The sequence below is a fragment of the Tursiops truncatus genome, chromosome 2 (genome assembly GCF_011762595.2).
Source record: "Tursiops truncatus isolate mTurTru1 chromosome 2, mTurTru1.mat.Y, whole genome shotgun sequence".
Taxonomy (NCBI): Eukaryota; Metazoa; Chordata; class Mammalia; order Artiodactyla; family Delphinidae; genus Tursiops; species Tursiops truncatus.
In genome coordinates, this window is record NC_047035.1 from 75,697,942 (window position 1) to 75,963,391 (window position 265,450).

Sequence of the window (265,450 nt, forward strand, 5' to 3'; positions counted from 1 at the left end):
GATTTTAGGACTAACTGGAAAGTGAGAGTCTATTCTGACCAGAGGCCAGGGGTGTGGTCAGGGTAAACCATGCCCAGAACAATGTAGTCGTTTGCACACTTTCTCCTCACCAACATCAGAATTTTCGGCCAGTTGGATAAATATACAGTAAAAGTAGAATGCTTTCTGTTTTTGACATTCAGTGAGTCTAAAGACAGTAACTCAGAATAAAACTGAAATAAAAAGGAAAGCATTGACAACTGGCGTCTTTAGATTTAGTCCTTAAGCATCCCCACAGACTGGGGGTGGGCATAACCCCTGTCTGCACCCCTTTGGCTTCACCTTTGCTAGTAACCATGGGCTCCTCCTCAGGTCAGCGGGGGGAATGTGAGGGTATCTGGCCGGTCGGCACACTCACACGTACCAGCCCACTCCAAATCTGGCAGCTGTTTCTTGTACCCTGTCACCCAGAGCCAGGGACCGTTTCCTCTGGTGAGGGAGACAAGACACTGGAAAGCTGTCGTTCAGGGGAGGGCGAAGTGGCATGAATTGTCTCCTAAGAATTAGTCTGGAGCTCTTTGGTTTTTGTTCCTGGGTGTATCTTGTTGACGTGTGTTCTCTAACTGGCCTCCTGCCTGGCTCTGGGGTATTCACAAAACTCTGGTTTCCCTTTGATGCTGTTCCCCGTCTCCCCTTCTTCACAAATTCTTATCTTACAACTGCAATATCCAAACCCAATCCTCAACTTGTAAGCAAAGGAAAGGTGGAAAGCTCCAGGCGGTTGCTTCAGAAAATCATTTATTGGTGCAGAAATGGAAAGCTGGCTCAAAGCGGGAGGGCAATTGGAGGTCTCATTCTTTTGTTTTTGTTTCTGTTTAAATATAAAAAAAATAGATGGGGTGGAGAACGAGGGGTGGGGAACGGACACAGGAGTTGAGAAGACTTGAAAACTGATTCACATAAACTCTCTTGTGACTATTCCAACTAGCTTCCCCTCTTATCTGCTTTCCTAACCTGTATATCTTCGCTCCTATTTTTATCTTTCAACTCTCATGATTCTAATTTCCTTCAGTTACAACCTATCTCTCAAGGATGAGACAATCAAGGTTCACTCCTGAATCTGGCTTCTAGTCACCATGCCCCAGCTGACTCAGCTGTCCCTCCTGTCCTATGGTTCTCATGCCTGTTCTTATTCCATTCTTCCTCATTTCCAGCTCATTCAGAAATCACGTTCATCTTCCGCTCCCTTAGAGCCCTCTCTGGCTCCTTGCTGGAGATTCAGAGCTTTTGAAAATGATCAAGATTGTTCCTTTTTCTGATCCTGATGTTCTCTCTCTGCAGCATTCCCTAGCTCTATTCTAGCTCTCGATACAATATAGTTCAAACTAAAGATGGTTCCAGTCCTGGTTGGTAAGGATCTTGGGAAAGGAAAAGGAAATGGTCATTGGAAGGATGGCTGAAAGCAGAGGCTACAGGGGAATCTACAGGGCCCTGGGATGGGAGGGGGCAAAAAAATGCATGACCCACCCATGCTTGAAATCTCCAGCCTCTGCTCACTGACCTCAAATGCTGATAGCATCAGTGACCCAGAAACATGTGAAAAGCCTCAGAATCTGGTTTTTTTTTTTTTGCGTTACGCGAGCCTCTCACTGTTGTGGCCTCTCCCGTTGCGGAGCACAGGCTCCGGACGCGCAGGCTCAGCGGCCATGGCTCACGGGCCCAGCCGCTCCGCGGCATGTGGGATCCTCCCGGACTGGGTCACGAACCCGTGTCCCCTGCATCGGCAGGCAGACTCTCAACCACTGCGCCACCAGGGAAGCCCGAGCCTCGGAATCTAATGTGCTTCTCCTCAAGCCTCCTCTCTATAGTCATACAAACCCTCTGTACCAGAAATAGCTCTCTAACTTCCATATAATCATGTCCTTCCCAATTTCTCCTTCCAAAGTCTGGGCAAGATCACTGGAGTTGAAAGCAGCAGAGAATCGATGGTGTGTGGGACGTCTTCTGTTTGCCTCCCCAGACTTCTTTAGGATCTGCACCTCACAAGGCTAACCTGTCTGCAGTGCACCAACAGACATTTTCGTCCTTAGCTTCTTTGGTTTGGCTTCTTTCATTCTTGGTTTGGGTATGGCCGACAGGAGACGTTGGCAGTAGGTCAGAGAGTAGAAGGAGAGTGAGGGTATTCCTCTGGCTTCCTCCTGGTCAAGTCCCTGCAGGTTGCTTGCATCCCTGCACCAAGGCCACACCTCTTACTGGATGGCCCTCTAGTTTCTGGTAACTGCTCCCTCTGTTCAGCCTAGGTAACAGCATTATTATGCAGCCCCAGGGAATTACACCATCCCTTGTTGCTCTAAGCCCTGCCCGCACCTTTCTATATACTCCCTTTATTAAACTTGCCTCACTTATCCAATGTGTTCTCTGCTTTCTTATGAGACCCTAACGAAGAAGATGGGGAGGGAAAGGTAAGGAAGAAGGGAATCTACATCTTGAGCTTTTCTTAGAATCACAGAAACACGGGTTTGAACCCCAGCTAGCTATCAAGTCATTTCACTTTTCTAAATGCACTTCCCTAGACTTAACAGGGATAAGATCTACCTGGCAGGGTTGGGAAGGGGAGATAATGTATGTGAAAGCAATAGCGCAGTGCCAGGTGCTCAATGTAGAAATTCTATTATTACTACCTGTGAGTGTATTCCATGTGAGAGCATTTAATACTGAAGGGAAAATGGAATAGGATGGTGCTTCCGGGAAATTATTTCCCATGTCAGACATTTCTATTTAGCTTTGCCTGAAGCTTGCCTTCTCACTGATCCCTGTGTGTGTACGCTGGGCTGGTGAGGAGGTTTGTGTATCTTAATTTATGGGGAGGGGAATGGGATGGACAGAGGACAGACTGAGACAAGAATGAAACTCAGGAGACCTTGTCCATGTTAAGGCCACTTGGGCTTCCACACCGAAAATATGAGAAGAGGCAAAGTGGTAAGCTGTTGAGCTCACAGGGCACACCTTCTCTTTCCCAATTTCTCCACTAAGTCTGATATATTCCTCCATCTCGTGGGTCAGGGGCTGGGCAACAGCCACCCTGCTCCTCCTCAGTTGCACATAATGTATATGTCCTTAGCAGCTTTTAAGAGAAGCAACACATTGTGGGAGTTACTCAACTGAAAGGCAAACTGTCCAGCAGGGAGGGGCTGGAGCCCTAGCGGCAGGTCAGGCATGCAGAAGGAAAAGCGCTAAGTCGTGGCAGAGCCAAGCGATCACCCCAGGCATTTCTCTGCTGCCTTTCTCCCTCTCCAAGCACACTGCTTCTTAATCCTTCAGCACAAGGCAGCTGGAGGGAGAGCAAGAGTGGCCCTGAAGCCACACAGGGCTCAGCGTGAAACGTAGGAACCAGATGGAAATAGGCTCCATTTAGCCTTATCTCAAGAGTCTGTTGGACACTTTGTGGGAGACTGGGAGTGGGGTGGGTGTGGTTAGCATAGGAAAAAAATCTAGATTCCTGTGGTTTCTGTTTTTTAACCTCTTCTCTCTAAATGCTGGGAACTCTGGCTCAGTTTCTCAACACCTGTACATAAGGTGGTAGTAGGTTGTTGGAATTTCAGCAACGCTCCCATGTCTTGAGAGGCATGACCTGCAACTGACAGAATGGCTGGGGGCCCAATTCCAGAAAAGAAGACTGCATCCCACACTCACCCTTCCTGCTCTCCACTCCACCACCTCCTGTACCAGGTACCTCCTAGGCAACCCGGAGAAATGAAGTATAGCATGGCTGAAGGGGAAGGATAAAATGGACATTTTATTACATACAGTAGGATAAACGGGACAAGAGTCAAATCTGGAGTGATGGTCTTTTTATCAGTCCTCCAATTTACAGGCACTCAACTGAGACATCCTTTTCTCAGTCCTGCATGAGAAATGGCATCTCGCGTAGCGAAAAGCTGGGGTCCAGGTTACGGAATGATGCCTCGTGAATGTCACTTTGTCTCAGTGAAGAAATGTCAGAGGGCTAAGGTCATTTGGGAGGCATCTCTTGGGGGTAGGGAGGCCATCTTAGATCCATCAGAAAAGTCAGGAATCTCTCAGGCCCACAAGGCAATAAAGGCCATGAAAGCAAAACCGGCAGCTACACAGCCCCACTTGGCCAGAGGGGCTTCAGGACCTGCGAGCTCCCGGGGCAGAATTTCCAGGAAGGTGACATATAGGAAGGTGCCAGCTGCCATGCCTTCTAACACAGCCTGGGCCAAGCCTTGCCCCCCTTCAGAGACTCCCTGAGGCACAGCCAGCCCTAGGGCTAGGCCCAGGGGGGACATGAGAGCTAACGACAGTATGGAGAGCACGGCCCAACGTGATCCAGTGCCTACCTGCACCAGCCGCAGTCCTACACCAAACACTACGAGCCCCTTGTGAGCCAGGATGGCAAGACAGAGCTGCACGGTAGCTGCGACTGTTGGCTGCAGTCCCACAGCTAGACCTTCAAACACGGAGTGAAAGGAGAGTGAGAGCAAGAGGACGAGGGCTCGCAGGGGACCTCGTGATGGTGAGGGTAGAGGTCCGTGGCTATGGGGTTCAAGGACATTAGCCATACCCCATTCTTGCTCCTGCACTTTTGATCTTCCAGCAGCCCCAGGACAGCACTGCAATGCCAGTGACTCCAAAAGGAAGACAAAGAAGAAGCCCAGGGAGATGATGAGCTCTCCATAGGGATACTCCATCTAGGAACAGAAAGAGGGGTTGTGAGATGGGAAAGAAAGGGAAGAAATTGCATTGGATGGACATGGGATTGGGAGACTGAAGAGAATGGGAAGTGTGGTAATAGAACGAAAAAAAGGGAAATGAAGCCAGGAGTAGACACGGACATTCGACAACAAGAATACCACAGGGACTAAGGGAAACAATATCAGTAGGTTTAAAAATATGGGAAAATGATATGAAGCATGTCAAAGGGTCCAGAGAAAGAATGGAAGGCTAAACAAGAGTTCTTTCTGGCGTTTCATAAGCCCAAAAGGATTGGGTGGCTCCTCTTCTCCCCCACAATGCCGCGCTGAGGAGCAGAAGGAATTCCTGGAATTCCACACATAAATCCTCTCAAAAAGGTCTGGGCATTAAAGGCATCTCTGGTTCTCCTTACTCTCCAGGTAGGGGCTGGTGGAAGATACTTACATAAGCTGAATCAGCATCATCAGAATTCCCCTCACTGTTTGTGCTGTTCTAGGGAGAAAAAAAAGCACAAATTAGACGAGGGAAAGAGCAGCTCAGCTTCCTGTCCTGTGCCTTCGGCTCCATCACTTTCCTTAAAGGCCAATCTGACCTGTTTCCATCATTCCGCGCAAGAGCTGTCATCTTCCCTGTTGTTCCTCCCGTGTCCTTGGCTTCATTACTTTCCCCCTTTCTTCATTACTCTCCCTGGTTCTGTTCATCATTCTGGCCTCACAGCCCTGCAGCTCAGCAACTCTGTTGCTCACCTGTATCACCAACTTCTGGATCTCTGATTCAATTCCCTCCAAGGCTTCAGCAGTCATGTGCATGAACCCCGCTCCCAGGAAAACGCCAGCAGAAGTGCAGCTCAGGAGGCTGAGGACCCGGCGGTGACGACCTAGTAAACAGCAGGAGTTACAATCCAGCTGGCAAAGAGGAGACAGACAACAATGACTAAAGAGCCACAGGCAGCACCCCATGTCCCAAGCTTGGGGATGATGAGAGAATCAGAGCAAGATATCAGGACAGGGTGACAAGGCTGAGTCAAGACTTAGGTTATGGGGACAAAGACATGGTCGGGCTGTACCTGTGGCAGTCTGGAACCATTTGAAGCAGATGGGGAAAAGGCCACAGACCAGAGTGAGAACCAGCAGGGAAAACAGGCAGCCAACTTTTACTCCTAGTAGTGGCTCCATCCTTATGGTACAGGGTAAGTAGAGGCCTCAGGATAACAAATGGAGTGACAATCTTCGCAGCAGGAGTGGGGTCTCAGGTGGTCAAAGCCAGAGCCTCCACTCTTCTCTGTTTCAGAAGGCTATTGGGTCTTCTGGTCTGTGTGGCCTCTTCTTGCGCAGACTTGCATAGAAAACTTGCTCAGCCCCAGCTTCCCGCCCTTCCCCTACATGGAGGCCCCTCCCCTGGCTGACGCCTTCCTGAATTTAGAAATCAGAAACTCCGGACTCCCTGCCAGGCACAGCCTGGTGCTGTGTCTTCTCCTCCTTTTGAATGCTCTAACCCAAGGGCTGTGGAGTCTTAGTTCTCATCTGGGGCTGTTCTAATCCAAAAAGGGAGTCTATGGTAGCTCTCCCCGGCTGTTTTGTGTTGGGAACAATCTGGTCCTGCCTCACTCAGGACATTTGATCTAAGTCTTCCATACCCTCTCTACCCCACCTCAAGTCTTATAGGTTGCTATGCTGATACCTGAACTGCACCCTTTCAGAGGGGATTTGGGGCCACTTGGGGTGAGGAGGAGGGCCTGGGAAGTGGAGCTGCCAGCACTCTGTGGGAACTAGCGGAGGAGGGGGACTCCCCTCTCCCGTAACCCCAGAAAAATAGCTCCAGGCATGGAAATGTCTAGAAGGAAGATTTCTAGTATTACAACATCAATACTGTTATAACTTTTGACTATGCCTGTTTCCTGATATAAATTATAGGAGAGGGACTGAGAGTTTTAGGACAAAGAAAGTTGCTCTAGCTCTGAAACAGCAAGGCCTAAGGGAAAACTGAAGGCTCCTGCCTGGATATATGAAGGTGGAGATAGATTCAGGCCTGAGGGGAATCAACTCTTGAGAGAAATTTATGAAGTGAACTCTGAGGGAGCTGAGAAAGTTGAAAGGAAAGGAGAAAAAAACAGAAGCCAAGCAGCTGCTGATTCCCCTATTCAGGTGGCCTCCCTAACAACCCTGAGACCTGTTGAGCCAGTTCTCAGGGAGCTGGGGATGGCTTCCCCCACTACTCCAGATTATCTCCAGGACTCCGTGGGAAGTCCTGGAATCTGGTGGCAGCAGCAGGATTCTTCCAGGACAGGGTGAGCTGGAGATGTGTGTGGGAAACACTGAAAATCTGAGGATTCTCTTCATTATAGGATAGGCCATGACAACAGACTTCTACACCTTTTAAGAATCACAAGATCCACTTCCATTCTTTGAAAACTTTTAATTATTATTACAACCTAAGCAAACACAGCTATATAGGGGTACTGTTGCTGAAACTCAGCCTCTGTTCACCAGTGCTGAACAGAGACACAGAGACAGAGTTTTCGGTGAAGTATAAAAGAGTAGCTTTTATTGCTTTGCCAGGCAAAGGAGGCCACAGCAGGCTAATGCCCTAAAGACCGTGCCCTCCCTTAAGAGAGAACAGCAAGGGGTCTTATAGTTTGGAAGTGGAAAATAGGGCCATAGATAAGGATCAGGGTAGATGCAAGCTTGCATTCTTCACTTCTGGAAAATTTCAAAGCTCGTGTTAGGTGCTCTCCTCTCCAGACTGGTTCTGGTGGTCCTTGAGATTATCGCACGGTGACCTTCTTTCTGGAATGAACAATGCTCACAAGGGAAGGGAGTGTTAGGGAGTGTTTCCTTGGAGGAGTAAACACCAGGTGCATAGTACAATTCTAGCTAGAAGGCAATCATTTGCAAAGTGCAATTAAACAAGAAAGAAAAGCATCTGTGAAAGGATGGCCGAGTGAGCTAAAAGAATAAGGCCTACTATAATGGAGGCTATTTTAACTAGTTTTTTGCTGTAAAAGTACCAGCACTCCCATCCTGGATACCAGGTAGCTTCAGCCTTGGCAGTCATGATAGAAGAAAACACACGTTACACATCCTTGTCAACTCTCAGGGGGATCTTGAGCAGGTGATGGAGGAAGCTCAGATGGCGTGATCACAGGTAAACGATCTCCCCAGGAGCTGACACGGGCACAGCGATACAAATCCCTATATAAAACAGAGGGTCAATGTGGGCTGCAGGTTCTTGCTACCTTCCACTAATTTTGGTCACACCCTCTATACCTGCCATGTCTGCGGGCTGTGATCACAGCATGCTGCATATGCCCATCTGGACAGCACAGGTGACAATGCACATGGCGTGGCCGTTTAAGAACAGGCTGAGTGATTCGGGGCCAGCGATTAGCCTCCTCCGGAGACCCTCGAGCAAGGATTACCATCGAGAACTTTTCCTCCTTTGGCTTCTTGTTCTAAGATAAGGATATAGAGATGGCTTAGAGGTAAAAGACAAGGGAAAAAAAATTTTTGAACCCCACTCATACAGCGCTTTTCATATTCTGTAAGTCATGCACATTCAGGGCCTAAAATCTCCAAGCTATTCTCTGAATTTTCCAAATCCTCCCACCTCTGAGTCTTTTTCATTGTGCCCTCCCAGGCTACTTTCTCCCTACCACAGTATTCCCAGAGTACATACCCAGCTGAAGGGGATGGGATGGTAGGCCTGGGAAAAGCTACAGGCCAGGGGCTTAGAGGCTGTCAACTGGGGACAGGGAAGTTCATGGGGACACTGTGAACACAAACAAAAGACATGACGTAAGACAAAAGAACAGATCATAAAACCGAAAAACTAAGAGTGAGAGCCAAGAAGGGCTAGGGATAAGGGAGCACAGGAGCAGAGGGTAGGAAAGCCAGAGGAATCACTAAGAAAGAAACTGGACAGGGACACAAAGTAGTGGAGGTGGCTTAGCTTTACTCTCTTACTTTTCCTGGCCACAGCTGAGTTCAGATCTTTGCATGCTGGGAAAGGGAGAAGTAATACTCACCGGGGCAAAGACAAAACCAGGTCGAGGGTCCAAAGGTGACTTCTCTTTTCCCTGAAATCAAAAAAATTAGGTTGGGCCTGAGGGGTCTATTCTCATAACTCAATCTCTGCACTCAGTAAATTGAGGACTCCTCTAACATTCAATTCTGGTAATTATTAACTATGTTCTTTGAATTAAGCTGGCTGCTTCTTTAATACTCCAGACAAAGAACTTTCTCTTTGCAGCAGGAGAAAGGCAGAAACTTGGCACATAGTATGGTGCTCTCCCTTGTCAGCAACCTCCACTCTCAAAAAGATCCCACTCTAAATAAAACAATTAAATTTATGATTATACACTGGCTCATACTGTCCCAAAGAGATAAGGTTCTCGGCTCAGAAATGCCCTGGATCAGGAGTCGGCAAACATGTTTTTTTTTTAAAAGGCCCGGAGAGTAGGCAAAATCTGTTTCTTTTCTAACTATTCAACTGCTGTTTGTACTGTGAAAACAGCCATAGACAACAGGCATACAGCCACAGACATACAAACAAACACGGCTCATATAAAAACAGGTGGCGGGCTGGATCTGACCCACAGGCCCAAGTTTGCCAACCACTACCCTATATCATAATGACTTCATATGCCTACTATCTTGAGAATTATCCTCACCATTGTATGACAGAGTCCCTTCAGTTTTCACAGGCGTGCCAGTAACTGGTGAGAATAGGTAGGGTATGGAGGGTAAGGTGAAAAAAGGAGAAAGAACCTTACGTTAAGGACCAGGTCCCTGGCGTCCATGAGAAGGGAGTGCCCAGCTTTTGTTCCATTCTCCACCAATATCTGATTACAAAAGCGGAAAATAAGAAGCCCCAAATTACATGAAAACATAAATGTCAGTAGCTCTGTAAGCACATTCCCAGATGGAATAGGGATCCTAAAGAAATGGGCATTATATACAAGATGTGGATGGGGACCCTACAAGAGGGACAAAGGGATCTATATAAGAGAAAAATGGTCAAGAACGAAGACAAGCTCCAATGGGGAGAAGGAAAGCCATGAAACCCATGAAGCTGTTTTAAAACTTGAAGGGAAAAAGGGGTTTCTACTCACCAGAAAATGACCTGTCTTGCGCCACAAGGTTTGGACTACGTCAGTGCGGTTGGCCTTGCTGGGCAGTTCACTGAGAGAAAAGGCTGATACCACCACATCAAATTGTACCTGGTGCACAGGACAAGGAACATGACAGACCTGACATCTCCCTCTTCTAAGAGTACAACAAAGGTCTATCCCACTAAATTTCTTCTGCTTTCTTTTATTTTCTAACACTTAATGCTAGGTTGCAAAGCCAAGGCCACAGTTTTCCATGTGCATACTCCACATTTAGCATACTTTAAACATCGCCACTTGCCTTGGGTGATACAGGTAGAAACTGTCTGAAAAAGACACCTGGCACATAAGGCATCCCAGATCCTGAACCACCTGTAGAAGTAGAGATGTGGCAACTATGAGTGTACAGGTGTAAACTGAAGTGACATTCCGATAAGAAACATGGCCCCGAGAACAAAGAAAAACGCTAGCTGAGGGTGAGTAAGCTAGAGTAAGCAACTATAAAAAAGGGCCGGGAGAATACTGGGTCACCTGTCCTGTTATTCTTGTCCTACCCATTCACAGTCCAACAAAGGCCTCCAGCACCTTCTGCTGGACTATCGCATTGGAAGATCAGACTCATTTTTAACTTTTAGCCCTCTCCACTACTCCCCAATAAAAGACCCTCTCTTGTACTCCTTTGCTTTTTAAATTCCTTCAACTCTGGAAAAGCCCTTCCTTATACTTTGTCCTCACCTTTCAGTAGCTTTTCTGCCAATTCCAACATGGCTGCTGAGCTGTCCACGCACATATATTCCCGTAGGCTCTGGCCCCAAGTACTATGAGCAGCCCTAAAATGGCAAAAAATAAATCGCCAGCCCTCATGACAGAATCACCCTTGCGAGAGACCCCTCTGTTCCCAACCCACCCCTGGAGAAACACAGTGCTATGTTAAAATAGTTGGAAAAACTAACAGTGTTATTTTCTTATTTCATTTACAACTCCTTAAAAAAAGGCAGACTCAAAAATTATTTGTGCACAAAAAAATCTTGATGATATGTAAAACCTCCACCCTAGACTAAATTCCTTTCCTTTTTTATCCTTCTAATCATGGATCTTGTTTTCACTTGACATTTCTTTATGTTCTGACCCTAATCCATATACCTTCTCATGCCTTGTCTCATCTGAGGGAAGAAACATTCCAGTCCCCAACTTCCCTATTCTCCCTCTGGTTCTCCAGTCTCTTGATATTGACGTGGTATAAGCATGGCTCTCTAGAACTAGAAGTGACAGAGAAAGAGAAAGAGACTCACCAGGTGACAGAGCCAGTACCTGAGCCAAAGTCCATCAAGGTTTGCGGCTGGAACTCTGGAAGTCGAGCTTGGATCTAAAGAAATATACAACACCCCACAGTAGATGCTTGGTAAACATGAATTAGGGGGCCACAACAGAGAAAATGAGATATGAATGCCTTTTAAGATTCAATGTAAATGCTTTATAGAATAGAAAGCTCTTAAAACAGTGCTTCTAAACCTTTCTTGGGTCAAAAATTCCTTTCAGAGGATAGAGAACCTCCTAAAAAAAAAAAAAATGCACATGCAACGTCCCAAGTATCCTACCCCAGAAGACTACTTTATGAATAAAAGAACTGACGGTAGGAAATTGAGCGAATTTCACCTCATGGAATGCCCTGGAGACTGCTGCAAAGCCACCATCCAGTCTTGCTGCCATATACACCAGGCTCAGTCCCTCACTGTAGCTGCCAGAAAAACCAGAGTCACACCACTGGGAAACAACCTCTATCCCGTAGCTACCCTCTGACTTTTAGGAAATGAAATCTTTGGAAAGGGCTCTTCCAGCTCAACACTTTCACTTCTCAACACAGAAGAGTCCTAGGGAGGCTTACAAGCCAGGTCACTTTTTTCAAACACAAAATTGTGTAACTGTACTTCCCCAAGTCTCCTTCTTCTGCAGCCCTTCTAGTCTCCCTTACCTCAACTCTTGCCAATGATAGGTAGTTCTACGCAGAGCATGCAGCACTTCTCCACAAAGTTTTTCCATCTGACATGAGTCTGGGGTGAGAACAAGGACTGGAAGTGAGGACCTAGGAAGAACAGGGCTCAGATCCAATATTTGAATAGACTGCCTGCCCATTCATCCCCAATTCCCACCTGGGAAAAGCCTCAAAGCTTAAGAGAGAAGTCAAACCTAGAGAAAAGTTTCAGGTAAGAATAACAATGACCACCACCACCACCAAAGTGTATCAGATAGTATATTTCCTCTAACAGCAGTTTACTCAACTCAACCAACTCTATCCCACAGGTTTGTTCTATATTAAAAGGAGGTGTAACAAAAATTTAAAGGATAGGATAAACACAGTATTTTGTGGATTTCTTCACCTCCCCAAAACTTAATATTGTGACGTCTCCAATCCTCCTATAGGGAGGAAAGGGGCTTGAAAAACTAAAATCTCATGATTGTGTTTTGTTCAGTACTATCTTATCTACCGAGCACCTACTATGAACCAGATCCTATGAGAAGTTCGGAGAATACAAGATGAATAAAAGGCAGGTCTCTTAATAAGAGACAACTCATAACCATAAAAATAACCTGATAAATTATTCTCCTTTCCCTGCAGTGTGTTTTAGTACTGGACATGAACTTTATTTTACTTGAACAAAAACTTAGATGGTCTTAATCCAGTGGACTGAGAGGACAAAGCCAAAGATCTAAGTTTCGACAGGATACTGAAGCACTCACTGACTTTTACTCAAGCCCCACGCACAATCTCTGAAATAACGTCTTCTCTTAGTAAGGCATCATTGTAATAACTGCTCTCGCCAGAAAGTCACATAAGAAATTGCAGTATCTATTTAAGGGGCTGCGAAATTATTTCTTGCTCTTCATTTCCCTCTGCTTTTTCAATTTGGCCTACTCTTTATTCTTAAGCCCTACCTGCGTTTTCCAGGAATTTTTTCTCAAGATGGACAGCCCGTCTTTGCAAATCCTCTGGCTCTACAGGTAAATGCCGACTCCAGAGATAATTGGTCAGTGCTTGCACCTGCTTCTCCATATTGGGCATCGAGCTCTCTAAGGACCAAAGATGAAAAGTGGAATCACTTGCACGCAGGCCCACTTTCCGCTTCTTCTCGAGCCTCCATTTCCCCCCGTTACTCACCCAGCAGCAGTAACTGCGCGGCGTCAACCAATACTTGAGGCAGCCGCACGTGCGACAGCTGCAGGATGCCGGGGTGTCGGCGATGGGACCTCTTCCCCAGGAAATCAGACTTGTTATCCACCTGGGATACGCCGGGCACGAGGGCAGCGAGCGCCTGCAGGCCGGGAAAGAAAAGCTGATTGGGGGGGCAGAAAGCATGGCTGCGGACGCTGGTTAAGGGAGGGGCGGCCGAGAGCGGTCCTCCTCGGAGCGGAGCTGTTTCTGAGACCCACAGCCTCTTCGACAGCAGGGAAAGTAAGCACTCACTCGGGACTGGGTAGCTATTCCGAGGCCGCGGCGCCATCTGCCTAATGTCAGCAGATACGCCGGTCCTCTAGCGCTCGCCATGGAGCCAGAGGTGAACCGGAACCGGAAATTTAGGTGCAGTGACCCTCTCTCTCGCCGCGGCGAACATCCTCCGCGGAACGTCGGCGAGGGACAGAATCAGCCAATGAGGAGAACGAGTGCTTGCTAGTAGCCAATAAGCAATCGATATGTAAAGCTCCTTGAAGAGCGTACGTGCGCCTCAGTTCGGACGTAGCGAGCCGGAAGCGAGGTGGCCTCGACTCTGTGTTGGGATTTGTCTCCTCCTCCAGGAATCTAGAGGGCGGGAGGGGGAAGGGGCGGGCCCTTTGCTGCGGTCTCTAGAAACGCGTCAGAGACCCGCGGAGTTTGTGTTTGTATTAACTACCTGTGGTGTTTTTTTTTCTCTTCTGGGGAACGCTGAAGTCTTGGGATTTTTACCTTCTGTGTGAAACGGAGAGAATGCAGTATCGGAAAGGTGAAATAAGGAAAGCCAGATTTAGGCGTCCGAATTTAACAGGATAATAGGTAATACTAGATATAATGTTTTTTGCATGTTAGATTCTCTTAATATTAAACCAGTACTCTTAGATAAATAGCCACCATGAGAACATTATGTTCCAGGTAGTGTGGCAAGCACTTTTATATGGTACTACCTCATTTAGTCCCCACAATTCTATAGGGTAGATTACTTTAACCCCATTTTGCACCCAGTGAAAGTGAGTGTTCAGGAGGCTCTTACGCCCAAGATCACAGAGCTTGTTAGGTGAAAACAAGATTTAAACCTCGGCAGTCTAAGTCTGATCGTTACCTTTAAATATATGCTCTACTGCATAATGTTGGTACTTAGAATGCAAGTTACCAAGTGCCAACTACAGATTGGCACTTGCCATCTACCTCTACAAGGATTAAATCATGAGCTGCTGCAGCTGCTGAACTTTAACACTCTGAAAGGAGTTCAGGGTGGAGATCAAGAATGAGGCACTCTGTGCTCTGGAAAGAACTGGCAGAGAAGACCTTCAGAGAGTTAGATACTTTCAGGAGATGATTTTTATGAGCCCAATTCTTGCATCTCCGCATATCTAGAAAAGCACTAAAATATTTCTTGGTGAAGTCTGCTTCTCATGACTAGCAGTGACCTTCACGAGAGTAGCAGCAACCTTCTGCAAAAATGTGTGCTTGGGACCTCCTGGCGGTCCAGTGGTTAAGACTCTGTGCTTCCACTGCAGGTGACACGGGTTCGATCCCTGGTTGGGGAACTAAGATCCCACATGCCGTGTGGCTTGGCCAAATAAATAATTTAAAACGTGTGCTTGATTGCAGGTATCCCCCGCACCTCTCACCAAAATCACATATATACTGACCTAACCCCCTGCCTCTTTGGAACAGAGCTATCTGAAATGCTGTCTCCCGGGCTATACTCCTCATTTTGCCCCCAAATAAAACTTAATTCACAACGCTCACATTGTGCTTTTTTTTCAGTCAACACAAGTTAACTAAGAACAATAAGCTAAATGTTCTGAAGTATTAAATTAACATGTAGCATTAAAAAGAACTTACCCAGTCTAACCTCTTGATTCCTATAGCAAACACATTAGTTAACTATGGTGTATTTTAACCTTTTGGGATAGAAATCTGGTGGCTGGATGGGTAGCAGTATTGTCTTTGGTGTAACTGCAAGCGTCCAAATATGAAAATTATGTGATAAAGTATGGGGAACTATATCAGTTGGAGAGTTAAATGTCTGGTTTGCATTTGGGTTATTAAACTTTGCTTCTAGTAAAGGAGGCCTTTCCATAATCTGAGTGCTCTGGAAGGAGACTTAAGGGGCACTTAAGACCGCTGTTGTAAATGCCCCACTCACTGCTCTCCTCCCTTTCAGGTTCACCTTCTCTCCCCACCACCCCACCGCTTTGATTCATGCTGCCACACTTAGTCTCATTTCTTGTGACACTTTGTTTTACTTTATATTGCTGGCTCAAGTGTTAGCAAGATAAACTATATCACTGTAGGTTAGCTATAGCATAAGATTGGCTATATTATTTTTTGACATAGGGAGGTAGCAGAACATAGGGATAAAGTGCTTGGCATCTGGAGTCTGGCAGTCTGAATTTGAATTCTAGAGCAGCAAGACAATAATAGTTGCTATCTCACAGGGTTATTGGAGTGAGGATTGAATAAGATAATGTCTGGCCCAAAGTAAATGCTCAATGTGTTTATGCTATTATTATTATCATATGTATTTGGGGAACTTAAAGGGACATGATCACATTTTAATTTTTATTATGAATTCATGTCTTATTTCCAAGACAAACTTGAAAATGGGGATATTTGGGACCAAGCAAGACAAGGCACTGGAGACTGAGAAGTAATGAGCAGGAGAGCTTGGTGGTGCCTCTGAATGTCCCTCCTGCTTTTCCTTTAGAACTACCAACATAGATGTGGTTTCATTTATTTTGACACTGGCCTAATTAGGATTGTTCCCTTCCTTCAATAATACAACATCTCAAAAGCTGACATAGTTCTGAATTTATGTGTCTTTGTTCTTAAGCCAAAGTGTTGTTCATAAAAACAAAATAAAACAAAAACCTCCACGTCAGCCTCCTCAGGGATCAAGGATGTCCTTGATCGAAAACAGTGCACATAATTTTTTGTGCATTGATGATGCTTAATCAATATTTGTTGATGATGTTAATAAAGTGATATATTTGTTTCCATGCTTGGAAAATCTCAGCAGGATAGACTAGGTTGAGGAGCTGAGTCTAGTCATTTAACCAGGTCACAATCCCATAAAGCATAGATGAGCCCATTTCATACCTAATCCATGAATTCTACCAACTTAACACTGATCATACTTTGACCTGGGTCATATTTCCAATTAGTGGCTCTACATTTAAAAAACAGATAAAAGTATGGAGAAACTAGACAATATTAAAGAGAAATACCCCCCCCCCAATTAAGTAAAGGAAAATAAGAAAGATTCTTTGAGGAAGGTTTGGATAAGTTGGTTAGAGATGGATAATGAGCAATGGAAAGAGCTAATAATTAGATCTAGAGAAAGTCTCGGTAATGAAGATGTGAAGCAACTGGAATAATATCTTGGGAATAAAGAAATTCTACCATCAAAGATCCCAAGTAGTGCCCTTTTTGTCGCTTTCTTCTTGTTGTTTTCCTTTTTAAAATCTTCTCTTAAGGCATTATTTGTTGTGTTTATTTGCATTTGTGTGTCTTCTAGATTAGTCTTTATCTTTTAAACAATTTTCACTTTTATTTTTAACTTTCCTGAATATGTCACCCTTTTTTCTGAATTTTTTATTAATTTTGATACATGTTCTTTCATGTCTTGTATTATTTTCTTAGCTTGTTTTGAAATCATGGATTACAGTTTTAATCTGTTTTGTGGACAGGTCTATGTTGGTTTATGTTCTTAAGGAAGCAGACATTAAGATGGAATTAGATTTATATGAGATTTATTGGGAGAATGCCTGTGAGGGGGAAAGAGAGAGGAAGCCAGAAGAGGCAGGATGAGCTGTCAGACTGTGATGCAGGTCTGACCTCTGTGAAATAGGGAGGGAAGGAAAACAGGTTGGCTAGGCACAGGTCTAAAAGTTTCAGCCGGGTTAATGGAGGTTAAGGTGGCCATCAGAGGAGTCTTGCATCCTGAGAAATGGATCTGACTTAGTATCCCTGCTACACTCAGTCATTGTCTGAGACAGCCCATGGGAAGCGTAGCAGATTCAGAGGGTGGCAGTTGGGGCCATCAGTTAATTATGATCCCCACAGCGGGAGATCTGAGTAGTTCATTTCCACAGCTGCCCTAGAGCCACACAGATCGACTTCTCCAGATAGGTTCAAGAGACAATTCCTTCAAGCTTTGTATGGGACTCTGTTTTTGAAGAGAAACTTAGAAGATGGAGGTTAGTGGGGAAAATTATAGTCACTGTTACTGCAGTTGATCTCGGGGCTGCAACTGGCACCCATCCTCTCCCTCCTTTACTATCCATTCTCATTTCCCCTCGCCCCCAACTATTATGTCTTAGTGGCTTGTCTGGTGTTATGACCCAAACCCTTGTTCCTGAGTGGTCCAAACTCTTGATAGTCATATCTTTCTCTGGCTGACGTTGCTGCACATACACACTCACAGCTACAATGGAGCATGGGAATGCTGGGAAGCACCCAAGTAGAACACTTGGGTTCCATCTGAATTCTTCTCTACTCCCGTTGTGTAAAAACAGCCCTACCTCTTCCTGCTAACTAGGGTTACTTAGCCCTGATAGTATGGTAACTCCTCTTCTCATCTGCTGCTCCCTAGACCCAAGAAATCCGAAGTGTCGTGGCAGCAGCTGTAGCTTGTAGTTCAGTGAGACCCTTGATATATCCCCTGGCAAGGGTGCATCCTCTGTGGGGACCTGGACCTTTGACACTGCAGAGCCCAGAGTTACAGAGATGAAAGCATGAAATTTCTGTGGGTCAGTGGGAGTGATGGTAAGTGAAGCCATTCCTGCTTCTACTTCTTGATTACCAGACCTGTGTATTCTTCCTTTTCGGGACACAGTGTCATTTAGAGGTTTCTGGTTCAATAAATACACTGCATCCTGAAGGACCATACCCCATCCTTTCAGAATGTTGCCTCCAAACTGTTGCTTCAGCTGTGCCTTTAGAAAGCCAGCCTGTTACCCTCCCGTCTCCTCCCCTTCCTTTCCCTTCCTTCCCCTTTTCTTCCTCTCCCTTCTTCCCTTCCTCCTTTCCTCCTTTTTTCTTATCTATCTATCTATCTATCTATCTATCTTTTTTGGACCTGGAGTGACCTTCACTTTCTCTTTTGTTTTGAAGTAAATACCAATGAACTCTTCCCATTAGTCCCTTACATTCCTCTAGAGGTAAGTGATATTGTTGAAGTAACTTCAGCAGAAGTTAGGGGAGCTCTTATGAACTGTGATTAAATAGAATGTGGTAGTTTAGCTAATTCTCCTTGGTTATAGCCCTCTGTATCTTTGATTTTACTTATCAAGCCAGCAGAGCCACCTGGTGATGACTGCACTACCTTTTCGTCTTATGATATTTGACTTCTGTCTTTTTCAGATTGGATAAATAATATATCCTCACCTGATTCACTGATGCAGGCCACATAGCAGGCCCCAAACAATAGTCTTGATGCCAAAGGCAAGGTCATTCTTCCCCTTGCAGTGTCCATGGTTATGATGATAATGAAAGTGGGCTCTCACTGCGGGTATTTAATTGCTGCAACAGAAGGATTTTCTCTTCTTAGTTCAAATATACCCCACTGAAATACTTTGAGAAATATCCAAGGTATGTGGGTGAAACCAAGCGATGCACTGTGGGGCTCCTGAGCACGGAGGCCGTTTTCGTGCCCTGTTTCTTGTAGGCAAGACTCCAGCCTCCAGGACCTTCCCTGAGTTCCAAAGGGCAGATTCAAACAGTTGCTAATCAAGGGAACGGCAGCCAAGAAACCACCTGAGGCCAGATTAAAAGACCAGAGAAGCTCATCCAGATTAGGGGACCGACCACCTGAGACAAGATGAAGGGAACGCAGGCCCTGCTCACCCCTGACCTTGTCAGAGACCCCACCCTTGAACCGTTGCTATAAAACTTCTCCTCCAATCCTCCCGGGTTGGGACACATAGTTTTCAAGGACAGGAGCCCACTGTGTCCCCCTTTGCCTGGCAAAGTGATAAAGCTATCCTTCTCTACTTCACCCAATACTCTGTCTCCAAGATTTGATTCGGCACTGGAGTACAGAGACGTTGAGTTTTGGCATCATGGGGACAAAATTTCTAAAATGCAGGCACCTGTCTGTTTGCTCACTATACGCACAGCACTTAGAATAGCGCTTGTCACATCAAAGACACTCAGAAATGTCAGGGGCTTCCCTGGTGGCGCAGTGGTTAAGAATCCACCTGCCAACGCAGGGGACACAGGCTCGAGCCCTGGTCCGGGAAGATCCCACATGCCGCAGAACAGCTAAGCCCGTGCACCACAACTAGTGAGCCTGCGCTTCAGAGCTGGTGAGCCACAACTACTGAGCCCACGTGCCGCAACTACCAAAGCCAGCGTGCCTAGAGCCCGTGCTCTGCAACAAGAGAAGCCACGGCAGTAGCCTCCGCTCACCACAACTAGAGAAAGCCCGAGTGCAGCAACAAAGACCCCACACAGCCTAAAATAAATTAAATAAATAAATAAATTTATATTAAAAAAAAAGAGCTAGCTTGTGCACAAGGGAGAAGATGGGGAAAAAAAGTGCTAGCTCCCTGAGTAGAAGGGGCAAGTTGCTTTTATAACAAAAAGGAGAGTTTGTCTCATGATTACCAGTAATTTCCAGAAATCATCAAACTTCTTTGATCAACAGCAGGTGACTCTATGATGGCCAGGAACGGGGAGGCTAACCACACACAGGGCAGGCAGCAAGCAGTGCTTAAATGCCACACTAAAGAAAAGAAACAGCATCATTGGACTCAGTGGACCAAACAGCTCCTAGATAAACATGAGGAAAAGGCAAAGAACTCACAGCCTTGACCGGCAATAGCTGCTGTTGCTCGTATGGAAGGGAAGGCAGGTCCTCTCGGTACATTTGCCTAAAAAGATAACACTGTTAGCAGGGTAATCTTCGGAAGAGGGAGTAAATTACAGTTGTGTGTACATAGGAGAGAGCGTGTGTGTTTGTGTGTGTGTTTGTCATGGAGGATGTGTGGGAAATGGGTGGTGACTGTGTGTGTCTCTCTCCTACAGATGCCTCTGCATCTATAAGAAACCCAAGAGTTAGGTAGAGGGAGAGATGCTGTCTGCTGGGAGCAAGGGAGAAGGGCTTTGCTGTCCTTGACTGACCTCTCTACTTTGCTGGTCCTGCACACTCCAGGTTAGCCCATGGGGATTCAGTGCCCCCCTGTGGTTGGCATGGTTCTTCCTAACTTTCCCCAGCTCCCAGGTCCCTTCCTGAGTCAATCCTGAATTTGGTTTCTAGTTACCACACCCCAACTAACTCAGCTGTCCCTCCTGTCCTATGGTTCTTATTCCATTCTTCCTCATTTCCAGCTCATTCAGAAATCACTTCTGTTCATCTTCTCTTTCCTTAGAGCCCTCTCTGGCTCCTTGCTGGGGATTCAGAGCTTTCGAAAATGATCAAGATTTTTCCTTTTTCTGATCCTGATGTTCTGTCTATGAAGCATTCTCTAGCTCTGTTCTAGCTCTCGGTACAATATGGTTCAAGCTAAAGATGGTTCCAGTCCTGTTTGGTAAGGATCTTGGGAAAAGAAAAGGAAATGGTCATTGAAAGTATGGCTGAAAGCAGAGGAGGCTATAGGGGAATCTACAGGCCCCTGGGATGGGAGGGGGCAAAAAATGCATGACCCACCCGTGCTTGAAATCTCCAGCCTCTGCGCACTGACCTCAAATGCTGATAGCATCAGTGACCCAGAAACATGTGAAGAGCCTCGGAATCTAATGTGCTTCTCCTCAAGCCTCCTCTCTATAGTCATACAAACCCTCTGTACCAGAAATAGCTCTCTAACTTCCATATAATCATGTCCCTTCCAATTTCTCCTTCCAAAGTCTGGGCAAGATCACTGGAGTTGAAAGCAGCAGAGAATCGATGGTGTGTGGGACGTCTTCTGTTTAAAGGAAGCAGGGCAGACAGATCGACCTTCTAAAGGCACAGCTGAAAAATTTTTTTTGCCCTCATTTCAGCAAAATCACTGTGTTGTTACAGTCCAGATTTCTACATAATTTATGTTCTTTGCACAGCAATTGATGTCAAATGAGCCAGTCGTTCTTGAATCATTGTAGTTATTAGTTTTTAAAAATTAATGTAATTTGAAAATATTTTGCTCTGTTAAGTCCGTAGCAACTGGTATTGTTAATACCGTCCTTAAAGCAATACTTAGATTTGGAAATGAATTGGTAGTTTTATATACCGTGTTCTCACACTGTAATGGGCTTGCATATGTTAAATTAACATGATCACATTAAATATTAAGGACTATTTTATTATATAAAGTACTATAACTTACATTGTGTTTTTACCATTTCTTAAAGCATTATCTAGATACATAGATAAAGAATTCATATCAAGTTCACACATATTGTCCAAACCTACATATACAAATTTAAGAGTAAAGACATTGTTGGCTATTGCAAACTGTGCCTCAGCTGCCATGTACAACTATTGGGGATATCGTGCTAATTTTTGAGTACCTTCAGAACTGTGCATTGGAACATGAAGGGAAAAAAGAAATAGGTGCTTTGTACCATGTTACATCATAGTATAAAAATGCACTGCAGTCATGCTCTCTGAGAGGAAGAATTTGACAAATTTGTCTTTTTTTTTTTTTCCTATATGCTTCTGCTGCCTAGTCCTTCCTGTATTTGGAAGCAGTGCCTGTCTCCTATCCTGGAAGAGGCACAATCTATAAGGAGTCTTGTCACTCGACATAGTCACCTTTAAGGATCTGGGTAAGAGATGTGGAAAAGTGTTTCGCCTGGATTAGAGCCATGTCAGTCCCGAAAGCAGAAGTTTAGGATGATAGGTTGCACTGGATCCCAAGTAACAGAGGCACATCTGTTGTTTAGTAAATTCATTATTTATATGTCTACATTAGTTACTTGTGGGGCTTCCTCAAATGTGAGGCCCAGGGAAGGGGCTCTCCTGTCTTGGGCCTAAGGGTAGTTCTGGCTATATCTTCAGCACTTAGGCAAAGCCAGGCATATAGTCATAGCAGATTCCTAATAAGCATCTGATCAAAAAATTTTTTGAGTGAATTGGATGAGTTCCTGAAAGAGATGTGTTGCTGGCTCTCTGGATGCTCTATGGTTGGTGAACTTTTAAAAAAGAAGAGAATGTTTTCAGGGCAGGAAAAGGTTAGAATTGTCAGCCAGGAAGAGACTAGTTTAGAAATGTTTTCTAAACAGAATACAGATGAGCTCTCAAGTTGACTTTGTATGCACCTAAGGAGGGTAGTTTCTACTTGAGCCATGAAGGCTGGACCCAGAGTTCTGATGGAAAGAACCCTGTTTCTTCAGAGATCAAGGGATAAAGAGCTCTGGCCTAAAATGGGGACTAGCCGTACATGTGAACCTTGAAATGAACTGCAGCAGGCTTCACAGCCTGAATGGTGGCTGAGAGTGTGCGAAGCACATCGTGTGGCTTGAGACAGTCCCCAGAAATTTGCCCTAATGCTCTCTAGTTAGCATGTACCGTGAAAAGTCATTGTCACCATGGTGACAACGTGCTTTACATAACTATGTATCAGAGGAAATGGGAGAGGCCTCCCTCATGCCAGAGAGGTATAGGGATAGAATAGGATGTCAGGCCACATTTTTTGGAGAAAAAGACTTTGCCTTTCAAATTTATATCGCAACAACTTAACCCGCTGACTGCAAAGCTGGCTAAGAAGTTTTCAGCGTGGGCATGTCCTTGACCCGTGCTCTGGCAAAACCACCTGCTGCCTACTCCTGCTTTCCCTCTCTATCTAGAGGTTTAAGGGAAGAAGTTCTAGAGAACAGACTCGGCAAATTTCAAGGGATAGATGGGATGGATCTTTTTTTTACAGACTTGCGCATTTCCATAAATTTTAGGCATCTGCTGAAAACTGTCAGACTGTAATTCTTATCTGTAGCTCCTACCAAGAAAATAAAATCTGTAACGTGGAGAATCTTACCTGTCTCGGGCCTTGTAGCAAACTTAGGTTGTAAGCTGCCCTTCTGGGCCATGTTGATATGGATCCTCAGAGCTTAGGAAACAAGTCCTTCATTCAACTGCAAGGTTGGGCCTGTGGCTCCTTGCTTAAGGGGAGAAAGAAATTTGGCTGTAGCCTTGGCAAGCTGTCAGAAAATGATTGCTAAGATATAAAGAGACAGTTCACAATAGAGGATTATGAGTAGTGAAATAAACATTGGGGAAACTATTTAATCTCACTAGTAAAGAAATGCATGTTAAAACATTAGGATGGGGACTTCCCTGATGGGCCAGTGGTTAAGACTCCGCACTTCCACTGCAGAGGGCACGGGTCTGATCCCTGGTCAGGGAACTAAGATCCCCGCATGCCGCATGGCATGGCCCAAAATACCCCCGCCCCCAAAGAAAGCATTAGGGCACAGTTTCTCCTATTAAAAAAGCAAGGTTGCAGTGGAACTTATATTCCACAGCAGATGGCATTATAAATAGGTGTTAACGTTTTGGAGGGCAGTTTGCAATATATCAAGAGCCAAAAGAATTGTTTGTGTTCTTTGATCCATTGATCCCAATTTTGTTATTCTGTAAACATTTATAGAGTCCCTTCCAAATGACAACATTCTAGGCAGAGACATCAGAGACTGGTGTTGCATACTGTGCCCTTCAGGAACTGACGGTCGGCTGGGGGAAAACATACCAATAATCAGATAATAATAATACAAAGATGAACGGGGAAGATGGGGGCCTAACTGCAGGTCTGGTGAGTGTGTGACAGGGGACAGGGAAGGTTTCCTGCAGCAGATGACACCACACTGGATCTGGGAGGATAAATAATTACCCTAGAAAACCACGTGGGGAAGGATGTTCCAGGCAGAGCCAGAATAAGACCTGGAGGTGGCTGTCCATGGTTCAGCTTGGCTAGAGGATAGGCCTGGAAGTGATTTCAGAAAGTTATTCAACCATTCTCAAGGCTGACATTAGAAAAACTTTTTACACGTTTAGTGTCTTTCCCTTGACTCTGGTTTTTATTTTCTGCCTAGAGGTACATATTCATCCCTTCACTTCCCTGGGATAGACATAGGCAAATCATGCCACCTTGGCTACAAACTCCCCTGTAGTAGCAGCTGGCAAGCATGAGCTGCATTCCCTGGGTCTCTTTAACACAATGCAGGACTTCAGTGTTCCCTGAGCCCCTAATAAGAAGCAGAGATGACTTCTTGGGTAGGAGAGACTGGCAGCTGGAGCCACAGGGCACAAGACAGGCCAGACCTACTGATCCTTTCCCTTTCCCATGGCAGCTCCATCTGGCATGGGGCCCCTGGTGCCTTGGCAGAGCAGAGAGTCAGGCCACAGTATAGGAGAAAGTGATGGGAACACACACTAACTGTCTCCAGAGAAGAATGGACTTAATCCTGCTCACCAGCATTGCCAAGAGTGAGATGGGAAGATTGAAAGCCTGAGAATTATAATCTAAAGGAAAAGTTAAAGGAGAGTGCCTGGGGAAGAAAAAGTTTTGCAACACTAAGAAGAGTCAACATGTAGTTTGTTTTTATATTCCATCTCCTCCAAAACAAGAACAAGCTGAATGGGGTCACAACTGCAGTACATTGGTCCCAAAGGCATTTAGACATATGAGAAAGCACTCTCTAGCAGTGGTCATGTAGATGCCAGCATAGGGAATCTGGGAGACCCTGGAGAGCTCTATGAATAGGAGAAGCCCTGTTATCACCCCACCGTGCTGTGAATGGCTAGATGGCTGAGGTGCCCGGGCTTAGGGACTCAGGCACTCTCCTTTCGCCTTTCATTCGGTAAAGATCTGCTTAGCAAGTGCTATGGACCATGCATCATAAGTGAAAGTGTATCTATCTTTTACTTCAATTTTCCAGATGAGGGATAATGATTCTTGTCTAAGGGCCTGTGGCAGATCAGAACAGGGTCTGAGTCACAGGGGGAGCCCTGAATCCGGGAGGAAGAAGGCCCATCAGGGCTGAGTGGTCAGGCTGAAAGAACCAACTAATGGAAAAGCAAAGACTTGGCTGAGCACGAGGGTGACCCAGCCTGCAGTGCACGAGGTTGATGAGGCATTTAGAGAGCTGTCCCCAAGTGCGGACTGTGACCAAAAACGTCTTGAGACCGAAGTTCTGGCTCTCGTGATGGAAGGAGCAGAGGACTAGGGGGTTAGGAGTTTTCTTCATGGAAGCTGGGAGGGCATTGGAGGGAGCAGCGTCACTTATGCAGTCAGCACCAATTCTTTTCCTCGGATCTCAGTTCCTGCTCTTGCTGCCTTCCATCCTCAGGCCCTCTTGCCTTCCTTCCAACTGACTCTGAGGGACTCTTCTTCACTGGGAATCTATGAATATTCTTTTCCCCAGGCCCTTGGATTTCCTGGCTTCAAATGACAGAGCCCCAGGGCTACTTAGGGGAGAGGACAGTCAGGGTGGAGGCTGGCGTGTTGCTCAGACTGGGCTGCATTTGCTGAAAGGATTTATGCTTTCTAGTTAGACTCTTCTTCCTTACCACTGCTCTTCCAGATGAAATGGAACAATTGGATGCCTTCCCCTTATAACCTGTGGCAAAAAAGAGGCTCAAGGAGAGGAGACAATTATCTGGGGAGTCCGGGAGTCGGGGCTGCCTTCTCTTTGCTTCTTTTCACCCTCCAGGCCATGCCTGGGTCTGATTTCCCCCAAGGACAACTGGGATCCTGCTATGCAGTCTCTGTCACGTATTGCTTGAGGTCCTATTTGAGTGTCAGGACTGAAAAGTCTCAACTTTCATCCCTGGAAGATAATGGGACAGTACTCCTTACTCAGCCCCACCACGTCCAGTCCCTCCCTCCCTGGGCGATATAACAATACACCTTGGGAGGAAAGACCCTCAACACTTCTCCAGCCACAGAATCCTCAACTCTAACTCTGCGAGATCCTCAGCCCCAGGGCCTAGTAAAGGGGGCTGCACACATGAGATCAAGATTGTGGAAGTGAGGCTTCTCACTGGAGGGCTAGCAATAGCTGTGGTGACCCTTCTGTGGTCCTGGGGAGAAGAGTGGGTAAGGGGCTGAGTGAGGTAGTTATAAATAAGGCAAAGTGAGCATGAGAGGAAGAGGAGGCTGGGGAGACTTTCTTAGTTTGCAGCATGAGGCAGGTGGAGAACTTTATTTTTATTGAATTTGAAGGGCTCTCCATTATTCTAGCCTGCCTCTCACTTTTTAGCTGTCTGACTTCGGGCAGGTCGCTGAAACTTTCTGAGAGTCAGTTATCCCTTTATAAAATTGTAGGGCTTCCCTGGTGGCACAGTGGTTGAGAGTCCGCCTGCCGATGCAGGGGGCGCGAGTTCGTGCCCCGGTCCGGGAAGATCCCACATGCCGCGGAGCGGCTGGGCCCGTGAGCCATGGCCGCTGAGCCTGCGCGTCCGGAGCCTGTGCTCCGCAACAGAAGAGGCCACAACAGTGAGAGGCAAGCGTACAGCAAAAATAACAATAATAATAAAAATAAAATGGGATTGTAAAATGCTTGCCTTAACTCATAAGGTTGTGGTGAGGATCAGATGGGAAAAAAAAGAAAAAAAAAAAAAAAAGCTCTGTAATCGCTAAACCACTTCACAAATGTAAGTTATGGCAATTACTGAGGAGCGATTAGGTGAGGATCATAGATGCTTTGGGATACGATGGGATCTCTGCGCCACGTTTAGAAGGAGGTGGGATGTGGCCCTCTTCTTGTGTGACAGCTCCCTCTACCTCAGTTCCTTGAAGAAATCTAGACCCCAACACTGTGATTAGGAATGTGCTGGGCCAGTGCAGAGGGATGGGAATAAAGGAAGGGGAAGCCCTAGAGAAGAAAAAGAAGGAGATGGGCCAAGTAGAAGAGGGTGTGGCCAAGTGAGTGTCTGAACTGGTACAGAAGAGGGAGTGTCAGAAAATTCCAGCAGAGAGTGGCGAGAACTTGCAGTACCACATTTCCTGAATAGGAGGATGGAAGATACTGTGTCTCGGGGAAGAGACATTCTCACTGCGTGCCTTTCACAGAAAACACAGTTATGACGTGGACCCTCCTCCAGTTTCTGCTGCTAGATCAGACTGTTTTTCTCCCAGGCCCAGGACTCCCACAGCGTCATCATGACCACCCCAGGTCCAGGACCCTGCGTGGGTCCAGTCAGTACTGCCACGTGATAGTGCAGCACAGGGAAGTGGTCTCTAGGGTCTGCAAGTCCCTCAACACCTTCCTTCACCAGAGCTTGCAAAGGATAAATGATGTGCAGCGCCATACCTACCAGGTGCCGGAATGAATGAGTTTTCCGCCTCTGAAAACTCACCACCAAGTGGTATCTCTGGGGTCCTAGCGCTCTGACTGTCCTTACAGGTCTTAGGATCTGGTCCTGGCACATCCGAGTGGCCTGTGTGCCGAACCAGCAGGTTCATCTGGAGGGCTGGACTCCCGGGTCCCCGGGTCCTCCGTGGGCCCTCTGAGGATCTCAGCGCCCCAGCGCCTTAATTGGACCGCCTTTTGTCGTGCTCCCCCTCGTTAGACTTCTTCCCCGAATCTGCACAGCTCACTGACCCCAGCCCACCATCTCTCTCAGGGCGCCTCAAGTGACAGGGAGTGGGGTGAGGAGACATGGGTGTACGACGGGAGAATGGCTATGCCGTCTCCTCCGCGCGTGATTGCCCTTCCTGCCAGATGAGTGCAGGGCCCCCGTGACATCCTAGGCTGAGACTTGCCACTTGTTCGGCTTTTCCCTGGTCCCCCTTTCGCCTGGGGAATCTTGGCAGGGTTCGCAGTGCGTGGGGTGGGAGCGGGGCAGCATCTACTTCGGGAAGCCTTGATCCCGCTCTAGGGTTACGCTCTCTGAGTCATGGAGGCAATTTGTTCACGAGCTGTTCTCATAAAACTGATCCTGGCTGGCAGCGTTTTCTCTGGCGGCTCTACCCTCTTCTCTGGCGGAGGCGCCGCGCACCGCACCGGCGGGCAGGGGGCGCTATGCTGCTTGCTCCCCACGAGCCGAGAGCAACAGGTCGAAATTTCCCTCTTGGCTCTGCTTAGCAAGGCTGAGACCGGCTTTATATTTTAAAAGCCTTTTTTTTAAAAAAACATCTTTATTGGGGTATAATTGCTTTACAATGGTGTGTTCGTTTCTGCTTTATAACAAAGTGAATCAGCTATACATATACATGTGTTCCCATATCTCTTGCGTCTCCCTCCCTCCCACCCTCCCTATCCCACCCCTCCAGGCGGTCACAAAGCACCGAGCTGATCTCCCTGTGCTGTGCGGCTGCTTCCCACTAGCTATCTACCTTACGTTTGGTAGTGTATATGTGTCCGTGCCACTCTCTCGCTTTGTCACAGCTCACCCTTCCCCCTCCCCATCTCCTCAAGTCCGTTCTCTAGTAGGTCCGTGTCTTTATTCCTGTCTTACCCCTAGGTTCTTATGACATTTTTTTCCTTATATTCCATATATATGTGTTAGCACACGGTATTTGTCTCTCCCTTTCTGACTTACTTCACTCTGTATGAAAGACTCTAGGTCTTGAGAGGAACAACAGAGAAATAGACACATAGGATTTAAATATCTGAAAACAGATCAGCTTCCAAAGTACAAGATTTTTACCCTTCCGCGGCGAACTGGCCCCCTGCCTTATTCTACCTGCTGCCATGGGATAGTCACACTTTTTCAAAGAGAGAAGAGCAGAAGCAGACATGTCTACTGAGCATCCCTTGTGTACCATGAGCCGCCAACAGTAGAGTGAAGATGGAGGAGGACCAGGGGAGGAGGGAGAGAGTATCAGCAGAGCGCTTCTCTTTTCTGCTCCAAAAGCAAGCGTTCTCTGTGAGCGTGTCTCTCTCTCTCTCCCTCTCTCTGTCCCGCTGCCTCTCTCTCTCACTACTATCATTTGTATCTCTATCTCTGATAGTACGGGCATATGGTAAAAATATAACCTCAAAAACATTAGCGATGTGTATCCAGTGAAAAGAATATCTTCCTTTAATATTTGTCTTTTAGGCCCCAGTTTCTTTTCTAAAAGCAACAAATATTTAGTTTCTTTGTATCTTTTCACAGTCTATACATAATATATATGCCTATACACCTATATACCTTTATTGGTATGTATAGAGGTTTGTGTGTGTTTGTATCTCTTCCATTTACCCCACACATAGTAGGATCATATACAGTGTTCCACACCTTATTTTTTAACTACTGTGTTTTGGCGAAGGATGTACCTCACTCTAGTTAATGGCTGCATGGTATTCTCGTCTATGGCTATTTAACCATGGATACAATCATACAGTTTGTTCCAGTCTTTTACTGCTAGAAACAAGATAGAATGTGTATCCTGGAACAAAATAGCAACATCAAACCCTTTGTATTCAGCTGTTGACAAGCTCACTCCCATACATGATTAACGTTTCCAAGACCCCAGCACTGCAGCTCCTGCAAGCTGTGGGGTGGGGGGGAGTTGTGAGTTGTCAGCACCAAGTCTTCCAGATGCACCCAGTATCGTTGACCCCAAGGAAGCCTGGGAGACCATTATTTTTCGGAACATAACAACATGACCAGGGGATGTTTCCTTGTTATGAGAGCCCAGTGACATATCTGCACATGGAAGTCAGCATTAGAGTTTCAAAGTTCTGGTCTTTTACTACTAGAGAAAGCAAATACCTATTTATATGTGTTAGATAAATTAGATACAAGTAAGAACCGCTAATTTAGTTTCATATAGAGAGAATTTGAGAGCAAATTGCAAGCTCTCATTTTCAAGCAACTTCTGTGGGGTAAGCACTTTACATAAATTGACTCATTTAACCCTCATGACGACCCATGAGGTAGCTATCATTAGTCTCATTTTCTTTTAATTGATTTATTTTTATTTCTGGCTGCCTTGGGTCTTTGTTGCTGTGTGCGGGCTTTCTCTAGTTGTGGCGAGTGGAGGCTACTCTTCATTTCGGTTCGCAGGCTTCTCATTGGGTGGCTTCTCTTGCTGCAGAGCACAGGCTCTCGGCTCACGGGCTTCAGTAGTTGTGGCACTTGGGCTTAGTAGTTGTGGCTCGCAGGCTCTAGAGCGCAGGATCAGTAGTCGTGGCGCACGGGCTTAGTTGCTCCGCGGCATGTGGGATCTTCCCGGACCAGGGCTCGAACCCGTGTCCCCTGCACTGGCAGGCGGATTCTTAACCACTGCGCCACCAGGGAAGTCCCCATCAGTCTCATTTTAAAGGTGATCAAACAGAGGCACACACAGTTAACAGACAATAGCGGCAGAACCAGGAGTGTCTCCCTCAAAAGCCAAGTGTTCCCATTTATTCTGGGCTGCCTCTGAAGAGGCAGCTGGGGTGCACCGTAACCCCAGGCAGCTGGGGTTATCTCCTTTGGCAAAAACCTATGTTGAAGAGAGCAAGCTGGTTCCAGAGGGCTCATACATTTTTAAAAACCTGGTTGGGTAGACCCTGCCAGGGCTCCCTACAGGTAGAGGACAAGGGAGAAGGAGAACTCCAGTCCACATAGTGTCACAGCAGTGCTCATCTCTGCATAGGATGGCATGAATGGATCCCTGACATCCTCAGAACATGACTCTTGCTCATATAGGAGCTTCTCTAGAGGTACAAAGGATTGGACACCCACTGGGAATCTCCCATATCTCTCCTAAGGACCTGGGACTTCGACATGGGCCCCAGAGTGGCCATGGCAGTGAGAGGCTGTAGAAGTCTTCCTGCTCTCGGTTCATGACTCTCTGAAGGAAATCTTAAAATGATTCCACACGTAGTCATCTGGGCCAGGGGCCTCCATTGTTCAACAACTTACTTATTTAGCAGTTTCTAGTCCAGCCTCCAGAGAGGAATCCCCAGGAAACTTGGGTTCATCATTAACTTCTCCATGCCTTCTAGAAATACCATTTCTAATATACTGCCCTGCAACAGGAACTAATTCAAGAGAGAATTCTGGAAGGATCTGTCAGTGTTTTTGAGAATCACTAGGAACCAACATGGGCAACCTAGCTACTCAGCCCAGGAGGTTGTCTAGAAAATGAAGAAGAAATGTGAGAAGAAAGGGATGGAAAAAGAGAGAGAAAAGAGAGAGGAGAGAAAGGTACATAATGAGAAAATATATTTATTTGTGATATGGAAATTATTTTTCATTTCTGAATTAGTGGAATCCTTTACTGACTGCATTAGATGTGCCAAGTCTTGTGTTAAGGGCTAAAACCAGGAGAGGAGTGGAATGTGTTATGGGAGGTGCTATCTTCTTTTTCTTGTACAAACCTTGTTCCAAATTTACATTTTTATTTTTTTAAAAAGGGACATTTATTTATTTACTTATTGGCCGCATTGGGTCTTCGTTGCTGTGTGCAGGCTGTCTCTAGTTGCAGTGAGCGGGGGCTACTCTTCGTTGTGGTGCGCAGGCTTCTCATTGCGGTGGCTTCTCTTGTTGTGGAGCACGGGCTCTAGGCACGCAGGCTTCAGTAGTTGTGGCTCACGGGCTCAGTAGTTGTGGCTCACGGGCTCTAGAGTGCAGGTTCAGTAGTTAGTTGCTCCGCGGCATGTGGGATCTGCCTAGACCAGGGCTCGAACCCCTGTGCCCTGCATTGGCAGGTGGATTCTTAACCATTGCTCCACCAGGGAAGCCCCCAAATGTCCATTTTGAACTCAGTAAGGTGCCTTTATTCAAGCTCTGAAAGTACTATGGCATCAGATATCAATAAAACCTCCTAAGATTCTACAGGCCAGTTCAGTCTTCCCCCAACCCCCTTCAGCTCTTTAATCCTACTCCAGCCCACTAAAGAGCCATGTTATGTAAAAAGAGGCCCAGAATCCCCTGTTGGTCCAGTGGTTAGGACTACGCATTTTCACAGCCGAGGCCCCGGATTCAATCCCTGGTTGGGGAACTAAGATCCTGCAAGCCCCACGGTGCAGCCAACAAAAAAAGAGTCCTGATGGAACAAATAGAGCCAGGGGAGGCTGTTGGCAAAGGAGAAACCCAGGTTCCTTTTTGTTTTTGGTAATGCCCCTTGTTTTCTCTTCACATAAACATTCTGTATCTCATCACCTCCTGATGCCGGAAACTTGAGTCTTTGATTTTTTTGCTGTTCGGTTTTGCAAAGTGTTAGAACAGTTTGTTAAGTACTTCTTGAGTTTTCTTCCTCTGTTTCACTTGCATTGGATTTACTTTCTCTAATTTTCAGTCTGGACCTGATCATTGCTTCTACTCTATGTCAACTAACAACCTGAAAATACACAAAAGTCTTTCTGTAAAATCTGTAAAAGAATGAATATCTGGTGTTGTATAAATCTAGGTTTCTAGAATCTTGCATGTATTCACATATGTGCTGTTTTCTACACAATTGTCATGTACATTCTTAGTGCTTGTATTTCACTATGTAAATGGGGAATTTTATCTTTTTTTGTAAACCACCCATTTATGGACAGTGTACTCTATTCCTGAAACTGTGTTACCGACAAGGTATACCACGATACGTGAAATGGTAGTCTAGATCCCCAAGTGGCCTGTGGAAAGTAGAGAAACCGATTTTGTGATAGAAGTAATATCACTTGTATAAACATGACTTAGGGAGAGTCAAGGGGTGGAGGAAGTTACTTTCCCTGATAGGTCCAGGAAGGCTTCCAGGAGGAGACTCCATCAGAGCAGGGCCATGAGAATAAGCAGGGGTTTGCTCGGCATTAGGGAAACGCTGGGCATTCTAGGTGAAGGAATTGGTGTGGAACAATGCACAAAGGTGGAGAAGGACTGAGTGCTAAGAGACAGAGGTTAAATCACTGGCCCAGCTTCTAGGTGAGAAAAATTGGAATTAGACTCTTGAACTGGCATACTATAATCTTTCAACAAAATTAATCCACATAATTTTTACTACCTTTCTATATTCTCGTCTGAAAATGTGATCCTGTTACCATTGTTGTCCTTCTATAAATATGGACACAAATGTTGACCTAGACAGGACTGAAGGCAAAGCTAGGAGAACTCTGTTTTGTCATCTTGTTTTGTGGAATTCCTTAATTCCTTTGACTATTAAGCACGTTTTTTCATATATATTGTGTGTTAAGCCTTTTTATAGGTGATGAGGGTATAAAAGTGAATTAGGTATATTGTACCCCTTCTGTGATGCTTTAGTGTCTGGGTGGGCAGCAAGGCTGTACTCAAGTGTTTCTAATATGAGGCAAAACCCATATACTCCAGTCATAGCAGTCTACCTGGCTCAACAGCTGATCTGATTGGCCTAGTCAGTGGGTTTCGTTGTTGTTATTAACAATTTTAAAAATAATTTTTGGAGTTGATGATAACCTTTCCAAACAGGGATTTTCACACAGAAAATGTGGATCCCTGGGTTGCCTTAAAATAGCCCGCCAAAATGTGGCCATGTAACCATCAGCTAGAGCAGAGTAGCAACTGCCAACTAAAAAGCTCAAGAACTCTTCCCTGATTCCACTCCTCCCTCCTGACTCCCATCCTCTCTGTTCACTCAGTGATGATACCTATCTGGCTCCTGTAGACATTTGTGTTTATGAGCCATCAGACTTGCTAAGTGTCCTGAGAGAAGTCTAGATGATACTCTACCCTATCCTTGACCATTCTCCTTTAGATTGTATTCAGAGAACATCCCCAAACACATTTTCTGATAGTTTTTTCTATAGATTCCCTCTGCACATTTTTAATTGCCCTCCATTGCCTTCAAATTAAATCCAAATGACCTAGTTGACAGGAAAGATCTTGGGCCGAGGATCTGTTTATTTGAAAAGAAATTCATACAAACCCATATTGAAAGTGTACTGGATTCTCAGCATGATTTTGTCTTTAGTATCAAAACACTGCTAAATGTGAGCTTGTTCTGTTATTTCATTAGTTTAATCACCACATCAACAGCCACTGAATTATCAGCCAATGTCATTATGCCATTATTTGTAATCCAGGGACGTTGTAAGATATAGTCTTGGGAAACAGTCTTCTGCACTGTGGTAAAAACAACTGTTGAGGATATCGGCCACAGGGTTTCACAGAGTCATCTGATGTCTAGCACTTGCAATATCTTCACCCCCAGGGTACTCTTGCGAGTACCTTAACCTGATGAAAGGGAGATGCCAACTGACAATACCTTTCTGCACACGGCTTTCCGAATGCAGTGGTAATAACATTTTATAATTATAAACACTGCTTGGTTTAGCCTCTCTTTTGAACAGAGTTGATTAAATATGACCAAATCTTTGATTTGGGGCTTCATTTTTTCTACTGTCCTTGGGTTTTTTATTCTTCTGTGAAAGCATTTTTCCAGGTAGAATTTTTCAACTTAAACCTCGAGATACAGCTGTTTATAAAAGTATGAAAAGTATACAGCTGTTTATAAAAGTATCTTAAACCTCGAGATATGAAAGCGGTTTATAGAAGTATAAAGTATGAAAAGTGTACAACTGCTGAGAAGTGAGCTGACTGATGTTACAGAGTACACAGAGAAATATTTAAGGTGTTAATTGTTATGGGTTTATTTCAATGTGATGAATAATCAGTGTGTCAACTCTGTGGCTTCATATGTATTACCGCTTAGAACAAAACTGTGTCAAAAACTGAGTTGATAAAAAGGAAATATTAATAATACAGATGGAATGGAGCTATGGTGCAGGATATCTGATGTCTCGGAAACCCTGAGATAAACAGTCAGGCTTGCCTGGGTCTATGCCCTAATTGTCTTGTTTCTCAGTTTGAGCTATTTCACTTGTTTCTCAACAATAGTCATTACTGCTGATAATTTTTAGTAGTTAAGGCTTTCCTTTTGATGCCATTCAGGCTAATTTTGGGCCTCTTAACTGTTAAGGTATGTTGTTTCTCCAAAGCCAGAATATTTTCCTGTGTGGAATGTTAGCTCCTACTTCACCTCAGTCTCACGTGAGAGGAACAAGCTTGTTTGTCTGTTAAAGCGCACGGGCTTTAAAAAAAAAGACAGATCAGAGTTTGACTCACAGCTCTGCTCTTCACCAACCATGTGACCTCACTCAAGGAGTTTGCCTTCCCTTTTCTACCAGGGAAACAGTAAAATTCTTTCTGGATACACAGACATGCTAAGTCTGATGGTGGGTCATGCTGGATGTTGAGCACAGGTGAAAACACTAGAAAGTGTAGGGAGTGTTACCAGCTGGACAGCATTATTGTGAGGCTTAATCCCAATTGCCTGGTATGAAATAGGTGCATCAAAGAGGTGGTGGCTTTCTTGTTATTTTCAACCCTTTTTGCATTTATTTTCAACACTCCATAAGGTATAAATATCATGAATGATGCTGAGATATTTTAGGCTGTATAGCACCCATCAAAGCTTTCTCTTAGGTTTAATAAGTTTTAGGCCTTCTGTTTTCCTATTAGACCAGAGGATGGTGAACCTCACTGGAGAGTGCCAAGAGCGGAACCACTCCATTAATGTTTGCTGACTGACAGGTATCTCCAAGTGCATTAGCCAGTCTTCACATCTAGACAGCTTCAGAGGCCTAAGATCAGCCTGTAGTCTTCTGTGATGATCTTTTATCTCTCTCAATTAAACAACAGTTCTGAGGGGTAGGGATTTGCATGCTGCCTGCAATATAATAGTTAAATGATTTTCTCGATAATAGTAAAGCAACAGTAACAGTAATAAATATACATGCTCCATTAGTCAGGTTTCTCCAGAGAAACAGAACCAATGTTATTAAATATATATAAAGAGATTTGTAGTAAGAATTGATTCATACAATTATGGAGGCTGGCAAGTTCTAAGACCTCCAGGGTGAGTCAGCAAGCTAGAGACCCAGGAGAGCTGTGGGTGTAGTTCTAACGCAAAGGCAGGCAGGCAGGCTGTAGACCCATGAAGAGTTGATGTTTCAGTTTGAGTCAAAAGGCAGGAAAAAGCCGATGTCCCAGTTTGAAGGCCGTCAGGCAGGAGAATTCTGTCTTATTTGGGGGAAGGGTCAGCCTTTTTGTTCTATTCAGGCCTTCAACTGACTGCATGAGGCCCACCCACATTAGGGAGACAATCTGTTTTACTCAGTCTACCAATTTAAATATGAATGTCATCTAAAACCACCCTCACAGAAATACCCAAGATAGTATTTGATTGAACATCTGGGCACCCCATGGCCCAGTCAAGATGACACAAAGTTAACCATCACATATACATACATATATTTTATTTCAGGTAATCAAGCTATTCCTTCTGGATTTAGGTATAATCTTTAAAAAAAATAAGATTTACATAGTAGAAAATTTTGGAAACGAGGATTGCATTTTCTGTAGACATTCCATCACACACACACACACACACACACACACACTCACACACACACACACACACACACACACACCCTACTCCTTTGTCAGGAATTCAGAGAATTACAAGAGTCTCAGTTGGAAGGAACTTGGACATTTGTTCCAAGTCCTTCATTTAACATCTGAGGACCAGAATGGTAGAGTGATTTATCTAGCTGACACAGAAAAGTAGAGATAGAACTGGGAAGGAAACACATGGCTCCTTGAAACAAGGATTCCATAAGTACTACACGGCTATTTAAAAAACAAGGTGGGTCTATGTACAACCTGTAGAGATCTCCAGGAGAACGTGCAGAGTCAAGGTAGTGGGACAGAGGGAAGGAAGGAGGGAGGAGCTGGAACTCGTTACACAAGAGGAAGGAAAGTATGACAAAGTGAGCTTCTCAGATGAGTACTTAGACGAGTGAGGAAGAGGAGAAAGGGAGAGTCCTGAGGGCCTGGAATCTGGAGGAGGAGGGACTGGTAACTAGGGGAAGTGAGACAGAGATGCCCTACTCTCTATCCGTCCATTCCCTCTTCTAGGACAGAGAACATGACTCAGATGCGTATCCTCTTCCTACGCACTCCTGGACAAGACAGTTTTCTTCTAGGCCAAGAACTTTGTAAATTTCCTCAATTGACTCCTCAGCATCATTAGTAAGGGTTAGGGGGCACTCCTTGCATTGGAATAAGACCTCCCCACCCCAGTAGGGTTGATTCTCCAGGCTCAGCAGCATCAGGCATGGTTGATCACTCCATTGTCCTTGATGAGGCTGACCTGGCAATGGGGCTTCTTGTGACACAAACAAGGGTGAAAAGCATTGTGAGATCAGTCCCAATGACTTCAAGACAGATAGTTGTGTCAATCTGCATGTTGGGTCTGGGACACCACTGTCTCCTGGCTCTTTCATGAGCCCTAATTTAAAATGCTACAGGTGGAGAATTCCCTGGTGGTCCAGTGGTTAGAACTCTGTGCTCTGGCTGCCGAGGACAGCTGGGTTCAATCCCTGGTAGGGGAACTAAAATCCCACAAGCTGCCCTTGCAAATAAATAAATAAAATGCTCCCCGTAGTTTCCCCACCCCTCCATTCTTCTTCCTGCTGTATTTCCCCCCTAGAGCTCATCACCCTGTCTATATAACTTACATATTTATTATGTTTATTGTCTCTTTTTTGTCTGCTGTATTCTCTAATGACTCCCACATACCTCTAACGGTGTCTCACACATAGGTACTCAAGAGATGTTTGCTGACTAAGCCTCCTCAGATCAATTGTCACGACACAATATTCCTGAGATGTCAAGGTCCCTGACTGATTTAGGCTCCATGCCAGCCCTTAGCAGCTAGCTGCTTGTGCAACTGAAGCTCCACGCTGATCACCCACGAGGTCTAATAGGGGTCAGGTGTAGACACCTCCTTTCCTAGTAGGACAAGTGCTGGTGATCCAATCCCCTTTTGTTTGGTGAACCTCAGTGTTTCCTTCTAACGCTTCCGCTCCGGAATCCGCACCCCTCGCTGACCCCAGCCGGCTGCCTCTCTCACAGCCTCTCCGATGGCTGAGGGCCTTTGACCGCAAAGCGGAGCCATGTGTAAATGCGCCTTCCCGCCAACAGAGGGCAGGTGCTGCTGCGAAATTCTGTGCTGGGCTCGCGCCTTGCTCCAGCCTTGCCGGTTTTCTTGGCGAGTTCTCCCCTCTTCCCCAAACTCCTCGCGCCCTCTTCCTGGGCGGGATTGAAGAAAACCGGGCCCGGAGAGTCAGCAAGCTCTTGCGTACGCGCGACTGTGGTGATGCATCTACTCGGAAAGCCATGCTCCCACCGTGGGATGATGCTCTTCGGGCTCACTGACCGATCTGCGCACGGCCGCTCTAATAAAACTCCGATGGTGCTGACCCTGAGCCCCGAGTGACCGGGCCCACAGCGTTTTCCTTCGAGTCTCTTCACCCCCAAAGCCCCTGCCACCGCGGGGGCAGATCACGGGCTCCCGAGAGGGGTCTGGAGGCTCTACCCAGATTGGATCAAAGCAGAGGGTCTCTGCTTCCTTCATAGAAAATAACCTCAGACTTGCAAGCACAGTCCGAGGACAAGGCGCTGGCAGGAGAGGAGAGGGCGCGGAGTAGGGGCGACCCCACCTCTCCCCTCGCCTTTGCTCTAGCAGGCGGGTTCCCACGGCCGCCACCTTGGCCGGCAGGGGCCGCTGCGCCGCCTGGACCCCGCGGGCCGAGCGGGACCAGAACTTTTACCTCCTGGTTCTTAGTGATGGCTTCGAACTTTCAAAAGCCTCCTTCAATCACTGAGGAAAACCGCAGAATAATAAGTAAGTAGGCTTCAGATAATGAGCGCCTACTGTGTACCACGAACTCTCCATCACGAAGGTGGCTGATCTGCGGAAGGAGGGCCGGGCGAGGAAGGAGGGGTATCTGTGGCGCTCTGCTTCTCCGCCTCGCGGGGAGACGTGGGAGTTTCGAGGTCAGCACTATGCTGCATCACCAAGGCAATTTACGTTTTATTTCATCACTTCATTGTTTGAACTTTCTATGACCACGGACCCTTCCTTACTCGACTGAGAAAGGGCTACAGTGAGGTAGCCTATTTGACTTTTTCCGTTCAAAATACAGATGCGTTGTACCTGCAAATGGCAGACGTAAATTCAAACGTTGAGAGCAAATCTAGTAAAAAGGGTGTCTTCCTCTGGTCCTTGTCTTAATAGGCCCAAAATTTATTTTCCAGACGCAATTATTTTTCAGGGTTTTTTTTTGGTATACTTTTACAGTCTTCATATAATCTACACATGTTAAACACATTTCTAAGTTTGTTGACATGAGTATAGATGCGAGTGTTTCCTCTTTTTTTCCCGCCACAAATAGTAACATTTTATATTCAGTGTTCTACACCATTACCTCTTTCCCAGCGACAATATATTTTGGACATATTCCATGCCCGTGCAAGAGTGTACCTTATTCTATTTAGTGGCTGTATAGTATTCTTTTGTAAGGATATACCATTGTATTTTATACAGTCCCATATTCAGGATATTCTCTTTGTTTCCAAACTTTTACTAGTATAAACAAGTTGGAATGATTATAGTGGAACAAAGCAGCAACATTAAGCACCATGTGTTTACTTATAGTGCATGTGCTATTGGCAAGTCACCCCATATACTTGTCACGGGCTTCCTAGGGCCTATGTGCTGAAGCTCCTGCATGGGTGGAGGGTGGGGAATGCTGTGGCCTGACAACAGAAAAGCCTTCCAGATGCACATGGTGTCACTGGATCTAATGAAGCCTAGGGAAAGTGAACATTTTCAGCACAACTCAGTTATTTTTTCTTGTAACAGGACTCTGAGGAGTCAGTATCAATTGGATCAAACTTTGGTCTTTTAATACTGGAGAGGGTTAAAATAATAACTATGTTTATATATGGAGGACAAACGAAGATGCCAAGATAGATAACTAACTTACTTTTATATTCACACTGAACATATTCTAGAGCAAATTGAAAGTTCTCATTTGTAAAACAATTTCTGTATTTAAACTGACCCTCACAATAGCCCAGAAGGCAGGTACAATTATCCCCATTTTAGAGGTTATACTGAGGCCCAAAGAGTGAACGTAATAGCAGGTAGAAGCAGAGCCACAAGTGACTCCTTCAAAGCGTGATGTTCTCCTACATTGTTGGCTGCTTCTTAGAAGGAGGCAGGATGCATAGTAGGTTTAAGGTAAGTTTCATCCATTCAGGTGGACTTTGAGTCTCTTGTCTAAGATGGGCATATCATCCAGGCTGAAATACCTGCTTCATCAGGTATGTCAGGGTTTTGTTTCCTAGGTAATAATGTTTCCTTAATAAAATGTATTTATAGAATGTGAATCTCCATTCGAATGGTTCTCTCACCTTTTATACCCCCAAGGACCCTTGTTATTTTCCCTTCATGCAGAAGCTATATTTATAAACACAAGTAATAAAATTATTTTTTGCCATTTTAATTGATCACATATAATATATATAATATAATATATACTATATATATTATATATATTATATGTATAATTATTATATATAATAATATATAAATATATATATTATATGTATAATTATTATGTGATACTTTTGAGTACCTGAGTTAAATGGTTTTACCATGGCATAGATACTTTCTGTTCAGTTGTTTCATTAGCCTCTGCTATTCCTCCTTAATATAGGTAAACGTGTGTTTCTTTTTGGATATTTGCAATAACATATAGTATAATACTTGCACTCTAGTAAAGCAGTTGTCAAAGTGTGGTCTAAGGACCCTGATGGCTTCCAACAATCGGAATGAATTTGGGAATAGATTCTCTGTTAATCAACCCTTTAGTTGAGAATGCGGCGTGGCCAACGCTTTGATGGCAGCCTGTGAGACCCTGAGTGGAGGATCCAGAAAAACTGTGCCTGGATTCCTGATCCACAAAAACCGTGAGCTAATAATTATATGTTGTTTTTAAGCTGCTAACTTTTCATTAATTTATTATGCAAAAATGAAAAGTTGATATGATCTATGTGTCTTCATTCATTCAAACACTTTACTTAACATCTGATCGGTACCAGGTACTATTCTAGGCACAAGGGATGTAGCAATGTACTGAGGCCTTTTATTCCATGTAATGGGTCTCAGCCAAAACCTTTGATCATTTCTCCCTTTATTCAACGGGAAAATGTCACAATGACAGGTAGGTCAGTTGTGTGCACTCAGGTGATGACTGGGTCAAGTTAACACAGGTTTATCCTAGGATATAGGTGCATGATTAGAAGTATTTGTAGCTGGAGTTGTCTTGGGCTCCCAAGGCAAATGGTACCTCCACTTCCTCTCACCTTGGAATAGCCCCAATATCGAGACACTATCAATTTCCATCATAGGCTTCTGAAGTCAGGATCAGTTCAAGTGAGTCCCAAATGCCAGGCTGGGGACAGGTTACAACAGAAACACCTGAAGAGAGATTTGGAAGTGCTGACTCCTGAGCTCCCAAACTCTGCAGTTTTCTAAATGAACAAGGGCATAGGCAAGATTCACTTTGTGACTGAGTGGAACACAAAGATTAGGTATTGGTGATCACCACAGTGCCTTAGTTTCTTCTCAGGAGTCTTAATAAAGACCATGGAAAGTGCCCACTGAATTCAACCTCATCTGACCTCTCAGTAAAACAATCCCCATTCTGAGACTCTGCGGAGGTCATGATGAGTGACCAAATACAGCGTTGTATATATTGGTTGGCTATGACCAATATCCACTGCCTAGAATAATAGCTTGATACCAGAAAAAGCATGATTGGATTTCTGGCCTCACAAAATGTCAAAGGAGAGCAGCAGGGTGGGTATGAACCCAGGTTTCAGTATGGGACAACCTCACCTCGACCACACACCCCGACCTCTGCCCAATATTCCGTAGCAGCAAGACTAAGAGTTTTTGCTCTCAGTATCACTTTACACTCTAAAAGTTGAGAACAGCAAAGAACTTTTGTTTATGTTGATTATACCTATTTATATTTACCGTGTTAGAAATTTGAACCAAGAAATTTTAGAATGCTTAGTAATTAATTCAAAAATCACCTAATAACAATATTGAATCATTAAATGTTGATATATAGTATATATTTTTAAAAAAACTTATTTTCTAAAACAAAAAACAGTAATAAGAAGAATGCCGTTGTTTCACATTTTCTTTACTGGCTGACTCTATATTGACAGCTGGATTCTCACATCTGCTTTTGCATTCATCCATTGTGCTATGTTGTTTTGCTAAACTGTGTAAAGAGAACCTGGCCTCACATAGATATGTGGTTTGAAAGGTAAGAACCTAATAGATACTGTGAAAGGGTTTGTGGGACCACCAGGTTCCTCGAACCATACTTGACCTGATCAGTGCATGCATCTCTCATTTCTTCGGTCACAGTTGTTGATTCTGAGATCAACCCTTAACACAATCAGATATGTTTGATGGGAATGTTGGCGTATGAAGACAGGGCCATCCTCTGCTGAACTTATTCCTGAGAGGGTATATGGTTTGGAGTTGTTGCAGTCACCTTACAAAAATGTGAGAGAAATTTGCCTGAAATGTGCACCAAGATCTAGGAGAGATGGAAATGGAGAAAGAGAGAGAAACTTTGGTTCTCTTTTCATCATCTGAGTTTTGATAAGCTGCACATTAAGCCATAACAGCCCGTTATTTCTCAGGACAGTTTAACTGTTCTTGCAGATTGTTAGGACATCATCAGCAAGGCCAAGTACTTGTGGAAGGAAGGGGATTCGGCACACCGTTGTGGCTGGAGGAGCTCCTGAAACTATCAGAGCTGTGGAGGACCCTGTGGGTCACAACCCGGTCAAAATCCACGGGAAAGTGTAGAGGATATTCAAATAGATGAATAAATGAATTAATTTAATCCTCCACTTGGTTTTGAATCTCTTTGTTTTTTAGATAACTGCTCATGATGAAAGGATTGTGGCAAATGGCTCTCGCACTTTGTAAGAGAGCAAATGAAGAATTTGTTGTTTCTCATTATTAGCTGTGTCCTAGGTTCTTGACTCCCCTCCAGACAAATTTCACCTCACAGGTGAGACTGAATTTCTGGTAAGTTCAGAAGTGCACTGGCCTGATATAGGTGGGTCCTGATGTCTTTTGCCAGATTTGGTAATGTCCAGATGGTGCGCCATGGGTCGTATTTTCTAACTCAGTGAGAATGTGTGAACGATTTGATCTACTCGGTGTTCCTGTTGTCCATTGAAATCACCCTGCTACACCCATTCACTAATGTCTCTCATGTCACCAATTCTGAATCCAATATACCTTTGAAATACTGAGAATTTTGAAGTAGGCATTGTTCTTTTTTTTTAATTTTTAAATTTTATTTTATTTATCTTTTTTATACAGCAGGTTCTTATTAGTCATCAATTTTATACACTTCAGTGTATACATGCCAATCCCAATCGCCCAATTCATCCCACCCCCACCCCCACCCCCCCGCCGCTTTCCCCGCTTGGTGTCCATACATTTGTTCTCTACATCTGTGTCTCTATTTCCTGCCCTGCAAGCTGGTTCATCTGTACCATTTTGCTAGATTCCACATATATGCGTTAATATACAATGTTTTTCTCTTTCTGACTTACTTCATTCTGTATGACAGTCTCTAGATCCATCCACGTCTCAACAAATGACCCAATTTCGTTCCTTTTTACGGCTGAGTAATATTCCATTGTATATATGCACATCTTCTTTATCCATTCGTCTGTCAATGGGCATTTAGGCTGCCTCCATGACCTGGCTATTGTAAATAGTGCTGCAATGAACATTGGGGTGCATGTGTCTTTTTGAAATATGGTTTCCTCTAGGTATATGCCCAGTAGCGGGATTGCTGGATCATATGGTAATTCTATGTTTAGTTTTTTAAGGAACCTCCATACTGTTCTCCATAGTTGCCGTATCAATTTACATTCCCACCAACAGTGCAAGAGGGTTCCCTTTTCACCACACCCTCTCCAGCAGTTGTTGTTTGTAGATTTTCTGATGCTGCCCATGCTTACTGGTGTGAGGTGATACCTCATTGTAGTTTTGATTTGCATTTCTCTAATAATTAGTGATGTGGAGGATCTTTTCATGTGCTTCTTGGCCATCTGTATGTCTTCTTTGGAGAAATGTCTATTTAGGTCTTCTGCCCATTTTAGGATTGGGTTGTTTGTTTTTTTAATATTGAGCTGCATGAGCTGTTTATATATTTTGGAGATTAATCCTTTGTCACTTGCTTCGTTTGCAAATATTTTCTCCCATTCTGAGGGTTGTCTTTTCATCTTGTTTATGGTTTCCTCTGCTGTGCAAAAGCTTTGACGTTTCATTAGGTCCCATTTGTTTATTTTTGTCCTTATTGCCATTACTCTAGGAGGTGGATCAAAAAAGATCTTGCTGTGATTTATGTCAAAGAGTGTTCTTCCTGTGTTTTCCTCTAAGGGTTTTATAGTGTCTGGTCTTACATTTAGGTCTCTAATCCATTTTGAGTTTATTTTTGGGTATGGTGTTAGGGAGTGTTCTAATTTCATTCTTTTACATGTAGCTGTCCAGTTTTCCCAGCACCACTTATTGAAGAGACTGTCTTTTCTCCATTGTATATCCTTGCCTCTTTTTTCATAGATTAGTTGACCATAGGTGCGTGTGTTTATCTCTGGGCTTTCTATCCTGTTCCATTGATCTATGTTTCTGTTTTTGTGCCAGTACCATATTCTCTTGATTACTGTAGCTTTATAGTATAGTCTGAAGTCAGGGAGTCTGCTTCCTCCAGCTCCGTTTTTCTCCCTCAAGACTGCTTTGGCTATTCGGGGTCTTTTGTGTCTCCATACAAATTTTAAGATTTTTTTGTTCTAGGTCCATAAAAAATGTCATCGGTAGTTTGATAGGGATTGCATTCAATGTGTAGATTGCTTTGGGTAGTAGAGTCATCTTCACAACGTTGATTCTTCCAATCCAAGAACACGGTATATCTCTCCATCTGTTGGTATCATCTTTAATTTCTTTCATCAGTGTCTTATAGTTTTCTGCATACAGGTCTTTTGTCTCCATAGGTAGGTTTATTCCTAGGTATTTTATTCTTTTTGTTGCAGTGGTAAATGGGAATGTTTCCTTAATTTCTCTTTCAGATTTTTCATCATTAGTGTATAGGAATTCAAGAGATTTCTGTGCATTAATTTTGTATCCTGCAACTTTACCAAATTCATTGATTCGCTCTAGTAGTTTTCTGGTGGCATATTTAGGATTCTCTATGTATAATATCATGTCATCTGCAAACAGTGACAGTTTTACTTCTTCTTTTCCAATTTGTATTCCTTTTATTTCTTTTTCTTCTCTGATTGCAGTGGCTAGGAATTCCAAAACTATGTTGAATAATAGTGGTGAGAGTGGACAACCTTGTCTTGTTCCTGATCTTAGAGGAAATGCTTTCAGTTTTTCAGTGTTGAGAATGATGTTTGCTGTGGGTTTGTCATATATGGCCTTTATTATGTTGAGGTAGGTTCCCTCTATGCTCACTTTCTGGAGAGTTTTTATCATAAAAGTGTGTTGAATTTTGTCAAAAGTTTTCTGCGCCTATTGAGATGATCATATGGTTTTTATTCTTCAATTTGTTAACATGGTGCATCACATTGACTGGTTTGCGTATATTGAAGAATTCTTGCATCCCTGGGATAAATCCCACTTGATCATGGTGTATGATCCTTTTAATGTGTTGTTGGATTCTGTTTGCTAGTATTTTCTTGAGAATTTTTGCATCTATATTCATCAGTGATATTGGTCTGTAATTTTCTTTTTTTGTAGTATCTTTGTCTGCTTTTGGTATCAGGGTGATGGTGGCCTCATAGAATGAGTTTGGGAGTGTTCCTTCCTCCGCAATTTTTTGGAAGAGCTTCAGAAGAATGGGTGTTAGCTCTTCTCTAAATGTTTGAGAAGAATTCACCTGTGAAGCCATCTGATAGAATTCACCTGTGAAGCCATCTGGTCCTGGCATTTGTTTGTTGGAAGATTTTTAATCACACTTTCAATTTCATTACTTGTGATTGGTCTGTTCATATTTTCTATTTCTTCCTGGTTCAGTCTTGGAAGGTTATACCTTTCTAAGAATTTGTCCATTTCTTTCAAGTTGTCCATTTTATTGGCCTAGAGTTGCTTGTAGTAGTCTCTTAGGATGGTTTGTATTTCTGTGGTGTCTGTTGTAACTTCTCCTTTTTCATTTCTAATTTTATTGATTTGAGTCTTCTCCCTCTTTTTCTTGATGAGTCTGGCTAATGGTTTATCATTTTTGTTTATCTTCTCAAGGAACCAGCTTTTAGTTTTATTGATCTTTGCTATTGTTTCCTTTATTTCTATTTCCTTTATTTCTTCTCTGATCTTTATGATTTCCTTCCTTCTGCTAACTTTGGGTTTTGTTTGTTCTTCTTTCTCTAGTTCCTTTACGTGTAAGGTTAGGTTGTTTATTTGAGATTTTTCTTGATACTTGAGGTAGGCTTGTATAGCTATAAACTTCCCTCTTAGAACTGCTTTTGCTGCATCCCACAGGTTTTGGATCGTCGTGTTTTCATTCATTTGTCTCTAGGTATTTTTTTATTTCCTCTTTGATTTCTTCAGTGATCTCTTGGTTATTTAGTAACATATTGTTTAGCTTCCATGCGTCTGTGGTTTTTTTTAACGTTTTTTCCCTGTAATTCATTTCTAATCTCATAGTGTTATGGTCAGAAAAGATGCTTGACATGATTTCAATTTTCTTAAATTTATTGAACCTTGATTTGTGACCCAAGATGTGATCTATCCTGGAGAATGTTCCATGTGTACTTGAGAAGAAAGTGTAATCTGCTGTTTTTGGATGGAATGTCCTATAAATATCAATGAAATCTATCTGGTCTATTGTGTCATTTAAAGCTTGTTTTTCCTTATTTATTTTCATTTTGGATGATCTGTCCATCGGTGTAAGTGAGGTGTTAAAGTCCCCCACTATTATTGTGTTACTGTCGATTTCCTCTTTTATAGCTGTTAGCAGTTGCCTTATGTATTGAGGTTCTCCTATGTTGGGTGCATATATATTTATAATTGTTATATATTCTTCTTGGGTTGATCCCTTGATCATTATGTAGTGTCCTTCCTTGTCTCTTGTAACATTCTTTATTTTAAAGTCTATTTTATCTGATATGAGTATTGCTACTCCAGCTTTCTTTTGATTTCCATTTGCATGGAATATCTCTTTCCATCCCCTCACTTTCAGTCTGTATGTGTCCCTAGGTCTGATGTGGGTCTCTTGTAGACAGCATATATATGGGTCTTGTTTTTGTATCCATTCAGCAAGCCTGTGTCTTTTGGTTGGAGCATTTAATCCATTCACGTTTAAGGTAATTATCAATATGTATGTTCCTATGACCATTTTCTTAATTGTTTTGGGCTTGTTTTCGTAGGTCCTTTTCTTCTCTTCTGTTTCCCACTTAGAGAAGTTCCTTTAGCATTTGTTATAGAGCTGGTTTGGTGGTGCTGAATTCTCTTAGCTTTGTTTGTTTGTAAATCTGAAAGAGATCCTTGCCACGTAGAGTAATCTTGGTTGTAGGTTCTTCCCTTTCATCACTTTAAGTATATCATGCCACTCCCTTCTGGCTTGTAGAGTTTCTGCTAAGAAATCCGCTGTTAACCTTATGGGTGTTCCCTTGTATGTAATTTGTCATTTTTCCCTTGCTGTTTTCAATAATTTTTCTTTGTCTTTAATTTTTGCCAGTTTGATTACTATGTGTCTCGGCGTGTTTTTCCTTGGGTTTATCCTGTATGGGACTCGTTGCTCTTCCTGGACTTGGGTGGCTATTTCCTTTGCCATGTTAGGGAAGTTTTCGACTATAATCTCTTCAAATATTTTCTCGGGTCCTTCTCTCTTCTCCTTCTGGGACCCCTAGAATGCGAATGTTTTTGCGTTTATTGTTGTCCCAGAGGTCTCTTAGGCTGTCTTCATTTCTTTTCATTCTTTTTTCTTTATTCTGTTCCACAGCAGTGAATTCCATCATTCTGTCTTCAGGTCACTTATCCATTCTTCTGCCTCAGTTATTCTGCTATTGATTCCTTCTAGTGTAGTTTTCATTTCAGTTATTGTATTGTTCATCTCTGTTTGTTTGTTCTTTAATTCTCCTAGGTCTTTGTTAAACATTTCTTGTATCGTCTCGATCTTTGCCTCCATTCTTTTTTTTTTAAATAAATTTATTTATTTAGTTATTTGTTTTTATTTTTGTCTGCGTTGGGTCTTCCTTGCTGTGTGCGGGCTTTCTCTAGTTGTGAGCAGGGGCTACTCTTGGTTGCGGTGCATGGGCTCCTCATTGTCGTGGCTTCTCTTGTTGGGAGCACAGGCTCTAGGCACGCAGGCTTCAGTAGTTGTGGTGCATGGGCTCAGTAGTTGTGGCTTGCAGGCTCTAGAGCGCAGGCTCAGTAGTTGTGGCACACGGGCTTAGTTGCTCCGCGGCGTGTGGGATCTTCCCGGACCAGGGCTTGAACCCGTGTCCCTTGCATTGGCAGGCAGATTCCTAACCACTGCGCCACCAGGGAAGCCCTGCCTCCATTCTTTTTCCGAGGTCCTGGGTCATCTTCACTATTGTTTTTCTGAATTGTTTTTCTGGAAGTTTGCCTATCTCCACTTCATTTAGTTGTTTTTCGGGGGTTTTATCTTGTTCCTTCATCTGGTACATAGCCCCCTGCCTCTTCATCTTGCCTACCTTTTTGTGAATGTGGTTTTTGTTCCATAGGCTGCAGGATTGTAGCTCTTCTTGCTTCTGCTGTCTGCCCTCTGGTGAATGAGGCTATCTAAGAGGCTTATGCAAGTTTCCTGATGGGAGCTACCTAGGCATTGTTCTTATGTTATTATTATAACTCAGACTTGAGACATGAATAACAGTTAACTGTGTCACATTTCTCTGTGCATTTTAGGAAGCAAATTTAATAACGTAAGTAAAGTTTTAGTTTCAAAAAAAGACTATTTTTCATAGATAATTTGACTTGGGGATGGGAACAGAATTTCTGTGCTCCCTTCCCTACTCATTGCCTCACTCTCTTTTTTTTTTCTTCCAGTTTTACTGAGATATAATTGACATACAGCACTGTATAAGTTTAAGGTGTACAGCATAACGATTTGACTTACAAACATAATGAAGTAATTAGCACCATAAATTTAGTGAACCTTCATCATCTCATATAGATACAAAACTAAAGAATTGGGAAATAATTTTTTCCTTGTGATGAGAACTCTTAGGATTTATTCTCTTAACAATTTTCATATATAACATACAGCAGTGTTGATTGCATTTAAAATGTTGTACATCACATCCCTAGTGCTTATTTATCTTATAACTGGAAGTTTGACTCTCTTTATCCAATTCCCCCTCCCTCTCATCCCCCACCTCTGGTAACCACAAATCTGATCTCTTTTTCTATGAGTTTGTTTTGTTTGTTTGTTTGTTTTTGAAGTATAATTGACCTACAACACTATGTTAGTTCCTGGTACATAGCAGAGTGATTCAGTATTTCTATACCTTTCAAAATGAACACCATGACATCTGGTTGTCATCTGTTACCAAAGATATTACATAATTATTGACTATATTCCCCCACACTGTACATGTATACCTGTGACTCATTTGTTTCATAACTGGAAGTTTTTACATCTTAATTTCCCTCACCTATTTCTTTCATTCCCTTATCCTGCTTCCCTCTGGCAAGCACCTGTTTGTTATCTGTACCAATGACTCTGTTTCTATTTTGTTATTCTTGTTCATTTGTTTTGTTTTGTAGGTTCCACATATAAGTGAAATCATACAGCATTTGTCTTTCTCTGTCTGACTTATCTCACCAAGGATGATACCCTCTAAGTCCATCCATGTGGTCACAGTCTCACTCCTTTATGTGATTCAAATGGAAACAGTGCCTAAAATCTCAATCTAGGCAAAAAGAAATCAGGAGCTTTAGATCAGATTGCTCTCCTCTCACACCTCCTGACCTGACCCTGGGGCCTTCTCTCCCTGATCTGAGGGTCACTTGAGGCAACGTGCTTCGTACCCACACAGAGGGATCTGCTCCTGATGTTAAAACATGAAGTAGAAACAATAACAATGTGAACGGCCCTTTCACTTCATGCTGTACCTTACAAAGTGTGTTACAACCACTAACTGCTTTCACTCCTCCAAGACTTCCTTGAGATTTGGTACTATTACGAGCATTTTACAAAGTTAGAAATGGAGGCTTAGGGAAGAGAAGTGGACTCCAAGGAACGTGTCCTTGGAACATGCTGACGTGAACAATTAACTTCTCTAATAGTGGCCACTGTAGTGCTGGCCTCAGGTTCAGTGCAGCCAGATCTTGAGTGTCTATCACAGAGGGCGGTGGGCGCCAAGCCACGGCTTTGTCGTCACAGAGCACAGAATCCTCCTTGCTCTGCTTTGAATCCTCCTGCCTCCCAGGAGGGAAAAGCTACATCTAAGCTTCAGGGCCACCAGCTCCCTCTGACCCCAGCCCAATCTTCAGCACAGGGACTGAGGAAGATGAGGAACAGAGGAAAAGCAGGAAGGGAGTGGGGAAGCATGGCCTCAGGGAGGGGGAACAGCATGGTGCTACTGAGTGAGAGGATGAAGGTGCATTTTACTGACATGAGGAAGTCTCTTCTGTTCCCCTCTCCCTCCGCTTCCAATCCTTCACTAAAGCCTGATGATTCGAACTTGGAAACATAATCCTAAACCTGCACTTTTTCTTCTGCCCTATTGCTATTACCTTATCCCATGCCTCTGGGATTTGGCCTGGATACCATGTGGCGCTTGGCAAATGAGCATGGCCCAAAGTTCCTGACTGTCCCCACAGTCCCTGCACAGCTGCCAGAGTGATCTTCAGGTCACATTATTATCTAACATGCTCCATTTGTACCCCATAGGAAATTTACTCTTTATTTTCATCTCCATAGGTATGAAGCCTCTGAGCCTCAATAACCTCTATCATTAATGCTCATGGTTAAAATGCTCTTGTCCTGCTAGACTAACTTTCATTTTTGTAACATGACTAATCTACATTCACGTCGGGCCCTTTGAATGTTCTCTCTCTGTCTCTCTGTCTCTGTCTCTCTCGGGAAGACTATCCCCTTAGTTTCTGCATGACCAGCTGCTTCTCATATTGTTCGGAATTCATTCCTTCATTGGGCCCCTACCAACCACACTTCAGATTCACTTCTATGGACTCATCGAGACCCACTACAGATGGCCCTCTGTGTGGATGTGAAACCCACGGATGTGGAGGGCCAACGGTATGAGCCCCTTTTATATAAGGGACTTGAGCATCTGTGGATTTTGATATCTGCGGAGTCTCCTGGAACCAATCCCCTGAAGCTACTGAGAGATGACTGTACATTGTTTCCCTCAGTGCAGTTTTCCCCCTGACACTTATCACCTGGAAAAATAATTTTGCATTTTCTTCCCAGTAGAATAGGCACCCTAGGGCAGAAATGTGTCTTTGTTTACACTGCACCCTCACGACCTCAGAAATCTGCCTAGAGCACATCTGCACATGGGTTAACTACTGCATTAATGAATGACGAATGAATGCATGAACGAATGGTGGGAGAGGGGATGACGACACAAGGCAGAGAGAGATGGGGCAGCTGAGTTGGCTAATCCCTCTACCATACGGTGTTAGAGATGCTGTGTCCATGGCTGGGAAGTGACATGTGATCTGCTGAGACAAGGAAGATTCACTGCCTCATGGCAAATGTGACTCCAGCCTTGCGGTATCCCACCTTCTCCTTCTGTTACTCCAAGCCTGTTGGAAGGGTAAGCTCATTTCATGCCACTCTGTATTAATCTCAAGTCAGTGGATTTGGGGCTTCCCTGGTGGTACAGTGGTTGAGAGTCTGCCTGCTAATGCAGGGAACACGGGTTCGAGCCCTGGTCTGGGAAGATCCCACATGCCGCGGAGCAACTAGGCCCGTGAGCCACAACTACTGAGCCTGCGCGTCTGGAGCCTGTGCTCCACAACAAGAGAGGCCGTGATAGTGAGAGGCCCACGCACCTCGATGAAGAGTGGCCCCCGCTTGCTGCAACTGGAGAAGGCCCTCGCGCAGAAACGAAGACCCAACACAGCAAAAATAAATAAATTAATTAATAAACTCCTACCCCCAACATCTTAAAAATAAATAAATAAATAAAAACCCTTGGCTTAAAAAAAATAATAATTGAAAAAATAAAGTCGGTGGATTCTGTTGAGCCCTGGAATTTTCCAAACCTAGTATCTCCATGCAATAGCTTGAGTCAACAGACCTGCCTGGAAGAACAAATCCTCCAGTGGCTTCTCCAGAGAAGATGCTCAAGTGCAGATGCCGTATATAGTACTACCAAGAGCAAGAATGACTGACCATATGGAGGGGGGGAGGAATGGAAATTGCCATGTATCTGGGCCTGGAAGAGGAGCTGAAAAATAGGAGGTCAGGAGTCCCAGACTCAAGGACAGAGGTACAGATTTAATGACATGCTACCTGCCTTCTGTTCTGAGTCAGGTGCTGCAAAAGACCCGACCTGTCCCCCGAACAATCACTTGAATGCTGCATCTGACCACAGTTTGCAAAGAGCTTTCCCTTCCTGTTCCTCACTGATTCCTGAGTGCAGCCTTGTGATGGAGGCAGAGTAGGGGCTTTCATTATCCGCCCCCTTTTCTGTCTGTCTACATTTCTGTAATCCTGGAACCTGTGCCCCTTCCTGACCTGAATGTGAACAAGCCACTGATTCATCCTCGGGAGAGATCCCAATTCCATGTCTCCTTCCTTACCTTCTGCTACCAGATGACCAGCTGCTCCCTTCTCCAGGACACAGAAATCGCCAGGAAAGAGTTTCACCTCTTCTCCAGGTAGTACTGGAATCTGTCCATATACTACCTGAACAATTTGTCTCATTCCACATTAGACTCAAACTCTGGATCCACCCCTAGGATAACCATTAATATCTGAAGATTTGATATGCTTATTTAAAAACAAATCTATGCGGCTAAAATTTGCTTCTTTCTTTTGGTCTTATCACAATTACGGCATTTTCCCCTTTCTTTTTGTTTTTACACCGTATCGTTCTCTTTATCATAAAATGCATGGTTCTTAAATCAGAATCAAATACATTTGTTTCTACTTACTGGGGGCTCTTTGCCTCCTGGTAATGAAATAGGCCGCTGTGAGTGGAAGCCGCAGCTTCCTGGCCTAAAGCAGAGAGAAGGAAAAGTCTGCACAACTTCATGACACAAGGAGCCTCTTATCCTCACGTCGATTTCCCACAAATCTCAGATTAGAAGAAGGGGAAAAGCCTCTAGACGAGAATGTAACTACATGACAGAAGAGCACAAACAGACACATGGAGCCTTGTAGGTAATTCTGCAAAGTTTACTGTGCGTGCACAAGGAGCTTCAGCTGAGCAAAGCTTAAAGGGACCTGGAGGCTGGTGAGATGAGGACTGATGCTGATCTCTGGGGTGGATGGTGGGACAGGACTGTGGCGCTTGGCAAATGAGCATGGCCCAAAGTTTTGGCCCAGAGTTTAGACGATGTCATCCAAGTGAACTGGAACCAGGGGGTACCTGGCATTGTCCTGTGGTAATCTGTTTCCACACGCAATGATGTAGATCTTCCGATTACTTCTCTGTCTATAACGGCAGTTCCTATAATCGTTTGCCTTTCTTCTGAGGTTGCAGTAGGTTACAAGCACTCGATGTGGGCTTCTATGACAATTCGTCCTGCGTGATCTAGGGCAGGTTACATTTCTGGTGTGACAAACACGAGCTACGGCAGCAAACGTTGTGTGGAGAAAAGTATTTTCACCTTTGCATGCCCTTCTGTAACGGTTAACCACCCGCATTGCATCATCGCATCGACGGTGGGCCATATTTAGGTGCTGAATCTGAAACCTCTGAGCCGGGGTTAATTGGGCGTGGAGTGAGATCACCACTCCCAAGAGCCCCAGCAGCAAAAAGAGAGGAAGCTGGGCATTCTGCTGTCTTGGAACCATGTTTCCTGTGAAAAGAAGGGTATCTTCTGTATCCCGGCCCACAAATAACCCACTCCCTCCTCACTCACCCTGCAGGCCCCCTGCTGTCACTGTGGTTCTAGCTCCTTTCCCCTCCGCTCCCCAAAGTCTGTCATGTGTCCTGGGCACTAACTTCAGCTCACCGCTCCCCCAGTTGCTGCTTCATTGCTGTCTCTCCTGTTCCAGCTCTGGGGCTCATTGTCTTACCCAGTATCTCTGCTGTGGCTCCTGTGAGAACAGATCCAGCTGGTGGGCCTGGCGCTCAGGGGCAGCTGGTATCCCCCCAGTTCTTGGGTCTGGAGATATAGAGCAGCCCCTGTGGGTGGGGCTAGCAGAACAAGGAGGGTTCTGAATCTAGGACATGAAGAAACGCACAGATTAGGACATGGTCCACTTATGCAATGAGCCCTTTGTTTTATCATTTGCTGATCAGTGCATACCCAGGGATGAACCACTGCTGCTTCTGTTGTAACAAATCTAATTCCAGGCATCCTGTGCAGGACAGAGCTCTGCCACTGGGTCTGATTTCCTAAATGAAAAATATCACTGGCTGCAGAATGGCCATAGATTTTTTATTTTTATTTATTTATTTGGCTGCGTTGGGTCATTGTTGCTGCGTGCGGGCTTTCTCTAGTTGCAGCGAGCAGGGGCTACTCTTCGTTGCGGTGCACGGGCTTCTCATTGCGGTGGCTTCTTTTGTTGCGGAGCATGTGCTCTAGGCACGTGGGCTTCAGTAGTTGTGGCACAAGAGCTCAAGAGTTGTGGCTCACGGGCTCTAGAGCTCAGGCTCAGTAGTTGTGGCACATGGGCTTAGTTGCTCTGCAGCAAGTGAGATCTTCCCGGACCTGGGCTCGAACCTGTGTCCCCTGCGTTGGCAGGCGGATTCTTAACCACTGTGCCATTAGGGAAGTCCCAGAATGGGCTATAGATTTTATAACTCAACTTGGGGGCAACACATTGAAAGACTGAAGTACATGAAGGCAGGCCCGGTACTCAGAACAAATAGAGCCAGGAGGCTTGTTTGCACCAGAGGAACCCAGGCCCCCCTTTCATTTTAGTAATCACCCTGGTTCCTTCTCACCCAAATGTTCTTTATCTCCTCACTTCCCTGTGCTGGAAACTTGAGCTCTGAATTTCTCACTGCTCAAAATCCTATCAGTAATTAGTTTGTGACGAATCTATGATTTTTTTTGTAATTGCTGTTGTCTTTTTTATTTTTTTTTCCTGCTTCCTATGCATTGAATTCACTTTCTCTTGTTTTTACCCTGGCCCGGTTTTTGCCTTCACTTCCTGTGAAATAGCATGACCTAAAAACACCCTGAAGAAAGTCTGTAAAATCTGCCAGAGAATGAACATTTGGTGTCATGTAAGGGATTCCAAGCTAGAGCTTGAACTCCTGTGTTCTTTTCAATCTGCGCTATTTTCTACAAAACAGTCTGTCCTAGAGTTGTCATTTATCTTACTAGTACATTTCATTTCTTTTTTTTTTACATTTCATTTCTTGATGTTAACAGGAAAAAACAATTTAATTTGTAAAATGAGCATCAGTGGATAGGACACTGTATTCCTGAAATTATGGAAGTCATAGTATGTAACTTGATGCATGAAACATACTCTTGGTTCTCAGAGAAGCAGAGGAAAATAACTGTAGGCCTATAATTTGATTACAATGTGATAGAGGTAATAACACTGTGTGAAGATGGTTTTATGGGGGCGCTGAGGATGAAGGGTCTTACTTGGCCTCATGGGATAAGAAAGGCTTCCAAAAGAAATGTCCATTTGAGCTGGCCCATAAAGGATAAGCAGAGTTTAGGGACTTTAGGGAATAAATGAGCATTCTAGGCTAAGAAGATGGTGTGGGACATTGTACAGACAGGGAAAGTGTATCAAGGTAGGAAAGGCCTCCAGATAAGAGATATTAAATCCCTGGTCTAACCTCTTAGTTAGAAAACTGGGGCTTCCCTGATGGCGCAGTGGCGCCCTCTCGCTGCAACTAGAGAAAGCCCGTGTACAGCAACGAAGACCTGATGCAGCCAATAAACAAACAAACAAACAAATAAATAAAATTAAGAAAAAGAAAACTGGATTAGGTCCTCAAATGGTACTGTACAACCCTCCAAGAAAATTAATCCACATTTTTTTAAACCACCTTTTTATATTTCTGTCATGTGGAAATGCAATTATTTTACCACTGATGTCGTTATGTAAACATGGACATAATGGTGACCTGGATAGGACTCAGTGCAGTGCTAATAGGATTCTGCCTGAAATCCTGTTCTACCTAAAAGGCATTAATATCTTTTACCATGAAGTAAGTTGTCTTTTTTTTTTCACGTATATTTTGTGGAAAGCATTTTCAAGAGAGATGAGGATGTAAAAATGAATTAGGTGTAGTTTAGCCCTTCTGTGATACCGACAGCCACACTGGGTAGAAGGATCTGTACTCAAGTGTCTATAATATGAACTAAAAATCATACACTGCAGTCACAGGGAGTGCATCTGGCTCAAAAACCTGTTCTTGATCAACATATAGTTTTACTTTTAACATTGGGTTTTGGAATATTAACACTTCAAATTGGGAGAGTTCACATAAAAATTTGCATTCCTGTCTTATCTTTAAAAATCGGGAGATGTTGTCGGTGCACTGTCTCCATTACCACAAGGGATCAACTAGAGCTGAGTAGTTCCCTCCTCTGTTGAAGGTGGCAATAGTTCAGGGGTTTTCACGCACTCTACTCCTACCTACCGATCACATCCTGTCTGTTCACTCAGATACTGCCCGTCACGCTTATCACAAGCGTCCTGAGAAGAGACTCACCCAATGTCACGCCCAATCTGCAACCATGCTCCACCTTTAAAATCGTATTCGGAGCACACCTTCTATGCTTTTCCTGATCGGTTCGTACATAGCTTTCCTCTATGCACATTTACCTTACACTAAATCTCTTCATAGAAATTTTTGTTGGCTAATCTACATATCATTCAGTAACTGCCACTAATCACAACTAATAATTTTAGGTAATGTGCTTTTTCCTCTTGGTTGTTTTCAGACGACTAGGTTAGTCTCTCACTATAAAGATAACTTTTCCCTCAATAGAAAGACAAGTTTTTTTCATGTTGAATACATTTCTAAATCTTTGCTTGTCCTGCGGCCTGCCACATACCCTCTTCAAAAAGTTAAGGTCAGATAAAGGACCTTGATTTGAATCCGAGCTCTTCTAATTCTGAGAAGTGAGACCCTATATGTACCACTTGGCCAAAGGGTCGGATACTTTAAGCCCAATGGCCAGTTATGCAGGGCCATGAACACACGAAATTGTGAAACCTATAAATAATGACACATACACTTGTTAGAACTACTGTGTGAATTAAACAAGAAGAGCTAAGCAGAGTGAAGTTCCAAAAAAGGCAGTTCCTCTTTTCTTGGCCAATTATAAAGGATATTGAGATCTAGTTATTAGATCTCAACTTAGTTTCCTGCCCGCTGTCAGTCAGCTTTTGCTCTGTTGCCTAATCAGACAAAAGGCTTTTGAGGCCTATCTGCCAGGGAGACCTATCAAGATAAGACCTATGAAATCTACTTCTATTACAACTTGTTGATTGACTGTATGTGCCCCTGCCGCCACCTTCATTAGCAGGGCCCCTAACATAACTGATTTTGGAGCTCTGGAAAGGCATATGTACTGATTTCTTCCCTTCCCTTGCTGAAATGCAGACCCAAGTCTCAGGCAGCTTCTCCCATAATAAGAACATTCACAGTTTAAATTGTGAAGACAGAAAGAATATAATCTTTACATAAAAGTGATTGATTTTTTTTTTTGCCTAGATTCATCAACAACTCTTTAAAAGAAAAATTAGATTTAATTGGATTAACAGTTCTCAGATGGAAACCCAACTTGCAAACAAAATATTTCTGCTTACCTGAACATGTCCAAAACAATATGTACACACAGAAAATCACACATGGACTCATACACACAAGTAATGCTTAGTTAGGGAGTGAAAGAGAATGATTGAGGTGAAAAAGCTCTTTAGTCTATAACCTTCACTTTAGAGTATAAGGATGAGGTGATTTGCCTCCAACAATAGCAAGCTACTGACAGTCACCAAACTGCAGGTTTTTTTCTTCATATGTGTGGTGATGTCATAGGTACTCTGTGTGATGCTGGTAAAGACTGTGGGTGTGAAATAGTAAACATGAAATTAGTCCTACTAGGCAATCTGTTTAAGATCATTGACAGACCTGAGAGTTTTCCATATGGCCTGCCCCTTAAGGTCTGGGAAGAAAATATCCACAATGTAATTCCTATAGGATTAGAGGAAGGAGGGAAGGCAACGGAGGTTCCATTTCTGCTAGGAGTATCCACCACTGAAAGGGACATATGTATCTCTGTGGATGTCATCTGCTCTGCAAAAACCCTGCCCTGGGACTCCCAGTTATTCAGTAAAAGAGTCAGAATATACACTCAGTCTTTACTCAGACTCCCTGGGCACTAGTTGGGAAGTTTCATGACGACAGGCCCTATACATAGAAGAGCCAAGAATTTTTTTCAGAGTACTTATTTATTTATAAGTAAGATGCTGGGTCTTACTGCAGCATGCAGGTTCCTTAATTGTGGCATATGGGATCTAGTTCCCTGACCAGGGATCAAACCTGGGCCCCCTGCATTGGGAGCACAGTGTCTCAACCACTGCGCCATCAGGGAAGCCCTGAGGAGCTAGGAATGTTTATTCTGAGGCAGAGGAATCTGTGGGAGAAACATGAAGTCTACTCCCTTAGAACTGAAATGCTTCCATTTTCTTTCTAACAGCATTTAAAACAGGCATAGGTATTTAAGGAAGTGGAAATATTTTCTAAGATGCAAGGCATATAGATTTGTAGTGAGCTCACCCACTGTAGAAAAGGTTTGGCAGGGACACCTGCTTCATTCATAGGCTGTGGAATCAGGTGGCTGATAGATGCAAACACTTTTTTCGTTTAACTACTCAAGTGAGGAGCAAAAATCACTTCGGAGTTTGAAAATACCTTTGTATGTCAGGCCTGTAAAGGGGTGAGTGGGTGGTAGGCACCTCCTTTCTTCCCAAGTCCTTCTCTTCTCTTCCCACTTCTTACCCGAAAAGAAGGGGTGTGAGGTGGAAGGAGAATGTGAGAACAGTAGTTGCTGTGAGTACAAGAAGTGTAGATAGGGGCCAGTGGGGACAAGAAGTGTTTGGGCCGAGAGTTCTTAGAAATACAATAGGTATCTTGCGGGCAAGGGACCACAGCCTGCTCCCTGACCCCATTCTTCCTCGACCTGCTTTCACAGGGAACATGAATCTGATGTGGACCCTTCTTCTCCTCCTCCTCCTGGGGCCAAGTGTCTTCACTCCAGGCCTGCCCTTCTCAAGACGGCGTACAGACAACCCCAGGTCATGAGTCCCTGGAGGACACCACCGATACTGTGACGTGATGATGAGGGGACGGTGGCTGATCCGGAGGGGCGGATGCAAGCAGATCAAGCCCTTCATTCACGAGGATTTGGCCACCAGAGCAGATTTCTGCAGAGCTCCATCTGTGCCCTGTACCAGCAGCCGCTCCTTGCAAAGCTGCCACAACGGTACTCACAATGTCAGCGTCACTGACTGCTTTGCCAAAGCAGGGACCCGGCCCCCGCACTGCCACTGCCATAAGAAGGACTCCACCAGGCCCATCCGCGTGGGCTGTGAGGAGGGGGACCCTGTTCACCTGGACGGCTAGTCTTCTCCCAGCCCCGACGTGGGAAGCCGAGTGACTTGCGCCCTACACCTCCAGATCTTTGAAGCCCTGCCGAAGTCTTCCCTGGAAACGCTTCTTCTCTTGCATCTGGATCCCTCATTGTTCCCAGTCACGAGCATCTCTCTCACAGCTTCTCCCCCGACCCTAACTCCACACTCCACCCCACACTCCTGCCATGGAGTCGGTTTTTGGGGTGTAGGACAAGATGGGGCTGGGGAGTTGGGGAGAAAGCCCTGCTACCTGGCAAAGGGAATCTACCTCTGGAAAAGCCTTGCTCCCCCGGAGCGGCTACACAAGCCGTGCTGGCTGGGCTGATTTGCCCACGAGCTGCTCTAATAAGAACTCCCGATGGCGCTGGCCCTGTTCAGCCCCGAGTGGCCCGCCTCGCAGGGTCCTCCTGCGGGACCTTCGGCTCCCTTCTCCCCAATGGGCTCCTGCGGAGGGGATTTGGGACGACTCCCGTGAGGGAAACCCGCTTCCTTTATAGAAACAGACCCCTGATGCGGGGGGACACAGCACGGGAAAGAGCCGCTACCTGGAGGAGAGGTGGCACGGAGCCGGGCGACTCCCACGCCACACGGTCCCTTCGGCGTCTCTCGCCGGCGCCGCCTCAACTGGCCCGCAGGGTGCGCTGCGCCACCTGAGCGCCCCCCCCTCCCCCGCCCCCCCCCCCCCCCCCGGACCAAACAGAGACCAGAGCTGCTTTCCGGGTTCCTCTCAAGACAGGGAGAGATGGGTGGGAAGTTTCTTGGTTACCGACACGGGAATGGAGGATAACAGGTGATTAAACAGAAAATTCAGCCAGCGTAAATACAGCCTAACTTTCAAAAAAACAGATTTCTGAGTTTACCATAACTTTCACGCTCTCGTACTCTTTAGTATTTAACTTGCCTACAGATTTACATTCTAGCACCGCAGGTATAGAGGAAATAAGATCTGTACAGAGCACCTACTTATGTTATAAGCTTTGCAGTTTGGCTGCACTGGAAAAAAAAGAGCCTATTTCTTTCTTGGAATCCATTATATATATACATATATATATATACATATATATGTGTGTGTGTGTGTTTAAAAAAAAATAATATATACATATACATATATATATACAATCCTCCTCTGAAGGAAGTTTTTCTACCCACAAGAAGGAGCAGCCATAAATGACCATGTTTTCTGAGACTCCATCAAAATGGTGACGGGGCTTTGAATCCAAGAGGGCACCTGACTCTAGGGTAGTCATCCGTGGACTGATTGGCTGGTGCTCATGGAGTAAACTGGGGATTTTACCCTCCTGGAATAATGGTGACAGAACTTGATACTCTTATTTTCATCTTCTCCTCTGAAGCCAGGAGCTGTAGTTGTGTTACAGTCGTTTGTGACCTTCCACACTTAATACTTGCTATAAAAATGTTTTCAGTAAAATGTTAAAGGGCCATTGTGGTAGATCCTGTTGGTGCTGTGGAGATCTGTAGACTTTCACTTTCAGGTTGGGAAAGTTTCCTTTCCTTCTACTCCTAGTTTCCACTCTTGAATGGACTGTGAATTTTATTGAAGATTTGCCTTCATCTAATGATAAAATCATATAGTATTTCTCTCTGAATCAGTGAATTGCATTAATTGATTTTAGAATATTAAACCAACTTTGGGATAAACTCATTTTGGTTATGCTAAATTTTCTGTTTTTAATCACTGAATTTAGCTTGCTAATATTTAAGGGGTTTTTTGTCTTTTTTTGTTTTTGTTTTTTGCATTTATGTTCATGAATGAAATTGGTCTGAAATTTGTTTTTGGAAATATCTTGTTTGATCTTGGTATCCAGATTCTATGTTAGCCTTCATAAATGAGTTGAGGAATATTCCCTCTTTATTTTCTGTAATTGGAATTATATGTTCTTTTATTATTTACAGAACTCATCTGTAAGGCTGTCTGGCCCTGATATTTTCTGAGACTATTTTTAACTTCTATTTCAATTTCTTTAATGGTTATAGAGATGCTGAGTTTTCTAGTTCTTTTTTTTTTAATTGAAGTATAGTCGATTTACAATATTATATTAGTTTCAGGTGTACAGCATAGTGATTCAGTAGTTTTGCAGATTATACTCCATTATAGGTTATTACAAGATAATGGCTATCATTCCCTGTGCTATTGCTTACCTATTTTATACATAGTAGTTGGTATCTGTTAATCCCATACCCCTAATTTGTCCTTACTCCCTTCCCTTTCACCTTTAGTAACCACAAATTTTTTTCTATATCTGTGAGTCTGTTTCTATTTTGCATATACATTCATTCATATTATTTTTTTGGATTCCACATATAAGTGATATCCCTAGTTCTTCTTGAGATCATTTTGGCAAGTTTTTTTTCCCCCTAGGAATTTATCCATTTCATCTAAAGTGCTTAAATATATTGGCACAAAGTTGTTCATATTCTTTTGTTAATATTTACAGCTTCTCTTTAGACATCTTATTTCTATCTGACATTCTATTTATACCTTTTAAAATTGATAAAACTTATGAGAGCTGTCGTTTTATTAGACGTATTAAACAAAGACTTTTTCAGACATACAGAGCTAAAAGAATTCATTGCCTGAAGGAAGTCCTTAAGACAGAGGAAAAATGACACCAAATGGAAATAGAAACCTACACAGAAATGAAGGACATTGGAAACTGTAATTACATGACAGTATGTGAAACTCCTGGGAATAGTGCATGGAAATAGCTTTGGAAGTTTTGAGTTATAACTCTAAAATACTGGGTTTTGTTCTCCATGAAGTAGTACGTTTATTTTCTGAAGCAGAATCTCTGATCATGTAATTTATTTACCCTTCTAATAAATGTCAAAGAGTCAAACTGCCTCCAAATTAAAAGTAAAATTCTTGGTTTAAAATTTCTTTCCTTGGGACTTCCCTGGTGGCACAGTGGTTAAGAATCTGCCTTCCAATGCAGGGGACGTGTGTTCGATCCCTGGTCTGGGAACTAAGATCCCACATGCCTCGGGTCAACTAAACCTGTGTGCTGGAACTACTAAGCCTGCTTTCTAGAGCCTGTGGGCCACAACTAAGAGAACCCACATGCCGCAACTAAGATCCAACACAGCCAAATAAATAAAGAATTTTTAAAAAAAAAGAGATAAAATCAAAGAGTAAGGAAGAAATGCAGAGCAGAACCTCTAGCAAAATGAGTTGAGATATAGCCTGCGGTTAGGGAGATGGGCATGAAATAAAAAGAAAAGAAACCACACTTGAATTTGCATCTTTGATGAGAATGTTTTGCACACTAGGCCTTGATCTCGTCTCGAAAAAGAAAATGCAATAACAGAGGGGAGAGCCCCCTCTGCCAGCACTCAGTGAGGTGGACATGCCAGACTCCTGCCTACCCCTCCTTCTCTAGCCCTGAGTATGAAAACTGGCCAGCACTGGGGTGGCCTGAGCCACGTTGCTGTTCTTCCAGCAGGACCCGTTTGTGGCTCCCCTTCCTCTGGCCAGAGGGCACCCAGAAACAGTACCTGAGCTGCTTCTGTTTGAGGACATGGGGATTTTCAAGGAGGTCAGGATCACCTGTGCCTGGTGTCAGCCTTCCTAGGTTCACCCAAGCTGCCTTCCCTATGTGATCATTCCTCTCCTCCAACTTTGATGTCAAAGCCTCTCTCCAATCTCAACGTCCCCATACTTTCTAAGAGACTGTTTCTTTTCACTGAAGTCAGGCTTCTCAAAAAACAGCAAGCTTAAAAAAAAAGCAAAAAAACCCCAATAAGCTTAAGTTTGGCTTTAAACACTTCCTGCCTTCCACTCTGCGGATATCCCTGAACCAAGGAAATACAAAGGGTGTGGCTCCTACTTGGAACTAGGGGAATGAGGAACGTACAGAAAAAGAAAGAAAAATTCGTGTCTCAGCAAAATATCCTGTTTGCGTATATTCTTTAATTTTCTAACTAGAAAATTTCTGTGCTCTTCCCACCCCAGGAACCAGAATAGGGAGAACAGGAAGTTATTATTATATCCTGAAGGTTGTAACATTAGATTCACCTTGAATCCCAATGTTAGAGTTTCTGCAAAGATAGAGGGGTCCATGCATTGGGACCATCAGCTTTTTCTCCTGGTCTAAATTAAAGGAGGTCTTTAGTGTGTGTGTGTGTGTGTGTGTGTGTGTGTGTGTGTGTTTGTGTGTGTTACGGGGAGCAGGTGAAGGTGAACTGAGAAAAAGGGCTGGTTTGTATGATGACTGAGCATGTTTTCCTCAGTCTCAAAGAAGTGGGAATGGGGAAGTTTCTACCGAGTGGCAATGCTCCTGAGAGCTACTCTGTTGACAAAAATTAGACGTTACTCTGCTACAGATCTTTGTTAACAGTTGGAAAGTAAGCTAATTATATAAAATTATGGAATATTTCTATGAAAATTGGGAATCATTTGGAAAGTGAGCACCCTTAGGATGCATCTCTTTGCTCTCACTAATTGTGCACGATCATGAAGTCAGATGCTCCTACATTTCTCTAAAAAAGAGGTCTAGAAACTCGAATAAAAATCAGGATCTCCTGGATTAACATTCTCTAATAGTCTGAAAGTCTATTAAGCAAAAGCACAAATATGTGTGAAGATCCGCTAACAATACCCAATTACAGGGACTTCCCTGATGGCACAGTGGTTAAGAATCCGCCTGCCAATGCAGGGGACACGGGTTCGAGCCCTGGTCCGGGAAGATTCCTACATGCCACGGAGCAACTAAGCCCGTGTGCCACAACTACTGAGCCTGCGCTCTAGAGCCCATGAGCCACAACTACTGAGCCTGCCTGCCACAACTACTGAAGCCCATGTGCCTAGAGCCCGTGCTCTGCAACAAGAGAAGCCACTGCAATGAGAAGCCTGCGCACCGCAACGAAGAGTAGCCCCTGCTCACCGCAACTAGAGAAAGCCTGCGTGCAGCAACAAAGACCCAACGCAGCCAAAATATTAATTAACTAATTAACTAATAATTAGAAATAAATAAATAAAAGAGCTTTCAGAGAGGTCCCTGGCCCTTTCTACTATGTAAGGACAAAGAGAGCCATCTATGAACCAGGAAGTGGCTCTCACCAGACACCAAATGTGCTGGAGCCTTGATCTCGGACTTCCCAACCTTCAGAACGGTGAGAAATGAATTTCTGTTGTTTGTAAGTTTGGAAGTCTTTGGAAGTTTGTTGTAGCAACCTGAAGGAACAAAGACAAGGACTCTAGACAGGGTGGTCAGGAAAGAATCACTGATGAAGGGAAATTTAAACTGAAACCTGATGTCATAGAAAAGAACATTTCAGGCAGAAAGAACAGAAAGTGCAGAAGTCCAGAGGCAGGCAAAGGCTTGGCATCTTTTAGGTGCCTACAGAGCCCGGTGTGGCTGAGGTGAAGTGAGTGTGTGTGAGATGCTGATGAAGAGATAGAAAGAGAAGACATACATAATAGAAGAGTCAGCCGCAGGGTCAACAGGGGATTCTCCAGGGAATAGAGTTCCTGCCCTAGAATTGGTATGGCCTCAGGAAAATGATAAAGAGAAACCCCCAATTTCTTAAAGAAAGAGACATCAGTGACTGCAGACCATCCCTGGAATGAAATGTGGATCAGCTCACCACAAGGAGTTATGCAAGATCCAACCCAAGCAGGGGCAGCAGCAGCAAAATCTCAGGTGACCAACTCTCTCTCCACAGTGAACCTTTAAGTGAGGAGGGTGTCTCTGAGGTTCTGAGGTCCTCCTGCAGAGGAAAGAGGGATGTAATGAGCCTCATCACTAGACAAAGAGAAGTTGAATGATGCTCTCCCTGGAGGAGACATGCTAACAGTTCTGACATCAGCAGCCACGCAACAAACTGTGTTAAGTAATGACAAATTCTGAACACATGTTCATTTATCATAAGTAGTAAGAATAGAGGGAACTCCCTGGCAGTCCAGTGGTTAGGATGCTGTGCTTTCATTGCCGAGGGTGTGCGGGGTCGATTCCTGGTTGGGGAGCTAAGGTCTCACAAGCCATGCGGCGCAGCCAATAAAAAAGAATAGAGAAGAACTAAATGCATTCAAAACGCAAACACAGAGATTCAGAGTCACTATTATAGAGCTGCAGGGAAGGGCTGTGAGCTGCTCTACTGGATTACTAAGGATAAATGTTGACTCTCCCTTCATTAGTTCTCTACGTATAGTTTCCTTTTGCCAAAAAAGAGGAAGAGATGGATGAATCTCTAAATTAACCGATTATCCCATGCGTTCATGGTGATGAAAGATCACTGACAGAATAAAGAACTTCTGTCTGATGTCCCCCTTCTTTCTCAGTGGCCTAATTTCCTCCTTTATTGGTATCATTTATCGTGGTCTAATCAACTTGTCCCTGCAGAAAGCACCCAGCCCCTCCTCTCTGAGTGCATGGCCGTTGTGTACAGGCTGCCCAAGTGCCTGACGGCTTGTTCTCAGGATGGGTTCGTTAAACCCCATCAATCTCGCAGACCTCTACATGTTCCTGATTAATAGCAAGGCTTCCTTCTCATTTCTCTGTCTGTGGCAATCCCCAAAACTGCCCCTGTCCCACTGTAGCTCCTCCCGTCTCCAGCAATGGCTTCAGCCTCCTGAGGTCACCCATCTGCTCCTTCCGTTCATGTGCATTTCAGCCGTAGGGATCGTATAGCCTGAGGCTCGTGGCACTCATGCAAAAGGCCAGGGGCACAGACCTGGAGGTTATGCCTTTCCCGGGTCATCTACCCTCTCTCAACCGTGTACCATATTGGGACCTGTCCACCTGTGAACAGCTACACCCATTTCAAGTCTCAATTTAAGTGTCAACTACTCTGTGGAGCCTTCCTTGGAACAATTCCTATTCCTTTCCTTTTGTTCCTTGCACATTTAAAACTTTTTTTTAAATAGTTTGGTAGCTCCTATAGAACTCTAAGTCCCTTGAGGGCAGGTACTGTGTCTCATCTATCTGCGTGTTAATAAGAACTAGTGGGGCTTCCTTGGTAGCACAGTGGTTGAGAGTCCGCCTGCCGATGCAGGGGACACGGGTTCATGCCCTGGTCCGGGAAGATCCCACATGCCGCGGAGCGGCTGGGCCCGTGAGCCATGGCCGCTGAGCCTGCGCGTCCGGAGCCTGTGCTCCGCAGCGGGAGAGGCCGCAGCGGGAGAGGCCGCAACAGTGAGAGGTCCACGTACCGCAAAAAAAAAAAAAAAAAAAAAAAAAAAAAAAAAAAAGGACTAGTGCATAGTAGATGCTTGATAAATAATTGTCAAATAAGTTAATTATAGTGAACATCTATCATAAGAGAGGTCAATGAGGTAAACAGAAGCATAATGGAACCAAGCGATGCCCTGTGGGGCTCCTGAGCACGGAGGCCGTTTTCGTCCCCTGTTTCTTGTAGGCAAGACTCCAGCCTCCAGGACCTTCCCTGAGTTCCAAAGGGCAGATTCGAACAGTTGCTAATCAAGAGAACGGCAGACAAGAAACCACCTGAGGCCAGATTAAAGGACCAGAGGAGCTCATCCAGATTAGGGGGCCGACCACCTGAGACAAGATGAAGGGAACGCAGGCCCTGCTCACCCCTGACCTTGTCAGAGACCCCACCCTTGAACAGTTGCTGTAAAACTTCTCCTCAAATCCTCCTGGGTTGGGACATAGTTTTTTGAGGCAGGAGCCTGCTGTACCCGCCTTTGCCTGGCAAAGTGATAAAGCTATCCTTTTCTACTTCATCCAAAACTCGGTTTCCAAGATTCGATTCGGCACCAGTGTAGAGAGAGGCCAAGCTTTCGGTAACAATAACTCAACATCCCTATATTTGTTTGCTTCCCATTTAGATGCAGCATGCTTGCATTAGAAATTTTGACCAGGTCCTCTTAGATTTAGAAGTCCTCTGTCTGGACTTTCCCACTGTGACATCTCTTTTATTATTATTTTTAAATTTTTGAAAACAATTTTCAAATTTACATAAAAGTTGCAAGTAGTTACAAGAGCTTTCTTTTTCTTGAACCAATTGAGATTTAATCAAATTGAAGACATGATGCCCATCACTTCTGCCACCCTCCCACCCTTGCCAAATACACCACTGTGTATTTCGTACAAGCAAGGACATTCTCCTACTTAATCATGATCATCAATGGCCACCCAAATCAGGAAATGAATATCGGTACATGATTACCACCTTCCGCTTTTAGTTGTCATGTCTCTTTTTCTTCAACTCGGAATAATTCCTCAGCATTTTCTTGACTTTCATGACTTTTGACAGTTACTTTGTAGCATACCTCTCTATTTGGGTTTGCCTGGTGTTTCCTCATGATTAAATTCAAGTTTCGTGCATCTTTGATAGGAATATCAGGGAAGTGGTGCTGTTTTCTTCTTGTTGTACCTTATTAGGTGGCACGTGACATTTAGACTATTGCCCTCTTAACTTATGTTGTTCACTTTGATCATTTATTAAGGTAGTGTCTGCCAGGCTTCTCTGGTATAGTTACTGTTTTCTCCTTTGTGATTAATAAGTATTGGGGGAGATTGTACTTTGAAACTGTGTCAATATCCTGTTCCTCATCAAACTTTCAGTTTATTCATTTATTTATTGTATCAGTATAGCCTCATGGTTTCTCATTTTTTAGTAGGTTATATAATCTGTTATTTTCATTGTTTACCTTCATGCTCACATTGTCACAGATTTGGCCATTGGGAGACCCTTAAAGTGGCTTCTGTGGCCTTTTGACATGCCCCTATCATTCTTTGGGTACTTCCTTGCTTTCTGGCACAAGATATTCTAGTATCATCTCCTATGCTCCCCGTCGTAGCCCTGGGATCAACCAGTTCTTCAAGGAGCCATTTCTCCAAGGTTCTGTTTAAGAGTAGTACATGATATTTAAAAGCCATGTTCAGGCTAAAATCTATCTGTGCTTGTCACTGTTGGAGTGTTGCTATTCTCAGGCTCTTTGAGTGAACAGATCGAGGAACTAGATGAATGTAAATTCACACACACAGATTTACATCTCCATTTTTTTTTTTTTTTTTGCGGTACGCAGGCCTCTCACTGTTGTGGCTTCTCTCGTTGCGGAGCACAGGCTCCGGACGCGCAGGCTCAGCGGCCATGGCTTACGGGCCCAGCTTCTCCACGGCATGTGGGATCTTCCCAGACCGGGGCATGAACCCGTGTCCCCTGCATCGGCAGGCAGACTCTCAACCACTGCGCCACCAGGGAAGCCCCACATCTCCATTTTATATCAATATTGAAAACCACGACTAGACACTGTTCCCTCAAGTTTCAATCCAACACCACAAGGTTCCTTCTAGTTTCTTGTCTTCCACGTTTGGAACTCTCATCTCCTAAATGACAAACCTGGATCTGATTTTCCTTAAAATAATTATGTATTTGATAAATCCCTAAAGAGTTCTAGAATGTGTTACAATGGCATGAGGATTATTTTGACCTGAAGACATTTGGGAATTGACAAACACAGGACAATACTTTCTCTGAACTCCCCTTATCTGTGAGTATACTGAAGACATTTAATTTTTTCATAGGAAGATAGGAATTTGTGTATTGTGTGAAAATATTCAAACCCCGTTTCTTGCTGGTCTTTGACAGGGACTCAGTTGGGGGAGGATGGCGGGTATAGGTGAGAACTTTCTTCTCCCTTTCTGTGTATCTGTGTTTCCGGACTAAGGTGTGTGAATGAGTTGCTCGTCAGTTAGACCAAAGGCAATTGGTGAATAGATCCAAAAAAGCAACTTCGGCTCTGTGAAAAACATAAAAGTCTTAAGAAAATAGATCTGCTATTGAGATCTTATATTGCCTTTCCTCCTGGAAAATATTGAGCGGAAGATCTTTAGAAGAAGAAAGTACTTTTAAAGAAACAAAACAATGTTTTAACTCAGGGTGATCTTAGAGATCATCTTTCTTCACTCTTTCATTTCTCAGAAAACAATATTAAGGCCCAGAGAGATCACATGACTTGGCCACAGTCTCTGCACAGTACAGTGACAGAAGTCCGCTGACCCAGCTGGTGGAGGTGGATGGACTGTCTGGCACCCACACTTTTCCTCACACACGTGTGTACTGAGTGTGGGATACCCTCTCCTGCTCATAGAAAATAACCATAGCCCTGCTGAGGTCTGCTTTGCTAGTTTCTTTATGAGAGATAAAATGACTTACAAAGAAAAAATAAAAAAGTTGAGTTTGGGGCAGAACCAGAAAAGCAGAGAGGGATTAAGGATTAGCCTTTCTGGAGAAATGAAACCCATATTCAGGGAGTGGGAACTCAGGCCGGATCAGATCGCAATGAGGGAAGGCATCAGGACTGTTTAATTCAAAGCTCAAAGCAGGTCAGCCAGCAGGTCAAGAGGCTGAACTTAGTGACCCCATAAAAGACTCCACTTAAGTAGATGTGAGACTTTTCCCCTAAACTCGGTAAAGCTGACTCTTTTCACTTGATATTCCGGAATCAACTTCCCGATCCACGTGGTCTGAATCTTTAACATCCCCCGCCCGTGGGTAAAGAAGCACCATTGTGCTGGTTGTAACCGTCCAGATGATTAATACCAGGAGGAAAGCAGGAGATGGAAGATGTGTGACCCAAGAAATTTCTAAGCAAATGACTTTTCTCAAGACCTTGCTTCCTTGGTGGAACCAGCTTGTGATGCCTCTTAAAGAAAGGGAGGGGGACTGTTTGGAGTAGCTGTTTTCCTGGGGGGGCCTCTTCCTCCTAAACAGGCTCCCCTGCCTCCTGTCCCCTTACTCCAGCTGCTCCAATGGAAGTGCCCCTGATTGTACCCCAGTATGAGTCCCCAGGCCCCTAACTCCATAGGTGGGGGGAGCAGCAAAGCTACCGCTGTCTTCTCCCACCACAGGGTGCAACAGGAAGAGCTAGAAGGGGGAAATCCAAGGCTAGAAGAAGGGGATTATTTCACAATGAGAAATTGCAGCCCTTTGGGTGTCCATCCCGAGGGGGGGTTCCCTGCCCCACGGCACACCAGCCAGCCCAGTTTAGTGAGAACGCTGCCCTGGAAGTTGGGAACCTGACACTGGTTTCTGCTTCTGCTGCCAAGACGCAGATCTCTGACCTTGGGTCCACTAGGGCCCTCAGTCTCCTTGGGTGTATAATGGGATGCCTGGAGGAAGGTCCCTTGCATTGCTTGTGTCTGGTCTCTCCTTGAGTTCAAGGGAACTGTATCTTTTACAAATTGAAGTGTTCTGCATGGCATTCAAGATACTTCTCCCCTGAAAACAAATATCGTATACTAACGCATATATGTGGAACCTAGAAAAATGGTACAGATGAACCGGTTTGCAGGGCAGAAATAGAGACACAGATGTAGAGAACAAACGTATGGACACCAAGGATGGAAAGCTGAGCGGGGTGGGGATGAATTGGGAGATTGGGATTGACATGTATACATTAATATGTATAAAATGGATAACTAATAAGAACCTGCCGTATAAAAAAATAAAATTAAATTAAAAAGAAAAGGATATTAAACTTTGATTTTATCATAAAAAAAGTATACTCCTCCCCTGGTCTAAATTTTATTTCTGTGCCATCCCCTGCCTCCTCCCGGCCACATGGAGAAACTTGCTAGTTTCTAAACACACAGTACTCCTCCATATGTGTCTAACGTCACTTTCTGGCCTTTTTTTCTGTCTGAATTACTTTTCCCCTCCCCCTAATGGGGAAAACAAAACAAAACAAAACTCTGTATCCTTAAAAGTCTTCCCTAAGGTAATCTCTGCTCTGAAATCTTCCCTGATTCCCCCTCACTCCACCCCGTTCCTCTTGTTGCTTCCAAATAACTCCATCCTCATCTCTACTGGAGCTCTTCTCAGGGTCTGGTTTATGTTACAACTCTAGAGGCTGCTTCTGTTGGAGAGAATTCTCAGCACTTGGATCTTAAACATAGTCCTTGATTTTGTTGCTTAGCTCTTCTCAGGAGAAGACAAGGTATGTAGCTCTGGTGGAGGCTGCGGTTTTGAGGTTCCCACATCCCTCGGGTGCCCTGCCCTCCTCTCTTTTCAGCTGTTTTCTTTCACACAAGAGCCCTGGTCAACAATTAACGCCACAGTGGTAAGCCACCAGAAGAGCTGGCACAGGTGGGCTGTCCCTTATGTGAGGGATGAGGGCACTGGGGCTTGCTCTAGAAGGGAGGCAGGGGGTGCGGGGACTCTCCTAAAATGGTTCAAACCAAGAGACCACTGACCAACCCAGGCTGAAGGGTCATTAGGTAATTAGGTCTTCTCCAATCAGGAACCCCAGACACCCAAGTCTCTGTCTTTCCTCAGACACCCTGGGCCATATCTGGCCTCCATTTAAGAAGACCCAGGGCTGGTAATCAGGGTGGGAAAGGACATATGGAGAAGGCGCTCTGTCCTTGGGGCTGAGGAACCCTGTGATAGTGTGGGAAGGCTGGGAGGTGGAGGTGGGAGACTGGGGCCTGTCTCTCTGTGTTCTGGAGTCCAGACGACTGCACATGGTGGGCTCACACGCAGGTCAGAGCCACCCTCTGGGAAAGGGCAGCCTGTGCTCAGATGTTGGAGCCCCTTTCTTTCCCAGTGTGTGCCGTTGGGTGTATGTGGGTGGGATGGACAGAAGGAGAAATGGAAAGTGTTATAAAATGGGGATAATCAACAGGAACCTGCACAGCCTTGAAAGCTTTTTGCCCTTTTGTAGTTGATTTGTCACGTGAGGTGAAGTGTTGTGGTGTGGGTGTTGCCGAAATCTCGGCTTCTCTGTGCACCGATGCCGAACAGAAATACGGAGACAGAGATTTTGGAGGAAGAGAGAGATGGTTTTATTCTTCTGCCAGGCAGAAGGGAAGACACAGCAGGCTAGCGCCTCAAGACCAGTGCCCCCCCCTCCTTCGGGAATCAGAGAGGATTTTATATGTGGGGCCCGCAGGGTATATGATAAGGATCAAAATAGTGAAGGTCTTACATTCTTCTTCTTCCTGCATATCTCAAAACAGTCACAGCTGGCATCAGGCAGCCTGGTAATTGGGTCCTTTTGTCTCTGGGTTATTGGCCTGCGACTTTTTCTTCTGAAATGCAAATGCTACAAAGGGTGATTTGCTACAAGGGAGTGCAGGATGTAATTCACATAGTGTTGAAGAGTAATAGGTTAGCTTTGTGAAGTACAAATCTAGTTACAGACACTACAGATTAGTAACAGTTAAAAAACAAAACAAAACAAAACCTAGGAGTGATTAACTCTTTCAGGCCAGTTTATGTTTCTTCTCTAGCCTGCTCCCTTTGTTTTCCTTGTTCTCAGGAGAGGGAAAACTTCATTTCTATTTTTGCTGCAAACTAATTCCCCACTGCTAGTCATTCCCTCCATATCAAGGGAGGAAGGGAAACAGGTGTCGTTCTTGTCTGGCTGAGGACAAAACTTCAGTTTTGCTCCACTTGACAAATACCAGCTGTCCGGCCCAGGGGCCCATCTATCTCCTATTTTAAATCCCACCCACCCCGGCCCACAAGAGACATGAACCCCAAGAAGTCTTTGTTGGGAGGATGAGAGATGACGGTGTGTCCTCTATAGCTTCTTCAGGCTGGCAAGGGGCTCGTAGACCCAACCTAGTTGGGGTCATGGAGCTCTCATCCTGTCTTATTAAGGGCCCCAGGGTGGGTGACTTCTGTTGTTTTGGCAGGATCCGTTCTGAGAAATGGCTGGAATCTTTGCATCATCATTGTCTTGATGTGAACCTATTGTAATCCGGTAGAGACAGAATTTAACAAGTAGTTTAAAAAAACAGAGGCCAAAGATTATTAAAAGAATTATTGTAGGGCTTCCCTGGTGGTGCAGTGGTTGAGAGTCCGCCTGCCGATGCAGGGGACACGGGTTCGTGCCCCGGTCCGGGAAGATCCCACATGCCGCGGAGCGGCTGGGCCCATGAGCCATGGCCGCTGAGCCTGCGCGTCCGGAGCCTGTGCTCTGCAACCGGAGAGGCCACAACAGTGAGAGGCCCGCATACCGGAAAAAAAAGAATTATTGTAGCCGGGAGCCCAAGCAGGATTAAGAGCCATGTTGCGTTTGGTAGTAGTTGATCCTGGTCCAGACAGAGTCAGTGCTTGGGTTACCCTGTCTAAAGGAATCGAGCCATTTGGTCATATATATAATTTTATGTCCTCTTCTATTAGCCCAGTGTGATTGATGTAGGTGTAACAGACTCTGTTAAAAGTATTTGGAGGAGTGACAACCTAAATGTTAATAGAAAAAACAGATCTCATTTCCTTTTAGGAGAATAAGCCTGAAACTCAGTCTAGGCCTGGCGCTTTGGGGAGACTTGTAGCCAGGTAGCTGGTTATCTAGTTTCATCAAAGTAGGTTTTAACCTTTGATGTGGTATTAACATATAGATAACAGGAGCTGTTGGTCACTACATATGTGTTTTCTCTTTTTGTTAACATATGATCTAAAGCAATGTTATCATCTAAAAGTGTAATAGTTACAAGAGGAGACCTTTAAGAAGTAAGGTTGCAGGTACCAGCTGCCGGCAGACATTGTTTTGAGAATGGCTGGTGGGACCCCAAATCTAACACAGCTCAGAAAACTCAAGTTCTTAGCAATAAAAAGACTTGCCTAAAATCACACCACAGTGTCACTGTTAATGATGTTAGTGTTTCTCTAGGTATGAGAAGATGCAAGAATTGGGGCTCATAAAATCTTCTCCTGAAAGTATTTAACTATTTGAAGGCCTGTCCTGTCAGTTTTTCCCAGAGCACAGAGTGCGGCATTTAAGATCTCCACCCTGGACTCCTTGTAGGGGGTGTTGAAAGTCAATAGCTACAGCAGCTCATGGTTTAATCCTTGTAGAAGTAGATGGCAAGTGTCAGTTTTCAGTCAGCAGGGCCCCTTTATGGTCATAATTTCAACCATGGTTTGGGGCATTTCATGACCATTTTGTCCCATGTTGCTAGGAATGCTCATTCCCAGGTCTGGCAAAGATTTTGCTGATAAGCTACTCCATGTGCTGTTGCTGGACTAGGCCTTTACTAGTATCCAGAAGTCTCTGGACCACCTGTCTTCCTAATCTTGTATGGTCCAGGACAATATTCTCTCGTGTTGCCGCTTCTCACACCTAGAGTTAGACTATTGCAATCATTGATCTCATATGGAACTATATATCATCATTTTATCAGAGGTTCAGTCACACATTTGGTAATGTAAGAAACAATCATTTTTTTTGAAATAGGCAAAATACAAATAGCATAGCTGTCAGTATTAATAAAATCGTAAGTAAGAAATAAGCCAAGATCTTCCATTAGGTGTAGCTCAGTATATCCCAGGTCATCTGACTTAGTCTGTTCTGTACCAGTCCCTATTCTTCAGGGAAACTATATATTGGCACTGTCCATAAGATGCTTAGCCCAGTTTCCTAGTGTTACTAGACTGATTAGTATGATTTAATTGTTCCCAGCATAGAGGAACCTTTCATGTTAAATTCCCATAGACTGGTGTTAATTACATAAATCCATCCCATAATTGTGGGAGGTTTTATTCCTTGGCTGAAATTTTGCTTGTTGCTCTGATTGAACTTTGAGTAATAGAGGAAAATTCATATTTATGGTCAGGGTCAGAGCAGGTATTATTAATCGGTCAGGTGAGGGGATCTCATTTAGTAATACCAATAGTGGCCTGAACATGACTATAATTTTCCTTTTAAGATAAATTTCCTAAGAGTCAACCAATTAGAGCCTTGGACTGGAGAAATCCACTCAGGTAACCCAGAAGTACTAGACATAGGTAATTGGCCACAAACCCAACGCCTGGACTGATTTTTAAAACTAGCATAGGATCGTGCCTATGATAGAAAAACATCTGATTCATATGCAAAGGTCCAAGAGGTCAAGAAAACATTCTAAATGAGAATATGAGTCAGGTCCAGGATCTTGGGTAAGCTATTTCTGATGTCTTTTTCTCATCTTGGTGTGAATGTAGTTTCTCTTCTGTTTGAGCATTGTTTTAAGGTGCTTTTGAGGTCAGCTGTCCTCTCTATAGGCCAGTCCAGTGCAGGGGCCCTTTGTGAGTGGAAATTAATCCAAGAGTTAATTCTCATTAATTTTACTGTGTATGAGCCAGTTAAGAATACCTGATAAGGGTCCTTCCATCCAGTTTGGAGATAGTCCTTTAAATTATGTCTTTTCCAGTATGTATAATCCCCTGGTTGTAGGTCGTGGGGCATCTGATCTCCATCCAAAGACAGATTACTGAGATAAGCTTTAGAAACAAACTTAGAGCGTCCTTTAATAATTCAATTAAACTTTTTAGCAATATAAGATAATAGCAAGGAACTATCTGGGAAGTGAGTCTTGGTAAACACAGACCTTAATTAACAAAACTAGAATTTAATATTCAGTAAAACATAATTTTTTTTCTTTATTGTGAGGGCATTAACCCTGCAGCCAGGGAAGGCTTTATCCCATCAAATAAAAAATGAGGTTTGTCAGGGAACCGGAAAAAGCCAAGCAGCTGTCTTGGATTTCCCATAACCCTGTCTGATTGACAGCGATTGTTCACCCATTTTCAATTCCCTGATTTAGGAGTAGACTGTTGTTATGTTTTAAGGACATCAAGATGGCAAAAGTCTGACAATGAGGGGTTAGTTTTTGTAGAAGCAGAATGAACTTGATCTATGTGTGCAATAATCTTTATAGATCTTTGTGAAATAATACTTTACCAAAGTAACAAAAGATTTTAAAAGCAAATGAAAATCACTTAAAGGCAAGGAAATACACATAGTCTGTTATTAAAGCAGCATTCCAAGAAAACTTTGTTCTCTTAACAGAGAGAGAGAACCAAATTTCAATCTGGTCTCAATAAACTTGCCCTGATAATTTATATAACTATAATTGATTATATAGGCTTTTTGCTTGCTGAAACTTTTTTAAGGAGTCTCAGACTGAACTTTTTTTGTTGTTGTTGTTGCTGTACGCGGGCCTTTCACTGTTGTGGCCTCTCCCGCTGCGGAGCACAGGCTCCGGACGCGCAGGCTCAGCGGCCAAGGCTCACGGGCCCAGCCGCTCCGCGGCATGTGGAATCTTCCCGGACCAGGGCACGAACCCGTGTCCCCTGCATCGGCAGGCGGACTCTCAACCACTGCGCCACCAGGGAAGCCCTCAGACTGAACTTTTAAAAGACCTCTCAGGAAAGTCACACCAAGGGCTTGTCACAGATTTCACATACCAGATCTAGGTGAATTCCTCCCTTTTCAAGTTCCCGAAAATACCTTGAGATTTCTGTACCTGTTACTGAGGTAGCCTTCCTAATTTATCTGTTAAAGCTTCTGGGGACCCAAGAGTTTCCAGTCTCTGGAGCAAGCAGATAGAGAGAAAAGATAAATGTTTTAATTTTACCCATAGGTGTAAATTACCAAATTGTTGTAAACCATAAGTAGCTTGAGGAGAAGAGCTTCTTTTTTCTTTTTTTAATAAATTTATTTATTTATTTATTGGCTGCGTTGGGGCTGTGTTGGGTCTTCATCGTTGCTTGCAGGCTTTCTCTAGTTGCAACAAGCAGGGGCTAGTCTTCATTGTGGTGCACAGGCTTCTCAATGTGGTTGCTTCTCTTGTTTCGGAGCACAGGCTCAAAGCACACGGGCTTCAGTAGCTGTAGTATGTGGGCTCAGTAGTGTGGCTCACAGGCTCTACAGCACAGGCTCAGTAGCCGTGGTGCACAGGTTTAGTTGTGGGATCTCCCCAGACCAGGGCTCGAACCCATGTCCCCTGCCTTGGCAGAGCAGATTCTTAACCACTGCGCCACCAGGGAAGTCCTGAGAAGAGCTTCTTTATATCCAGTTTAGCATTATGGTCTGAAAGTCAAAAACTTGTATTTATCTAAAAGTCCTTTTTATAAAACTTCTTGAAGAGGAAGCATTTTTGCAAAGGCATCAGAGTGAAACCATATCTATAACGACAAAAGATTTAAGGAAGTTTAAAATCTGATTACAATGTAATTAACAAGGTAACTTGGTTACTGTTGTAACATATGACACTTAAGATAATAACTAGAATTATGACTGATAACATTTTACCAGGACATAGAATTTTTTTGAAACTCTATACAATTTCTAGAATATCTATATTAGTAACAATCACCATATAATATAACCTAAGAAGATTTGTTACACGTTTGACAATACTTCCCACGTACTTTTAACATATGAAATGAACTTAATTAGTGTAATATCTCTCTTTGGGATATTTCAGGGGCCCTTTGAAGCACCCCAAAGTTAGCTAGAGGTCAGAGAAACTTCATTACAGTTTTGATTTGGGAAGTTTTATCAAAAAAATCAAAAGAGTTTAGAACACTCAGTCAGATAAGATCATATGTCTCTGTGAAATAATAGTTATTCCCTTAGCCAAAGTAACAATAAAAGATTTTAAAGGCAAATATCGAACTGATCACTTAAAAGGTAAAGAAGCTTAAAATCTGTCATCCAAGGCAGTTCAACATCTTAAGGAAACTTGTACCATGTATAAAACTCATTTCTCAGGGTCCACTTTCCACAAACCTTTTTTATCACTTTCTGTATCCATCACTTTATTTTCCCATTCAGAAACTGCCACCTGTTAAGTCAGACTTACTTCCTTTTCTCTTAATAAAATGCATTTCCATTCCTCATACCTTCTTTACTAAAAACACACGTCCTACTTTCCTTAAGCAACCATGAACTGTCCTTTATATCAGCACTCTGTAGATTGGTAAACATACATCCAAATAATAATTTTTGAAGAACATGCTTTCTTATAGAAAATATCTCAGTGTGTCACCAACACATTTTTTAATAGTTCTAAACCTTTTGTTTCTCTGTAAAAGGAAGCCAATGTTCAGTAATTAATGTTTCAGTACCTTATTTTATTTGGAAATGGCCTAGTTATTTAATAAACTTCCATCCTTTAACTAAATTTAGCACAGTCTAACTTTTCAAGTTGTCGAATATTTGGAGAGATCATTCTTAAGCAAATATTCCTAAAACATAATTATTCCTAAAGTTCACCCAAAACTCTTATCTCACTTGCAATTTTTTTTTCTTAAAAGTTTCTTCATATCGAGTTATTTTCATTGCTGACAAATTTGTAACAGGTATAATAAGATCTTATTTCGTTTATATTAAACCTAGGCACAATAAAAGCATTATACTTAATGTTGATGGCTCTAAAGACATGTCTATATTAATTAGATCAACAAACTTAAACATTAATACCAAGTATTAATTTAGTACTGAATATTTCCCAGTCCACATGAACCTGAAATTTATTTAATTTTTCTTGCATTTAGAATCGTTTGATTGTAAGTGCTTACTTTTCATTTAAGCCAATTAAATAGAGTTCATTTACAAATTAACCTCAACAATATTATCCAAAGACAAAAACACATACTGAGACATACACATATATCCAGACAGACAGACATCTCATAGTCTCTACTTGGGATTTAAATGTCTCTTTTCCTCTTTTTTCTTTTTTTCTCTCTTGGCTTGAAATTCTACTAATTAACCCAAGGCTGAAGTCTCAGGCAAAGTGGACTGTGTCTGTAGCTCAAGGACATGATAAGAGTTAACTTCAAGCTTTGTCCTAGGCATATTTTTCTCTCTCAGGGTCAGAATTTTGAAGAAAAGTATTTTAACAAGCAAGCTTTTTCTAACTGCACATGCAAAAAGAACTGGTTTTGCAATTTTAAGAAAAGTTTTATTTTAACCAAATTTCTCCAGAGTCTAAAGAATATTGTGGCCATACTGTTAAAAATCATCTTTCTCTTTTTGTGGTCATGGTTTCATAGCTAAAATTTAAACCAGGTAGTGCTCAAATTGGCTCTGATTAACAGGGGCAGACTGGCTGATAAAATGTTGTCCCAGCAGGGACTGTCTCTCTGGGGAGGTGGGGTCTTAGTTTGATCAGAAGAATCTGAAAGAGTAAGGGAACTTGCAGGGGTGGGGTTAGCTCGGTCCAGCACCACCACCCCCCAACTCTAAGAGCTGGGAGAAGATAGAAGAGGATCATTTAGAATGTCAGGAGAGGCCCCAATTTCTCGTGCTTCAGCAAGGCCCACACTTTTCGCGCATCACCTCAGGGAGCGCTAGCCTCACGAAGAAGCTCAGGGTAAAGGCACGGCTGCCAAAGCAGGAGTGAGAGCGACTTGACACCAGGAGGGAGACCCCAAAGAGACCACAGCCGCAGGAGGCGAGAGTCTGGCCGCTGGCGGCCTTCCCCAAGGGCTTCGACCAGGCCCCTCAGACCGCACACCAGCTGAGCGCTGCCCACCTCACAGACCCCATCCTGCCTCGGTTCACCGACCCAGTTGCCCTGTTGCCACAATGAGCTGAAGTCTGAAAATTGCTCAGTAGGACCAGGCATAGCGTGGGCCTCTTCTCTTGTGGTTTCACTTGCCAGTGTCCAATATCTTGATAATTCTGTGTGGCTGACAGGGTCTTGGTGCTCCAGCCTGGTGTCAGGCCTGAGCCTCTGAGGTGGGAGCGTGGAGTTCAGGACATTGGTCCACCAGAGACCTCCCAGCCCCACGTAATCTCAGTCTGCGAGAGCTCTCCCAGAGCTCTCCATCTCAACACTGAGATCCAGCTCCACCCAAAGGCCAGCAAGTTCCAGTGCTGGACGCCCCATGCCAAACAACTAGCAAGACAGGAACACAACCCCATCCATTAGCAGAGAGGCTGCCCAAAATCATACTAAGTTCACAGATACCCCAAAACACACCACCGGATGTGACCCTGCCCACCAGAAAGACAAGATCTAGCTCCAGCCACCAGAACACAGACACCAGGTCCCCTCCACCAGGAAGCATACACAAGCCACTGAACCAACCTCACCCACTGGGGGCAGACACCAAAAACAATGAGAACTATGAACCTGAAGCCTGCAAAAAGGAGACCCCAAGCACAGTAAGATAAGCAAAATGAGAAGACAGAGAGATATACAGCAGGTGAAGGAGCAATGTAAAAACCCACCAGACCAAACAAGTGAGGAGGAAGTAGGCAGTCTACCTGAAAAAGAATTCAGAGTAATGATAATAAAGATGATCCAAAATCTTGGACATAGAATGGAGAAAATACAAAAATGTTTAACAAGGACCTAGAAGAACTAAAGAGCAGACAAACAATGATGAACAACACAATAAATGAAATAAAAAATTCTATAGAAGGAATCAATAGCAGAATAACTGAGGCAGAAGAATGGATAAGTGACCTGGAAGATATAATAGCAGAATAAAAAAAAAAATGAAAATAATTGAGGACAGTCTCGAAGACCTCTGGGACAACGTTAAACACACCAACATTCAAATTATACGTGTCCCAGAAGAAGAAGAGAAAAGAAAAGGGTCTGAGAAAATATTTGAAGAGATTATAGTTGAAAACTTACCTAACATGGGAAAGGAAATAGCCAATCAAGTCCAGGAAGCGCAGAGAGTCCCATACAGTATAAATCCAAGGAGAAACAAGCCAAGACACATATTAATCAAACTATCAAAAATTAAATACAAAGAAAACATATTAAAAGCAGCAAGGGAAAAGCAACAAATAACATACAAGGGAATCCCCATAAGGTTAACAGCTGATCGTTCAGCAGAAACTCTACAAGCCAGAAGGGAGTAGCAGGACATATTTAAAGTGATGAAAGGGAAAAACCTAAAACCTACAACAATCTCATTCAGATTCGATGGAAAAATTAAAACCTTTACAGACAAGCAAAAGTTAAGAGAATTCAGCTCCACCAAACCAGCTTTACAACAAATGCTAAAGGAACTTCTCTAGGCAGGAAACACAAGAGAAGGAAAACCTACAAAAACAAACCCAGAGCAATTAAGAAAATGGTAATAGGAACATACATATTGATAATTACCTTAAATGTAAATGGGTTAAATGCTCCAACCAAAAGACATAGACTGGCTGAATGGATACAAAAACAAGACCCATATACATGCTGTCTACAAGAGACCCACTTCAGACCTAGGGACACATACAGACTGGAAGTGAGGGGATGGAAAAAGACATTCCATGCAAATGGAAATCAAAAGAAAGCTGGAGTAGCAATTCTCACATCAGACAAAATAGACTTTAAAATAAAGACCATGGACTTCCCTGGTGGTGCAGTGGTTGAGGGTGCGCCTGCCGATGCAGGGGACACGGGTTCGTGCCCCGGTCTGGGAAGATCCCACGTGCTGCGGAGTGGCTGGGCCTGTGAGCCATGGCTGCTGAGCCTGCGAGTCCTGAGCCTGTGCTCTGCAACGGGAGAGGCCGCAGAAGTGAGAGGCCCGCGTACCACAAAAAATATATAAATAAATAAATAAATAAATAAAATAAAGACCATTACAAGAGACAAAGAAGGACACTACATAATGATCAAGGGATCAATCCAAAAAGAAGTTATAACAATTGTAAATATTTATGCACCCAACGTAGGAGCACCACAATACATAAAGCAATGCTAACAGCCATAAAAGAGAAATTGACAGTAACACAGTAATAGTAGGTGACTTTAACACCCCACTTTCACCAATGGACAGATCATCAAAAATGAAAATAAATAAGGAAACACAAGCTTTAAATGACACATTAGACAAGATGGACTTAATTGATATCTATAGGACCTTCCATCCAAGAACAACAGGATACACTTTCTTCTCAAGTTCCTATGGAACATACTCCAGGATAGATCATATCTTGGGTCACAAATCAAGCCTTGGTAAATTTAAGAAAATTGAGATCGTATCAAGTATCTTTTCCGACGAGAACATTATGAGACTAGATATCAATTTTAGGAAAAAAAACTGGAAAAAATACAAGCACATGGAGGCTAAACAATACACTACTAAATAACCAAGAGGTCACTGAAGAAATCAAAGAGGAAATAAAAAAATACCTGTAAACAAATGACAATGAAAACACAACAATGCAAAACCTATGGGATGCAGCAAAAGCAGTTCTAAGAGGGAAGTTTACAACAATACAATCCTACCTCAAGAAATAAGAAACATCTCAAATAAACAACCTAACCTTACACCTAAAGCAATTAGAGAAAGAAGAACAAAACCCAAAGTTAGCAGAAGGAAAGAAATCATAAAAATCAGATCAGAAATAAATGAAAAAGAAATGAAGGAAACCATAGCAAAGATCAATAAAACTAAAAGCTGGTTCTTTGAGAAGATAAACAAAATTGATAAACCATTAGCCAGACTCATCAAGCAAAAAAGGGAGAAGACTCAAATCAACAGAATTAGAAATGAAAAAGGAGAAGTAACAACTGACACTGCAGAAATACAAAGGATCATGAGAGATTACTACAAGCAACTATATGCCAATAAAATGGACAACCTGGAAGAAATGGACAAATTCTTAAAAAAGCACAACCTTTGGAGACTGAACCAGGAAGAAATAGAAAATATAAACAGACCAATCACAAGCACTGAAATTGAAACTGTGATTAAAAATCTTCCAACAAACAAAAGCCCAGGAGCAGATGGCTTCACAGGTGAATTCTATCAAACATTTAGAGAACAGCTAACACCTATCCTTCTCAAATGCTTCCAAAATATAGCAGAGGGAGGAACACTCCCAAACTCATTCTATGAGGCCACCATCACCCTGATACCAAAACCAGACAAAGATGTCACACAAAAAGAAAACTACAAGCCAATATCACTGATGAACATAGATGCAAAAATCCTCCACAAAATACTAGCAAACACAATCCAACAGAACATTAAAAGGATCATACACTGTGATCAAGTGGGGTTTATCCCAGGAATGCAAGGTTTTTTCAATATATGCAAATCAATCAATGTGATACACCATATTAATAAACTGAAGGATAAAAACCATGTGATAATCTCAATAGATGCAGAAAAAGCTCTTGACAAAATTCAACACTGATATATGATAAAAACTCTCCAGAAAGTAGGCATAGAGGAAACTTACCTCAACATAATAAAGGCCATATATGACAAATCCACAGCCCACATTGTTCTCAATGGTGAAAAACTGAAACCATTTCCTCTAAGGTAAGGAACAAGGGAAGGTTGCCCACTCTTACCACTATTATTCAACATAGTTCTGGAAGTTTTAGCCACAGCAATCAAAGAAGAAAAAAAATAAAAGGAATCCAAATCAGAAAAGAAGAAGTAGGGCTTCCCTGGTGGCGCAGTGGTTGTGAGTCCGCCTGCCGATGCAGGGGACATGGGTTCGTGCCCTGGTCCGGGAAGGTCCCACATGCCGCGGAGCGGCTGGGCCCATGAGCCATGGCCGCTGAGCCTGTGCGTCCGGAGCCTGTGCTCTGCAACAGGAGAGGCCACAACAGTGAGAGGCCCACGTACTGAAAAAAAAAGAAAAGAAGTAAAACTGTCACTGTTTGCAGATGACATTAGAATATACATAGAAAATCCTAAGAATGCCACCAGAAAACTACTAGAGCTAATCAATAAATTTGGTAGAGTAGCAGGATACAATGTTTTTTAGGATACAAAATTAATGCACAGAAATCTCTTGCATTCCTATACACTAATGATGAAAAATCTGAAAGAGAAATTAAGGAAACACTCCCATTACATTGCAACAAAAAGAATAAAATATCTAGGAATAAATCTACCTAAGGAGACAAAAGACCTGCATGAAAAAAACTATAAGAGGCTGATGAAAGAAATTAAAGATGATACAAACAGACGGAGAGATATACCATGTTCCTGGATTGGAAGAATCAACATTGTGAAAATGACTATACTACCCAAAGCAATCTACAGATTCAATGCAATCCCTATCAAACTACCAATGGCATTTTTCACAGAACTAGAACAAAAAATTTCACAATTTGTATGGAAACACAAAAGACCCCGAATAGCCAACGCAATCTTGAGAAAGAAAAACAGAGCTGGAGGTATCAGGCTCCCTGACTTCAGACTATACTACAAATCTAAAGTAATCAAGACAGTATGGTAATGGCAGAAAAACAGAAACATAGATCAATGGAACAGGATAGAAAGCCCAGAGATAAACCCATGCACATATGGTCACCTTATTTTTGATAAAGGAGGCAACAATATACAATGGAGAAAAGACAGCCTCTTCAGTAAGTGGTGCTGGGAAAACTGGACAGCTACATGTAAAAGAATGAAATTAGAACACTTCCTAACACCATACACAAAAATAAGCTCAAAATGGATTAAAGACCTAAAGGTAAGGCCAGACACTATAAAACTCTTAGAGGAAAACATAGGAAGAACACTCTTTGACGTAAATCACAGCAAGATCCTTTTTGATCCACCTCCTGGAGAAATGGAAATGAAAACAAAAATAAACAAATGGGACCTAATGAAACTTAAAAGCTTTTGCACAGCAAAGGAAACCATAAAGAAGACAAAAAGTCAACCCTCAGAATGGGAGAAAATATTTGCAAACGAAGCAAGTGACAAAGGATTAATCTCCAAAGTATACAAGCAGCTCATGCAGCTCAATATCAAAAAACAAACAACCCAATACAAACATGGGCAGAAGACCTAAATACACATTTCTCCAAAGAAGATATACAGACTGCCAACAAACACATGAAATGATGCTTAACATCACTAATTATTAGAGAAACGCAAATCAAACCTACAGTGAGGTATCACTTCACACCGCTCAGAATGGCCATCATCAAAATATCTACAAACAATAAATGCTGGAGAGAGTGTGGAGAAAAGGGAACTCTCTTGCATTGTTGGTGGGAATGTAAATTGATACAGCCACTATGGAGAACAGTATGGAGGTTCCTTAAAGAACTAAAAATAGAACTAACATATGACACAGCAGTCACACTACTGGGCATATACCCTGAGAAAAATGTAATTCAAAAAGAGTCATGTACAACAATGTTCATTGCAGCACTATTTACAATAGCCAGGACACTGAAGCAACCTAAGTGTCCATTGACAGATGAATGGATAAAGAAGATGTGGCACATATGTACAATGGAATATCACTCAGCCATAAAAAGAAACAAAACTGAGTTATTTGTAGTGAGGTGGATGGACCTAGAGTCTGTCATACAGAGTGAAGTAAGTCAGAAAGAGAAAAACAAATACCGTATACTAACACATATATATGGAACCTAAAAAAAAAAAGAAAAAATGGTTCTGATGAACCTAGGGGCAGGACAGGAATAAAGACGCAGACATAGAGAATGGACTTGAGGACACGGGAAGGGGGAAGGGTAAGCTGGGACGAAGTGAGAGAGTAACACTGACATATATACAGTACCAAATGTAAAATAGCTAGTGGGAAGTAGCTGCATAGCACAGGGAGATCAGCTCTGTGCTTTGTGTCCACCTAGAGGGGTGGGATAGGGAGGTTGGGAGGGAGACGCAAGAGGGAGGAGATATGGGGATATATGTATACATATAGCTGATTCACTTTGTTATACAGCAGAAACTAACACAACGTTGTAAAGCAGTTATACTCCAGTAAAGATGTTAAATAAATTTATTAAAAAAAAAGAATGTCAGGAGAGTTTTTTGTTTTTGTGGGGCTTTTTGTTTGTCTTTCTGATTCCTTAGGCTTTTTTAAATTAATTAATTAATTAATTTATTTGGCTGTGTTGGGTCTTTGTTGATGCGCCCAGGCTTTCTCTAGTTGTGGCGAGCAGGGGCTACTCTTTGTTGTGGTGCACAGACTTCTCATTGTGGTGGTTTATCTTGTTGAGGAGCACGGGCTCTAGGCACGCAGGCTTCAGTAGTTGTGGCTCACAGGCTCAGTAGTTGTGGCTCGCGGGCTCTAGAGCGCAGGCTCAGTAGTTTTGGCGCAAGGGCTTAGTTGCTCCGTGGCATGTGGGATCTTCCCGGACCAGCCCGGGTCCCCCGCATTGGCAGGCAGATTCTTAACCACTGCGCCACCAGGGAAGTCCCTGATTCCTTAGACTTTTTTTTTTTTTTTTTTTTTTTTTAACATCTTTATTGGGGTATAATTACTTTACAATGGTGTGTTAGTTTCTGCTTTATAACAAAGTGAATCAGTTATACATATACATATGTTCCCATATCTCTTCCCTCTTGCGTCTCCCTCCCTCCCACCCTCCCTATCCCACCCCTCCAGGCTGTCACAGAACACCGAGCCAATATCCCTGTGCCATGCGGCTGCTTCCCACTAGCTATCTACCTTACTACGTTTGTTAGTGTGTATATGTCCATGACTCTCTCTCGCCCCGTCACAGCTCACCCTTCCCCCTCCCCATAACCTCAAGTCCGTTCTCTAGGAGGTCTGCGTCTTTATTCCTGCCTTACCCCGATTCCTTAGACTTTTGATTATGGAGCCACCTAGAGCTGGATTATAATAAAAGGGGCATAAAATCCTGAACATTAGGGAACCACGTCCATTTTCCCCATCCTTTGGCAATAAAGATCTACTTGTAGGAGACCCATTTCAGGCCTTTTTTTTTTGTCTTTGGATCATAGCTATAGGTCGACCAGTCTTTTAAAATTTTCCCTAAGCGTTCCCAGGTAGGGGTGGAACCTTAGAGGAAGCGCTTCCCATTTTGGCTTGAGCAGTTGGTAACAGACGTTAAATGTTAGCGTGCTCAAGTCAAAACATAAACCTGCACCTCATCAGCTGGAAGTCACACATAAAACACAAACCGTAAACGGAAACAGCAAAGGGATGCTCAAAAAGGAAAACGAGAAACATATGGCGGAGACCCGCCCAAACGTGACTTCCGAGTCCCACTCGACCTGCACCGTTGCCCCAAAGCGGCGCCTTACGTCAGAATCTCCCTTTGCAGGGAGAATTCCACATCAGAATTTTCCCTTTGTAGGGAAATCCCCAGATTGGAACCGAAGTTCCCATACGGGGACGGTCAAAGGTCAGAGAGTGCACTCCGGGAGACTCACCGTACGTGCTGACGGGTGCGTCGCGACTTCCGTATGCCCTCTTTCTGATCCTCCAATATTTAGTGTTTTCTCGGAGTGGAAGTCCAGGCCGGCGCGGGCAAGAGATGTCCTCAAGGCAAAAGAAGCCTCTGCAGCTGCTAGGTCAGCCTCTCCCCCGGTCTCCACCGCAGGCTCGGAGTTCCGCGGCCGAGTCGGCGGGCCGGGTGTGATCGGGCTCAGCCCTGTGGCAGGGAGTCGGTGGCGATCTAGACTCAGATATCCTCCGACCCTCCGCTTTCCTGAAGGAGGCTGGCGTGGAAAGGGATTCCCGAGCTTCCGATCAAGCCAAGGGGCCCTGCGGGGCCGCCTGCCCGTGAGCAGATTTCTGTTCGGCATCGGTGCACAGAGAAGCCGAGATTTCCGCAACACGGGCAGGAGGTGGAAATTGGGAGAAGACTGTACGATGGGTTTCTCAATTAAGGCTGATAAATGCATAGCTTTGTGACAGGCTTGAGGGGCCATGCTGTTGGACTCCTAAGGGACTCCCAAATTACTGCCATCCACAGTAACCTCTGTCTCCGTGGAGTTGGTTCCAGACAGTACAGAGTCCAGAGCCTCACTCCTGAAAAGGAGCCAGGAAAACTGCATAACCTGGGAGTGGGGCAGACGCCCCACCTGAGAAAAGAGTGCGGGAGGTGTGTGTGGGCTTTGCCACACAGTCTATAAGGAGGATCCCTGGGGCCTGGAGCCCGCAGGTGCAGTATAGTTCTAACCTTCCTGGGCTGCCTTTGAATTTAAGGGGATTTCAGAGGTTAATTTCCAAGCATTCTGTGAAGGGGGCAAACACGCACTTCCCTTCACTACCCCCCCCCCCCGCCCTACACCCCCACCCCCACCCGGCCGCCGATCAAGCCAGTCACTGATGCATCTTCACGATGCGATGTAGTCTTGGGAGCCTGCCTTGAACATTCAAGTTGGTCCTCCCACCACCCCTCACGAGAATGCAGACTGGGGACCTGGATAGCTCAGGCATGCTTGGGGACAGGAAGAGCAGGGGGATGTTGCAAAGAGTCTTATGAAACCTGACGCTGCACAGTCCCTTCTCTAGGAGGACAAGCTCAGGATCCTAAGGGCTTGGGTATGTCAGTCGCATTCATACCTTCCGGAGCTCAGGACACCATCCCCATGTTTCTCACTTGCCTGCAACTGGATGTCCTCTCCACACACCATTCCCCTTCACACTCGGGCTTATCACAGTCTCTTGGGTGAGATTTCGGGGTGTCAGGTACTGCATTCCCCTATTCCAAAAAAATGCGTCTATATCCACCCTCGTCACATGAAGTTCTTTGATAAGAAGATAAAAATTTTATTCTATGTTTGGAAATAAGGCTTAAAGTATATATTCAATTTAACTGGGTTCTAAATGATTTTGGATTCTTAAGGAGGTAGATGAAAGAAGAGAAGAAGCAAGGAGCTTCTGCACAGATGTGTGGAGGAGATGAGCAGGGGAGGAAGCTCAGAAAGGGAGGCTGAGACCTGGAGAGAGAACACAGCTTTGTCGAAGTTGCCTCACTGCCTCTCATGTGCCCCCAAATATTCTCAGACCCAGCATACTTCCTCAGTCATGATTGTTTGAGAATCAGCTCTTAAGTGTTTATGTCCAAACACTTTCAGTGTCTGAAGCCAAAGGGAAGGACGGGAGAGGAAGAGTCCCCAGACGAAGGGACATGAAGATGGAGATCCCTGATTCTGCCTCCCTCCCTGCAGTTTCTTGCCCGGTTCTGCTCTAAGACGTGTGGTAAGTCATTGTTAGACAGGGAGTGACCTAAATGCAGAGTCGGGAAAGAGGTCCCTGCAGCCAGGATGGAGCTCTCTACAAGACAGGAAGAGCTAGAGGTGGGAGAAGTGCTGGTCATTAACTCAGCCTCCACCACTGTCCTTTCCATTCTCCATATAATCAGTCATTAAAAACGAATCTTAGACTAGGGGCAGGACAGGAATAAAGACACAGACGTAGAGAATGGACTTGAGGACGCAGGGAGGGGGAAGGGTAAGTTGGGACGAAGTGAGAGAGTGGCATGGACATATATACACTACCAAATGTAAAATAGATAGCTAGTGGGAAGCAGCCGCATAGCACAGGGAGATCAGCTCAGCGCTTTGTGACCACCTAGAGGGGTGGGATAGGGAGGGTGGGAGAGAGACTCAAGAGGGAGGGGATATGGGAATATGTCTATACATATCGCTGATTTACTTTGTTATACACCAGAAACTAACACGACACTGTAAGCAATTATACTCCAATAAAGATGTTAAAAAAAAAAATCTTACATCTTAGGTTTAGAGTCACATGTGGGATTTCTGGATGGAAAAAGATGAGTTGAAGGATGTCATCTTGGCGGTGACCCTATTTCCCCTCTGTGGGCAGCTGGGTTGCAGGGAACCAGGGTGGGGTCAGGGCGGAGCCAGTGCAGGGGCTGCACTGGCTTCAGATGTCTCTTTGTGTATTTCCTCCATCCTTTCTGCTCATTGCCCTCCCCTTCCAATCACTGGTCACCTCTTTGCCTGCCTCCACTTTTCCAACTTTTTCCTTCTAATTTTTCTCTGCTTTGTTACTTGCTGAGTTTGACAAGGAACTCTGGAATATTTGTGTGTGTGTGTGTGTGTGTGTGTGTGTGTGTGTGTGTGTGTGTATTTGGGGGGCTGTGCTGAGCTTTTGGAGCCAGACTAATGGCAAAACATCCTTGAGATTTTCTGAACCTTCCCTGTGGACCCTCCTTCCCTGAGGACCCTCTACATACCCCCTTCCTTGCTCTTTTAAAGATCATGTGGAAATGAACAAAACCACTCAAATGGGAACAAGAAGAGTCTATTTATTCAGAGTTTACTATAGAAGGAAGTCAACCACTATCAGTTGTGTTTGGCAAAGACTCAAAAGCAGGGAAGTGGGAAAGATTTATGGTGGAAAAAAGGGCAGTTTTCAGATGTGCCCTAATTGGAGGCTGTTGGCATGGAGCTGGAGGTGGCCTAACTAGAAGCAGGACAATCTACAGCTAGAGGCGCATATCTGGCTTTCTCCAGTTGGTCCTAATTTGGGGAAGTGGGGACAAAAATTAGGGAAGCTTTCAGTTATTAATCAAGTCACAGCTGTTTTGGGCAAACAGCCAACCTGTTTTGCTATTGGGGTTGTTTTTTGGCTTCCTGGACTGGTTTGCTATGTATAGTGGGTTGGCTTCCTGGATTTATTGCTGCAGATTTGGGGTCAGAAGTTTATCTTTATATATAGTCTGGCTGTTGTCTATTTGTCTATTTGGTGTCTCAGTCCCTCTTCTTGTTCATTCTCTCACTTCCAAAAGGTTGACCCACTTAAGGAAAGCTAGAATTCCAGATCTTCATTGCTCAAAACCGGTTCAGTTATCTTCATAGTCAACTGTATTGCAAGATCTTCTTGACGTTTCTATTGTATCATCATGGTGATCATCTGATGAGAGAGAGGCTGCATAGAAGCATTTAAGACTCTGAAACAGACCAGCATAATGCCCACTATCACTAAAACGAGAGCAATAGCCTCTCTGAGGTGCTTTGCAACCACGAAGGGCAGTTGCCCAACCCAGGCCCAGAGAACAAATCCCATAGGCCATGAAGCTCAACCTTAGACATCCAAATAGCTTCTCCTTTAAGGCAATGGATAGCCTGTTAAACTTGCCTATTTCATTGACAAGTACAACAAGAAGTATTAGCACTGGCACAGGCATAACTGTGACTAGTCAACAAGAAATCTAAAGCAATATGATTGTCCATCACTACTCATGCTGTTGAGTTGAGACTCATCTGTATTCCATCTAGGGCAGAGGTGGTATCATTAACAACTTCTGCCAGAGTTAGTAATAGGTTTCTTTTTTTTTTAATTTTTATTTTATATTATTTTATATTAAAGTATAGTTGGTTTACAATGCTGTGTTAGTTTCAGGTGTACAGCAAAGTGATTCCGTTAATGCATATGCATATATCTATTCTTTTTCAGATTCTTTTCCCATATAGGTTATTACAGAGTATTGAGTATAGTTCCCAATGCTATGCAGTAGGTACTGGTTGATTATCTATTTTATTTATGGTAGTGTGTATACGTTAATGCCAACCTCCTAATTTATCCTTCCCCCCAGTAATAGGTTTCTGAAAGTCTTTTCAGTTTGTATGATTCCCACTGATGGGAACACTGCTCTGATTATTCAAATAAAAATTGAGCCAGTAATTCTTCCAAGCAGTGCACCTAAATAATCCAGAATGGCCTCATCTGGACTTCATATCTAAGTTGGAATTCCAGCCTTGGTGATTTATGGAATTAGGGTCAATTACAGACAAGTCTTGGAATACTATTCCTAATGTTCCTGACGTGTTCGTCTGAGGCAAACAAGACCAGGTATCCTGATCACAAAGGAAGTAGTATCCAGGAGAGACAGACAGAGATCCAATGAAAAAAGAGCTGTTTATGACATGAGGTTGGAACCAAGGTCTTACGTGTTTGGATCTCTACTAGTCTCTTTCAGGTGCTAAGAATTTGGCTCATCACCTTACAAAGATTGCTGAGTTCAAATTTAGAATTATCTAGGGTCTGAACAATAGATTTTCATAAATTTTTTTTCCCCCCTGGGAGAGAGGGACACTAGCAAAATCATCGGTTGACTTCTTTGGAGTCAATTTTCCATGTAGGTACAGGTAGAAATGCCATTGGCTGTGATTGCCTGCGGTCTCATTTGATGAAATCAGAATTGCCCAGAGGGTTTTATCATGGGGGTCTGGTGATGGTTGGTATATCCAGCAGTCAGTGGGAACAGTGGCTAGATTTGCAATAATCTAAAAATGGCATTAGAATGGATATTTTCTTTTTAACTTCATTGAGGTATAATTGACAAATAAAATTGTAAGATATTTAAAGTTTACAACGTGACAATTTGATATACGCAGGCATTGTGAAAGAATTCCTTCCATAGAATTAACATGCATCACGTCACATATTTACCTTTTTAGAATGAGTATGTTCTGACCTAACAACTGTAATAAGGAGGGAAGAAACGAGAAAAAGGTTCATTATGGGTGAATGACACCAAGAGGTCTATAGACACGAAGAAGAAGAAGAATTATAAGCAAGCAGATTAAAAAAACAAACAAGAAATGGATAGGAGTTTTGGTCCAACATCTTGGATAGAAGCAGTCCACTATCTGTGATCATCTGCTTGTTCCACAGGTCTTAGGCTAGCTCTCTGCTTCTGAAGATCAGCAGTTTCTGAAGGATCTCTGAGAATCCTCAGTTTGAGATCTTGTATTGAAATAGCCTTCCAATTACATAGAATTCTGAATTGCTTCTTCAGTTGTAAACTATGAACCCAATGATTGATTTCCTGGAGTTTTACTGCTGTATTTGTTGTTAACAGTATTTTGATAAGGTCCCTTCCAATGAGGTTCAAGAACAGGTTTTCTCTGATGTCTCTTCCAATAGTTAAAATCCCCTGGTTGACAATAATGAAGAAATTGTTTAGAAAGATGTTGTGCGGGGATGGCTTTAACCTGTTGGTGACAGGGCTGGGTATAGCACATGAGTCCCTCGCAGTATTTTGTCTTGTCTGTGTGTGGTCGGGACGAGTCTAGAATTGGAGGTGAAATTCCAAATGCACATGCCTTACAGTTATCAATTCACAGGGGGATAACCTATGTATTCCTGAGAGAGTGGCCTGTAGAGCCATAGGATAGTGGGTGGGAGCAGCTGTGACAAGAGAGCTCAAGCGTTTCCGAAAATATTGCTCATTTTTTTTTTGGCTGCATCACACCACTTGCGGGATCTCAGTTCCCCAATCAGGGATTGAATAAGCTCCACCTCAGTGAAAGCGCTGAATCCTAACCCCTGGACGGCCAGGGAATTCCCAATATTGCTGATTTTATTTATTTATTTATTTATTTTTTGCAGTACGCGGGCCTCTCACTGTTGTGGCCTCTCCAGTTGCGGAGCACAGGCTCCGGACGCGCAGACTCAGCGGCCATGGCTCACGGGCCCAGCCGCTCCGCGGCATGTGGGATCTTCCCGGACCGGGGCATGAACCCGTGTCCCCTGCATCGGCAGGCGGACCCCCAACCACTGCGCCACCAGGGAAGCCCCTTATTTATTTATTTTAAAAAAATTTTTATTGGAGTAGAGTTGATTTACAATGTTGTGTTAGTTTCAGGTGTACAGCAAAGTGAATCAGTTATACATATCCACTCTTTTTTAGATTCTTTTCCCATATAGGCCATTACAGAATATTGAGTAGGGTTCCCTGTGTTATACAGTAGGTCCTTATTCGTTATCTATTTTATATAGAGTAGTGTGTATATGTCATCCCAATCTTCCAATTTATCCGTCACCCACCTTACTCCCTGATAACCATGTTTGTTTTCTAAGTCTGTTACTGTTTTATAAATAAGTTTTTCTCTTTTTTTTTTTGGCTGCATCGTGTCTTGTTGCGACATGGGGGATCTTTCATTGCGCCGCGCGGGCTTCTCTCTAGTTGAGGCACGCAGGCTGCAGAGAGCATGGGCTCTGTAGTTTGACGCACGCAGGCTCTCTAGTTGAGCCACGTGGGTGGCCCTAGGGCTTAGTTGCCCCGTGGCATGTGGGATCTTAGTTCCCTGACCATGGATCAAACCCGCGTTCCCTGCATTGGAAGGCGGATTCTTAACCACTGGACCACCAGGGAAGTCCCTGTACCCTTTTTTAGATTCCACATATAAGCGATATCATATGATATTTGTCTTTTGCTGTCTGACTTATTTCACTCAGTATGACAATCTCTAGGTCCATCCAACAATATTGCTAATTTTAATTTAAGGATGCTATTAGTCCTTTCAGCATTTCCAGAGGATTGTGAGTGGAAAGGACAGCTTTCCTTTGTTTTTCTGAGGGTTTGTTTGTTTGTTTTTCTGTTATTTGTTTGTTTGCTCTAATTGCCTGCAGTTTTTGAGTAAGAAGTAACGCTATAGGGAGTTCTTTTATAATGGCTACCATAAAACTTGTGCCTCAATCACTTGATATAAAAGTTGGGATGCCCCAGGTGGAAGACACTAAATCAGCAGCTTTCTAGTGACTGTAAAGGCTGTAGCTCTTTGGCAAAGAAATGCTACAACTCATCCTGAAAATTGATATACAATAACTAAAACATATTTAAATTCCATGAAGGGTGGAAGCTAGGTAAGTGTCTAAAGGTATCCAAGAGGCTCTTGAGGCTTTGGTTCATGGCCATGTCCCACCTTTACAATTTTTCCAGAATTGTGTCGTTGACTCATAATAGGTGACCCTGTTAGGGCTCAGGGCAGGCCGGTGTAAAATAGGCTGAAGTGGCATATTGATTATTTTGAATTAAATTTACTTAAGAAACAGCCAGTGCAAAAAGGACGCTCTGATCCTCCCCCTTTGTCTCCCTGAAAGCAGTAAATAAATCTCCCATGTGAAAGGTACCCTCTCTGTACTAGGAGGTAGAAAGAGACACCCTTATCACCAGAGATTGGGAAATCTGGGCCAGGAAGGTTGTATAGACTAACCTTGTTATTTCTTTACTAATTTACTACCCCAACCCCAAACTCTGTTTAGATTCTTCGCCGATTAAGCACCCAAGACTAAGTTTCTTTGCTCTGTCAATTCCTCAGCAATTTATTGTTTCTTTGTCTAAAAAGTATAAAAGCTACCTGCCTTGGATACTTCTTAGGTCCCACTTCTGTGAGACCTCTGTATATACGAATTAAATTTGTTTTTTCCCCCTCCTGTTAAGGATGTCCCCATCCCTGACATCCCTAACAGTTGGCATAGTTAGCATGAGGCTGCCTGGACCCCTCTTTCCCCCAAGGCTGCTGCAGCTGAGAGATCCTGGGACATCTGATAGGCTAGCAGAAGGTGAGCTTTCTTACCACATCAGCCTCCTGGATATCTGCCGGCAGGATTCAGTGGAAGGGAAAGTTGTGAGGGTCCCTTTTCTCTCTTTCTAAATTTAAATTAGAAGGAAAAAGTATTTTCAGAATTAGTTTCCTGGACTTAGTGACTCTGGTATTGCTCCTTTTCCTCTCAGAGATGGTCACTGTATTTCTTTGTCTTTGTCATTTGTCATAAGGAGGAAAACCCATCGGGCAGAACACAGGCGTAGACCCTATAAGCCTGCTGTTCAAGCTGGCCTCACAGACTGGTGAGTTAATTGTTCTCACCAGAATGGCATCTGTTTGGGCAAACTTTGCTGTGGGTCCCCTATGTAAAGACAAGATGAGGTTTTTCCTTTTGTCTTGTTCTATATCCTGATAGCTTGGCTTTGTAACCAACGAGAATATTCACTTTGGTCTCCGCTATCCAGAGGGTGCACTTACCCAGGTGCAACTTGGTGGCCAGTCTAATAACCAGCTAGCTCTCAGGGGAATTTGTCAGAAGGAGTCTCAGTTCCTAAGGGGCCTTTGTCATCTCAATTTTTGTTGCTTTTTCAGTGTTCAAAAAATTCCATTCCGGGCTTCCCTGGTGGCACAGTGGTTGAGCGTCCGCTTGCCAATGAAGGGGACACGGGTTCGTGCCCCGGTCTGGGAAGATCCCACGTGCCGCGGAGTGGCTGGGCCCATGAGCCATGGCCGCTGAGCCTGCGCGTCCGGAGCCTGTGCTCCACAACGGAAGAGGCCACAACAGTGAGAGGCCCGCGTACAGCAAAAAAAAATTCCATTCCAGTAGCACCTACCTAGTGTCACAGATCAGCGAGTCTGTAACTGGAGGCATCCCACGCTCTCCTGGGAAACTGGAGACACCATTTTCACCGCGTATAGCAACGAAGGCTTTAACTTTCTTAGACCAATGCTAGGTGTGAACTTTCTGGATCTTGTGAAGGCTGCATACTCTTTTTTGAGATGACTCATGTCTTTGGTAAGCCATGGAAAGGCTTATTGGTTTGAATCGCTATTTGAGATGAATATAAGATCCTACTCACTGATGGCCAGATGATGGATGCTTTGAACTGGCTATATTTAAGAGAAAAAATGTTTAGCAAACTCTTATTCTAAAACCAAATTTTAAAAGTAGATGAAGCAAACAAACAAAAAATGTACACAGGCATATCTTGAAGATATTATGGCTTTGGTTCCAGATTACTGCAATAAAGTGAACATCGCAATAAACCCAGTCCTATGAATTTTTTCTGTTTCCCAGTGCACGTAAGAGTTATGTTTACACTATACTGTAGTCTACTAAGTGTGTGAAGCACTATTTCTAAAAAAATGTATATACATTAATAAAAATACTTCATTGCTAAAAGATGCTAACCATCATTTGAGCCTTTAGCAAGTCATAATCTTCCTGCTGGTGGAGGGTCTTGCCTTGATGTTGATAGCTGATTAGGGTGGTGGTTGCTGAACGCTGGGATGGCTGTGGCAGTTCGTTAAAATAAGACAACAGTGAAGTTTGCGGCATCAGTTAACTTGTCCTTTTATGAACAATTTCTCTAGCATGCAATGCTGTTTGATAGCACTTTACCCACAGTAGAACTTCTTTCAGAATTGGAGTCAATCCTCTCAAACTGCTACTTTATCAACTAAGTTGATGTCATAGTCTAAATCCTTTGTTGTCATTTCAATAATCTTCACAGTACCCTCACCAGGAGTAGATTCCATCTCAAGAAACCACTTCCTTTGCTCACCCATCAGAAGTAACTCCTCATTTGTTAAAATTTTCTCATGAGACTGCAACAATTAAGTTACATCTTCAGGCTCTGCTTCTAATTCTGGTTCTGCTCTCAGGTGGCCTCAGCCCAGCAGCAGCTTGAAGCAAGATCTCAGTTCCCTCACCAGAGATGGAAGCCAGGCCACAGCAGTGAGAGCACTGAATCCTAACCATTAGACGACAAGGGTCAGTGGCTAGTGACAAGGCCCTGGCTTGTCTGCTTTGTAGAAATGAATTTCAACAAAGAGACAGAAAGTAGTGGAACAAGTAAAGTGTTTATTAGAAGGGGAAAAAGAAATTACTTGTGAATAGACACACAGGGGTGGGCTCAGAGAGAGAGTCGCGCCCCAGTGGTAGCTTGAATCACTTATATGGGGCATTTCTTCCAGGTTCCCTCTGGCCAATCATCTTGCTTTGTCTGACTCTGAGTCTGTATTTGTTATAACTCAGAGTCTCCCCTGTGTGTGCACGCATCTCTTAGCCAAGGTGGATTCCAGCGAAGAGGACTGTGGGAAGGTTGACACCACCTATTATGGGGTGGTGCCCCCTTCCTTTTCGGCCCCTGAGGAGCCTTTCTGCACATGTGTAGTTGGGAAGGTCTCCTGGACCTCAAGAATGAGAAATATGTGGTCTCTTCATCTCTTATCTGGGCAGGACTCAGCTCCTCCTTGTTCCTGCCATTATATTTATCTTGGAGTATCTGACCACAGGGGACATATTTCAGCTGCTTAGCCAGGGCCCATCTATCTCCTGCCTCAGTTCTTTTGCTATTTCCACCACATCTGCAGTGACTCCCTCCACTGAAGTCTTGATTCCCTTAAAGTCATCCATGAAGATTGGAATCAACTTCCAAACTCCTATTAATTTGATATTTTGACCTCTTTCCATGAATTATAAATGTTCTTAATGGCACCTAGAATGGTGGCTCATTTCCAGAAGGTTTTCAATTTACTTTGCCCAGATCCATCAGAGGAATCACTATCTATGGCAGTTATAGGTTTACAAAATGTAATTCTTGAATAATGAGACTTGAAATTAAAAATTACTCCTTGATCCATAGGCTGCAGAATGGATGTTGTGTTAGCAGGCACGAAATCAACATGAGTCTCATTGTACATCTCCATCAGAGCTCTTGGGTGACCAGGTACATTGTCAAAGACCAGTAATAGTTTGAAAGGAATCTTCTTTTCTGAGAAGTTGATCTCAACAGTGGACTTAAAATATTTAGTAAACCATGTTGTAAGCTGATTTGTTTGTTGCTCCATTTATAGAGCACAGGCAGGATTTGTTGCTCCATTTATAGAGCACAGGCAGAGTAGATTTAGCATAATTCTTAAGGGCCCTAAGATTTTCAGAATGGGAATGAGCACTGGCTTCAAATTAAAGTCACCAGCTGCATTAACCTCTTAACAAGAGTCAGCCTGTCCTTTGAAGCTTTGAAGCCAGGTATTGACTTCTCCTCTCTAGCTATGAAAGTCACCAAGCAGCTGTCTTGAGAGCATCAGGGATTATTTAAGTGAAGAGTACAACCAGAATTTTTTCATTCTTCTTTTTCAAAAATCAGGGGCTAAATTTTGATATTTTATAAGGACCTTGTTGAATCCTTCCAGAGATTTATTCTTTGAGGGCTTAGATAAAATCATAATCTTGGTTAAAGCAGTTTCTTTGGCATAATGATCTGCTAGAGCAATCCTTTACCTTCCATATCATCTCTTTTAATGTGGGCCTCAATCTTTAGAATAACCACTCTCTAAGAAGTAGGAATGCATCTAAAATTTCCTTGACGACTTGTCCATTTTGATGCTTGTTTCTAAAGCATCCCCAAATCATATACTACTCCAAAAGCATACCTGCTGTCTGTATGTTTACTCGCTGGTCTTTGGCTAGTTGACAAGCTCTATTTTGAAGAGTTTAGTTAGTGATACTATATCCTACTTGATAACCTCCAGTTTCAGTTTTGAGGTATGATTCATCAACAAATAAAATTAGGTCAGTGAGAGCACTGAATAGGAGTGTCAACTGGAGTCTATAACAAATGAGTGAGATACAGAAAGTTCCCTGCCAACGTAAGATGATCATGGGGCTCCCCTTCTTCTGGTAGCAGCAGGAGAATGGAAGGATTCAGGGTGCTTCTGTGGTGAACAGTATGTGAGATGGAGAGAGTAATAGAATCTTACAAGGAGTTAGTGGACTGGCTGGAAAGTGTTGTGTGTTCTCAGTCAGTGGTAATGTCTCACTGCATGAGGAAACATGAATCACAGGGAGCCTAGAACTAGTTTAGCAGAAGCATCAACTTTGGCAACTGTAGCTCTTGCCCTAAGGCAAGAAGGCCAAGGGTAAGGCTATAGCAAGGATGGGTTTTTGATTGTTTCCATGAAGTTGAATTAAAACCTCAAGGCTGGGAATTCCCTGGCAGTTCAGTGGTTAGGACTTGACACTTTCACTGCAGGGGGAGCGTGGGAGGAGGGGCCCAGGTGTGAGCTTGGGGAACTGGGATCCCCCAAGCCACATGGCACAGCCCAAAGAAACAAACAAACAAAAACAACCCCAAGGGTTTGTCCAGATTGCCATGCACAAACAGGCAAAATGACTTCTTATAGGGCTTCCCTGGTGGTGCAGTGGTTGAGAGTCCATCTGCCGATACAGGTGCTCCGGTCCGGGAAGATCCCACATGCCGCGGAGCGGCTGGGCCTGTGAGCCATGGCCGCTGAGCCTGCGCGTCCGGAGCCTGTGCTCCACAACGGGAGAGGCCACAACAGTGAGACGCCCGCGTATCACAAATAAAAATGACTTCTTATAGTTTGGGATGCTCTGGGGCAGGCTATTGAAGAAACTTATTTGGGTTACAGAAAACTTATTCATATTTGAACTGTGACTCTGAAATTTTCTTGTTGAACCAACTCCCTGAAATTCTTCTGGCATGGGAAAGGTGCCAAATGAATGACTGTTTTCGTGCAGCCATGCCCAACACCTTGGTGGGACTCACCTGATGAATACAAACTATCCTATCAGGTACCTTTAGGGCAGACCCTGTAACTTATTTCTGTATTCCCACTGTTGAATGAATAAATGAACAAATTCTAAATTTGTTATTGTGGGTACCGTCTCAGATCTGCAGAGTTAATATGAAGGTTGTTTTAAACTGAAGATATTTGAAACCCAGCAGATGCAGAAAGAAGCTTTTTTGGAGCTTCCCTCATCTGAATAAAGGCAGAGTCTTCAGAGAGTAAAGCTGCTATAATCCCCTTAGCGGAGTTTTGCAGCCAGGATGAAGACACACTACTCACACTTGCAAAGACAAACATTATCACAAATTATTTTACGTCCCATTTATTCCCCCAAAAGCTCATTTATCTTTCCTTTAAAAAAAAACCCATTTATTTCCTTAAGAGTCCCTATTTGCTCCCCTCCCCGCCCCCATTAAGTTGATGTATAAACCTTTATCCCTAGCTGTTCAGGGAACTACTTCTTTTGTGCTCCTCCATATGCAGATGAATAAACTTGGTCAATTCTTCTGTTAATCTGTCTTTTGTCAGTTAATTCACAGGCCTCCTTAGCAGAACATAAATAGGTAGAGGAAAAGTTTTCCTTCCAACACCACTCAAGATGGTATGAGTATGATCCAAAGACTAAGAAGCAAAGAAAACCTGGGTGGTAGGTAAATTACAAAAACATGAGACTAAAAGCTCATGCCTCACCACGTCCTCCTTGACCCCACTTCCACTTCCAAATGTATACACACTAGAAAATAATGCTGACTTTACCAAAAATTTCTTGGATTTCATGTGGCGAAACAATTTAAAAATCTCCCCTTAAAGAATTCTGTTCTTCCCTCAAGTTTCCTCTCCTCTCTCTCCCCGCTTCCCTTTTACTCCCCAGGGCTTTGAAACTGCCTGCTATTTTCAGCTCTGGATTTTAGCAAAACAAAAGTTTTGCCAGGCAGTTACTTGACTCCACCTCCTGTGGAAAGCAAATCGGAGATCACCCAGTATTGTTTAAACAGACTCCTTGGGGGAGGTCTTAACCCTCCTCCCGACATGAACCATCATTGGCTTCCTAAGCACTGTTCTAAACCCTCTGCATCTTACCTTATTTTGTCTTAATAGCAAATCTAAAAGGAACATGTTATTATCATCCCCATTTTAGAGATGAGGAAACTTGCCCAGGGCTTAAGGTGCTAAACCAGAATTTGGACTAAGGTAGTGTAAACCTAGAGCATGGAGAGATATTTTGATAATTCTCACTCCAAAGGGATTAAAATTGTCCTCCGTTTTATCTGGCTGAATCAATTTGCTGTACACCTAAAACTAACACAATACTGCAAATCAACTATACTTTAAAAATAAATAAAGGGCTTCCCTGGTGGTGCAGTGGTTGAGAGTCCGCCTGCCGATGCAGGGGACACGGGTTCGTGCCCCGGTCCGGGAAGATCCCACATGCCGTGGAGCGGCTGGGCCCGTGAGCCATGGCTGCTGAGCCTGCGCATCCGGAGCCTGTGCTCCGCAACGGGAGAAGCCACAACAGTGACAGGTCCGCATACCGCAAAAAAAATAATAATAAATAAATAAAAATAAAATTGTCTTCCAGCAAATGCACGTCTCTTTCTAGGATGAAATTTTACTGCTAAGAAATATGATGTTCTCTGTTTCTTCTCTAAAGGGGATTTTGCATTTTGGCTCATCCCTAGTTCCTCTCCTCCACTCTGGCCTATGGGATGAGAGGTTACTATAGATAAGAATGGCCACACACCCTCCTTCAACAGCCCAGGAGTGTTGAAGTGGCCACAACTGGGTGAGGTCACACCGAACGAAGCTGCTTTCTACTCCTCCGTGTTCAGGTACTCTCCCCCTTCTTCTCCAGATCCGGGAAGCCTTCCAGCTGGGGCAGCTGGCCACTTCTCCCTGCTCCCCCAGCAGAGGAGCTGGTGGGAGATGTGGAATTCTGGCCAAAGCAGCTCCAGGACTCCCAGGGCAAGAGAGGACCTCCCTTTCCCTCCCCTTCCCGTGATCACATATTATGTGCATTTTGCTAACCTCCAAGGGCTATTTGGTGAAAACGGCTTGCAAAGAGACAAGAAGGACTTGGTTGGGGTTCGAGCAACAGTGCTATAGTGGCTTTCTCTGCTGCTTATAGAAAGAAAGGTTCTTATAGGCAAAGACTCGCTCTCCCCAGCAGCCCTGAAAAAAGGGTGGCCTGGGCAATTCCCCACCCCTTCCTCATATGACCTTGTTTTCCTGGGGACTGAGACCAAGATGCTCCTCCCCCTGGTCTTTTCCTGGAAGCCAAGCCTCCTTTTAATCTGTATAAAGTCCATACCCCTGGGAGAGAGTGATTGCAGAAACTGCCTTTTCTCTCTCAGAGACCAAGCTAGAGACTCAGGTAAGCAGCCCAAGAGGCACACAGGAGCTGTTTCTGCTTGAGGGTTGGAGAGTGGGGAGCCAGGGTGGGTGAGGCTAGCCTGAGAATCGGGCCAGGCAGATGTGGGCAGGGGGCAGAGCTGGGGTCAGGAATGGAGAACGTAGGCTGCAGAGAGCCCATGGGGCTGGAGAAGGAGCAGCCCCCAGGTTGGGGGAGGAGAGCATCTCTCTTTGGAACACAATGGCATCCCTTTATGATGCCAGTGTAAAACACTGGGGCTGAGTTTCCCTTGTGTTGTAGGACAACAGGGCTCTGTCCACCGTGATCCTGGATGAATACTCGGTGGTTATCTCAGGGATACAATTTGGCTTATTCAAAATTTGGATTATTTATTTAATGGTTTATTCAAAAGCATCTTCTAATGAGCCGTGTGAGCGCTGGGTACGGAGGTGTTTTATGTTTCAAAGGTATTTCGTACCAAAAATATTTCTGTATTCAAAGACAGGGCTGCTAGGATTTTAGGTCATTTCTAGGGTCACCACCCAGAGGGGAGGACGGCCTCTCTGTAGGGAGTGGGAATCAAACGTTTGTGGAGAAGAGTATATGTGATTATCTTGTTACTTGGAAAAGCTTGCGGGGAGAGGGACATCTTTCTGGTTGACCTGGAGACCGTAAGCCAGGGAGGCTACAGGTGGGAGCTGGGGTTCTCTTTCTAAGGCGATGTTATTCCTCCTCTCCCCCTTTTCCAGAGGAGGCTCCTCCAGGGCAGTGAGACCACCATGGCTCGGAAGTCCCTGGTCCTGCTGCCATGGCTGGTCCTGGTGCTGCTGGTGCTGGGGTGGGTCCAGCCTTCCCTGGGCAAGGAATCGCCGGCCATGAAGTTCCAGCGGCAGCACATGGACTCCGGCAGCTCCCCAGGCAACAACTCCAACTACTGCAACCAAATGATGATGCGCCGAAAAATGACCCAGGGACGGTGCAAGCCGGTGAACACCTTTGTGCACGAGTCCCTGGAAGATGTCAAGGCCGTCTGCTTCCAGAAAAACATCCACTGCAAGAATGGGAAGACCAACTGCTATGAGAGCAACTCCACCATGTACATCACAGAGTGCCGCGAGACGGGCAGCTCCAAGTACCCCAACTGTGCCTACAAGACCAGCCAGAAGGAGAAACACATCATCGTGGCCTGTGAGGGGGACCCATACGTGCCAATCCACTTTGACGGTTCTGTGTAGGTATCTACCTGAAGCCAGAGATGCCTCACCTCATCGCCTCTCCCCCTCTCGCTTCCTTGCCCTGCAGGCAAGAACTCAAGTTAGTTAGGGCTCTCATTTACCCCCTTCCTCTGCGCGCGCGTGAGCGCGCGCGCACACACACACACACACACACACACACACACACATGTGCTCCCCTGGCTGGCCCCTGCGTGGCTTGGGGGGTGAGGAGTGGGTTGTGAGATGGGGCCTATGTTGACCACTTCACTGCTTCTTTCAATAAAACACAGTTGCAACCACTTGAATTCCTGATGCCGTCCCCATCCAGGTGCTGTTTGTGTGCTCGCTCTCCTGACAGGGGAGAGAACCATGAGTCTGGTTAGCTTTGGTGAGTGGCGAATGGAATCCTCAGATGCCACCTCTTCTGACTTTTGATTTTCACTGACCTGAGATAATTCCTCTCTTTGTAGGTTCCTTGATGCCCAATACAGTTTTAAAGTGTGGGCTCTTTTAGATAAAAAGGAGCTACGGTCTGGGACAGTGTCATGCTGGGCGAGCTGACAGAGGGTGAAGCTCAGATACAAAAATCTCTGGCACAGAAGGAAGGACAGAGTGACCCTGGGAAGACCCTGCTCGGCCTCAGGCGGGGAGGAGAAGTGTATGAAATTATGACCCTAAATTTCCATCTTCCTTTTCTTGAGGGAGCTATTGCTCAGTCAGAAAGCTGGTCCTCTCTTCCTCACAAAGTTGGAACCCTCCATTCAGGAGCTAGGAAGGACTTCAGCGATCGTCAAGGGGGGGGAGGATGAGTAGATTTCAGCTTGTGGACCAACTCTAATTGGAAGTGCCTGCCTAGAGTGCTGTAGAAAAATACCTAAACGGTGAAGTGATGGAACAGTGGCCTCTACCGAAGGCTCGAGAGAGGTGAGGGTGTGTGTGCCACCCACTGGCCATCCCTGACCTAATGTAACCCCCGCCTTTTACAGAGGGGCAACCTGAATCTCGGAAAGGTTAAGCCACCTGCTCACGGCTCGTTAGTGTCCGACTGAGACTAGACCTTGGGTCTCCTGGCTTCCCTGTCATTGCTCTCTCTGCTATTGGAGTTTCCTCAAGAAGGAAACTCCCCAGTCTCCCTCCTTCACCGAGTGCTGTGGAGTCACGGCTTTCTCGGCCTCCGCTTGCTGGGGGCTCTCACAGGTTCCCAGGGCACTTGGCCTATGAGTCTGCTCACTCCTTGGCAACCCTTTCTTACATCCATTGAAAAGCCTAAACATGGCTTCTGTCATCACTTAATCATTTCATATGACCCCCTGTTTACACCTGCATCAAGCTCTAGACAAGGTCATAGAACTAGAGAAAGGTCCTACTGCCAACCAGTTTGACCAGTTCTGTCATTGTCTTTGTGTACTACATTTATAAATGTTGGAAGTGGTTGTGTGTTTTTTAGGTAAAGTGAGTGCTTAGCTCTGGGGCCTCTGTAAGAGGAAGAAGGCCTTTGGGTCAGAGGGGTGGCCAGCTATTTTGTTGGTAGTGGGGATCTCACTCCTTACAAACAGTGAGGATGGAGGAGGGAAAAAAGGGAAACTTTAAGTTTCTAGTTCTGTTTTCTTTAGATAGAATTTTTCTTAAGTTCATCTCACCCTTGTTTCCAAACCCAAAGCTCCTCATTTTCCCTCCTGCTAGTGCTAAAAGAACACTTTAGGAGATCTTTTCTGAGCACTCACTTGGAGCTTTGCTGCATCTATTCTGCACAATCACCAGCTCTGGCTACTGGTTCCATGCACCTTCCTGGCCATGGGACCACCCGGGGAATAAAGTGATAGGTGCTAGCGGATGGTCCGGGTGCAGACCTGCACAGCCAGGGAAACGGGGGTGAGGTGGGGCGGAAAGTGCTCTGAATAGGAGGACTCTGGGCAGGGGAAGATCAAGTCCTGTCCTAGAGCCATCAGGCAGAGTCAAGGAGAGAAACACCAGTCGTCGTTAGACAAATCAGAGGTCTCTGTTCTGTGGGGTGACTATTGCTATCCCACAAATAAAGGAGTATTAACCTCTTCTAGGAGACTGACCCAGGCAGATTCATCTTAAAATTGAGGTGCTAACATGTGAAGATGGGTACCTGCTTAAAGACAGAAATGACCATATCCAGTGATTCTTCTAAGAAGGATAATGTTAATTTTCAGAAGAGTCTTCAAACCAAACAAGCTTCAGGAATTCTGCATTCTCGGTGGACAGGTAAATGCATCCTAGCGTCCACCTTACTCCTGCAATTTTACCTGTACCGACAAAATCAGAGTGTCTTCTGCCTCTTCTGACATGCTGATTTTCTCCTGTCTCTGGTAAATTCCCCTTCAATTCCAGCAGCCAATAGTCTTCCAGCCTGAAACAGATCGGTCACCCATACCGTCAATGAACAGAGTAAAGGGCCATCACGTCAGGTTCTTTCTTTCCAAGTGCTGCCTCATTTGCACTTTGTGCTTTCTGTCTAACTGGAAAATGAAAGGCTGCTCCCAATCGCCACTCTTGCCTCCTGAGACTGATTCAGCCCTCACAGAGCAAGTGGGAGCACTAAAGGGCTTTGAATCTACCTGCCCGTGGCAGAAGGCGCCTCAATATTGGTTTGGGAAATTGATCACGAATGTGGGGCGGCCCTCCATGTGCATGATTCATGATGCATGATGGAGGTCCTGCAGAGAAGTTTCAGAATGAAAGTGTTACCTCCTGAAGACTAAACCGTGGCATACCTGGAAGCATCTCAAAACTGTCTCCCAGGAGCCACTTTCTAGGGGACTAATCTCAAACACCTCTGCAAATCATTCAGTAAATTCCCATATACTTTAGGTTTCTTTGTGGCTTGCAGCAAGTGTAGGTGGGATGGTTTCATCTCAGCTTCCTCCCTCCGGCGCTTATCTCCCTTCCCATTCCCTTATTGTCTTCTTACTTAACAATAGAGAAGGAGTTGTTCATCTGGATGGACAGAGTCTCGGTAGGCCTGTTTTACTAGCCAGTGTGGTGACTGTACTTTAAAGCTCATCACTACTGTATGTCATCCTCTGGTTTCTTCTCGCTACAAGTCTGAGCAGGGCCTGTATTCAGGGTCAGTTTCCTTCCTTTTCCACCTTCCCTCAGTCTGCAGCTGGATGGATAATTGGGCCAGGGCACCTAATGTAGTCCTTGCCCTACTATCAGCTCCCTGTGCTGTGCCCCTAAGGCACTCTGTAGCCCTCTCTGGACCACAGTTGTCTAATCTGTAAAACCCAGGGCTTGGGTTTGGTTATCTCAAAGTCCCCTTACGCTTAGCGCCTTCTACTCCCTATCTTTTGTGTGTGTGTGTGTGTGTCAGTTAGTTCCCCGACCAGGGATTGAACCCGTGCCCCCTCCAGTGGAAGTGGGGAGTCTTAACCACTGGACCACCAGGGAAGCGCTTAGGACTTTCTAGTTGAACATCCATGTCTAGCAGTGAGTGCTGAGCCCTGGCATGCAGTTTCTGGCTCTTTGTGGGTAGGCATCTCTAGAAGAGTCACGTCATTGAGATCTGGTTTGGTTCAGAGCTCTTCTCAGTGCAAAGCCATGTTCAGAGGTCTAGGTCATCCCAGTGGACTTCAAACATGCTTCTAGGGCAGAGTTTCCTCTCAGGCGACTTTAGGCAGCCTCTGAGAGTCAAGGCTGGCAGCTAGCCTCTGCTAGGCGTTGTTAGGCTTCCTGGGACCTGAGAGCCCATGGAGGTTTTTAGCTTGGCTCAGATCCGCAGACGGGAGAGAGTAATGTGGCGGCGAGATCAAGGCAACAACAAGAGAATGCGGGAGTGGGACCAGGAATTTCCTGAGTTTCTTGGAAACATTCCTCATAGAGGCTGGGAGCTGGCCCTGCTTCAGGCCAACATGTTCGGCAGCTTCTCTTCGCCACCTCCCTCAAGCTCCCCCTTCCTCTCCCATAAATACTGCCAGACAATTATTTAAGGGAAAGGCTCTGGGATAAGGAGAGCTTGGGCTGTTGTAACATAGAGACAAAATCTGTTTGCATGGGACCATGAGTGTGTGTGCCCACGCCTAATATGAATGTGATCATGTTTGTAGATCTGTGGAATTAAGGAACATCAGGGCAGGGAAGGTCTTTTGTAATCTAGCTCTAAAACTTTCACCTTAAAAACAAAGAGGGACTTCCCTGGTGGTCCAGTGGGTAAGAGTCTATGCTTCCAATGCAGGGGACCGGGGTTTGATCCCTGGTCAGGGAACTAGATCCCACATGCCGCAACTAAAAGCCTGCATGCTGCAACTAAGACCTGGTGGAACCAAAATAAATAATAAAATAAATAAATAAATATTTTTTAAAAAAGAGAAACTGAGGCATGAAGCCAAGTATGGAATGATGAAAACCAGGTCTGCTGATTCCCAGAGTGTGTGCTTCTATGCCTTGCTTCCACATTTTCCTTCTTTTTCTGTTTTTCTTTTTTAAAAAATATCATATGGGAAAATTGATCTTTTTGGTATACAAGTCTATGAATTTTTAACTTGTATAAATGAATTGCACACTACCAGGACACAGAACAGTTCCATCACCCCCCAAATCCCCTTGTACTATCTCTTTATAGTCATACACTCCCCTCACCCCAACACCTGCCAACCACTGATCTATTCTCTGTCACTATAGTTTTGTCTTTTCAAAATATCATACAAATAGGATTGCACAGTATGTAACCTTCCAAGACTGGCTTCTTTTACTCACTATAATGCCTATGAAATTTATCCAAGTTGTGTGGATCAGTGGTTCGTTCCTTTTTATTGTTGAGTAGCATTTAAGTGCATGGGTGTTCCATGGTTTATTTATCCATTCACCTGTTGAAGGACGTTTGCATTGTTTCCATTCCGGGTGATTATGAAGATAGCTGCTTTAAACATCTGTGTACATATTTTTGTGTGCATTGGTGGAAGAATAGACACATAGATCAACGGAGCTGCATAGAGAGCCCAGAGCATACCCACACAAATACTGTCAAATGATTTTTGACAAAAGTGCAAAGCAATTCTAGGAAGAAAGGATAAGCTTTTCAACAAATTGTGATTGAACATCCACGTGCAACAACAAACAAAAACAAAAGCCCCCTAACTTCAAAACCCTAAACCTTCCTCCCTCTGCCCTCTCTTTTCCGCAGAGGAAGCGCTGTATTGGTGGAGAGACCTATGATATGCTTCTAAGTCCTGGAACCACCAACAGGATCTGTTCTCAGTCAGACCCTGGGTAGGTGGGAGCCTTGAGGTTGGGACAGAACAGGCAATGAAGAAGGCACAGGAGTATAGAAGTAAGACAGAGGGATTACAAATACGGTGTCAGGAAGTAAGTATGGATGAGACTTAGAGGTAGAAAGGGATGAGAAAACAAGATCAGAAGGGTTGGCATAGATGGTTCTGTTGACTACCTGGAAGGTTATAACTAATCAGGTCACTTAGGAGTAGGAGGAAAATCTGTTTTTCTTTTTGGTTTTTTTCTCACAGGAAATGTAGCTCTGCATTCCCAGCATTCCACCTTCTTCTCTTGGGCTTTTGGGAATGGTGTGGGCCCCCTCTATGGCAAGCCTTGCTATTTCACTTAAGCTCAGTAGTGTGACGCCCAGTACTTACTGCTTTTCCAGCCTCCATGTACTCTCGCAATTCCTTCAGTCAACCAGGACAATGGGAGATATAAAAAAACATCAGTTCTTTCCTCAGTACCTTTCCTTACAAGCTGCTGTCTGTGAAATCCCCACAACCACTGGTAGGCCCCAAATAACCGTTGTCATAAGAGCAGGGAACAGCTCTTATCCTTATTGTATCCTCTCCTCGGAAAAGTTGCCAAACTACAAGTAAAGACCTAAATGTAGGGATGCCTCCCACCATCGCTTAGGGCCTTGGGGCTCTTATGAAACTTCTCTTTATAATCACTGTTATAAGCTGAATTGTGTTCTCCCAAAATTTATATGTTCAAACTTTAACTTCTCAGAAATGTAAGATGTAAGTCAGAATGTATTTGAAGCTAAGGCCTTTAAAGAAGTGATTAAGTTAAAATGAGGCCTTAGGTGGGCCCTAATCCAGTCTGACTGGTGTCCTTATAAGAAGAGGAAATTTGAACACAGAGAGACACCAGGGCTGCCATCACTGTCCCAGGGGGAAAGACAGGAAGTTGGGAGCTGGCTAGAAAGGGGGCTATCTGAGGATGTCTTTTTTAGAGAACTAAAAGTACTTTCCTTGAAGCTTGTAATCATCCAAAGGGGAGATGGAACTACTTGGATGAGGTACCAGGAGTTTCATTAAGCCCCTTTTATATGTATGTTTAAATCTATATTAGGTCATTCAGGTCTTGAAACCACCCTGAGAACGAACACTAGTCACTCTTCGTTAAACATTCCAGTTTTCTTGGTTGTTTTTCCCACTCTGCTGAAAGCTACCAGTGATCCAGTCTTTTTCATCTTTCTGTGGCTGGTGATTCGCAGGGTGCCCGACACAGTAGAGTTTGGTAGATTCTATAAATGAAAGTGAGTAGGTAAATATCTTCTTAGTAAATGAGGCAACTGATTATCTGCAAAGATAGGTAATTTGCACAAGTAGTAAATGACCGTGCTGAATTTTTTTTTAAAATTTATTTATTTATTGTCTGTCTTGGGTCTTCGTTGCGGTGCGCGCATTTCTCACCGCGGTGGCCTCTCCCGCTGCGGAGCACGGGCTCCAGGCACGCGGGCTCAGCAGTTGTGGCTCGTGGGCTCTAGAGCGCAGGCTCAGCAGCCGTGGTGCACGGGCTCAGCTGCTCCGTGGCACGTGGGATCCTCCCGGACCGGGGCCCGAACCCGCGTCCCCTGCATTGGCAGGCGGACCCCCAACCACTGCACCACCAAGGAAGCCCCTGAAAATATTTTTAAACTTTTCATTTTGAAATAATTTCAGATATACAGAACAGTTTCAAAAATGATACAAAGAATTCCTGTATATCATTTGTCTATATTCTCTAAACATTAACATTTTTCCTATTTGCTTTATTAGTCACATATTTATGTACAGATACATAAATTTTTTTCTGAATGTGTGCGAGTAAGTTATGGACATGTTGCCCTTTTTCCTAAATACTTCACTATGCATTTCCTAAAAACAAGAACATTCTTTTTACAAGGGTTTAAAATAAGTATACTTATCAAAATCAGGAAATTTGCATTGAAACTATACAGTTATCTAATCCACAGACTGTATTCAACTTTCATCAACTGCCTCACTCTAGAGCCTGAGAGCCACAACTACTGAGCTCTTGTGCCACAACTACTGAAGCCCGTGTGCCCTAGAGCCCATGCTCTGCAACAAGAGAAGCCACCGCAATGAGAAGCCCATGCACCGCAACGAAGAGGAGTAGGGGCTCGCCCCAACTAGAGAAAGCTCACATGCAGCAACAAAGACCCAACGCAGCCATAAATAAATAAATAAATAAAAGATTAAAAAAATAAATAAAAAGAAACCCACGAGTGTCTGGGACTTCCCTGGTGATGCAATGGTTAAGAATCTGCCTGCCAATGCAGGGGAACTGTGTTCAAGCCCTGGTCTGGTAAGATCCCACATGCCACAGAGTAACTAAGCCCACAAGCCACAAGTACTGAGTCCACGTGCCACAACTACTGAAGCCCGCACACCTAGAAGCCGTGCTCTGCAACAAAAGAAGCCACCACAATGAGAAACCCACCCACTGCTGCGAAGAGTAGCCCCCGCTCGCCACAAGAGAAAGCCTGCACGCAGGAACGAAGACCCAACACAGCCATAAATAAATAAATAAAATAAAATAAAAAGAAACCCACTAGTGTCAGGCATTGTACTAGGAACCAAGGATCTAAAGATGCAAATAGCATCTTTTTTTTTGCCTACATGACAATGTTGTCCTATTTCATACTCATCAGGTTGCCAAAAATGCAGGAGCATGATACTCTCATGTTTTGCCAGAGACAGGACATTGAGATGCAAAAACTCACATACCATAGTTTCTGGCAATATTATACAATCAATGCTTCAGTTAGTCTATCTGTCTAACAAATTACCCCCAAACTTGGTGGCACAAAACAATAATTTATTATGCTCCCAGTGGGTCAAAAGTTCAGATAGGACACAGTGGGGACAGCTTGTTTCTGTTCCAATGTCTGAGGCTGCAGCTGGAAGACTCAGAGGTTGGGAGCTGGAATCATCCGAAGGCTCATTCACCCACATGTTGAATGGTTGATGTTGGCTGATACCTTAGCTGGGCCTGTTGGCTGGAATATCTATACAAGGCCTCTCCACGTGGCACCATCTTCCTCACAGCATGATGATTGGGTCCAAGTGTGGGTGTCCTACAAGAGAGAGGGAAAGCCAGGCAGAAGCTGTATCACCTTTTATGACCTGGCTTTGGAAGTCATACAGTGTGACTTTCATCCCATTCTATTCATTAGAAGGGAGTTTCTAAGACTAACCCATACTCAAGGAAAGGGAACATAGACCCTTCTGATAGAGAAGAGTCAATATCACACTATAAGAAGAGCATGTAGAATGGGATATGTTGATATGGACATCTCTGAAAAATACAATCTGCTACAGTCAGTTTGTGAACAAAGAAGAACAAAGAACATCACTCGTTACCCAGTTATACAAGGATTAAGTCGCAACCCACTGCAGTCCACCACTGACAGGGCACCCTGCAGGGAACTGAGAATGAAAAACAGGATGAGGTACTCTGTGCTTTGGAAAAACAAGTTCCTAGATAGTTAGACGTGTATCTCAAGAATAATTTCAAAGACCCCTGATTCTTGCACCTTCCCAAACATAAAAAGTTCTAGTCCTCAGTAAGACCATGGATACAACTTAAACTCGCAATTCTTATGCTGAGTGTCTTTCTGTAAGTTGACAAGTTTCTTTGTACAGAGAAATGTACAAAGATATCATTGCAATGCTGCTTGTTAGGGTGGAAATTTGGGAATATCCCAAATATTCAACAATAGACGACTGGTAAATAAATGATGGTTTATTAATACAAAGGAACAAACAATACACCAGTAAAAATAAAAGAACAACAAAGATACATTTTAACATCGATGAGTCTTAAAAACATTGTTGAGTGAACAAAAAAAGCAAGTTGCAGAATGATTTGTACTATATGATAGCATTTATATAAATTTCTTTTTAAATTGCACATGGAAACCCTATGTTTTGTTTATGAAGATATTATACATGAAATATAAGTATAAAAATAGGACTGGAAACACTTTAAATTTATAATTTCACCTGAGAAAAGTTAAGAGGAATGGGAATGGAGAGAGGAATAAAATGGACGCCAATGTTTTTATGTATATATATATTTTTTAGATCGTGAGTAAATTAAAAACAATATTTATTTTGTGTGCTATATATTGGTTTGTATTTATCTACGTTGTTTAATTCTTTAAAAAATATTTATTTATTTGGTTGCACCAGGTCTTAGTTGTAGTAGGCGGACTCCTTAGTTGTGGTTCCAGTGCTCCTTAGTTACAGCTCCAGGGCTCCTTAGTTTCAGCAAGCTGGCTCCTTAGTTGTGGCATGCAAACTCTTAGTTGTGGAATGCACATGGGATCTAGTTCCCTGACCAGGGATCGAACCCAGGCCGCCTGCATTGGGAGAGCAAAGTCCTAGCCACTGCGCCACCAGGGAAGTAACTACATTGTTTAATTTTTGAAAGGTAATTCATCACGTTAAAAATGAAATTAGCCCATGAGAGAGGGCAAGGGAAGGACTTTATAAAATCCATCAAGTTACTTCCCTGCAGTCCAGTGGTTAAGACTCTGTGTTTCCAATGCAGGGGGTAAGTGTTTGATCAGGGAACTAAGATCCCACATGCTGTGTGGTGCGGTCAAAATAAGTAAATAAATAAAATAAAATCCATCAAGAAGTGTGAAGAGGGACTTCCCTCGTGGTGCAGTGGTTAAGAATCCGGCTGCCAATGCAGGGACATGGGTTCGAGCCCTGGTCCGGGAAGATCCCACATACTGCAGAGCAACTAAGCCAGTGTGCCACAACTACTGAGCCTGGGCTCTATAGCCTGTGAGCCACAACTACTGAAGCCCACTCACCTAGAGCCCTTTCTCCACAACAAGAGAAGCCACTGAAATGAGAAGCCGGCACACTGCAACGAAGAGTAGCCCCCGATCACTGCAACTAAAAAAAAAAGTGTGAAGAGCTCCAGAAGAATTCCCCTCCTCATGAGCGTAAGCTTCCCCCTTCCTGTGAGGCTGTTTGGCCTTGTTTTTGCCACCCCATATGTGGGTTTTCCTCTGTAGGCTTGCCTCATACGTGGACGTCACGTTTTCTGCTTCTATTAGCCCTGTCTAGATAGTATGGTATCTTCCGAAAAAACCAAAAAAGCCAAACAGAAAAACACAAACGGAAAAGAAAGATAAGAATAATAAAAGAGAGAAAAAGGAAAAAAAAAAGGAAAAACACAAACCGTTATAAATTAAAAAGGTGACTTAAAGAATATTCACAGTATTGAATTTATCAATGAAATAGTTTTCGATTGTATACTTTTTTACCCCAATGGAACTAGTTAAAGTATCCATCTAAGGCAGTAAGTAAAGCAGTAAGAGGGGCATAATATTTTACTGGCTCCACATCCTCTAGTCAATATAAATTTTTTTAAAAGTACAGTGTCGGGCTTCCCTGGTGGCGCAGCGGCTGAGAGTCCGCCTGCCGATGCAGGGGACACGGGTTCGTGCCCTGGTCCGGGAGGATCCCACATGCCGCGGAGCGGCTGGGCCCGTGAGCCATGGCCGCTGAGCCTGCGCGTCCGGAGCCTGTGCTCCGCAACGGGAGAGGCCACAGCAGTGAGAGGCCCGCATACAGCAAAAAAAAAAAAAAAAAAGTACAGTGTCCTCTGACCTGATACTCAAATTCTATTTCCACACCCTGTGAGTAAGAGATATGTACTGAATTGTCTACTTAGCTCATTTTCCCTGGGAACTTTGGCATCTCTAAGCCAGAGCTAATCCTCCTGGCACCAGGCTTGGCCCCAGGATGCCATTATAAACATGGACCCTGAAGCTCCTCAGGGCTTCCTGTGTCTTTTGAGTCTCATATCTTTGTAGCACTCCCATATGTACATATGTAACTAAAACTGTTTTTTTCCTGTTGATCTATCTTTTTATTACAGGGGGTATCTCAGCCAAAAACCTAGAAGGGTTTATGAAAAATTATTTTTCCTCCCCTACACATAGGACCTAAATTCTTAATCCCAGTCCTTCCATCTCTAAATCAGATACCTGTTCCAAAGCCCCAATGTTTCTGTGATATTTCACTATCTGAGTAGGGCAAGAATGTTTTTAGTGTCCCAGTGCTTTTTTTTTTACCCCCCTTGATCTATGCTTTCTCTTTGTCCATTCCAATAGACAACAGGAGAATTGACTCTAAGGCTACAGTGGATTATTATCCCTACTACTATTTATATTTAAAACATTATCTGATTAATTATAGAGGCAAATAGTTAAGATCTAGGATGCCTCAGTTACCAGCGTTAGAATCTGTGAAAATACCATCAACATTGAGTATCAGTGCCACCTCCAAACAACCATAGACAATGGTTTCAAGGGAAATATGTGAAGCCATGAGCAGAGTTTGAAGGGATGGAGAACTTTCTTGCTCCAAAGTCCCAGAGACACAGGGGTGAGGGAGTGGCAGAGGCCCCAGGTTGCCAAATAACTTCAAAGGTTGCCTAGGGCCAAAATCGTTCTCCTTGGAATGCTGGTAAATGCAGGCCTAGATAGCTCCAGTCTGGCAATGATGTGAAAGGGAACACGCTTCCAAACACACTTATACACACACTCATTAGAATGCAGCAGAACATGGTTTTATTTCTGTGAACACAATACAACAAAAGTTGGCCGAAGTTCTAAGGCTGAAAATATGGAGACCCGGACCCTTCTTTGCCCTCTTCCCTACTATCTTCCTTCAAAACCTAGAGCTCCAAAGCAGAAAAGAATCCTACATATTTTTTGTCCCAACTCTGGTCTATCCTCATCACCCTAATTTTTCCAATACCCTCCTTTTTCCTTCTATGGGAACCAGGAAAATCAACAAAAGAAAAGAAAAATCAGAAGAGATCGTAAGAGAATTTGTGCCAAGTGAGAGGGAAAATGATGGAAACTTTAAACAATCTTGTCTAAGTGTACAGGAACCAAATGATAAGGAGGGTCGCTCTTCTGAGGGGGGTCACAGGCAACAATGAAGAGCTTGTATTGGGTGCCATCTCGGTAGCGGCAGTCAGGGTACTTCCCCGCAGTGAGACTGCACTGAGTCAGGTTAACAGGCTTTGGACTCTGGTGGCAGTTGTGCCGCCCATTCTTACAGACGATGTGGGGCAAATCACAGACAGCAGCCACGTCCTGGAAGGAGTTGTGCAGAAAGGTGTTTTGAGGCTTACAGTGCTGAGTATAATTATTGACACTGCTCATTGCCTTGTTGCACTGGAGAAGCCTTGGCTGTATATGCTGAATTTCAAACCAGCGAGCCTTGGTGAGATGCTTAGGCAAAGCACAAAGTGGACACACTGACCACCATAGTCCCAGCAGCAATAGGAGAGGAAAGCATCCCAGAAGACCTGGCCCCATCTTTTCTGTGTAAGGAGAGAGAAAATAATGGTAGTAGCAAAAACAATAAGAGCAAAATATCACTCATAACCATTTAGATTTTTATTCTGCCTTTTAAGATTTCATAGCTCTTTTTTGTTTGTTTGTTTTTAACCATCTTCTTTCTCACTCGAGTCTCACAATTCTAAAGAAACTAAAGCCCAGTGAGGAGGAATTTGAGGTAAGACGATCTTTTCTCTGGCTGGTAGATCTCGTTCTTCTCTTTGTCCTGCGCTCATGCGTTTGATGGTCCTCATGTCAGAAACCTTGTCTCTTCCCTCCTGAAATATTTACCCTCCATCTATCTGACCTGGATCTCCCAGCCATCTTCACTGGCCACTCTCCCCAGCCCTGGGGGCTTCTGCTCTTACCAGGTCTCCGCGCTGGGGCTCCCGCTGAGAACAGCAGCAGTAGTTAGTCCCAGGCTCAGAGCTTTCGTCTGTTGTTCTTCTCCCAGGTGTGCAAGGCTGCCTGCGTGTGGCAGGGGAAGGGTCCTGAGCCCTAGGAAAGAGAAGACTGGGGCTTGGAAGATGAACTTGTTGACAGTGTGGATGAGACTCTTAGACTTTCAAACTTGCTGTTTAATGAGTGTCAATAACACTGTAAATGCAGGGAGAGAAAGCTTACTTAAAGAAACAGTGAGACTCAAAACACAGTTTTGAGGAACTGATCACTTCCTGATATGAGTTGGTGCTTCCTCCCTGACTTGAAGCTTCAGTTTTTTGAAGTTTTATGGTTTCATTTCCTTAGGAGAAAATGCACATGAAAATCTGATATAATAACTGCCATGTACTTGGTATGTGAGCTTCAAACATAGACTTGAATGAATTATTCCTTTATGTGTATGTTTATTGGGCCAGATACTGGGCTACTCTGATTCGGGAGCTTGTGATCTAATGAAAGAGACAGTCAGGTAAATGGACCAATGCACAATATATTAACAAATATAAATAGCACTTACAGCTGTGATCAAGGAAACTACAGGTAACTGTGTGGATACAGTAGAGAGGAGGTATTTTTGGAGGGCACAACACCGGCACTGAGTTTTGAAGATTAATTAGAAATTAGGTGAAGAAGATGGTAAGGGCAGCCCAAAGAGGAAACTGTGTGAAGAGACCCATACATATGAAGAAGGGCACATTTAGGGTATTTGCCTCTTAAATCTGTTCTTGCCTTTCCATTGGTGCTGCAATATCCTTATTCAGAACCTTATTGTCTCATAGAGGACTCACATAAAAGTTTCCTACATGGACTCCCTGCCTCTAGTCTCTTTTCCTTCCAATCCATTCTACATATTAATACTTCCAGATTAGTATTTCTTGAGCATAAATATAACAGTGAAACACTCTTGCCCAGTACTTTTAATGGCTCCAATAATCTTTAGGATAAAAAGTATTTCTTTTTATAGCAAAGTTGCAAGATACAAGGTTAATATACGAAAATTGCTTTCTTATATACCAGCAATGAACAACTGGAATTTGAAATAAAAAAAAAAAAGAAACTAACATTTATATTAGCACCAAATAAAAATGAAATACTTAGGTATAAATCTCATAAAATATGTACAAGATCAATATGAGGAAAACTATAAAACTCTGATGAAATAAATCAAAAGAAGATCTAAATAAATGGAGAGATATTCCATGTTCATGCTGAAGGAAATCAGAATATGTAACCCCCCAAAAATGGCTATTTGACATAAAAATTATTTTGCACTGAAGGCAATTAAGAATCATGAAGTGCAGAAAAAGCTCCCCGCTTTTTGTCCAAAGCCAGAAAATAAATTCTCTTTTTACTGGAGATAGACCCTCAACCTCCCAGAGAGGGCACCAGAGGAATCTGCGAAAGAATCTTGAAACTAACCCTTATCTTTCTAGTTACTTCTTCACCATTTACTAACCATACACCAAACCCCTTTGTCTTGTCTTGTCTCCAATTCTTTACAAATATCTTGTTTCTTGGGCTAAAAGGTACAAAAGCTTCCTGCTCTTTTCACGTATTTGGATTTTTCATTCTCTTGTGAATGCTCCCATGTACATGTAAATATTTAATAAAATTTGTATGCTTTTCTCCTATTGATCTGTCTTTGTCAGTTGAATTTTCAGACCCAGCCAGAGACCCTAAGAGTGTTGAGGAAAACGTTCTTCCCATACAATGACATTATGCACTTGTCAAAACGTGTACAACATGAAGAACGAATCCTAGTGTAAATTGTGGACTTTATTAATACTGGTTCATCAAATATAACAAAAGTACCACAGTAAAATAAGATATTAATAATAAGAAAATTGTGAACAGTGTGGTTAGGAGAGGAGGGAGGGAAGAGAGGCATATGGGAGCTCTTTGTACTTTCTACTCAATTTTTCTGTAAATCTAAAATTGCTCTGAACAAATAAGTCCATCACTTAAAGAAAAAAACATTTTTAAGATGTCTGTTCACAACATTGTAAAGCAACAATACTCCAATAAAAATTAATAAAAAAGGAGTAAAAAAATAAGTCTTTTTGCCTAGTGCTCATATATCTTATTCTACATCCTATGTATTAGAACAGTCCTCCTTCTCTCTGCAGTTCCACAACTTGATTGTACACCAAACCCACTACAGAGGAAAACAATACCGAGTTACCCACGTCCTTAAGTAGGGGTCTCCTAACCCTGGCCTCACATCAGAATTGCCTATGAAAAGTTTTAAAATGCCAAGATCCTAGGCCTACTGAATCAGGATCTTGGGGATGGACGTCTTTGCATATCTATATTTGATTAACTCCACAGTGATTCTGTTACCCATTCTTTGTAGAGAACCATTTTTCTTGACTGACATTGATTTTCACCCAATGTCCAAGTTCTTAAGACTGGTCTTAGGCTTGATTCTGAGATAAAGTCCTCCTGAGTGCTACTTCCTCCTCAAGGGATATACATAACAACGTATCTTTGAATTCTTGTACAGGAACTAAGGCTCCCACCCAGGTGGAGGATGGTAGCTTCAAGCTGAGCACAAGTTCTGGAGCACCACCCTGTTGCCTCACCACCAACCAATCAGAAGAAAGTCCCACACCCTGCAGCCCTCACCCCAAATTTTGCCTTTAAAAATTCCTCCCTGAAAACCATCAGAGATTTCAGGTCTTTCGAGCATGAGCCACCCCTTTCTCCTTGCTTGGCCCTGCAATAAACCTTTCTCTGCTCCAAACTTTGATGTTTCAGGTTGTTTGACATCACAGTGTATCAGGCACAACAACTTGGGTTTGACAACACGCTGGGCTAAAGAAAGTGAGTATTTCCTGTAGGATAAGCACTAGTATGCATGGCAGAAGGCATGATGAGGATCACAAAGGTTGCAGATAGAGTTTATCCTTTAGGTTTATTTTGTTTGCAAGCAACACAAATTTGAGCTAATTTGAGAGGGAAATTTTTAAGTGATAGTGAAACTGCACAACCCAGGTTGGGACTTGAACCCACTGCCTTTTCTTAAAAAAAAAATTTTATTTATTTATTTTGGCTGCCCTGGGTCTTAGTTGTGGCATGTAGGATCTTTGTCATGGCATGCAGACTCTTAGTTGCAGCATGCATGGAGGATCTAGGTCCTCGACCAGGGATTGAACCCAGGCCCCCTGCATTGGGAACACAGATGAAGTCTTCCCCACTGGACCACGAGGGAAGTCCCATGAACCCACTGTCTTTTAGTTGAGATCACACACTTGGTCTCAGGACTTAATGAAGCTCAGGTTCTTTATGACTCAAGGCAGAAAGAATTCAGTGAGAAAAAAAAGAGATGGGTAAGAAGTGGATCTATTTAGAGAGATACACATTCCAGAGACACAACGTGGTCTGTCTCAAAAGGCGAGAACAGCCTTGGGAGAAACACACTCCACAGACAGAGTGTGGGCCATCTCAGAAGAGGGCAAGAGGCCCCCAGATATGGGGTGGTTAGTTTTTATGGGCTGGGAAATTTCACAGGCTAATGAGTGGGAGGATTATGCCAACCATTTTGGGGAAGAGGTGGAGATTTCTAGGAACTGGGCCACCACCCACTTTTTGACATTTTATGGTTAGCCTTGGAACTGTCATGGCACCTGTAGGTGTGTCATTTAGATGCTAATGTATTACAGTGAGTGTATAATGAGGCTCAAGGTCCACTGGAAGTCAAATCTTCCACTCTCTTGGATCTAGTTGGTTCCAACCAGTTTATGTCATATCCTCAAGGGCTATGTCATTCTTTTAGAGGTTGTGCCCTGTCTGCTTCCCTCCTGTTTCAGTAGTAGTGGGAATAGGGTGGGGATTTATTGGAAAAATCTGGGAGAGATTACAATATGAAAAAATATAGCAGAAGGATCAGTCTTTGGAAATAGCTGGAACCCAAGAAGCTCGGGTGAGCTGCAGAGCTGTGCCAAATGGGCATGAATCCACTTCAAATTTTTTAAAAATCCTTGCATCACTACTTGAGATTTAGACTCTGAGGACAGCGTAGAGAATGAAAAAAAAATCATCTTTTCCTTTTTTCCTTCTCAGTTCTCAGCTAGGGCCTCTATAACAAAAGACAGATTAACAAGAGAAAAACAAACAGAAGTTTATTAGCATGAATATACCACATATACATGGGAGAAGCTCAGGGATGAGTAACTCAAGGAGGTGGCTAGAACTTGGGTTTACTTTCCATCTTCAGCTAAAACAAAGAAGGAAGAGTGTGGAGGAGGCAAATTATGGGAAGGTGACCAGGAAAAGTACAGTAAACAAGGATAGGGTTTGTTATGCAGATTTAAGTCTGTGGCTTCTCCATTGATGAGTTTCTTGTGATTTAGAGTCATCTTTTTCTTCCTGTACAGAGAGGGAAACATGCTTACAAATAGAGATTTCCTTGGTAATTGTAAATTTCCCTTACATAAGGGTAATTTATACTCTGTTTTCAAAGTTTCTCCTTTATCTACTGTTTCTCAAAATAATCCTATGTCGAAGAGGTACATTCTGGTCTCCTATAAGAGACAGTTCAGTTAGCCTACCTTGGGTCTCATTACTATTGTTTGGCTCAGTAGAGGAGATTGGGAAACTTAAAGGACAGCCCCACCAATGTGCACACAAAAAGGGGAAAGATAGTTCCTTAAGGGAAATGAATATGCCTCTTTCCAAACAGGGGAAGTGGATGTGAGAAAGTCTAAGCAACAACACAAGGCTATTATCCTATGTAGACCTGAAACAAATAGACTGCCAGCTATTTCTCCAGCAAAGACAGGTTTATTCAGGATCAGCAGAGAATTGTAATTTGGGGTCTGCAACCATGGCAAGCCATGTGCAAGTCCCTGCACAGCAAGGGAAAGAGACTGCTTTAACAGAGAGGAGAAGAAAATTGGGAGGGCTATAGTAAACAAAGAGTGCATAGCTTTTCATTGGCTGAGTCCTTGCCAGGAAAGAAGACAACTCTTTCTTCTTCCAGTTTGCTTCAGCTATGGTCACAGGGTGTGAGAGCTCCTCCTTCTGGTCTTCCAACTCTAGTTAATTAAGGTTTCTGTTTATTAATTTTTTATAACGAATTGTGCTTAAATTCATTTTCCTCCTATACTGTTTTGAACCATCATCTTATAACCTTTTAATAAAAGCAATTTTTTAAATTTAAATTTATTTATGTTTGGTTGCATTGGGTCTTCGTTGCTGCGTGCAGCTTTCTCTAGTTGCAGCAAGCGGGGCTACTCTTTGTTGTGGTGCACGGGCTTCTCATTGCGGTGGCTTCTCTTGTTGCGGAGCACGGGCTCTAGGTGCGCGGGCTTCAGTAGTTGTGGCACGTGGGCTCAGTAGTTGTGGCTCGCGGGCTCTAGAGGGCAGGCTCAGTAGTTGTGGCATATGGACTTAGTTGCTCCGCGGCATGTGGGATCTTCCCGGAGCAGGGCTTGAACCTGTGTCCCCTGAATTGGCAGGCAGATTCTTAACCACTGCGCCACCAGGGAAGTCCCTAAAAGCAAATTTTAAAGAGTTTTTTAAAATGAGGTATTTGTGAAAACTTATTGTAGGACAGCGGAAGAGACAACCCTAAAATATGACTCTAGGAGACCAGAATATGCCAGTACATTTTGAAGCAGCATTTATCAAGTGAGAAAAACAACCAGTATTTCCCCACATGTCAAATGATCGTTGATGAAGAACTATTACCCAAAAACTGAGTTTGTCTCTTGGTGGATGTCGAGCCAAAAGATACAACCAAGCCAAAGAGCAGGAGAAGGAAGGATTTATGATTACTTGCAGCAGGTAAGGAGAACACTGGGAATCTTTCCCAAAACAGTCTCCCTGGAACAGCAAAACTGGGGAAGTTTTAAGCTAAGGGTATATGCATATTCATGAAGGGGCTTGAGCAGAGGAGAATTCAGCATAGAACTGGGGAAAGGTTGACAGAGTCCAAGCTTTAGCTGACTGAAGTCAGGAACGTCAACAGCATCATTCTGTCCTCCACCTGGGTGTGGGCCTTAGTTCCTAGAGAACGCAAAGACTTTATCAGATTGTAATGTATGTCCCTTGAGGAGGAACTGAGATTCTGTTTTATTGCTGAACTATTGTTTCTTGACTGCTTTTCCTTTGTTCCTGCATTCCCTTACTTCCCTTAAGATCCTGTGGCCAGGCTTAGACCGCAAAATGGCTTAGGCTAAAATGGCTTCTCTTATGTCAAGAAAACCCTTCCTGGTTCTCTTTCTCCAGGGACCCCCTACCCTATCTGCTTACAGAACTGCTGTTTAACACTAATCTCTTGTGAATTTGGTGGGTAGAGGTCATCATCTCCCAGGTATTTGCTCATTCCCAAGTACACTGAAAAAATGGCAAAGCTGAGGAGCTATGCTTGGAGCACGATGACCAATCTAGATTCACTGGCTACTCGTTGAGGCCCGAGTTCCAGGAAGGTGTTGTTGGGGAGGATTTTTTTTCCTTTTTTCCCTTCTAGGATATTTGGCTCATCTCATAATTCAATGATATAAGACAAACTGACAGGAGAAAACAAACAAAAGTTTAATAACACGTGTAATACATGGCGGAGACCCAGGTAAACTGAGTAACTTGCCAAAATGGCTGGGGCCATCACCTTAAATATCACCTTCGGCTAAAGACAAAAGGAGATGTTGGGGAGGGAAATCTATGGGAGATGACCAGGAAAACACAGGAAACAAGGATAATGTTGTTGTGGTACGCGGGCCTCTCCCGTTGTGCAGCACAGGCTCCAGACGCCCAGGCCCAGCGACCATGGCTCACGGGCTCAGCTGCTTCAAGGCATGTGGGATCTTCTCGGACCGGGGCACGAACCCACGTCCCCTGCATCAGCAGGCGAACCCTCAACCACTGCACCACCAGGGAAGCCCAAAGATAATGTTGTTTTGCAGACTTATCATTGTCTTGTCCACCACTAAGAGTTTCTAGAGAATGAGTCCCGTCCCCCACCCCCCCACCGCTTCCTGGTACAGCAGGAAGACACCCTTACAAATGGAGATTTCTCTTTTACCTGTAAATGTCTCTTACAAAAGAGTGACTTCTATTTGGTTTTCAGAGCTCCTCTCATATCTGCTGATTCTTAAAAACTAACCAGGCTAAAATAATCCTTATACCAAAGAGACATATTTTAGGGTGGAAAATTCTGTTCCCTTATAGTGTGCAGCTTAATTTAAAGTGTCATCTAATTTAAAATGTTTATACCCTGGTCTTTGTTCTAATTGTTTCAAGGCTTGAGTCATTCAGTGATGCAGGAGGCTGAAGAACACAGGGTCCTTTAATGTTCAGTATCTCTCCTTCGCATACCTGCCCAGGCAAAATTATACGAAGCGAACATTTCTCTTACTCTGTATCTCTATCTCTCATTTAGCAAACAGAATTTCTGTGGACCTTACTTACTTGTGTTTCAACATTTCCTTCTCCAATCTACTTCCTCTTTCCTCCAACAAAATGCAAGTCTTAAGCCCCACTCTTTTTTTTTTTTATTTTAATTTTTGGCTGCGTTGGGTCTTCGTTGCTGTGCGCAGGCTTTCTCTAGTTGTGGTGGCGAGCGGAGGCTACCTTTCACTGCGCTGCGCGGGCTTCTCATTGCGGTCGCTTCTCTTGTTGCAGAGCACGGGCTCTAGGCGCGTGGGCTTCAGTAGTTGCAGCTCGCGGGCTCAGTAGTTGTGGCATGCAGGCCCTAGAGGGCACGGGCTTCAGTAGTTGTGGCTCATGGGCTTAGTGGCTCCGCAGCATGTGGGATCTTCCCGGACCAGGAATCGAACCCGTGTGTCCTGCATTGGCAGGCAGATTCTTAACCACTGTGCCCAGGGAAGTCCCTAAGCCCCACTCTTGATGAGAGTTTCATTTTAAAGTCCTCTAGCCCTACCCTATATCTCTGCCAAGTGAAAACGGTTTTTATCAGATAAACTCATTTGTGTTCATATCTTCTACTTAATGTATTATTCATCAGGAAACATACATAATACCGTAACTCATCTAAAATGCAATAGCCTCCTTACAGACATTCTTAAAGAAATCCAGGGAGAGGAGACAATTGATGGGCACTCGTCATGTTTGTTTTGTCAAAGTCAAAATTAAAATACCAAGTCAAAGGATAGAAAGGAAGAAAATCAGTGTTGACTGAGCACCTGCTACGTGCCAGGAACATGCTACATATTTTGTACCTAATCAGCTCTGGCCACACCCATCAATCTGGGTGGGTATGGGAACTCAGCATATCCCCACAATCAATGCCTAGGTCACAACTTTTCCCCAGCTTAGCACATAAACAGTTATACTTTCATCATACACACAAGTCTATTACACATATTAGACACACACATATAATACACTTTAAACCTACATACAGCACAAATCACATTCAAGCGTAAGCTATATAACTCACAGTTATAACACCCGTGCTAATCACACGACACATAAATAAATTTCACACATTGGAATGATAAAATTTATTTAGGGATGGGAAGATCATTCCACTTGCAAAGTTATAAGGAGAGTCAATATCAGGAAAATTCCTGGGTTAGTCAAAAAGAGATTCCATATGAGCTGAATCTTTTCAAAAATGTAGAAGTAAATCAGGTAAATAAGGACAGAAGGGTGTTCCAGGCAGAGAAACAACATAGGCAAAGTTACGATAGTAAGAAACCACGTGAAACATAACTCTCAGTAGTTGCAAAACATTGGCAAATAAATGCAAGGGCTCTTGGTGCAGGGAGGGACCACCACTTGGGAAGCACTGAACGCTAAAACCTGTGGGTGTGGGTCAACTTTCTAGTTGCTGATATCCTCTAACAACTGCATGTCCTCTATGTCATCAACAAACCCATTCATGCCACAATGGAATTCAATGTAGCTGTAGCTCTTGTAATCTTTGTAGTTGTTTTTGCTATTCTTCCGGTAGCACTTGAGTGTTTTGAAGGGATATGGGGCCCATATATATACATTTCTGTAGTGATCTCTCCAGTTCCTGATGCATATATGCTCAATCTTGTGCCATACGGTATAGACGAAGATGTGATAGTTCTCGTCTTTTGAAACACCTCTTTCCCTCATCAGATCACTGCACTTGTACTTGCTGAATTCCCAGTTCGTGCTAGGGTGGTGCTGTTTCACGAATTCCCTCCAGGAAACGTTCTGGCTGTGTACAAGGAGCCCACATAGAGGGAACAGCAGGGCCAAGAGAGGGCCTAGGACCTTTAGAGAGGATGCCATCTCAGTCACCAGGGCCACCTGTCGGGGTACAGGGAAGAGAGAGGAAGCACTGCTGAGCTCTACCTTAAAATTCCTCTCTGCCAACGTAGGCCCTTCAACCAAATTTTATCATTTGGTTCCCAGGCTAGAAGGTGATAACTCTCATTAGATAATTAAGTTTATAAGAACTGAAAATATGTTACAGCCTGAGTGAGATAAGCACAAAGTTGTAAAAAACTGATGAAGTTCATTTTGAGAATTCCAAGTACCTCCTGTCTGCCATCTCTTCCACCTGAACTGAGGAACCAATCACCCTCTAGCTAGCTGTTTTGCAGTCCAGATCGATTCTTTTTTTTTTTTTTCAATATTTATTTATTTATTTTGGCTGCACCGGGTCTTAGTCGCTGCATGCGGGATCTTTTAGTTGCAGCATGCGGACTTCTTAGTTGCAGCATGCGGACTTCTTAGTTGCAGCATGCATGTGGGTTATAGTTCCCCGACCAGGAGTCAAACCTGAGCCCCCTGCATTGGGAGCTCGGAGTCCTACCCACTGGACCACAAGGGAGTCCCCAGATCAATTCTCAAAAGAGCATGTGTCCTAAAGAAAATGGTATTTTAAGCCCTATGTCTGTGAGGTGGAAAGTGTTGTTGCCTCTTAAGGGGATACAGAAGATGAATAGAGACTTGGGAGATATTTTTGAAGCAGGAAGGCTTTGGTTCCTTGAAATCTGAGGCTGCAACTACGCTGACTCTGCAAGATGGTGCTTACCAGGATCTTGACTTCTTTAAGACACTTCCCCAAAGCCTGTGTGAAACATGTTATCACTTGTGACTACCCACATCCCTTCTCAGAGGCCACTTCCCTAATTATCATCATTATAAACGATCTTGATCTATTGTTAAGAAGGTCATCATAAAGGAACTCCAGTTTTGAAATATTGTTCTAATCAATCAAGTACCAAAATTGAAACTGCCCTCACAACAGCTACTCTGGTCAAAATTAGAGCAGAGAGTTGCTTGAAAAAGTCTTCCCTTTAAACTAGCTCTCTGTCGTCATTTACCATGAGGAGTATACCCGGCCCTGTGGAATTTCTAACCTGATTCTCAACTCTCTGAGTGTGATGTCCTCAGATGGGCTTAATAATAACTCCCTCACAAACCTGTAAGAGGCTAATAAGATACGTGTACTGAGAGCGTATCTGAGAATGTCAAGTACTCCATCAAACAGAGCGCAAGGGGTAGGCACGTTCTCATTTGTGGCACCCTACCCCTGGCTCAAAAGGCCTAAATAGGATGAAGAGAAGACCAGGATTCAAGCTGCTTCAATGTACAGTTGGCCCTCTGTATCTATTTGTTCTGCACCCAGGAATTCAACCAACCACACCATGGATTAAAAATAGTCCCCCCTCAAAAAAAAAATCCAGAAAGTTCTAAAAAGTAAAACTTGAATTTGCTGTGTGCTGCCAACTATTTACATAGCATTTACATTGTATTTACAGTTATTTACATTGTATTAGGTATTATAAGTAATGTAGAGATGATCAAAGCATATAGGAGCATGCGCGTATGTTAGATGCAAATACTACGTACACCATCTTATATAAGGGACTTGAGCAAGCTTGGATTTTGGTATCCTGGGCATGGGGGGGTCCTGGACCAATGCCCCCCGTGGATACTAAGGGACAATGGTATTATGCTCAGGAAGATTGGAGAAGAAGTGGGGAGGGATGGAAGAGTGGAGAGAGGCTCCAAGAACTGTTTCAGTGAGATTAACGCTGAGTTGAGTCCAGGTCTTTGGTTCTTACAAGTTGAGTCACTGTCTATTCTTTTTTTTGTGTGTGTGGTACGCGGGCCTCTCCCGTTGCGGAGCACAGGCTCCGGATGCGCAGGCTCAGCGGCCATGGCTCACGTGCCCAGCCGCTTCGCGGCATGTGGGATCTTCCCGGACCGGGGCACGAACCCGTGTCCCCTGCATCGGCAGGCGGACTCTCAACCACTGCGCCACCAGGGAAGCCCGGGTCACTGTCTATTCTTAATTCCACCATCTAGAAGTCCAATCAAGCCCCTTACAGTGTTCCTGGGCCTTTCCCTCTAAGCATCCTCGGCACCAACCCTTCTAAACGTAACTCACCCTATTCAGATCCAACACTCCTGCCACTGGCTGTAGTAGGGATCAGTTTATGGATCTAAAGAGCAGAGAGTCTGTGTCTTTCCCCTTTTCTTAGAGCCAAGAAGTCTGCAGCAGTGAAGGAAGGAAGGAATAGCAGTGGGAGGTACAGTGTTCCAACTGATTGGCAGTGGGGTGGGGGCGAGGGACAGCCTCACTAAGAGAACCAGTTCCTATAGCGTCTCATCTAGACTCCTTGGGTTCACTGTGAGAATAGCCTGGAGCAAAGGTGTCAAACGCCGAAGACTGACTTGTGGGCATAAAGGAATTGCAAGGCCTTGGGTAACACCAGAGAGGGGTTATCTAGAGTTATCAGGAGACAACCAGAGATCTGGCTCCTAAACTCATTTCCCAACCAACTTCTAGGGGAAATTCCCTGGATGGCTATGTTCCATGGGAACTTCAGTGAGGAAAACCACATCTGGAGTTGTAAACGGTGGGACTTCCATTGAGAGGTGAAAAGTATCTAGTCAAAGGCACAGTTTGCGGATAAAGTGAGATCCTTGAATGTGTTTCCTATGAACGTATTTCTTCAAGGGCTGTTCCTAGCTAAGCCTCCTTGGTTGAATTTCTCACTGGGCCACCTTGTTATCAGAATGCCATAAAGGGTAGCGGAATATGCCACCCCAAAATATGCCTCTGAGGGGAGCAACATTTGCCTCCCCAAAATGTGTCACTTCGGCATGTGGATTATTTTGAGCTGAAAAGAATCACGGCATACAAGACTCAGGAAGAACCATTGACCTCCCGTCTAACTACCTAAAAGAATTATGAACAAAGAATACCATCTGCCATTTCAGTAAACAAAGGATATTGAAACCATCAAGCCAGCAACCACCGCAGCCACCCGCAACGGTGCCCCCTGAGGGGAATTCAGGATGGAGATAAACAGGATACTGGCCCTAGATAGTCAAGGTGCATCTCAAAGGAAAGATTTCAATGAGCCCAGACTCTTGCATCTTCTTATACATAGAAAAGTGCTAAATTCATTAAACTTAAGATGCCTGGTTTTTCTTTAATTAACAGTAATCTTTTGATGTTCCAACTACCTCTTGGGTTTTTTTTTTTTGAAAAACTCCTATATATCCTGGCTCCTCCCTAACCTCTTCAAAAGCCCCTCAAGGCTATCTGAGAGGCTGTCTCCCAAGCTTAGGTCCTCAGTAAGTCCACCAAATAAAACATAATTCTCATCTTTTAGGTTGTGCATTTTTTTCAGTCGACAGAATGTAGGTAGGGGACTTGTTCCAGGAAGACAGTTACACCATGGATAATTATAGTATAATATGAACTAGGTGTGTAGACAGGGAGGAACCTAGCAAAGTCTGTTTGTTAAAATTTCTCTCTGTCCCACTGTCTCTACAAGGCTCAACAAATATTTGTTTACCACCATTTGCTCCTTTCAACTTTGGTGAATTTCCTTCCTTCCGGTAATACTATCCCCAACATCCTCTTTTGTCTTTAGCTGAAAATGGTATTTGAGGTATCAGCTTGGGCCACTGGGGGAGTTTTAGTCAGCTTTCTTGGGTATCTCCCAAGCATACAGGAAATATACATTTTGTTAAGCTTCTGTTTGTTTTTTGTAAAAATAATAATAATAATAAATAGAAATCTCAATTAAATAGATCAGGAGACCAGAAGGGGGAGCTCTCATGCTCTATGAGGATAGCAGAGCCAACAGGAAGAAGAGAGATTTCCTCTTCTTTCGTGGCTCAGAAATTAAGAGACTGTCACAACTCAGCCAACAAAAAGCCATGCTCTGTTTACTATAGCCCTCCCAACTTCCTTTTCTCCTCTATAAAATTCTCTCCATTTTTGCTGGAGACTTGCATGTGGCTCACCATGGTTGTAGACCTCAAATTGCAATTCTTTGCTGATCCCAAATAAACCTATTTTTTGCTGGAGAAATAACTGGCAGTCTGTTTGTTTTAGGTCAACATTTTCTCTTGTTAATCTATCTCTTATTACAGGGGGATCTCATCCAGGTCTCAGAACCTAGAAGGATAGAGGGAAAATTCTTTTTCCTGTCCTATAGTCAGAATGCTTAGTTTATATCCAGAACTTGTCTTCAAAGCATGTTCGTAGCAATGCCATCCTGTTTCTTCTCTTGGAATGGGAAATATGTCATCAGGATTAGATGCGGACGTGTTGGTATTTACAGAAACTCTGGTGCACTGTAAACCCTAGCTCATGTCAAGTATTCCTTGAATAACGGGGAATCATGTGCTGATAGTCTAGACGGGGATCGTCTCAGAGGACGCTGTAAATCCAACTACTCTAGTTCTTTGGGTGAAGAGCGGGGGTAAAAAGGCAAGAATTCTGGGCACCTGGGTATGGAGGATTTGAGAGGTGACTCTAAGAAAAGATAAGATGGCCATCATGTGCCCATACATCTTGAGCCCTTCCCAGCAACTTAGTGTTATCTACTGAAGACCTAAATCAAGTAGTGACTCAAGGAATATAGAGGCAGGAGGGAGACACTCCTAGGACTCATGTGTGAAGTGGCAAGCTAAGAAAGCGATCCATTTTATGTCTGCTAATAACTCTTTTTCTGGGAAAAATCCCCAGTTTAAATTCTTCTAGGAACTTAAGTGAGGGGCAGTAGTTTCTCTTGAGTTAACAGGGTCTCCACTGCCATTAGCTCAAAATAATCCACATGCCAAAGTAGCACATCTTGGGGAGGCCTCTTTTGAACCCCTAGGTTTTTTAACAGGTGGCAATACAGTACTGCATACTTAAAATGTGCTAACAGGGTAAATCCTACGGATTCTCATCATACACACACACGTAAGGGTCACCATGTGAAATGATAGATATGTTTGGTAGCTTGATTATAGTGATTATCTCAAAATGTATATGTATACCAAATGAAGTTGTACATTTTAAATATAAATAATATATGTCTGCTACAATTCAAATGCTTTCAGCTCAGTCCTTTCTCACATACACACACACACACACACACACACACACACACACACACACACACACACACTTTCCTTCTTTAGCAGTTAATGTCTTTATACATCTCTGTCCCCCAATTTGCTCCTAAATATTTAAAGGGAGAAGGAAGGGGTATGAGAATTGTCTTGAGAGGAATCATTCTCTCTGGAGCAAATGAGACAAAGTTTTTTGTGTCATGGTCATTGATCTGATGAGCTTTAGTCTTGAGCCAGAGTTTATGAGGATATTAAAGTGCGTGCATGTTTATAAACTAGAGGAGAATTAAAAGAGGATAGGAGGGAAAAAAAATCTCACACACAAGACCATAGTCTTCTCAAATACTTGGAATTGAAGGTACCTTATTTCCTTTATTATAAGCAAGACTTGAAAAATCTTTCAGTCAGGAAGAGTCTTAATGATCAAGTACATTTTAATACTCTGACTTACTAGGGCGACTCAAAAGTTTGGGAAGAGGAAAAGAAAATCCCTTGTATAATTTCTTGATCTTATTAGATCCAAACACAGTAAGGTTGCCGCATTATACAGATAGAGCTCTCATGTTGCCAGTGTCTATTTCCAAATTTTTAATGCTTCCCCCAACAGCTGACATTTGGGAAGAACAGAAACCAGATATTTTCAAAACATTCCTTGTGATGAGGTGGAAAAAGCCCTGGATTAGTAACCGTGTAAACTAGACTTTTGTCTCAGCTTTTCTACTAACCTTTTGGTCTTAGCAAATCTCTTAACTTTGCACTTTTGTATATTGCAACACTAGCATCCCAAGGGTGCTATGGTATTAGAATGAGATAACTTAGATGAAAGCACCTTGAAATTCTTGAAGTGCTAAGTAATGACTAAATTCCAGAGGATGAGATTAGAGACAGCAAAGCTGACCAGTATTATAGAAGGAAGCTTATTACAGAAAAGCTCAGATTCATTATAAGTTTATGTCTCATCTTTCATGCAATGTATTTAACAGAATTGGTTATATAATGAACCAAAAAAAAAAAAAAAGGAAAGAAAGAAGCAGTGGAGACGGAGCCTGGGACAGCTCAAATGCATTACTCATTGTTATTTAAGGAGTAAATTAAAGGCCAGCAGCTGGGCCATAACCCCTGCTGGGTGGCATCTATTTATCAAAGTGCACAGGCACCTCTGGGTTACCTTCACAGGCAATGACAACACGTCTGGTGCTGGCCTTGGCCCGGTATCTGCAGTTGGGAGCCCTGGAACTTCCTGTCTCCCTGCAATCTGTGACCCTCACTACACCCTCATGGCAGTTCATCCGGCCATTCTTGCACTGAATATTGGCGGTTCTGCAGATACTATGAATGTTCCCAAGGTCTTCATGAATGAAAGTGTTGAAGCGCTTGCACTGATGTGAAGTCATCTTCCGTCTTTGCATCATCAAGTTGCAGTAGCCAGCATCGCCTCCTGTCACATCAGGGTCCACGTGTTGCCGCAGGAATCGTTGGTACATGCGATCCTGGCCATAGGTGGGCTGTACCAGCCCCAGCCCCAGCAGGGTCAGCAGCAAGAGCAGGAGTAATGCATGGGTCGTCTGGAGAGCCATCACTACCTTGGAGATGCCTAGAGAGAAACCAAGGGGCAGGCAAAATCATCCCTGATTCAACAGGAAGTGAGCAACCCAAAGCAGAAAGGACAATTTTTGGAGCGTCAGACAGATCCATTTTCTACACATGCAGTCCAAGGGTTAGCCCCAGCTGAACTCCTAGTTTGATATATATGGTTACTACTGTCCTTTGTTTCAAAGAGGCTGCTTCATGATGGTGGATCACCCCGTGTGAGTGATTAAACGGCTGACGAGGGACCTGCACTTTATTCCACCTACAGCCTATCCTTAACGATAATGATTAGGATCAAACATAACTATCATTCTTTTAAACGCCAGCTTCTAAGTTCACAACCACCTTTTGCCTGTGCACAGAAAGATACGAAGCTCTATGTCATATTCCTGTGTCTGATGCCGCATATATGCGATATGGAGTTGGGAAGTGAGGGAAGTGAAGGAGTTGTGGGAAGCAGGATGGCGGGAAGAAATGATGTTCGATTTACCCCTCAACCCCAGGACCACTGGATACAACTTCTGAAGATACACTTGGCACTTGGGTAAGAGCTTCATCACAACAATGTACTTTGGGTTGCTTTTCCCAAATCCAATTTTGCGCAGTTCTGTCTACTTTCTCTCATCCTGCTTCTTTGTGACCAACAACATGGTTTAGCAAGATGACTAGCTACAGAGTAGATTAAACTATTCATCCAAGAGCAAACCCATGACCTCAGCCACAGTAACCAACTGAGTTAACAAGACATGGAAAAACATTATGAACAGAAGTCCCATGTAGACATCAATGGGTGCATCTCAAGATTCTACCTACAACAGAAAATGAAATGATCCCTAAATCCTCCCAACACGTACTTTTGTTTAGAGCTTGCCCCAAAGGCTTTCTCCACTGCACACGTCAAATCTCAGTAAGAACTTCTTTTGATACTGTGATCCCAAAGACCTAGTTCTGCCACACTAACTGTGTGACCTTGGGGAAATGACTTAACCTCTCTCAGTATATTTCCTCACAAGTAGAATAAGCATAATAATAATACCTACTTCTTAGGAATGTTGTGAAGAATAAATGATAAAATCAATGTAAAGTGCTTATCACAATGCCTAGCCTACCGTTAAGTGTTCAGTATATGTCAGCAGTGGCCATTTTTACAATTTCCATTTTTCTTGGTTTCCTTTGTTCCCTCAATCTGATATACTAACAACTAAACTGAATTGCACATATTATTGACACCCTCCCTCTTATTTTGTAGAGAATCTGTATTCCCAAGAGATGAAGGCTCTTTTTAAGCCAAAATATCTCAGCTACTAGAATTTATGCTATGTCCCTGGACAAACGTTTCCTCTCCAAAGTGCATGGAATTTTCTTTCTTTCATGTCACCATTCTTCAAAGGACTTGACATTTGGGGGTGCTTCTTCTCTTTTCCTTGCAAAGTCAACAAAACATAGTGGATTAGGATTTCAATTCTTCAAATGATTGACCTGAGATAAAATGACTTGCCTGTGACTCAACATTTCATTCTAAACAAACTTTGGTTGTGAGAGAACAAGAGATCAAGAGCAAAAACTACTAGGGTTGGCTACTCAGCTGCTAGCTCCATCAGCAGGTCAGGAAGAACCCTATCCCAATGCCACATGATTTCCTGGGAAAGTGTCATTTGTCCTAACACCAGGGCAGGGTATGCAATAATAATGCTCTAAGTAGATGTTTGGAGATGTGAGTTTTCACAACTGTGATGTGATCTATGTAATAATGGTCCATGCCTTTGACTTTCCCCATCAAGACCGTGAGTTGGCAAGAGTCTGTTTGGAAGCCCCTTTGCCTAATATTAGGGAGACAGTCCTGGTTGGAGAACCAGAAAAAAAAAATCCAAATAGTCTACCAAACTCTGGAAATTTCTCGCTTCCTAAGAGTTTTTTGATTTTATAGTAAGATAAAGTTTCTTTCTTTCTTTTTTTTTTAACACTATACATTTCCAGAACTTTTTTTTTTTTTCTGTGTTGAGTCTTTGTTGCTGCACGTGGGCTTTTTCTAGTTGTGGGGAGTGGGGGGCTACTCTTCGTTGCGGTGTGTGGGCTTCTCATTGCGGTGGCTTCTCTTGTTACAGAGCACGGGCTCTAGGTGGTGCACAGGCTTCAGTAGTTGCAGCACGCAGGCTCAGTAGTTGCACCTCGTGGGCTCTAGAGCTCAGGCTCAGTAGTTGTGGCACACGGGCTTCGTTGTTCTGAGGAATGCGGGATCTTCCCAGACCAGGGATTGAATCCGTGTTCCCTGAATTGGCAGGCGCAGTCTTAACCACTGCACCACCAGGGAAGTCCCAAGACAAATTTTCTAATAAAGGAGGTTTGGAAAACCCTTCTCCCTACTTCAGAAAGAAATGACAATGTTTTTAATTTTGAAATAGATGAATTCAAGGCAGATATATTCATGTGTTGAGTATGTACCCATAACCTTTCATCCTTTCCTCCATAAATTGAGTACTTTTTCATCCTTTCCTCCATAAATTGAGTACTTTTTCATCCTTTTCTCCATAAATTGAGTACTTTCAGTGAGGGTGGGCTCTCTGTGGCACCAGGACACTGGACTATAACCCAGGTATTGAGGAGCCAGGGCTTTTGGTCCATTTGAGGGCATGTAGGCAGCAGGGGAGGCCACCATGGGGAATACTGTGACCACTATAGTCATTCATAAGATGGCAAAACTAGTGATGCATAACTGTAATTTATTAACTACTTTCTAAATAAAATATCCAGGTATCTGTTGATGAGATTAGGTAACAGGAAGTTAACCACTGAACCCATGGATTAATTAGCATATTTTACAGAGATTGTTAACCTAAGTTTGTATTTACTTAAAAACATCAAGTTGAAGAAGAATAAAGGGTAAGCTTGGAATCTTTCTATGACCTCCCCAAGACCTCACAGTTGCCAGACGTCAGTTGAGAAAGTAAAAGATTAAAGAGAAAATAATTATAGTAATCAATTTTTTGATCTTTATATAAAATAACCATGAGAATATCCTGGCAGTGTTCCATTCAAAGCAATATCAAATTACTTCCTGCTTAAGGTAAGAGTGGCTACCCTGAATGGATTTTGGTATTCATGCAGGATTACAAATGTGTGTGTGTGTGTGTGTGTGTGTGTGTGAAAGAGAGAGAGAGTGTAATTAATCTGTTGGTATTTAGTCCTAAACTCTTCTTCCTAGGGCTTAACATTTGTAAAAGTAATACTGGCTTATTAACGGTGGCAGCAAAACAATCTGCTTCTCCTAAAAATTCTGCTTAGTGGCCTTGAGCCCTGGAATTTTCCCAGCAGTCTCGGTAAGATGAATTTAACATCCTTACCTTCACGGAAAGGTAAAGTCCACCTCCTTCATGCCTGATAAGGAACTGACTGATAAGGAAAAAGGCATTTCTATCCCATCCAACCCTCTCAGGGGACAGCTGAATAGAGAAAATGGGGAAAGATCAATAGACCAAGAATCAGTGAGAAGACTTTGATTTTTACTGATTTCAGAGACGTTTTTATTTATTAAGCATATTGTAAAACAGAAAACAAAAAGATCAGCAGCTCATTTTCTGGATTCCTAGCAATGAATGTTGCTACAGTAAGAGGGGGAAATGCAAGGAAAAAAGAGCAGAGCCAGCTCTAGGCTACTGTGCTGGAGTGATAAAGGACTCCTGCAAGTGGGTGGGCCAGTCATTTCTACAGCCAATAGCAATGACTCTGTACCCTTTTGTGGCTCTGTACCTGCATGGAGGCCGGAGGGACCCTCCTTTATGCTTGCAAGTGGTGATCTGGAAGGAAGACTTGCTTATTCTGAGATTGCCTTCGCCAGGTTTTCCATTCGTATCATCACAGATGCCCTTGATGTCATTCTTGCTGCCATGAATAAAGGTGTTGACCTCTTTGCAGGGATTGGTCAGGTCTCGCCTCCTCATCATGTTTTCACAGTATCTGTCATCCCGGCCCTTTGGTTGGGGATCATAGTGCTGGGACAGGAAGTGTCTGTATCCGTAGTCTTCCTGAGCCAGGGTCAGTGGGGTCAGACCCAGACCCAGCATGAAGACGAAAAACAGGGGGCTCAGGAACATCACCATCTCTTTCAACAAAAGCTCCTACCAAGAGAAAATGGAGATGCAGTAGGGGCACAGAATAGCATTGCCAAATTAGGCTAAAAGGACAGGGACCTTTCCCTCTGACCGGGCGTCATAAATCAGGTATCGTCCGTCACCTAAGCATATCTTTTTCTTTTCCTTTCCTCATTAGTCTCATATGTCTTGTCTATCGATTCCTTTGGAAAGTCTATTTAAAAGTTTCCTGAACACACCTTCCAGCCCCAACCCCTCTTTCCTATCCCTGAAAATTTACATTTCTACCAGTTGTAGCATTACAAAATCCATTCACACTCTTTCATTCATATTAACTAATTTAATAACAAACCCTACATAAGCCCCTACTGGGTACCAGTCACCGTGCTAGGTCCTGGAACACAAAGACCATTAAGACACACCAAGTCTTGGACTCCCCAGGTGGCACAGTGGTTAAGAATCCACCTGCCAACACAGGGAACATGGGTTAGATCCCACATGCCACGGAGCAACTAAGCCCGTGCGCCACAACTACTGAAGCCCACGTGCCCACAGCCCGTGCTCCACAACAAGAGAAGCCACCGCCATGAGAAGCCCGTGTACCACAACGAAGAGTAGCCTCCACTCACCTCAACTAGAGAAAAGCCTGTGCGCAGCAACAAAGACCCAACGCAGCCAAAAATAAATAAATTTATTTATTTAAAAAAGAATAAATGGTATAGTGTCATGGATATTAAATTAATTATTAATTTTTATATTGTGCTTTTCTTGTGTGTAAGTCAATAAACATATTTTTGTAGCCCTTAAAGAGGCCACAGGTTGTAGCACTGAGCCTGTAGTGATGCTAAGCAGCCCTGGGAGTACAGCTGTGGCTCTAGAAAGACAAGAGGATTCGGGGTTCTGCTGGTTACATGTGAAGGCATGTGACAGGGTGAGCGAAATGACCTCTCTTTCTTCCTTTTTTTTTTTTTTTTTTTTTTAGTGAAGCAAGTAAAGTGTTTATTAGGAGGAAAAAGAGTACAGTACATGTGGATAGACACACAGAAGGGCTCAGAGAGAGAGACAGTCATGCCCTCGTGGTAGTTTGAATCACTTTGATGGGGCATTTCACTACCTTGCCTGTTTTATCATAACTGTAGACAAATTGGGTATACTGCCAAAGAATTACCAAATTAAACACTAAGAAATGACCAAATTATACACTAAGTCATTCCTCAATTATGAAATAAAGAAATAGTCACTGAAAAGGTTTCCATGAAGCACGTAAGAGTATGATCTGTAATAGCAGCAGCAAAAGTGTGTTCTTGGGAGGTTAGCAAGAAAGTGGTACGTGATTGGAAGAGTCCCACCTAAAAGAATAACAAGTAGTCCTACATGGCGGCTGCTCCACCACAGCTGCTGGGCTGCCACGCTCCCCACGCGGCAAGCTCTTTACATTTACATTGTGCTTTTCAGTCTCCTGGGTGTGTTTTCTTGAATTGTAATCAGTTAAGTCTCTTGCTCTGCTATGGGCAAATATTGCCTTCTAATGTCACAGGCAATCGTAGAATGGCAGGCTGTCAAGGTTGGAAGGGTCCTTAAAGGTCCCACAGGGAGCAGAAGCCAGAATCCCAGAGTCCAAAAATCTGGAAGTAGAACCTGAGCTGGTAGTACCCAAAAGAGTCATTAGGTGGCAGTGGTGGATAGGAATGCTGTCTCCCACGCTGTAGAGAAAACAGTGGGTCCTTGTAGGAGGTGCCAGTATTGTACAGGGGATATTGCTGTTCACCGAATGGGGTGTGAGCTGGCAGGCCTGTCTACAGTTTCTGTCCAAACACTCTATGCTTCAGATATTAAGCCCAAGGACAGGTCACCAGTGTCAAAGCAAAAGTCACAACGCTCAGTATATGCCCACAAGGATATCACAAAATAAAGATTTACCTCTTGTCAGGTTTCATGGGTGCCATTCCAAAACCATTATTCATGGGATCTGAGCGAACAATTACCTGTTTACTTCTCAGTGTTTCCTACCGGTGCATAATCTACAGGAGGGCAGGGCTCATATCATTCACCTTGTATTATACTACCTGCCTCACAGTAGACCCTCAATAATAATTTTTTTAATGACTGACTTCATTTTCTTCTCCAGGCCTAAATTTGTTCATCTATAAAATGAGAGTTGCTACCTCTAAAAGTTTGAAATTCCCTGGTTCTCATAAAGCATAGAGAGCCTTTCTAGTTTCACTAGCAAAAGTCCAGTGACCATGGAATTGTAAAGATAAGTTTGTATAAGTTTAGTTGGTAGCACAAGGCACCAGCTGGAAGAAAGAGATGATAGGATGGTCTGCAGCCCAATCTCACTGGTATGCAACATCCCTGAAGGCTCGGTGTGTAAGTCCAGCCCATACCACTTCTAGTTAAGGCACTGGACTGACCCTACCTCAGGGCTTGTCACCCTAAAAAGTCACTTGTTTGTTGGGAGGTTGAAGGTCCTCCTGTGCCAATCTGCGGAGGTAAAGGAATATCTTTGTTTCTGACTTACAAAATTTGCACATTCGTTCTATAACAACTCAGCTAAAGTTTGCTCAGGCTTATTGTAATCTTGACTCCCTGAGACATCCAGAAACCAAATCCCAGCAAATACACACCACTGGTGAGAGTGGTCACCACTATCTAACATCTGCTCCCCCAACTCATACCTTCCACAAGCATATATGCAATTCTCAATTTCCCAAAAAGAGAGGTAAAAGGGAATTGGAAGAAAACAAATAAGAGATTATTTGTGGTCCAGAAGTGAATCTGCCTAGGCCAAGGGCACAGAGCCTCACACTTGGTCAAGGGTGGTCAGACCCATTTACACATATCCTTCTAGACCCAAGCACATAAGTGTCAGTGGAATTTGTTCCAAATGTTCTTTAGACTAACTTTATCCTCTGTCTCAAACCAATCCCTTGGTCTTTATAAAAATTAACATTCTCTTCCTCTCCCCCCAGGCAATATTTTGTATTCAAGGGATCCACCAAACTTTATGCACCAGGGAATTACCTTGACCTTTAATGATGAGTAACTATGGTCAGTGTACCTTCTTTTGATCTTGGGATGTGTCCCACTTTGCTTTCAAAGAGCACCCAAAACTTTCTTTCTTTTTTTTGGCCGCACTGCACGGCCTGTGGGATCTTAGCTCCCTGACTAGGGATTGAACCCACGCCCTCTGCAGTGAAAGCGCAGAGTCCTAACCACTGGACCACGAGGGAATTCCCCCAAAACTTTCTTAAGGAAAGAAATTATCAGCGAAGGTTATAAGAAAACAGAGCTGGGACTTCACTGGTGGTCCAGTGGCTGACTCTGCGCTCCCAGAGCAGGGGACCTAGGTTCCATCCCTGGTCAGGGAACTAGATTAGATCCCACTTGCCAACTAAGTTTGAAGGCCGCAACTGAAAGATCCTACATGCTGCAACGAAGATCTCAGATCTCATGTGCTGTAGCAGCCAAGACCCGGCGCAGCCAAGACCCGGCGCAGCCAAATAAATAAATATCGAAAAAGAAAAGAAAACAGAGCTAAAAATATATTTTCTGTTTTCTTTTCTTGTTAAGCCACATACAATGCCTATATGGCGGTGGGGGGGGGGGGTTCCGGATGCCCTTCAGCAAACAGCTTTCCCAAATCTTTGGGGATTTTATCACAATTTAGGAGTCTCTCCTAAACCTCCACTTGCTCCTAATCGCACTAATTTCCCTTTATCTACATATAGGACAGTGGTCCCCAACCTTTTTGGCACCAGGGACCGGTTTTGAGGAAGACAATTTTTCCACGGACGTGGGTGGGGCGATGGTTCAGGCGGTAAGGCGAGCGGTGGGGAGTGGCGGATGGAGCTTTGCGCGCCCCGTCGCTCACCTGCTGCTCTGCGGCCCAGTTCCTAACAGGCCGCGGACTGCTACCCGTCCACAGCCCAGGGGTTGCGGACCCCTGATATAGAATATTCCCCAAAGAAATCTGTTTTCATTTTAAACTTTGGAATCTAATTCATTTTCTTCTTAATTCATGAGCTTGGGCCCAGAGGCTTTAAAAGGGGGGAAATAGTTTCACTGAAATGGATGGACAGCTAAAAATAGTATATAAACAAACAAGTAAATAAATAAAACAACGGATTACCCAGGTGGAAGAATCTTACAAAAACCTGGAAGTTTCCCTCCAACTGAAGAGAGGTTCCAGCTGTTCGTTCCTGGAGATGGGTTCCAGCTGTGTGAACCTGGAGGCCTCTCTTGGTTCTCATTATATAGTGATCAGATGAACAGGGTGGGGAGACTAGATCTAAAAATCCCCAATTCTGCAGAGACAGGCAAACCAAGGACACTGCTCTTGGACAAACAATGAGAGTCATTCACCTCTTCCCTGGGCATGACCCGGCCAGCTATCAATCCACCTGAATCGATTAGAGATTTGTTCCAGAGGCAAAGTTTGATAAACATGGCCTCTTGTCCCAAAGTTGCTTTTCCTGACATCGTGGTTCTTACTTTTGCCCAGGACAGGACCGAGGTTTCATTGCTGCCATGCAATGATCTGGATCCAGAAGATGTCGTTTCTTGGGCCAGCTCTAAGAACTGCCTCAGAAGAAGCCTGCAGAGTGAGCTGGGGTCTCTCGGCAGGATGCTGCTCCGCTGTGCTTTCTGTTTACCCACATAATTTGGTTTCATGAAAGGGTGCGAAGTAGGTTTCACAGAACCAGGAAAGCACTTCCAGAGAAGGTTATGTGACAGCTGTTAGCACCCTGCCTTTGACCTCAACCTCCCAGCTACTAACCCTTACTAACCCTCGGAAATATCCTTACCATATGTCCTGGGCTTCTCTTTCCTTTCTTCTTTACCCGTCCACAAATGACTAACTGCGCACTCAATCTTCTGTTCCTTGTAACACAGTTGTAAACTTGATTATCTCCACCATCAGTGCAACACTGACATTGCATCCACTCACAAAGTGGATTCGTTGCCTGCATAGAAAGTGGACTGAAGGTCACCAGGATCGCTTATAGATCCTATGGTTTCAAATATCAGGTAGCAGCAGGAGGCCAACCATTTCACAAACCCTCAGCACCCACCTTCACTGATGTTGGATCTAGGACACTGTTATCTTCTTAAAAATCCTCAGCCTTCTATTGTCATCCACCCACCTCCAAGTTTTCAGTCTCCCTGTATTTTAGGTGTCAACTGAAGACAGGCTGCCTACCAGTAAAACAAATGCACTTGAAATCATCATAATAATTATAATAATCAGTGTTACCTTTCACTCTATGAAGCGCTCATATACATGACTACATTTAACCATCACCGAGACTGTGTGAGGTGGGTATTATGTAAGCCTGTTTTTCTCATGAGGAAACTCTGAAATCAAACAGCAGGGGCCCTTGACTGAAACAACCCTTTCTTTTTCTTTTGCTAATAACTTTCTTGCCTCATCCAGCTTCTGACTATAAAAGCCTTCCATTGAAGAGCTCCTCGGAGCACCTCTTATCTACTAGATGAGATGCTGCCCCATTCGTGAATCGTTCAACAAAGTCAATGAGGTCTTCAAATTTACTCCGTTGAATTTTGGGTTTTAACAGAGCAAAGAGCAGCAGCGGGATGTGGGGCTCTACTGCCTCTAACGACGTGCCCACTCACTTGCCTTTTATGGGCAAACACACCGTTTGAGAGGGGCACCTACCGTAAATTAATCACACATCACTTTTTAAACACAAACTGAAGAATTGAGTTTTAAAAAGTTATCAGCCATTACAAACCACACAGCTGGGTTTTGCTTTGTGATTCAATCTGATGATCTTTTTCTTTTAGTAGTGAGTTCAGATTTATTAATACAAGTAACATGATTAAAAAAAAAGTTATCAGGACTTCCCTGGCAGTCCAGTGGTTAAGACTCCTCTTTCCAATGCAGGGGGCAAGGGTTCCATCCCTGGTTGGGAAATAAGATCTTACGTGATGCTTCATGCGGCCAAAAAAAAAAAAAGACTTATCAAACCAGTCACTTGTTGCGGAGAAGGCTGCCAGACCCATTGCTGACACCCTGATTGCCTCAGTAGTCCTGGACCAGGAAGCAGCAGCCAACTCCCACAGTCTGTGGGGATCAAGATGACTTGATCAACACAACCCCACCCTAGTCTGATAAATCGCCTGAAAGCAGAGATTAGATACTCCACTCCAAAATCGAGCACATACAGTCCCATGGCCTGAAACACCAGTGCAAGCACCAACTCACACAAACAGATCAGCCTCTGATTTTAGAGTTATGCAGTAGTGCTGGGGGGCAGCCTTCAGCCTCTGAACACAGCCGAGTCCTTTCTCTTCCTCTGGGGTTTCACTCGACAACCTTTTCACAACCTGTCCATAGAGCTGACAATGCCAAAAGTCAGCTGGTGAATGGGGAATGATTGCTTTCATTCTAATTGTTTTTCTTTTCACCTTGGCCCAATGAGGTTATGATGAAACAGAATATAAGATTTTGGAAAAAATTAAAAAAGAAAGTTTTACTATTTCATTAAAATGCATCTAAGTGTTTACTCAAAATACTTATAATGAGGAACTACAGTCAACGCTCCACATCCACAGGTTCCCCATCCTCGGATTCAACCAACTATGGATCGAAAATATTTGAAAATAAATTCTAGAAACTTCCAAAAAGCAAAATTTTTAAGTTGCTGTGCCCCAGCAACTAGTTACATAGCACTTACATTGTATTAGGTATTATAAGTAATCTAAAGCATGAAACTTATTTAGTGACAGAAGTAATGGTTAAAAGAGGATGAAGTCCACATGGAAATAAGGGTCACACCTCTACCTCCAGGAATTAGGGGACACTATTGATTGAGGGAGGATGGGGACAAAGTCCAGCTGACCCACCTCTATTTCCAAACAAAGACAAACATTAAACATTCCATTTTCAACAAACCCTTGTTCTGTGCCCATTCGCTCTTTCCCAGGTATTTCAATGTGTTTGGAGAATAGCTGTTTACAGAGATTGTTCTTTGCGCAAAAAAAGATTAAATAAAAACTAAAGAGAGATTTCACTGGCCTGCTGTGGTCCACTTTCTTGGCCAACTACTTTAATTTATGAATCACACTGGCAAATGCTTACAACAGTAACTCGGCAAACCCCTTAGTTTTGACTGCTTATAAGCTCACATCTGCTCTTTCAACAAAGCCAGAGCCATTCCTCTTTTCCTAGAATGATTTTCCCCAGCCTCTCTGCCAAACTATAGTTTTTCTCCATATTACTGGAGTACCTTCTTTCCTATAAGAGTCATGTTACCAACATCCTACAGTCGGAATTAGAAGAGGGACCTCAGAGACTATCTATCAACCCCTCATTTTACAGATGAGGAACCAGGAACGAAAAAAGAACATGTATCGCCCAGTGAATATTTGCAGTTCCAGGGACTAGAAGCTTCCCACTGCACCACACAGCATTCACAGTCCACACTAGTAATTTCTAGGAAATCAAAGATCATTTTAAAGGTGCCAATGAAAAGTTGCTGTTTAAGAGAAAACTACTTTGGATATTTCCATATATTCCCAAAATATTTTAACACCCCCATTATCTGTTAAAAAGTTGCTTGAAATATAAAATGTCTTATCCTTCTGCACTAACTAGTTAGTAGCTGTGTAGTTCAGTGGCTCTTTGAATACCTCTGGCTGCTTCTGGGAAGTTAGCCATGTGCTATTCAGATAATTATGTCACTTGGGTTTCTAGTGATTACATTTATGACTTGATTGTGAGGTTCCCAATGACACAGGAAAGGTCTTGGCTCTGTTGGGGAAGAGGACATTTTCTTCCACCCCTCCAGGTTCTTCTGGCTGGTTTAAGAATCAAATTGACATGAGACAGATTGACAGGAGAAAATCAAACAGATGTTTAAAATCATGGACACATTAGAGAGACCCAGGAAAACTGAGTAACTCGCCAAAATGGCAGAAGCCTCTCTTTAAATACCATCCTCCCCTCAAGGCAAAAAAGGATGTTGAGGGTGGGGAGAGTCAGTTATGTTAGGGTACCAGGAAAAGCGCAGTACAAAGTAGGGTTGTGATGCAAACTTAAGTCTTTGTCTTCTCCAGCAGGCAAGAGTTTGTAGATATTTGGTCATCCTCTTCCAGGTACAGCGAAGGAGGCACTCTTACAAATGGAGATTTCCCTTATAAATGTAAATGTTTCTTACTACAAAAAGTTAACTCCTACTAGGCTTTCTGGATTTTCCCCTTGTCTGCTGTTTCTTAGGAAATAACCAGGTTAAAATAATATGCTACAGAGATAGTTTGGGGTGGCAAATTCTGCTCCCCTACAGCTCACTTGAGATTTCCCCAGGCCCCAGAATGCTGCTGAAACTGTTTTTACCATCCTGCCTAAATAAGCCCTGTGCTGTTACCATTTGATGTGCTGTCACAGAGTAAGAAAGCTGAGGATCCCAAGGTTCCACTAAGAAAGCTTAGAGAAGAGGTTGGTGGCAATGTCTCAAAGAACGTCTCAACACTGGCTGAAGGTGGGTTAAGGGTGAGGAGATAGAGGAGTAAACAGAAAACGAAAACACGAGCTCCCACGTGTCAGTTGCGGTCGCAAAAACGGGACAAGACCTGTTTCATAAATCTGGCGATCATCCTGGGTACCAAGAAAAAGAATCCTTAGTTTTGAGGAAGTGTAGGCCTCCCCGGATTTCCTTCGGTTCACCAATTCTGGGGTCCCACTTAGAGCCTACGTTCGAGGCAACAGGCATTTCACGCTGGCATCTCCACTCAGCTGCGGAAAATAAGCATCGGAGTCGGAATGGGGAATCTCTGACTCTACAAGAACTGGACTTTTACCTTCCTTCCTATTCCTCAGCTCCTCCAGTCCGGTGCCGCAAACGCCTCCCCACCGAGCCCCACACTGCCTCTGCTAAGAGGCGACTCCCCCGACTCAAACGCCCCTGATGAAACTACTAAAAAGGAGGCGGTGGGGGGGGGAGATGGAGGAAAAGGAGCTGGAGGAGGAGAAGTGTGAACCCACCTCGGCCTCAGAACAAGTCTGCAGAAACAGGCAAAACGGTGGAAAGAGACGTGTTTGCTTCTCACCCGCTTCTTCCTCCCTGTGAGGACGATGGGGAGCCGGTAGCAAAGAGGAGAGGAGCCTCGGGGTGCGAGCCTTTTTGTAGTTGAGGCCCCGCCCGGTTTCTCCGAGAAGGCGCCTTCCTCCAGGACCCGCCTCCGCCGCAGGCATCAGAGCAGCCCCCGCCCCAGGCGGAGGGGGTGGGTCCCCACCTGGGCTGGGAGCGAGCCTGGAGATCCGAGGCCGACGCTCAGGGGCCGTGAGGACACGGCCTGTGGGGTCTGCAGACGGCGGGACCCTGGCCCCTGCTCCCTGCTCGCGGGAGCGAGGTTACCCCTCCCAGGCGTCCGCTGGCGAGAGTCCAGGAAGCCAGGCAGTTTGGCCCCGCACAGATAATCTTTTTGTAGAACAGTTCTCTTTTGTAGAACAGTTCAGAACGCTGGAAAGTTTGTATAGAACTGAGATTTTTTCAGCGGTTGGAAGGGGGAAGGAAAAGTTTCAATCACTGGGGCTCGTCCGGGATTTGAACCCGGGACCTCTCGCACCCAAAGCGAGAATCATACCCCTAGACCAACGAGCCACGCTGACGAAGGCTTCTGTACTTTTCCTCTGAACCTTACTTCTCCGTCAGCAATTGGCTGCCAGGCTGCTCTGGAGTTTTACCTTATGTTGTGACATTTACCTTTCGCTTTGCTTAGCTCTTCCGTCTTGAAGAAGTCTCACGTCTGACTCCAGCCTCGCTAATTCTCCTCGATCCTTGTCCTGGACGCCTCCAGACGCCGGATGGGGTGAGAAGAGGCAGCTTTTCAGACGTCAGGCCACCTGTCGGTGCTCCCGCAAGCCCCGCCGGGAGGAGTCTAGCCTTGAGCTCCAGCGTGGGGGGAGCCTGGAGGGAGCCTGGAGAGAACCGAGTTGGAGCCTGAGGGCCCGAGCTGGGGTCGATTGCAACATTGTAGGGTCCTGAGCCCCAGGACAGACGCACAGGATGTGTATCTGCCGGGCTGCTACTGCTTCGCGCGAGTATAAAATCCTAGGGGCAGGACTGATGGGCATCAACATACGGGGAGCCAGTATTTTGATCTGTTGGAGGTGAACCAGTCTGGAGCGTGTTCGTAAAGTCCAGACCCCTGCAGTTTCCCAGAATGAGAATCAAATGTTCCATCTCTCTACCTCTGCTTAAATTGTTTCCTCAGTCTGGAATTCTCTCTCCCAGTCTCATCCCAATTCACGTCAAATCCTGTTCCTCCTTCCGGCTCCAGCTCAAAATGATTTTTGTGGAACTATAAAAATCTATAAACAGCTGAATAATTTAAAAGGGCCTCCCCCTGAATGAACGTATGTGTATAGAGTGAATAAAGGTCTCAGGGGTTTGTCCCGCAAATTAAGAGTCCCAAAATTAAGAGTCCCAAGGGCCGCCGGATATATATTCTGTACCAGCGAGTGGTCTTGGATCTCCAAACTTTGGACCTCAGGCAGCAACCTAAGTTCAGCTAGAACATCCAACCCAGAACTTCCTTAGTTGGTTGGAAGAGTTAGTGCACACTCCCTTTTTAACTGAGAACCGTGCCCAACAAGTCCAACTTTTCAAGAGGTGATTCTCGAAGTTCATACAACCATGCTGAGTTTATCTTTGGAACGGGGTAAGGTCTGGAGAAAATGACCCCAGAAGAGGGAAAACGACGTAAGAAACAGGAGAGCAACGTCTCTCTCGATGGGTGGTTGCAACCCCCAAAACATCAACTCTTCCTTCAAGCCGGAGTTGAACCAGCGACCTAAGGATAACCATATTGTTTTACACTACAGTCCTCCGCTCTACCAGCTGAGCTATCGAAGGAAATAGAAAAACGGTGTTCCTACTATTCTATATTGAGGACATTGATAAGCAGAGGTTCGTGCATAATGGCCCACTAGTTGCCGGTGCATGGACACCACTTAGCAGCCAGCTTAGGAGAAAGTCCTACATCCGCGGTTCTGCAGACAACCCCTCTAGAACTGGATTCTCTTGCTTCAGGTACGGGCTTCCAAGCAGGACCAGAGAGTGGGCTCTTCACCGGCACACCTAGAGCCTGTGCATCCCGAGGCCGCCCCGGACCGTGGCGATCTGCTCGCCCCCGGGCTGTTCTCTTCACGTAGTGCGCTGCCCGGGGCCTCCCTGGCATGATGTGTGTCTAAAGTGGGAGAGGACACCCGGGCATCGGAGAACTAAGGGCTGAGGTGGTGGAACATACAATTCTGATCGCGCAACTGCGAGCCAGAGAGAAGGGCGGGCCTCGGAGCTCTGGCCTGGGCCTTTCTTTTCCATACTTCCTGCGCTCGCCTCCAAATCCAGGAGCGTTTGCACATGCGAGCTGCTTCTCTCTTCCGCTTACACGTCCACAGAGTAGGGGAGGGAGGGGTATATAATACATATGGCTAAACCCAATGCTGCTACGAGAATCGACTTGGAGAAACTATTTTAAGGTTTTTCAAAGAGGAAGCCACAGTTTCTTTGAGTCAATAACAAATTTAGTGACCCAAGTCCCGACGCTAATTTTCCCGCTGAGATACTTAAATGTTCGAAAATCCACTGAAACATGAAAACTTGTCGGACCCCCAAATCAGGACAGCTGACTCCGGCTCTTCCCCTGTGGGGAGGGGACCTTGCTCTGGGCTCTAAATCTGCCCAGAGCGGGTGCTGAGGGCTCGATCCCAACTCTTTCCCCACAGCCCTTAGGCCCCGCTCCGGCTCCGGCCGCCCTCAGGGCTCTTGCTGCAGGTCCGCACAGCCAGGTCGTCCGCGGAGGCTGGCAGCGCTCCCCGCAGTTTGTAATGGACTCCGCCACAATCTAGGCAGCGAAGCAGCACTTGCGCATTAGCACTGGAAACTGAGAGGAAGCGGTTCCGCTCGGGTGTTTATTTGGCACATCTGAACACTGGCGAGAAGATATGAGCTGAATTTTCGCAGGGGTTAAAGTAACGAGAGAGAGGTGAGTGGCTGGTGAGGAAGATTTGAAAATAATAAATACACACGAGGCCCCAGCGAGATTTGAACTCGCGACCCCTGGTTTACAAGACCAGTGCTCTAACCCCTGAGCTATAGGGCCCTCACATATAACGCTTATTTCCCTTTCCCAGCTGGGCCTTTATCAGAGTGTCTGTAGGTAGCGGGCGACCAAAACCTGAACGTCGTTTCGATCTATTTCCCAACTACTGGAACTCAGTTTGTAGACTCTTACTGGGGACAGAGCAATATGGGGGGCGGTGACAGGACCTACCACTATTTTAAATTGCAGAAATCTGCCCAACCCAACACAGTCTGATGCAATGAAAGCTTTCCCCCTCTCTGCCCTCTGCAGATTGTGAAAATTAAGATATCTCACATGAAACCCAGACATCCGCACTTGGTTTTCTCCTTGATTTGGACATCCACCGATCGGCCTGCCTCAAGTTCGTTAGACTAGGGACCTCTTTACAGCTCGAGTAGCAGCGCCAGAGCAGCCATTCGTTAATTCTCTGTTTAATTCTTCCCTTCATTCAATAAACACTGAGCTCCAATTCTGTGTTAGGCTCTGCACTTAGGAACGAGGCATCCAGATATGGTCTTTACTTTGAAGTCACTGGCATAGTCTTGTGGTATAAAAGAAAGTTAGTTTTCATGAAAGAGAACAACAAAAAGTAGCTGTGCCCGGTGTGAGGGGCGGTGGACAGTGTCAAGGTTCACAAAACTACAGAGTGAGCCATCACAGAGGCAGGCCTGCAGGAGGGGATGGGACTCGAGCTGCGCTTTGAAGAAAGGTTAAGACATACAAGTTTGGGGGCGGTGTGATCCCTGGTAGAGAAAAATTTATGAGCAAAGTTGGAGAGAAAGACCTAGGCATTTAAAGGGCCAAGGCAGACACTGGGGCAGATGCCGGCCCTGGTGGAAGTGAGGGAATGTAAGACAAGTTAGCAGGAGACTGTGAAATTTCTGGAATGAAGTTACACCATTTTACAAATTGAACATGGAAACTCACAAGGCTTGGAGATGCAGAATGAATTGAAGGGAAGAGAAACCAGAGTCAAGGGGACACCAGAGATTGGCCATGGTGCAGATCCTCAAACATAAAATGCAGGAGAGTAATAGTTACAGGACTGGAAAGGAAGGAATGAATGAGAGAGACACAGGCAAGGGAGATTCTGCTGAAGTTAGATATGAATGAAGAAGAAATGAGACAACAAAGAGGAAAGAGTCAGGGAGGATTCTCAAATATCATACCTTGAGGAAACAAGATGATACTGAAAAGAAATCTAAGGGAGAGATGTGTATCTCGAGAAGGCAGAGGGGGGAGAAGTGCTCAGATTCAGGTAGGCTGAATCTGAAGTGTGGTTGGAGGATATAGGAGTTTATGATAGCCAGAATACTCTTCTATCTAGAGTTCTGTAGATTGATAGGTCAAGGTTAGATCAAATTACCTAAGTCATTTATTGAGTCAGAGCCTCTAAGAGTTCTGTGCTCTTGAAAGAAGAGAGTACAAAGAGAAAACAGCAGACACCTGAACCTGAGCTTTCTGAATAGCCCTGTTGCAGGCGTTTGTCATACTAGTGAGTGTCCAACACTTTTTAAACATTTTCCTTACTTTTTGTAATTTGACATATTATAAGTAAGTCTGTCCTAGAAAAGTTGCTTTCCCATCTGGCAGCTGAGAGTGAGCATGTTACCTAGGTCTACCAATCAGATGCATCCAGGGAAGATTTCAGTTTAGAAGTGTAAACCAGGAGTAAATAATCCCACAGGGAAATCGCATACTTTTCGAATGGTGAAGGTGTCAGATTCTTGGGTAGACAGACACATACTAACACTATAGATTTCTTAAATCTATAGATTGCTGTCTTTCTTCTGTTCTGGAAAATTCTTAGCCATTATCTTTTTTTTTTTTTAACTTTCTGATTACTTTTATTTGTATCATTCATTTTTTTTTAACATCTTTATTGGGGTATAATTGCTTTACAATGGTGTGTTAGTTTCTGCTTTATAACAAAGTGAATCAGTCATACATAAACATATGTTCCCATATGTCTTCCCGCTTGCGTCTCCCTCCCTCCCACCCTCCCTATCCCACCCCTCCAGGCTGTCACAAAGCACCGAGCCAATATCCCTGTGCCATGCGGCTACTTCCCACTAGCTATCCACCTTACTACGTTTGTTAGTGTGTATATGCCCATGACTCTCACTCGCCCTGTCACAGCTCACCCTTCCCCCTCCCCATAACCTCAAGTCCGTTCTCTAGGAGGTCTGCGTCTTTATTCCTGCCTTACCCCTAGGTTCTTCATGACATTTTTTTTTCTTAAATTCCATATATATGTGTTAGCATACGGTATTTGTCTTTTTCTTTCTGACTTACTTCACTCTGTATGACAGACTCTAGGTCTATCCACCTCATTACAAATAGCTCAATTTCGTTTCTTTTTATGGCTGAGTAATATTCCATTGTATATATGTGCCACATCTTCTTTATCCATTCATCCGATGATGGGCACTTAGGTTGTTTCCATCTCCGGGCTATTGTAAATAGAGCTGCAATGAACATTTTGGTACATGACTCTTTTTGAATTTTGGTTTTCTCAGGGTATATGCCCAGTAGTGGGATTGCTGGGTCATATGGTGGTTCTATTTGTAGTTTTTTAAGGAACCTCCATACTGTTCTCCATAGTGGCTGAACCAATTCACATTCCCACCAGCAGTGCAAGAGTGTTCCCTTTTCTCCACACCCTCTCCAGCATTTATTGTTTCTAGATTTTTTGATGATGGCCATTCTGACTGGTGTGAGATGATATCTCATTGTAGTTTTGATTTGCATTTCTCTAATGATTAATGATGTTGAGCATTCTTTCATGTGTTTGTTGGCAGTCTGTATATCTTCTTTGGAGAAATGTCTATTTAGGTCTTCTGCCCATTTTTGGATTGGGTTGTTTGTTTTTTTGTTATTGAGCTGCATGAGCTGCTTGTAAATTTTGGAGATTAATCCTTTGTCGGTTGCTTCATGCCATTATCTTTTTAAATGTTGTTTTTCTCTGTTTTTTCTTTCTCCATTCATGAAACTGGAATTAAACATATATTAGACCTTCACACCCTGTCCTCCATTTCTTTTAACCTCTCTTCTGTATTTTCTGTCTTTCTTTCTCTCCAAGTTGCATTGTGGATTACATGTTCTTACTCATAATCCACTAATTTTCTCTACAGCTGTGTTTAATCAGCTGTTAAAGCTACCCACTGAGTAAACTGTAATTATAAATTGTAATTTTCAATTCTAGAAGTTCTATTTGCTTCTTTTTCAAAACTACTAAGCCAAATTTTGTGATTTCCCATTCCTCACAGATACCTGCCACTTAAAAAAAATCTCTTTAAACATAGTAATTATAATTTTTAATATCTATAACTGATAATCCTATATTATGCTATCTGTTGCTTTAGTTGATTCGTACTCATGTCACATTGTTTCCATGTGTAACTGGTCATCTTTGAATGTGTACTGCTCAATATCTTTGCAAAATTATACGCAGTGAATTTTTGAGGTCAAGTTGAAGCTGTCTTCCTGGAAAATATATATATATATGGCTTTTGTTTCTCACATGTACCTGGACCATTATCAGCCCAAGAGGACCCTGAAAAAAGTTCATGGCCAGGCATTCCCTGGGCCTCCAAGATGATGTAAGCCCAAGCTGCAAATCAGACCTGTGATCACCAGGAAAAGACGAGGAAAAGCTGACAGCTCATCCTTTCTGTTTTCTCTTGCTAAGCTTAGATGATTTCTGCTGAGCTCCACAACAATTAAGTGGAAGGTTAACTTCTTGTTCATCCTTATCTTGTGAGAATATCTCTTTGGGGTTCCAACTTAATATTTGGCAGAGTGCCTTACTAGAATTTCCACTTTTGGTGGGAGCTGGATCTTGACATCTGTCCCTCTTTTTTCTCCCACCCAAAGATGCTGCCAAAACTATAGCCCAATTTTGCAGTAATTAGCAAATGTCTTAAGAGCTACAAAGGTTAATGCTCTCAGATTCCATCTTTCCTTTAGATTCTGACCTATTAGTTGCTTGTTATCATATCAGTACTTTGATGCTTTTACGAAGATTTGGTAAAATCTTATCCAATCTTTTTATCATTTTTCCTCAAGGAGGTTGGTACAAATTAATTAGCCCACAATTACTAGAAAGGAAATTAGAGTGGTAGGAGTTATAAAATCAATCATATTCTACCACATGGGCTGAGAAGCAGAGAAAGCGTTACTATAGAAAGAGCATAAGGGAGAGAATGCCAAAGAACAAAAAAGAGAGTGGTGACAGTGAGAAAGGAAGCCTGGATACCTTCTAAGTCCCTAGCTATGGCCCACTTCAGAGGCCTCACTGTATTCCCACTTGGAATCTATGAGACTTCCCTGAATTCTTAAAGAAATCCTCCCTTTTTGTTTTAGCAAAAATTATCTTCAACTTAAAAGACTCCTAACTAACACTGAAGGTGTTAGTATGTGTCTCTCTACCTCACTGCTTTTATCTTCCAATATTTGGATCAACATTTATCAAATGGCCGTTATATATTGGCAACAGGTTGCCCTGTACAGATCTTTGCTCCAGTCAACTTGGCCCACTTATAATTCCCCAGATATAACTCACACCTTTTCCAGTTGTGATCATTTGCTTATTATTTCTTCAACTAGAATGATTTCCCATTTCTCCATACTTAGCAAACACTACTTATCCTGGAAAAACCATCTCAATGTTCTAATTCACAATGCGTTTGCTTTTTACCAAATAGATTTCATCTCTTTTCCCCTCTGAAACCCATGAACCATTTTTTGTCCTTGCTATTCTTTCCTCTACACTCCCTCTCTCAAGATTTTGAATAGGACACATGTAATGGAAGTGTCCCCCAGCACTCAGAAGTAAGCATCCAGACTGACATTACCCATTCAACTACACTCAGTCAATCATGAAATTATTGTCTTCCGTCCCATATTTCTTCATCTTATATGAAATATTGTCAAAAGGATGCACATTTTAATTTTTTTAATCTTCCAGAATTACTTCTGAGTTGTGGTTTTCTGTCTATTTCTATGTCCATCTTTTGGAAAATGCTACAAAAGATACAAAGAAAGAACTGAATGAGATGGAAAAGAAAAAGGGAAGGAGACTGTACTGCACTTTGGCTTTAGATGGCTTTGTTTTGCTTTTAGAATTGTGTGTATTAGTACATCATCTGCAGTTTATACATTATACAGCTCCTTTAGGGGAAGGTTGTATGGATTATACTTCTGGGTCTCCAAAATACCTAGCAAAGTGACCACCAGCACATACCAGGGCATTAATAAATACTAGAAATGGAGAGCAAACAAATACACAGATATGTGCAGAGAGTGAAGGAAATTATTACCCTCAGAAATCTAGAATACAACAGACTCTTATAGTTTCCTCTTGCTGAAATTCTTGGTAAAACAAGCACTGAAAATCTCTAAGGGACTTCTAGCTGTCACCCAATTTAAGCATAAATTCCAGGAAACTAGTCTGAATTCAGGTGCCAGTTCTCATATTTATGTGGTCACTGAATGGTGTACCTGACACCAGCACAGAGATGAATGTCTCACCTACCCAACACACACAGAGTATCCTTATAGAAAAAGGAGAAGTTACCTAAGAATAAACATATGGTTACCTACTGAGACTGAGAATCTCTAAGATAATGTTCATAAAAAAACACTGGGTAGAAACAGTTTAACATGGCATGTGCGTTTAGCCCTGCTGGGGCAGATTTCCTCTGAAAAATCTCTGACCTCCTTTTTCAGGCCAATTCATGATTTCAGACCCTCAAGCAGACACACTTTCTAGTGAGAGAAGCCCCACTTAAGAAACTTATCTTATGCAACAGGACAACCTTTGTTTTCTAAACATCTGTTCAGTGGAAAGTGTTTTGTGTTCATGGATTGGAAGAATTAATAGCGTTAAAATATCCAAACTACACAAAGTGATCTACAGATTCAGTGCAATCTTTATCAAAATCCCAATTGCATTCTCTACAAAAATAGAAAACAATCCTAAAATTCATATGGGACCACAAAAGTCACTGATGAGCCAAAGCAATTTTTTTTTTTTTTTAGTAAATATCAGTGTTTATTTACAGTTCTTACAAGGACTGGATTTATTCTCTTTGATCTCTTTGTCTTCTTTGAACACTTGACTAGCCAAAGCAATCTTAAGCAAGAAAAACAAAGTTGGAGACATCATACTTTCTGATTTCAAAATGTATTACAAAGCTACAGTAATTAAAATAGTAACATACTACCATAAAATAGACATAGATCAAAGGAACATAATATAGAGCCCAGAAATAAGTTTTCATATATATATTCAACTGATCTTTGGCAAGGGTGCCAAGAACACACAATAGGGAAAGGATAGCCTCTTTAAGAAATGGTGTTGGGAAAATTGGATATCCACATGCAAAAGAATAAAATTGGACCATTATCTCATATCTTATATAGAAATCAACTCAAAATGAATTAGAGACTTAAGTGTTAGACCTAAAACTATAAAACTACTAGAAGAAAACATAGGGGAAAAACTTCTCAACATTGGGTTAAGCAATGATTTTCTGATAATGACACCAAAACCACAGGCAACAAAAGCAAAAATAGACAAGTGGGATTATGTCAGACTAAAAAGTTTCTGTTCATCAAATGAAACAATCAATAGAGTGAATATTTTCTACCAAATAGGGGAAAACATTAGCAAACCATATATCTGATAAGGGATTAATACCTAAAATATATTTTTTAAAAAATCATATAACTCAATAGCAAAAAAACAAATGACCAATTAAGAAATGGGTAAAGGACCTGAGTAGACAGTTCTTAAAACAAGGCATACAAATGTCCAACAGATATAGGAAAAGGTACTAACATTACTAATCATCAAGGTAATGCAAATCAAAACCACAATGAGATATCACCTCACACCTGCTGTAATGGATTTTATCAAAAAGACAAAAGATAGCAACTGTTGGTGAGGATGTGGACAAAAGAAAACCATTGTGCACTTTGGTTGGAATGTTAATTGGTAGAGCTATTATGGAAAGAGTATGGAGGATACTAAAAAAAATTAAAAATATAACTACCTTATGATTCTGTAATTCCACTTCTGGGTTTATATCCCAAGGAAATGAGATCAGTATCTCAAACAGACATCTGAACTCCTATGTTTATTGCAGAATTATTCACAGTAGCCAAGATATGGAAACAATCTAAATGTTGATGGATGAATGGATAGAGAAAATATGGTATACATATATACAATAAAGTAATATTCAACCTTTAAAAAGAAGGAAATTCTGCCATCTGCAATACGTTTCTTGCATTGTAAGTTTTCTGCATTGTCTGGGATATGATTAAAATGTTAATTTCAGGTAGACTAATAAAAATGATGCATTTAGTAAATTTAAGGTTAAGAACTTAAAGAATGATAACTAAAAGTAAAACAAAATGGAGGAGATAAATGGAATGATAAAAGTGCTTGTTTAATACAAAGAAAGTCAGAAAAGGACGATGATGATTTATTTAAGATTATTTAAAAAATCAAAATGGAGTAACTATGTTTCAGACATCCAAAATGGAGCCAGGTACCCATTGTGGATGTGGTTTCAGAAACGTTCCCAAATCACTGAGAACTTGAATTTTCTGAACTTCAAGGACATTACCAGTCATTTTCAAAACAACATCTGGCACGGTATTTGTTTTTCTCTTTCTGACTTACTTCACTCTGTATGACAGACTCTAGGTGCATCCACATCTCTACAAATGACCCAGTTTTGTTCCTTGTTATGGCTGAGTAATATTCCATTATATGTATATGTATATATTTATATATACCACATCTTCTTTATCCATTCATCTGTCGATTTAACTCATATATGTGGAATCTAGAAAAATGGTACAGATGAACCTATTTGCAGGGCAAGAATAGAGATGCAGACCTAGAGAATGGATGTGTGAACACGAGGGGGAAGGGGAGAGTGGGATGAATTGGGAGATTAGGTTTGACATAAATACACTACCATGTGTAAAGTAGATAGCTAGTGGGAACCTGCTGTATAGCACAAGGAGCTCAGCTCGGTGCTCTGTGATGACCTAGATGGGTGGGAAGAGGGGGGAGGCCCAAGCGGCAGGGGTTATATGTATACATATAGCTGATTCACTTAATTGTACAGCAGAAACTAACACAACATTGTAAAGCAATTATACTCCAATAAAAAAAATATATATATATATCTGCTAGCCGCTGCTAGCTACAACCTTGTAGTTTCAAAATGTCCCCCACCCATGTCACAACTATGTTATCATTTCAAATCCCAATCAATCCTTGCTTAATAAGCATGCTTACTTCTAATTCTTGACAAATAATTTATGTAACCGCACAGTTTTTTGCTGTTGTAAGCTTCCCTCATTTTGTAATGCAATGGAACACAATTCAAGTGCTTCCTTGAATTTATGCTTCCTGGGCTGCAGTCCTAACAAACCCCAAATAAAAGCATTTATTTTCTGTCTCAACCAGGTCTCTGTTCCTGGATTTCTCGGTTAACAAGGAATAAAGAAACAAAGAACAGATAAGAGGGATCTTACTGTGATGACACAAATGTTTTAAACCTTGATTATTGTGATGGTGGTACAACTTGATAAATTTACCAAAATAATCATTGAATTATACACTTACAAAGATGAATTTAAGGTATGTAAATCATACCTCAATAGTTATTTTTTTAAGTGTTGATGGGAATAATAGAAAGCAAATAGCAATTGGTAGACTCAATCTCCTCTGTATCAGGAATTACAATTAATGTAAATGTTACAAATATTGTAGTTAAAAGCAAAAATTGTTAGATTGAGTAGAAATGAGACCTAACTCTATGCTGTTTATAGAAAACACATTTTAAATGTAAAGACAAGTGTTGACAGAAATAATCAATAAACAATGAACAATAGAAAGAGAAAAGAGTTTTATTTGTTCCAAACCAAGGACTGTACCCTAGGAGACACAGATTCAAGAAGCAATTGAACTGTGTTCCACCAACCTATAAAATGGAGACTTACATAGGCAAAAAGTGCAAAGTTATGTAAGTTGATTGTCAAGATTTAGGTATGGAGCTGGCAAGAAGTAAGGGTGTTTGTTAAGCAAGGATTGGCTGGGGTCCAAAATATTTGCATAGTTACAAGAGGAAACCTAAACCACAGTCATTCCATTTTGATTTTACAATACATTATTTTCTTTAATGGCTAAAGCAGGTGTACAATGCTTGTTTGACAGGTCATAAGACAAGCTGTTCTAGTTAGTGTAAAGTTCAAGCCAAATTATGTATAAGCCAGAATGACTTGTGATGATGCAAATGTTTTAAACATTTATATATGGAAATTTATGAAAAGTTTGAGTTTATGAATTCAAATATATGAAACTTTCTTCCATCATACAGATAGGCTGGAAGGAAAAAAATGGAAAAGACATACCATTGAAAACTCTTTAAAGGAAAAAGAATGATGTAGTTATATCAATATCAGACAACAGATTCTTTAAGGTGAGAAGTACTATATGAGATATTGAGGAATATTTTATTATAAAAGTGTCAATTATATACAATATTCCTTGTGGTACATCCATACAATGGACTATTATTCAGCACTGAGACCTATAGCATGAGCTAACAAGCCATGAAAAGAAATGTAAGAACTGTTATGGACTGAATAACTATGTTTCCGCCAGATTCATATGTTGAAGCCCTAACCCCCAATGTGATGGTATTTGGAGATGGTCTTTTGGGGGTAAGTAGGGTTAGATGGGGCCATCAGGATGGGGCCCTCAAGCTGGGAGCAGTGTCCTTATAAGAAGAGATATCAGAGGGCTTGCTTTCTCTTTCTCTCTCCTTCTCTGCCATGTGAGGACAGAGTGCTTGCCTGCAAGCCAGACGATAGCTTACATCAGAATTCGACAATCCTAGCACCCTGATCCTGGACTTCCAGCCTCCAGAACTGTAAGTAAATATATTTCTGTTGTTCAAGTCACCCAGTCTATGGTATTTTGTATGGTAGCCTGAGCTGACTAAGACAAAAAACTGAAATGCATATTACTAAATGAAAGAAGCCCTTCTGAAATGTTACATATTGTATGATTCCAACTATTTGATGCTCTGAAAAAGGCAAAACTATGAACGAAACAAAAAGATCACTGGTTGCCAGGGGTTGGGGTGAGGGAGGGGTGAATAGGCAGAGCACAGAGGATTTTTAGGGCAGTGAAACTATTCTATTTGATACAGTAGATACATGTCATACATTTGTTAGAATCCATAGAATTTGTAACACCAAGGGTGATCCCTATTGTAAACTGTGGTTTGGGGGTGATAATGATGTATCAGTGTGATTCATTGATTGTAACATATGTACCATTCTGTACCACTCCAGTGTGGGATGCTGAAGATGGAGGAGTCTGTGCATGTGTGAGGGCAGGAGGTATATGGGAACTCTATGCACTTTCTACTCAATTTTTCTGTGAACTTAAAACTGCCCTGAAAAGAAATTCTATTTAAACTCTCCACAATATCCTTGAATTTTTATGTATCTAATAACATGTCTTCAAAGGTAAGAAACAAAAGTTGACATAACTGAGAGAAGAAATAGAAAAATACACAATCATCATTGGATATTTGAACAATCCTCTCTCAGTAAGTATTAAACAAGTAGACAAAATATTCAGTGAGGACTTCGAAGGTTTTATGAACACAGTAACCAATATCTGGTACTGGGAGGTAACTGGATAGATTCCTAACAAAAAGGAACTTTGAATAACGTTTACTATGCATATGCCAACTACAAACTGGCATTTGCCATCTGCCTCTGCAAGGATTAAGTCACTAGCCACTGCAGTCCCTGACCTTCAACACACCCTGAAAGGGGTTCAGGGTGGAGATCAGGAATGAGGCAATGTGTGCTCTGGGAAAAACTGGCAAAACAGACCTTTCAGATAGTTAGATATTTTCAGGAGAAGATTTTATGAGCCCAAATTCTTGCATCTTCTTACATCTAGAAAAGCACTAAAATCGTTAACAGAGACATCTGCTCCTTGCCAAAATGTGTGCTTGACTGCATGTACCCCCTTCACTAAAATCACATACAATACTGAGTTCCTTCCTACCTCTTCAGAGCTGTTCCTCAGAGCTGTCTGAGATGCTGTCTCCCAGGCTATAGTCCTCATTTTGCCCCCAATAAAACTCACTCACAACTCTCACATTATACATGTTTTTTCAGTCGACACATACTTCAATCACTCAGTTGATAGAATGAAGGACTGTAGGATGCATATCCTGGTAGACATCCTTAGGTCTCTAAGGTTCAAAGGAGAATGCAAGTATTTTGCACACTACTGACAAGGATGTGAACTCTACCTTGTCTAAGTCCGTAAAATGGACATGATAAAAAATACACTTGGACATAGAAGATCAAGGGTAGATGAGATTCCATTTTCTTAGGCCGAGATCTTGCAGGTGCATTGTTCATGGACCTCAGACTTCCTAGGCTTCAAGTCTCTAAAGTTCTTTCACAGATGAGAAAGACCTGTGGTATCAAGTTTCCAGGGTGACCTCAGTTGATTAATTTGGATATGTGCAAAGTTTTCCATGTGGCCTAGGAGAGGGTAAGGGTGCAAACATTTCTCCTAGTTTCTCCTGCACGCTCATCTGTCTTTATGCCATGCCCAGTAAGACAAATACACGTGGCCAGAGACTTCAGAAGATAGCATCATTTGATTCCACTTTTGCGTAGTTCATCTGAGACCTTTAGCATTTCTAGTCCTGGGCATCCTTGGGTCCACATTCTATTCATGCCTTCTTTTTTTTGCAGTACACGGGCCTCTCACTGTTGTGGCCTCTCCCGTTGCGGAGCACAGGCTCCGGACGCACAGGCTCAGCGGCCATGGCTCACGGGCCCAGCCGCTCCGCGGCACGTGGGATCTTTCCAGACAGGGGAACGAACCCGTGTCCCCTGCATCGGCAGGCGTACTCTCAACCACTGCGCCACCAGGGAAGCCCTATGCATGTCTTAAGGGTCATAAAGTGACCGGTACTGTTCACCAGTATTGGAAGGACCTTATCCTTGTCCTTAACAGTAGTCTTTACTATTTTGCCAGGCTTTTCCCTCTCATTTATATCCAAGGCCTCTCATTTTTCCCCCACTGCCACCATATTGAGCATACATCTCTTCCCTGCACACTGCTTTCAAGAAGTCTGCACATCTTTGACTCCTTCAGCTTGCCTTCCTCATTTCTGTTACAATTCCAAAATAAAAAACTGATCTCTGCTGCAGTGGTTTTCGAAGCATGGTCCCTGGATCAGTAGCAACAGCAGCACCTCACAACCTGTTAGAAATATAAATTCTTAGGCCCTTGGTCTTCTAAATCAGAAATTCCAAGAGTTGAGTCTAGCAATCTGTCTTTTTAATAAGCCCTCCAGGTGATTGTGATGCATGCTAACATTTGAGGGCCACTGCTCTACCACTGGTGAGATGCCCCTCTCCAGTGATCTCTTTCCACACCAGCAGGGAGCTCCAGCCCCAATATGTCTACCTCTGTTACCCTTGAAACTACGTTGAGGTTCTTTTACAGAGATCCCACAGAGAATCTGAGTTAGCAGTCTTCCTGCAATCCCTGTTCCCTTCACTTTTATGTTGAAATTTATGGGATTTCAGGAAGAGATCTCTATCTCTATGCCCAAATTTCCCCCTTTTTATAAAGACACCAGTCGTATTGGATTAGAGCCCACACTAATGACCTCATTTTAATTTGATTACTTCTGTAAATACCTTATTTCCAAATAAGGTCACATATTGGGGCACTGGGAATTAGGACTTCTATATATCCTTCTGGAGGGACACAATTCCACCCAAAACAAAGACCATAGAATTTTACTGGAGGCTCTGGGAAAATCCCCTTTATGTGTCCTGGGAACCTTCAACACCACCAAGGGAAGGGATTAATTTTCCCTTCTCTTGGGGGAATTAAGAAACAATGACAATTGTCTATTCTTAAGGAAGTAAGCCAGGTCTGGGTGCTTCTTCTCTGACATAGACTGCATATTTGCAAGAGAGAGGGAAGCACAGAGCATATACAACCTCCTCGTTTAAGGCTCTTGGTGGAATTTGCCCCCCAAATAGCTTTAATTTTATCAAATGAAGGATGTGATCGGATATCACCAGGGAACCACAATTTCTACCCTTAGAAGGCAGAAAATTGGCCCAAGCATCCCCCAATCCCATTGCCCAGCCTTTTGCTCAGTCACCTGTTAGAATTCCAAAATACAAAACCGATCTCTGCTGCAATGGTTTTTATTGCCCGCCCCCCCACCCCCAAGTCTAGGCAGTAGTTGTGAAATAATTCTCAGCTACTGCCACAAAGTAGCAAAAGAGACATAGCATCGTGGTCTTCTGTAACTTCCACTTCGTTGTAATTAAAAGCAGCAAGAATTCCTTTTCACATAGGGAACATGGAAACTCAAGTTTGGTGGATCCTAGACAGATGCTCAAACATTTGGAGAACTGATGTGTGGCTCCTCTTCTCCGTGTCAAGAGGCGTGACAGTGTAATTCTCTCGCCTATTCTGGCCCCGTTCCCAGGCTCCCCTCCGGAGGCCGGCAGCCTTGGGCTTCTAGGTAGGATGAGGAGCGGGAGCGTGAGAGTTGTCAGGAATCCTGGGCACCTTGCGTACCAGTCTGGGCTCAGAATCCGGCCTCAGTCTCTATGGAAGGACGTCTCAGTCCGTCTCCTTCCGCAGTCGCCAGTAGTAATAGCCTCCACAGGGCTACAACTGCGCAGGGGAAACAGGACCTCTCTGGGAGACGCAGAAATGGGAGACACAGAGATACAAAAGGGACTAGAGGCTCCCGGGAAGCAGGAACCGATCCGACCTAAAAAACAGCCTCCCTTCCCGCAGGCTGAACTGGGGAGGAAGACTGCAGACTCTGCTTGGGCTGGCACTAGGGAGCGGGCATTGATCGGCGTCGGCTATTTGCGCTTTCGGCCAAGAGAAGGAAAAGGGAACTAGGAAACAAGCTTTTTTTTTTTCCCCAGTCGTTTAACGCACGCACTGTGCATGACTTCTGGAGACTTCTCTCCCGGCTTCAGAACCAAAAAGTATCAAAGTCAAAATTTAGCAAAGAATTGAAGTCGCGGCGCGTGGGGTGGTGACAGGGAAAGACAGTTTGCTCTTTGTTATTCCACCACCGCGATCCCCAAGTGATCTGGAGTCTAAATCAAGGAGTTCATTCGTCCTTTCAACAGTTTTTGAGCGCTTACTGGACGCCAGGCGGAAGCTGACGTGACCCGCCTTCGCAAAGATGTTACATTCTAGATCCCAAGTGCTGTGCTTTGGGAGGGGATACTTGGTTTTGAAGGTCTTTCTCTTTTAGCTCCTGGAGTGAGAAGAGCTGTTTGGGTTGGGTGAATGCAGGTTCGAGTCCTAGTAGAGCTGAGAAGAACTTTCTTAGTGTCCCTTGGTGATACCTAGAATCATGGTTTCGGGTCAGGGAGTTGAGAACAACGCGGGAAAAAAAAGGGCAGAAATGTATAACTAGTAAGTGTACAGAATTATACGGTATACGCTTGGTAGCGTGGCCGAGCGGTCTAAGGCGCTGGATTTAGGCTCCAGTCTCTCTGGAGGCGTGGGTTCGAATCCCACCGCTGCCAAGGTTTTCTTTCTTAATCACAAGCGATCACTGCCCGTGTCCTCACTACAGGAGCGGATAAGGACTTGCCAAAGGTGTTGCATTTAAGCTGGGGCGTTCAAGTTAAGGAGAGGTGGAGAGCCTTGAAACCAGCGGGGTGGAGTGGGGTTAGGCTCCCGGAAGCAGGAACCGATCCAATCTAAACGACAGCCGCCCTCCCTGCAGGCTGAATTGGAGAGTAAGACTCTGCAGACTCCGGGGTGGGGCACGGAGGGGAGCGGGGAGCGAAGTAAGACTTTGTCTCATCATTTTCTCTTAAGTGTTAACACGGCAAAATTCGGGCAGATGCAAAGTGTCCCTGTGCAGTTTCTGCTGCTGACTGCCTCTGGAACCCCTACAGTTTCCTACGGGATGTTCTCTATTTTTCCACTGGTCTCCCCGCTACAACAGCACCCCCCACTCACCCACCCACCCTTTCTCTTTCCGTCTCTCCCTCCAGGTAAAGGTGGTAAAGTCAAGCCAGTAAAGGACGATGGGTTAAGCAGAAAGCGAATCATCGAGGGAGGCAACTGCTCACCAGCTCAGGGAAGTGATTCAATTCCCAGGCTTGAGCCAGCCAAGGAAGAGTACCCTGACCGCCCCCCACACCCCCAGCCCGCAAGGTATCCTAGGATGGGTTCAAAGTCAGAATTTGAGCTCTTTAGAGAAAATTCTCACTTTCTGACCTTTGGACAATGACTTTCCTGCCCCATGTGCACTGCCTTTGGTACCCAAAGGGTGCACTGGGCACGGTTTGGCAATCATTGCCCCCAGGTCTGAATCCAGGCATTGTCCCTTCCTCAAGCCTTTGAGAAGGAGTCATCGGTTCATTTCAGTAGGTGGTGATAGTCCTGACTGGCCCACGCCCTAAAGGAGGCAAGAGATAAATTTGTCCTTGTGACTTATTAGTCAGCCTCTACCATAGTGACATTTTGGATAATTCTTTGTAGTGGGGGCCTGTCATATGTATTATAGAATGTCTAGCAGCATCCCTGGCCTTTACCCACTAGACACCAGTAGTACTGTCCCAGTTTTGACAAACGAAAATGTCTCCAGACATTGTCAAATGTCCCCTACGAGGCAAAATCCTCCCTAAAGACCTGAGGGTGCAACTACAGTATTATCTCCCAGTGTTTGGTTTGTCTTCTCAATCTCTTCACAGTGTCTTTTGAAGGGCAGGGGTTCTTAATTTTAGGAAGTACAATTAATCACTGTACTTAATTTTTCTTTGATGGGTCATGCTTTAATGTTGCATCTAAGAAATCTTCCCCCAACACACGTTGACAAAGATTTTATTCTAAATATTGTATAGTTTTGATTTTTCATCCATTTTGAGTTAAGTTTTCATTCAGTGTGAAGTAGGGATCAAAATTGTGGGTTCTTTTAAAGCATCATTTGTTGAAAAGACTACTTTTCTCTACTGACTTGCCTTTGAAATTTTGTCAAAAATTAGTTGATAATACATGTGTGGTTCTACCTCTGCACTCCTGTTCCATAGATCTATTTTTGTATCTTAATGCCAATACTACAGTCTTGATTGTAGCAGATTTCTAAGTCTTGAGGCCAGGCGCAGTGAGTCCTCCAACTTTGTTCTTCTTTTGTTGTCTGGAGCATGCTATGTCTTTGGATTTTCATATGAATTTTGGAATCAGCTGGTCATTTTCTGGGAAAAAAACCTGTTGTTATTTTGATTTGGATTACATTGAAACCATAAATCAATTTAGGGATAATTGATATCTTAACAGTATTGTCTTCTCATTCACAAACACAAAATGTTTCTCCTTGTATTTAGGTTTTCTTTCATTTCTCTCAGCATTTTTTTTTCAGTGTACAAGTGTACACGTTTTAATGCTAAGTATTTCATATTTAATGATACTATAGTAAATTGGATTGCTTTTTTTTTTTTTTTTTTTTGTGGTACGTGGGCCTCTTACTGCTGTGGCCTCTCCCGTTGCAGACCACAGGCTCCGGACGCGCAGGCTCAGCGCCCATGGCTCACAGGCCCAGCCGCTCCATGGCATGTGGGACCTTCCCGGACCGGGGCACGAACCCGTGTCCCCTGCATCGGCAGGCGGACTCTCAACCACTGCGCCACCAGGGAAGCCCCTGGATTGCTTTTTAAAAGAATCCAAAATCGATTTCTTTTTAAAAAAAATAAATTTATTTATTTTATTTACTTATTTTTGGCTGTGTTGGGTCTTTGTTGCTGCGTGTGGGCTTTCTCTAGTTGTGGCGAGTAGGGGCTACTCTTCTTTGCAGTGTGCGGACTTCTCATTGTGGTGGCTTCTCTTGTTGTGGAGCATGGGCTCTAGACACACGGATTTCAGTAGTTGTGGCACGCAGGCTCAGTAGTAGTGGCTTGCGGGCTCTAGACCGCAGGCTCAGTAGTTGTGGCACACGGGCTTAGTTTTCCACAGCATGTGGGATCTTCATGGATCAGGATTTGGACCCATGTCCCCTGCATTGGCAGGTGGATTACGTAACCATTGCGCCACCAGGGAAGCCCCAAAATTGATTTCTGATTGTTCATTGCTAGATACTATATATATATGTGTGTGTGTATATATATATATATACACACACACATATATATGGTATACACTCTCTATATATGTATATATAGTATAAACAGTAATATATACAATTAATTTCAATATTAATCTTGTATTCTACAGCTTTTCTAGATTCAATTAGTAGTTATAGCTTTCTGTAGATCCCATAGGATTTTTACATAGGCTTTCATGTCTTTTTTTCACTTTTCCAATTGAATTTTATTCCAGAACATTTTAAACCCAGTACATTTCCCCACTGCTAACAGCTCCATCCTCCATCAACCCGTAGACGAAAGAACTGAAGCTACTGCTCAGCTGTGAGTGTGCTGTCAGCTACAGATTTTCAAGGAATATAGAACAAAGTCCTGGAGCCAGGCCAGCAGCGGTCAGTGACTCAGCCAGCTCCCAGAACTGTGGTCCTGAGTTCGCAGGTGTGCGCCTTCAGTAGTGTCTCTCCCTTCCTGGCCCTGCCGCTTTGCTCAGACTGACTGGAAATCCATGCAGCACAGGAACAGTGAGAGCCCGGAACCCCGCACGTTGTCCTCAGAGGTCCGTGCCCCACATGCTAGAAGAGTTCTGTCTAGGCCAAAGCCACACAACCCGAGGGCAAGTTCAGGTGTTATCCAGAAGAGTCCAACACTAATCCTTAAAGAAAAAACAGCTGCTCTCACTGACCTTGCTACCGAAAACTCGGCCTCTGTACACCGGTGCCGAATCAAATCTTGGAGACAGAGTATTGGGTGAAGTAGAGAAGGATAGCTTTATCACTTTGCCAGGCAAAGGGGGACACAGTGGGCTCCTGTCCTTGAAAACTATGTGTCCTAACCCGGGAGGATTGGAGGAGAAGTTTTACAGCAACTGTTCAAGGGTGGGGTCTCTGACAAGGTCAGGGGTGAGCAGGGCCTGCGCTCCCTTCATCTTGTCTCAGGTGGTCGGTCCCCTAATCTGGATGAGCTCCTCTGGTCCTTTAATCTGGCTTCAGGTGGTTTCCTGGCAACAGTTAATTAGCAACTGTTTGAATCTGCCCTTTGGAACTCAGGGAAGGTCCTGGAGGCTGGAGTCTTGCCTACAAGAAACAGGGGACGAAAAAGGCCTCCGTGCCCGGGAGCCCCACAGGGCCTCACTCGGTTTCATCCTCGGCTCACTATGTACCAGGCACTGTGCCAAGCACTTAGTACTTCATCTTCGAAACAGCCTCGTGAGGTCGTTGTGTCATTATCCCCACTTTACAGATGAGGGAAGAGACTCAAGAATGAAGTCACATACTTGCCTAAGTCTCAGAGCTCTTAAGATGGGGCTCAGGTTCTGTGTGACCTGAGCTCTTCGTTACCTCATACCCCAAAACTGCCCCTTAGGAAAGAGGGGTAGGGGATGAATTCTGACAGAGAACACTTTTAGAAATTTGGAGAAAACCCAGCCACTGCAGTGATTGGGGGCACCCACCTGAGTGCAGGCAAAACTGCACAGCTGTTAATGCCTGGCCCAGCCCCAGTAGAAGGGCACTCTGCTCCCCTACAGACCTGTGGCCTTGCTTTCAATAAGCAAAGGTCATCGTGGGCAATTCTGCACAGGGGTCCCAGAATTCAAATTGCTGTCTTGTTTCTCAGGCGTTTGCTTAAGAGAGCCTAGTGCTGGGTGCGCAGGAGGAATGCCTGATTCAGGTCAAAATAAATATGCCAGTCTCCACCCAAAGCTTATCTGCTCTCACTCCTCCCAGAATAGGGCCTGGTGACTTCTGGTGGCATCATGGGAGGATCCAGCTTCCCATGAGCCTGTAGGCTCTGCTATTCCATTGTAGCCTAGCAGTTCCTACAATGGCTACAGCCAGAGTTCCAGTTCTGAGAGAAAGGGATAAAATGACCCTTGAGTGGCCTTAACTCTATAGCTTCAGAGCATATTTATTCTCTGGAAAATGACTCTGAAGGAAGAGGCAGACGGCGACAACAGGATGAGAACTTTACCCCAGGTCACTGAGTGGAGATAAGAAGACTCTTAGATATTGCCACCCCTACCCACCTCCCCAGGGAGGGAGACATTTAGAGTGACAGCCTGGGACCATCTGTTGGTACATTCCCTACTCCTGCTGGCTCTAGCAGCTAGCCCACGGGACATTTTCATCATATCTGTAAAGTGCCGTTAGCAAAGCCACAGGATTTGGGGAGAAAGGGCTGTCAACAGCCCTGGAGCGCAGAGGGCTGTGCTGTGGGCAGAGGGAGCTGAGTACAGATAGATGGCCCCAACTCTTTAGACCCTGGGGGCAGCTGGCAGCATCCTGCCCCAGCCACTCTCCTGGTCTCCTCTCCCCAAGGGAGCCTCTCCTTCCTCACTCCCTTCTGCCTTGCGCCTCCTCCGTTCCTCTGCTGGTGCCCTGGGCCAGGTCCTCAGGCCAGTACTGGTCCTCCATACACTGTTCCATGTCCGTGCTGCTCTCAGGCTCTTTGTCCTCAGGGTGGGTCCGGAAGCTGCTGGCCTCCTGCTGTTCCCACTGCACCTCCACCAGCTGGTAGAGCTGTTAGCCCAAGTTCCTGTGCCCAACGATGAACAGTGAGACCAAACAAACCAAAACGTCACAGTTTGGAGCAGAGAAAGGTTTTTTTATCTTAATTAAAAAAAAAATTTTTTTTTTACATCTTTATTGGAGTATAATTGCTTTACAATGGTGTGTTAGTTTCTGCTTTATAACAAAGTGAATCAGTTACACATATACATATGTTCCCATATCTCTTCCCTCTTGCATCTCCCTCCCTCCCTCCCTATCCCACCCCTCTAGGTGGTCACAAAGCACCGAGCTGATCTCCCTGTGCTATGCGGTTGCTTCCCATTAGCTATCTATTTTACGTTTGGTAGTGTATATATGTCCATGCCACTCTCTCACTTTGTCACAGCTTACCCTTCCCCCTCCGCATATCCTCAAGTCCATTCTCTAGTACGTCTTACTCCTAGGTTCTTCATGACATCTTTTCTTTTCTTAAATTCCATATATATGTGTTACCATAACGTATTTGTCTTTCTCTTTCTGACTTACTTCACTCTGTATGATAGACTCTAGGTCCATCCACCTCATTACAAATAGCTCAATTTTGTTTCTTTTTATGGCTGAGTAACATTCCATTGTATATATGTGCCACATCTTCTTTATCCATTCATCCAATGATGGACACTTAGGTTGTTTCCATCTCCTGGCTATTGTAAATAGAGCTGCAATGAACATTTTAGTATATGACTCTTTTTGAATTATGGTTTTCTCAGGGTATATGCCCAGTAGTGGGATTGCTGGATCATATGGTAGTTCTATTTGTAGTTTTTTAAGGAACCTCCATACTGTTCTCCATAGTGGCTGAACCAATTCACATTCCCACCAGCAGTGCAAGAGTGTTCCCTTTTCTCCACACCCTCTCCAGCATTTATTGTTTCTAGATTTTTTGATGATGGCCATTCTGACTGGTGTGAGATGATATCTCATTGTAGTTTTGATTTGCATTTCTCTAATGATTAGTGACGTTGAGCATCCTTTCATGTGTTTGTTGGCAGTCAGTATATCTTCTTTGGAGAAATGTCTATTTAGGTCTTCTGCCCATTTTTGGATTGGGTTGTTTGTTTTTTTGTTATTGAGCTGCATGAGCTGGTTGTAAATTTTGGAGATTAATCCTTTGTCAGTTGCTTCATTTGCAAATATTTTCTCCCATTCTGAGGGTTGTCTTTTGGTCTTGTTTATGGTTTCCTTTGCTGTGCAAAATCTTTGCAGTTTCATTAGGTCCCATTTGTTTATTTTTGTTTTTATTTCCATTTCCCTAGGAGGTGGGTCAAAAAGGATCTTGCTGTGATTTATGTCATAGAGTGTTCTGCCTATGTTTTCCTCTAAGGGTTTGATAGTTTCTGGCCTTACATTTAGGTCTTTAATCCATTTTGAGCTTATTTTTGTGTATGGTGTTAGGGAGTGATCTAATCTCATACTTTTACATGTACCTGTCCAGTTTTCCCAGCACCACTTATTGAAGAGGCTGTCCTTTCTCCACTGTATATTCCTGCCTCCTTTATCAAAGATAAGGTGACCATATGTGCGTGGGTTTATTGCAGGGCCACGCAAGGAGACAGGTGGTTCAGGCCCCCAAACCCTGAGCTCCCCGAAGGGTTTCGGCAAAGCATTTTTAAAGGCCAGGTGAGGGAGGGGGGGTCCGCAGGGTATGTGATCAGCTCATGCACAGTTCTCTGATTGGCTGATGGTGAGGTAACAGGGTGGTGTCACAGGGGTTAACACTATCAGTCCTTAGGCTCCAGGAGGCCTGGGGCTGTGTGCTCATGGTCATCAAGTAGTTAACATCTTCCATTTGGTGGGGGGTTTTCACTTCTGTAAACCAACTCTGGAAATGTGCATCAAATACTGTTATCTAGGTACTTCAGAGAGGAGCTAAAGCAGAGGATGAGGGGAAGGGCCTGTCCCGGGAAGGCCCCATAGGGTCCTGCTCAGTCACAGAGCTCCATGGCTGTCCTGGCATCTTCCACTGAGGAGTGCCCCTGCTGGCCCACCTGGATTTTCTTGTGCAGTAGTTGCAGGGTCAGGTCCTTAAGAGAGACCTGGGTCTGGGTGTTGAGGCTGGACTAGCTGAGGAGGTTGGAGACATAAGTGGTATCCGGAGTTTGGCCCCGAGGGTAGACGTACTTGAGGAAAGACCTGGAAGCCATTGTGCAGCACGTGCCTCCCAGCACCTTGCCCTTCAGGAGCTTCAGGATCTCTTTCTGGGCCACCTGGAAAGAGATAGCCTTGCACACGTGCTGCCCAGTGATGGCGCTCCAGAGACTGCAGTAGTCCATGATGGGCATCTCAGTCCAGACGTACTTGCTGAAGAGGACCTCGCCGTGCTAACTCTCCACAGAGCAGCGGGCCAGCTCACTCACCCACGTTCGGGGTTCTGTGCCCACCATCTCACAGTCGATAGCCACATACTTGCTGGGCAAGGGCCCAGCAGATTCCCTGGGTGTGGGCTTTCTGTTGCATGGGGCACCTCCAGATTCAGCCCTTGGACACACTCCCTCATACTGCTGGTGGCTTCCTTGCCTGGTGGTGCCTCCAACAGCGTGGGTGGTGGGGAGGACCCCGGCTCTGGGGATGTGCTCAGCAGCCCCTGCTCCTTCAGCAAGGCCTTCTGGGCCATGAACCGCTGGTGCTGTCTGCTCTTCCTCTTGTGTTTCCGCCAAAGCACAATCTTGCCATTCGGGCTGGCCAGGGAAGGGCACAGACACTGGGCAGACTCAGGAGATTCCCGGCATACCATCCCAATCAGCTCACCATTGAGGGAAAGGGAGGCCTGGGAGGTAATCTACCATCGGGGCAGCACCCTGAAACTCCGCGAATCCCCTCACGCTCCTACGTGCTGTCCAGGCAGCCAGGCAGCTCCCACATGCCCCAGGCTTTCATGTTTTCTTGGAAAAGAATTTCAGCTTTACTTCTTTGTTTAAATACAGATGCTGGATGCCTTCTATTTCAATTTTTTTTTAATTTATTTATTGGGCAAAAATCTCTAGTACAATGTTGAATACAAGTGATGAAAACAGATGTCCTTGTTTGCTTCTTATCTTACAGGGGAAACATTCAGTCTTTTATCATTAAGTTGATGTTGGTTGGAAGTTTTTCATAGATGTCCTTTATCATATTGAAGAAGTTCCCTTCTTTTCCTTATTTGCTGAGGGTTTGTGTGAAGAATGAATGTATACTTTGTCAAATGCTTTGTCTGCGTCTTTTGGTAAGATCCTATGATTTTTCTTTTTTTAATCTGTTACTATGATGACTTACATTAACTGACTTTGAATATTAAACCAACTTTGCTTTTCAGGGATAAAGCTCACTTTACTTTTTTTTTTTTTTTTTTTTTTTTTTTGCCTCTCCCATTGCGGAGCACAGGCTCCGGATGCGCAGGGTCAGCGGCCATGGCTCACAGGCCTAGCTGCTCCGCGACATGTGGGATCTTCCCGGACCGGGGCACGAACCTCTGTGCCCTGCATCGGCAGGCGGACTCTCAACCACTGCGCCACTAGGGAAGCCCCCACTTTACTTTAATCTTGATGTATTATTATTTTATATACCATTGATTCAACTTGCTAAAGTATTGCTAAGTTCCTTTGCTTCTATGTTCTTGAGACATATTGGTCTGTAGTTTTCTTTTTTATGTAGTGTCTTTGGTTTTGATGCCAAAAACATGCTGGCCTCATAGAAAGAGTTGGGAATTATTACCTCCCCTTTAATTTTTCTGGAAGAAGTTGTGTATAAATGGCATTATTTCTCCCTGAAATGTTTGTTAAAATTCACCAGTGAAGTTTTCTTGGTCTGATAAATACATCGGAGAGTATAAAAAGGGCAACAGCTAGGGCCCCATGGGGACTTCACATCTTAGCTCCTGCCTGGTGCACCAACCTTTGAGTTACAGCGTCTCCTTATTGTATTCTTCTAAGAGAGACACATTTTGTTGATCGACAGCCAACAAAACTGGCAGAAGGAAGAAGTAGGAGATACTTGTCCCTAGGTTCAGGTAGTTGCAACTCGCTCTCCGGGGGCTATCACACCAGAAGACAAGTCCCCGGACGAAGCAGGAACACAGTCTGTGTGAATGCCGCCTGCGCAGCTAAGTCTGGACAAAGCCCCCGATACACCGCGCCGCCACCCCCTCACACGTGATTTGTCCTGTACAACAGGGGTCCCCAGCCCCCAGCTGTAGACGGGTCCGCGGCCTGTTAGGACCCGGGCCGCACAGCAGGAGGTGAACCGCGGGCGAGGAAAGCTTCATCTGTGCATCCCCATTATTGCCTGAAGCGTCCCCCAAACTCCCGCCGTGGAAAAATTGTCTTTCCCGAAGCCGGGCCCTGGTGCCAGAAAGGTTGGGGACCGCTGAGGCACAGTACCCACTTCAACCTCTATGTCTCTCCTAACCTAGAAAATCTCCAGTGTTGGTGCAGATGGCTCTGAGACTGGTGCCAACCCCTCCTCCAAGGTTCCCCGCCCCCGAACATTCTCCCCAGTTCCTGGGCAGCAGCTTTGGGAAGAGCGCAATGGCTCCGGGAGCAACATCTCTGTCTCATCTCTTCTATACGCCGTGTCAAAGGTCAAAGAGAAGCCAGTACTTTTAGACTATGTTGATTAGGACAGCCTCTGACGATTAAATGAACGATTTAGGATCCGAGCAACCATGAACCGGAAAACCTATTCTCAGGTGTCATTTTGGGGATATATTTGCTCCTGGTACTAAGGCTTTAAGTCCAGAGCTCACTTCAAGTGTGTGAGTGGGAATAAGGGAGTTAGAAGCCCTAGATCATCCTGAGACGTGTCAAAGAACGGGACCGAAAGACAGGAATTTAGAGGGACTGGGGAAGAGCCCTTCTTATATGTGGTTCCTCGTTGTAATCTATAACAACCTTACCTTGTTTTTATTGAGAGTCTAGTAACTGGTAAGATGTAGAGGACACTATCTTTTCCATAATCTGACAACAGTAGCCAGGGGGCATTTGGCGGCTGCCATCCAAGCCTTGAACCCAGCAATGACATTTCTTGGCTGTGTCCCAGGAGGTGTCCAGAGAAAGAGCTGCGGGCCAAGCAGGTTTTGACTTGACGGGCAGGACAAGTGAGATTTCCTTAAAAGGAATAGAACAGGCTTGTTGGAATATCCTCCTGCACTGCACGTTTTTGTTTTTAAATGTTGGCTGCACTTGGGAAACTTTACAAAACACTGATGCTTGGATACCACCCACAGAGATCCTGATGTAATTGGTCTAGGGTGTGGCCTCCACATCGGAATGTTTTTAAGTTCCTGTACAGCCAGGGTTGAGGACTACTGCTTTAGGAATTTAATTATTTTGGATGTGATGTGCCAGGTTAAAAACTGAAGGACCCTGAATGATCTTCTGAAAAATGGCGTCAGCCATTAAACGAAGGTGATATGTGCATGTGGACAGAATATTCTGTGATAGTAAAAACTGCCTGGTGGGAGGGGACAGCTGTCAGGATCGGAAGCCCCAGTCAGGCCTCTGTGGAGCTGCAGGACTTCTATCACCAAAACGTTTTTCTATAAAAGGGTTTCATCTTCAAGGAATTCATGGAAAAGACTCTGACAAGTTCAGGTTTCTGGTAACTGACTATACTGCTGAACTGAATGAATAAGCATTTTCAGAACTCTAATGGAAAACTGATGAATTCATAAAAGTGCTAACAAAAGATCAAGATAAAAAACAATCAGTTACATGGGACTGAGTGAGCTGATGAGGATGATTATAATTTTTGTGACTTTCCGTTTGAATAAAAAAAAAAAATCCCACAAGGACTCAGAGGCAAAAAGTATACAAATCAGTTTTCACTGCAAAGTAAAGGAGCTGTTCCAGTGGAGGATTACTGGACTGAATGTCAATATTATGACGTAGTATGAGTGTGTTTCGTGTTTGGTAATTGCAATCATTGTTGCTTTTGTTGTGGTCATCCATTTACAATGCTTGGTGTCAGTTTATTTATCTCTTGTAAAAATAAAATACAGTGTGTGTGTGGGGGGGTGGGTGGGTGTGTGTGTTGTGAAAATACAAAACAAAACAAAACGTTTTTCTCGGAGAAATGAGCACGTTGTGTCCTTGGGCTAGGAGGGAGACCTAGAGACGGAGATCCTTCGGGAGCCCTGGGCAGAGCTCTCCGCGGTGCGTTGACGGTTCCACCAGGGGAGCAGGGTTTGTCAACAGGGAACTTGAGCGCTGCTTTCTGCTCACGACGACATTTCCCACCACCCCACCCCCGGCACAAGTTCCGGAGCAACAAGAGGGTGGATCTGTAACGCAGAGATGTCAACATGGCGACCTGGGCGACGCTTAAGGTCCTAAAACCGTCAAATTCCAAAGACGTGAGCAACTGCTATGAGAGCAGAAGACATCTCCAGGTGTCTTGGGAATAGAGTATAAAACCATGTGAGAGGCTGCTCCTTCTCTGAAGAAATAATTCAGCAGAGCCACATGTGTGCATTCTTTGATGCCTCAGCTGGTAAAATGGGGGAGGGGGGCGGCGCTGTAGAGCTCCGTTGGCATCTTTAGGTTGTTGGTTAGGTTCCAGCTTTAAGTACGTGCTCAAGGATTTGCAAATGCTTTAAAACGCCATTTGATAAGTCATGCTCCTTCGAAGATAGGATTTTTGTGGCTTTAATTAGCGTCAGCCTTCGTTTGTTTTCCTAAGAAATTTGTGGCGAGACTGAGAAGAAGCCTAAAAGAATAAAACATAGTAACACCTACAGAAGGCCCACGGCCTAGTTGTGTGGCACAGACTCAATTCACTCATTGTTCATCCACTAAGTTCTTCCCATTTAAGCACTTGGGTGGAAGATGAAAACTTCAGAGCCGATGAGGAAAGTAAGTTTTTGTGATAAGCCTCCGCTGTTCCCTGAACCCTTCCTCCACTTGCTCTTGAGGTATCAAGTTAGGACTTCGAGAACACATTGTATAGAGCACAGCTGAAATGTAAAAGAAAGTAGGTAGTATGGGAAAGAATAGGCAATATCACATAATACCAAGTAGTGTGGCCCAGCGGTCTAAGGCACTGGAATGAGGCCTCAGTCTCTTTGGGTGGGGCGTTCAAATCCCACCACCGCTAAGCCACAGCTTTGCCAGTTGCACCACCGAGGTCTAAAATGGGAATAGTAATCTAGTCATCGGTTTGGGGCTGAGATGAGTGACTGAGTGTACCAGAGTGAGGTTCAGGTCAGACTATTTAAGGCAAGTGGGTTCCTGTTTTCTGGCCAGATAGGGCTTGAGAAAGTTTTGCCAGGTAGTAAGTTTTGATAAGTCTTAAAGGTTGAAGTTCATCCGCAGGATAGGGTTCCGTAAGAAAGAGAAGTTTTAAGTACAGGTGTAGCCCCAGAAGAGGAAGCTGTCACATGCAACAGGAGACGGATAAAAGGCTGGAGAAAACAGGGAGTGGTGTCTGTTTTTATTTATTTTATTTACATTTTTTTCCTCATAATGGAGACTCACAGAAGCTTCGTGCGCAGTCTATAAGCGAACTTCAAGAGTTACTCCTTTGGCAAGAGCACCGGTGCAGACCCTTGGGTCTGTACTGTTGCTGGAGTACATCAGTGACCTTAGAATCAGCCCCTCGGGTCCTCAGCTCCCCAGTGGTATGTTTGCTCTGGGACGTTTCTGCCTCCTCACGCCCAAGCCCTAGTTCTTTTTTTCTTTCTTTTTTTTTTTTTTTGCGGTACGCGGGCCTCTCACTGTTGTGGCCTCTCCCGCTGAGGAGCACAGGCTCCGGACGTGCAGGCTTAGCGGCCATGGCTCACGGGCCCAGCCGCTCCGTGGCATGTGGGACCTTCCCGGACCGGGGCACGAACCCATGTCCCCTGCATCGGCAGGCAGACTCTCAACCACTGCGCCACCAGGGAAGCCCCCAACCCCTATTTCTGATCTCCCGATGGAGCTCCTACCCTTCCCTCTGCATCTTTCTCTGCCAGGAAGTCAGGACAGAGGGGGTCTGAGTGAGACTGTCCCGAGATGTGACTCAGCAAAAAGGCGATGCCCCGGGGATGATGGAGATGTTTCAATTCTTGCAGACTTGAATCGAGCATCTTTGACAACTAACTTGGAAAATTAGCTCACTGCCCCTACAGTTTGCTCTCAAAGATCCCGAGAATGTTTTAACCCATAATATGAACTCCTATGAGATATTTTCACGGCTTGAACTGTAAGTACAGTGTACTTCGGATCTTTGCCCATATCTTGGGGGTCCCAGAGAGTAGATGGGTGGAATTTGATGTCCATTGCAACCCAGGTTGAATCAAAGTGTTGCCCCTTTCTTAGTGTGCCTTTGGAGAGGTCACCTTTAGTAGGAGAGAGCACCTTTAGGCAAAGGAGAGAGCACCTTCAGGAGGTGGTGAAGGAGAGAAGATGGCCCATGTCCTTCAAACGAATCACCAAGAGAAGTTTCAAGTTCCTGGCTAAATTCTTGATCTAGGGGTCTGAATATGATCGTCCCTCTTTTGCTTAGAAAAACTCACTTAACAAAACAGCAATCTTTATTTAATGTAAGCATTCAATACGTGCCCTCACCTAGCTGAACTAGAATGAAGAGAAACCCAGTGATGCTGAAATGGTCTCAATTTAAATTCATGACAATAATCTCAAGTGCATATGCATAACAATCTTACTATTTTTCTCAATCCCTTCACTTCTACTCTTTCATCCCTTCTCTTGTGTCTTCAAAATAGCAATACCTCAGCATACATTCTCACTCTCAGCTTTCTATTTCACTAAGAAAACAGAAGCATTCACAGGAGAACATCTACAAGGTACCCATGTACAGGCATCTGAGTACTTTTCTTCCTCCTGTTACTGTGGATGACCTATCCAAGATCCTAGCTAAGACCATCCCCTCTAACTGTGCACGAGATGCCGTCCTTTATTGCTTACCCAAGAGCATTCTTTCCAGTAGTTGTATACACATGAATGAATATACATGGACAAAATCAATTTATTAATTTTTCAGTTAATACTGTTTCTGTTTAGAGGCAGTTTTCTGTAAAAGAAAATTGAGCACAGTGTCAAGAATGTTCTCATATATATGTTCTCACTGCCCCTCTTCCACTATTTTCCCTTCCAATGACAAATTGTATTGGTATAATACATTTCATTACAATCGGCGAGCCAATTGTAGTACTTTATTAATAATTAAATCCAGGGATACATAAGTTTCATCCTAGCAAAATTTCTTTGATTGCCATTAAAGATTTCTTCAAAACTGGAGAGTAAAAGAAACTTGCAGCAAAAGCCCAAGAGAATCTGAGCATACATAATTAAAAACACATCCAGGATAACTATTCTTAAACCTCTGGACCTCTCCCTTTATTTTCCCACTGGCTTCTCTCAGCCTTCACTTCAGATAATATCTATTGCCCTATACACTGCTCTCATTGCACCCAGAAAGTGTTAGTTCCACCTGAAAGAGCAATGACTGCCGAAACTAGGTGAATCAGGAACAAATGCACTGCATCAGAGAGACAGAAAAAAAAAAAAAGAGACAAAAAGCAAGAGAAAGAGACAGAGAGAAACAAAGAAGGAAACAGTGAAAAAAAGTTTCAGAGAAAAATCAGACCAAAAAGTCAAAAAAGAGAGCCAGACACCCTGAGAGATAGAAAGTGAGAAACAGACACAGATGTACAAGAAGGGGAAAAGTTTGAGAGAAAAACACAGGCTTAGGGATCAGAAATACACCTGGTAGCAGGAAGGAGGTGGGGAAAACAAAGCAGGCTGAAGGAAGGGAACTGAAGGGTGCAGGGAGTGGAAGATGGATGCTGGAGAAACAGCTACTGAAAAAAATTCTGCTCTGTGGGCAGAAAAGGGGATCCAAGTTCGTAGGATGGCCGCAGAGGGCCAGGCCGATGGGTACCTATGGGCGTGGTGTCATCGTCGACCCCCACCGCCTTCCCTCCACCCCTGGCCTGCCTGGCCCAACATCCCGACATTCCTTCTCCATCACATCCCAGGAAGCCTCACTGTGCATAAAAGTAAGACTAGGTCTACATGGGCACCTCGGCCCCGGTCTTGAGTAAGTGGCGAGGTGACGGGGGTACAGAACCGGGGCCGAGGGCTGGGGTGGGATGGGTGGGGTGGGGGGAGGCGCTTAGAGGCTGTGCTCCTCCTCAAGGGATCTTCTGTGACCCTGTGGGCTGCGTTCTTCTGCTCTCCATCCTCCGCAACCAACCCACGCATCTTCTGCTCTCCATGCCCCCAACCAACCCACGCATCCGTTTGCCCGACGTCCCCTTCCCCCTCACTCTCTTGCCGGCTTTCTGGCCTGGGATGGGCGTCATCCCCCCACTCCGTGTAGAAAGGGACAGGGCGGGGTGGGGGGGGGGGTAGAGGAAATGAGTCAACAGGTGACTGTCCAGTCCCAGGCATTCTGAAAATTGCCACCCCAGGATGCCTGACAACCACGGAGCCAGCATATGCACCGCTCCTTGCCTAGGGGCCTTCCAGCCAACCAAAAGCATGTTGTACCTGGGGCCATTCAACGTGTTGGCCGCTTGTCATTTCTGCAAAAAGGAAGGACTCAGCACTTACCAGTGTGGACCCTTCGATAGCTCAGCTGGTAGAGCGGAGGACTGTAGACCTGATACATGTGGATATCCTTGGGTCGCTGGTTCGATTCCGGCTCGAAGGATGTGCCCATGATGCTTTTGCCCCATCATGAAGCCCACCACTGCCTAGTGCAGCCTTGCCTCTACCCTGCAAATTGGCCCTTCCCCTTGCACTACAAGAGCATCCTCATTCTCACAGGAGAAAGCCGACAAAGCCCTCCTGGAGCCACTTGTCCCTTTCCCAAAATCCAGAGACACATGCTTCTCAACCAAAGACACCCTTAGCAGACTGCCCCCACCAACCAGCCCCTTCAACCTCCCAAGCCCTTAACACTTTTATTCTCGCACCTCTCCGCAGGGAGAGCAGCGCTCCCTCTGCCACCACCACTTTGCTCAACGTGGACAGATCCGACAAACATGTGGCCACACAGGAGCTGCCCACCGCGAGCCCTGGAGGCCGACCAGCACACGGGCCATCACATGGGTCACGGACAACCAGGGCATTCTTCTTGAAAACGCTCCCACTCAATTTCCCTTTCCTACTCTGCCTAGTCCTACGTTAGTCCATGGCCTCTCTCTTCTGTCTAGCCCAACCGCAGTCTCTGTGTATCTCTGTCCATCCCTCTCTCCAACTGTCTCTCTCTCTCTCCCTCATTCTCGAACTCGTTCTCTCTTTCTGTGTCTCTCTTGAATGATCATAAATATATAAACTTAGGGAGACAGAAACCCTTCACCATTTGCTTTATATACTGTGGGACAGGACTGCCACCCTGAGATTTGCCAAGCCATTGCCAATTGTGCGCCTGCGCCAAGAGCCTCTGGCATTGGCAGGAGCAAAAGACACCAGGGCTCTGAGGACAGGGGAGGAGGCTTGACGTCACGATGAAAACTTCAGAGGCCCCATTCAGGTCTCCTGTCAGTCAGAGAACAAGGCCGAGGCCACAGGAAAACTTCCAGTTCCTCGAAATTTCACACCTGTTCTTGCTGCCGTAGGAAGGTTTGAGTTCCTTCTGCAAGAGCAACGATTGCTCACACTCTGTACAATTGTGCGAAAAACCCCTGTACCAATTCCCCTGCTACTTCTGATGGAGAGACAGAGAAATAGAGACTGAGATAAAGATAGAGACAGAGGGAGACCGAGGGAGAGCGACTGCAAGGGAGAGGGGGAGATGGGGAGAGGAAGGGAGTTTGTGAGCAAAAGGAAAGGCTGAGACCTGAGAAAGAGACCTGAGAGTAGGAAAAGGCCGGGGGTGGGGGGCAGATAACGGTGGCTGAAGGCAGGGAGCAGAAAGGGCCCAGGACTGGGGCTTGGTGGCCGGATGTGTGATCCTGGAGGGGCACAACAACTGTCCTCCTGACACAGGCCACTGGCCCGTGCCTTCTGACCAGCTGGCTGAATTAAGTGCTGGGCCACTGAGGCTACAGCCTTCCACACCCTCCTCCCTCCACCGCCACTGAGCCGGGTTTCAGGGATGGTGCTGGTTGGGAGAGGGTTGTCAGGGCATGTGGGTGCAGAGAGGAAAGCCAAGGAGTGGCCCTTGCCCTTTTCTCTCCTGTGGGAGGGAAACTCCCGAAGGCTGGAGATACAGTTGGAAAGCACTGTCAGAGGAACGGTGATGGGAGCGTGGCTCTCTGCAGGCCCTGGGGCCCAGCCGCTGCCCTCCCCTGACCCTTGCGGCCACGAGCTCCTTTTTTGGTTCGGGTTCTGCCTCTGCATCCAGACTGCGTTTCCCGCATATCTTCATCTCCAGGTCTCCTCTGCAGCAGCAATCTTCCCTGCTGCCCCCCTGCTGACCAAGAGGAGCTGAGCCTGGGGCTGTGGAGTTTCCAGGGTCCAGGGGGCAGTGCCACTGCTTTCCCACAGGAGCCCTTCAGGAGGAACCTACTGCTCTGTGGCCACAAAGATTCCCCAGCCTCGAATGTCACCATCTGCAGAGACCAGGGGACAGGGACCAAAGACAGATTCTAAGGCTTCCATTGGATGTGCCCATGCCCTCCACCCGCCATGGAAATTGGAGGTTCCCAGGTTTGGGGGAACTAGCTTTGGTGTTTGGGGGATATAACAGGGGTGGAGGGTGTGCCCGTGGTTGGGAGGTGGACTCTGGAGACTTGGACACACCCCGGTGAGCCCCGGCACGGCCACCTCCTCCTGTCTGGGGCCTCACAGCGGGCAGTAGGGGACCTCCGCAGACATGGCCCTCATCCTCGCAGGTGCAGACCTGCTGGTCTCCCGATCAGGGGTGGCGACACAGGCATCGGAGGGCAGGTGACTTGGGTGTGGCTTGCCGTACTTCTGTGCGACCTGAGCTGGGTGGGTGAGCGAGTGGTGTCAGGTGGCGGGCACGCACCAGATGGGATCTGAAACGTTTGTCAAAGACGCGGAGTGAGGGCGAGAGGTCCGACCTGGACAACGGTGTGCTCTGCCTGTCCAGGAAGCCCACAGAATCTTGAGCTGCTTCAGGGAGCACCTGCCTCTGCCGGAGGAATCCGGGTCTGTGGACAGAGAATGCGAGCCAAGTCCCCAGACAGGCCTGGCCCGACATCCTTTCTCCATCACTTCCCAGGTGCCCTCACTGCGCGGAAAAGTAAAACTAGGTTTAGGTGGGCACCACGGCCCCTGTCTGGAGTGAGTGGCGAGCTGAGGGAGGTACAGAACTGGGAGCGGGATTTGGGGTGGATGGAGGGCATGGGGGGAGGCACTTAGAGGCGGTGCTCCTCTTTGAGGAACGGTGAGGCTCCAGTTCCTTGGTCTCCACCATTCCTGCAAAAAAAGGACCCAGTGCTTGTCAGTGGAGGTATGGGTGTGCACCCTTCGATAGCTCAGCTGGTAGAGCGGAGGACTGTAGACTTGATGACATGTGGACATCCTTAGGTCGCTGGTTCGATTCCGGCTCGAAGGAAGTGCTTTAATCATTTTTGCCCCATCATGAGGGCCACGCCCTCTGCTTCTGCCCTGCAAATTGGCCCTTCCCCTTGCACTACAAGAGCATCCTCATTCTAACCGGACAAAGCCAACAAAGTCCTTCCAGAACCACTTACCCCTTCTTCCTGAAGTCCACAGACATATGCCCCTCAGTCCACAACATCCCCTTGCTCCTGCCTTAGCAGACTGCCCCCACCAGCCAGCCCGTCAGCCTCCCAAGCCCTTAACACTTTTATTCTCGCACCTCTCCGCAGGGAGAGCAGCGCTCCCTCTGCCACCACCACTTTGCTCAACGTGGACAGATCCGACAAACATGTGGCCATACAGGAGCTGCCCACCGCGAGCCCTGGAGCCCAACAAGCACACGGGCCATCACATGGGTCACGGACAACCAAGGCATTCTTCTTGAAAACCCTCCCACTCAATTTCCCTTTCCTACTTTGCCTAGTCCTACGATGGTCCATGGTCTCTCTCTTCTGTCTAGCCCAACAACTGCAGTCTCTGTGTATCTCCATCCATCTCTCTCTCCAACTTCGTCTCTCTCTCTCTCTCTCTCTCTCTCTCTCTCTCTCTCTCTCTCTCTCTCTCTCCCTCATCCTCGAGAGAGGGACAGAAGGTTCCCAGGTTTGGGGGAACTAGCTTTGGTGTTTGGGGGATATAACAGGGGTGGAGGGTGTGCCCGTGGTTGGGAGGTGGACTCTGGTGACTTGGACACACCCCGGTGAGCCCCGGCACGGCCACCTCCTCCTGTCTGGGGCCTCACAGCGGGCAGTAGGGGACCTCCGCAGACATGGCCCTCATCCTCGCAGGTGCAGACCTGCTGGTCTCCCGATCAGGGGTGGCGACACAGGCATCGGAGGGCAGGTGACTTGGGTGTGGCTTGCCGTACTTCTGTGCGACCTGAGCTGGGTGGGTGAGCGAGTGGTGTCAGGTGGTGGGCACGCACCAGATGGGATCTGAAACGTTTGTCAAAGACGAGGAGCGAGGGCGAGAGGTCCGACCTGGACAACGGTGTGCTCTGCCTGTCCAGGAAGCCCACAGAATCTTGAGCTGCTTCAGGGAGCACCCGCCTCTGCCAGAGGACTGCCAGAGGACTCCGGGTCTGTGGGCAGAGAACGCGAGCCACGTCCCCAGACGGGTCGCAGCGGGCCAGACGGCTGGGTACCTATGGGGACATCCTTTCTCCCTCACTTCCAGGAAGTCTCACTGCGCAGAAAAACGAGCCCAGCTCACGGTGGGCAACAGGGTCGGGTCGAGATTAAATGCGGGGATGATGACGCCCCAGCACCAGGGGGCGTGTATGTGATTGGGTGGGGCGGGGGGGGGGGGCGAGCTCAGAAACTCCTCGAGGGCCCTTCAGCGACCCTGCCTGCCTGGTGGTGCATTCTTCTCTCCTGCTTCCCTCCGCAAGCCCGCCCCCACCCGACCCACTCACCCGTTTGGGTTTCACCAACGCCCCCCCTCCCTTCACCCTCTTACTGGCTTTCTGGCCACCGAGGGCTGTCGTCCTGGTGTCTCCCTGTAGAAAGAGCCCAGGGGAGAGAAAATGAGTCAACAGGTGGCGGCCCGGGCCCAGGCGTTCTGAAAATCGCCTCCCTGGGATGCCCGGCCACCACGGATCCCCGGCGTGTGCACGGCTCCCTGCCAAGGGGCTTCCAACTAACCTAGGGCATATCGCACCCGGGGCCTTCCAGAGCCTTGGCCTCTGTCGTTTCCAGGAAAAACGAAGGACCCAGCGCTTGCCACTGTGCACCCTTCGATAGCTCAGCTGGTAGAGCGGAGGACTGTAGGCCTGACACACGTGGACATCCTTAGGTCGCTGGTTCGATTCCGGCTCGAAGGAAGTGCTCTGTTGCTTTTGCCCCGTCATGAAGGCCGCCACCACCCCCTGGCGCCCAGCCCTGCAAATTGGCCCTTGCAGCAAGTCAGCAGCTGAACTCAGCCAGGAAAACCCTTCCGGAGTCACCCTCACAGCCACCTGTGGGCTGTTGCCAAGGAACACACCTACTTCTTGAAATATATTGACCCATGCCCTTCAACGCAAGACGGTCCAGCCCCCATTGCTCCTGCTTTAGTGGGTAGCCGCAATTAGCCAGCCCCGACCCCCCACCTGCAAAGCCCTTTATACTTTTATTTACCCACAGCTCTTGCTTTTGCTCCTTCTGCCCAGGACAGCACTGTCTCTATCTGATACCACAGCTTCTCTAATCATGGACAGATCCCTGTCAAACAGGTTGCCCCAGAGGAGCTGTTTACTGCAAGCCCTGTATGTCTGCAACCATACCGGCCACTAGGCGGACCACGGATAACTCTGGCATGTATCTGTGAAACTTTTCATGTCGTTTTATGTATATGTCTGTTTTCCTCAATGTTTTTTTCTTTTTCTGTTGGTACTTTTAATTTTATCTGAGAACTATAATTTTTAGAAACCCAGCTATGTAGTAAACTACCATGGTTGCCTTCTTAGCATGGTATTTGTAGGGATTTACCTTTTGAGAATGTATTTGCTAATCTTCACTGCTTTTTAAATGACATTTAAGCCGAAATATGCAGCCTTTTGGTCCCTGTAGTTTAATGGGTAATTATTACTCCCAGTGTCTTATTTAGGTGGTCTGTCCATCTGATCTCTGGATTTTTTTCTGCTAAGAATCCTCAGGTTTATTTGTCTTGTTAATATTTCCCGGCACTCATGTAGATTTTTTGCTATTTTATGAGCAATGATATCTCCTAGTCTGCTTATATTATTTAGCTCAGACAGGTGATCTATATGAAGACGCTACTGCTCTGTATCCACAGAGACCCCAGCCTTGAATGTCACCATATGCAGAAATTAACATAGTGAGACCAGTGATGGAATTGGGCCTTTCTTGGACATCCTGTAATTCTACCTCTTACACCATTATGTATTTACTAAGAATGTGTTCTTAGAATTATGAATGAAGGCATGTACGCATCAATAAGGGGACTAGTAAGTCCTGCATCCTCTTAGCTCATCAACCCCGGTCGTGTTGACTCAATAGAATTGCCACTCTTTAGGATTGGTATTCAGGTATGTTTTGTTCACAAACCATTTAATAAGCACGTAATACGTACCATGTATTGTGCTTGTGCCAGGGATGTAGAGGTTAAAATATAGGTCTTGCCCTAAAATATTTCTGACTGTAGGTTACCCAGAGATGGAAGCAGACAGTTATAATACAATGTGCTGAAAACTACAAATGAGGTAGATAGAATATTCCATGTAAATCTAAAACTAAAATCAATCTTAGGAAGTTTTAATTCAGGCTGGGGTGGAGGGCAAAATAGAAAATATGGAAGATCTCATGGCAGAGGCAATGCACTGTAGTCAGCTCAGTTTTAGAAGAGGAGTAGTAGATCTGTGATCAGGTGAGCGGAGCGGATCCAGAACAATTAGAAAAGAAACAGAAACCTGAAGAGTGTTGATTTTTTTGTGTAACTATATATGGTGTCACTAGAGCATACAGAGAAATCCAGGACTAGCAGGAAATGAAGATACAAATAATTGTGCATGGAATTTTAACTTATCTCATCATATCCCTGATTTCCAGTTGCTGCTCACCCCAGAAGCAAGGGAACGATTTCTCAACATCCCTTGTGAGTCTTTTTGGAGAAGACACCGTGGCTTTTTAACATGATATGTTTATTATTTTTCCAGAATGACTAGCAGAAGAAAGGTTCATAATGTCCTTGTACTTCCACGATCACCTCCATTGCATCCATTCCCACACCTACTGTCATTTTCTCTACACATACATTTTGCAACTACCTGGCTTAGATCAGCTGACAGAGAAGGCAGAGACATCGCTGATGCCAGGAGAGAAAAATCTTACGTTGTATAAGGGTTTACCTCCTTTCCAGATTTGTCAGGAATGGGGAATTGGGAAATTTCCATTCAGGAGCTCTTGAAATTTTCTACTCTCTTTCTCAGACCTCAACATCACTTCTGTTTACCACCAAGGTAGCCTTTCTCAGAAAGTCTTGCCTCTATGATGCCTGGATCAATAAAACCCTCTATGCAGGCCGTACTCAGTAATAATTAAATAGTTATACATAGGCTATACATGAAAATGTTTACCTTTCAATAGTGAGATTAATTAGAAACCAAAATATTTTCACTCTCCTCCATCTCTACACTCATGCTAATACAAGTAATCAAGAAGTATGTGGTCCAAGACGGGTAAAATGACATTTGCATGTAAAATCCATAAGCAAGAAACATAAAACCTGGCTTCAAATGGAACAGTTTTTCAATCAGTAGTGGGTAAGGGAATGTGGATAAATATCACAGTCTTTTCAAGATGGAGGATGAGAAGTGTAATCCTTTCAAGGATTTTGCCTGCCAGTCCCATATTGTACACAGACTGAAATGTCTTGGGGCATTTTGTGGCAAAGTCCCTTTATTTAAATATCAGAGTATGCTCAAGCCAAAATCATTAAGTACATTGTAGGTAAATAAAACTCTCTGAAAGAGGGGAGGGTGGGGTCCTTGAGGTTGGTAGCCACAAGATACAACAAGGTTACTCATCTTCCTCAGGATCAGAAGGCACCCCCTTTATTTTTACAAGGCAGAAGAACAGCGTCTGAGAAGCCACACCTGGGATGAAAGCCTAAAAAACAAGCAGTATCTTACTAGGCAAGCTCCTTGTTTTCCCATTGTTGCAACTTCACTGTCTCTCACTGTATGCCAGGTAATAGGGCAGGAATCCAAGTCACAAAGAGGGCAAATGAGTTCCTGCCTCTAGGCCCTGCAGCACAACCCATTCTCAACCGGGGGTCAACACTGCCCAAGAAGATGGGAAGTGCTGCTCTTTTTACTGGTGGCTTTTTCTTCCTATCATCTTAGTATTTTACTAAAAATATTGGAGCCTCAGAAAGGATCACATTTGAAGTAACCAGCTTAATCAGTTCAATGCCCCCCATTCCCACCTCCACCCAAACGCTTTGATTCAGTCAAAATGTGCCACGTTTCCTGGGTTTACGAACACTGGACGGTAACAAGATGCTCATTCTGCTTTGATCCCTCTGCCTCCCCTTTTATCAAATTCCTTCTCATTCTCTCTTACTCATTTCGGGATCATCTTTTATCATAATCTTTTCCTAGCTCCTCAAGTCTCAATTTTGTCCCCTTCCTCTTTGTCTCTTTGGTACTCCTTAATTACTTTCACCTTTCTGCCTATCATGCTATGCTGATATTATAATTTAATATCCTCTTTCGGAGTGAGCTCCTTGAAATCTGGGGAAATCTCATATTTATTTTGGTACCAACAGCACCTTGCTTTTCACAGTACCTTGCACAGGACAGACATCTAGCGCATGTTAAATTATTTACTAGCCTGAGGCATTTCACCATCAGCTCCAGAAAGATGAAGGCTCTGATAAATAAGGACATCCTGGAGTAATGACTAAAGACCTGATTTATTGGAAGATTTATTGGAAGATAAAAAAAGGTCCATAATTCCTTCTAAGGTAAGAACCAGAGGCGACAGATTCCATGTAAAGAGTCCAGGGTTTTCTGTGATGAAAAGCAAATGAAGAAGATTCTGGGAATCACATAGTAAGATATTCAAACTAACCCTTATCACTGAGGAAAGTTGAAACAATATATGAAAACATCTGCTTCGTGATACTGGAGAGAGAAAAAAGATGACAAGACTTACTCAGTCAAAATATAAGAGAGGTAAAATCCAGAGTGATAATAACTAGAAAATCCACACATATATGAAAATGACTCATTTTATGAAAAAATCAGTATGAATTTTATAACAAAAGCAGACAAGAATATTAAGAGAAAGATTTATTACAGGTCAATCTCATTCATGAACATGGCTGTAAAAATTCTAAACAAAACATTAGCAAATCAAATAAACCATATATAAAACTTATTACATATCTGACAAAATTGGAGCTATTGCATGAAAGTAGCATTGATTTAACATTAGAAGAATCAGTGTACTTCACCATACTAACAGAACAAAGGAAAAAATAAGAAGACTATTTTAATAGATGAAGAAAATTCATTTAATAAAATTCAGTATCTCTCATGATAATGTTATTAATAAACCAGAAGGCAATTTGTTTGATAAAGTGCATTTACAAACAAAAGTCTCATTGTATGTTGCATCTAACAATGTGTTTAATGGTGAAATGGTGCTAGATTTCTGTCTGAGACTGAAACAAGATTAGAATGCCCACGGTGAACGTGCAAGCCTCATGTTGAAGACCCTGGATCTCTAAGCCATTGCTGCAGCCCACAAGACTATAACATGAGTGAGAAATAAACATTCACTGTGTAAAGCCCCCCCACCCCAAAAAAAGAAAAAAGAAATCTACAGCTGTATTACTAGAGATAATAGGTTATTTTAATACACTTGCAGTATCAAAGGTCAATATTCAAAGATTACTGATATTTCTATATGCCATCATCAACTAGAATAGTTAGAATATTAAATTTTCAAAAGATTACCTTTATAATAGCATCAAACAATGAAATACCTAGAAACATATCTTTAAAAACATGCAAAATCTCAAGGCACAAAATACAAAATATTATTGGAGAATTAAAGAAAAGTTACATAAATGGAAAGACAGTCCATTTATAGACTAAACAACTCAATATTGTAAAAATATCAAATCTCCTCAAAATAACCTATGATCTTAAAAATCTAATCAAAATTCTGTAATTGGGCAGGGAAACTTGATAAGACAATTCTAAAGCATATAAGGGCATGCAAAGTGTCAAAACAGCTAATATACTCTTGGAAAGGACAAATAGAGAGGACTTAAATATACCAGGTACCAAGAAACTTTATAAAGACACAACAGTTTAGTTAGGATGGTAATGATATAGGACAGGCAAATATACCAACCGAACAGTGCAGTCTAGAAATAGACCCAAACTTGGCCACTGATTTGTGACAAAGATTACACTGCAAGGGAGATAATTGTCTTTTCAATAAATAATAATGGATCATTTAGCTACTACAATGGAGGGAAAGGAATCTTGGTTCAAATCACATATTGCATACAACACTGATGAATTATAAATCTAATTGTAAGTTGTAAATCTAATTGTGAAATGTAAAACAGTAAAACATCTTTAAAAAAACATAAGAGAATACCGTGATGACCTTGAGTTAGGCAAACATTTCTTAAACAAGACACAAACAAATGTAGAGGGATAAAATTGATAAATTGGGCTACATTAAAATTAAGATCTTCTCATTTAAAAAATCCCATTAAAGGAGTAAAGAGGCCTGCCACAGAGTGGGAGAATGTACTTGTATATCCAGCAAAAGATTTACATCCCAAATATATAAAGAATGCCTACAAATTAATAAGAAAACCAACTGACAACCATCTCAAATGTTTTTTCTTTCATCAGTTTTTAAAGCAATGTCATTCCTGCTACTTCAACAATTTTTTTGTTTGTTTGTTTGTTTTTGCGGTACGCGGGCCTCTCACTGTTGTGGCTTCTCCCGTTGCGGAGCACAGGCTGCGGACGCAGCATGCTCAGCGGCCACGGCTCACGGGCCCAGCCGCTCCGCGACATGTGGGATCTTCCCGGACCGGGGCACGAACCCGCGTCCCCTGCATCGGCAGGCAGACTCTCAACCACTGCACCACCAGGGAAGCCCTCAAATCTTTTTTTAATTAAAAAAATTAGTTGTTGGTTTTCTTATGAACAAGTTTTAAAAGTTCTTAATATAGTCTAAAGTTCTTTATTAAATATGTGATTTTAATATATTTTTCCCAGGTGATGACTTGTTTTTGCATTGTCTTAACAGTATTTGAGAGAGAAAACTTGTAATTTTGATAAAGTTCAATTTATCAATTTTTATTTTATGGACTGTGCTTTTGATTTAGTTTCCATGAAATCTGCCTAAATCAAAGTCACAGAGATTATATCTTATTTTGTGCTTTTAGAAGTTTAAAATTTTTAGTTTTACACTTAAGTTTATGATTCATCTTGACAATTTTTATATATGGTCTAAGGTTTAAAGTCCATTTTATCATATGAATATCCAAATGTTCTTGTAATATTTGTTGAAAAGACTATACTTTTCCACTGAATTTTCTTTTCCCCTTATTGAAAATCAAGTTGCCATAAATATGTGGGTCACTTTCTGCACACTCTATTCTGTTTCGTAGATATTTGTCTACCTTTTCACTTAACATTTCTCTCATATATTTTATCTCTCAGTTCTATGTTCTAGAATATAAGCTTCAGCCAATCCTGAAGTGACTGTTTCCTCTAAGTTCACTTGTCCTATTTTATCCTTCTCTTTCACATTCTGGTTATACTCAAGGCCAGGTGATATATGGGTTTGAGTTAACATGTATGAATTAAGGACTATGGAATAAATATTTCCTGTTCATATTTTAGATTTGCATTGCAGTTCTCTGTTTGTTTTAATTCAATTTTATGTGCTGTTTTTTTTCTCCTGGAAGTTCCTTTTATATAAAATTTGGTAATGGCACTCTGTCTTGTTTTCCTATGTTGTTAGTTACTTACCCTTTTAAAAAATGAAAAGGGAAGAAAACAAGGGAGAGAAAAAGTAATCTTTATTTTAAGGAATTTTGTAATAATGAAAAAGATAGGCTTCTGTACTCAATATATTATTTTAATCCTATCTCTCCATTCTGAACTGTGATTCTGTGTGAATAGATGTGTTTCTATATTGCCTCCACTACTTTTGGATCAAAAAGCAAGTTGTTACTGAGAGGTTTGAATTCCACTTGGAGTTGAAGTTCATTATAGTTTTACATTTCCTGGCTCTGAGTAGCCCACATGATATTTGACATTCCCCACAGTTTGGCTGGCTAATTTTGTGGAAATGAAGTTGCCATCATTAGGGAAATATTTCTGACATTCATTAATTTCTAACTGCAGACATCTTGTATTTCTAAAAACTTTGAGTTTTTTAAAACTAGATACCTGATTGTCACTACATATTTCTGAAGCTTTTTCATTATGAAAAATTTCAAATACACTAAAAATAGAACGGTATAATGAATAATGGTGTAACCAACTCATAGTTCCATGAATTTCCAAATCATGGCCAGGCTAATTTTATCTATACATCCACTCATTTTATTTTGACGCAAATCCCAGGTATTGTATCATTTTGCTATAAATTATTTTTACTTACAAAATGATAATTAAATTTCTCATACAGTGTCTACCACAATAGGAATTTTACTGATGAGGAACACTAAAGTCAAAGTGATATCAAACAATGATTAATGTAGAAGTATAATTCAAGAATGTTGCAATCCCATCATTCAACAGAGTTATCAAGCTAGCAGTCTCCTTAGTTAAAATATTTTCCTCTGTTCTCCATGTAATGACAGGGAAATTTTTCCAGGGTATCATAAAAGCAAGAAATAAGGTGCAGAACAGTGTAAGAAAGTCACAGGTAAATAACTAAGCATTTTGACATTTGCTTACATACACACAAAATGACACTGGAAGGATGTGCAATAAAATAACGAAAATGGTTAATTAGGGAAGGGATAAGGGGTGGAAGAGGAGGAGGAGGACTAGGACTCTAAAAATCTATATATTGTTGTATTTTTTTGAGTCATTTTAGTATGTTTTATATTTTTAAAGTAAATTTAATGCCTTCTAAAATGAACTATTTCATGCAAAAACTAAGATATTCCTATGATCAAGTCAGTTTGAAAGTATTATAAGCTGAATACAAAAACCATTTTCAATTGGACAGATGGCTATGCAATTTTTTAAAAAATTTTTAAATTTTTTTAAATTTTTTAAAAAATACTTTATACTTAAAGCCTTAAGCTTTATGGTTCAATTAAATTTTAAAAACGTGTATGTCTTAAAGTGTGCTTTACTAGCGCTCAGACTTCATGGGTCTCTCTTCACTTAGAACTCTCCTCCCTGTAGCTCAACAAACAAGAGCCTCATTTTCTAGTTTATTTTTGTTCGGCTTAGCTCAGCCTGGTGTACCTGTCTGTGCTCCCACTCCTTCCTCAGAATCTAAAGTGATGAAACTTCTCATGCCTCATTCATTCTTCCAGTTAGGTATTTTCTTTTCTCTAAAAAGGAGTATGTCCAGAAGAATGGAATTCAGTCAAACTGAGTCTTGGGGGACCTCTGTACAATCAACCCTCCATATTCATGGGTTCTGCATCCAGGGATTCAACCAAACGTGGATTTAAAATAGTCAGGAAAAAAATTCCAGAAAGTTCCAAAAAGCAGAACTTGAATTTGCTGCATCAACAACTATTTACATAGCATTTACATTGTATTAGTTATCATAAGTAATCTAGAAATGACTTAAAGTACAATTGACCCTTGAACAACACAGGTCTGAACTGCACGGGTCCACTTACGTGTGGATTTTTTTCAATAAATATAGTACTTGTATTTTCATTTTACATATCTTTAAATTAAGAAGGTATGGGGAAAAGTTTCTTTTCTCTTAGAGATCACAATATGTGGAATCAAAAGAAATCAGAAAGATTTGAGTCCTGATTCTAAACAAACTGTTTCAGCTTTCTGCCCTTGGGTAAGTGATTTATCAATTCCTTTGTTTTTGAGGCAGAAATAGCCGTGGGTTTTCAACTGCACAGAGGTTGGCACCCCTAACTCTCCGTCTCACATTGTTCAAGAGTCAACTCTATATGGGAGATGTGTGTAGGTTATATTCAAACACTTTGCCATCCTATACAAGGGACTTCAGCCTCCATAGACCTTTTGGGGTATCCCTGAGGGGTCCTGGAACCATCCGATTCAGATACCAAGAGACAATACTACTCTTCTTCCTCTCAGCTCAAGACTTAACTGGTGTTCATCTCACAAGACCAGCTGCTCCTCAAGTCTGGGAGATCAGAGCAGTTTAGTTCACATGCCATTTATTGAGCACCTAATGTGTGCCAGGAACTGTGACTGATTTTTGATATTATACCAAAATATAGTTCCTGCCCTAAGAGTTCCGAGTCTGGCATCAGACACACATGAGAAAGCAGAGTTCCAATTAGGTATTGAGACTGAGGTCAGCAGAACCCGCCATTGTTCAAGTTGGAGAGTGGGCAGCGGGTGGGGATGAGGGGAGTGGGTAGGGGAAGCCTCTCAGAAAAGAAGTTGATATGTGCCAGAGTAAACTGAGTTTTAGAATACGAATAGGAGTTAGTCAAGTCTTTAGTCAGGGGCATAATGTAGACACAAGTGGGAAAATGTGAACAATGGTACAGAATTCTGAATAGTGTTTTGGGTGTACCACATACACTATTACTAGAAGATAAGGTCCAAGGCTGGGAGAAGCTGTAGAAGCTAGAGCAGGGAAACTTCTCCTATCTTATCCCACCCTTGGGGCTACTATCGCTTCCCAAACCAGAAGTCAGGGGAGGGATTCCCAATATCAGTGTAAGTCTTCAGGGAGAAGAAACAATATCTATATTACTTGGGATATAAATGTTTCCCTTGAGTGACATACAGGAGGAAGATGGATCATGGCTATGGTCTTCCACAGCTGGTCTAACTCCATCCTTTCTCTCATTCCCACTGTATTGCCCAGTACTTTTGCAGCTGCTGGTCTGGGGTGGGTGACAGATGAAAGCAGAAGGATTCCCACTCATCCCTTGTTGAATAGAGGGTCAGCTTCCTTTTCCGATTTATCTGGCATGGAATCTGGGAAATTTCTGTTGAATTGCAAATCTCCCTTGGGTCTTTGAGGAATTATTTTATCTCTTTCTTATGGTTTTGTCTCCTCACCATTTGGGTCTCTTTTCTCCAGCAGGCACTGTGGCTAGCTGGGCTCCTTATGTCTGGTTCAGTAAACCATCATTTTGGGGCATCTCCAAGCAGATCAAAAAGAAAGTTCATGAATAATAGCATTTAATGTGGCTTTCTAATTTGCACTGTATTATAAAAGTGAATTAAAGACATAACCACTCATTTTGTCATTGGATTGTGTCTCTTTCATTTGTCCATCTTTTTACATTTTTATATCTCTTGTCTTCATTCATCTTTTTAGCAAAATTGGGATTGGAATGAGGACCTTTAATATCAAAAAATTATGAATACCAACTATTGTTGTACCTACCAAGAACTAGACTTTGTGTTATGTTTTATCTACCTCATTGTATATTTTAAAGGGAACGGGGGTTTCCATTTGTGGTGACCCTGGAATCTTGGACAAATATTTATTTATTTATTTATTCAGTCATTCAACAAAGGTCTTTTAAGCATCTTTGTTGGATACTGTGATACACTAATATATGCTAAGATGAACAAGCAATGATTCCTAACCTCAAGCAACTTTGACCTTAGAGGGGAAGATTAAGAGACAAATAATAATTCAAAAGTAGGGGATGATAAGGGGGTTTACAAAATAATGTTGGAGGTCATGTGCAAATTGATTTACCCTGTCTGGTATTTTCTTGCTAGAGAAGTTTTCGGAAGCTATCATTCACTAAACAGGAATTAATTCCATGTTAAAGTATGTTTGTATATATAGAGACACTATTAAAAAAAAAAGAAAGTATGGACAGCACCTCAAAAAAATGGTGCAAAATTGGAAAACTGAGCATTAACATGCAACGACATGGCCATAAAGCTTCAGTGATCACTGGAAATAGTAATGCTTTTATCTGGTTCCATTAGTAATGCACACAAACACATAATATTTCTATCCTGAAAAATTTCTGAGTGAGAACTAAAGGAATGGAAGGATCAGTCATTTGAGAGGGAAAATGAATTCTTCTCGAGTGATCTAGAAGTGTTCCCCAGAGGGCAGATGAAGTATTGCCTTAAAAGCTACCTAATTTCATGGAGCATGAAAACCTGAAGTGAATCCCAGACACTGGCCAGAGAGAGGAATTCATATAACAGTTTATAGCGTTTCTGGAAGGAATCATCGCCAAATTTTAGTAATAAAACATGTTAAACCATCTATTTTCAAAATTATTTTATTGTGGGAAATTACTTTGGACTAAATTTAATTCAGTAAAAATTTACTGAGTACCATGTTCTGGGAACTAAGTTGGTATGCAGAGATACAAATACATGATCCCCGCCATCAAGGAACTCACAGACTCTTTTGGGCGAGACAGAGAGGGTGGGGGAGATAGGGATGTCTCTCACTCTCTCTCTCTCTCTCTCTCTCTCTCTCTCTCTCTCTCTCTGACTGTGGGTCAAAAATGTAATAAGATTATTGTAAAATTTTAAAGTGGATCTAACAAGATGGCATTTTACTAATAAAGCACAAGAGCAAATATTAGGTAAGTGAATGTGATTAGGAATAGAAATATCACAATAAAAATTGTACTAGGGAGCAATCTGTGAATGTATTTTTTTCAGTCTTATTTTATAAATTTCTGTGCCATAAATATTTTTTTTACTCTTCACTTTAATCTCAGCAGTGCTTGGCACAGATAATCTTGGCTTCTTATTTAAATCAGTCTTATTCTTTGATTTTCCTGGAACCACACTTGCCTGATTTTGTCTCTACGTTTCCAATTGCTCTTTTTTTGTGTGTGTGCTTTGTTTTATTTTTGTTTTGTTTTGCAGGTGTATCCTCTTTAATAAAGCCATTAAATATTAGCTAAGCTGTCAAGGAAAAAAAGGTTATTTCCAGAGATCACAAAATAAGAGGAAACTGAAAATAAGAATGTGTTCCAAACACATAGAACAGAGCCTGGTACTTAGAAGGCGCCCAAGAAAGTTGACTTTGCACTGTGTCAGTTTACCTAAGCTAGAACTACATTATCGAGAATTTTCTTTTCTGTATGGATCTAAATTTTCTATATGGATATGGTGAAATTTGTAGTGAGATTTGGAAGGTGAAAATGTCACACATAGCAGCCGTAGTGTTCTGAAGGTTGGCATAGGATGCCAGGCTCTGTTGCACCTGGCACTTTTTGATGCTGGTCTGCTTGTTCACTTGTTGGCATGGGGCTTCAGTTGGACCCACAACCCCTCTGGCACAATGAATCTCCTCCTTCAGCTCCTCCAACTCCTAGACCAAGTACATGGGTATCTCCATAATGAGGGGAGCAAGCTTCTCCTGCAGGTCTCCCACATCAACAAGGTTGGAGACAGTGAGAGACAGCTGTAGGTTCCAGTGTGCCCTTTTGATTTCAGTTTGTCTTCGTGGATTTCATGGTGTCCGTTTGCACTGATTCTCCTCACTTCATGCCCACTTGTCCTTCTCAATTGCTCATCCTGCTGAGTTACAGAGATTCAGGCCCAACTCTAGACATAGAGGCAAGGGCCTTACATAAACTTCTTCATCAATTCCCAGAATTATAATAAATCTCTTATTCTTCATCACTTAGAATGGTTCCTCTTTGATTGAACCCTAATTGATATAATTTCTTTTGCAATACTAATAAGCTGCAGCATTTCTCCTGTTTCCCATTATTTTGCAAACCCCTTGAAGACAGAGACTGGGTCATACCTGAGTTTGTTTCCTTGCCATCTAGAAGAGTACCTGGAAATCTAGAACATAGCAAAGACTCATTACGTTTTTGTTTCTTGAAGGGACAAACGACATAAGGGATGAAAAAGTGTCAAACAGTCATGCTCTGTAGTGATTTCCTGGGGACACTTTTGTGTAATTCAAAGGGGGTCACGTTGACAATAGCATACTAAAGGCCCACATTGGCTGAGAAGTACCATAGTTATGCTCAGGAGGTGAGGAAGACAGTTTAGCAGCTCAGCTAAGATTGTACAGGCCCTGACTCTACTGGCTGAGCTGCTGAGTGGGCCTTGGAGCAGATAAGTTCAGTGGCTATACACAGTCAAGTCCCTCCTTAAAGATCCTTGTTCCAGGAAAACCATGATTATGCAAAACTTTGCATATGGATATCTCCCTTTTTTTTTTTTTAAATGCATTGCCGATATAGGAAACATTTCAAGATCTGACAATACAGAAAGGATTTTGGCAGTAAGGACTTTGGCAGGTTTTCCCAGATCCAGACCTTCTCTGTGACCCCTGACATTCCCCAGTCAATGAGGATGAACTGGTAGTTCTCAGCCCCAACAAGCAAGTTCTCAGCTTCCAACAAGTTGCCCATGAGCTATTCTTTAATTTGTTTTTTTTTCAAGTGCTGCAGAATTCCCTCTGTCCTGATTGTAGCCAGTATTTCTGCCTCTTACCATGGTGACGGGAGGAGTAATGCTGCCATTTTCATCTGTGCTGGTGATAAAATCCCTTAAGAGTCAGAACATACCAAAGCCAAGGAGTGCACTCTTGGCAACCCAACACACCTTTGCTCAGGTTTCAGGGCAGGGAAAGAAAGGCCCCACAAAATAATTGTGGGGCTACCCTAAGACCTCCGAGCCAGACGTGTGAACTGGCTAGGTCCTCCCCTTCACAGTCAAGATCCTAAAAAGAATGATTTACTTAGTTTCCACACCTTCCCCTCATTCTTCAACCCATCCAGTGCTATCATCTTCCCTAAACTTTCTGCTTTAAATGCTGGTAAAGATTGTCAACAGCCCCTGAGTTAGCAAATCAGCCATCAGATTTTTAAACACTAGTGATCACCAGGGCCTGTCTTTAAATCCTTCCTCTCTCTATTAATGCTCTTCCCTGTGGGTTCTTTCCAAAACCAGTGTTAACCACTGGTTAACCACTGCCCTGTGTTTTTTATTCCTAAAATTCCTTTCTCTGGTTTGGATCTTTCTCTTGAATCTCAGGACTTTATATCCAACTTCCTTCTGTTCATCTCCACCAGTAATCATTCAGCAAATACATCAAAGCCCAGGCTAGATATAACACCTTTCTCAGGAGACAACCAACCTAGAAGTCAGGATGTCCTGGCAGATTCTACTCTCTCCCCTCCCTCCAATTACCGATCACAAACCCCTTTATTCTTGCCTGAGTACATACCTTTTCCAAGAGATAAACCTTGCAAAGGGCAAATATGATCAGGTCAGACAGAAATCCTGTCAAAGATTCCCTTGTACAAGCAGTTTAGGAAGACTAGCAAGTTTGAAGGCCTATCGTACCAGTCGTTTCTATGTTTGGGCAACTTCGACAAACCAGGATCAACCACACTCTGAGGTTACAGGTAGACACCTCACACCATAGCCTGCTGGTTTTCCAAGTGAGCTATCAAAGGGCACTAAGGAGCCGGGTGATTCTTGCCAGAAATGGCAAGACGACTGTCACTATGTTATATTGCGTTTTGGAAAGTAACGCCTGAAAATAATTCAACCGTACTCCTTTTGGACGGAATGAATATCTGCACCCTTTGAGCCCGAGGGTTCCCGGGGCCCCTATTTAGCATTAGGAAGACTAACACAGCACTTGCGACTCTGGGGTAGACGGACTAGGGCCTCAGGAAGAGGGTTCTGTATGGCGCTGCGACCCCAACACACCTCCAGGTACCACTCTTTTCCATGTGAAATGCCCTAGTGAGAAGTGCACTAGTTTTTTTCCGCTCGAAGTGCCGGCGTGAGACCTGCCTGAGCAAGATATTCCTGACAAAAAAGCCTGTCATAGCGGGACGAGGGGCCCCTATCTATACAACGAAGCCCTTGGCCCACGGTAGCATCTTCGTTGTCCCTGAATTGGTCGACAGAAGTGGCCAACTTGCTCACAAGCTAATCTCGAATCAGGTCGAGGTTGAAAGGGACTTCACCTAGGTGGATCTAGACTGGGCGGTGTTGGCTTCATTTAGCTCTAAAGAGGGAGGGGGAAAAAGAGAGAAGAAAGAAGGGGAAAGGTAGGGCTCGTCCGGGATTTGAACCCGGGACCTCTCGCACCCAAAGCGAGAATCATACCACTAGACCAACGAGCCACCCGCGAAGCCGCCGCTTTCTCTTTAGGAATATTCATACATTCTGTTAGTTGCATCACAATATTTGAGGACCGTTTTTGATTCCTCTCCTAAGTCCAGCGATTTTCTCCAGACCCCAAGAGCGTCACCGTGCAGATTCGGAGGAACCTGAGCCACAGCGTTCCAGAGGTAGGAACGTTCAGTATGGGACTCAGGCTGAGCTGCTAGTCCACCTGTGGACCCTCTGACGAGGGCCCGAGTACTTGCAGGGTTAGGACCAACACCACTGCAGGTGGTCTGGGGATGGAGGACAAGTAAGGACAAAAAAAAAAAAAAAAAAGAAGAAGAAACAAACCAAAACAACAAGAAAAACCCAAAACGTTGATTTCGTCAAAAGACCCTCCTCCCCAGGGTGCGGCAGCGGAGGAACTCGATACCACGCCCCTGCGGAGGTCAAATCCTAGAACCATTGTCTTAGCCTGCCCTGCTATCTCACACCCTGTAACATGCTCTTGCTGTTTCCTTTCAGCTTTACTTAATGAACTTTGTACTATAGGTCTAGATTTAAGGCACCCTTCAAGGGCGCACAGAACATGGCAACCGTCCGGGAGAGTTGCCCACTTCCAATATCCTCTTCTATAGAAGCTTGCCCTCGCCCGCTTCTCTATCACCTAGAAGGTGGTGGTTGGAATGGGAAGGGAGAGCGTTGTCCTTACGCCGCAGTCCCTTCTGCTCGGGGAACGACGCTCTCGGGTTCTAGCCTGTTTCGCTTGGTCACACCTGTTCACCGTGCACCGAGCCCATTCTTGGCGTAGGGGGAAAACTCGATAAATAACAGTTGAATGAATGGCTAAACATCGGCGCCAGACTGCTGCGCGGGCTAAGACGGGAGAGAAAAGAAGGGGAGCGCTCCCTTCCCAGCCCTCTAATGTATCGCCACTTTCTGCTGATTCTGGACTTCAGGTTGGGCATTTAGAAGAGCCCGGAGGCCGAGAGAGAAGCAGCTACCGTTCAGACTCCGAGCTGTTAGCAAAGAGTGTTAAAGGACCGAGGGAAAGGTTACTCCTTTTCTAAAGCCAGTTTCTGCTTCAGGAAACCTGGAGGAATCTCAGGCCCAGACTGACTATGACCGAACCTGACTCCGCTGAAAGGTCATGGGAGGGGGCGGCCTGGACGCCTGGATGCCTTCACATCCTCACCGCCTCGCCACCGGCCCCCTCCATTCTGAGGGTCCAAGGGGTAAGTTCTGGGCTTCGACAAGGCCGCCTCCTTTTAAAAGCAAACAAACAAACCCTAATCTCAGTCTACGAGGGCTGGAGCAGTTACTTTAAGAATCCAAGCAGATGGGAGACAGTGACGTGACGCCACGTCTCGCATCCTTTTCTTCGGTAAGGCACCCTCACCTACCCCACTTTATCCCACGGCTCCGCTCGTGGCCCTGGTGTTGCCCAAGTTCAGTGACTTGTCAGGCCTGAGACTGAGGAGCATGCACTGTAGGTGCCACCAGGGCTCTTCCAGTGAATTACATTCCCGTCTGGGCCTAGTCAAGAACATGTTTCTTCCTCGTACATAAAGAAGCGCTTCCTTCAAAAGAAATTCCTTTTAATTTTTAATTATTTATTAAATTTTGTTTAGATATGCCATTTGGCTGCAGCTTTTAAAACTTAGGGAATTCAATACAAGCCATAGGATCACGGCTAGGCTCCATAGCTTACGGGCTAGTGCACTGATCCTGTAAACCAGTGACTGTGCGTTCAATTCTCGCTGGGGCCTCTGCGTGCTTTTGTTGTAAAGAGGGTGGCTCTCTCCTTTTCTTGCGTCCACTGACTGTTGAAAGCAAGCAAACACTGTGTGATGTTTCAGGGAAAATCAGATCCTGAGTATTTGGGACGAAAGATTATAGGATTGGGGGCACTATGATCCTGGGGGAAAGCCAGGTGTTTATACCATTCAGTAAGTAGTGGAGAAACTAGATTACTCAGGTCTCTGCGAGAACACTCCAGGGCTTGGCGGAGTCCACACACACCTGTGTTTATGGAAAAGAGCTAATTAGCCTCGGCCTATTGATGGCCATGATCCCCCGGCTGCTGCCACTGGAGCGTGGTGTCCTGCACATTTCGCCACTTGCAATATGCCTGGCGCCCCAGTTTTTCCTGTGCTCCTGGAGGGAGAACTGGTTTGCAGATTACTCTGGGACAGCCTAGTCCAGAAGCTACGCAGATACACCCAATCCGGATGGCTCCTGTTCTGTTCCTATTGCTTACTTCCTCGGATTCAGACTCCTCGTCCTTCGGCCCCCGGCTGCTCCCTGGATTTGGTTCACCAGAGATTCAACTCTCTGGAGACTTCCTGACCTCCAATTTGAGCCCGAACTTTAAATACAAAGAAGCTAGACCTCTCTCTGGCTGTTACTATATGCTCAATGATTGACACTAACTTTCAACAATTGTGTCCTTCGATAGCTCAGCTGGTAGAGCGGAGGACTGTAGAGGTAATTTACCTTCTGTCATCCTTAGGTCGCTGGTTCGATTCCGGCTCGAAGGAAGGGTGTGAAATTTTGCTGCGTGCCAGGTTTTATCCTCCTTTACCGACGACTGTAAAACATTTACTTTAGCTCTGTTTTCAGGCAACAAAAGAACAGCTTTTTGCCGACTATGAAACAATTTTGTGTGTCCTCTTTGTGATCATGCAGTACACGTGATTCGATTTACAGAGGAGATATGAATTAATAGTTCCCCTTTTAGATTTGAATGTTATCTCCTAATCTTGAAGACCAGCTAGCCTTGACTGAATATTGGGTAACATCCCTCAACCCCACCCCATCCCTACACTTTTCCCTTACTGTGAATATTTTATACTGGGCAATTCAGGGTTTAAAGAGAAATACTGTAGAAATATCTGTTCTTCAAAGCAATGTAAACAAACAGTGTAGAGAATAAGCAATGCAAAAGACAAAATATGCATGTGGAAATGTTCCTTCAATAAGAAGAAGAAATACTAATTAAAACTAGGGGATATTGCTGCACCACCAAATTAGAGAGTGTTTATTATTTAGTACTGGGCAGGATACAGTGACGAGGATTTTCTTGTAGAATGTCACTACTTTCTGGAGGATAGTTGGGCATTATAAATCAGGAACCTTAAAAAGAGGCTGTGTGCTGGGGCTTCCCTGGTGGCGCAGCGGTTGCGAGTCCGCCTGCTAATATAGGAGACATGGGTTCGTTCCCCGGTCCGCGAAGATCCCACGTGCCCGTGAGCTCATAGCTGCTGAGCCTGCGCGTCCCGAGCCTGTGCTCCGCAGCGGGAGAGGCCACAACAATGAGAGGCCCGCATACCGGAAAAAAAAAAAAACCTTGTGTTTGATCAGATATTCTCTTCCTGCTTCTAGAAATTTATCATTCATTTTTGGAGAAGAGGAAATATGGCAAAAGATGTTTGTCTGTGGGTAGATTGTGTTCTTTTTACTTTAAGGTTTTTTTCAAAATATGTCACATATATAAATTAAATTTTTTAAAAAACAGTGTTTTAACCTTACAAAATGAAGTTTAAAAATACACTCTGCCACTATGGAAGACATTCTGGCAGTTTTTTACAAAACTAAATATATTCTCACCATAAAATCCAGGAATCACATTCCTAGGTACTTAGTCAAATGAGGTGAAAACTTATGTCCACACAAAGACCTGCCCATGAATGTTTATAGCAGCTTTATGTATGTATAACTTCCCAAACTGGGAAACAGTAAAGATATCCTTCAATAGGCAAATAGATAAATAAACTGTGGTACATCCATACAATGGAATATTATTCAGCACCAGGAAGAAATGAGATATCAAGCCATGAAATGATATGGAGGAACTTTAAATGTGTATTACTAAGTGAAAGATGCCAGTCTGAAAAGGCTACATATTGTATGATTCCAAATATATGACATTCTGGAAAAGGCAACATGGAGATGATAAAAGATCAGTGTTTGCCAGAGGTAAAGGGGAGGGAGGGATGCCCTGGTGAGGCACTGAGGATTTTTAGAGCAGTGAAACTATTCTGTATGATACTTTAATGGTGGATATATATATAATTATACATTTGTCAAAACCCATAGAATGTGCAACACCAAGAATAAACCCTAATGTAAACTATGGACTTTAGAGGTTTGTTTTGTTTATTGCTTTTGTAAAGACCTCAGGGGCCTAAGGTGGGTAAAAAATGAAAGGAACTGGTCTGGAGGAGTCATCAAAGTGAAATGGGAGTGGGTCTGGGAGGACACAGGAGAAGCTTTTGATTGAGGAGGGGGAAAGACATAAAAAGGAAGGCAGAATTAAAAAGTGTCATTAAAAAATCCCTAGACCATGGTTCCTGCACAGAGTCCTAGTCTACTGCTCTGTTCCTTTCATTCATTCCTCAAGGCACTGCAGGGAAATTCGTACCTCCTTGAGAGAGCTGTACAGCCAAATCTGAGAGTACTGCCGTGGGGTAACGGGCTGACTCGGCTGAGAAGTGCGGTGGGACAACCATTCTAATAGGGGACCACTAAATAGACCCTGAGTTTACCCGCTCCTCTTTCCCACACTGAGTTAGGTTCTGCACAGGTATTGCAGTTGGGTTGCTCAGAGACCTGGACAGTCTCCAAGATAAGTGAATTCACTTGTGGAAGGGGCAGAGCAGTGGCTAAGCCAACATTCACAGCACACCCCACTGGGCCAGACGCACGAAGTCAGCCAAGAATCCGCTTTGAAATGTTTTGGAATCACAAACCCACCTGCAAAGTCAAATTCAAAAGAACCGTTTACCTGCCCTACTCCACCCCCATGCCTGAGTGACATCTGGAAGCCTGGTAGGAAGTGGCTTTCTGCCTTCATTCATTCATCATATTCAATTACAAAAGTAATGTGATTAAAAGCAAAATCGGGTCTGTGCAGGTTACTTCGGGATCACACAGCTGCAGCTCCTAAACCAGTGTGGGCGTCGGGCTGATGGAGGCTACGGGGCACTTTCTAGGAAGCCTTCCCTACTGGATGGTGCCTAAGCCAGGTCATGAGAATGATTCAATGTGAGCATGGGTTTTAGAAGAGGAGGACCGAAAGAATTCCCCATTGCGGGAACACAAAAACTTGGACACAATGAAAAGTCGAGTCGGGTGCATACCGCTAGTTTCGGCACTGGATGTCGGGAGGAATCCGAGGTAACCCGACTTGATATTCAGTAATAGGTATTTCTCGGGCAGCGGGGGGGCGGGGAGGGGGTACTGATCGAGGTTCCGGGGTAATTCTTGCTGGAAGAAAGAGGATCGTTTGGGATTTAATCGGAATTTCTGTATTACTTCGGATTTACAGCTAGACTAAAACACGGTTGGCAGTGATGGGATTCGAACCCACGCCCCCGAAGAGACTGGAGCCTAAATCCAGCGCCTTAGACCGCTCGGCCACACTACCACATGCAGTTACGACTTTTCATCCTTGAGCTGTTTATTACCGAGCCCAGGCTCAACATTCTGAATTTTCTTCATGGTTAGTCGGGTCTCCTTCACTGTTTTCATTTACCCCTAGGGTTCTGAGCAAACTTGGAGAGAGTAGAAACCATCGCATTCTCACAGGCCTGGGGAGTGAGCTAGAAAGTGGTCAATGATATTAGCGTGAATATCCTTTGAAGACTTCCGCCTTTTCTTTAACCTAGGCAATTCCACGCCGAAAGGGAAAAGCAAAAAACAAAAAACAAAAACCCATCTCACTGGCGACTTATTGCAAGTGATTACAGAAGACTGAATAAGGAACTCCTCGCTGTTGGGTCGTTGGTCTGTGGCTGTGAAACTCACAGTGCGAATGGAGCCGGAGATCCAGTAAGAGGCCCCCTTCCGTTGACAGATCTGGTAAGCCTGTCACCGGTAAAAAAGAAAATCCTTGATCGCATCCCCTGCAGGTTCAGTCAGAATGGAGAGATTGGGTCTAATTTTTTGGAAAGTAGCACTCTGGGGTAGACCCATGCGCATGTAGCCTCTGAACCATTTCCCTTATGTAGGGACCAAGGTGACTGCCAGAGGGAGGTTACATCCAAGAAACTTCCCACACCGGAAAGGAGTGGGTCCCGGGCTTCCCTGGGGTCCTGGATCCACTGGGCTCCATATCGTTTCTTTCGAATGGAGTAGAGGGAAGGCTAAGTAAAGTTGCAGAAGTGATCCTGGGGACCTCCAGCACCCAAGTGGGATCTCGTACCTGTCAATGACCTCTAGTAGGCGCTAAAAGTCCTGGGTTACACGTTACATATATTCTTCTTTGCTGTTTCTGATTGGCCATGTCTGGGTCTCCGGATGCAGAAATTCTCCTAGGAGTCTAATTAAAGTTTCCTAACTTCCTAACTCTTACTCTCCTCCTCGATCACTCATAAAAAACACCCTGCTCTTGCCTCCCCTTGCCCAAGGGCTCTCCGAAGTCCTTCCGTGGTGGCTTGAGGGGTCGGGGTCAGGGGTGCTTAGAGAGAGGCAAAATTGTTCTTCACCGGATCTTCACGGGGCGAAGGTCCTGCTAGTTCCCGTCTTTGCTTCCAGGAAGGGAGTGGGGGCCGATGAACAGAAAAGAAGTACTAGAAAAGCTGCTTGGAAATAGGGCTCAGGGAGCACCGGATGAATTTAGGACCGAGGCCGGGAAGTGGGAGTGGCGAGTGGGAGAAGGCTGGGGCCGGTTTAGGAAGGGGCTCCCAGGGTCCGAGGCCGGAGGCGGGCTCTCCTCGGGCTCCCCATCAACCCTCCACCCCCTCCAGTCCCGGCTGCCCTCTGAACCAAGTCCCCTCCACCCCGCCCCCGTCTCACCCCCGCCCACACCGGGTTATGCCCGCCCTGGTCGCTCCGCTTCGTCCTCTCGTTCCCTCCCTCTGGTCCCAGTTGATAGGCAATCTGAGCTCCCGGGGCAGAGCTGGATGTCTACCCTTGGGCTCCAACTAAGTTCTCTTTCTCTCCAGAAGCTACCGGAGTCAGGAGCGAGGCGCACGCTCGGAGATGGTTAGCGGCGAAAGCCAGCTAGTCTAGCGGAATGGGCAAAGGTGTGGTTTCTATGTTCCACATCACTGGAGATGGAGGGGTTCAAGTAGCCATCGCCAGCCCCTTTGGCTGAAGGGTACGACTTCTGAGAAACTTCACTTTGTGTTTTCACACTTTTTGAGAATCCTCAGATAAAAGCGAACGTGAGCTTATTGCCTCCAGCAGTACACGCAAGTCTTTGCAACACGCCACAGCAATGGAAAGACTGATGCTAATCTCAAATTGGAGAGAACCTAGAAATCCTGTGCAACCACGCACGTTTTGTGCATAACACGAGGAAGCATCAATTTGAAAGACAGAAAAGGCCTGGGGCTCTTTATTCCTTGAAAGGAGGTAGGGAGTGGATGGGAGGAGAGAGAACAAGTATTGATATTTAAAACATCAATATTTATTGAACTATTTGTCTAGTACTGAACCAGGCAAGAGACTCAGGGTCTATGGGTGGGCCTTGGGAAGCCTCATACTGATGAGATGATGAAATGAGATTATATAGTCATATTTAAGTCTCTGTTAGTGCTAATTTGATAAACATGCACATTTAAGTAAACCACAGTTTCTGTAAATGTTTTGACTTCTTTTTAAAAATACGGATTCAAAAAACTACGAGATTCTCATAAGGTGGAAGTGACCTGAGCCCTTGATTTTTTTTTTTTTTTTTTTTTTTAGTGCTAGGTCAGGCAGTAAAAGGAACCAGCTAACAAGAAAGAACCTGGTCATTATAGCAGAGCTCCTTTTGATCCCAGGGGGCTGCATGTTCAGGCTCCACAAACTGACAGACTTCAAAGCACTTTCTTATCAGGACAAAGTACCACACTCCCATATCCCAGGCTGAGTTTCCTTTACTAACCCGTGTGCCTGGCTTCCCCTATTCAATCACCTGATGTTGCTTGAGCACTCACTGCCTGTCTTGAACTTACTGGATCCTTCATTGGGGGAGGATCCTTGCTCCATTCCCCACAGAAGTGGACCACCCATCGGGTTACACAGAGACCTGAAAGCCAGAAGTCTCAGCTTTCCTAGAGGAGTGCCAACCTTGCCAAATACTTAATTGTCCATTATCTGAAGACATTTGGAATGATGCCTGATAAAGATAAAATGTGCTGTGTTTGTCTGGCACATGACTATTCCTTCAGTTTTCAGTGGGGGATACTAGTATTTTAGGCTCTAGCATTCTGCAATATTACTGGAGAATTTATCCTTAGATTTCCTGCTATCTATACCTTGGCAATAGTCCAGGTGATGAAAATGTATATAAAAGCAGGAAATTTACCTCAAAGTCTTGATGCTCAAAGTGTAGTCTAAGGACCAGCAGCATCAGCATCTCCTGGTAATTGATTAGAAATGCAGATTCTCAGGCCTATGAATTGGCATCTTAACAAATTCCTCAAAGGTTAGAGAATTTTTACAAGTACTCTATGTTTCCATCTATGTTTCAACTGTTCTTTGCTCAAATAGGGCATTTGAAAGTTTCCACCAGACTTGCACTACGTTGCAATACCTCAACAGGCATCTCCTAAAAATAAGAATTAAGAATAGAAGTACAGGGTTTCCCTGGTGGCGCAGTGGTTGAGAGTCTGCCTGCTGATGTAGAAGACACGGGTTCATGCCCCGGTCCGGGAAAATCCCACATGCCGTGGAGCGGCTGGGCCCGTGAGCCATGGCCGCTGGGCTTGCGCGTCCGGAGCCTGTGCTCTGCAACGGGACAGGCTGCAACAGTGAGAGGCCCACGTACCGCAAAAAAAAAAAAAAAAAAAAGAATAGAAACATAACTTCAGTATCATATTACACCTAACAACATTTATAATAACTCTATGTAATCAAATTTCCCCAATTGGCTCCCTCCAATTTTTTTTAATCTAGATTCAATGTTTCTCATTGCATTTAGTTTTAATGTTTCTTTAGTCTCTTTTAATCTAGAAAATTCCCCTCCTCTCAGCCTCTCTTTTTTCATGGCAGTTGTCTTATAGGAGGTCTCTCTGTAAATCTCTCTCCCTAGCTCCAGTAGAGAGCCGTCCAGGTATTGGTCTGGCTCCTTTCTGCATGTACTATAAAAATCTTACTAAAAATTAAATACTGGTAAATAATATGTTCCTTTTGATGGATGTATCAGATAGTCTTTTCAGCATTTATTGAGCCCCTACTTAAATACTTAGCTTTTTTGTGGTCTCATATGTTTATCACATTGACCATTACACTAATGCAAAGTACTGAGATGTATTTATACTTATGAATTTTCTAAAATAACTGTTCAAAGAAAAAGGAGAAAAGGGGAAGGAAGTCCCTTCCCTTATTTTCAACAGGGAAAATTAAGCCTCTTACTTTAAATTTTTATTTGTCCTTACAGTGTTTACTGGAGTTTATGGAAGAGGTGGGACAAAAGGGAGCAATCTCACCAGATTGATTGCCTGTGCAACTTCAGGTGAAAAGAAATGCAACCCTGAACTAGGGCATGGTCAGCAGAATGGAAAGATGAAGTTTATGAAACATTCTTTATTCTTTGTTTCTGTTCATCCTGCTGGTAGCAATAACCTCCTTCCCCTGCCCTGACTCAGTCCCTGCAAAATATTGTAATAGTCTGGCTGCTTTGGGTTTAAGAAGATCAAGTCTGATGTACACTTGATTTTCTTCTTGGATGTCTCTACTACCTTTCCCAGCTTCTGATTCCAATACAGCAGAGTACCAAGTGCTCAAATCTTGGTCAGCTTGGGCACACAAGAGTGATTATAATGGATTTAGGCACTTAGGATTAGGCTAGTGGGGAACATCTACCAAGAGGCATTTTGAAACTGAGAAATAGGATCTTCCTTTGGCCCTTCAAGGTAGCACACACCCACAGATAAATCTGCACTCACCATTTCGTCAGGTTTGGGGAGGTGCAGAAAATAAACACGTTTACATCCCTGCTTGTAGGGAGCTTGCCATTGAATAAAAGAAGATATCTCCTTCTCCTTCTGTAATACATACAATATAAATCTAGAAGAATGAATATGCATGCACACACACACACACACACACACACACACACACACACCACACACACAGTGGTTAGGTGGCAACACAAGTAGTGACCGAGGATTGCCAGAGTGAGCGCAGCCTCAGTTTCCCAAGGGTGAGAGGTCTGCGGAAACTGAAGAAAATAAATTTAAGAAAGCACAAATTGAGGCAAGTACAACTTTTTTTTTTTTGGCTAAAGTTTTACGAAGCCATGTTCCTTGATATTTTAGATAAATAATCTATGTACCTTAGAAATCAGTCTGCCTATCCACAGATGTACTTGGATGTTGCTAAGGTGAATAATTGACTGGGCTCTGGTGATTGTGCCTACTTTTCTATATTAATCCTTGACTTTTTAAGATACTTTATGGTCAATGAAGCTGAAAATTACAGGGTCGTCACCCAACGAGATCAAGGAGGTCTCTTCACAGATGTAGAGAACAAATGTATGGACATCAAGGGGGGAAAGTGGCAGGGAGGGGGTGGTGGTGGGATGAATTGGGAGATTGGGATTGACATATATATACTAGTATGTATAAAATGGATGACTAATAAGAACCTGCTGTATAAAAAAATAAATAAAATAAAATTCCCCCCCACCAAAAAAGAGGAGGTCTCTTTCATGAACAAAAGCTCCTTGAGTGGTACACGATGCATTTTCATACAAATAGATAAAATAATCTTATTAGACTTCATTCTTTCTGCTTGGGTAATTAAAATTTTAATTTTTCCTACAGCCTAGACATCTGTCCTGGAAAATTATTGGGTTCCTCAGAGTATTAAAAATCTGTGAGGTAGTGTTTCTGACAAAAATATGTAAGCTGAATCCAGTCATGAAGAAATCATCAAAGTCAAATGTTAAATTGAATCTAATATAAGGAAATAATCAGACAAATCTAGAATGTGAGACCTCCTGTAAGACAACTGACATGAAAAAAGAAAGGCTGAGAGAAGGGGAATTTTCTAGACTGAAAGAGACTTTAAAACTAAACACAATGAGAAATATGGTTTGAATATAGATTTTTTAAAAAAAATTAGAGGGAACCAATTGGGGAAATTTGAAAATAGGGACTGTTAGATTACATAGAGTTATTATAAATGTTGTTAGGTGTGATATGGTACTGAAGTTATGCTTCTATTCTTAATTCTTATTTTGGGAAATGCCTGTTGAGGTATTTAGGTATGAAGGATCATAGATATTAGATACAAAACAAACAAGGTTATTATCCCTGTTTCTTGGGAGCTTGCACTTGAATAAAAGAAAATATCTTCTCCTTTTGTAATAATACAATATAAACTTAAAAGAATGAATATGCATACACACACACACTGTGGCAACACAAGTAGTAAATGTGGCAAATGTTAATAATTAGTGATTCTAAATTACGGGTATACAGGTATCACTGTACTGTTTTTTTCAACTTTCCTCTAGTGGCAGATTGAATATACAAATGGACAAAGGTCAGACCATATATAACAATGGAACTCTGGCCCACAGCCTGCAGAAATCAGCTCAGGAAACCAATCTATTATCTACCAGCTCAGGAAGCCAGCCTACCATCTTTAAGTCAGACTTGTAGGAACTCTGACCACTATGTCTAGTAAGAGTCCGGGAAGCCAAACAATAACCCCTGTAACAGCTCCAAATGGCCAGGAATTGATTAATAACAGCCTTCCTGATACTAGTCCCTGCTTCCAACTTAGGATCAACCAGACAAAGTCAAATATGCATCCCGAACCAATCACATAGGATACCTGGCTTCTAGTTAACCCACCTGCAGCTTCCCTAGGCCAGCAGCCTCCAATCAGGGCACCTGAGTGTGGGAAGCAGTCAGCCTTGAGAGCAGGCTGCGGACACGCCAGGCATGCCGCCGCTGCTCGAAGGGACTGTCCCTACTTGTTCCCCTCCTTGTTCCATTCCATGGGAGATAAATCACCAGGGCCCAGAGATCAGAGAGAATGTAAAATGAGACAAGCAAAGCTGTCTGCTCCCTGCACGTGCAGGTTATTTTTGATGATTCTGGGTTTATGGGTTTTCTCCCAGGGAAGTTAACCTTGAGCCGAGACAGTCTTCAGATAATGTAAACCACCGTCCGGCAACCTTCCCTTTTCTAGTCTATATAATCTGCAACTGTAGCGCAATAAAATTTGCCTTGCAACCATCAGTTGTCTTGGTCCTTCTGACCCCATTCGTCGGTGCTGTTTCAGTTCCTCACCCCTTCCCTTCTGGCTCTGGTCGGTTTGGTTTTCTTCGTCCGGCTGGTCCGCGGCACCTGAGACTTCCCTTTTTCCTTTATAACGCTTTTCCACTCCTGAGTCTACCTTTGAGTGTCTGCCAAAACGCAAGTGATGGTGGCTGACTCCCTCGCAACAGCAAGCTCTGAATAAATAGCCTTTGCTTGTTCTCATTTAGTTGGTCTTCATTTATTTCCACTCTAGGGTTAAAATTTTGCAAAAAAAAAAAAAAAAGTTGAGGGGAAATGGAAGAAATACAAACAAAAAAGTAATGAAAAATATTCCTGAGATCTCTACTAGAGTCAAGTTGTTTCAGAGACGAGCTTCTGATGTCCAGAGCACACTGGGACATGCCCATATTTGATATTGCTCTCTGGGTCTAATAAACTAGTGGGAAGGACTCTTGGAACCTTCTAGAATCAGACAGGCCAACCAAAGTGAGCGGTGGGCAGTGGCTGGGAGAATGAGGGAGATTGACCTAAGGTCGTGGACAACCTTCAGGGATAGGAGATAGGTGGAATAGAAGTGAGCTTGCTGAATTGTGACAGGTGAAGATGAGGAAACAGATTCTAGGAAAAGGTCCAAGGAGCCAAGACTACAACCAGAGAATAACAAGTAAAGAGAGGAGGAGAAACAGCATGGGGGAGGGGATGAGAGAGCTGCGGTGGACAGAGTTTTGACTCTAGCCATTTTGCAGAAGGCCTGTCTCTTCAAAAATAGTAACGATAATAAAGATGATTGATAATAATGAACCCTTGTTTACAAAACTAGGTCACTGTGACTCTGCAAGGCTGAAAAACTGCCCCAGGTGTTCTCTGACCACTACCCTACATACTCAGTGGAACACTCACCAACATAACACATCGCCCATGATTCAGAGTGTTGATTTGATATTCCTGCTGTTTCCTTAAGAATTATGATGTCTGTCTTCAGGTTCAAAGAGATTATCATGCTGAGCACCTTGGAGGTTTCCTCCAGTAAAATGCCTTGTGTAGGCAAATGGGGTACAGCAACCTGATCCTTGATTCTCACAGGCACAGCAGTCAGTTAAAACAAAGCCTCGTAGTTCTATTGGGTGGAGGGTTGGGGGAGTGGAGGATATTGCCTGGTGTAGAAAGACTGAAGGTTGAACACCAAGGGAGTGTTGGGAGGAGCAGTTCTTGTCAAGCCACAGAAGATCTATTACATTCTTGGCCCTGGGCAGTTGTACACCTTCATCTCACCTTAGGACAACAGTGTGATGCTTCCCCACGACTCATCCCTGAACCTAGACTATCTGCCATAAAGGCCTTACTTTATCTGTCTAAATAGGGAATGTCTCTTCCTTATAAATTTGTAAGGTCAGGGTCACCATGTTTTACATTTATGCAACGAAAATGAAAGGAGACAATGAACCATGAGCTTTCAGATTTCTTACAGACTTCATGATCTTTGACAAATGACATTAAAAAATAGTGAGTACACTAGCAGGCCTGTGGTCAGAGAATCTAAACCTTACTAAACAGAAGTGGTTCACTTCTTGGGCTTGTGTGAATCAGTGCCTTTTCCCCAGTGTTCTAGTCTATGACTATATTTGCAGTAAGAAATAGGTACAAGATTTTTCGTACCTATTTAAATAAATAAAATTTTAGTTCCTGTCTACTAGCTTACAAAAACAGGGTCTCTAAAAAGTGAAAACACAATCCTTTAAAAAAAATTGTATTATTTTCAAACCAAAGATATATGTAAATCCATATGTCTTTAAGGAAGGATTAAAATCTTCCTCCCCAGCACGTCTTTTCCCTGCTTGCTCCTAACCCTGGACCTTTGTTTGAGAGAGAGGTATTAATTCCAATACACAAACAAGGGTCTGGGGCTCTGTTCAGAAAGGACAAAACCACGTGGTAAACCTCTTCTCACCTTCTCCGCAGATTTTACCGCTATATTAAGGGAAGAGAGTGCACCATAACCTCCCTGCCCATCAGATAACCTCTATATGCGCCTCTTAATTCTCAGGTGGGTTTCCCGTGTGCCCAGGTATCTAGAGTTCTTGTATTATGCATCCTTTCTGGGCACCAGAGGCGCAGACGTCGATGTCTCAGCAGAGTATCAAGATAAGGGACTAGAAGACAGTCTAGTAGTGGCTCTGCTCCAAGTGGAGCCTTTTTGAGAGGTTGACAGGACACGGAAAATTTTCAGTTTTGTAGAATGTCTTGGATTTTTGCCTGGGTCAAAATTCTATTTCATTTGACAGATGCCAGGCGTACTGAATACATCTATAATATGGAAGATAGAGAGTAACACTCCGGACGAAGGCTCCATAGCTCAGGGGTTAGAGCACTGGTCTTGTAAACCAGGGGTCGCGAGTTCAAATCTCGCTGGGGCCTTCTGGATCATTTTTCCCTCCGAGGCCTCAAAGCGGCAGGGGCCGAAAAACGGTGCCAATGCGGCGGTGCTCGGCAGATACCACCTCTCCTCGGCAGTGCCTGAGAGGAAGTTCAGGCAAAATGGACGCATAATAATTCCCTTGCTGCTCACCCGGTCTGGATCCACCATAGCTGCTGATAAATGCCTCTCGGCGGCGTGAGGCTTGTGCAAGCTGGCTTAACAAACACGCATTCCTGCCAGTAGAAGGCTCTCAGATTCACATTTCTTTGAAAAAACGCCTAGTGACGTGAGTGAGCCTTGGGGCCGAATTAAAAATCAGGAAAAGCGTGGCTCGTTGGTCTAGGGGTATGATTCTCGCTTAGGGTGCGAGAGGTCCCGGGTTCAAATCCCGGACGAGCCCCGTTTTCCTGCTTCTAATAAATAACGTATTTCATTTCTAATAAACAACTTATTTAATATACGTCTGTTACAGCATTTTGTTTACTCTGCTTTGAAAAGTTGAGCAAAGGCCCCCGAGGATGTGAAATAGCAAAGTTGGGGACAGCTCCAAGTTATCTATTGAATTCTGTCTGACGAAGCGGTTCCCCACTCTCCCTGGCGGGTAGGCGGACGTGGCAGTTCCGAGAGCGGGTAAGTCTCTTAACCTCTCAGTGCATCGGCTGTGAAATGGAAATGGTAACACGTTCCCTTTCCCTGCCTACCTCCAGGGACCCCATTCAGTAAAATAAAATAGTGTTTGGGAGACTGCTTGGCAACGTCAAATAGTGCTAAATACGGGGATCTGTTCCCCATCCCCCCCGCCCCTCCTCCCCAAGGGAACTGGGATCTCAAACATACTAACATAATCACCATTTTATGAGTGTGATAATTACCGTTTAAAAGAGTTTTTATGTATTATCATATAGTGTCGTGTCTTTTCTTTCTCCTCCCCCCCCCCACCTCCGCCTCTTTTTTAAAAAAAAAAAACACTCCTGTGGAGTAGGGAACGAATTCTGTTAACTCTAGCAGAGCAGCAGAGAAAGGAGGGAATGTAAATCCCCAAAGGCAAATTTTAAAGGCTAAATTTTTTAAAAAATGTTTTGTGGACCCTTATCAACTTTCTTTATTAAGTGAATAACTATTACAGAAAAGAATAACTCCTTTAGAAGTGAACTATATCCCCTTCCTGCAGCCAGTTCACCAACATCCACATTCATATTCTCTGTCTTCCCTCCTGTTTCAAGGCTCATCTTTCTCATCTCCTATTTAAGGCAACTCCTTCACTTTCTCATCGGATGAATCCCCTTTGCTCTCCCTTACTCAAGGGCTTGATTTCTGCAATCAACCTTCCCTGCTACAGCCCCTAACAACAACTATTTCTCCCAGTGTACAAGATCATTCCCATCAGCATACAAACATAGCATCTCCAAGTCCTTCAAGATCATAATCAGACTTTTATCTCCACCACTCCACGGAAATCACTCTTGTCAAGGTCACTAATGACTTTGTTTCCAAATCTAAAGGTTAGTTCTCACTCTTCATCATACTTGACTTCCCAGCAGCATAGGGATACTATACTCCTCATTTCAGGAGGCTACTTTTTAGTCTCTTTTGCTGGCCCCTGCTTTCCTGAACTGTCAATTTACAGATGTCTTCTTGTCCTCCTTTTTGGATCAGTCTACATATACTCATCCAATCATTTGGCTTTAAATGCCGTCTCTATACTGATGATCCTTAAATTTGTATCATAAGACTTGACCTAGGTTTGTACATAGTCACCTGCTTGCCCCACATGAATGAGTTATAGGTATCTGAAATTTACCATGTCTCAAACACTACTCCTGATCTCCTGCCACTCCTCTTCCAACTGCCCTTCCACCACCATCCATGTCTCAGAAAATAGATCCATCATTCATCCAGTTCCCCTATACATTACATCCAATCTACCAACAAAGCCTATTAGGCGTACCTTCATCCATTTCCCAACGCATTCACTGCTAGTACCCTAGTCCAAACTCTCCTTCATCTTTTGACTGTACTCCCACAATAGCCTTCTAACTCATCTTCCTACTTCCTCTCTACTCCCTACTCTAGAGAGCAGCCAGAATTATCCTATTAAAATACAAGCCAAAAAAAAAAATCTCTTCAGTTCAAAAACATCCAGTAACTTCTCACACATAGAATATAATCCATGATCTTGCCCTTGCATGTTCTGGCCCTGACTACCCCTCTGAGCCTGGCTCCAATCCCCTCCTCCTCCTTCTCACTCGTTCTTCTGGCTACACTGGTCTTCTTACTGTTCCTCAAATACATGGACCTTGTTTCCTATTATGGATCTTTCACTTGCTGTTTCCTCTTTCTGGAATATTATTCCTTCAGATATTCCTTCTGTGCTCAAACGCCACCTCTTTAGAGACATCTTCCTTGACCACTCTTTCCAAAATGGCCCCCAGTTGTCACTAGCCCCTGTACAAATCTATTTTTCTTCACAGCATTTATCACTACTTGACACATTTATATACATTTAATTATTTCTTTTTTTCTTCTCTTTCCTCCCCTCTTAGGATGTAAGCTCCACAAGAGAAAAGATTTTGTTATGCTCGCTGCAGTACCCTCAGCACTTAGCCCTGTGTACACGTATAGTAGGTGATTAATAATGAATGAATGAATGAATATTACCATATTCCTGGGTGCACCTGCTGGCTTCCAGAAGCCACAATTAAACAGCATTTATTTTTGGCTTTTGTAGACTCAGATTGGAATCTTCCCAAAGGACAGGAACCATGGTTTTTGTTTACAATACAAATGGAGAGCCTAAATCAGTCTTCGTCTCTCCACTTTGGCCCAAGTACCCAATTCAGGCGTCTCCTCAATAAAAAACTACTAAACTGCTTATCTGTGGGTAGCAGAATGACACATATCTATATTGATAATTACAGGACTTTCACATTTCTACATTTTTACTGTAGCTTTCTGTGGACAATTTGATCTTTTATTATCTAATCTTTAGTGGAATTTCAACCCAGATGGGAGAAAAGAAAGAGATAGCCCTGTGGTCTGAAATGTGGCAAAAGGTGTGTTTAAGCAATGAAAACACTTAACATTTTTTGATTGCCAAACTGTTCTAAGCACCTTACATGTGCAAACTAAGTTTTATAACATTTCCATGAGGAATCTCCATATTTACACATGAAGAAACTGAGGCACGCAGAAGATAAGCAATTTGCCTAAGGCCACACAGCTAGTAGTGTGAGAATAGGACTCTGGTGGTCTAACAGCAGCAGCGGAGCCCGGCGTTTCCACACCCACACCACATCACTACACTGCCTTCCTTTACACTGCCTTTGTTTTGTGCGTGATGATGTCTTACAATGTTCCGAGACCGTTTTCAAATAGTATGGCTTACTTTTCCAATGTGCTTTGTGAGCTTCCCTTGCGGGCAGGCATCGTGTTTTATTCATTTTTTCTGTAACCCCCCAACAGTAGAGCAGTGCCAATAACAATAAAAGTGCTCATAATATGCGCTTTGGCTGAGTGAAGAAAGGCAAAGCAAAGCTTACAGGTTTATATTAAAGTCCTAGCACCTTACCAATGGGAAACCATGGATTCAAAGGCATTATTATGACCTTACGATGGTATTAATGTCTATCATTAAAGAACTTTGACTTATGAAAGACTCAGAAACATGACAAGTCGCAAAACAGTGCAAACCCAGATTCTCTATCAAGTATAGACAAGCGGTTGGACAAGAGAGGAAAGTAAATAAACTCTGTCTTTAAGTGGCAGGACCAGCGCATTCATGGCTGTGACACCCAAGAGTGTTACAAAAACCACTTGGCAGCGGTGGGATTCGAACCCACGCCCCCGAAGAGACTGGAGCCTTAATCCAGCGCCTTAGACCGCTCGGCCACGCTACCCTACACCGAACACTCTGGAAGCATTTCCTGTACCCTCCACTCTCCTCCCCTTCACGCCACATGGTTCATATATTTATCTTTTTAGGAGGCTCTTCGCATCTCTTTTTTCCCCCTTTCTTCCCGATTTGTTGTGCTTTCTTTCCTCTTTGTAGCCACAGTGCTTGAGATTGATGGAAAGAGTCGTATTACACAAGCGCAGGGAGTCTCGAGAGACCCAACAACCTTTGTTAGCTCTAACGGGTACGGAGCGCCTACCTAGGCTGGTCACCCGGGAGAGTCGGGGTCCTCTCGGGCCTCGGGCGGGCTCTCCACGGAGGGCGCCACACGGCGAGAGCTTTCGCTACTTGAGATGCTGAGTCTGGGGTCCTGCGGAGAGAAGGCGCCTGGATCTTCCCGGAGGAAACGCGGAAGCTCACCGGGCGGTGAGTTCCATAGCATGTAAGGCAGGGCCAGAGACGTCCCAGCCTGGCCGAGCCCAGGAACAGGTCAGTAATGTGCCGAAGCCAGAAGTCTCCAGAATTGGGCCCAGCTCTCCGGCCGACAGCGGGCAGAGAGGTCGGTACAGTTCAGGGAGACGCCCTGCTGGGAACGCGGGTCCTCTCCCCTCCCCAGTGCCACGGGATCACCCCTCAGCCTGTGACTGTCCCTGATGAGATTGCCTGCCATCATTCCCGCAGCATCTCTGGCCCACTCGGAAGCGAAAATATGCAGCGCAATTAATGTTGATCCTGAACCTTTTTTCCTAAAAAAGGTGTGGCACTGCATTCGGAAATTTGGACGAGAGCGTGCAGTGATTTGTTCCTCCACTAGGTGTCATCCATGCCCACAGTTGGTAAAAGAAGAGTTTACAACCGTGGACGTGGCGAAAAGTTTCCATACTAAAGTTTAGAAATGGAAACATGGCTTGCGTGGCTCGTTGGTCTAGGGGTATGATTCTCGCTTAGGGTGCGAGAGGTCCCGGGTTCAAATCCCGGACGAGCCCTGCTTTTCCTAGCCAACGGTCTTGGTCTTGATCTTTACCTTACCTCCCATAAAGCCTCTGATTTATTGATGTTAAACACCATCACATTAAGCAAGCACCCTATGTAGCTACTATTACAGTATGAACACCAGTTTATAATCCACTATTGCAGATTTATAGGTATCTTTAGACCAATGCTCCTTGTATTATTAATTCACGAGGATAAATGACAGATGTTATTAGGTATATTTCATACAGTATTTCTTCTACGAAATCATTATTTCTAAAATCAACCATCATTTCTCTTTTGCAGTTTTTTTGTTATTAGCCAGGAATTGTTCCTTCAGGACTTAGGGAGGTGTATTTTATATTAACAGCTTCGCATAACCCTCAATTTTCCTCCACTGTAAGCCTGGGGGCCCCCTGGGTGCTGGGACCTCCGCAGGTCAGCAAGTGCAACGACGTGTCTCGTCAAAGAAAGCCTGGACTCCCTCCCTCAGTCAAGCCTAACATTCCAGGGCCCTTGGGTGTGTGCGTCGGGGTACGGGAGTCGCTGGTAACGCAGCACCCAGGGAGTGAAGTTCTCAACAGGGACGCTCAAGCCTGCCTGCAGATGAGGCTTAACCTGTAACCATTCACTGCGGTGTCCAACACCGAACCAATTACATTGGGGTCTTTGAGGATGGGGTCCCCACATGGTTATGCCCTTCACCCCTACTCGCTCCCTACCTGCTGGGTATGCAGTGTTCACATCCTCTTATTTCAGTCTGATGTGCCCTGACTCACCTGATGAACAAGACCCAGAAACCACAGGTATTTTTCACCTCACTCTTAATTATTCTCTTGAGTATTTAACTTCTAGTACCTCTTCAGACATATGGAAGAACTGTGAAACAAATAATCTTGGAATCATCTTTTAGTGCTTCCTCTTATAACCTACGGTCAGTCCTGTAACAAATGATGTTGGCTGTACTTTTAGAATATTTCCAGAGTCCAAACACCTCTCACCACCTCCTCCACCACCTTTGTAATCCAAGGCACAACGACCTCTCCCCTGCACTAGTGCAGTAGCCCCTTAGCAAGCCTCCCTGGTTGGCCCTGGTGTCTATTCTCAACATAGCATAGATGCAACCAAGTAGGACCCTATGGAACCTTCCCGGGACAGGCCTTCCCCCATATCCTCTGCTTTAGCTCCTCTCTGAAGTACCTAGATAACAGTATTTGATGCACATTTCCAGAGTTGTTTCCAGAGTTGTTTTACAGATGTGAAACCGCCCCCCCCAAATGGAAGATGTTAACTACTTGATGACCATAAGCACACAGCCCCAGGCCTCCTGGAGCCTAAGAACTGATAGTGTTAACCCCTGTGACACCGCTCTGTTTCGTCACCATCAGCCAATCAGAGAACTGTGCATGAGCTGATCACATACCCTGCGACCACCCTCCCTCACCTGGCTTTCAAAAATCCTTTGCCGAAACCCTTCAGAGAGCTCGGATTTTTTAGAGCAAGAGCCAGCCAGCTCCTTGCGTGGCCCTGCAATAAACCTTTCTCTTGCTCCAAACTCCGACATTTCAGTTTGTCTGGCCTCACTGTGCATTGGGCACATGAACTTGTGCTAACATTGGGCACATGAACTTGTCCTATTAAAGCCTAGGACAGAGCTGATCATTGCTCTGCTTAAAATCCTTTGATGCATCTCCATTTCATTTCATATAATATTAAAACTCCTTGCCATGGCTTTAAATGGCTTTAATGACTTCGCCATTTCTTGGACTCCCCTCACTTTTTTGACCTCATCTCCTACTGTCAGCTGTCTTCCCACTACATTAGCCTCTAGTACTCCTCAGAGATTTCCACCCTTTGTCAGCTGTCTTCCCACTACATTAGCCTCTAGTACTCCTCAGAGATTCCCACCTCAGTAACTTTGCACATGCTCTTCTCTCTGCTTTGAATCTTATCCGCTTCATATCTGCATGGCTCTGACCACTGTGCATGAAATAGCACCCCTTTGCTCTCTACTCCCCCTTCTCTACTTTAATTTTCTTCTTTGCACGTACCACCACCTGACTTCTGCTGCTGCTCCCGCTTTGTTGAATTCTCCCTCCCCAACCACTAGAATGGAAGCTCCGCAAGAACAGGACATCGTTGTTGTTGTTGTTGTTTTTACTGCCAAAGCCTCCTGTTCAGAGGCTGGAACAGTTCTTAACACCTAAGAAATACTCAATAAATATTTGTTTAATGAATCGTGTGAATTGTTTTATTTTACTTATTTATTTATTTATTGCCACAGAGCAGAGTCCTAACCACTGGAAGTCAGGGAATTCTCTGTGTGAACTGTTTTAGATCAAAAAGGAATCCCGGATCCTGGACACAGAGGGGAATAAGGAGCATGGAGGTACTGGGGACGTGAACAGAGGGCTCTTGCAGTGTGGGTTATCCACTGTGTGTGCCACCCTCTGGGAAAGGCTGAGGGAGGGCCATGCCTGAAATATATCCTCTAGCAGCTCTCCTTCTCGGCCACAGTATGGACCTGTGAATGCTTTACAGAAGGGTTGAAAAGGTCTCCCAACTGGACGTAAAGAAAGGCACAAAGTAGGCTCTCGCCGCTGTAAATCGCGCATCAGCACTGTTGACTTCTGTTGCAAACTTCCTCCAGGCAGAGATGCTGAAGTACAGGGCTGCTTCAGGCTTCCATGGCTTTGGGCAAATTCTGAACCAGATAGTGTTTTGAGGTCACTCTGTAGGGTTGCATTTAGCCATTCTGTAAGAGTGTGTAAAACAAGTGACTTAACAAGATGAGGAACAAAAGTCCATGAAAGGGAGACTGCGGAGGAGAGGAAAAAGGTTAGGGAAGGAGGTGTATAACCCAGCAGGACTTCATCAACTTCACTTGACCAGGTTTTGTGATGAGGGGTCACTCTGAGTATGAGTCCCAAGGAGACATTGCTCACATGTGGGGAGAATGCCGGCAGGAGTATATGAAATGGGGTGAAAAGCTGTTGATGGTCACAAAGTACATGTGAATAGGCAAAGTGTCTCTGCTGCTCTCAGGAGCTATGAGTGCAAGTTGAAATCTGCCCCCTTGTGGACAAACCAAATATTACCACGGGTCTTCCCTTTAAGGTCTTGCAGATTAAAAATTCATTCCTAGGGACCTCATTACTTTTTGCTCATCCTTCCATGTGCATTATAGGCAGGTGGAACTTATAGCGGAGAGAGCTGTGTTATTGTCCAGGGAGATGGTGTTCACGGGATTAAGCTGAACTACTTATTAAAGTAGATGGCGTCCCATGGCTATAGAGGGAAAGCAGAAAACAGCTAGCATCCACTAGCAAAACTCTTGAGTTGCTTTCAACAGCTAAAGGTGAGAGTTAAGAGTGACAATCACAGATTTAAAGTCTTCAAGTAGAAGTGAATCAACATTTTTCTTTCCTTTTATTGGTCGTTCTGATCTTACGTCCATATGGTGCTACAGGGTCCCACCAAAAGTATCAAAAAGGATTGTTAAGTTTTGCAAAGGATAGCTTTTTGATACTATTGTTAAAGAACAAAATCTAGTTCTTTTAGGACATTTACTCATGGATTCTTCCATTCAATCAGTATATAAAGAGTATTTTTTGAGCAAACATTTGTTGAACATTTGTTGTATTCCAGGCACTATGCTTGGAGCAGAGATTACTTCAGGGAACCAGACAGATGTGGTTTCTGCCCTCATGAAACAATCAAATAGTTTTTCAAAAACCAAGAAATACAGTTAATTTATTATGCTAGTGATAAGGGCCACAAAGGAAAAGTACAGAGTGTGACGCAAGCAAAACAGAGGCTGTTCACTTCCCCTGGGGTTTCTGGGAAGGCTTGTCTAAGGAAAGGAGGCACACACAGGATTTAAGCAGGTAGAATGGGGAGGGGTGAATGGAGTAAGGAACATAATGAGGAAACTAGGTGTTAAAACCTTGAGTTGGGAGGAAGCCTGATGAGTTCAGGGGACTGAAAAGGGGAGTGTAAGGAGATAGACAGAGAGAGGAAGGGTGGTTTGGGTGAGGCTCCCTTGCAAGGCCTGGTAGGCAGCGGTAGGGACTGTGGTCATTATTTTAAGACTTATGGAAAAAAAAAAGATTTATGAAAAGCTATTGACACCGTTTAGGTGGGTGTGTGGGTGGAGAGCACAGGCACAGAACTAGATTTGTGTTTTACAAAGATTACTGTGATATAGTAGGATTTGCACAAAAAGCCATGGGGACCCCCATTTCAGCTTTCTAATAAGCAAGCACAGAGCCCTGCATCAGGGAAGGTTACGACCGAATGTGTGTTATCCACTCTAAAATTGTTCTCTGTTTTTATCTTGTGCATTCCACCAACTCTGCCAGCTCCCAGAGCCACTTCAAAGGAGGTCAGTGAGGCCCGTGGAATGCAGGTCAGGGTCACAGAGCTAGTTAGTGGCAAAGTCGGTATGAAGATAGGAACCTCGCTTTCATGACTCCCAGACCACTGCTCATTTTGTTCTAGCTGGAGACTTCTGAAAAGGAAGGGTGTTTTTTTGGTGGTGGTGGGTTTTATTTTTGGTTTTGATTGTTTGCTTTTTTTTTTTTTTTTTTTTTGCAGTACGCGGGCCTCTCACTGCTGTGGCCTCTCCCGTTGCGGAGCACAGGCTCCGGACGCGCAGGCTCAGCGGCCATGGCTCACGGGCCCAGCCGCTCCGCGGCATGTGGGATCTTCCTGGACTGGGGCACGAACCTGTGTCCCCTGCATCAGCAGGCGGACTCTCAACCACTGCGCCACCAGGGAAGCCCTGTTTGCTTATTTTTATTGCATCTGGGTTCTTTAGGGCCTTGGTGATTATTTGCTGATTAGCCATCATTCATTCATCTGCTTTCAAGGAATCTTATCTGATTTTCAGGGAAGCTGGAACTGGCCCCCAAGAGGAGAGCAGAGCTGGGAATGGCAGGACAGCCGTGAATGTGCTTGGAGGTGCTGTAGGGGAAAGCTGGGTTAATGCTCCTTACTCGATGAGGATTCAAAGGAAACTGTTGAGGGCTCAGCCTGGGGACACACATAAGAAGCCAGGTATGCTATGATCAAAGCATTCTCAGAAGTGGGAAACTGAAGGGCCTACCAAGCAGCTGTTTGATATGGTTACATCAACCTCCCTTCAACCTGACCTCTCCTGGCCTATCACCTGGTGGCTGTCATTTGTGGAATACAAGTAAAATCACACACACACACACACACACACACACACACAGAAAAGGCTTGGTTTGCCCCCAAGGGAGTACAGGACCTCCCTCCTCCTGTGTGAATAGCCTGGGGCTGTACCTGCAAGGCTGAGGTTGATGACAGCCTCTGATTCAGAACATGTCCTGCCCAAATCAGGAGCAGCTCGTTCTTGGATATATGCAAGCTCCAGTCTGTCTACCTCACCTGGACAGAGACAGGGAGGTAGTGGGAGGGCAGCTGGAAGAGCGCCCAGAGCGCCTTGTGAAGGTATTGCATGACTCTTGCTATTAACATCTTGTCTAGCAAACAGCTCTGCAGGTGCCAAGGGTAGCCAATCAACTCCCCCAGAACAGGGATGCTTCATGCCTTTTTTTTTTTTTTTTTTTGCAATAGTTAGTGTTTTTGATTTAGGGAGGTGTCTCTTTGATTTAGGGAGGTGGGGGGAAATAGAAGTGGTAGCCAGAGAATCGTCATCTCAAGAGGATAGTCACTGAGGTCATTTAAATGTAGTTCAAAGCCTTCATTTGTGACAGCAGAAAGGTAGATCGTCAAATTCTTCCTTCATTCTTTTCTACCACCTCCATTTTAGAGATAAAGGAACTGGGACTCTGAGAAGTGACAGGGCTTTCCCAAGATCACACAGCTAGTTAGTGGCAAAAGAAAAAGATCTGAAATCCTTTACCCTTTTTTGATCTCCTGTGAGTACCAGGCAGCATGCTAGTGCAAGCAAGTACATCGTTCTGGCTCTCCAGTGACACACTGGCACAGGGGACAGGAGGCCAAATACACCCTTTGCCATTACCACACAGTAATCACTAATGCTAAGTTGTGTACAGGAAGCTTGAAGGAAGGCTTCATATGGAGACTCAAGGAGAAGATGGAGGTTGTTAATTCAAAGAAGGATTCCTGGAGGAACGGATAAAGTCCCATGCCCTTTGCACAGCAGTCAGAGATATTTCTTGATACATGGGCTTACATCGAATGCCTGAGAGTTTGTGGCAACCAGCATGAATTTCCTCATGGGCAAGCTCCACTTCCAAGGTTAGAAAGAAGCTTGGGCTATCTATCTTCTGACTGTTGTCCACACCAGGGTAGTAGATGAAGATAGTTTGGGGGGCTTCTTATTGAAACTGAACAGGGAGGAAGGAGAGCAGATCTCAACCCAGAGGTACTTCCAAACTTCTGTCTTAAGAGTGGTGCTGAGGGTTTCCCTGGTGGCGCAGTGGTTGAGAGCCCGCCTGCTGATGCAGGGGACACGGGTTCGTGCCCTGGTCCGGGAAGATCCCACATGTCGCGGAGCGGTTGGGCCCGTGTGCCCTGGCCGCTGAGTCTGCGCGTCCAGAGCCTGTGCTCCGCGACGTGAGAGGCCACAACAGTGAGAGGCCCGCGTACCGCCAAAAAAAAATAATAATAAATTCCAGTAAGATTCCAAATCTGAAGATTCTTTTCATCTATAACAGTTTCTCCCTCTTTGTTTCCGTGCCACTTACCAATTGAAAAACTTGTTGGGTATCTTGCAGAATGTCTCACCATCTGGGTTTGTTTTATTGCTTCCTTGAGGTATTATTTAACATGTGCCTCATTTCCCTTTATTTCCTATACACTGGAAGTTAAATCTAGGGCTTAATTAATTTAGATTCAATTGTTTGGCAAGGATACTTCCTGAACAATGCTGTGTACTTCCTATGGCATCATATTAAAAGGCACATAATAACTAGCTCTTCACTTCTCTGAATACCTAGGGGGTGGCATCCAGCTCTTCCATTGCAAAGTTTCCCATAAGCCTCTCTCCTAATGGTTTTACGACCTACCAAATAAATTTTGCCTGACTTAATAATTTCATAAATGATTATAAAATGGCGACTTTTAAAAATTTTATCATTCTTTTCATATCTATTAGTTATTATTCTTCTCTAAAGAAGAACTTTCCCTTACCACATGAAAGCTCTTTGGTTACCCTGAAATATAGTTCCTATGGGCTAGGCAGAATAAATGTGCAATTCTTATATTTTAATTATCAACTTTCATATTCAGGGATTGATTTAGAGTCAGTTGGGGGATAGGGATCTTTGTCTTTTCACTGATGTGTCCCAAGTGTCTAGAATAGTGTCTGGCATAGGTAGGTGTTCAATAAATATGCATTGAATGGAATAACATGTGAATGATAAAAGTTCCTTACAGTAGGTGACAAAAATCCCATAGAGTCAGTACTGAGGAAATCAAGTCTTAGTACAACCATGAATCAAGATCCTGAATCTGAACCCTGTACTCGAGGAGTTTTTATAAGGGAAGCTAATTAGAATGTTTGTCCCCCAGTTAGTGCTGTTGCCTAATACAGGTTCCATAGTGGGAAGGAGCAAGGACAGTATCCTTCCAGATCCCCCTGGGTCCCTGGGGAGGAAAGGGAAACTGTAATAACGACCAAGTTGAACTTCTCCCCAGATTCGTAGGGCAAAAGACCTAGAATTAGTTTTAATTTGATATAGAAGCAATAAGGTGAAGCCAATATTCTTGCCCGAGTTTGTAGAATAAGATCTATACCAGCTGGGTAGCAAAATATTTGTTACTTACAATACTCCACTCAGTTTTTAAGTGACTCGATGCTCAGGAAGGGTCTTTCTTTGGTCACAGGGTGATTGATGGGAAGGTAGGGGGCACAGAGGGGCAGGTGGAATCCAGGAGACACAGAGGAGCTGGCACCACGGAGAAGGAAGGCTCTCAGGGCAGAGATGGAGAAAGATGGGGGAGTTAAAAAGGAACTTGGGGGGTTTTATCGCAGATGGAGGTTTTAAAAACTAGTTTTGTCTTGTTTGCGAGACAACCTATACTCTATAACCAAGAAAACGTCAGTGGTATCTATTATTTGCTAAAACGCGGTGGAATTGGATTTGCTTGGGGACATGTGTCAGAGTGGTGAGCCCTCTAGTCTGGTTGTCTATGGCTGCTTTACAGATGACCCCCAAATGGTGGCCGAAAACGATAACAACACTCATTTGCTCCTGAATCTGGAGGTTGAGCTCAGCTGGGCAGTTCTTGCTCGAGGCCTCGCGGGTGGTTTTATTCACAGGGAGCTGAAACAGGTGGAGCATTCTGGGCATCTCTCTCTCTCTCTGTGGCTTCTCCCTGTGTGGCCTCGACACAGTCAGACTTCTTTCTACGCGACCCCCAGAGACAACATCCTAGGAGAACCACAGCCCAGTGGAAGCTGTGTGACCGCAGCTCAGAGGTCATGCCATGCTGTGTAAGTGGGAGCAAACAGAGGCCCACCCAGGTTCTCAGGAAAGGACAGGGACTCTACCTCTTGCTAAGGGAGTGGTAAGGCTCTGGAAGAGACTGTGGGATAGAAAATATTTTGTGGCCATTTTGGGGAAACTACAATCTGCTGCGTGACTTTAAGGTGAGCGTGGCATGGGGCAACCGTAGAAGTCTTGCAAGGGTAGCCAACCACCTCTGCAGGACAGAATAACCTCCACAGTTTTCTGAAGGCACCGAAGCAGCCGGAGCTCTTTGAGAATTTCTCTCCCTCCATGTGTTCTCTCCACTGGTGGCCTCAGCATGGTCGAACATCATACGTGGCAGCTGAAGGCATCCAGAGTGAGTGTTCGCTTCCTTTGCGGTCCCTTTGAGGCCGTTGCCTAGTCTCAGACAATACTGGAGCTGGGTGGGTTTCTAGCAGTCCTGGAGGAGAGCTGATTAATTTGACAAAATGAGTGGTGAGGGGAATTACTAATGTTGTTTTACATCCTGGCACGAATATTTGTCTCCAGCCGCTACCTGCCTCCTGCAGTCTCCTGAGGGTGACTTGAGGCTTAGCAAAGGGAGGGTGGTGGGAACTTTAGGTCAAATGCAGTCATCTGATAATAGGCCCAGTTTCTTCCTCCCCTTCTCCACCTCTTCCTCCTCTTTCCCCTCCATCCCCTTCCTTCCTTCTTTCCCTCTTTTCTTCTTTCCTCCCTTCCCTCTTCAGGTGTGCAGAATTGAGTTGATCATATTCTGTTTATGGCCCATGCTAGGCCTCTCTTTTGTTTTATTCAATTTTATTATTTTTCCCTTTTTATTCCTTATCCCTGCTTCTATTTCTCTCATCCTCATGGGCATCTGTCTTAGAGTATTTAATCCACGTTCTTCCATCCTACTTAAATATTGTATGTCCTTGGAAAATTTTTTGTATTATTTTGGAGCATGCGTGTTTTCAATTTAAATCAACTGGAAATGATTTTCATTGTTTCTTTTTTTCACACCACACCAAATAGCCTTTGTAAAGCTAGTGCATTATTTGAAGCTGTTTTATACTATTTTATTTTATGTATGTAACACATGTTTACCTGTCCATCCCCTTCATGAGGGACATTTCAGTTACCTTTAGCTCTTTTCTGCCACCAGTTATGCCATGATGAACATCCCTGCACGTACTCCATCTGGAAGAACTATGTTGAAGTCTATGCCCGGGACAGGCTTACAAAGTCTCAGATTATACCCATTTATAATTTTGCCAAATACTTCCAGATTAGTTTCCAATATCACTACACCAATTCTCCTGCCCAGTAACATATTTTCCAGCACTTGATATTAGATTTTCTAATTGTTGATAATCCAATGGTTATAAATCGATATCTTTTGGTTATGTTAATTTCCATTTATCTGATTACTGACGAAGTTAAGCATTGTTCGTCATCCATTTTCGCTTCCTCTTCTGAAATTGACTTTTTATAACTTTTGACAATCTTTTCTCCTCTGGAGTTTTTGTGTCTTTTTATTGTTGATATGGAGGAAACCCTTATCTCTAGATGTTAATCCTTAGTTGGTTTTAGGCATTACAAATGTTTTCTCCGAGGCTGCCAGCACTATTAAACATTTGAAACCAGTCTCAACTCTATTTCAGGAGGGTAAAACTCTGAAATGTAGAGGTAGGTTGAGTTGCCTCAGTTGAGGATAAATTTTGTAACAAGGGTTGATTCCTTGCCTGTAAACTTAGTATAACATCTGTAATTTGGTTGCTTGGAAGTCCTGGAAGGAAATATTGAACATGTTACAATATGTAGAAAGAGTTCTTTTTATACAATGGAAATGTGTTTGCAAGATGGTGTGCAAATCAAAATCCGTTAATTGAAAAATGTGTCAACAGTTAGTAACTATGCACTTATAACGTTGTGGTATTTTTGCCACACATATCCATAACAGAGCAGTTTGAATTGTGAAAGGACAACCAGAATGAAAGTTTCTGGAAAGTAAATAATCACCTCCTGCTTGTTCATTTTCATGGTCTTGAATTATGCTTTCGTTTTTGTTGCATACAAAGAGACACATTCTTTGAAGTCTTTTCTAGGATTCTCTGTCTTTCCCAGACAAGTTTTAACCCCCAAATAGCTTTCTAGTTGACAATTAGAAAGACACAGATACATACAAAGGAGGCTATGTAGCTGTCTTTCCAAAAAAGAAATCATTTCAGAGCAAGAAATAGTACAATTAAGTCCATTTTTTCCATGCCTATATCAAAGACTGGGAGATGTTGGCAACAAAAAGAATTCTATTGTTTCAATACCTTGAGCCACTCACTATCTTTTACCAAGCCCTCATCTACTAATTTTCCATGTAGGTCTCCCAAGTATACTATAATTCAGTGGTTCTCAAATTTTGCTGCATATTAGAGTCACTGGGAAAGCTTTTAATAATCTCAACTCCCAGGTCTTACCCAACACTAATTAAAGCAGAATGCCTCAAGGTGGCATTAAAAAATGCCTTGGAGATTCCAATGTTCAGCAGAGATTGGAAACCATTGCCATACTTGCCAGGAATCCGGGGCTTTATCAAGACTAATGTTAACGTCAGGGAATTGTTTCTGCCCTGTCCTGGACACCACGTGGGAATGAAACTTGCTGAAACTGGAGTTCAAGGGTTAAGCATTGAGAAAGTGAGATTTTTATTACTCTTGCCATCTCACATCTCTACCTGAAACTTTCTGCAACTCATTTCTTCGTTAATGAAATGGAGATAACAGCTACTTCACAGGTTTGTAGTAAGGACCGATGAAAATTTGGAAAATAAACAGTACTGCATCTGGCACACTTCAGGACTATAATAAATGTTTTGAAATGTCAACGCTTGTTTAGTGAGGACACATTCAGGACCTGCCTTACCCAACTGTCCCTCTGAAAGTAACTTCTCTTCCCGCTGGCAGCCAAGCACACTCCCCTCCTACAGGCTCCTCCCTTTCTGCTTTTTCCCCTTGGCCTCCCCACACACAGCTGGCACCCTACCAGTTATTGTCTGGGAACAGTAAGACACAAAGGACTTTCTTGGATCCATGATCACAAGGATATGTTACCTGTGAGAGTTACAGCAAAAAGGAAAGGTGAGAGGATGTAGCACAGAACCAAGTAGAACTGACAGAGGGAGAGATTAGGAAGGAACTGGGAAGAACGGATTAATAGAAAGCGCTAAACGCATATTGAATTTGGTGGGATCAAGGTTAAAACAATCATGGGAAAGAAAGTCATTCAGCAATACGAATAAAACAATCAGACAAGGGTACTTTTAATACCTTCCGTATGTTCTGCTCCATGTTAAACATTCTGAGGGATTCAGGAGAAATAGGAGATGAGATACTGACTGTCAAGGAGCTGTGGAGGCCAACAAACACAAAACAACAGGAAAAATTAGAGAACAGTTCAGTGCCAAACTCTGAGAGCTGAAATGGTCAGAAACGGCTTTCTTGGGGAGCTGGACCTCCAGCTGGACCTTGCAGGGTTAGCATGATTTTCACCAACAGAGAGAAGGAAATAAAATATCAAAGGCTAGGGGAGCAAAGTCAGGGGATGGTGCTGGAGGAATCTGATTACCCCCTGATATTTTCTGTCTCCTCTTACTCTATAGGAGTTAGAGCAAAAGATGTGAAGGACCTCATAACCCTGGTAATACTAATGGTGATACTTTTCCTGCTGCTTCTATTCTGGGAAAATGAGCTGGATGAGGAAGTAATGGCGGCAACCTTAGAGCAGTTGCACGTGGACTACCCTCAGAGTGACGTTCCTGTAAGGTACTGCAACCACATGATCATATAAAGACTCATCAAGGAAGCCAACAACACCTGCAAAAAGGAGCATGTCTTCGTCCATGAGAGGCCTCGAAATATCAACAGTGTTTGCAATTCTCTCAGGAAGGTGTCTTGCCAAAACCATTCCACCCTTCTCTGCTTCCAGAGTGAGACCAAGTTCAAAATGACAGTCTGCAAGCTCATTGAAGGCACCAGATATCCTGCCTGCAGCTACCACATTTCCCCCACAGAGGGGTTTATTGTCGTCACTTGTGATGACATGGGGCCAGTTAATATCCAGAGATATGATGAATAACCTGAGACCAGCATCTGAGCCGGCCGCCCTCTCGTCTCCTCTCGCAGAGGCACTGATGCTGGTTCTCCCTGAGGCGCACCTGAATTGTGGACATGGGGTCATGCCTTGAGTGAAATGCATTTATCCTTTCAGTATTGGTGAGCTGGGATCTTTTTATTCTGCTTTAATAAAAAAAATCTACCGAATTAAACCATAAACTCTGCATGTGTTTTAATTCCTTGTCCTTTTTCATTTGATGAGAGCCAAGGGTGAATCCTACACAGGACTGGGATTAGGTAAGGTGAGGGACTCACTTCACACGCAAAATTGAAGGAGCACCAAAACCCCCTGAGCAATATAGAGAAATAAATTTTTTAAAAATCAAAATTAATGCAAAAATCCCTGATGAACAAAATATCTGAATTTTAAATCAAGACCCATTCTGACAGGGTTAGATTTAGGATGAGGTGGGGTACACGAGTTGTACCAATGCAGGGTCAGATCCTGTTATTTTAAAAAAAAATTTATTTTTTGCGGTTAAAATTTTGATAATTGTTCATCAGGGATTATTTTGCATTAAATTTATTTATTTATTTGGAAGTATAGTTGATTTACAATGTTGTGTTAATTTCTGCTGTACAGCAAAGTGATTCAATTATACATATACATATTTTTTTTTATATTCTCTTCTATTGTGGCTTATCACAGGCTATTGAATATAGTTCCCTGTGCTATACAATAGGGCCTTGTTGTTTATCCATTCTATATATAATAGTTTGCAGTTGCTAACCCCAAACTCCCAGTCATCCCTCCCTCATCCCCTTCCCCCTTGGCAACCACAAGTCTGTTCTCTATGTCTGTGAGTCTGTTTCTGTTTCGTAGATAGGTTCATTTGTGTCATATACATTCAATTTATTTTTAAATATTGCAATAAAATATTATTTATCTTGATTATTGGACCTTTAACATTTTGTACATGCAGCGAGTACCTCATTCATCTCACACTAATCCCAGACTTTATCCTAGGTGTAGAGGTGGTTGGGGTCATCTCTTAAGGTCCTCTTTAAGGACGATGTGTATAACTTAAGCTGTACCTGCTCCTATTCAGAAGATGCCTCTGTGCCCTGCTGAAAGGGAAAAGGAGATCAGAAGATGCCTGACTGGTCAGAAACCATTTCCCTTAAAGACTAGAAAGAAATGGATAAGGATTTCCGAGGGAGGGATCAAGACCCTCGGGGTTCAATCTATTTCCTCAGAAGGAACAGAGAGGACTTTGACTCAGACTAATCATTCCTTTCCCCTATTAGTTCTTACAGCTGGACTGTTTTTTTAGTTCCTCCTCATTCAGCTACGGGCAGAGGATCTTTAGAGTGAGAGGGCAAAGGAAGAGAAGGAAGTGAAAGACAGGTTCCTAAGTCTGGGGATTTGATTAAGTTCTGTTCCTATCAGTTTCCTCATCTGTAAAGTGAGGAGCTTGAACTAGATAATCTTTGAGATTCTTTCCTCGTCTATTACTCCACAATTCTATTTCTTAGGGAGTCTAGAAACTGGTCTCGTTGGAGTTGCCGGGAGTGGGGAGATTAGTACTGGGGGGTAGTGAAAAAAAAAAAGGGAGTAATTGGCAAGTAAGGGCCAGATTATGAGATCACTAATTCTGAGCTATGACATTTTAATCCTGTAAGTGATAGCCAGAAACTCATAGAGAGAGCTGGAGCAGACACGGGCAATGCACAAGATTTAGAGGACCCTTTCTGTTCTTATATTTTCAGTTGAGAGACGTCAACTTTTGCATTATTTATTTGTACTTAATTTAAGGTCAGATCAACCTATGCCAGTTGTTAACTCTGTCATTGGTAAACATCAAGTTCTAACAGATTGATTAGATTTATGGAGGGAAAAGGATGGCCATCATGTGTAAAGGACACTTTGCAACATTGTAAGTAAAGGCTTACCTCTCTGGGTGGCCCTTCTGCAGCTGAGTTCTATTATTCATTTTTCTGTGGAAATCCCATTGTCATTGTTGTCTTCGTGAAAGTGTGAATGTCATCAAGGAAGCAGAGCCCCCAGCATCTAAATAGATGCTGAGCAGAAAACAGCTGGTCCCTATCATATGACGCATTGGGTCCTGGTAGCAGCATCATTTCCTGGGCAAAAGTAGCTGAAATGTGTTCTTTAGGCCCGTGTTTCTATGTTCTGAATTCTGATTCCGTTTCCTATCCCTCTCCCTAGGCTTAATTGTCCTTTCTTTCCTTCTCAGTGCTTTTTCTTCCCTTCTTCCCCTAACCTCCTTTTCTAATTAAAAAAAAAAAAATCTTGCAGATAAATGCATTCCTATTAAAGTGTAAGTAACTGAGGATTATCAGATGGAATCTATCCTCAGAGTATTTTCATTTAATAAGGATCAAATCGCAATTCAAATAAATTGTGACATTTTAGGGCTTCCCTGGTGGCACAGTGGTTGAGAGTCCGCCTGCCGATGCAGGGGACACGGGTTCGTGCCCCAGTCCGGGAAGATCCCACATGCCGCAGAGCGGCTGGGCCCGTGAGCCATGGCCACTGACAGGCCTGCGCGTCCGGAGCCTGTGCTCCGCAACGGGAAAGGCCACAGCAGTGAGAGGCCTGCGTACCGCAAAACAAAACAAAACAATGTGATATAATTTTTTTTTAACCTGCCCAATCTGCAGAAATAAGATTTTTTAAAATAACATAGTGCTGGCATAGGGGCAGGAAAGGGGACATTCTCATGCACTCTTCCTGGGAAGACAAATTGGGGTGTTTGCTGTCTTTCTGGAGAACTATTTGAACTCAGCCCCATTCTAGCTTTCAGACCCTCTGCATGTTTGGTTTCTTTACTCCACTGCTGACACTCCTCCCTCCTCTTATACATCCTTTAGGTAAGAGGCTCAGCTCACTCAGCTCTGATGACTTTGAGTTCAGGTCCTTGTAGGAGGGCTTGAGGAGGCCCTGGGGCTTGTCTCGTGTAATGTCATAGAGCAGGGCCAGGTGAGCTGGCAGAGCCCTGGGCATGTGACAGCTGCAGGCTATGCTGCTGGCGTGTGCGCTCCTTGTCTCTCCAGCTCAGGCTGTTCCAAGAATCCCATGTCCTCCATGAGATCTCTGTCCTGTCACTTTCAATACCCCTTCTGAGAGCTCTCCTGGGCACGGAAGGCAGGGCCTGTTAGAGGAGGAATTGGGGAAGCAAAGTTGGGAGCACGGACTCTTGAAACGTGCCTCCATGAAGAGTGATGACTCTTACTTCTCCCTTGGTGACACCTTTCACCTTCTATCCCTTCCTCATCCAACTTTCATGCTCTCTTCTCTTGACCAGATTGTGCCATCAACTTACATCTCCCTTTTGCACCCTACATGTTTCTGCTTCCTATTTTCCTTCCAGGCTTTGCACCACTTAACTTTATGTGTTCTTCCCTGTGTGTCTTGTATTCAAAATCACTGTTCAGATATGGTGACAAGTTGGACAGATTTCTAGAGCCAGGCCACCCATAAGACTTTCACTCAAAGGCCAATATTCAATCTGGTCTGGTTTCAGCCCCAGTGGAGCAACCTGTTCATCCAAGGCTCATGGAACACATAACCCTGAGTTGCCCAGGTGGAAAAAGACAAGAGCAGCACGAATTGCTGAACTCACCCTGGGTACACATCCAGCCCTTTTAGAGGAGTGCCCCTGAGCTGCTCCCTAGTCAGCTTTAGAAATTCCCTCTTGCCTTCCTTTAGAAAATTCTGGAATTGCTCAGCTATCTTTACAAAAATCATACTCACTGTAAACATTTTTACGGGCTGCTTCCTTTTGGGCCTATTTACCAGGCACTATGATCATGGCTATGAACATCACTAAATGCATGGCAAATTATACTGATGTAAATTTGTTCTCATCACAGTTCAAAAATCTGTTCATCATATTTTTTTATTTTGTAGTTTTATTCCTCATGTCAGACAGTCACCTGTCCGTAAATTATAAAAGTGAAGGCACGTTCATGTAGGCCTAGAGTGGTTGAATAGGCGTTTGGACCTAGTGGGGAGAAATGTAATGATATTACGGGAGATGACCTACTATGGGGGCAGAATAATAATAGAGTGGTTAATGAGTAGAAGATATTGACAGGCAAGCAAATGAGAAACTTCTGTATGTAAGGCATTGTACCAGCTACTGTGGGAAAAAGGCATAAATGAAAGAAACATGCACCTGTATACAAGGTACTAGATACAGGATAATAATATCATATCTTAAGAGATGAACTTATCTCTGTTGTCTGAAGTGATCAGATCAGGCATGTGTAAAAGAAGAACTAAAATCTTGAACTTGATGGATAATCCATTAAAATAGCTAAAATTTGAATAGAAGAAAAAAAAAGTACTAGGAGTTGGAAGAAACATATGAAAAGAGTGGGTGGAAACATAGTTGTAGACAGATGAGTACTAGATCTTTTGAGTATTAGAATAAATAATTTGTATGGGTTTTTTCCCCACAGGATTGTGGTAGGCTGAATAATGGCTCCCAAAGATATCCAGGTCCTAATCTCTAAAACTGGTGAATGTTATTTTATGTGGCAAAAGAGACATTGCAGATGTGATTAAGTTCAGGATCTTGAAATATGGATTTTCTGGGTTGGTCCTAAATGCAAACATAAGTGTCCCTATAAGAGGAGGCATAGGGAGATTTGACTCTAGAGCAGAAAGCAATGTGATGGACTGAGATGAGATATTACAATGTTGCCTTTGAAGATGGAAGAAGGGGTTATCAAGGAACGCTAGGAATGCAGCTCTAGAATCTGGAAAAGAGAAGAAGACTGATTCTTCCTAGAGCCACTGTGGGAGTGTAATCCTTCTAACTCCTTGATTTAGGCCCAGTAAAACTGATTTTGGACTTCTGCCCTTCACAGCTGTAAGAGAATAAATGTGTATTGTTTCAAGTAGCCAAGTTTGCGGTAATTTGTTACAACAGCAATAGGAAACCAATACGAGGATAATGAGAGATAATATGAAGATTTGCGGTAGAGAAAATTATATTTAAAATTACATTAAAGAAGATGTGGTATGTATATACAGTGGAATATTACTCAGCCATAAAAAGGAATGAAATAGTGCCATTTGCAGAGACGTGGATGGACCTAGACATTGTCATATAGAGTGAAGTAAGAAAGAGAAAAACAAATATTGTGTAATATTGCTTATATGTGGAATCTAGAAAAATGGTACAGATGAACTTATTTGCAAAGCAGAAATAAAGTCATAGATTTAGAGAACAAACTTATGGGTACCAAGGGGGGAAGGGGGAGTGGGATGAATTGGGAGATTGGGATTGACATATATACACTGCTATGTAGATAATAGACAACTAAGAAGAACCTACTGTATAGCACAGGGAACTCTATTCAGAGCTCTGTGGTAACCTAAATGGTGAGGAAATCTAAAAAAGAGGGGATATATGTATATGTATAACTGATTCACTTTGCTGTACAGCAGAAACTAACACAGGGGCTTCCCTGGTGGTGCAGTGGTTAAGAATCTGCCTGCCAATGCAGGGGACAGGAGTTTGAGCCCTGGTCCGGGAAGATCCCACATGCCGCGGAGCAATGAAGCATGTTGTGCCACAACTACTGAGCCTGCGTGCCACAACTACTGAAGCCTGCGTGCCTAGAGCTCATGCTCCACAACAAGAGAGGCCACCGCAATGAGAAGCCCATGCATCACAGTGAAGAGTAGTCCCCGCTCGCCAAAACTAGAGAAAGCCCGTGCACAGCAATGAAGACCCAACACAGCCAAAAATAAATTAATTAAATAAATTTTTAAAAAAAGAAACTAACACAATATTGTAAAGCAACTATACTCCAATAAAAATTAATTTAAAAATTAAAAAAATAAAATTACGTTAAAAAAGGTAATATTTGAAGGTTAATTTGACAATAATGGACATGACAGATTGAAGGGGAGAGAGACTGGAGACAAATATGTGGTCTGAGTGACTATAATATGTATAACCTAGGTATAAGGCCATGAAGACAGGAAAGAGAATAACATAAGGAAAAGAAAGGAAGAGATTAATATGAGAACATTTTAAAGGAAGTAATTGTATCACTTCCTGGCTGATCATCTTGCTTAAGCAATATTTGCCCGTTCTTTACACCGTAAAGTTATTTTTCAATTGCTCCACTCTTCTGTACTGTTCCTTTTGGAAGCAAGTCATCTCACTGTGGGCAGGGGAGCTATGCTCCTTCTCCTGGAGCGGGTAGTATCTCAACAAACTATCGGGAATACTCTGTATGGAAGATTTGTCTTTTCTCCCCCATTTATTTATTTATTCAGATGCATTTATATCATTGTGGACTCATGGATATTTATTTTATACTTTGGATAAGATTCAATACTAAACTATTTTGTTGTTCAAATTGTTCTAGCTCTGGTCATCAGGAGTTCTTTCAGTCACCTCCTGTGCCCCTTTGACCTTTTGTATTTTGGGGTTTTTTTGAGCACTCCATTTTGGTTTTGCATATTCTCTTACTGTTTGACATTACAAGATACTCCAGGTACATCTTATATTCCCTGCCTCAATCCTAAAATTAGCCATTCTTCAAGGATCCTGGTTCTTTTTATTGGAGAATGGTATTTAGAAACCAAGATTCGGGTACTGATTGCACTTATTGCTGCTGGAACGTCATTGTTTCAAGGCCTTCTCAGAGAACAGAGCTAAGAAAGTTATATATGCCAACTCATGTATACGCTCGTATCTGTAATTATTTCTATATATCAATCAGCATTTATTTTAAGCCAAATCTATACTGACACATACAACTCTAAACCACATGGTTTATTCTAGTCTTTTCCTCTTCTTATCGGCAACCTCTCACTCCAATAGTGAGAAACCTGGGATCCCACCAACCACAATTCATTTACTTATTTGTTCAGTCCCAGTATAGATATACAGCAGTTTCAATTTAACTCATACCCCCGTGGAAAACAACTTATCAACTAGAATACAGTCCTTATGTACAGTTCCTTTTGTCTTTAGTCTTCCAGTTTCCAGTAATTTCTAAAGTTACTGTCTTAGTCTGTTTGGTCTGCTCTAACAAACATACCATACACTGGATGGTTTATAAACAACAGAAATTTATTTCTCACAGTTCTGGAGGCTGGGAAGTTCAAGATCAAGGCCCAAGTATATTTGACGTCTGGTGAGGAGTCACATTTTGGTTCATAGATGACTATCTTCTTGCTAAAATCTCACATGGCAGAAGGGCTGAGGGAGTTCTCTGAGGTCTTGGGCACTAATCCCATTCATGAGGGCTCCATCTTCATGGCCTAATCACTTCCCGAAGGCCCCATCTCCTAATACCACCATATTAGGGATTAAGATTTCAATATATGAATTGGGGGTGTGGGGAGGCACATAAACATTTAGTCTATAGCAATTACTTAAGTCTCTTCAGTATCCCCTTCAGCAAGGTTTTGTCATACAGTCAAATTCCTTTGTCACAGTCTGCCCTCCATCCTGGGATCCCCTCACCCTACTGGTTAATTTTTTTAAATTTACATGAGTTAAGATTCACTTTTTTGTGCTGGTTTTTGGCAAATGGACAGTGTCACGTATGCACCACTACAGTACCATACAGAATAGTTTTCATAGCCCTAAAATGTCTCTTGCCCTTCATCTAGGCAAACCACCCCCCTCCACAACTCCCGATAACCACTGATCTCTTTTCTGTTTCTGTAGTTTTGCCTTTACCAGGATGTAATATTAACGGACTCATACAGTATATAGTCTTCTCAGACTGGTTTCTTTCACATAGCAATAACATTTAAGATTCATCAATGGATTAATAGCTTGTTACTTTTAATTGCAAAATGGTATTCCATAGTATGATATACCAAAGTTTGTGCATTCATTTACCTGTTGAAGGAAATCTTAGTTTCTTCTAATTTGGTGGGATTCTTTTTTTTTTCTTTCTTTTTTTTTTTTTTTGCCATGCCACGCGGCTTGTGGGATCTTAGTTCCACAACCAGGGATCAAACCTGTGCCCCTGCTGTGGAGGCGTGGAGTCTTAACCACTGGACAGCCAGGGAAGTCCCTGGTGGGATTATTAATAGAGCCGCTATAAACACTCTAACAAGTCTGTTCATGAGATTAGCTTTGGAATAATAATTTATAATAGAAACAGGAAAAAAATTAGTGAGTCACCAATTTATACCTATGTTAATTTCTTTCCATCCCAAATATTAAGAGAGGTATATTGTAACATCTAATGTTGAAATTTAACTGTTTTACAGAGATACATCATTTTGACTTTTAAAAATATTTATTTATTTTGCCTGCGCCAGGTCTTGGTCACGGCACGTGGGATCTTCGTTGTGACATGTTAAGTTGTGGCATGTTCAGTTGCAGCATGTAGGATCCTTAGCTGCAGGATGGGAACTCTTAGTTGCGGCATGCAAGTGGGAACTAGTTCCCCGACCAGGGATTGAACCCAGGCCCCCTGAATTTTGATTTTTATCACTCGTATAATGCATATTATTTGGTAAAGACTAAGAAAAGAGTACTATTCAAAAATTAATCATATTCTTCCACAGAAAATTATGATTCATTTATTGGTTTATAGCTTCCCAGATTTGATTCCATAAAATAAGTGCCGGAGTATTCAAATTTATTAAGAAAGATTGAGACACGTGTGAAAGCCAAGCACCCACTTTACAGATCCTGATCATGAGACCAGTGCATTGGCGCCATCTGGTGGCATACCTCACACATGTTGTAGATGCTGGGAGTGTTATTTTTTTATTTTATTTTTTTTGCGGTACGCGGGCCTCTCTCTGTTGTGGCCTCTTCTGTTGCGGAGCACAGGCTGCGGACGCGTAGGCTCAGCAGCCATGGCTCACGGGCCCAGCCGCTCCGCGGCATGTGGGATCTTCCCGGACCGGGGCACGAACCCGTGTTCCCTGCATCGGCAGGCGGACTCTCAACCACTGCGCCACCAAGGAAGCCCTGGGAGTGTTATTTTTGAGAAGTGGATACATATAGGAGGAAAAATTAGACCCTACCATTTCACTGTTAATATATATACATATATCCTTTTAGCAACATTGAATTATCTTTATTTTAAAAAGAAATTTACTTGCCCAAGGCTACACAATTAGTTCTATTTGTCTGCAAAATTCTTTCTTTTCACATACTGAATGGCCTCCATATCTCTGAAGATTGCACTTACAAAACATGAAGTAAAAGAAAAATTACAAAGCAGAAACTAGAGGATAAAGTCTTAATATTTAATAATTAGAGGCTAAGACCTCGAATTAGTGTATTTTGATTTATCTGAGAGCTGTCGTTTTTATAAAACAAGACTAGAATCCTTTGAAAAAGTAACAACGGAAAAACAATAAACACTTGGAAAATAAGCATATTAATGTCAGGAGGAACAAAAGGATCAGTATTAGGGTCAAAAGATAAAGTCAAAGAAATTTCCAAGAGGGCTTCCCTGATGGCGCAGTGGTTGAGAGTCCGCCTACCGATGCAGGGGATACGGGTTCGTGCCCGGTCCGGGAAGATCCCACATGCCGCGGAGCGGCTGGGCCCGTGAGCCATGGCCACTGAGCCTGCGCATGCGGAGCCTGTGCTCCGCAACGGGAGAAGCCACAGCAGTGAGAGGTCCGCGTAAAGAAATTTCCAAAAAATTAATTCCAAAATATGAGAAAAAAGTAGAAGAGATAAGAAAATCCAAAAGAATAAATACATTTTCCAGTATGTAAGAACTCACAAAATGCACCTCCTAAGCACATTTTCTTATGAATTTACTTGGCGATAGGCTCCAACAAAAACTAAAAGAAGAGAGTAGACCAAGAAAGAGGACAACATGGCATCCAGACAAGAATGATTACAGGATCACAGCTGAAGAACAGACCTACTGGGGCAGAGGCTCTAGGAGAGAAATCTCTAAGGAAAGGAAGTACTTGATAGAAAACTCATTTGATTGAGAGGATGGCATCAATTACATTCACAATGTTGTGCAATCATCACTACCATCTATTTCTAAAACTGTTTTTTAAGTGAGCATTTACAGCTTGCAAAAAAAGCATCTAACAAATAAAAAAGACAACAATAAACTCCAGGAGATACGAAATGTTTTCTTAAATTATGGTGTTTCTAGGGACTTCCCTGGCGGTCCAGTGGTTAAGACTCTGCGCTTTCACGGCAGGGAGCGCGATCCCTTGCTGGAGAACTAAGATCCCGCATGTCTCACGGCCCCCCAAAAAAGAAATTATGGTGTTTCTGGATCTTCGGAAACATTATTTGCATATTCTAAATAATGTAAATACTTTGTATCAATTTTCGGTGTTAGAGTCAGTGAACCTAAGTCTTAATTTTGATTATAGAATGAAATATTAATATTAAAAATCATGACAATGTAGAACTAAAGGACAGATGACTGAAGGGTTTTTTTAACATCTTTATTTGAGTATAGTTGCTTTACAATGTTGTGTTAGTTTCTGCTGTACAACAAAGTGAAGCAGCTATATGCATACGTATATCACCATATCCCCTCCCTCTTAAGCCTCCCTCCCACCCTCCCTATCCCACCCTTCTAGGTGGACACAAAGCACAGAGCTGATCTCCCTGTGCTATGTGGCTGCTTCCCACTAGCTATCTATTTTATGTTTGGTAGTGTATATATGTCCATGCCACTCTCTCACTTTGTCACAGCTTACCCTTCCCGCTCCCCATATCCTCAAGTCCATTCTCTAGGAGGTCTGTGTCTTTATTCCTGTCTTACCCCTAGGTTCTTCATGACATTTTTTTTTCTTAAATTCCATATATGTGTTAGCATACGGTATTTGTTTTTCTCTTTCTGACTTACTTCACTCTGTATGACACACTCTAGGTCCATCCACCTCACTACAAATAGTTAAATTTTGTTTCTTTTTATGGCTGAGTAATATTCCATTGTATATATGTGCCACATCTTTATCCATTAAAGATAGAGAAAAAGAGAATGAAGGGAACGATAAGGATGCTAATATCCTCATCTTGCAAAATAGGGACTCAAAATATGCAGCACATAGCTGAAACAGATAGTAAGAGGGTTAGTATATTATTAGGTTAGAAAGGTAAGCAACAGAGAAACTAAAATATTGCTATATTAGGAGGAAAAGGAGAGGGGAGTGAGGTGAAATTGAGCTAAACCTTAATCTGCCATAACATGAAGTCAATAAACTTGATGGATCAGTAAGTAGAGAAAGAAGACTTTTACAGAGATAATGAGGCGAGAGCTAGAAATGGTGCCTCTTGGACCCACTTGGACTTGGACTGGAGAGTTGGAAAGTCGTAGGGAGAGAGGCTGTAGATTTTAACTGTGGGCATGTATTGTTTTGATAAATATTACAAAATGTGAACTGAGGGACAGAATTTCTATTTGGCATGATAAAAATAACTTTCAGAAATAAATGGTAGTGATGATTGCACAGCATTGTCAATGTAATTAATGCCACTGAATTGTATACTTAAAGATGATAAAAATGGCACGTTTTATGTTTGTGTATATTTTATAATGAAAAGTACGTGCTGAGGTAAGATTCATCTTTTGCTGAGTCCACCTCCTACAATACCTCGGCTTAGGGAAATGATTAGTCCTAGAATTCCAGAAGATGGATTTAAGTGACCACAACAGCGAAGATGAAAGAACTGTAGAACCAGGGAATTACACAGGTCATTATGAGGATATTAGATTATTTCTGGTTGTGATGCTGCCTGTTCAGATTTTATTCTCATTCAACAGGACCTGCCAAGGGAGAAAGTTCCCATCTTACAACAGACCTTTTTTTTTTTTTTTTTTTGTAAATCTAGTCTTGGAACCCTAACTAAATCTTTTCCCATCTTAGGCTTAACATTAAAAGAGTTGCTTCAAAGGTGGTTGGGATGACTAAGCTGGGCAAAACAGACTACAGAATAGGAACCAGCGAGAAGATGCCTGAGTATGGGAATAATTTGCCCAGGCAGGTATAGATAATCTCAAGAATGGTAAACACTGATGATGGCATTACCCACAGAAGGGTGTGTGGCAAGACTGAAGGTAGGTGAATGATGGGATATCCGTGGTACTTGCACAACCTGAGCACTGTGAGGTAATTTTCCTCTAGGAGAAATTCCTGAACCGTATTTTCTCTGTGTACCCTCCTAAATGAACCCAGACTCAACACCCTGAATGCATGACTGATGATACTGTGCAGCCATCATGAATAATCCACTCAAACTTAAAGAGTTTTTAACTTGTGTTTTCAGAGTAACAGAGTATATGGGAAAAAGAGGGCTCATAAGGGTTTCTATCAGGAAGTGGAGAGAATCTCTGGGAAGAGGAGACAGAGTTACTAAGAATTGCTTTAGATATGGCCCACTTGGGGCTTCCGTGGTGGCGCAGTGGTTAAGAATCTGCCTGCCAATAAGCCCGCGGGCCACAACTACTGAACCTGCGCTCTAGAGCCCACGAGACACAGAGCCCATGCTCCAAACAAGAGAAGCCACCGCAATGGCTTGCACACCACAACGAAGAGTAGCCCCCGCTAGACGCAACCAGAGAAAAGCCCGTGTGCAGCAACGAAGACCCAATGCAAAGATAAAATAAAATAAATTTATATAAAAACAAGATATGGCCCATTCAATAAAAGGTATGCAAAGTTAAATAATAATGAGATCCCTTATTTTGCCTATCAAACTGTCAAAAATTAAAATAAAATATAATACCAAATTATGCAAACGATATAGTGACGTGGGTCCATTCTATACACTGGTGGAGAGAGTATAAGCACAACCTTACTGAAAGGCAATAGGTGAATAGGTACCTAAAGCTTTGAGGTTTATACTCTTTGACCTAATAATTCCACTTGGAAGAATTTGCTTTAAGGGAAAGAATCTGTGCAAACTATTTATTGTTAGACGTCAACTTAACCTCCAAAAGTAAAGGAATAGTTCAATGAATCATATTGCATTAATAAAATAGAATAATATATAGCTAGTAAAACTTTAAAGTACAGAAACTGCTAATATATAATTTTAATTTTCAAAAGATATAACACCTCTTCCCTTTCATTGGCTTATTTCCCCTGGCCTTCCATTTTGTTTCTTTCCTATTCCCTTCCATTCTTTTCCCTTTCTTCCCTTCCCAAACAATTTAGTCCTGAAGCCATTAAATGGGGCAAAACCTGGTGTGCATTGAAAAGGGGGGTCAGCCTGGCATGGGGAATAGGAAGCCAAAGCCCAAGAAAAGAGAAAAGGGCATTCATATGGGGGGTGAGGGGGAGTAGAGGTGAGGCATGGGGCGGGGAATCCAGCATGGAGCGTCAGCCTGAGCAAGGAGAGGAGGTATCTCACTCAGAGGGGAACCTGGTGTGGGGTATGAAAACCGAAATGGGAAGCATCCACGTAGGGGGCCAGCCTGTCACAGAGTGTCGGAGTCAGAGAGGGCAAAGGGCATCCATATGGAAGGGGGGACAGTGGCAGAAACAGAAGATTCAGTTACATACATGGAGATTGATCAAATAAGTAAATATATTAAAGAAAATATGGTAGAAGGGGGTTTATAAATATGGAAATGGAGATATAAATATGGAAAAGGAGAAAACTAATATGAGCCTATGGGGTTGGATCGGAATTGGAGATATTGATGTGAATCATGGTTTTCAATGTAAATACATAAATAAAATACATGTAAATGTGTGTGTGTGTGTGTGTGTGTGTGTGTGTGTGTGTGTGTGTAATTGCATCTTTTTGCTATATTCCCAAGCTCTGCCCTCTGAGGGACCAACTCTCTCACCACAAAAATGAACACACACACCTAGCATCCAATCTTGGTTTTAAAATACTGTTTTCCACTAAAACAACCATGTCTCTTTAGAGAAATGACTGGTCCCAGGGCAAGGAAAATACAAGATGAGCTTAGACCATCTTGCTGTTTCTCAAAGCAAGGAAGTGTCTAAAGAATGATGGGAACATGTCAAAAGCACACAGAAGCCAGATTAGAAGGGCTTCTACTGACTAATTCTGGGTCAGATTATGTAACGCTTTTTCCATATTTATAACCCCCTTCTACCATATTTTCTTCAATACATTTCCTTCTCTTCCAGAGAAGTGCACCTGTGAATTCTTGGCAGGTAACACTCACAGAAGCTGGGAGATGGCTGCACCTTCCTGGTAAAAATATCTATCTTTATCCGTTGACCCTTTGGACAGCCTTTTCCTCCCCTTGGAAATAGTCTCCTAATGCAGTTGCTTGCTCTACACTGGTCCTTAGCCAGACCAGCTTTCCAGGGCAATGCCTAGTGCTAGATTTAATCATGTCACCTTCTCTCTTCCTATCCTATCCCCTATAGGCCTCATCTGTGGATGTGTTACCATGGCAGATACAATGCCTGATTTTAGTTTTTTTGTCCTTTTGTTACTGCTTTTAACAACCGGTAACTAGCACACTGCCAAACTCATGCAAAAGCATTCGTAGAACAAGTATTGTTTTGCCTTTTGCTTTTCTTGTCACCTTATAAAGGTGCTGAAAATCTCACCCATTCTTTGAAGTTAAAAATTTTACATGCTGTGTATAGGGATACGCAATACGTTTATACAGATATAATTCTAAACATTAGCTTCGTGCTAATACTGGAGAGCTGACATTTTCAAACAGTGGGATATCGCAGTGCCTCCTGAAATCATATATAAATGGGTAAAGGGCCACGACGCCTTGACGTGTGCACTCACATTTCCCTAAATATTCCTTCTGCTTAGCCATCTTCCTCTTTTCCCAAATTCTTCCTTTAAATCCAACTATTACCTGGCTTCTGAATCATTAATTCTACTAAAGAGCCAACCCAGCTGCTCCTGGAAGTGGCATCTCTGTCCTTAGAATCACTTTCTAGAAACTGACTGAAGCCCAGTCTATAAATGCAAAGAGGAGAGGGCAGGCCTATGGGTAGGATCCAAGGTTCAGAGGAAGGAACATCATCAACAGATTACATGCTAAGTCCAAGTACTGCCTAAATAGCAACAACTCTGTCCCTTGGAGTCCCTTTTCATCCCACCAGGAATGAGTCTCTGCCAGATGATATAACTTTGCCACCTTGGGAAAGAGAAGGGGTGGAGAGGGCCAGCTCAGTCCACTTTGCCTACAAGAGTGAGCTCTAGAGGGATCTGAGGGGGAGAGTTCGAATCAAGAGCGTGGCAAGGGCATGATACAGACATTACCCTGGATCTGACCACAAGCTGAGCTGCTTCTAAGGAGTGTGTGTCCCTGGCCAATTTTTTTTTTTTTCTCTCCAGGGAGGGATGGGGAATGCGGCCCTTATCTATATAAACAATTTGATTTTAAAATATATTATAAAAGTCATAGACCCAAGTGAAGTATAGGGACTTATTGCTGAAGATTTAGAATTATGGGCAGAGGACAGATACTCACATATTTGGTTATTATCCAATCAGTGCACACATAGACTTTCTGTGTTGTCTGGGCACCATCTCTTCCTGTTAGATCTAGGATCCATTTCTTCATGTTCTTTATTGTCAGATGTATTATTCCTGGATAATTTCATTATCTCCCACCACATGAAAAAGACAAACCGGTCTGATAGGACCCATATAGATGTTCTTGTTTCTGCAGTTTCCTAGTGCCATTTATTTCGTGCCAGCTGTATCATGACTCATGGCCCTGAATCATCCCTTTTGCTGCCTGTGAATACCAGCTTCCAGTGACTCTCTCAAAGGTTACTTTGTTACTGTACATTGTTGATAATGACCACAAACACAAGCAGTGTCTTACTTAGCCCAGCCCATATTTTTAGAACAAAATACCATAGACTGGGTATCTTACAAATAATAAAAATGTATTTCTCACAGTTCTGGAGGCTGGAAGTCCAGATCAGCGTGCCAGCATGGTCAGGTAGGGTCCTCACAGGGCAGAAGTGGCAAGGGGGCTCTGGGGGATCTCTTCTGCAGAAGCATTAACCCCATTCATAAGGGCTCCATGACCTAATTCCCTCCCAGAGGTCCCACCGTCTCACACCATCACGTTGGGTGTTAGGATTCCAACATGTGATTTTGGAGGGGATACATAGTGAGACCATAGCACCCAGAGTACACAGGAAAATGAGAATGATAATTTGTGACCGTGTGAAATTTGCCATTTAGAGTTTTGTAGTATAAACATAAAACAACACATCTTCCAACTATATCTTCTCCTGAACTCTTTTTTTTTTTGAGAACTGACTTGAGAATTTCTAAAGTTTTCTTTTCTGTTCTTTTTCCTAATTGAAGCATAATTGACTTACAATACTATACTAGTTTCAGGTGTACAATTCTCTTGAATTCTTTAAGCCATAATCACTGCCTTCCTAGAATGCCACCTCTTGCATAACTGACCACACTACACTCCTGTCTTACACACATTGCCACCATCCAGGAGGATAGGCAGGAGGTACATGGGCAGAGCAAAAGAGCAATCCCATTCACACAAGGAATGACTAGCCTTCATCTTGCACAGATTAAGAGAGCGTGTCATCACCTGTCAATCAGAAGCAAGAGAGGGCATTGATCTGAAGTGCCCCATTGACACTGCAGAGCAATGGTCTCAAAAGTCTTTACAGGAGACAGGAGCAGCCCACCATACCTCCACATGGTGTGGAGCCTGCAAAGGGGTGGGGTCCACCCTGGGTGCCAGCAGTGGGAAGCTCCCAGAGTGAGGGACACATGCTGTTGTCCCTGCCACCCTCAAGTGCTATAGACCAGAAGTAGCAGAGCAATAGGAACATGGGTGGGTGAAAGCCTCCTACATATGCACTCAAGTCCAAGGGTGAGTAGTGACCATTGGTGATCCAGAGTCCTAAATTTATTCTGTGTCCAGGATATGTTTGAGTCACGCAAAATCAGTTTATCAGCACCATTCTGGTGACCCACTGCTGTGTGATCCCACAAAAGTCATACCACACCAGCCAGAGGGGACCGCCGCTTGCCAGGTCACCCTCGTGGAAACAGGGCCTGGCTTCAGGGTCCTAGGACAACGCCATAGGTGCAAGTCTCAGAACTTTTGGGGGGCAGCTTGTTGGCCCTACGCATGGGGTAGGGGAGCAGTGACCTGAGGGGAGAAATGGGACTCAGGTCCAGAGAAGTCCCAGTTCAAGCTCAGGGTACCCAACCCAGATGGCACTGCTGGCCTCAGTCAGTCCCAGACACCAGAAGGGGACTTTCTAAGACCCAACACAGCCAAAAAAAAAAAAAAAAAATGCTATGGTCTCACTGAGGTCATATTATATATTCAAATAAATTAAGGGTTAATTAAATAGTATATATAGGTCTCAATCCCTTACCTGAAACCTTTAGGGCCAATGCATTTTGAAACAGAATTTTTAGGATTTTAAAAAGCAACATTGTATAAGTGTATGTGATATTTATGCATCCCTAGAAGAGTTTATCTGAGGCAGTATTCATAATCAGACATATTGATATTTCTTCAGTGAAATGTGTAATAGTCATATAACATAAATAAAGATAATAAATAGACTTGCATAGTCAATTCAGCCTGATTTTGCATCTCACTGAGCTTGGGAGCCACTTTGAAAGAAAATCTTTCAGTTTTTGGAGTTTTGGGGATTTAGGAACACTGGGTGGAGGACTGAGGACCTGTTGTATGGACTAAGCATATACACTGGAAGTGCGAAGAGGGGGGTTTTACTGGAATTAAAAGAGTTGGTGAAAGTTTTATGAATCAGGCATCATTTGAGCTATAATGAGTTAATTTTCTATCCCTTTTGAGTGAAGTTCCCACATCTTGTCAACCCATTACACCTACCGAGCTGTGTTTTCCTGCTTGAGCCACTAGGAGCCCGTAGAGTGCTTTGTAAATTGTTTTCCTGAGATAGTTTTCACAGTCAGATAAAAGCCTGACCACTGAGATTTGTCCAAAGTGGAGACCAGATGAGGGCGATAGCAGAACTTGTTGGAGTGTGGGAACCCTAAAGGAGAGAAGCTGGTGGGAACCTATAAGAGGTTCTTATCTGTGAATGAAAGCACATGGGCTTCCATTCCTTGCTAATTCCAGTCTCCTAATAGTTTGCCCCACACAATGGATCCTCTGTGTTTTGGTTAAGAAGTCAAACTTGGAACCTTTCCCATCACATTCCCAATCTTCAATGCCTTTGGGTTACATACTGGACAAATTCTTAACACACTGATTTTCTCTGACACCCACTCTTCTTTCCTCTCTCACACCTCACTTCTTTTTTTCTCCCTTGTCTTAGATCGTCTTTTGTCTATTTCTTCTGAAAGGGATTCTCCCATCAAGAAGAGTAGGGGTCTTCCCTGGTGGCACAGTGGTTGAGAGTCCGCCTGCCGATGCAGGGGACACGGGTTCGTGCCCCGGTCCGGGAAGATCCCACATGCCACGGAGCGGCTGGGCCCGTGAGCCATGGCCGCTGAGCCTGAGCGTCCGGAGCCTGTGCTCCGCAACGGGAGAGGCCACAACAGTGAGAGGCCTGCGTACCACAAAAAAAAAAAGAGTAGGAATCTGCCTTGTCCAGGGCCTCGTCTCCTGCCACTCCTCCACCCACCTCTAACATGTCAGGGCAGCCCACAGATGCAGACACACTTCCTGCCCAGCAACACTGTTCCTAAGAGGTCATTGCCGGGAGAGGTGAGTCAAAGGTATGGAGGGAAATGTTGAAACAGGGAAGTCTGAGGGGACACTAGAGGCAAAGCATTTAAGTGGTTGCCTGCCTGCAAGAACAGGAAGGGTAAGGGAGATTTGGAGCTAAATGAAGAAAGAACAGGAAGGTAAAAGCCAGGTCAGAGTAAGCCAAACCTTTCCTTCCTCCAGTGTCTCATTTATGGATGTCCCTGACGCTTGAGTGTATTACTGTCAAGGAGATTGAAACAGGCAAAACCCTAGGAAGAGGAAAACTCAAAATCAAGTCTCATAGTGAATCCTTATTGCATGTCTAACGAAACTATTTCTTGATAGATTTGAATTCAGAGAAAATAGGCTGAGCAAAACCACTTAACATCTTCTATTTATTCAACCCCATAGCTTTTCTCCTCTTTGAGTAGATCCAATCCCTTTTCTGCTGAAAATATTCTTTCACTAACTTTCTTGTTTTTCAAAGCAAAAGAAGAAAAGAGGTGCTGAGTGAGAATAAAATTCCCTCCAATCCCACTCATTCTACATCTATTGAGCACCTAATGTGACCATTATTCTACTTATTGGACATAATTTTTTTTTTTTTTTTTTTTTTTTTTTTTTTTTTTTTGCGGTACGCGGGTCTCTCACTGTCGTGGCCTTTCCCGTTGCAGAGCACAGGCTCCTGACGCGCAGGCTCAGCGGCCATGGCTCACGGGCCCAGCCGCTCCGCGGCATGTGGGATCTTCCCAGACCGGGGCACAAACCCTCGTCCCCTGCATCGGCAGGCGGACTCTCAACCACTGCGCCACCAGGGAAGCCCTGGACATAATTTTTAAAAATAGTTCTCTGTTTCTCTCTCTCCTCATCACTCTCTTGACCCACCCTCGCTCTAACCCCCTATGCCAAACTCTTTATAGGACCAACATCTTCTTACCTGGCATGGCATAAGCGATCAGTGTTGGCTGAATGAATATCTAAAAGGATTCAGAGAAAGAACAGGGAGATCCCAAAGAGAAGAGGAAAAGGAGACCAGGAGAAAGAGGCGGGATGGGGGAGAAACAAAGGGAGGGAAAAGAAGATCAAAATGGCAGGTAGAATAAAGATGTAAAAAAAAAAAAATCTAGAAACAATAAATGATGGAGAGGGTGTGGAGAAAAGGGAAAACTCTTGCACTGCTGGTGGGAATGTGAATTGGTACAGCCACTATGGAGAACAGTATGGAGGTTCCTTAAAAAACTACAAATAGAACTAACATATGACCCAGCAATACCACTACTGGGCATATACTCTGAGAAAACCATAATTCAAAAAGAGTCATGTACCAAAATGTTTGTTGCAGCTCTATTTACAATAGCCGGGAGATGGAAACAACCTAAGTGTCCATCATTGAATGAATGGACAAAGAAAATGTGGCACATATATACAATGGAATATTACTCAGCCATAAAAAGAAATGAAATTGAACTATTTGTAATGAGGTGGATGGGCCTAGAGTCTGTCATACAGAGTGAAGTAAGTCAGAAAGACAAAGACAAATACTGTATGCTAACACATATATATGGAATTTAAGAAAAAAACTGTCATGAAGAACCTAGGGGTGAGACAGGAATAAAGACACAGACCTCCTAGAGAATGGACTTGAGGATATGGGGAGCGGGAAGGGTAAGCTGTGACAAAGTGAGAGAGTGGCATGGACATATATACACTACCAAATGTAAAATAGATAGCTAGTGGGAAGCAGCCGCATAGCACAGGGAGATCAGCTTGGTGCTTTGTGACCACCTAGAGGGGTGGGATAGGGAGTGTGGGAGGGAGGGAGATGCAAGAGGGAAGGGATATGGGAACATAGGTATATGTGTAACTGATTCACTTTGTTATAAAGCAGAAACTAACACACCATTGTAAAGCAATTATACTCCAATAAAGATGTAAAAAAAAAAATGGCAGGTAGTAAAAAAATGAGAGGAAAAAGAAAAGGGTTGAGAAGGGTCAAGAAAATGAGTGCTGTCTTTGCCCCAGGACATGTTTTATCTCAGTCTGCACCACCATGGCACCGTACCTGCAGACCCCTACAGCCAGGGGTTCGGGAAAAGAAACCTGATCCACATGGTTCTCCAGACGCAGTCACAGTTAGAATCACTTTAATTTACATCTGTAGCAGAGAAGTGCTACATGGAAAGCCCAGGAGGCTTATGTGATTGCCATAGAGGTTCATCGTGGGTAGCAGGGAAGGACGTGGGTAAAGGATGCATTAAACTATTGTAATCCACACCTAAAGGCCTCCAGACCAGGGCACAGACTGATAACCAGGATCATAGGAGAGACTAGAGCAGTTCTTCACTTATCTCTTTCCAGGGCAAGAGATAGACTCTAAGAGACAGAGAATCTACAGAGATTGGACATCATCACCCTATTCTACCACCTCTAATCCCAGGAAAAAAATGCAGGTTGGGTGAACCCCTAGGGCAAAGAAGATTTATATTTTCAAATAGGATAAAGAATAGACCAGCCTCTCTTCCCAGAACCTTTTTTGCAGAATACCTAAGGACGAAAACAGCATGACAAAGAGGAAGTGGAAAGGAAGACAAAGATGAGAAGGTGCAGAAGAGAACTTACTTCATGGTCCAGATGTTACCTGGACTTTCATGTCACTACAGGATATAAAAATGTACTTTTCAAGAATGAAAGTTATGTAATTGCAGTGAGGAGTGACTTGGCCTGGTTTGGATAACTTGCAGATTGTCAAATCAAAAGGACGGGAGCTTTTGTGACACTTGCCTCCCTTGAGGTCACAGGCAACAACAGGACTCTTACAGACAGCTTTGACTGCCTCTAGTTCCTCATGGATGAATATGTACCGGGGTATGCATGTGTGGTTGTGCGGCTTCATCTTCTGTGCCATCAGGGCATTGCATTCCCTGTCCATCAGGTCAGACCTCAGATAGTCTTTGTTGCTCTGAAAGAGAGCCTCAGCTCTGAGCATCTTGTTTCCTCCAACTTCATCTTCACTGACGGTGGTCTCTTCCAGTTGCACCACTTCTTTGTTGCTAAGCGTTTCTATGCTTCGAAGGGTGCCCACTCCCTCCCTAGTGGCTTCAGCCTTGTCATGTGAGTCACTGGACTGAAACTCATTCAGTAGCTGATCACTTTCCTCCAGGACTGCTGCGGCCATCTGAAGTCCCAGCCCCAGGCCTACCCCCAGGCCCAGCAGGAGCAGCAACATTATGAAAAAGATCTGCACCAGGGTCAGCTTCATTTTGCCTGGAGGGGAGGAGGGAAACAGAGGACTGACTTTGAAATGAAACTTGCCTCCAGTAGAGATCGTAGATTCCCCTAAACCCCGACAGCATAGTCTTTGGGGTCTCCTCTCCTTTCTCCACATTACCCCATTCCCCACCCAAGACAGAGATCCTTTCTCACTCTTTTCCCATTTCTCCTGTCCCTCCCACCACATTCCCTGTTGCTGTGGCATAATGTGTGGATTCTACAGAACTGGAAGATGACCTGGGAAGCAGTTCTGCAACTGGTTCACATATGGGGTATCAGTGGGGATAGTTGACATCAATTGATTCTTAAACAGAAATTCGTTCTAAATCACCAAAAAGAATGGGTAAGAGGACAAACAAGTACAGTGTCACACTTCCCTTGAGAGAAATTCTTATAGAAAGTCTTATTCTCAGTAAAGGATTAGAATTACCATAGGAGATCATCTCCCTATTTTTTCCCCAAATTAATTTTTGCTCATTCAATTATCTATTATTCTCCCTGTTACCCACCCTCCCCAAAAAAGATCAAAAGGAATAAGAAAAGTACTATAGTCCATTCTCACTCTTAAGCTGAGGCTGGCGGGGGGAGGGAGACGTGGGAGGATGCCCAATTTCACCTTGCTAAGACTACATCTTGTCATGCCAGATCCCTTCTACTACTATAGATCTCTTAGCACTCAGGTAATTCCTGCTGATTAGTTTTTGTACTGTTAGGGAGGACATGGAACAAGAATGAAACCAAAGAAAACCAAACAACTGACCTGCGAGGGTTCCCCTACTAATAGAGATCCTAAGGAAACTGAGGGAAAGAGCATGCATCTTTTTCCTGCAATGCCAGCCTCGTGCCCCTATCAAAGAGAGACCTTCCCTACCAGAAAAGAATATTGCTATAAAGAACATTTTTGAAACAATTGATAATATGAGAATATTGTCGATGGAGTAGATAGGAATGTTATGTCAGTGTTTGATATAGGGAATCTGAAATTTGTGCTATAATTGTTTAAGAGAATATCTTTGTTCTTAGAAAAAGAACCCTGAAATATTAAGGTGCAAAGGGGCATGATTAGACGACTTACTCTCCAAGGTTCAAAATAAAGATCATATGGGGAATTCCCTGGCGGTCCAGTGGTTAGGACTCCACGCTCTCACTGCCAAGGGCCTGGGTTCAATCCCTGGTGGGGAGAACTAAAATCCCACAAGCTGGGCAGCACAGCCAAAAAAAATATATATAGATAGATAGATAGATAGATAGATAGATAGATATAGATCATATGTATGCATGTACATGTGTATTTACAGAGAAAGAAAAATTTTTTTAATAAGGGAAAGAAAATTTTTAAATATTGTGACTGATAAAGGATATTTAGGAGTTCTTTGTATTAATGTGGTAACTTTTCTTTAAAGTTGAAAATATTTCAGAAAAAAAAAATTTTTTTTTGGCCGCTCTGTACAGCTTGCGGGATCTTAGTTCCCCCACCAGGGATTGAACCCGGGCCCTCTGCAGTGAAAGCACAGAGTCCTATCCACTGGACTACCAGGGGATTCCCTCAAATTTTTTTAATTTTTAAAAAAGAGAATTTCCCATGTCGTTTCCTGGAGCACCAAACACCACTGTGACTTACCTACATACCTAAATAACTTCAAAGATGCCTGTGTCCTGTTTTCCAGGTTCTTCCCTCCCAGGTTTTCCTTCTCTCTGAGAAGTGCCCTGGATGCTGGTCTGCAGAAAAATGGTTATCCCCTTGTGCTCTATGTGCTCTTAAACCCAGACTTACTTCCCAAGCCCATTCCCACTCCCACTCTCCCTCCCCAGCTCTGAATAAACACACTCAGCCAATTGTCTTTTCTGCTCCCATGAGCACTTTGAAGTAAGGCTACTTGGACATTGAAACAGATCCAGACATCCAAGACAGGAAATGTTTCCAGTCTGGGAAACTGCAGACAGGTTTTTTTCCCAGTCAATTGTTTCACTCCTGAGTTACACCCACTATCCTGTGGTTTATAGCAGCCTGACCTTGCCCATAAATTTCAAGTTCATTTCCTTATATTCTCCATATGTGCTTCCTTTAAACTTTCCCCGTCACTTCTGAAATGTCAAGCTCTTTGGCCTGTATTTGTGTCATCCCTCCAACATGGTTATTTTGCTTTTCGCATTTTAGAACTGTGTCATGGCTTCATCAGAAGATTTGGCGTACTTGAGTCAATGATGAATTTTTACATATCTTTACCTATCTTTACCCAGCCCTCCATTCTCCACTCCCTCTTTCCAACCCTCATCCAATAACTGCATATCAGGTTTTGGAAACCTGATAATTTAGTCCTAAATAAGAGAATATCGGGGACTTCCCTGGTGGTGCAGTGGTTAAGAATCCGCTTGCCAATGAAGGGGACACGGGTTCAATCCCCGGTCTGGGAGGATCCCACGTGCCGCGGAGCAACTAAGCCAGTGCACCACACTACTGAGCCTGTGCTCTAGAGCCCGCGAGCCACAACTACTGAAGCCTGAGCGCCTAGAGCCCATGCTCTGCAACAAGAGAAGCCACCGCAATGATAAGCCAGAGCACGGCAAAAAAGAGTAGCCCCCGCTCGTCACAAATAAAGAAAGCCCATGCACAGCAATGAAGACCCAACACAGCCAAAAATCAATAAATAAAATAAATAATTTTTTTTTAAAAAAAGAGAGAGAATATCCCAAACAGTGCTCAGTCCCTATAGCCCAGGTGAGTAAAATCAGGAGGTTATAATGCCGCTTCTACTCATTTCTTTAGCTGAAAGTGACATCATGAGATAATATTTTTAAAGCACCCTGGAGATTATTAAAGCAGTATGAAAACCCTCTCTAGACCTAAACAGGGACCTTTAGGAGGATGATTTGCTTTGTCATTCAGGCAGAAGTTTTCAAACGGTGGTCTGCGAACAGCTTCTGTGATCTGCAAAGTCAATCAGGCTGAATTCTACAGTGCTGATGTGGATGACTTACAATAATAATAATAACAACAACTAACCGTTATTGAGCACTTATTTCATGCTGGGCTTTTATTGCATTTCACCCTCACAATTTGCTCCTGCTATCTCTCTTTGGTGTCCATTCTGCACATTCATTCTGACAAGGTCTGTACGCAACAAGAAGACAGAGTAAAGGGGCCTCTGCTGAACCCAGTAGCTGTCTGGAGTCAGCAGGGATAATATATCCAACTATACACACCAACTGCTTCTTTATAACTGGTTACTATTAGGGATTGTTTGAAATTAACCCTTGATTAAAAATGAAGAAAGGGCCTACGTCTGTGGTCTAAGTATAACCTTTAAACTGGACAGGTTTTTATTCTTGTGCTTTTCATTTTCTAGGCTACAGTTTTCTCATCTTCTGGATTTGAATAATACTACCTCTTACTTCATAGGGATGTTGTGAATATTATATAACGCACTGCATGCGAAAGGATAAATGTATTAGCTACTGTTGTTATTGCTATTAATATTATGTAACAATTACCAACACATGCTCATTACCTGATCAATGCCGTTTTCCTGTTTAGAAATAGCATACTAAATGCTATCACTTATATGTGGAATCTCCAAATACAGCAAACCAGTGAATATAACAAAAAGAAACAGACTCACAGATGTAGAGAACAAACTAGTGGTTACCAGAGGGGAGAGGAAATGGGGGAGGGGCAGGATTAAGAGATACAAATTATTATGTATAAAATAAGCTACAAGGGTATATTGTAAATACAACACAGGGAATATGGCCAATGTTTTATGATAACTGTAAATGGGTGTAACCTTTCAAAATTCTGAATTACTATATTGTACACCTGTAACTTATATAAGATTGTATACCAGTTATACTTCAATTTAAAAAAAAAGACATAGGGCTTCCCTGGTGGCACAGTGGTTGACAGTCCGCCTGCTGATGCAGGGAACATGGGTTCATGCCCCGGTCCGGAAAGATCCCACATGCCGCAGAGCGGCTGGGCCCGTGAGCCGTGGCCGCTGAGCCTGCGCGTCCGTAGCCTGTGCTCCGCAACGGGAGAGGCCACAACAGTGAGAGGCCCCCGTACCGCTAAATAAATAAATTTTAAAAAGAGATAGCATACTAAGGACTACAGCTACCAACTTTACTCACTATTTCTCCTAGAAGAAGTCAAACAATATCCTAGAATCTCAAGGAATTAAGCCTCATATATGCTTCATTTTACAAATAAAGAAAGTGACTTGAAGTAGTTAATGTCTCAGATGCTACAAATAAGTAATGGCAGTTCTAATGTTAGAACTCTTGACATCTAGTTAAGCAAAATTTATACTAGATAGATAGATAGTGAGTAGATACATATAGAGAGATAGAGATAGAACAGATACTCTGATTAGAAAATTGACCTGGAATCCATCTAAGACCTAGATTCTAAGTATAAGAGCTATTTCTCATTATAAATTAATCTAAATTATGGACTTCCACTGTGGAATAGCAATGATTGGATTTTGCCTGAAACTCTTAGAAAAAATGAGCAAATGATATGAAACAATAGATTTTCAAGACATTGGACAGCAAGCAATGAAGGGCAGTGATCACTGAGAGACGGGAAACAAACGGGATGAGCTTCCTCCCTGCAGGGAGTTTCTAGGCCACTTGGCACAGACAGGGGAACCCAGGCAGGGTCTATCAGTCTCTCTGAGTTGAGGAGATGGAAGTGCAAGGAAACCAAGGCCACTAGAGTTCACTGCAGAGTACCAGAGGGGACAGGACTTCAGAGAAAGAGCTCCAGGGAGCCACATCAGAATGGCTAAAATTAAAAAGTAGTAACAACGTGGTCCTACTATATAGCACAGGGAACTATACTCAGTATCCTGTGATAAACCATAATGGAAGAGAATTTTTTAAAAAAAGAATGTCTATATGGGTATAACTGAGTCACTCTGCTGTACAGCAGAGATTGGCACATTGTAAATCAACTATGCTTCAATAAACACGCACGCGCGCGCACACACACACACACGGAAGTAGTGACAATACCAAACACCGATAAGGATGCAGAGGAACTGGATCTCTCATACACTGCTGGTGGGAATTTAAAATGGTACAGTGACACTGGAAAACAGTTCGGCAGATTCTTAAAATATTAAACATATAATTATACAACCCAGCAATTGCACTCCTGGGCACTTATCCCAGAGAAACAAAAACATATGTCCACACAAAACCTGTACATGAATGTTCACAGCAGTTTTGTTCAGATTAGCCAAAAACTAGAAATAGCTCAATTATCTTTCAAGAGGTGAAGGACTGAGCAAACTGTGGTGCTTGTATCCCATGGAATATCTATACACCTGACAACCTGCGTAGAGCTCAAGGGCATTATTCTGAGTGGAAAATTCATAATATTAAATGGTCATTATTGTATAATTCCATTTATATAACACGGAGAACATAGTAATGTTTGCCAGGGGTTAGGATGGTAGGATAGGAATACAGATGTGACTATAAAGTTGTACTACAAGGCAGACCTTTATAGTGTTGAGATAGTTCTGGATCTTGATTGCAGTGGTGGTTACATGAATCTATACATGAAATAAAATGACACAGAACCACACACACACACACACACACACACACTCACACACACATTATGCTAATGTCAATTTCTTGGTTTTGATATGACACTATATATAGGTAAGATGTAGGGCTTCCCTGGTGGCCCAGTGGTTGAGAGTCCACCTGCTGATGCAGGGGACATGGGTTCGTGCCCCGGTCCGGGAAGGTCCCACAAGCCGCGGAGCGGCTGGGCCCGTGAGCCATGGCCACTGAGCCTGCGTGTCTGGAGCCTGTGCTCCGCAACGGGAGAGGCCACAACAGCGAGAGGCCTGCATACCACAAAAAAAATTTTAAAAAAGTTTTACATAATAACAAAGAGAAACACACACACAAGATCCTCATCAAGACTGTCATTTACATTTTGGTGTACATACTTGCAGTCTCCTCCCATACCACCCAACCCTGTGTTGATGCTAAGTTCAACATGTCTATTAAAATTACACTTCAAGGTGTCAAATGGCAGTTGAACATAGTGAATACAGGAGTCAAGTTCAAAGGAGTCTGAGCTGCAGATATAAATTTAGGAGACATCAGCATAGGACTAGGTATATAAAGTCACAAGACTGGAGAAGACTGAGTGTCAAGGGAAGGTTGGTGTTTTACTTTTTCTTTTTTTTTTTAAGATGGGAAAAATAACAGCTTGTTTATTGATAATAAAGACCAAATAGAGAGGAAAACCTGATAAGGCAGGAGAGCAAGGAAAGAATTGTTAAAACAATGATTCTGAGTGCTTAGACTCTGAAGATGCATTGCCTGGGTTTACGAGTATAAATGTGTTATTTTATCTATGACTTACCCTGCAGGATAGTAAAAGGGACATACAACATGTTTGCTATAAAAGATTGAATCTAGTCACACGGTTGAGAACCACTGGTTTAAAAGAATTAGTAATGGTCAGTGGTCTTGTTACACTGTGGACGGGAGAACTTTTCCCTCATTCTGCAGTAGCAAGTGTTACTGCTTGTTACAGTTGACTGGATATAAGAATCCAGGTCAGCCTTGGGCTGGAAGCTCTCCAGCTGCGAGGAGTTTCTTAGGATAGGAGACATAGAAACAAAAGAAGGGTCAAAATGCTGAACAATGTCTTACTAATAAGGAATCCAACTCTGCTTGGGTCCCAAATAAGCTTTTTTCCCAGGGTTTTTATCACTCACATGCCCTCCAGATAACACAAAAGTCCGGGGAGGAGGGCGGTCATTTTTTTCAAAGCTGGACACATTATTTGAGATGACCTGATATCTAAACACTGACCATTGTTAGATCCCAGAGTGCTCAGTTGTGTACAGAACTTAGCATCAGTTTACCGTGACCCACTGAACACAATAAGGTCTAGTCTATTAAGGGTATTCGGCAAATATCCTGCTAGTGAATGCTTCCTTATGATATTATGTAGTGTAGTTCTTACAGAAACCATTCTAAAGGTTATGCTCTGCTCCCCCAGCCAAGGAGACAAGTAGAGAGTAAAACCTAATTCGTGCTCTGCTCAGAAAATTGTACAAACTGGCACAGAGCTGATTTCCCCCAGAGCAAGGGGCTTTTCTTCCAATCCATGCAAGGGTGGTGTTTAGGTTTTCTAGGGACCTAAATAGATGGCTTTGCATTTTGGTGCACTTTCTCAGAAATGACTTCATATGACCCTTACAACTTCTACACAAAGTAAGAAGGACTAGAATTATTTCTCCTTTTTTAAAATCAAACTGAGGCCACAGAGCTAATGGGTGGCAGGACAAGAATGGAATCCTGATCTACCTACTCCCACGGATTGTTCCTTCTCTTACACTATCCACCTTGTCCCTGATAGTTTGTTCCAGTTAAAGTCATTTCCTTATGGATCTAGAGAACAATGCCCAAAACAATCTTGCATATATATAAGATGGGTGTTTTCAGTTATTATTGAGAATCATAACAAATCACATCTGTAAAATGTAATACCCAGACTGGCTCACAATCTGTAGAACCCAGCCCTACTAACCCCTGCCAGCTCTTTCCCTCTCATAATCCTTTTATCCCCTCTCTAATCACTGCAGTTCTCCTGATTCAGGCTTTTACCTTTTCAGGTCCTGCATAGCCCTGGGTCTAACTGGTAGATGACTCTATGGGGGTGTTATGTCTTGTTCTTTCTAAATGAGTGATCTGGGCAGCTCTGTGACATTGGAGGAGTTTTGTTAATGACATATGATCAATGAAAGTGACCACAGCCCCCTTACTCTGATGCAACAGGAACTTTCAGAACCAACGAAGTCTAAAGAAGGAACTCCCCCAAATCACATCCAACCTTCGACTCCTCTATCCAAGTTCTCTGTCTTCCCACAGCCTATACCTTTGCTAGGAAATATGCAGCTCACTGACATTCTGGGTTGTATTCTCTATAAAAATTATATTCATCCGTTTTTATCAGTCAACATAACATTCACTGACTTCTTTGAAATAGGCTTAACAACTATCTTTAGAGACATTTTGTCTAGAAAAATTTTTGATATGACTTTATTAACTGGTTTTGCATGCCAAAGAAGCAAACAAATTTCCCTGAAGTTATACTATTCTTATTATGAAAATTATCAGCTACAAAGTAATCACAGGCATTTTAAGGCCCTGTTACCTTCAGATAGTTTTTGTTTTACTCTAATGCTTGCCTGAAGCCTCCCCTGTAAACTACACGCCAGAATTTGTATCTTCAATTAAAAAAAGAGACCATCGGCCTTCCCTGGAGGCGCAGTGGTTGAGAGTTCGCCTGCCGGTACAGGGGACGCGGGTTCGCGCCCCGGTCCGGGAGGATCCCACATGCCGCGGAGCGACTGGGCCCGTGAGCCATGGCCGCTGAGCCTGCGCGTCCGGAGCCTGTGCTCCGCAACGGGAGAGACCACAACAGTGAGAGGCCCACGTACCGCAAAAAAAAAAAAATAATAATAAAAAGAACTGGACCAGATACTTCAAGCCATTGACACTTTAAAGCATAAACTCTCTTAAGTACAGTGTACCCTCCATATCCTCGAGCGTGGAGCCCGAGAATACAGAAGGCCAATTGTACTGCGCCATTCTACGCATACAAGGGACTTGAGCATCCCTGGATTTTGATATTCCCAGGGGTTCTGGAACAAATCCCCTGCGGATACCAAGGGACAGCTGTACTGGCTTTTGAATTGACATAACTTAGACATCTTTCATACCAAACCAGTGGACTGAGTCAGGATTTCTAAAACTCTTTTTAGTCAAAAGCAGACAGCTTCTGAGACTGCTGACTCAAAATCCAGCAGAACAAGAATTAGTTGCATAAGACTGAATGAACTAATAAGGAACATTTGTGGTTATTTGTTAGGAATATTGTTTTAATGTTCTGCCTTAATGCTACTGCTGTTTTAATGTTCTATTCTGAATATATCAATATGGCTTTTTTCTTTCTTCTTAAACTCTCTGTAATCCATAACAAATTACTAGACTCTGTTTTGTTCTTTTTTTTTTTTTTTTTTTTTTTTTTTAGCTACACCACACAGCATATGGGGTCTCACTTCCCGGACCAGGGATGATCTCACTTCCCGCACCAGGGATGGAACCCATGCCCTGCTGCGATGGAAGCATGGAGTCTTAACCACTGGACTTCCAGGGAAGTCCCTAGACTCTGCTTTTTTAAATGAAATAAACATTTAAAGATGATATTTGATTCTCACTGACCCACACATTTGACCCATAACTTTACCAAATCTCCGTCCTTTCATGGCAATATAGATATTTGCATAGGTTCAGTAAGAACCTGCCCTCCTTTTACTAACATATAATGGAAAAATCAGTTATGCAACCAAGGCCTTGCCCAGATATCATTTCTGAGAATGATGCTTTTTAAATCTAATATGATGAATCAATACTTACAAAGTCTTCTCAGGAAAACATCTCAGGACCTGGCTTACTGGATTGCAGGTTTGCAGGAGATAAGGAAGATCACTTCCTGGCAGGCCAGGAACTTTAAGAAATTGTAAGAACCTTGAGAAAAAAGGGATTCACCCAAATTTATATGTACTATAGGTGAAATCTGGTGGAAAGAGTTTCTTGGGCTTGGTTTCTCCAAACTCAAGATAGCAAATGATAGAGGCTGTCAACAGTCCAATCTGAGATTCCTTAAGGAAACTTCCAGAAAGAAGTTACTTTTGTGGCCTTATCAGTGAATATGGCTCTAGATTTACAAAGGAGATTTAAGGAGCCTATATGGTAAATTAACACTCTTGCTGCACCTGCATGAATAATTGGGCCAAACAAAGAGCCTTGCCCCTTTGCTTTTTTTCTTTCTCGCCGAACTGAGAGTTTCTTATCCTATCGCTCTTCTATTCTCAGTGCCTAGCCCAGTGTCTGGCATAAAGAAGGTAACTAACATTATTTATTAGAAAAATCAATATCAGTTTATGAAACTGTATTCGCACCTGATTCCGACTGTGAGGCAGTGAGGAGAGCTAGGGAGGCAGGATGAGGAGTCGAACCCACCACACTTGGTTCCCTCCACCCAAACCCCAGCTTTAACTCGGGGAGAAGGAGAGTCATTAGAAATAAACTCATCAGGACTTCCTGGCTGTCCAGTGGTTAAGACGCTACGCTTCCAATGCACGGAGTGCGGATTTGATCCGTGCTGAGGGAACAAAGATCCCACATGCTGCGCAGGGCAGCAAAAAAAATAAAATAAAATAAACTCATAATTAGCTTAAAAATACTCTAGGAATAAATGAGCACAGATAAAAATAATAAAATAAGAAGGAGAAACGAAACAAGATAGGCAAAACTTTGATCATTGTTGGAGTTGCATGTGGTAGGCACTTGGAAACTAATCATACTCTTCTTTCTACTTCAGGACATGTCTGAATATTATTCATAATAAAAAGTTTTTAAAAATCACCTTGAAGGGGAAGGAAAGTACAAAAAGGAAGTCTGAGAGCTCTGTGTGGAAGGAGGTGAGGGATGAGTGAGCTCAGGTAGTTTTTCTGCTTTGTTTGGGGATTTTTGCACGTAGTAATTCAAACTACTCCCTGACTTACTTCTGCTTTCCCTAGCTGACTGTTCAGGAAGAAGATATGCAAAACATCAGAGGTTCCAGGGAAAAGCGAGCCTTAGGAGGAAGTGCTCAAGAGGCTTTGTGTTAGCCCTGAGTGCTGGCAAGCCTCACCCTACACATGAGCCTCTGGCTGAGCCAAGTCAGATCTGAGACTGGGCAGTGACAAGATATCTCCGTGAGTAGAATAGGAATGGAATGCTCTAAGGTCTGAGGGTAGGGCAGGGAAGGGGTAAGAACTGAACCAGTGGAATCACTGCTAGAGACCACGGGAGAGACAGGACAGACGAAGGTGGGAAGCACTGTGCCCTCTATTTGTCATTTTCTACCACAGCACTGACACTGCAGGGAATCTGGAGCAAGTGGAGTCCTGGAAGAAAGAAAGCAAGAGAAAGAACAGAGGGCTTCCCTGGTGGCGCAGTGGTTGAGAATCCGCCTGCCAATGCAGGGGACACGGGTTTGAGCCGTGGTCCGGGAGGATCCCACATGCTGTGGAGCAACTGGGCCTGTGCGCCACAACTGCTGAGCCTGCTCTCTAGAGCCTGCGCACGGCAACCAAGACCCAATGCAGCCAAAAATAATAAATAAATAAAATAAATAAATTTAAAAAGAAAAAAAGAGAGAAAGAACAGATGTTGCTCACTTGCATTAAACTACAAACTTTCCTTCAGATCATCTCAAGAGCTCCATGGCTGCACACAGAGCCAGCCTTATTTGTGAAAACAGGATAAAAATCACCGAATGACATTCATCTTTCCCTGCCCTTTCTTTTTTAAATGAAATGATCCCCCCAAAAGTTTGACACATTTAATTGGGTTTAAAGTCAACATCAACTTAGCTAACGCAACACTGTAAATCAACTATACTCCAATCAAAATTAATTTAAAAATTAAAAAAAATAAAGTCAATATCAACTTAGTGTGATTTCCTATAATGGGACGCCTTGCCACTAGGAGATGAAAAGAAATAATAGCTAGCCTTTATAAAGTGCTGATTAAGTGCCAGGGAATTGTCTTAAGCACTTTATTTACAGTATCTCACCTAATACTGTGAGGTAACTAATACTATATTCCCATTTTACAAATGTGAAAACAAAGCATTAGGAACCTTAGTAAAATAGCCAGGATCATAGGGCTAGTAAATGACAAGGGCAGCATTTGAACTCAGATCGGTCTGACTAAAAGTCTATGTTCTTGGAAGTTCTAGTATGAACAAGGAAGAAGTATGGAGATAGATTGTCAGGTCAGTGAGGGATTCTTGGCAGTTCCTGAGGTGCATAACGGTACTAGACACTAAGAGTGAGAAAGAAAGAACACTAGTAAAGAAATGTGTGAGTGTGTGAGTGTGTGTGTCTCTTGGAGTGGAAGATGACCATTTGTAAAATGGCTGAAAGGTCATTGTAACACAACTCTTTTAGAACAAAACACCGAAACAGTAAAATTCACAGGGAAAGGACCAAACTTCAAATAATTGTCACTGTGTGGTATTTCAACTTGAGGCAGTCGTCAAACAAGTTTTAGTGGAACCACATTTAATTCAAGTGGCAAAAAACCTCTGAAGTCAAAAGAAGATATACCAGTTAAACTAATGGCTTCTAGGACTTCCCTGGTGGTCCAGTGGTTAAGGGTCCAGTGGTTAAGACTCTGTGCTTCCACTGCCAGGGGCAGGGGTTCAATCCCTGGTTGGGGAACTAAGATCCTGCAAGCTGTGTGGTACAGCCAAAACCAAAAACAAACAAAAAAACCTGGTGACTTCTAATCTTTTAATTACCAAAGACAATTTTATTATTCCCAGACCCCTTGGTTCCTGATAACCTACATTTGTTAAGCTACAATGATTCTCTTGCTTAGACTGAGGTGAGATAACAAAAGCATCCAGCAAAGCCAGATGGCCACACAGGCACGGCTTCAAGTGGTGGAGTCAGCACAATGACCCAAGCCACACTGGGTCCGTCCTCAACTCACAGGTCCACGTTTGATTTTGTCTGGATTGACTCACACCAACCTATCCCAAAGTAAAACCATAAGCAAGAGCTACATTGAAAAATTTGGACAGTGAAAAATAAACCTG

General features: G+C 43.6%; 10 protein-coding genes, 4 long non-coding RNA genes, 14 other non-coding genes and 1 pseudogene across 39 annotated transcripts; 12 read left to right on the forward strand and 17 right to left on the reverse strand.

Annotated features, from left to right (window-relative positions):
* Positions 1-759: 759 nt before the first annotated feature.
* SLC39A2 (solute carrier family 39 member 2) lies at positions 760-6,938 on the reverse strand. Its single transcript, XM_073800692.1, has 4 exons — positions 5,747-6,938; positions 5,442-5,572; positions 5,140-5,187; positions 760-4,691 (listed from the first exon to the last, which is right to left on the reverse strand). Exons 1-4 carry the CDS (start codon positions 5,868-5,870, stop codon positions 4,059-4,061), a joined length of 936 nt encoding a protein of 311 aa, XP_073656793.1. The 5' UTR covers positions 5,871-6,938; the 3' UTR covers positions 760-4,058.
* A 152-nt stretch (positions 6,939-7,090) lies between these two features.
* On the reverse strand, positions 7,091-13,411 carry METTL17 (methyltransferase like 17). 6 transcript variants are annotated; one of them, XM_019935184.3, is made up of 14 exons: positions 13,266-13,410; positions 12,960-13,113; positions 12,737-12,871; positions 11,775-11,853; positions 11,459-11,534; positions 11,095-11,168; positions 10,538-10,632; positions 10,104-10,174; positions 9,806-9,913; positions 9,467-9,535; positions 8,720-8,770; positions 8,371-8,463; positions 7,962-8,146; positions 7,091-7,886 (listed from the first exon to the last, which is right to left on the reverse strand). In XM_019935184.3, exons 1-14 carry the CDS (start codon positions 13,344-13,346, stop codon positions 7,781-7,783), a joined length of 1,377 nt encoding a protein of 458 aa, XP_019790743.1. In that variant the 5' UTR covers positions 13,347-13,410; the 3' UTR covers positions 7,091-7,780. The 6 variants fall into 6 exon arrangements, with proteins under 6 accessions (XP_019790743.1, XP_019790742.1, XP_019790744.1 ...); XM_019935183.3 differs by having other exon boundaries at positions 11,459-11,540; XM_019935185.3 differs by lacking the exon at positions 9,467-9,535 and having other exon boundaries at positions 11,459-11,540.
* A 235-nt stretch (positions 13,412-13,646) lies between these two features.
* LOC141277845 (uncharacterized) lies at positions 13,647-21,295 on the forward strand. Its single transcript, XR_012329705.1, has 3 exons — positions 13,647-13,829; positions 17,614-17,786; positions 20,868-21,295. It is a non-coding gene; the product is annotated as an uncharacterized lncRNA (long non-coding RNA).
* A 31,856-nt stretch (positions 21,296-53,151) lies between these two features.
* LOC101328841 (eosinophil cationic protein-like) lies at positions 53,152-54,155 on the reverse strand. The gene is made up of 2 exons (XM_004331735.4): positions 54,009-54,155; positions 53,152-53,788 (listed from the first exon to the last, which is right to left on the reverse strand). Exon 2 carries the CDS (start codon positions 53,781-53,783, stop codon positions 53,316-53,318), a length of 468 nt encoding a protein of 155 aa, XP_004331783.3. The 5' UTR covers positions 53,784-53,788; positions 54,009-54,155; the 3' UTR covers positions 53,152-53,315.
* Positions 54,156-103,211: 49,056 nt separating this feature from the next.
* RNASE1 (ribonuclease A family member 1, pancreatic) lies at positions 103,212-103,945 on the forward strand. Its single transcript, XM_004329211.4, has one exon. It carries the CDS (start codon positions 103,212-103,214, stop codon positions 103,665-103,667), a length of 456 nt encoding a protein of 151 aa, XP_004329259.1. The 3' UTR covers positions 103,668-103,945.
* An 11,532-nt stretch (positions 103,946-115,477) lies between these two features.
* On the reverse strand, positions 115,478-116,878 carry RNASE6 (ribonuclease A family member 6). The gene is made up of 2 exons (XM_004329210.4): positions 116,643-116,878; positions 115,478-116,258 (listed from the first exon to the last, which is right to left on the reverse strand). Exon 2 carries the CDS (start codon positions 116,251-116,253, stop codon positions 115,792-115,794), a length of 462 nt encoding a protein of 153 aa, XP_004329258.1. The 5' UTR covers positions 116,254-116,258; positions 116,643-116,878; the 3' UTR covers positions 115,478-115,791.
* A 6,062-nt stretch (positions 116,879-122,940) lies between these two features.
* On the reverse strand, positions 122,941-131,264 carry EDDM3B (epididymal protein 3B). The gene has a single exon (XM_073800694.1). The coding sequence runs from the start codon at positions 125,941-125,943 to the stop codon at positions 125,503-125,505; it is 441 nt and encodes a 146-aa protein (XP_073656795.1). The 5' UTR covers positions 125,944-131,264; the 3' UTR covers positions 122,941-125,502.
* Positions 131,265-131,358: 94 nt separating this feature from the next.
* RNASE4 (ribonuclease A family member 4) lies at positions 131,359-145,846 on the reverse strand. Of its 2 annotated transcripts, none has more exons than XM_004325439.4 (2): positions 145,711-145,846; positions 131,359-132,619 (listed from the first exon to the last, which is right to left on the reverse strand). In XM_004325439.4, the coding sequence occupies exon 2, from the start codon at positions 132,600-132,602 to the stop codon at positions 132,159-132,161; it is 444 nt and encodes a 147-aa protein (XP_004325487.3). In that variant the 5' UTR covers positions 132,603-132,619; positions 145,711-145,846; the 3' UTR covers positions 131,359-132,158. The 2 variants fall into 2 exon arrangements, with proteins under 2 accessions (XP_004325487.3, XP_019790751.2); XM_019935192.3 differs by lacking the exon at positions 145,711-145,846 and adding an exon at positions 141,512-141,594.
* ANG (angiogenin) lies at positions 136,108-145,838 on the reverse strand. 2 transcript variants are annotated; one of them, XM_019935191.3, is made up of 4 exons: positions 145,711-145,800; positions 141,779-141,902; positions 141,512-141,670; positions 136,108-136,730 (listed from the first exon to the last, which is right to left on the reverse strand). In XM_019935191.3, exons 3-4 carry the CDS (start codon positions 141,644-141,646, stop codon positions 136,266-136,268), a joined length of 600 nt encoding a protein of 199 aa, XP_019790750.1. In that variant the 5' UTR covers positions 141,647-141,670; positions 141,779-141,902; positions 145,711-145,800; the 3' UTR covers positions 136,108-136,265. The 2 variants fall into 2 exon arrangements, with proteins under 2 accessions (XP_019790750.1, XP_019790749.1); XM_019935190.3 differs by lacking the exons at positions 141,512-141,670; positions 141,779-141,902 and having other exon boundaries at positions 145,711-145,838.
* A 199-nt stretch (positions 145,847-146,045) lies between the features above and the next one.
* LOC109549993 (uncharacterized) lies at positions 146,046-174,563 on the forward strand. Of its 3 annotated transcripts, XR_012330038.1 has the most exons (5): positions 146,046-148,715; positions 157,306-157,479; positions 158,219-158,773; positions 163,947-164,109; positions 171,620-174,563. It is a non-coding gene; the product is annotated as an uncharacterized lncRNA (long non-coding RNA). The 3 variants fall into 3 exon arrangements; XR_004525103.2 differs by lacking the exons at positions 146,046-148,715; positions 157,306-157,479; positions 158,219-158,773 and having other exon boundaries at positions 159,472-164,109; positions 171,620-171,779; positions 171,938-174,563; XR_012330037.1 differs by lacking the exons at positions 146,046-148,715; positions 157,306-157,479; positions 158,219-158,773; positions 171,620-174,563 and adding an exon at positions 165,444-165,666 and having other exon boundaries at positions 159,472-164,109.
* Positions 146,258-146,329, reverse strand: TRNAP-UGG (transfer RNA proline (anticodon UGG)). The gene has a single exon. It is a non-coding gene; the product is annotated as a tRNA-Pro (tRNA).
* Positions 147,494-147,583, reverse strand: TRNAY-GUA (transfer RNA tyrosine (anticodon GUA)). The gene is given in 2 exon segments: positions 147,494-147,529; positions 147,547-147,583. It is a non-coding gene; the product is annotated as a tRNA-Tyr (tRNA).
* On the reverse strand, positions 148,760-148,832 carry TRNAT-UGU (transfer RNA threonine (anticodon UGU)). The gene has a single exon. It is a non-coding gene; the product is annotated as a tRNA-Thr (tRNA).
* TRNAL-UAG (transfer RNA leucine (anticodon UAG)) lies at positions 163,388-163,469 on the forward strand. Its single transcript has one exon. It is a non-coding gene; the product is annotated as a tRNA-Leu (tRNA).
* On the reverse strand, positions 168,359-171,311 carry LOC101325311 (apoptosis-enhancing nuclease-like; annotated as a pseudogene).
* A 1,091-nt stretch (positions 174,564-175,654) lies between the features above and the next one.
* On the reverse strand, positions 175,655-184,296 carry LOC117311074 (uncharacterized). 3 transcript variants are annotated; one of them, XR_004525107.2, is made up of 3 exons: positions 183,711-184,296; positions 183,048-183,565; positions 175,655-182,951 (listed from the first exon to the last, which is right to left on the reverse strand). It is a non-coding gene; the product is annotated as an uncharacterized lncRNA (long non-coding RNA). The 3 variants fall into 3 exon arrangements; XR_004525105.2 differs by having other exon boundaries at positions 175,655-181,430; positions 181,527-183,565; positions 183,711-184,250; XR_004525106.2 differs by having other exon boundaries at positions 175,655-181,052; positions 181,243-183,565; positions 183,711-184,249.
* On the forward strand, positions 179,117-179,206 carry TRNAY-GUA (transfer RNA tyrosine (anticodon GUA)). The gene is given in 2 exon segments: positions 179,117-179,153; positions 179,171-179,206. It is a non-coding gene; the product is annotated as a tRNA-Tyr (tRNA).
* Positions 181,933-182,023, forward strand: TRNAY-GUA (transfer RNA tyrosine (anticodon GUA)). The gene is given in 2 exon segments: positions 181,933-181,969; positions 181,988-182,023. It is a non-coding gene; the product is annotated as a tRNA-Tyr (tRNA).
* On the forward strand, positions 183,800-183,889 carry TRNAY-GUA (transfer RNA tyrosine (anticodon GUA)). Its single transcript is given in 2 exon segments — positions 183,800-183,836; positions 183,854-183,889. It is a non-coding gene; the product is annotated as a tRNA-Tyr (tRNA).
* A 13,102-nt stretch (positions 184,297-197,398) lies between the features above and the next one.
* LOC141277846 (uncharacterized) lies at positions 197,399-198,606 on the reverse strand. The gene is made up of 3 exons (XR_012329706.1): positions 198,419-198,606; positions 197,928-197,945; positions 197,399-197,420 (listed from the first exon to the last, which is right to left on the reverse strand). It is a non-coding gene; the product is annotated as an uncharacterized lncRNA (long non-coding RNA).
* A 162-nt stretch (positions 198,607-198,768) lies between these two features.
* Positions 198,769-198,840, reverse strand: TRNAP-UGG (transfer RNA proline (anticodon UGG)). Its single transcript has one exon. It is a non-coding gene; the product is annotated as a tRNA-Pro (tRNA).
* Positions 198,841-201,271: 2,431 nt separating this feature from the next.
* Positions 201,272-201,363, forward strand: TRNAY-GUA (transfer RNA tyrosine (anticodon GUA)). The gene is given in 2 exon segments: positions 201,272-201,308; positions 201,328-201,363. It is a non-coding gene; the product is annotated as a tRNA-Tyr (tRNA).
* A 2,806-nt stretch (positions 201,364-204,169) lies between these two features.
* TRNAL-UAG (transfer RNA leucine (anticodon UAG)) lies at positions 204,170-204,251 on the reverse strand. Its single transcript has one exon. It is a non-coding gene; the product is annotated as a tRNA-Leu (tRNA).
* Positions 204,252-213,371: 9,120 nt separating this feature from the next.
* On the forward strand, positions 213,372-213,444 carry TRNAT-UGU (transfer RNA threonine (anticodon UGU)). Its single transcript has one exon. It is a non-coding gene; the product is annotated as a tRNA-Thr (tRNA).
* Positions 213,445-213,773: 329 nt separating this feature from the next.
* Positions 213,774-213,845, forward strand: TRNAP-AGG (transfer RNA proline (anticodon AGG)). The gene has a single exon. It is a non-coding gene; the product is annotated as a tRNA-Pro (tRNA).
* Positions 213,846-217,259: 3,414 nt separating this feature from the next.
* Positions 217,260-217,341, reverse strand: TRNAL-AAG (transfer RNA leucine (anticodon AAG)). Its single transcript has one exon. It is a non-coding gene; the product is annotated as a tRNA-Leu (tRNA).
* A 910-nt stretch (positions 217,342-218,251) lies between these two features.
* TRNAP-AGG (transfer RNA proline (anticodon AGG)) lies at positions 218,252-218,323 on the forward strand. The gene has a single exon. It is a non-coding gene; the product is annotated as a tRNA-Pro (tRNA).
* Positions 218,324-227,072: 8,749 nt separating this feature from the next.
* RNASE12 (ribonuclease A family member 12 (inactive)) lies at positions 227,073-231,044 on the forward strand. Its single transcript, XM_033849816.2, is given in 4 exon segments — positions 227,073-227,111; positions 227,901-228,061; positions 230,250-230,263; positions 230,391-231,044. Coding segments are annotated over 4 exon segments (690 nt in total). The 3' UTR covers positions 230,867-231,044.
* Positions 231,045-251,336: 20,292 nt separating this feature from the next.
* On the reverse strand, positions 251,337-252,890 carry RNASE10 (ribonuclease A family member 10 (inactive)). Its single transcript, XM_019935112.3, has one exon. The coding sequence runs from the start codon at positions 252,872-252,874 to the stop codon at positions 252,110-252,112; it is 765 nt and encodes a 254-aa protein (XP_019790671.2). The 5' UTR covers positions 252,875-252,890; the 3' UTR covers positions 251,337-252,109.
* Between the last annotated feature and the right edge of the window lie 12,560 nt (positions 252,891-265,450).

Coding starts and splice junctions, on each gene's coding strand:
- SLC39A2 (XM_073800692.1), bottom strand. CDS start 5,870: ATGGAGCCACTACTAGGAGTAAAAGTTGGCTGCCTGTTTTCCCTGCTG. Junction 5,573..5,746: donor CACAGGTACAGCCCGACCAT/GTCTTTGTCCCC, acceptor GCTGTTTACTAG/GTCGTCACCGCCGGGTCCTC. Junction 5,188..5,441: donor TCCAGAAGTTGGTGATACAG/GTGAGCAACAGA, acceptor TTTTCTCCCTAG/AACAGCACAAACAGTGAGGG.
- METTL17 (XM_019935183.3), bottom strand. CDS start 13,346: ATGGCGAGCGCTAGAGGACCGGCGTATCTGCTGACATTAGGCAGATGG. Junction 9,914..10,103: donor TTCTACCTGTATCACCCAAG/GCAAGTGGCGAT, acceptor CCTGTGCACCAG/GTACAATTTGATGTGGTGGT. Junction 9,536..9,805: donor GCAAGACAGGTCATTTTCTG/GTGAGTAGAAAC, acceptor TTTTGTAATCAG/ATATTGGTGGAGAATGGAAC.
- LOC101328841 (XM_004331735.4), bottom strand. CDS start 53,783: ATGGTTCCAAGACAGCAGAATGCCCAGCTTCCTCTCTTTTTGCTGCTG.
- RNASE1 (XM_004329211.4), top strand. CDS start 103,212: ATGGCTCGGAAGTCCCTGGTCCTGCTGCCATGGCTGGTCCTGGTGCTG.
- RNASE6 (XM_004329210.4), bottom strand. CDS start 116,253: ATGGGGCCAGGTCTTCTGGGATGCTTTCCTCTCCTATTGCTGCTGGGA.
- EDDM3B (XM_073800694.1), bottom strand. CDS start 125,943: ATGGCATCCTCTCTAAAGGTCCTAGGCCCTCTCTTGGCCCTGCTGTTC.
- RNASE4 (XM_004325439.4), bottom strand. CDS start 132,602: ATGGCTCTCCAGACGACCCATGCATTACTCCTGCTCTTGCTGCTGACC.
- ANG (XM_019935191.3), bottom strand. CDS start 141,646: ATGCAATGTCAGTGTTGCACTGATGGTGGAGATAATCAAGTTTACAAC. Junction 136,731..141,511: donor AGAGAAGCCCAGGACATATG/GTAAGGATATTT, acceptor TTCTCTTGGTAG/GAGCTTTTGTTGAAAGAGAT.
- RNASE10 (XM_019935112.3), bottom strand. CDS start 252,874: ATGTGGAGAAAGGAGAGGAGACCCCAAAGACTATGCTGTCGGGGTTTA.